Source organism: Vidua macroura, chromosome 3, assembly GCF_024509145.1.
Source record: "Vidua macroura isolate BioBank_ID:100142 chromosome 3, ASM2450914v1, whole genome shotgun sequence".
Taxonomy (NCBI): domain Eukaryota; kingdom Metazoa; phylum Chordata; class Aves; order Passeriformes; family Viduidae; genus Vidua; species Vidua macroura.
In genome coordinates, this window is record NC_071573.1 from 102,485,724 (window position 1) to 102,774,081 (window position 288,358).

Here is a 288,358-nt window from a genome sequence, read left to right on the forward strand (position 1 = left end):
ACCTCCCTCTACCTTAATGAAAACACTACTACGACTTCCAGGGCAAGAGGTAAGGTTGCACTTCTTCCCTCAGGGACTCTATGAGGGAAGTTGAAGAGGTGCCAGAGTGAACAGAGCAGAAGAAAGCTAATTTTGCACATTCTGGGACTTTGCAATGCCAATAATATGCTCTTCTAAATATACATTTCAAAAATGCACCTGGGTCTACTTTACACCAAAATAAAAGCCAGGCAGCAGCAACACCTGAATGAAGCTAGAATGTGACATACAGAGCCCTGAGAAAAAAGCATCCAGAGCTGAGACACTGCAGAAAGTTGACTCTTGGCCTGGGAAGGAGGAGGAAGAGCAGCTTGTTGGGGCTCTGCAGCATCTCTCTGTAACTATGGGGCTTGCTTGCACTGTTTGGTGCTCACAGTTTTCGGAATTCATATTTTTTCCATGCAAAATGCAGTCTGTGGCAGTTGCAGGAGTATACATATTTGTCATCATGTCTGCTGAACACAATAAAGTGAGTCAATCTCCTTCATATTCATCTTCAGGTAGCTTCAGGTCAAACAACACACACACATTTTTGTGTAGGAATACAAAAATATAGTCTGAGACCACCAAAAATAAGGAGCTTTCATTATCAAACCCTTTTGGCAGCCATAAGCCATCAGTTTTGCCCTACACTGACATTATATAAAAAAACAAAACCCAAACCAAACTTAAAAACAATCCCACCACCCCTAAAAAACCCAAACCAGCCACATACTTGGGAAGGTGCATGAACTGGCGGTCATAGATTGTTGCCAGCCCCAAGATCACAGCCACCCTTCTCCTCAGTCAGAGAAATAGTGATGTATAAACAGGTGGCAGAACAGATTCAACCATCTGGGGACATTCAACAACATTATTCTGGAATGTGCTTTTACAGTAGTTGCAGACTTCTTGTTTAGTAATCATCTTTCCCATTTTGTTTTGTATCCTTCCTTTTAAAATTAAAGTCAGAAATAAACATATCAAATTTACTTCTGAAACAGGTAAATCTATGGAATAGCTTCCAGGGCCCAATATTTATTAATATATCCCTACACTATCAGTGAGTTTATTCTTTGATATTTTGCAAAGAAAAAAGACATTAAAAAGCATTGCAATGGACACATGAGACAAGAGGACAGCCACTATTCTGCAATCACAGGGAGACCTTCAGAATTATATCTTTAATGATATATGTGTAAGCTATAATAAAGAGCTATTTTAATGCCAGATTAACAAGTACAATGCAGTTTTCAGTTTGCACAAGCTGTCACAGAACAATGCCATTATTTGCAATGTAAATTTTTTACTCACGGAATTTTCAGCATGAAATATTTAAGATTTCAGTTAATATTTTGAGAAAACACCTCTTATGTTTTCTCATTTTTTCTGTAAATATTCCTGTATTTTAGTAATTTATTACAATTTTAGAAGTTTAAGACTTCTACTTTTTCTTCTGCAGCTGATTCAGCTCTGAGGATCAACCTTTGCTACAGTTACCAGGTAATGTGGAACACATTTCATTCTAGAACAGTACAAGGCTTCCCCAGGAGGTTCTGGTAGCAAATGCCCCAAAAATAAAAACACACAACAGCATTAAGACTTTGTGCTTAACAGATCAAAATTCCATTTAGGCAACCAGGTAAGGGGAGACCACAATTATAACCCTTTTGAATTTTTTATATCCCTGGACTATTGGTATCAGTATGGTATGCTAAGCTTCCTAATATCTGTAGAACAGGCAAGTTTGTAAGAAGATAGAATTTTAGAATGTTATTTTATTTTTTTAAAAATTGAGAGAAAAATCAAATATTTAGTAAGATTCTAAATATTATGTCAACCTAAGAATAAAAAACCTCACTGCTGCCTGTAGAGTCCTTAAAACCAGTGTTTTCAGAAATTTGCAGGTTACTTATTAACAGAAATTATTGAATACTCATTTGCAAATAAACTGAAATGAACTGCAAATGGGAATTAACTTGCTACAATATTAAATCAGTATTTTTTCAAGTCTGTCCTAATCAAAAGTTTAAAGATGAAATGTAAATTCCTACAATAAAAATACTTAGATATTATAGTATTTCTCATCCACAGTTCCAAAAGTATTTGAAAAGATGCTTTTTAACAGCTTCAATTTATCAAGCAACTTACTAGAAGCAAGACCTTGAATTTCATTCACTTGATTCTAAATAATGACTACACATATATGCTATCATATATATATATATATATATATATATATATATAGTGTTTATTATTGATCCACAAAATTGAATATAGTCATTTTACCAGGAGCCCATATTATTGTTACAAATTATACAAAACAAAACCGCATTAGACAAGCCAAGGGGAGGCAAACACCAACTGCTTTTCCCTCCAAACTCTCATCTGCTCTGGTACTGCATTTTAAACACCAGCTCCTCCATCATTTTTTAAATACTGCCAAATAAAATTTCTTTAACATGAAAAGACTTTCCTTGAATCCAAATAAACTCATAATAATCACATTAACTGGTTTTACTGAAGTGCTTTTCATCAGAAAGGGACATTTTACTTTATTTTCAGGAGGCTGATACAGATTTGGTTAAGCACATATGAAATGGATAATACAATTTCCTTCTGGCCACAGAATAAACTTCCAAAAGCAGAATCCTCATGTTTTTCTTTCTTATTGTTCTTTAATGCTTCTAAGGTTTTTAAAAAGCATAAAACTAATTTTGAAGGTATCAAGAAGATGTTCCTCAGCTCAGAAATGAACAAATTGTTCACACAAGTAACAAAGATCATCACAAAATTAGTTAGAGGTTAAAACACAGACCAAGATCCATTATCTGTTCTGCTAGGTGTGTCTTGTCTGTGCCAGTGCTCAGTCACCCTCTCTGAGAAGAGTGTTTCGTGATGTTCAGGTGGGCCATCCTGTGTTTCACTTTGTATCTCTTGGCTCTTGTTCTGCCAGTGGGCACTACTGAAAAGAATCTGGCTCCATCTTCTTTGGACTGTTTCTTCAGGTATGCATACACCCTTCAGTGCACCCTCTCCACTATGTCCTTATGTCCCTGGTACTGGAGAGCCTGTAACTGGACACAGTGTTTTGGGTGTTGCCACATCAGTGCTCCGTCCCGGTGAAGGTCACCTCCCTCATCCCACCAGCAGCACTCCTGAGTGCAGCCAGGAGGACTGCTTGGTGCCTTTGGTGTTGGCTCATGTTCAGTCTGGGATCCATGAAGCCTCCAAAGTCCTTTGCTGCAAAGTTGCTTTCCAGATGGTCACCTTTCCTGCCAGTTCTCATTTCTAGGATTTTCTACTTAAAGAGAAAAGTGGGGGTTATCTGTACATGGTGTCTTTTGAATTTTGCAAACAGGCATTTAAATTCTTAGGAAAGGCAAAGGAGAGAAAATGACAACACAACTCTACAGCAATCTGTAAATCCAAACTAATTCAAGAGGCAAAGATAGTTAATGACACAAAATTGACCACTTCAGATAAAATCCACCTCTTATTCCTGGTGCAGATATAACAATGGGGATTACCCCAACTCAGTTTTACCCTAAAGAGGGTGTCCCTTTGATATTTACCCAAGTGTAAATCATTGTAATGTGATGCCTGGCACAAGGGCTGGACCAGGGGATGCGTGGGAGGCTCTGCTGCTGAGGCAGACAGGTCTGATGCTGTGCTGCCAGCCAGCTCACACTGCAGCCAGCTTGGGTTCGGCCTGCTGGGCCTCCTCTCACAGAAACCCAGCAGCACGTTTAATTCCTTTAGAAGGCATGACATTACCTACAAGATTCACACACTGAATGCCACAAAAAAAAAGTTTTCTAAAAAGATTCCTTCTGTTTTCTTTGAAACAGTCTTCATGTGTCTTGCCTATGTACCCTTTTCTCTAAGGCTCCTGCCTTGCTGGGCAGGCATGCATACACAAACTAGATGAGTTTTAAAAGTTTTACCCAACGTGTTTGCAATTATTACAGCTCTCTCCTGTTTACACACAGCCATAGACACCAATATTATAAACCAGATGTGCAAAGCAAAGAGGCCATACCTTCTCACTCCCAGATGCTGGGATAGTGCTGCTAGTCCTCTGCCTCTGCTCCTGCCTCGGGGGCAGGGGAAAGGCAGCATTCCTCCTCTGTCAGGTGTCACAGCAGGTGAGTCATTCCATCTTGCCTTGCAACTAACATCTTTCTTCTTCTTTTGTCGACTTAACCTCTGGAGCAAAGATTGCTTTTGTGACTTACAAGACACACATTACACACTATCTGGACTTCAAGTGTAGGAAATGGAAGGAGCCATCAGGACTTTCTATATTCCTCCCTTTTTAATTTCTTGGGGTTGGCTTACGATGCTTACAACCACTTTCCTGTTATGGGTAGGATTTTTTTTTCCAGGACATCCCTATTGGGTGACTGCAGAATCACAGCCATAAAGAACAGAATAGGATTCAGCTTTAAGGGACAGTAAAACCTTTTCTAAATAACTCTCCTATATGGGGGGCTCCATGGCCAGCCAAAATGGCTTAATTTGATGCTAGAGGACTGCTGCAGTATCAGAGTAAATAAAGGGTTATTTCTACTAAATATTTATCAGTGCATTTCTTGAAGTTATAGTGGTAATAATCTTTTTCAATATCTTAGCTCATGTCTCAAAGTAAACCTTATATTCTTGAACTCTCTCAGTTACAAAACTGCAATAACACATCACAGTTTTAGGGAGCAGTGAAATCTCTAAATGGAAACAATTATGTAAATAAATCACACAAGTACAGGTAATATAATCTGAAAGCACAATGAGGCTTTTTTCAGTTGATAAAATCATAGGAAGTAGACAAAATAATTCAAAAAGTAGCTTTGAAAACTGTCCATATAAATGAGACATAGGAGAGATACTGAAGAATGAACACCTTCTAACTGACTACTTGTGAGTAACAGTATCTGGAAAGGTAGAATGGTATCTATGTGCCTTAATCTATATCTGTGTGCAGAAGGGCACTGAGTCTAAAATGAGGATAAATTAGTTAAGCTCTAAAGGAAAGAATTTTGGAGATCAGCTCACCTGACAAGATGTTACTCCTTGCATTTACTGTAGAAATTTTTATATGAGTTTTACTAAGGGTTGGTCATCTGAGAGAAAATACCCACAAAAATAGTAAAAGGTTAAAGAAATCACTTTTTAAAAAAATATTTGTTCAAGTGGTTAATTATATCTACTGTTAAAAAAAAAAATCTCTGACTAAGCCAAAGCCTTTGATGTATTGATAATTCCACACTTACCTGTAAAAATAAAATATTTCAGTCCTCCATTTGCTCTACTTAGGAGAGTCTTATCCCCAAATATCAAAACACCTCATAGTCTTCTTTTTTAGAACTTTCATCTGCCTAAGCTTCTTACTGCAAGACAGCTATGAATCAGTTCTAAGTTCTCAGTAATTTTATTGTATTTGTGAAGACTTAAATTACTAATCCACTGACTCAGCAATGTTAGATGAAAATTACCTTCCTATCCTACTCTCTACTATCCTTATCCAGCACCCAAGGATATAGCTTACCTTTACCACCACAGCAGAAAAAACTAGGAACACTTCATCTAGTGAAAAACAGGACATTTTATGTGAAAAAACATGTTATTAAAAACTTGAAAAATTAAAGAGTTCTAAATATATTTTATATTTATTATAACCATAGCAAATATATATTCTAACTAGGTAGAAGAAAACACTGCTTCCTTGCTTGACTTCATGGCATGAAACACCTTAGCCCTGGAAACAAGAACTTACAGCCAAATGCTTCTTTGTTCAACTTATTCATGGAAGACTGAGTTTGTCTAACACCCACTTTGTCTCTTTTCAAGCTGCCATTTTAAGACACTTGTGGCTGTCCCAGATAGTTGCTGGCTGACAGAACTAGTGCCCTCAAGGGAAGATGAACAATTTCAATTTTACAACCATTTTTGGCAGAAGCACCAGACCAGGGTACTGCCATTTTTCAGAAACAAGACCTTTAGTTTTAAATCATTCACATAACCGCTGGCTGAGCTCCAGGATTTTCTTTTTTTCACCTACTTTGATTTGTGAGAAAGAATGGATCACCAAGAGGATCCTCTGGATATTTCTTTTGTAAGATCCCTAAAGTCATGTAATTAGTTCTAGCATAAGATTCTTTTTCTTACTACAGATGGCAACATGAGCTTACAAAGGTCCCTTGCCTCATTTAATTTGCACTGCACTTAAGACAAATGTTGAATACAAGAGTAAATCAGGTTCTTGCTGCATACTTTACCATTGGGTTCACTTTACAGGGAACAGACTTTCACTTCTTGCTCTTTCAAGAGAAACATTACTTAGATATGTCTAGGCCTGGTCCTATTTACAAAAATATCAGGGATAGTTTTGAGGCAGACTGAACAGTAGTTTAGAATGGTGTCAGATGTCTGGGGGATTTTATTATTATGCATGTATTGAGCATTCAAAACATAAACAGTGCAAAATTTGCTATCTCATTCATGGTAAAGTCATGCTGACCTTTTTCTAAACAGCAGTGTGCTTAGTGGCTATTAAATCCTTTTAAGTCTTGAGTCACAGATAAAGTCACTGTGTCTTATCATTTTAATGAGCCCTTTCCTGCCCTGATTGTACTAAGGGGTTGTCCCACTCTGCTCCTTCTGACTTTGTTTATCAGCCAAGCACACTTGCTGCTGTCACTAGTAAATACTAATAAGAAGTAAGTGGTACATGATTAGTGCGCATCTCTGACTGAAACTTTTTTCCTCCTGCAAAAGATTCCTTGGGACTGACATCCCTTCTCTGTCATTGTGGTACAGACACCAGCAGACAACGTATTTGTGCATAAACCAGTGGAATGGACCTTCGGGCTCTGCTGAGACTTCCTGCCACAGTCACACAAAGGTCATTAATAAGAAGTCCCTGCAAGCCTGTCTTATGTGGTAGTACTGAAAGGGAGTTTGAGCCAGCACAGGCTCATTTACATGTAGCTTACACTTCATTTTAAAAGAGGTCCAATTCTCTTAAACCTTTCTGAACTGGTAATTCTAATCTGTTGACAACAAAAGTAATTGCTATATGTAGATTAAGCCCAACTGTTTGTGAAGTTCAACTCCATTTCCAGCTCTGTTTTCCACAATGTAAGCATTCCAGCAGATCTGCATTACATTGCACAGATGGTATCTCAAAAAAACCACCACAACAAAAACTATTCATTGTTAATATGTTTCTGGTGCCAAGACACACAGAAGGTTTATATACCACTATGGAAAGGTAAGACTGAAGAAAAGCTGTTTCTCAGGTAATAAAATCATCTTTTATTTCATCTTATCTTTCAGAAGGGTAGCTGTTACCCTGGATCTCACTAGGTGTCCCACGGACAATATAAAGGAACTTTCTTTCCAGAAGCATCATCACTTCTAACTATTTTGTTAAACCAAACATGTTTCTCATGACCATTCTTGACTTCCCTAACCACCTGTCCAAATTCATGTAAATCACAGCTCCAGCAATCTAAAGAGAGACATAGCTGCTAGCTCTGTATTCAGAGAGCTGAGCCAGGTTATTCCCTGTATGGGGCATAGCCCTGTGCTTGGGGACAGGCAGGCTCTAGTCTCAGATATTAAAAGCTCTGGTTTTAAACATAATCCTATCAAGACGGCACATACTTTTATAAACCTAATCCTCATCCAAGTCTGGAATCGAGTGTCACCTGCTCAATACAGCACTCTTACCTATTGGGATAGGAGACTTGTCCCAGTAAGTCTGAAAAGCTTTCATGAATGCAAACAAACTTTTGTTTCAACCAAGACTGGGGAAAGGTTTAAAAGAGTGCTAAGTGATGGAAGCCTCTTGTTTCTGCCAGCACAGCATCCATGAGCATGGATGTTCACTACACAGCAATCCTTTTCATTCATATTGGCTGCCCCACTTGAAGTTTTTGAAGGTGCTTTAGAATCAAAGAAGCACAAAGCCAAACTACCCATTGTGCTCCATTGTGCTGAGGTGTCAGGCAGAAGGAAGACAAAAGATGGAATGTCATTTCAAGGTGACAGACAGCTGTCACTTCCTCCTCACCCCCAGCTGTGCAGGCATTGCTGACAGCCTTTCAGCATGCAACCCAGCATCTCCTTTCTATTTCACCAAACCAATGAAACCAGTTAACTGGTAATTGCTTTTGTTCCTCTCACAGAATGCATATGGCAACTATTCCATAGTGCTCAGCAAATCCTTGGGGATTTCTTTTTTAGTTTCAGTGTGATTTGCTGTTTCTGTCTTGGTCTGTCTGTGACAAGATCCATCAGTACATTGGCCACACGATGTCTCCTTACTGTGTGAAGAGTGCATCGGATACATAGCATCATTCTCCCCTTGGCAAGTAAGTGTGATCCTCTGTACACACAGCAGGGGTCACTTACAGCATCATAATAAAAAAAATACAAAAACCAGAAAACTTTTGTAGCCCAGGCAAATTCAAAGTGCAGGCACAAGACATAGTTGCATAATATCACAGATATTATCATCACAAATATCACAGAAGATGCCAGTGGCCATTCTTAGCTGCTCTCTATCAACAGCTGTTCTCATCTCATGTCAGAATCCTAATCTTTCTTGTAATTTTTTTTTTATACTTTACACATTTAAGAAAAAAAAAAAGTCTGTAGAAGTATGTTCACATAAAGCAGCAGTGTGACTATTTCAGAGCCTACATTGTCAGCTTAAAACTATTTCTCTCATTCCCATCAGATGGTCAGAATTCTGCAAGTGACATAGATAGATCCTTTTGCATTCAACAAGAAAAATTCAGCAGTAAGAAGCCAAATGCTGAACGGTGACATTTTGACACAAAAATTTTATTTGCTACCTGGAAGAGGTAGTTCAGTCACAAACACCACGCTGAAATTGCAGGGGGCAGCTGGGTCAAGGTAGTGTTTGTGGATGGTTAATCCACACTCATTTTCTCTGTCTGCTGTGACTATTTCCAACCTCGCAGACAAGGAAAATAAAAATGTAAAAAAAATTAAATAGTGTTCCCACCCTCCCTACCTCCATAATCAAATCTAATGTTTATGGATCTTGTGGCTGTGAAAAGGGATATTCTCTACAGGTACCATTTATTTTCCTTGCAAGTATTTAACTTTTGAATCCTGTATTTATCCTAGTGTGCAGACTTGCACAGATAGATAAAACACTGTACTCCACATAAGAATATATACATAAATCACCACTTTCCATAATTAGCAAGTTCATTTTGGCCTGAAAAATGTTCCGAATCATTAGCTAAATTTTTTTCAATACATTCCAGCTATACTATTCTGAGTGTACTGGGGCTGAAATAGAGCAATGCATTAAAAACTGCAGAACTTCTCCTTTATAAAACAAGAATTAGAATTAATTTTAGAATAATTAATTAATTACTTGTCCAGGTTTTGTGTCCACTCTACTGGACAATCCTTAAAAAAAAGAAGATGTTGAAGCAGAGGAAGTTTTAGTGAATGAAAGCAGATATTTTTTAGCCCAAATCACACACTGCAGCTTTCTGAAAACAAAATTAATTTCAGTGATTAAATAATGACTCAAAAAGCAGATAGCTCCATTTATTTAGAACAGCACACAGCTCTGATTTTTCACTCAAACTGAAGTACACAGAATAGCAATGCAGACCTGGGAAACACAAGATACAGTCTTAAAATTCAGTTTTTTCCTGCTCTAGCCTGTGATCCCTCTTCCTGGGGGCCTGGACAGCCATTGTGGGCTGCAGAGCTCTGGGCCTTGTGCTCATGTCCTCAGCCCCCATTGCAGCAGCCTTTCAGTAAATAGAGGGGGCTGATAAGAAAGATGGAGACAGACTTTATTTTAATAGAGTCTGTAGTGACAGGACAAGGGTTAATGGTTTTAAACTGAAGGAGGGTAGGTATAGATCAGATAAAAGGAATATGTTTTTTACAAGGAGGGGAGTGAGACATTGGCACAGACTGTCCAGAGAGATGGTGGATGCCTCATCCCTGGAAGTGTTCAAGGTCAGGTTGGACAGGGCTCTGAGTGACCTGACCTAGTTGAAGATGTCCTTGCTTACTGCAGAAGGCTTGGTTTAGGTGACCTTCTAAAGTTCCTTCCAACCCAAACTGTTCAATGATCCTGTCAAGCTGACCCATATGTTCAGGACAAACATTAAACCTACCGAGACACTCAGCTGTGCAGAGGAACCTCCCCACCAGGGGCACTGCAGGCTTAAGGAGGGCAGTGCAGGTCTCTCAGCACTCCACAGAAACTGTGACTGGTGCTTATTGATCACTAATTCTATAGTAAATGTGTACATATGTACATATACAAAACACAAAATAAAGACTTCCAATCAATTAAATATCTGCTGCATACCCAAGAACCATATAACTCCTGTATTGTCCATATTCTGTAGACAGTTTTCAGGTTTTTTTACTTCCCCTCCACTAAAAGGTTCATAGGGTATCTTCATTAACACTTGTTCAGAACACAGACATACACAAGAATTCACTTGCAGAGGCATGACTACAGAACAATCTGTGGGGTGGGAAATACACCCCCAAACTCATAAGACCCCTCAGTTATTCTGTGCTTGAAGTGCTGAATCTTTTTACAGATCACCAGGCCACATGAGAGAAGAATCCAGCTCCACCTGCATATCCCAGGCTGCAGTTAGAAGAGCGCAATGCCTTTTTTCCTATTTGCTTCATGAAAACTAAAAAAGAGGAAGGGAACAATCCTTCATTCAAAATCATATTTTATTCCAACATGAAGAGAAAAGCAAACTGGATAATACCATCAATTTTACTAATTCTTCCCTTCACATTAGGAATGCAAGTAATTGATCCTTCAGATTCCCTCCAGTTTTTCTTTTTTAAAATACATAGAATATAATTTATTCATGTGAAATACAAAATAAATTGGTCTATTTAACAATTTTGAAGAAAAAATTCAAAAATCTACAAATTCATAAATATACCTAAAATCAGGACACTGAATTTCTGTTCTATTTCAAATAATTATGTGGAACCAAGCATAAGAGAAATTCTAAAGGACAAAAAAAGCCCTAACAAAATGCAATAACATTGTCTATATTATTGATGATATCACACTTGAATAATTCTTACAATTTAATGTTGCTATAAAAGCAGCCAAAATAATTCTTTCAGTGAAGTAGCTTAGAAATAAAGATTACATTCTTCTTTAAACTATGTTGAAAGCTTGTTTGAAAGAGTTATCAAAATAACACCTTTCAATGATGTTTTTATTTCAATAAATTTGTATTTCATGAACCAGATACAAATGTGGCTCATCTAGTTGGTTTTATCCAGCATCTGTCTGGATTTCAAAAAAACATCTACTAGGCCATCTTAAAATTCCTATTTTCACAGACAGTTCCTCTCTGTTGCTTTCTCTTATAACTTGATTCTACAAATTCTGACACCAGGGGTTTAATGTGTGAGGAATTTTTTCCTTTTTGTTTGACTGTCAAAAGTAGTCGTCTTTTAGCTAAACTATATCTTCCATGTTACTGGTACTTCAAGTTGTCTATCTTTGTCTTTGTTTAACCCATTATTTTATATATAATTTTTTTAGGTTCAGTTACAAAAAAAACAGAATAGGTTCTTTATATTTTTTCATAGTATTTATTTTACTTTTTATTTTGTGGGAATAATAAAACAAATATGAAGACAGTCTCCTTATGATAGCACCACGTCTATTGGCAATAATACAACAGGCGTTAATTCACTACACTTTTATTAGCTGAAGCTAAGACCTAAGTAAAATAAGATTGATTTTCTCCTTGAATCCTCACCGATCATTTCTCTTCATTAGACATTCAAGTTCCACCGTGATGAGGGGCATAAAACTAAGACAGATTTGCAGATGGAAAGATCATTATATTCTTTCAATATAATCTCTGCTCAAGACCCCATCACAAAGTAATAAGGACTTTTCTTTCAGGGACGTGATGGAGGTATTTTTGTGACAGCACTTAGGAGGTTTGACAGCCCAGCTTTTGCTTGTCTACAGTAAGCTTTTTAAACATTTCATTTAAAGGAATGCAGTTATTTTTCAGGTTTCCTGAAAGACGTAGGAAAAATGAGAGCAATCTGAACAGGCTTAGATCATAAGAAATAATTGGATTGAGTATAAGCAATCAATTTAAGCATAAGGTAGGTATGCAAAGATTACAAGGAAGCACAACTAATGAGATTAGATTGTGAAATAGTCAGAGCTGACTTGTGTTCTCAGCCCAGGTAAAGTGACTGGACTTACAACCAGATGAGCAGTTTGAAAGTAATTAAATGCTCGTGCTCTCAGCTGCAAGGTTGCCTCTCCAAACCCAGAGCATTTTTACCAGCATCCAGCAAACTGCTAATAAGAATGAAGAATGAAACAGCTGGGGGCTGCAGAATCATGTTGCCATGGAAACCACTGCAGGTGCGTGGTCCAAGGAATAGTAAACCTCAGATTTTTAGAGTTTATTAAAAAAAATAAGGAAGAAATGAAAAGAAGACATAAATAAATAAATAACACAAACCAAGGACATTGCAAAACACTTTTGAGAGAAGGACAGACTAGTATTGTTAAATGGGACCTGTCAGAGAGAACAGTGCAGGGGACAAAGGGACTGAGCTGAAAGATATCTCAGTGCATAAGTATGCCAGAAAAAGGAAGAAGAAATCAGAACTAAACAAAAGAAAATACAGACACCAGAGGGCACTGAAACAGAAATAAAATCTATTACAGGTCACTGTGTTTAGAAAAAACAAGAGAAGAAGAGAATAGTTCAGAAATTGATGTGGGAATCAGGACCTCTTGGATTGCCTAACATAGTTCTAGTTCTCTTATGCCAAAAAATCATTTGTACATCAAGTCTCCCACTTGTATAACTCATGCAGCAACCTTTCCCAAAATAACAGCTCATTCATCTATGTACAGCACATTGCAAATCTGATGGATCTGATTTTCAAAGTTATTTAGAGTCCCAGTACTGTAGCTGGTGGGAATTGCTCAGCTCCTGAATAGGCTGAGCACTTAATTCACATTCACGTCATGATGTTCCTCATGCTCACCTTGCCTGTCTGAGGACTACTGGCACCCTAAAGTCCCTCTACAGTGATGTGCAGCTCTAGGATTTACTGAACCAACAAAGATTTTAATTTTTTCCTCTCTCAAGTGACTTTATAGGACACGTTATCAATACTATTTTTATTAAGATTACATTTATCTATGCAGCTTCCTATTTGTAGAGTTTATGAGCAAAAGGAGGACTGCTGTCTGGAGATGCCATGGAGTGATTTCATTGCAGGCTCACAATACTCATGATGCAAAAGAGAAGTTACTACAGAGAACACTAAAGAACTCCCTGATGGCACACCCTGCGTTTACCACTTAGTGGACAAGCAGATGGAAGGTGAAATCATAGTGCAAAAATGACAAATTAAGTCATAAGGCCTGTGTTCCTTCAAATACAGAATAGAATAGAGAATGTCAAAACTCAAACAGGAAAATACTTTGGCCAGACTTGAACAAAAAGAGCAGGAAAAAAAACCAAACAAACAAAACAAAACAAAAACAAAACAAAACAAACAAACAAACAAACAAAAAAAAAAACCAAAACAAAAAACTTCCAACAACAAAAACAACAACAAAAAAACCTCAAACCCACAACTGTAAAACCCTAGAATTGAGACAAATAATGAAAACGAAAACAAATAAAACTCAAACAAAACCAATCCACAGCTATATTAGGCAGCATACTTGGTTTTCATACATGCATTCACTTACTCATCAGGTTAAAAAATGCAATGTCCTTTCCCCCAAAGCCTTAATGAAGTGGTTTATCTCAAAAGAGACATCACATAAAAATAAAATTAGAAAAAAAAGTTTTTTTCAGATAACACATGAAATTCAAAAGATGCAAAATTTGGAGCTATGACAGAAATGGTTTAAATATATCATCCTAACAGCTGAAAATATAACCAGCCATTCCTGAAACACAAACTAAGACTAGATTGTCTGCAGGGATGAAGCATGAAGCTAGAGAAGCTGCTAGAAATAAGATGGCCCTTTGAGTCATGTTCAAATTAAGGAGAAAAGTACTCAAAGAAAAATTAAGGTAAGCAAAAAAATATAAGGAAAATGTTGGTAAGGGCATAAAAACAAATAGAAACTACTCCTTCATAGAAGTAGAAAGCCTGACAAGAGTGCCTCTAGGGTTACTAGATGATCAAGGTGCAAAAAAAGTGTTCAGAACAGATATAGCCTCAGCAGAAAATCTAAACAAGGTTTTTATGACTGTGCTTATCAGGAAAGAATGACAGTATCATAGAACATCCTGAGTTTGGAGGGACCAACAAAGATCATTGAAGTTCACCTCCTGGCTCTGCACGAGTCACACCGTGTTTCTGAGAGCATTGTCCAAGAGCTTCTTGAGCTCTGTCAGGCTGGTGCTGTGACTGCTTCCCTGAGGAGCCTGTTCCAGTGCCCAACCACTCTGGGTGAAAACCTTTTCCTGATGTCCAACCTAAACCTCCCTTGACACAGCTTCATGCCAAGAAATCAACAGTCATGGGTTTTAAAGAGAAATAGACCAGTAAAGTCAGTGTTTGTATTGCCCAGACTGCATAACTGAAACTGCTAAAAATAATGCAGTTAAAAGATATACAGATAAATATCAAGTATCTGAATAAATGTCAGGAACATGCCAAACAATTTCCAAATCCTTAATGGTTTCCTGCAAGAGCTCAAGGAAGGTAAGATACATTCCAGAGGGAAAAAAGTACTTACCTTTACAGAAAAATAAATAAAAGTACATCAGTCACTAGGAAACTGAAGATCAAAATTGAAGATCTAAAAGAGGAAAAAAAATTGAAACTATTTTTTTATATCTAGGATACTATATTAACATGAGAATAAATATAAAAATGGATTTTCTAAAGCACATGACACCACAATAATGAAATTTACTTCTCTAACAGGGTGAGGTGAATTGACTTTGGCTTGACCAGGAGCCCAATAAAGCTGCTCCAGCCAGGAGTCTTCTCCAGCGCAGACTTCCCATGAGGTCACAGCCTCTTCTAGACATCTACCTGTACTCATGTGGGTCCACCATGAGCTGCAGGTGGATCTCTGCTTCCCCATGGACCTCCCTGGGCTGCAGGGGCACAGCTGCCTTACCATGGGCTGCACCAGGGGCTGAAGGGGAATCTCTGCTCTGGCACCTGGAACATCTCCTGCTCCTCCTTCTGCACTGACCTCGGGGTCTGTGGGCTTGCTCTGCTCATATATTGTCCCTCCTCTCTTCCCTGGCCACAATTTCTTCTGCACAATAACTTCTTTTCCCTCAACTCTGTTATCCCAGAGGTGTTACCACTGCTGCTGATGGGCTCAGCCTTGGCAGGGGTGGGTGAATCTTGGAGCTGGGTGACATTGGCTCTGCTGGACATGAGGCTGCTTCTCACAGAAGCCACTCCTGTGGCCCCTCCCAGCCACCAACAACTTGCCACACAAACCCAGTACACACGGCTATCAGGCTAGAGGGAAGAAGTTTAACTTACGCATCTTGTCTTTAGTAAAACTTCTGGAATTTGATATTTACCTATGAAAATTAGGGATGTATGGTTTTGGCAAAATTAATATTAACTGCCTGCACAACCAAGTGACAATAATAAGAGAACAACATGTTCATAGCATAGTTACTAATAGTTACATTTAGCCTGGAATGGTGGGAGATGAAACAGGAGATCTGTCATATATTTTGAGCTATATTCTGAATTTTCTGTAGTGATACAGTTGAAAGCAAAACCAATTTTGGATGCCAAAAACACCTTAAAGATTCTCAAGCACATGGTTACAGCCCCTTATCAAAGAAATGCTATGAAATTTAACAAAAAAATCGGTACACCTGAGAAAGAAGAATTAAAGTAGTAAATATAAAAATGAGACTGTTTACACAGCAGAACCACTGCAGAAATGTAGCTGAGGCTACAATAAACCACAAATAAAATGAGTTGAGAGCATGAGTTCAGAGCAAAAGTGATTCTCTAATGAAGGTAGAGAAGCATTTCATGAAGGTAATGAAAAGTAGCTGTTCCATTCTGCAGAGTATTGACAAGACCATAACTATGGTACAGCAATTCAAATAAAATTTGGCAACTCCAGGAAACACCAAAGAAAGTGTTCTAAAAGTAACATGAAGAAAAATTGAAGAATAATCAAAGAATTATATTTGTTGAAACTAAAGATAATGTTTTAATAAGCCTTTCAAAATATAAATTTCATAATCATGAAGGGGGCAACAATGAGATATTCCCCAATATGCAAACAGTTAATTTGAGAAAGGGATGTTTTTCCTTTACAATTTTAGGAAAATTAAATGGAACAAAGCTTTTCAACATGATGTCAGTTAAGTAATAGGAGTAATTAAACATGGAAAGTACCTAGCACAGATTCTAATTTGGCCTCTATTATTGTCACACCAGTGCTCAAAACAGAGTGGCAGGGTAAATACTCACCAGTGCAGAGCCCAGCTCCTGTCTGTTTACCCTGGTTTGACTTTCTTAGTGATGAAGATGTTTAACCTGGTTTCTCTTTGGTTAATGACTGGGATGAAAAAGGATCTGCAGGGAATTTATTTGTACTATGTATTTGCAATTGCTTGCTTACAAGAGGCTGGGAGTGCTATTTTTAAAATGACAAACTTTAAGGGCAAATTAGCTATTTGCTAAATGCATCAGACTTTGAATTCTGATGTCAACACCGAAAATAGCACAGCAGCAGAGCGGTAGTAGATTTAGCGTGCCACTTCCTTCTGACTTACCAAGGGCATTGTTTTTTCAAGGTTTTTCATTCTAAATAGCAGATTGCATTACCTGAACTACACATTTTGCACTGTTATGTCAAATAAAATACCAGAATATCCATGAAAACATTAATTTGAAGTCAGAGAAAATAATATCTCAAAGACGAGGATAAGGAAAAGACTCAATTAGAAAAGATAGATGCATCTTACAGTTCAGGATAGAGATCATAGTCAAGGATAAAGTGCTACTTGACAAAACTTAGGCTGAGCTAGAATTTTTTAAAGGTATTAAATTTGGAAAAAAAAAAAAAAAAAAACAACAAAAAACCCCAAACAAACAAACAAAACCCCAAGACTTGGTACTATGAATTGGACTAGGGTTTCTAAAGACATGATGAATATGGGGTGCAAAGGTAGGACAGCTTAAAAGGGAATGGAAATGCACACACGTGAAACAGTGCAAAATCCCAGGGAACTCCCTGCCCACAGAACAAGGGACTTCACAATCTGTAGTGCAGAAATGTGACAGGATGACAATGTGGACTTGTATGTTCAATAATAAGAAGTATCTCCTACATAAATTTATTTCCTGTAAGGGATAAGCTTTTGTATTGGGTACATATAAGACAAGAATTGGTAAGGGAAAAAAAAAAAAAAGGCTATCTTGACTTAATAATATTTTAAAGGACTTTATAATATTTTACGAGGGGGCACAAGATGACACAGGACATTTCTGTTTGCATTTTGGGAAACCAACCAGGTTAGAAGCTGCCTAATCAAAATATTGTGGGGCAAAACTTGGAAGGACAAGAAGCCACATTAGAAGCCCTAAAGAAAAAACTAAACCTAAGGCATGGGCTGATCTTCTGTCCAATAAATCCAAGACTGGTTCAGCTGAAAAATTTCAGAGGAGAAATCTTTTTTCAGTCAACCTATTCCTGCCTAGGACCATTCAGGCCTGCAGCTTCAGACTCACAGGAACCACCAGGTCTAGGAGGGAAAGTCACATCACACCAGTGTTTTGTTAAACTCAGCCCAGCCACAGGAGCAGCTGACACTACATCCACCCTTTTACGAGCAAGAGCTTTCGCGCATCTTTTTGCCAGCAGGCTACAAACGGAAGGTTGGACAAGCTCTGTTCCTTCCAACAGGTTAATAAAAAGCACCATATGGAGTTAGTTCCAGGCCAGACAAATCATTGCTAAATCAAAGTAGAGACCTAACACATCAGTGTAACATCACCTGGTTATTGGCAGATAGATTATTTCACAGTACCCTCCCGGGCTCAGCCATAAACTACTCACAAGCATGCTTTAGGATACAAGCCATGAATTCATAGCCCTGGGGTCGGAAGATCCTCTCATTTTATTCTAAACATCTGTAAAAGAGATTTTTGCTGTTAGACACAGGGATATCTATGGAATTTACATAACACAGATTCTAATGCATTCTCAGCAGGAAAAATTAAAAGAGCTTTAGCTAAGTATTCCAGGAGTGAAACAATGGCAAGTATTGGGCTTTAAAATCCTCTTAGCCAAATAAGCATTAATTAAAAATCATAGAAGCTCATAAAAACAAGTTGTGGTAAGCAATCTGGAGAATAAAACTTGTATAAAAGTAGCTACTTGAATATTTGAAAACTCTAAAAGGAAAAATCTAAGCTTGTCTGCAAGAAACTCTAACAGGAAAGTAAAGCTACATTCATTCATTTGATTTTTCATCACAAATGTTTCGAGTAGGTCTAAAAAGAGTAAATTTTTTCCATTTGTTCAATAGAAAGATGAGCCAAAGGACCTGTTCTTTCTTCTGATTAATCTCTGGAAGAAGCATCCATGATCTGATTGAGCCTACTGGCTGCTCTAAAAGAGAGGAACAGGCTGGTCAAGCAGCAAAGTTTCTGGACACCTCTGGAAAACCACCTTCTTCTCACTCATAAACTCTACAAATAGGAAGCTGAATACATAAGTATTTAGTATTACAATTTATAAAGTGGCATTGGTAATGAATGTAATTTTAGTAGTCTTAATAAAAATTTCAGTGGTAAGGTATCCTGGAGAGTCATTGGAAAGAGAGAAGACAATTCAAATTTCAGTTGGTTCAGTCAGTCTTGAAGTTACATATCCTCTTTGCTGATCTCTACATTTAAATTACTCCTCAGAGGGTGTTTCAAAAAGTGATTACCAAAAAAATGTTAATAAAATTACTGTTACAGTTTTGATACACAGAGTACTGTTGCAGTTTTGATACACAGACATTGCCCTACTTCAGGTTCGCAAAATTTTTGGTAATGCCAGAAGCTGTGACTGTTCATTACTGGGGCCACAGCAATCATAACAACTGCTAAAATTCTCCAGGCCAATAAGGAAAAATCTTGGCATACTGAAGAGAACAAGCAAACACATCTCCACCTTCATCTTCCTCACAGTTCACTTTTAATAGTTCACGTGCAAAGAGTAGGGAAGGGCAATTTCATCCTATAAGGTCAATGTCTCAAAGTTAAAAATGTATACAGCAATGCAAAGTGATCCGCACGTCGGAGCTGGAAAAGCTGCCAGCTCCAAGCACTGAAAGCTAACACTCATGACATCAAACACCCCCAAAAAGCTTTTTTTCCACAGCACTGCTAAATGCTAGTCCTTAATAGAGGAGAGAGCTCTCAGGTCTAGGGTTAAGCCAAACTCATCAGTAAAGCAGGGCTTTGAGATGTTGGCTGTCAACCACCACTTCCCATGCGTGGCTGTGCGACACTTCTCAGTAATCTTCAGTGGCAGCTCTGTAAACACCAGAGGTTGTGTTGTTCAAGCTTATCCTAGGGATGCCAGGAATTATTCCACTCTTTTCCCCACAGTTACAATATTCCTCTGGTTAAGTCTTTGTAGATTTGAAATTTGATCTGATGTAGCATAGAACTGTTCTGGGAAACAAAGTCCAGCTTGCTGATTTCTGTTCACCTGCAAATGCAATTCTTAATTTTTGAGCTGTGGTCAAAACCAGAAGCTGAAACTAGCAGCTGCAATAAGTAATATGGTAATGAAAATAGATCTTCCCACTTAATTTTAGTTGTTGGTACCAATTGGTTTTCTCTCAGGACGCATTACATCCATGGGACAACAGATAGAGCAGAAAGAACATTTACTCAGTGCTGTCAGTGGAAATTCTCAACAGCATAGAACAGCATTAAATCCTTGCTGAAAACCTCAAATGCCACAAAATGCTGTGAAAAAAAATAAAATATGCGGAACATTGCTGGTGCCTTCAGTCACAGCAATAGCAGGGAATTTAACACAGAGGGACAATTCTGGTCCCTGTTGTACTCCACTGTTGCTAGTCCACAAGACCTTGAGGCTTTTCCAATAGTTGTTAAATACACTGAGATCAGTGAGAACCAGAGTGAGCAAACACCTTCAAAGGTGCTTCCTGCATTTCAGGCCTGAGCAGCTGCAGCTGCTCACACTTTGCTTTGTGTTTAAGGCATTGCTTTTTGATAAAGCTACAACTAAGACACTGAAATAAACACGACCTGCACTCTCTTCCCTTACGTCTCTGATTTTTCAGCTTACGTGATGGAAAACCCACCTTTTAAAGTCAATAATTATTCACCATATTTTAAGCAGAATACAGAAAAGTTATCAAAATACCAACTATTTTTAGATGTCTCATGTAGGCAACTGGAAAGTATTTTAGTGGTATTTCATGGAATTAGTTATAAATGTGTTCAAGTGTTGCTGTAGTTAGTAAAATGCTAAGTGCAAAAGTTATTTGCTTTAAAAGAGTTATTTTGCTTTTTTTAACAATTTAAAAATTGTTATTTTTTCAATGCTGACAGTTTTATACATAAATATGGTTATGGAATGCTAAGAAAAAGAGTCCTCTGGCTTCAGAAGACTGATGGCTGGTACTAAGACTGGTAGCAAACTAACCTTATGAGTCAAAACTGAGTCTCTTCCTCTGTTTTTGCTCCTAAAATATTGTTTGATGTATAGTAAAATCTGAAGAAATATCCTGGTTTTCACATCCTCCTGAAAACCACTGAGAAAAGTTCCAAAATAACTTCCTGTTCTTTGCTAAACAGAGATGTTCTTAAAGCTGTCACTGATATTCCTTCATTTCCTCTGAAATAGATAGAGAGCCAGATTGCCCAGATCCAGGGCATAAACGTTTAACCAGAGGCAGCATATCCTTCCTAGTCGGTATATTTTTCCCAGATAATTGGCACATAAGACCAAACTTCAGTCTAAACTAAGAATCCTTGGATAAAAGTGGTGAAAGAAACAAATCCAATTTGGTGAACAAAACCAAAAAGGTATCTTCAACCTGGTAAGGTTCATGTTGGCAAAGCCAAGCAGATGGTGAGCAGAATCTGTGCAAAGATCATTTTGTCACAATGGCTTTACTGTTTGTTTTCTCTAAGCACATCATTTCTAACACATAATGTACATATTCTGTTGCATGTAGGTACAGGGCTTTCACAGTCTGGGGTGTCCTGGGAATACTACCATAATTAACACTGCCCTCTAAGAGCAAAATAACCTGAAGGAATCAACAAGTAATTAAAAAACCTAGAGCTCTAATTACACATGGCAGCTTGTAGTCCTCTTCATTCATTTACCTTTGCTCATTGCTCATTTCTATGAACAAGATACAATACTGTCTTTCCTCTCCAGACCAAGACCCTCAGACTCCTGAATGTTGTAGATGTTTTAGAAAATCCCATAATTAAACTGAGCTGCTTGGTGTGGTCATTCCATGCGTTTCTTCATCATTATGCTCAATAAAAGAGTAACCACAGCACTTAAACATTTACCTGGGTGTTTTTGTTCCTAAGGAGAATTATCAAAGCATTGAAGAGATATTGATTATACTAGGATATAATGGTAACAATAACACAAATCATATAACTTTAAATATCTTGAATCTTGAACCATCTCAGACTGGACTTGCTTCATATGGAAGCAATATCTCACAATCACTTCTATTTTTTCATCCACTTATGTCCAGAAATTTTGAACAGTCTAAGTGCCATAGACTGAAAAATATCATATCTTAGGAACATTTTTGTTACAGAACAGCTGTGTAATTTTATAGCTCCCAAGTCCAAAATCACCAAGGATTGTTTTCACTCTACTTTTCTCTGCAATGTCTTTACAGAAATAACAGAAGCACAGAATCATTTGGGTTGGAAAAGACCTCCAAAATCATCAAGTCCAACCTTTGACTGATCATAACCAGTGCAACTAGACCATAGCCCTAAGTGCCACATTCAGTCATTTCTTGAACACTCCCAGGGATGGTAACTCCACCACCTCCCTGGGCAGCCCATTCCAAAGCTTAACTACCCTTTCACCCTTTCAGTGAAGAGATTTTTCCTGATGTCAAACCTGAATCTCCATTGCTGCAGCTTGAGTCCATGCCCTCTTGCCTGTTGATTGGGAGAAAAGACCAACCCCCACCTGGCTACAACCTCCAGGCAGTTGTAGGGAGTTCAAGCAGTTTTCTCCCCTGAGCCTCCTTTTCTCCAGGTTAAACACCCCCAGATCCCTCAGCCACTGTTCATAGGACTCACTCTGTAGACCTGTCACAACTTCATTGTCCTTCTGTGGACACGCTCCAGCACCTCAACATCTTTCTGGAGGGGTCCAGAACTGGACACAGGACTTGTGGTGTGAGCTCACCAGTGCAATACTTAAATCATCACTTTGACAAAATAGTCATTAAGTGTCTAATTGAATGGAAAATGTCACAAAAGAAACATCCCAGGACTGGACCTTAAATTGCACTTCCATTTCCTTTTCAAGATAATATTAGATACTGCATGTATTCACATACATATTACTGAAATTTACATTCAGATACACACATACTCTTGAAATTTGCATTTCTGTCCTTGTTCCTCTCTACCAAGAGCCAGTGCAGATGGTACTATCAGAATAATTAAAATCACCCCTCTGTTTCATTCACAGCTTGTGTTCTTCATTGTTCTTCCATTTAGACTAAACTCCTTCTGCTTATTTGTTTTCAAACATTACTTTTTTATTTTAAACAGTATCTGTTTTGCTCATTAGAATAATTATTTTACATGTACATTAGGCAGATAAGGATTGTCAAGGAAAAAGGCTGTTGTGAATGTTTTTGTGCCTGGATTATAAAGGCCATTTGACTATAAATCAGAGCTCTGTGTGGTGCTGGTTTTCCCGTTACTGCGCCCTGAAAGCGTGGGAAGCTTAGGAGGGTAGTTTAAAAGGACATTCAGAGACATTCAGTGTGCCAGCACAGCATGGCAGAAGATGCTGATGTCAGAGAGAGAGGAACACATGTTGAGCAGACAATTCCATTTCAGTGGTAATCACATTCTTTATGTTAAATTTTATTTATGATGAATTTTCTCTTTCTTCATTCCTCTGCACCATCAGGGATGAGGAGGGAGAGAAAATCAGGAGTGAAACTCAGCATGAGAAGACAGGAGAGATGGGTGGAAGATGTTTTTATATTTGGTTTCTATTTCCCACTACCCTGTTTTGGTCTGATTGGCAATAACATAATCTGATGTCCCCAAGGGGAGTCTGTTTTGCTTGTGATGGTCAATGCAGGGTGATCTCTCTCTGTCCTTATCTTGATCCAAGAGCCTTTTCATATTTTCTCTCCCTTGCACAGCTGAGGAGGGCAATGACAGAACAGCTTTGGTAGGCACCTGCTACGCAGCCAAGGTCAACTCAACATACACCAAAAATTTCCACTAAATGTCATGTATCTGGTACTGAGAAGTGGTACAGGAAGCTGGGATATAGAAATGATGTGGCTGTGCAACAGGGAAGCTGTCAGGTTCTCTTCCCTCTGCTCCCAGGCAGCTTCAGAAAGCAGTCTCTATTTTTAGGTAGAAATGCTGACCAGGTTGTCAGATCCAGCTATGATTGAGCTGGACATAATGTCAGACTTTATCTTCTGTTTGCACAGCTTAGTGTATCCCATGGAGGTTCAATCAACATGATAAAATACCCTGCTTTGTTCAACAGAAGAGTCATTAGCATGAGCACCAAGCCATCCCCTTTGTTAGCAAATCTCAAAGCAAGTGAAGAAAAATGACAGATGAAATTTATCACTATAAGAAGAAATCAAAGTAAGATTTTCATGTTTCTGAATGTCATGGTAGACAGAAAGGGTTTGAGAGGGATTTATATTTTATAAAGTTTTAGATGTCATAATTATCTACTGAAAGTTGCAGTTAAACCCCAACTTTCCTAAGCACTATGGAAAGATGAGGCTCTGTCCTTTTATTGCTAAAATCTTCCTCAGCTATAATGGGATGTTCATTCACTCTGCAAACTCAATACTCCATCTCCACCCAGTATAATAGAGCATTGCTGAGGACAAACATGAAAGCTAAGGGCACTGAGCTTTTGTGGAGAATAGAACCACAACAGCAGATGTTTTAGCCAAGTTAAAAAAAAGACCCTATTTCTGACCATCCAGAGGACCTTTATACTTCTGCTTTTATCAAGTGCCACGTCTTCAGCAAAATGAGCAGGTTGTTGTCAAGCACAGGCAATTGCCAAAGAGATTCAGGTTTACTATCTTTTGTGTCTACAAAAGGGGCATCAAAGATTATAAAGGCATCAAAGTGCTGTTGCATTAAGGGTATAGAAATTAATCAGAACATTCCAGCAGGTCCTCAGAGATCAGAGGGGTGGTAATGAAGACAAGTGTTTGAGAACTATGGCTTTATGAAAAACTGTTGAAAGTCTTCAGGAAACATATTGTCTGGGTGATCAACTCCCACTGAGTCACAAGGTTCGGAGTGGACACCCTTGCCAAACTCAGCCCCACGTGTCACCAATGGTTTCGGTCTGAAGTTTTTAACAGCACTTAAACTTAACAGCACTTAATCAATAGCTTAATTTAAACAGTTTAATGAAAGATTCTTGTAGAATTTACCATAGCACAATGGCAACTCACTTATAGACCTAATTTATTTATGAATCTAATGTACTTAAGAATTTAAGAAACATTCATAAGACTTTAATGTGTTCATTCTCACAGACACAGACTTAAAGGAGTATGTACAAGGCATATATATCATATATATCCCTGTGAAAACTCCCCATAATTACAGGGAAATACTCACATTGGATGCCTTTGGATCTTCTCAGCAGGTGAAGGGTGATCCCTGAGGAGTTGGGGGTATCAGCCCAGGCTCTGGCAGCTTCTGGCAGCAGTCCTCCAAGTAAACTTGAGAGTTCTCTGGCTCACAGTGGTGTCTCACTCACAGGGAGATGCTGCCACAGCCCACTGCAGTCCAGGAGAGCTCAATGGATCTCACTTGGGACCATTGTTCATAGGTCACAAGAGGGTGGGGTTTAGTCATAGTAATTTCCCATCCTGACCACAGGACAGTAACTTTCAGTAACTTTCTTTGAAAATTCAGCTAAAAAATGTTGTTCCATTTGGGTTGTTATTCAGGCAGGAAAAACAGGTTTCTAAGGCTGGATACAAGGCACAGCTCTGCTCCTGCCTTCCATGTCTCAAAAAATACACTAAAAATACAAGAAATTATTGTGGTTTTGCAAGTGTAGGAATTCTTACCCTTATGATGTAGATATCCATATTCATAGACTAGTTTGGGTTGGATGGGACCTTTGAAGATCATCAATGAGCAGGGACATTTTAAATTGGATATCAGAGCCCCCTCCAACCTGACCCTGAGTGTTTCCAGGGATGGGACAGCTACCGCCTCTCTGGGCAACCTGAGCCAGTGTTTCTTCATCCTCATTGTAAAAATCTTTTTTCCTATATCTAATCTAAATTGACCCTCTTCTATATTATCATCCTCTGTCCTATCACAATAGACCCTACTAAAAACTTTATCCACATATTTCTTACAAGCTCCTTTAAGTACTGGAAAGTGTTATGACACGTCCCTGGAGCCTTCTCCAGGCTGGACAACCCCAGCTCTCTCTGCCTGTCTTCATCGGAAGGTGCTCCAGCCTCCTGATCATTTTTGTAGCCTCCTCTGGACTCTCTCCAACAGGTCCATGTCTTTCCTGTGCTTGGGTTGGCCATACTCTGGCACCAGATGGCCACTCTCAAAGCATCTTCTCACCATGCAGAATGTCACAGACAGTAAATCACAACAACTATCCTTATACAAGGAAAATATCTGAATCATATGTAGCCACCCTACTCACTGAATTGCACTTTTGTTAACAAATTGCAACATTTGTTTATAAACAGAAGTGTCTACTCTGCATGTATTGCAATGTCACACTGGTTATACTTAGTATTTCCAGCAGAAAAAGGAATTTTGAGTTATGATCTTTCTTCCCTAATCTCTGGTTCTAATTATTCAAAAGAAAGGTGATATATTTTGCTGCTTTGCTCTGTCTCCCAAGCAGCTAAAAGCTCCTTAAAGATCCAAACGCTATCACTGTCTTTCAGACAAAAGAGGATTAATTGCCCTAGGAAGCACTGCTCTTGGAGACACAACTCAACTCTTTATTCACTTCCTTTTGGGAGCAGAAATATCTCTAGAACGTGGAATTGTTTGAGGTAAAAAAAAAAAGAAAATCCGCTTATGTATTATGAACAAATCCCAACTGCAAATCAAATAAACTGACAGAACTGAACTGTTCAGTGCTCACTATAACAATAATCTGGCTAAAAGTACTACCAAGGTGAGTTTCTTAACCTTTAAAAAGAACAAAAGAAAACAAAAACCAAACCCAACTCAATAGCACAAGCTAATGTATCCTGCCCAATCCCAGAGTATTAAATGTTATTCTACAATACAGAAGGTACTAAAAGGCTGACACTGGGATACAGGTCCTTGTTATGTGCCTCTTTTTTTCTTGAATTTTCTTTGAAACATACACTAATATAGGCTGATCATTTTGGATATATATATTATAGTAATACTTTTTCTTACAGGTGAAAGTTCTGAATACACAATAAATCAGGAATAATCCAGGCTGCAAGGAAAGTACTGATCATGGATTTGTAATGCCAGTAATCCAGAAAATGGACAGGAGATCAATAACACTCATTAGAAGTTTATCTACAGCTCCATTTTAGAGTGACACTAAATACAAACTTCTCATGATGCTGAACAAGAATGATCAGAAAATCTAGCACTGGATTTACCAACCCGAGAACAAAACCTGCAGACTAAAATGCTTCACTGTAAAGTACTGAAATATCTTCTACAGAATAACTCAAGGTTTTCTTGCTGGAGGTGTACATGTTGTTTGTCCACTGATTGCCACTTATATTACCTTTTAAAATTTTTTCTTTTCTTTCCTCTGCAACTCCAATATACTTGCTTTACTAGTCTAGGGCTCTTGGGACTGCTAACATAAGAGAACAGAATTAAGGCAATAAAGCTGAATTATAGAAATTGGAATTTGGAATGCATGCTAATACATGGATGATATAACCTTCCATAAATACTGAAGGACAGCTGGGACTAGGAAACACAAAAGATAAGTTAACATTCTGAAGAATTAAAGCATTGTTAAAAGTCTCATTACAAATCCTGTGCAATGGGGAAGGCTGACATCTGAGCAATTTTCACAGTCAGTAAAAGCTGGTATAACAAAGCAGATCCCAAGAGGATAAACAAAAAGCTTTTCAACATGGGAACAGCCTTGGAGTCATCCTTGAAGGTTTTCCAGACCCAACTGAATGTAGATTGGAGCAACCTACTCCAGCCATACAGGCATCTTGCCTTAAGCAGGAGGTTACATTACTTTACCCTAGAGATTGCTTCCAATATGTTTTATGTCCTCTGGATCTTGTAACATACAATGTTTCTGTACATTATTACATTATAATATTATAAGATATAAGATATTATAAGATTAGAACACAAGATTAGGCAAAATATTTACAGACTAATTTTAACAGTGTCTGTAAAAACAAAACATCAAACCCTTCAGGTAATGCAGTGTAATAGACAGTGCCCTTGTTAAGAAACCTCTGAAAACAATAAAAAATTGTTCTGTCTTAATAAGACAGAAAGGCATTTCGAATCAGTGTCTGCTAAAGTTATGAAGCTTATTCTGTGAGACATTTGAGAACAACTAAAAGACAATGCAGTCACTGCTCACAGCTAGCATGCCTTCATGACAGCAAAGTCCTGCTTATCCAACCCAATATCCTTTTATGACAAGGTAGCCCAGCTAGCTGATGAAAGGATGAACATTGTAATCTTTTTGGATTTTAGAGAAGTTTTTGATACTCTCTCTCCTGCAGGACAGATCTCTACAGGATCCTTCTGGACAAAATGTCCAGCAAACAGCTGAATAAACACATCATGGGATGGGTGAGCAACTGGCTCATGTGTCAGTCACAAAGGGTGACAGTGAATGGGGTGACATAAGACTGGTCACCTGTCACTAGTGGGGTTCCACAGGGCTCCATCCTCCGCCCTGTGCTCTTCAACATCTTCATAAATTACCTGGATGAAGGACTGGAAGGGATACTGAGCAAGTTCACAGATGATACAAATCTGGGAGGAGCTGCTGACTCTCTTGAAGGCAGAGACTGACAAATCAAGAGGGATGGGCAATCACCAACCATCTGAAGTTCAACAAGAAAAACAGATGGATTCTGCACCTGGCACAGGGCAAGCCTGGATGGACAGACAGACTGGGGAATGAGAGGCTGGACAGCAGTGCCACAGAAAGGGACCAGGTGGTGGTCCTGGTTGATAGCAAATTCAGTCTGAGTCAGCAGTGCCCTGGCAGCCAGGAGGGCCAAGTGTGTCCTGGGGGCATCAGGGACAGTAGAACAAGCTGGGCAAGGGAGGGGATTGCCCTGCTCTGCTCTGCACTGGGGCAGCCTCACCTCAAGTGCTGGGGGCAGTTTTGGGTGCCACAGTATAAGAAGGGCTTTAAACTACTGCAGAGTGTCCAAAGGAGACCACAAAAATGGTGAAGGGCCTTGAGAGGAAGCTGTGTGAGGCGTGGCTGAGGTAGTTTGGTCTGTTCAGCCTGGGGGAGACTGGGGGCAGACCTCACTGCAGCTACAGCTTCCTCATGAGAGGAAAAGGAGGGACAGGCACTGATCTCTGCTCTCTGGTGACAGTGACAGGACCTGAGGGAATGGCCTGAAGCTGTGTCGGGGGAGGTTCAGGTCAAATATTAGGAAAAGGTTTATCACCCAGAGGGTGCCTGGACACTGGAACAGGCTCCCCAGGGAAGTGGTCACAGCACCAACCTGACAGAGCTCAAGGAGCATTTTGACACTGCTCTCAGGCACATGGTCCTGTGCAGAGCCAGGAGTTGGACTCAAGGATGCTCGTGGGTCCCTTCCAACTCAGTGTATTGTGTGATTCTGCAAATATACACATTTATGCAATTTTTCATAACTCAGGAAAAATAAATAAATACTTTGAAAGTACATTCACAAAGGTATCAACAAATGTTCAGGATTTAAGATGGGGTTTCCAAAATGGTGGAGAAAAATATCTCAGGCTTTAGCTTGTCCTCATGAATAAACATCACTAAGGAGAGACAGGAATTTCAGAAAAGGAGCTGAAGAAAGAAAATATTTATCTGTCTAAAAGGCTGAAAGAAGATAGTGCATTAAATGCAAAATATTTTATTTATTGCAAACAAAAGCTGTGATAACAACATTGCACAATACTGAATTTTAAGTTTTTGAAATTCTCAAAAATCACTCTTGTGACATTTTTTGCTCCATATATATCTTTATATTTTTACATTAGTTTTACATTATGACAAGAGTAAATTACTTACAGAAATTAAGACAAATTGTATATAGCCTGCCACCTTACTAATGTTTCATTTATATGTAACTGAGTTTAACCATTTAACTTTGATCTGAAAGGATGATCAGATTCAATGCTTTGCTAATCATACAACAGAATGATACAGTCTGCACCAATAGTTTTTTAAACAGTTAGAAGTATATGGGAATTTTCTGTGTGCTGTGTGTTTTCTACAAAATGTAGGTAATAACTCGCTTTGTTACTTTACTAGAGCAACAATCTCTCCCTTTTGTGTAAGATTTCCAGAAAAAATGCAGACAAATGCATAAATCCACTGTTTTCAGATCCAGTGCTGAACAGCCTGGAGGGCAGTAGTAAAAGTCCTGAGTGCAGGATGGGTCCCTCGATGAGCCATCAGGAGAGACCCGGCCTCTGCACTGAACCCTGCTTCTTTAAGCTGCTGTGCAATTTCCTCCACATCCCAGCCTCCCTGCCCCTGGTTAGCCAGGAGGTGGTCAATAAGGCGTGGGCAGAAGGCAGTGGACATGCACTTCACCACCAGCTTGGCATTGAGGAGCAAGGAGAGTATTTCAGCATCACAAGTGGAATCATCAACCTACGAAGAAAGAGAAATTCAAAGTAATTAAAAATTAATTACCAGATACAGCCAGAACATGTCACAACAGTTCTGACTACACAGTGTGACCTTCAAAGTGAGAGGAGCGTTCCCCACGGATTAACTACAGGGATACAGGCTTTGCATATGTCAGAATATGTAAAGGTATGTCTTTAGCACTCTACCACATTAATATAAATATCTGACCTGCACAAGGTTAAGGAATAAGAATGCTTAACAGCCTGGGATTACACAACTAGCTTTATAGACTTTTCACAGGTTTTCAGTCCCAGTGCAGCACAGATCACCCTATTTAGCTCCATATCAAGAATGACACTCTGAGGAAGGTCAGAGCAGAGTATATTAAATTTTGGTCACTTTTTATTAATATATTACATTGCATTTCACATGTTAATATGACAGGCAACATTCATAGATTCAATCAGCACCCACAGCAAGGATGAGATTTTTCAGAAGAGTATAACATACTGAAAGATGTGAAACAGAGCTGCTACCTCTGAGCGATATCCTGGATGCCATAAAAAATGCGTTTACTTGATATATGAGAGCATAATACTCTCTTGAGAATCTTATCTGTAGCTTTACAAATAACACTAGAATACTTTAAATTCTATTTCAGTTAATTTTGATATGTCCTTCCTGGGTTCTTTGAAATACAGTGCTGTGTTAACTTACCACTTAATGAAGCACAATTGAACAACTGCATATAACCAAAAAAGGGACACCACCCAGAGGGACCTTGACAAGCTTGAGAGGTGGCCCTGAGCAATCTTCATGAAATTCAACAAATCCTAGTGCATAGATCTGCATCTGGTTTGGTGCAATTCCAAGCACAACTACAGGCTGAGCAGAGAATGGACTGAGTGCAGCCCTGAGGAGAAGCACTTGAGGATGCTGGTGGATAAGAATTTCAACATGACCCATCCATGTGCTCTCACATTCCAGAAAGCCAATCAATCATATCCTATGCTGCATCCTAAACAGTGTGGGCAGCAGGGCATGGGAGGGGATTCTGTCCCTTTGCTCTCCCAACCTGCATTCAGCTCTGAGATCCCCAACATAAAGACATGGACATTTTGAAAAGAGTGCAGAGACAGCCACCAGGATGATCAGGGGGCTGGAACACCTCTCCTATGAAGACAGGGAGATGCTAAGTCTGGAGACATGAAGGCCCTGGAGACACCTCATAGCACTTTCCAGTACCTAAAAGGGGCTGCAAGAGAGCTGGAGAGGGACTTTTTACAAGAGCATGGGGTGACTGGACAAGGAGATATGATGAAACTGTATAAGGTCAGGTTTGGATTAGGCATTAGCAATAAATTCTTTACTGTGAGGGTGGGAGGCACTAGCAGAGATTGTCCAGAGAAGCTGTCCCATTCCTGGGAGTGTTTCAAGGTCAGGTTGGATGGGGCTTTGAGCTACCTGGTCTAGTGGAAGGTGTGCCTGTCCATGGAAATGGGATTGGAACAAGGTGATCTCTAAGGTCCCTTCCAACCCAAATAATTCTGTGATTCTGTGATAAAAACAGGACCAGAGAGGGCTAGACAATAATCAGTTTTCAATTACTGCACTGTATCAAGTTACAAATAAATTAATCAAATTATGATACACTTACAAAACCATCTCTCAGTTTAAAAGGAAAAAGTAAATTGTCTGGGTACTTTCTGCTTAATTTTCTATAAAAATTACGAGCCAACATACATGATTGGTACCAGGGTACCAGCAAGTAATAAACACTCTATGATAAGTTTTTAGCACCCTTGAAGAGCAATTAAACTGCTACACAGGACATGACTACTGCATAAAGGGTAATTGGCAGTGACACTTTGCAGTTGTAATCAAGCCATTTTTAATCTAATTAGCACTGAAGGTCCAGTTTATAAAACAGTTCTAAGAACTGTAGGGATGGCCACCCTTTAGGCTATCCAATCTTAGTCTTCAATTTTTTAGTAACTGCCAAAAGTTAACTACAGAAATGTTTTCCTGTTGAAGACAGGCTGATCATTAAATAAAATGGGTCAACAAACAGCTGAACATGAGCCAGAGTGTACCCAGGTGGCCATGAAGGCCAGTGGCATCCTGGCCTGGTTCAGCAATAGAATGGCCAGCAGGACCAGAGCAGAGATTGTCCCCTGCATTCGGCACTGGTGAGGCTGCACCTCAAATCCTGTGTCCAGTTCTGTGCTTCACACTTGCAAGAAAGACACTGAAGTGCTGGAGCATGTCCAGAGAAGGGCAATGGGCTGGAGAAGGGTTTAGAGACTGAATCATATGAGGAGCTGCTGAGGGATCTGGGGGTGCTTATCTTGGAGAAAAGGAGGCTCAGGGGAAATCTGAATTTCCCCTGAATTCAGGGGAATTATGGTTCTCTACAACTGCCTGAAAGGAAGTTACAATCAGATGGGGGTCAGCCTGTTCTCCTAATTAACATGTGATAGGAGAGGAGGAAGCATCCTCAGGTCGTGCCAGGGGAGGTTTACATTGGATACTAGGAAAACATTTCTTTATGGAAAGAGTTGTCAAGCACTGGAACAGGCTGCCCAGGGAAGTGGTTGAGACTTGGTTTAGAGTGGACTTTGCAGTGCTAAGTTAACAGCTGGACTTGGTGAGACTTCACAGGTATTTTCTAACCTAAACAATTCTGATTCCAAAATTTCTAGTGTTTGGTATCTTTCAGCACACCATGAGCATAGTAAGCCATTATCCAAACAGCTGTCATCTCTTCTGAAATGAGACTGAAGGGATATTCTCTTCCACCTCAAAGCTCTGTGTCCTCTATTGTTAACTTGTATGTAGAATGAAACTTTACACAGGGTTTCACTGTTTGATTTTATGAACATAAAATGCAAATAGTAATTACAGTAGTGAGATTGACAGCAGATGCAAGGTTTAATTTAAAATTTTTTAGGCTACTATTCAGTTGAGAAAAACTGCTATAGATTAGCATGATTTTATATACCAGAAACCTACAAAATTGAGGGAGACAAATCTGAAAGAAGACTGTTCCTAGCATAAACCATTAAACATCTGAGCTATACTGCGGGGATAAAGATGCCCATGCAACCCACAAGCAGAGAAACCTGTCTGCACTCCCAAAGAAATGAGATCAGCGTGGTTTCACACATAACAAAACAGCTCACAAAAAGGCTCTTGGGTTGTGCCCCACAGCTCATCCTTAGGCCCAAAGAGATCAGTACGTTTAAAATTATTAACATTTCCCATTTTCTGACTTGCAAGTTGTCTGAAGACATGGTGAGGAAGAGGAAACTTTTGTAATTTAGTTGTCTCCAGGCAACTGGATGGAGACAATGACGGCAACCAGACCCTGTGAATGCATTTCATGCAGTTAAGGCCACTGTCTGTTGCACCATTTTTGGTCAGTCATGTAGTATCTGGCAGGTGTGGGAAGAACACAGAGACACTAAGGTTTAATGAGAATTGCATTTAAAAATAGGCAGCAAAGAAAGCTCAATTAACTATTTACCAGTTTTACAGCTCCAGATCATGTCAATTTTTGGGGTATCAATTGCACATATAGAGACATTTCTAGTCATTCATTTAAATAAAAATAACAACCTACAGAGATTGTCAATGAATTGATACATGTTTACAAACCTTAATTGAGACAGCTAATACACTGAAGAGCACTGTTTAAACAGAACTGTAAGATTTTTTAAAATTAAATCAATGTAGCTTAAGACTACATTTATTTAAAATTAATTTTAAATCAGAATCAACAAGAATTAAAGTAAAAAAAAAAACCTAAAACAATATAAAAGGCAAACACACAAACCATGTATTTTTAAAGAAATACACTGCAGAGAGTATAGTCAGTTTTTTATGCATGAAATTGCTCAGCAAAACTATGACTCTCCAATCTAAAAAAGAGATGGCTTTGAGGGCATATAGGGCAGATAGCAACATCACTAAAATTATAAGTGATTAATTAAAAACATTATATCATTAAGAAAGTAAAAAATATGAAGCATCAAATTAATCTAGTGGGATCAGATTACGAGAAAATAAAAAAATAGCCTTTTTTCACTGTTGAATTCTCTGTCAAATGACACTTCAAGATGTAAAAGCTCATCCAAGTCTAAAGAGAAATTGCACAAAACCAAGAAAGAAAACCACTGGCAATTACTTAGCAGGTACATACAGCTGAAAATAACCAAAAGTTTGGAAAGTAATATTTCAGAGAAAGAGCCTGTACATCTGCCCTATTCTTACTCCTCTCTAGGCTTGTAATTCTTCCATCTGTTCAAGCCAGGATGCTGTTCCAGATGGAATTTTGATCCTCAAAATGTTATATTTTTAAAAATATTAATGGAAATCAACCTCCAGACTAATTTTTGCTTGCCATACATACCAAAGCAGCCTACAGTAGATACAGACTCCTAAACACACTACATTTTCATTTTCAAAATCACTCCTTTGAGTCTGTAAGACAGTAAAACCCAGCAAATAAAAAACAACCACCTTACTATCTCAGCTTTAAAAAGATATTTTTTCTGGGCAGACAGCTCAGCCAAGATCTAACTAATGAATCACTTCTGATCTGCCTGCGGATGCAGAGCCCTTGCTATCCCAAGAGCCTGACTAGGCCATAAAACTAAGACTATTGCTAATCCCAGAATCACTGTTCCAGTGATATGGAATGCAACTGACTGCAGTTTAAGCAGGTCTCAGAGGTGCAGGTTATCTTCTGCACAAATTAACACCCAACCACTTTCCATATTGTGTGAATAAACTATGACCCACAATAATGAGAGAATCAGAGTGCATATGTAAGAGAAACATCATTACATGTATCTGGAACTCTATGCTAGGGCTGATAAATTTTTCATTAGAATAAAATCTGGAAGGTTTAAATGGGAGCAGCTTTCATTTTTCATATCCATCTCTCCTTCAGCAGAATTTGTCAGTGTAGATTTAGCATGATGCCCACACACAATGTCCATGGTTACGAGTAAAAGATCTAATGGGATAATTGCATTAAAGAGAACTTTTTTTTCCTTGGCTTTCCTATTTAAGTATTGGCTAATATCTGCTTTCAAGCACTGAAGTGTAGGCATTCAAGTGGTACCTTTGCTCTTGTGAGAGCACTTGGGAGTACTGCATGCAGATATGGAGCCTCCAGCACAAGACATGGACTTGTTGGAATGGGTCCAGAGCACCTCTCCTATGAAGACCAGCTGATAAGAGTTGGGGTTTTCAGCCTGGAGAAGAAAAGGCTCTGGGGACACCATACAACAGCCTTTTGATACAGCAGAGCTGGAGAGGGATGTTTTACAAGAGCATGGAGTGATAGGACAAGAGGAAATAGCCAATGAAAACCAATCCTCTTACTTTAAATGGTTTAGATTGGATATTAGGAAGAAATTCTTCACTGTGAGGGTAAAACAGGTTGTCCAGAAAAGTTGTGGATGCCCCAGCCCTGGAAGTGTTCAAGGCCAGGATAGGCTTTGAGCAGCCTGGTCCAGTGGAAGGTGTCCCTGCCCATGCAGGGTTTGGAACTAGATGATCCAATTTCCCATCAGCATTTGTTTATGCAGGCATCCAGAGGCTCTGGTATTACCAACAGGCAAAATTTCACCCATAACTTCTGCATCAGAAAATCCACAAGTTATGAAAGGTAAGGGCTGATGATGACCTAACAGCAGTAAAGAACTGAAACCACTGTTTCCCAGAGTATTCCCTTCTCCAGTACTATTTGAGATGAAAATGCTTTGCTTTTTATTCCTTCCTGGAGTAGAGATCTACAGAACAAATAAATAAGGGGAAAAGAAACCAGTGACATTAAAAAAACCTGGAAAAATCAACTGTAGAAAGATATTTTATCATAATCACCATTAGCTTATAATTTAACTATTTCTTTTAAAGATTAAGTGAATAGCCATAAATGGCATACACTGGAGAACACTAGAAATTCCATTATCCCACACAAAATTTGTGATTTTTCATATTACATTTTTCATATTACATTTTTCAGTAAAACATGTTATGATGAAGGTAGGTTCAGTACTTCATCACTGAAATTATAACATGCAAATGAAGCTAAAGTATTTTTTCAGACTACAACATTTTTCTTGTTCCACCTTCTATAAAGTATTGATTGAACAAGTATTTGCATTGCTTATATTAATCCCCACTTGTTAGCTGTTTTAACATTATAGGTACCAACAGGCAATAGAATATTTACTTGCTCTCTCAGATGTATAAAAATCAGTTTTCATCTCTGAAAGTGCACAGTGCACAGACAATACTGAAATCCCTCTCAAAAACAATCTGACTTTTAAGGGCTCTATTGGCAGTAATAAGGTTATTTAGGTAAACTGTTTTTTTTATATTACTCACACAGTACACAACATAAGGGAAGAACAGTTTTTTCTGTTACTCAGAAAAGACAAGTGGCAGTTCATTTAAAGATATACAATAAAAAGAGGGGTCTGCAATTTCAAAAAAGCTTACGCAAAAACTTGGTTGGTTTATTACAGGCAAAAGCTGTACAATTTCTAGTATCAGCACTTCAGCATCATCCTTAACTGTAAACATCCATAAAGCTGTCAGCAACATACAACAAATGGCTAACTAATACATCCTATCAGCAAGCAAGTGCTGTGTTTTTCTCGCAGCCATGTTTGGGAACTGTGTTACCACTGGATCGTGGAATCAATAGCCATGATTCCTCTCTGCCAGATGTTATTTGTCTGTTTCCTGTTTAATATAAACAGAAATGGCCTTCCTATGAAAAATTAATTTTGAATTTGACAAAAAGCATTAACTATCTGAATGCTGTTTTTTAAAAAGCAAAATGTATGAATAGAAAATGATACTGAATAAACAACATCAGCATAGCTAAGCAATATATGGTCTTTCAGTACAACAGCAAATAATGTGATCATAAGAGATGCATATAAAACAAGGAGTAAGAAGTACTTTTTATACAATATAGGAACAGCTTTTACATTTAGCACAGCATTCTTCTGTACTAGCTGCTTTTCTAACACTGTCACATTCCAGGTACTGGCTAAGCTCTATGCCTGATGTAATAAAGTCAACAGTTAAATCTTCATTGACTTATAGTAAAACATTAGACCAAAGCTAACAGCTTCAAAAATTCTAGTTTATTCAGCACTCTTATAGAACTATATGCTCAAATTAATACTGAATTTAGAGGGAAAAACTAGAAACAACTTATCAAGCTGCCTCCTGTGTAAGAAAGCCAAAAACCCCAAAATTATTTTGAGCATGCACAGGTATATATACAAAGTGCTTTGTTTTAGCAAGAAGCTAATAAGGTTCCTGGCCTAAAACTCCAATATAATCAGCCTAGAGTGTAGGAAACGGAAAGCTGGAGCACACTAGAAAGAAATGGCCAGCTTCAAGAGCAATACAATTAGCAACCATTCAGAAAGTGCTACTGCACAGCATTATGCTTTAAAAATAGTTAAATAAAATGTATTTGGACACTTATTCCTGCTGACAAGCTTCAGAATTAGTGACTTATACTGCAGCCTTCATCTGTTAACAAAGAAGTTAATTTTAAAAGGCTAACAAGAACACAGAGATGAGAAAGTGCATGCATATATCAGATTATCAGATTTGTGCTTGCTTTTCAATTAGATCATCTTGTTTAAAAGTTACCAAAAAGCCATGTTTTGTAGAAATAAAATCTAAAAATGCAGGTGATAAAAGAAAACAATGTACTATTGTTTTGGTGATTAATATTTATACAATTGTTTTGCAAAAAAACTCAGAAAATTTGTGGTTAGGAGACTGAATTTAATCTTTTTCAGTGTTCCTTCTTATTTGCTGAAAAGCAAATACACAGGGAAAAGACAGTTATGTAATATTATATAGCAACTGACAAATATGCATTAATATCTTTCAGTTCTTGTCCAAAGAAAAAGACAGTATTCAGATTTCTTCTCCAGAAACTTTGGCATCAAGTCTGTTTAGAGTGGCAGGAAAGTCCCTGAACATACCAACACATCAAAAACAGTGACATAACAGCTCTCCAAGTGTATATAAATAGATGCCACATTTGTCAGAAACAAGCTGAGTCATCTGACATACTATTATCACTTAAAACACCCCAAAGTGAGGGAATATGAACACAGAGGTAACAATCTACTTCACGTATCAGAATAGTTTCTGTTCCACCACACTGACATAAAACAGCATACCAAGTAATTCAAAGGAAGTGCTATGAGGTTTAATCACCTCAAGTATGTACAGAAGCTCTTACCAGCCCTGTGTTATTGCTCACTGTGGACACAATAGCTGTGGAAAACCTTAACAATGGTAAGTGTCACAGCAGTCTCTGCTTACTACACCAAGATAAAAGAGCTAACTTATTACCTCAGCCTCTGAAAGGTGGTTCATTCAACTGTTCATACCTTAGCAACAGCTGTTATCTGCTCCAGTGCCACAGCATGAAGGTCTTGGTCTTTGCTTTCTACCAGCAGTTTCAGGGACGGCAGCAGGAGGGACTGGTTAAGCAGCAGTAAACATAATTCTTTTATACACTGAAACAAAAAGTAGATTCTCTCAGTGTGATCTCTGAAGGTACTAACATCATCATTCACAATAAAATTTATGAAAATTTTACGTCAAATGCAAAATGAAAACCACACTTCCACAACAAATGAACTCCCTGTTGGAAACACATCCTTGGAAACTAGAAAGAACAAATTTTAAAAATGTGAAATACTGGGTAAAGTGCAACATTTGTTAGATTAAGAAAAGGCAGGCATTGAATCACCATTACAACCAGGAGTTATACTGAAAAATAACAACAGTCCCACAGCTCTCTGTGGGACTAATATATTTGTTCTTACTGAAATACTGCAAAACACAGGAATGTTGACAGACACCTGTGACTCAAAAGGAGAACAAAATAAAGAGGAAATAACAGCACATACCACAGTTGAATAATGTTTCTGTTGCAAAAAGTTCAAAATTTTATACAATATTTTATACACAATATAAGTATAGCAAATTAAATTTATATTATTTATCTAGTTTCCTATATTTGATAATACACCATAGCATCACACAACTTCAAGACAAAACTGGCCATAAAATACATTCTAAATTTAAAAAAAAAAAACCTCAACAAATCTATTGTGCACAAACTTTAGCTTGTCCCTTAGTTAAACAACCAAACAACATGTCCTATATGACAGCTGTTTTATTTTCCACAATATTGTAGTGATTTGTTCATCTATACATCAAAAAGTATTTCAACCTACAAATTATATTATAAACCAAATTATAACTTCCCTTTCCCTTTTAGTAATTTCCAAGAATTTAGGTTGCTTGTCACAACCACTTCCCAACGAGGCCCATCGCAGTTGTCCCATTTTCCAAGGCACGTTACACTAGGGACTCTGGATATTGTATGGTAGTTACATTGAAAATGGTATCCATCTCTTAAGAGATGCTCTCTGTTTCACTCTAACAATTTGAGAGCAATTGTCAAAGGAGCTCATCAGCTAAATATGAAGCTAAAAGAGTGCAAGTCATGTATTTTTTATGTCTTTTGAACTTTAATGATAACTGTAATAATTTAATGACCAAGATAATCCACACATTTAGTAGCATAGTTTCAGCAGCTGTGAGCCTAAAAGCCTAACTATTATTTGAATATGAGGAGACATTAAATACTACAAATGTAATGTACTGCACAGACACGTGGCTTTGCTTGGGACAGGGAGCTCTCTGGCTGTACTTGCTCAGTCTTTTCTAAATTTACACCTTAAAGAAAAACAGCCTGAGTCACTAAGGCAAGCCTTGTTCTCTTATTCAGACTTGTTCCTTTAAACTCATATTCAGTGCTGCTACTGATTGTCGTTGCTTAGAATCACACAATACACTGAGTTGGAAGGGACCCACAAGCATCATCAAAGTCCAGCTCCTGGCCCGGCACAGGACCATCCCCCACAGTCACACCGTGTGCCTGAGAGCACTGTCCAAGCGCTTCGTAAACTCTGTCCATCTTGGTGCTGTGACCACTTCCCTGGGGAGCCTGTTCCAGTGCCCAACACCCCTGGGGAAAGAACCTTTTCCTAATATCCAACCTAAATCCCTTGACAAAACTTCAGGCCATTCCCTCAGGTCCTGTCACTGTCACCAGAGAGCAGAGCTCAGTGCCTGCCCCTCCTGTTCCCCTCACAAGGAAGCTGTAGCTGCAGTGAGGTCTGCCCTCAGTCTCCTCCAGGCTGAGCAGACCAAGTGACCTCAGCCACTCCTCACACAGCTTCCTCTCCAGGCCCTTCACCACCCTCACGGCCCTCCCTTGGACTCTCTCTAACACTTTAATGTCTTGTCTTGTGGCACCCCAAACAGCCCCAGTGCAGAGCAGAGCAGGACAATGCCCTCCCTTGCCCGGCTGGTGATGCTGGGCCTGATGCCCCCAGGACAGGGATGGCCCTCCTGGCTGCCAGGGCACTGCTGGCTCATGTTCAACCTTTCCCCTCCATGTTCAACCAGGACTCTCAGGCCCCTTTCTGCAGAGCTGCTCTCCAACCTCTCATTTCTCAGTCTGTAAACCCAGGCTTGTCCCATCCCAGGTGCAGAATCTGGCACTTTCCCTTGTTAAACTCCACACAGTTGGTGATTGCCATCCCTGTGATTTGTCCTGGTCTCTCTACAGGGCCTCTCTATCCTTGAGGGAGTCAACATCTCATCCCAATTTAGTGGAATGGGCATGCTTGTTGTGAATGATATGATGTGGATCAAGGAATAAGAAGACTAAATAAATACATTAGCTTTATCTGCGTATTCATATGCTTATTAAACTTCTAGTCATTTCATATTACACTGGATTGAGCTGCATACTTGCCATTCCAGCAAACTTACTGAATGAAAAGTTGTGGATTCACTCTACACTTCTTTTCTTGAAAATGTGTATTCACAGCAATATTCAGAAAAATAAATTCTGATAATTATAAAATACATAATCTGAGCAAAACAGCAATTTTACCATGCTTAGTAACATTCCCCTCTCAAAACCAGCTGGACAAGTTGAATAACTTTCTGCCTGATGGGAGCATGTCTAGCAGACATACTCAGTCTTAACAACCATGCCCAAGTACAGAATAAACCATAAGTTCTTTTGAAGAAGAAATACACATTCCAACAATTGCATTTCTTTTTTCACAGGAAGGGACTGGACAACTTGCCAGCCACCAAAGACTATCCAAATAGTACAGGTATCAACTTGTATCACTGCCACTAATGACTACAGGGCTGCTCTGGACAGGAATTGAAAACCCAAGCCCAGGAAGGGTACTCATCACCCACAGCACTTCTCAGAGCAACGTGTGGGTTTCTGTTCTGCAGTGAGCACTTGAAAGCATTCAAGTGTCTGCTGCCTGCCATGAGAGACTCTGCTTAGAGGGGGGGGTTTGATGTTATCTGTGAGAGGGTCAAGGGAAGGCCCTGTTCAAAATCTGAATTACCATGATTTAGTTTAAACTTTTGTATGACAACTTTTGTCTTCTATCTAGTTATGCAGCTATCAGTGGTTCACTGTGACATCAGCAAGGCAAATAAACCATATGTCACCGGAGTCTGCTTTGGGTCCAGTATTATTCAGTATTTTCATGGATGGCTTGAAGGGCTGGATAATGAGTACAAACAGCATTATGTCTGGAGAGGCTAAAAACAGACTGAAAAGCAGCATTTAAATTCAGCATTATCTGAAGAAAATGAGCAACTGTGTATGAACAAAATCACACAATCTAAAATCATATATAAGGCCCAGGAAAAACTAGCTACAAAAATTAGAAAAAAAGGAGAGCAACTGTGTGCTGTATTATTCTAGGAGATAAGTATCTCATAGCCACTAGAACCCCAGGGTGACTATAGATAAGGGACTAGATGCATTCTCCCATGTTAACTGACATATGACCCATGGGCTGAGAGAAGAACATGAGGTATTCAGAGGAGTCATATTTTTAACAATTACCAGGGGAAGGAGGATTTATCTATTTCTAAAGAGATTAATCAGACAGTGCAGATGTTGGACAGTCCAAGCATGTGTCTTCCAGGCAAATAAAACAATGCTTTCTTCCACTAAAAGGAATGGAGGTATCAATCCATTGAATAATAAAAATTAAAACACTAAACAAACAAACAACCCCACAGAATACCCCCCAAAGCAAACACAGACATAAATACAAAGATTAAAGCTATGTAACTATCCAAAAGACATTAAAAATCTACTTGGCTGAAAAAACTAGATAGACCAGTAGGATATGGAATGAAAAGAAAGAGTTAAATCCTTCACAACTATATACGAAGATGGTTTTCCTAATTACTAGACCACTAGAATTGAAGTTACATGTGTTTTCCATTACAATCTTTGAACTTGGCAAGGTTGTAATGGGAGAGAACTTGAATGGCAAATGTTTTTCATGATAACTAACTGGTTTCAGTTTTTAGAATTCCATCATTCTAGGTTTGCCATCTTAATCAGTGTATTTACTGAAATGTCAAATCATCCAAACAGGTTAATTGTCAGTGACCACAGCTTCATCTTATTCAGCCACATAAATGCAAATCTGTCATTTGAGCACCTAAGTACTGTAGCCATACATACAAATAAATTATTTAAATTCATACATGCCATTCCCCCTCTTCCCAAGCAGTGACTTACAGAAATACAGCCTGTGTTTGTAGGTAACTGTACAGCTACACATTTTAGTGCAACTCCTTGTTACTGCACAGCATTCTAGCCATAAAAAGATATTTTACATCAGTAAGGTTGTTCAAACATTGAAGATCAGAATAACTTCTTACCTGTACCTGTACAGTCATACCTACATGGTGAGCTCTTTCAACATCCTGTACCATTAAAAAAAAAACCAAAGGAAAGCACCTCCAACCAAAGATGTCTACCAATACCAAAACTCTTTAAACAGTAACTTGCCATGGAAATCATGGAGAAGTTTACTCAACTAAGAGAAATGCAAACCATGACCCTTCTTGAGCAGAACTCTTGGTGAACTGACTGCTGTATGACAGTGACATTCACAGGGATTTGTCTCCCTCGGTCACCGAGGTGAGGCAGACCATTCTATTTTGACAAAGTTCAGCTACTCCTATGCACACTAAGACTTTGAGTTTACAAGCTATTATGTATCATTTCAGCACTTTACAAAGAAAAGCTACATAAAACTACACCAGTCCCAGGGACACAGAGACCTGCCTTCCACCAAAGAGTTTTGCTGGGATGAATAAATTAATAAATGTACGTATCATTTCAGCTTACTGCCCCCTTCTGGAATCATGTTTTACAAAGATTTCTGAACTTGACTCAGATCAGTGTGTTGGACTAGAAAAAAAAAAAAAAAACCAACAAACAAAAACCCACACACCCACCTGTCTGTGTTTTAAACAGAATGGGCTGTTTTTATTCTGCTTCTCTTCCTACCATCAGCTGTTTTCTATAACAGACAGTGACCGCATAAAGATAATTATAAGAGATTAATCAGCCTACTAAAAATATGCACGACTACTCTGAAATTGTGTGAAGTTTATTAAGAACTTCTCTAGTCTGTCTTCATTAATATACAGTGTTTACATACAAAACACTTCAATAATTTTATACTTAAGAGATGTTTGTATTGAAGTATGCATACATAGTTAGGGAAGACAAGTTAGACTATCATTGTTACTACTTAGTAATTACTTGTATATTAAGGTTTTTTTCAATCACCATGTTTTTCAGGGGTTCCTCACTAAACCTTTAAGCATTTATTAGTAAGAGAATTACTGATAATTTAAGTAACAGTTTTTGCAATACTGATTTAAATTATAATAGATTATTAAAGCCTTTCTACAAATACACTACAGAATAAATTATACTGGAACAGACTTAAAAAGATCAGCTAATCCAACCAGCCTCCAACTCAAAGCAAGTCCAACAATATCAAGCTGCCTCTGACATGATCCAGTCAAGTCCTAAACACCTACAAAGATAGATTCTCCCTGTCTCTTCTAGGTATCCACCCATTCTAGTGTTTCACTACTTTAAAGATGAAAAATGTTTTCCTTGGGTGCAATAAGAGTTTTTGATGATGTAACATGTCTCTGTTACCTCTCGTCCTTTAACTGAGCATGCCTGAAAAGAGACTGACTCTAATTCCTCTCCTTATTTCCTCATTTGACTACTTAAAGACATGATCTCCTGTAGTCCTCTCTTCTGAAGACAGACTGAACCAGTTCTCAGCCTCTCTGTTAGCTCTCCATTGGATTTGTTCCAGTACAGCAACATCTTACCTGTAGCTGGGACCTTGAAACAGGACTCATAAACATGATACCCAAAGTTAAAACTTACCTTGACAGGGAGCATGTGCTTTGTCTCATACAAAGAACGGCAGATTTTCAAAATTTCATTTCCTGTGCTCTCCTTTTCCTCAGGTGGGCACTTCTGCAGCATAGAAGTCCCCAGTTTTACCCAGGGATTACCATCTGTGCATGATCTGCCCAGTAAAAAAAGAGATGTATATAGAATATAAATGTACATATACCCTTTTCTGTAGGTTGTTTCTCGTGTGTGTCTTAAAAGCACAACTTCATGAAAGAAAGATTAAAGTTCTGAGACAAGTTACTGTCCATAATGCCATCACTCTTTCAATACAACAAAGAAGTTTAAATTACATGGAATTATGACATGCTTATTACAAACCCTGAGATTTATACACCAGATAAAGACGGATCAAATTGGAATAGCACAGGATCTTCTCCTGGCTTTACACAAGCTGATTTCCCAAGCAGAGTGGTATTGAGGGAGGGGTGACAAGAATCCAGCATTCCTAATTTTTTTTTGCTTTGATCAAATTCTGTTTCTCAAGTATCTGTCTCTTCCTTCTGAGATGAAAATATACTCCCAGATTCACATTTTAATTTTCAGGTCCAATGAGTATAAACAAAAATAAACTTTTCTCCACAGCCTATCCAAAAAGGGTAAGGAAGTGAAATTACATGCATCTGAACTCTGCTAGTAGATATGGATACAGTTATATTTGTTTTACATATTTAAAATGTTCTTTGAATTCCACACAGAACCTCATGCTATGTCACCATTACAGAATCAGACATAAATAGATGGCAGACAATAGATACAAGTAAATTTTATCATGCAAGATAGCAAAGGCAGTGTTTACTGTGAAGCTTTTTTTCTGTTGATGCAACATTTTTACATTTTTTCACCTATAGCCATTATTTGGTAGATCATGGAGATATTTTGGATACTTTTGTTAGGAATAGGTGTACTAGCTAGGAGTGGATGTAGTGACAGAAATGGGTAACAGACTGCTTTCCACTGATAGCACAAAGCACAACACTGGAACACACCTACACTGCCATTTTTCTCATGTAAATTAAGTTGATGCATTTCAATTCCCACCTACAGTGGGCTAAAAGCATGCACAGTTACAACTTATATAATGATTGTATTAAGCCACAGTAACACAAACTCTTATGTTCATCTGTGCAAAAACTTCAGAAAGCACAAGAGGCATTTTAAAAATCACCCCATAAATTTCTCTGGTCAGTAATCAGCATCCCAAAGACATGGTAAACTTTCCACTTTAGCTCAAAAAAAAATAAGAACAAAAAAACAACTCACAGAGGGACCAAAAGTGGCAGTTTGGTATTTTAATTTAGTGAAAATTAAGATACTCATTTAGTACATGTGACAAGAAGCAGTAAAGTGCTGTCAAAGCGTTGCTTTTCAAAGTTATTATTTTGCAGCAATTGTTAAAGCAACACATTAATATAATTGTAAATGGAGTCTGTTAAGAGAGTCTGTTGGATTGACATACCAAGTGTCTGACAGCTCTAGAAAGGACAACCACCAATATCTACTGTTTCATACATAAAAGCTCTCTCCGCTCATCGTCCACTTTCAAAAGTACACACTGTAAACAAGTAAAAGCAGCCCCACATGCAGCTGTCATTACAGCCCAAAACAAAAACCAGTCAGAGAAGCTAGGAGTGCGGAACTTTGAATGCAAATTAAATAGAAGTCATTGTCTTTCTTCCTTCTGACAACTTAATTGAGCCTTTCCATCAGTCACAGTCACCGAGCACAGAGCTGTCAGAAGTCTGGCTGGGAACAGCAGAGCTCCTCCTCTCTGCTCCTTTCAACGTGATGGGTTGAACCCCAAGATGCCAGATTATTCAACAAACAGAACATGCAGCACTGAATCTGTGAATTCCAACAGCAACTCCAACTCTGCCACTGGTTAAAGGGATAGCTCTTGCTCTGTGATCCATTTCTATAGCTGCTGCCCCCAGAGCACATTAAGAAAATCTCTAAGAATTTTCCGTTAGAAAAAGGAAACAAAAATCACACAACAAAACACAAAAATAAATGGAAAGATGCAAGGCCATGAAGACTTGCCATATGCAAATTTATTTAAGAAAAGTATCAGATTATACAATTTACATATATAAAGCTTTACTCATCACAATTCCTTATAAATATTTCAAATATCCTGTGCACTATTAACAACTATCTGCTATCTCTAATTATAACCAAAATTAAGTTACCAAAATCTGACACCTACAGGCAAAATTCAGTTTTCTTCTCTCCTTAATTTTACTTTAGTAACTGTGGTTATAAAAATTTATTTCTCATCGTTAAAAAAGCAATTACTTCAAAACCACACCTTAATTTTTTTCCCAAAGCCAAAAGAGGAAAAACTGGGATTAAGACTAAAAAAGTGAACTAAAATACTGAGTCTCTAACACTAGGATTATTTGAGTTCCAAAACACCTTATCAATATTTATAATAAATATAAAAAATGCCTTTTGAATGTAGGCAGCAAGTTCCAAAGGACTCAGAGCTTCAGGTACTGTCAATAATTTTTTTTAACACCTTTATGAATTGTTTGAAATGACATCTGACTATGAGCCATCTGTGTGGAGAAGCATGCATGCATAACAAGGGTATGAAAATAAAATTTTAAGAAGTGTACAGCTTTGAATGATGACTGAAACAACCAAGCTACCTCTCTGTTTTCACACAGTAAACACGGCATATTATGACAAGAAGAGAATCTTGCTTGTGACAATAAGTATTATTTTAACTGGAGTGTTTTAGAAAACAAGAACTCAAAAAAAACCATTAATATGGACTTACTAACATAGAGGTTACAAAAATTAAAAGCCTACCAAAAACCCCCTCAAACCTTAGTTCTTTTATTTCTCCTTCCTTTTAAACCTCTACAGAATGTATATTGTGTTTTCCAGCTTTATATTAAATTTTAAGTTTTAGATATTTACTGCTAGATTGAAAACCTAAGTTCTAAGTAGTCACATGACTCACACTTAAATTTCTCAGTTCCTGTAAGGATAGTTATACTGGCTGGAAACCATAAGCAATAATGACCCTCCTTCTGAAGGAGAGGAGGAAAAAAGAGTAAAGTGTAAATAAACATGTTAATACATATAGTTTTAATTTCTTGATGCTTTCCTCTTCGCTCAAAAAATTTGTTAACAGAATTTGCTTTAAAATAGAATTGTTGAAAATACCACAAACAAAACAGTTCCTGTTCTTTACTCCCAATCATCCTAAAGATAGGCTTTTCAGGAACACATACATACATAAAGCCCTAGGCTGTTAAGCATAGCTCAGTGCTGTTAACGTGGAATCATGGAATGGGGGAGAAGAGGGAAGAATTGTGACTGTGTAATTGTAGGAGCCATAACAACTACTTTACACTCCAAAAGAGTTATGATATAGGTGACCTAAGTATTTGCAGAAATTTTCACTTCCAAGATCGCTGAAGTCGAAGAGGTATCCCCCCTCTGAAATTTGATCCACAGTTAGTTGTGACTACACTTTTTTTTTTCTTTCTATTCTTCACTTTAGGAAGTCAGACTGAAGGAACATAACACCATGACGTAGATATAATTATGTAAATTTTTTTATGTCCTCTGTAACAGAACAGTAGACAAGAACTGCCCATATACAAGAAGGGCTCTCCTTTCACAAACTCTTTCATCTTTCTTTTCAACACAAAGAAAACAGATTTAGCTAATTGCAGCAGTATTTCACTTGACATTTTGTTCTTTAAGTTTTGTTTTTTTGTTAAAGGTATTGTGTAGATCAAAAAAACCTGACAGTTAGCACACACTGAGGCATCCAATTTTCAATTACAATCAAAACTGAAACTTAAGATGAAAGTTGAAACATGAATTGGTGACAGATCCCACAGCAGTCCTGAAAACAAATTTTGGCTTGTAAAATTGTCACTAAAGAATTTAGGTTAATGCTTATCCAGAAATTCAAACAAACTGCAAGCTTGAATGTGAAAAACTTTTACGGATTACCTTGTAACCCACCAGTTCGCTACACATACATAAGAGAGTTACTTTTCAGAAAAAGATAAGCCTTAACTTTTATGAAAAATCAATGCAGATAAACACTTTTGTGTGTGAATGTAGTCCCCAAGTTAAAATCGGTTGTAATCAATACCCCTAAGTAATCCAAAATAAACATCCCTTAATGACTCTAACCTAAATATTGTCAGACATGGCTAGCCAAAAATTTATTAATATTACTGCTCTCTGAAAGATATGTGATCCTTGCCTCTCCACACGATTTTATTTGAATCCTGTTATCTTAGAAGTGATTAGCACTTAAAAATTTAGCTGTTGTATTCTTTACTTTCAAATGTATTCAGAAAGTCACAGAAAAAACCCAAAGAACTGATACAATACAATAAAATGTAGTCTGGATGTTCCAAATTACTACTTCCAGTTAATATCCACTTTGATGGGTGCAATTCTGAAATCTGATAATTATTTTAATCTTAAATTGGTTTGGATGCTTTATTCAGAGACAGAAATAATAGGCAGTGGTCTAGACAAGAGAAGTGCCATTTTGTGGCACCATTACCCTCCCAAGCCTACTGCAGACTGTCTGCCACATCCATCTGAACATCATCACCTTTCAGACACCTTTCTGCAAAGTGTAACTTTGAATCCAAAAATAGTCAAAACTTTCTGTTCTTTTTTAATGGACTCTGTTTATACTGCTAAAAACAAGAGCAAAATATGTAGCTTGAAAATTAAGTAGATAGAACACTCTGCTGTGCAACAGTTCAGGCAATAAAATGTTTTTTCTGCCTTCCTCCATGACAGAGACTACACATGTGTATATACAGGTTTTACAAGAAACTGATTGATTCAGCTCTGCTTTAAATAAACCATTTATTCCTCCCAGTATGACCCCTTCCAAAGGATGCACTCCTACCAGCCAGGTTTGAATTATTTAACTGAAAACAACATGATATCAAGCAAGACTTTGAACTCTTTTCTTACATGGCTGTTTGAAGAAACACTCACCCATTGCTCCTGTCCATTGGCGGCCAAGCCTGAAGCAGCAAGACCAAGTGCTGAAACTCAGACAGACTCTGACTGGACTCCAGAAGTCCCAGGAAGAGATGGTATCTTTTTTCTTCATTTTCAATATCTGTTATTTCTACCTGAAGGAGACAAAAACCAGCCAAACAAACTAAATAAACCAGGTATTTCCCCCCCCCTCCCCCCAGAAATCAATGATTTAATAGCAATTGACAAACTATCTGTGAAGAACATCACTGTTCCAAAATAATGAATAATGCAGGAAACACAATGAACATAATTATAATTTTCCTGGAAACCCATTTTCTTATCTCTCATTTTTAACTACATGCAAATAAAATGGGAGAACACAGAAGATGTGGAATGACTTAGGTGGACATTCCTAGAACAATGTAATCTCACACAAGGACATTCTTTGATTAGTTCAGAGGATCAGATCTCTGTCTTCTTCAAACGAACAAAAATTCCTTAAATTTCTTTTTCACAATGTACAGACATATACACACACATTTTCAAAGAATAGCTATGTCCAATGCTTTCCTAATATGTACTACTCTCCCTCACCCATGAAAATTCAATAGTTTGATCTGAATTTACAGCACCTCATCTTTTCTCACCTAGAAAAGAACCTTGAAAGATGCTTCTCAATTAATCTCCCCAGCAAAGAACGTTTGCAAACAAGTAATACAGTATTTCTCTGCACAGGTGTTTGAACCTAAGAAACAAAACCCCACTGCCCTATCAGCTCCCAGACAATTCTGTCTTGGGACAAGTGCCTATCTCTGTTGAAAACCTGCAGCTTTTGCCTGGACTTGAATTCACTCCAGTTGATGACAAGTTCTTTTAAAAATAATTACTGCCTGCAGTTTCATGGTAAAAATGTGCACAGTGAAAGGTCCAACTGGCGAAGGAAGACTGCTGTAAATGAGAACCAACTTGCTACTAAATGAGAAGCAACTGCTGTTTAAAAGTTTGGATATCACACCAGGAGGGCTCTCACAAATGGAATAGCAATTCGCTGCCTACCTGACAGACACAAGTTTTTGGAGTTTAACAAATATTTGTTACAATAACAAAGTATTACTCTGTATTACTAACACATTCTAACACTGAACTTTTCTTCCAGAGTCCAGAAACTTTCAGAATATCAAACACTTCCGTTTCATCTTATAATTCTGCTGAAGATACACAGCATTAAATGTTAACTTTTCTGTTTCAGCCCAAGTAGTTCTAAGACATCAAACATGGACAAAGTTTTCCTTAGTTCTACAGCTACTCTGAAAGATTAAAGATCGCATCCCAATCTCTTCAAAGTGGCTCTGATACATCAAGGGCAAATTTTCAAAAGAGGCTGGGAAACAAACATTACTGATGCATTTACTGAGTTGCCTACATAATCTGTGACTTTAAAATATTTAGTGTTGAAAAACTGCTTGCTTCTGTCTCCAGAGTATATCTGAAAGCACCATACATTTCAGATAGTGAAAAATGTTCCCTAGATCTGTCCACTTGAAATATTTTTCTTTACTGCAAATGTCACACAGTAGACATCAGTTACCCACTTGTAATATATATACTTATAATACTAGATATTGAAATGACAAGGTTGAAAAGAGAATGGAGATAAACAAGAAAGAAAAAAAGGGATAGAAGACGTTAACCTCTAAGGTTCCAAAAAATGTACCATCTTAGCAAATTAAGTACTAGCTAGACAACAGAAGCTCTCACACTGCTTACCAATCCCTAAACCCCTTTCTCAGAAAACTAGTTCTTTATATACTGAAACCAAGTACATACCATTCTGGATGGTCCACTGAGTACATTTTACTATATCTTCACAAACAGCACATTACTTCAGAACACAGACTAAATGTTAAGATCTTTCTAACCATAACCATAAAAATGCCAATAAATGGCAAAGACAGTATCAACACATAAGAGAAGCTGTCAGAGAAGGTCCCCTACTAGTAGCAGAGGGCAGATCAGACATCCTACTCAACGTGAACTGAATTCCACAAATTCTGCCTAATGCATCTTTACAGACTTGGGTTTACATTTTTTTTTATGAGCTTAATTAATCTAGTACCATAATTTTGTGTTTTGGACAGCTGGATGCTTGCAACATGATTGTTCATGACAGAACACATGCTAATTCAATTGAAGTCAATCAGAAGAATCATCTTTCTATTCTCAAATGAGAGAACATTTCTGCAGCATTTCTCTCTACAATGGCTTTTTTTAAAGTCACCTATGTTTCTCAATAAGAGTAATAAAGTGAACTTTCTACAGTGTTAATGATTCATGGTTTTTAAGAAGACTAGTGAAAATTCACTCCTTAGATGACATTTTAGATGCATGTCACTTCCATGTAACATGAAACGAGAAATTTCAGTGATAGTTCCTTGCTAGAAGGAAGCAGTACCTTGAAACAGCACATAACAATGAGGTTTTAATTTATACTTACTATGTGTGTGTATGCATATACATATATATATCTCTCTAGATAGATCGATCGATCTACATAAAACACACAGAGAGAACTTAAGTTTTGCTCTATATTACTGTCTTGGCTTTCTGAGTCTGAGGGAGAGCACAGCGAGGAAGCAGACACCTCCCACAACAGAAACAGAGCATGCTCTGTGTAAAAAGGTAGGAATTTCACCTTCACAAAGTGAAAGCTAGATGAGATGAGTTGCTGTGGTCAGTCAAGCCTCTTGTTTTGTTGTAATTACTGATTTTTAAAAAAATCCACTTTTAACTGAACACTCTCTTTGTAGCAATTTTGAATGATCTATTCAGATGACTCTGAATATTGTAACACGGGGTAATGGGACAATATCGCTCTGTTTCCACTTCCTTTCTTTTTTTTTTTTTTTTAAACAAAACCCTGAAACATCTTTCTAAACCACTCTGAGGCTGATCATGCAAAGATAACTCATCATGAACTGCTTGGAGCCGTCTTAACACAAGTGCCGGTAAAGAACCTGTCAATAAACAGAATAATGAGGCCCACAGCCAGGCATGAACTTCAGATGACCCCAAAGAAATATGAAAAACAAGTGGAAAAAAAAATCAAACAAACCACAAAACAACAAAAACAAGGAAAAGGAAAGCAAGGGCTTTCAGTTTTAACAACAGATTTGCTCAATTCTGACTTGATTGACCTCAGTTTCAGGCAGTCTCTTTGGCAGTAGAACACAGCTGGCATCATGTTTCTCATTAAAAGGCTGAACAAATATTTACCACAATGGGAAAGTCAATTAGGGGAATTAATTGTAGAAATTATACTCATGATAGATTATAAAACAAAATACAAATTAAGTAAAGCCAAACCTTATGTTAAACTGTAAAAACACACAATTTCATTACTGAGGGACTACATATGTTCAGAATAGAGAATACACAACATCTGCAATATGCTAATGCATCTGCATATGTTAATGTTCCTTCAAAAAATCATACAGGAAATTTACAAAGCAATATACTGGCTACACAAACAGCATGAGCTTGTCATAGCCTACGGGAGATTCAGCGTTGAATTAAAAGCTCTGTGCACTTAAAATTTCTCCTCAAATAAATGCAACTTTTCTGCCTTATGATCAAATCTTTTAGACTTACCTTAAATCTTATAAAACTCTTTCCTCACAGATTAGATCCTATTGGATGCCCAAAATATTGAAGGCACTTAGTTTATCGTCTTTCAATGCACAAAGTTTTGACTCATTTTGTTCTACAGATTTGTTATTGCTTCATACTCATCACCTGTGGTATGGATGCAAGAGTCCAAATATGAAAAGTTGCCTCACAAGTTAAGTTAGGTAGCTTCTGGAAACCTACAATTTTACAAAAACTGTAAGATGATGCACTTGAAGAATGATAAAGTTAAATAAAACTGTGGAAATCATACATGACTGATAAAAAAAAAGCCTTTGGCATGGCAGAGGAGTTAGATAATGTACCAAACTACACCACTGCAGTATCAGTGGTTTCATTTGGTACATTATCTCACTCCTGAAATCAAAGTTAGTTTAAAATCAGTATTTACAGCAGTTTTGGAATGCTGTTGTATCTGAACTGCGTCCTTAAGTTATAGATATCCACTAGTGTAATGGTCTCCTGATCCAACAGGACAGACACAACTGATAGACTTGTAAATGCTTTATTACTAAAGCTATTTAATTTGACAATCTGGTGCTGACTGACTTGGTTGATGATGATTATTTTTCTTTCGTTTGAAAAAAATGGAAATGCCAATAAAAAGATCCAGTCAATTGAACTCTCTCCTTCCTCTGAGATAACAGAAAAATGCTATTTTTGTATGACAATGGTGAGCAGGAAAACTAATGCAGACTCCAACCTCCCTCTGCCCACTGGTATCTCTTCTGCAAATTCCATTTTTACTTTGTATTAGTTTGACAGAGCCACAGCTTTCATCAACATATTTTGCTGACTACAAAGGAAATAAATAATAAGGATGTTTATAAATGAAACCAGAAAAATATTTTCACTATAATTACTTGTTTATTGAGAAAAGCTATATCCATGCTTAAAAGCAACTCCCTGTCCTCACAGCAGAAAAATTTGCCATTACCAAGGAATGCAACCAAAAACTTACTGGTTTACATGATTATAAAATTAATTTTATTACATCTACCAGATGTTAAATGTAAGTATTTCAAAATGTGTTCATGTTCAACACTGCAGCATAAATTTGAATTAAAATGGCATTGAAAATAGAAACACTAAGCAGGCATTTGACTGGTCCCTTATTGCTACAATAGACAATGATTCTGCAATTTCTCAGAACTTCCTTGTAAAACGCTGATTTTATACATCTCCCCAACCCCCTGCCCAAGCTGTAGTGGTAGAAAATTTATCTGAGCTGCAGCTCAAAATAATAGGCAGATGTGACATCAAAGATTTTATTCAGATTTGAGATAGGAAACACTGATGCTAAAACTTCCTTCTACTCATAAGACAGGGCTTAACGTGGTTTATAAACAACAACTAAAAGAACTGGTAGCAATTTGACTGCAGTCCTGTAACTGCCATATTGATGCACTGTTCATGGCTCAAAAATTCAACAGCCTTGTCTCAAGGAGTTCACAATCTAATTAACTAAATCTGCAAAGAAAATACTGTCCTTTCTATACAACAGGCCAGTAGGGTTTGGTCACTGAAGAAAGTAGTCCTTCTACTCTGCATATCAGCCTGTAATCTGTCATTCCCTGCTCTGGTGGTATCTATGGAGCCACTGAAAGTCTGTACAAATATAAAACCTGAAACCTACCTCCAGTACAAGGCTGCAAAGTAAAATGCTTTTTACAAAGGACATATAAAATTACAAGTTAAATAGAAATTTTAAAGTCAATTATTCCCAATATGAACACAAACATCGAAAATCAGTCAAAAAAAACCCCCAAAACAAACACAATCTGCAACACTATACAACTGTTCCTGAAATTGCATAGCTACTGACTCTGCACATGTAAGATGAGGAGCTTTTAAAGGCTATTATTTATTTCATTCTCTTCAAACTGTTTCAAGATATTAGAAATCCTATCAGCTTTGATGTTAAACACATTATATACTTGTGAAACAATGCAAAACCACAAGCACGTATTAAACATCTTATTCAAGATTTTCACGTGCCAGAGCAACAGTAAACCCTTTTTAAAGGCAAAACCACACGTGCTATACTCTGCAACACACTACCAGCATCCCACTATTTCTAAACTAGGGTTTCTTTAAAAAAAATCCAAATTAAACAACTTGTAAATTGTGATTGAAGGGAAAATCCTCCAGGACACAACAGGGTCAGGCTGGGGAGAGTAGTAACAGGCTTGGATAAACAAACACACTGTATCATTCAGCCACTGGACCACCAGCATATGGGCAAGGGCACACAGGATGGAGAAAGTCAAGGGCAAAGGACTTTTAACTGTCAAATTTAAACAGGCTGTTTTAATCTTACTTTCTCCATCTACCCTAGTTCACATTTTGACAATTCTACTTTCAGCCCATTTTGGTAAATGGAAACTTATGTGGTAGGAAATCACAGGTGAGAAATGGCAACTTTTAAAAAACCAGTTCCATTGGCCCTACAAAATGTCCTGTATAGTAACAGGGTTATCTCTTGTTTAATGAAAACACAACAGCTAAGATATGATCCAGTTTACTGCAGATTAAATTCCCTTGCTTGAAAGCAGCATTTTTGAAGTTATGCTTATGGAGTTGTCCCAATCAATGCAAAGCAACGGTTTTATTAAGGAATAGTTACTTAAAAACAACAAAACCAACCAACAAAATATTTTAAAAATCCCCAGCCACATTCCAAGCACTGTGTCAGGGAGGTTTAGGCTGGATATTAGGAAAAGGTTCTCCACCAGGAGGGTGGCTGGGCACAGGAAGAGGCTCCCCAGAGAAGTGGTCACATCATGAGCCTGAGAGAGCTCAGAAGTGTTTGGACGGTGCTCTCGGGCACATGGTTTGACTCCTGGGGTGTCCTGCACAGGGCCAGGGGCTGGACTCATTGAACAGGGGCTGCTCTGACCTACACTGAAAGCCACTAACACTGTCTGACAGATCAGAAGGAAGTATTTGCTATCAAAACTACAATCTTAGAGCAATCAATTCAAAATTAAAACTGAAGTCAAGGGTTTCGCATGAACAAACTCAGTGTGCACAACCCGTGCCTTATATCCCAGAGGAGGAAGAACTCTGAAGTCAGGCATTCTTGCACTTTCCTGAGAGCTGGGATTCACGTATTAAAACTATTATTGAATTCTGAGCACGTATGCAAGCTTGCTGCATGCAGAAACTAAAGAGATGCACATAATAGCACAGGTAAAATCCTGCTCAATTAAAGCCAGTGCACAAGATAAGCAAGTTACGGGATTCAAGTTAAAAAAACAAATCAACAAGAAGCCTGCTAGTGATGAATCAAACTAAGGCTCAGCCACATGCTGAGTTATTACAGAAATACCCAAGAACTTTTTTCTTCTGAATTGATTTATATATTGTTTAATTCCTTATCTGCTTCACATGCAGCTCACTAAGAAATGCATACAGATTTAATAAACACAAATGTGTTGCCTAATGCATTAAAATTAATAATTTGTGCAGAAAATAAAATCCATTCATTTGTATTCTGCAGGAGACTATGTCCTAATCTGCAAGTACATTTCAGTACAGAGAAAACCTCTGAGGACAGTACATAGATATCGATAGGGAGAGTAAGAGCAAATAATGAAAAAAAAGGATGCATTTGAAAGACTCCTATAGCTAGCTAGCTGGAACTGAAAGAGACAGGACTAACATAGGTTATTTAAATTGTATATTGACTAGGTGTATGTTAATATGTAAAAATTTGGATGCAAACACCTGAGCAACATGAGGGACTCACAGACATGTTAAGTAATCTTTTTGTGTATGCATCAACTACTAATCACTGTTTTGTAATTCAGAATTTATGTATTATACAAATACTTTAACAGAGCAGACAACAGCATTAGAAGTTACAGCCTAGAAATGACAAGATTTTAATCTTTAAATATTTCTTTTAAGCTGTTAACTCAGCATCAGCCATTTCCTTCATACCATACACAAGTGGTTTTTAATTTACCCTTCTTATCACCACTACTATCAAGCAGCAGTGCATCCACAAGCTCACAGTATTCACCCCTATGTATATCTGCTGTCTTGATAACCAAAGTCTGTAATTCTTGCTAATAAAGCAAAATGCTTTTAAAAGCTGTTTACATGTAAGTGAAAGGTTTTTAAAATTAGTACTTCCAAACTATCTTCCTGCAGATAGGCAGGACTAGAAAAGTCAAAGATATATTTCTAAAAAGAAAGACTCCCACTAAACTAAGATACTGTCTTACAGGAACAAGAGGTTGTTGATGTCAATTCCAATTTTAAGTAATATTTCAGTATTAATCTTTCCAGATAAAAAAAGGAAATGTATATTTTTAATGAAAAATTCCTTCATTGTTTATCCATATGTATGACCTAGGCCAGGAGCAATTAAAATACCAGGTGGAAGGTTATCACAAAATTATTTAAGCTGTAAAAACTGAAATAAGTGAGAAGCTCTGCTGCATCCATAAAAATAATCTGAATAGAGCAGGCAGCATCCCGCACCTGTTGCACCAAATGGCGTTACAGAAGCACTGCAGTTGGTGATTTTCCTTTTGATTTGGTGTAGCTGTCTGTCCAGTCACAGACTTGACAGCTGGGTCCCTGGGTAACAATAGCAGCAATGTGGAAAAAGAACCCCTGACTCTCTCAATCAACATGAAATATCATAAATTCTTATAAAGAACTATTTTAAGAATACCTGAGTGAGGCCCCTCAGATGATACAGAGTTTGCAGATTCTAAATAAGAATTGTCAACTAGCACAATGGCTGATGGAATAAGGAAACTGTTCAGAAAAAAGGACAGCATCTACTGTCACAGTTATTAATAAAACAATACTAATTTAAGATACTAACACAATAATGCCTAAAGAAAACCAGTTTTACAATTTACTTATATTTTCAAGGGGCTTAGAACAACATTCCTGACTGGAAACAATGAAGAACATGATCTAAGAGGAACAAACCCAAAAAATGTAAACAAAAAAACCACCCCAGTTTATGACCAAATAGTAAACCTAGAAAGTAGAATTTCTCATGGGTTTATGGCTGCTTCCTTGTTTATATAAACTATGTTTCAGGGAGACTGCAAGCATTGAACAGACAAAAATGCAAGCACTGAACAGACAAAAAACAGACAAATGATTGTCAAGGCTAGTTTATGTCAAAGGAAATCTCCAATAGACTCAGAAAAAAGAAGTCTAGGGTAAGTAAATGACTATATTATGGCAAATAAAATGTAACAATGGTAACACTACTGCATTTTAAAATATGCTACATTCGTCTAATCAAGTCAAAACAGTAACCTGAGCCTCACTGAATGAAATCCAGAGATCTCTGGTTGATGTACAGATGAAGTCAAGAGAGCAATCAAGGTGTTGGGATGCATAACCATGGACTGGTAATTTCCACAAGGACAGCATATTCACTTCTCCAATTACCTTTCTCAGGAGGTGTACTACATATCACAGTGGGCTCTGAGCTAGAGGAGAGAATACTTACAGAGAGAAAAAGTTGTCTAGGAGGTTGTGTGACTGGAATTGGTTACTAAGAGTAAGCCACAGAATAAGGGAAAAAGTGTAGTGAATAGAGAATTTGATTTTCTGGATTTAATATCCTAATAAACCACAGAACTTAACAAATCACATAAAAAGGTTAAGTGATAGAAACACAGAATGGTTTGGGGGTTTGGGTCAGAAGGGACCTTAGAGATTATCCAGTTCCAACACCCCTGCCATTGGGCAGGGACACCTTCCAGTAGCCCAGGCTGCTCAAAGCCCCATCCAAAGTGGCCTTCAAACACTCCCAGGGATGGGGCATCCACAACTTCTATGGACAACCTGTTCCAGTGTCTCACCACCTTCACAGTAAAGATTTTTTTTCTACCGGTAGTTTAAACTTACTCTCATCCAGTTTGAAACCATTCCCCTTTGTCCTGTCACTTCAGGCTTTTGTAAAAAGTCCTTCTTCCATCTATTTTTGGTGGCTCCTTCCAGGTGCTGGAAGGCCACATTTAGGTCATCCCAGAAGATTCTCTTTTCCAGGCTGAACAATCCCAACTCTGTCAGCCTTTCCTCACCAGAGAGGTGCTCCCTCCCTCAAGTCATCTTGGTGGCCTCCTCTGCACTCACTCCAATAGATCAATAGCCTTCTGCTCCAGGGCTGGGTGCAGCACTGCAGGCAGGGTCTCATCAGAGGAGAGCAGAGCAGATGGGCAGAATCCTCTCCCTCACCTGCTGCCCATGCTGCTTTGGATGCAGCCCAGGACACGTTTGTCTTTCTGGGCTGCAAGGGCACATGGCTGGGTCATGTCCAGCCTCTCACCCACAGCACCCCTAAGTCCTTCTCAGTCAGGCTGCTCTGGATCTGTTCATCCCCCAGCCTGGAGTGACATCAGGGGTTTCCCCAGTCCAGGTGCAGCACCAGCAATTCGTCTTGAAGAAACTCATGAGATTCCCATGGGTCCATTTTTTGAGCTTGTCCAGGTCCCTCTGGATTGCATCCCTCCTTCACAAAGTTTCAGTGTGTTTTGTGCTCAGTGATGCATGGTGTGTACTAATGCTGAAAATTTAGCAGGGGATATCCAAGGCTGAATCACAGCTTATGCACCAATTTCTTTGAAACGTAATAACAGAAGTCTGATTGTATTGCTAATAAGCTCTTAATTTTTCTGAAACTGGGATCAAAACTGTTTCAACCATTCTGCACTTAGGCCTTCATTATAAAAGACCTATCAGAAAAAGTGAATGATCCCCCATCAATCCACTCCAGAGCATTCTTACCTTCCTCTGAAGTAACTGCTACTGGTCACAGAGCACTGCAGTGCCCAGGGATCAATTCAAAATTTGTGTGCAGTCATGCTATATTGCTTTTCTCTCCACTTTGTCTTATCTGCTATACTTGTGTAGTTAATGGAAAATATTCATTTGCATCTAAAAGTATTTAATTAATCATACATGCTACAATTTATCTTCCCCAGAAAAAAAAAAATTCACATGTTTTCATATGGATAAATTGCATCTTCAAGGAATGGAAATTAGTGTTTTAAAATATTAATTAAAACTTAAATTAAATTTCTTAAGCTTAATTTTTATGCATTACCAGAAGAGAAACAATGTCTCTAGAATTATAAACAACATCATAACAAATTTACTCAGACTTGATAGGAACATAAATCTTTCTTCTATTTAAGCATTTTTCACAAATAAAAGATGGCTGAGGATAAAACAGATACAGCTCTTTCACTTGTGTTTTGCCAGATCAAGCTAAATACAGGTCATTGCTACCTGATAAATGGCTTCAGCAAACTCACTTCTCATGTTTAAATCTCTGACATGAGAAAAGGAAATGGGAAAAAGCTGAAAATCACTGGACATTGGCATTCCCATTGAGACCATTCTCAAGGAACTAGTATCAAGAAACACCATTTTTCATTAACACATTTTTCATTGCACATTTTTCATTAACACAGAAAAGACTAACAAAGCAGTAATGGAGTCTTGACAGTTCCCCCAAGTTCTCAGAAAGTCAATGCAGACATTACTAAGGTTGCTGAGACACAAGTTTGCATATGCCATACATCAACTGCCATATAGGCAGGAAGGAGAATGTTTTGTGCACCTCCCACACACACAACACCAATTAATCTGTCAATTTTTCAAAGCTAAACTTTAGGAAAAAAAAAAAAGCGCCCAAAGTTACAATTTTAAATCCTTAATAGACATTCCTTCCAATTTTCAAAAACATTAGCCCTCAGCAGCTCTCTATACCCAAGATCATGAAAAAAACACAATATAACAATATGAGGGGGAAGGCTAAATGATATTACCTTCTGTAAATGACAAAGCTATTTGCATTTAAGTGGCATGCAAGTAGTAATTACATTTTGCATTTGCATAATAATGAAACAATCCTTTTAAGAAAAGGTGTGTCCTGCAGAAGCTTCACAATTAATAACTTTGTATATGAAAGTAAGCCTTGGTTTACTTCCAGAAGCTTTGCTAGTGCCACTGTAACTTCCTGGGACAAACCCTATTAATTTCTCTAACCTATGCCTTGTAACTGGTCACTGAGCTGAACAGCTAACTACATACACACACACACACAACTTGTTAGCTGACACTTCAGGCTTGTTAGATACTACTGAGTCATCAGACTATATTTTTATATTATTTGAAAAGAAATGGATTTCCCATCTTAGATGAATAAAGATAATTTTTGATACTAACATTCTAAATTATGTCTTTCTTCCCCCTCCAACATTTTTTAATATAGAAGAAGTCAGTATTTTTACTCATATTTTTCATGCACCAGTTAACTAGAAAATTACAGAACCTGAAGACCTCAGATAAAATTCATCAAGGGGATTAAAACAAGGCATGCCTCCTCCTCCTCCTCCATAACGTGGGATGCTACTGGAATGTGAATTAAAGACTCTCAAGCCTTTGAAAAATGAGAACCCCCGAATTTTTAATTTTGTTAACTAATCATTAGAGAACTGGAAATCACTGTGTTTCTGAGTGTTTGATAGGTAGCTGCTTCCATAAAGAACATTTTTAATTTTGTAAGAGCTGGCCTGTTTCCCAGCACTTTGATTTGTGGGACCACTACTTACAGCACCTAGAGCATAATTAAATATTAAGTCCCTCCTTGATGTATGCAAAGCCTGTCTAAGAGGATTAGTAGACACACTGAGGGTGGCTTTCACATGTTTTCTGGTAATTGAACGCTGCAATATCATTAAAATTATCTTTATTAAATAGAAATCCACATTCATACCTTATAATATCTGCTGTCCCTTTTTGTGCCAAGGATTGGTATAGGAAAAGAGGGATCCCCTAAAAGCATGCAAGAAATGCCACGCAAGTAATAATACAACAATCTGGAAGCAAGATAATGAATACATTTTTGACCTATTTGCAATCTAAAGTTCATTAAAAAAACCTGAAAACCAACAACCTTTAAACTCATTCCTGTCAAATCTAAAACCAGCATTCAATCCACAGCCCCTTCCCTCCCCACTGATTTTAAATGCGATTTTTTAAAAAATTATTTCGCTGGATGAGAAAGGATGACCAAATTAATAAAGGTGTAGTGATGCTAGAGAAAGTGATGTCTAAGACAAGGCAGGCAGACTGACATAGTTTGAAAGATGACATTCCTCCTGTCTACTTCTTCATCCAGGATTACTCAGCAACCTGATTAAACTTTTAAGTTGTCCTTCAATACTCCCTCCTGTAAAACAGGGTTGCTTTTACAGGTCTTTGTACCTGAAGTGTGAACTTGCATGAGAAAATTGTGTCTTAACCATAATGCTCTGCCAAAGCTCATATAGAAATCTCTTTTTGCTTTTCAGCAGCCATGTAAGCACTGACTTCTGCAGTGTCCTTGTTCCACTAACATACTTGGAGGACTGGGAAATGTATAGTTTTCAATCTGCTATTTTATGATGCTATTTTCCTTACTTGTTAATTCACAAAATATGCAAACTTAGTAAGACCTCAAACAAGGCCATCACTTGCTTTTCTAGTATCAGTTTGTAAACTAGGATTTGGCGTCAGGAAAAGAGTCCAAAATAAATACATCTAAGACCACTTATTTATTTTCTTGGACATTTGTGAAGAACTCTGAATTTCAGTGACAGGTATCTAATGGACAAACCAACATAACTCTTCTGTCTAAATAACACATTAGTTACATAGCACAAAATATTTGCAGAAAAGAAAGGGTTCTTATCAACCACACTGAACTTGAGCTGGCATGAAAATGGTAACAATTTTTAATATATTCCAAGAGGACTCTTATAATTGCACACTGTAGCAGAAACTGGGGTGCATAAACTTTTACGTATAAATTTTTATGTATGTACATTTAAGCACTGCTTTCACTGTTGTTAAATATGACAGCTATTTCTATACTTAGCTAAATAATATATACATACAGAGAAATCAGTATTACAGTGTTGTGTACATACTTTCATACAGTTATCTCTGAAAGGTTTGAATTTATCTAGTGCATTATTCAAACTTTATTACATGTCTTGTACTACTTGCCTACTCATCAGTGCTGAAGCACTGAAGTGATCAGCAACTCTGTGATGAGCAGATGAACTGTTGCTCTGTCAGTACAAACTTCTTCCATTGCAAAAAGAAAACCAGGCTTTCCTGCTTGAAACTAGGAGTATTCTAAAATTCCCTTCAGGAAACAGGAAGTAACTGATTTTATGGAGAGGCCTGAACAGGCTGGAAGACTGAGCCAGCAAAATTTGCACAACGTTTAACAGCTGTACTGCATCTGGAACAGCACAGGTGGGAACAGCATAGCTGTGGCTGTCTCAGCTCTGCTGAGGGAGCCCTGGGGGTTCTGGTGGACAGTGAGCTACACATGAGCCAGCAGCATATGAAATGCATTCAATTAAGTCCTAAAATTTGGTTTTGTAACCAAATGGATGGGTGTTTCTTTTTGCAAAGTTATACATCCTGACTTACAAGATTATGGGAGAAAATAAAAGTTTGATAAATATTTAAGGTAAAATCACAAGTGTAATGATTCTCATAAGGTTTCTGTCAAATATAGGTTCTTTTTCTGTCTTCTAAAAACATGGCTGAGAGCTATCCTATCATGGCCGCCTGTATCTTTTTTCTTAAGACATAGTCCAGTTGAATGCTTTATAATTGGAAATTATTTTGAATTGGAAAGCATGTCACAAGCAACGCAAATACTGACAAAGGGCTGAACTGAAGATGAAGAATCCAATCACAGACACCTGAATAGTAGTTGAGGAATTAAATGCTGGTATTACTGTAAATACAAGAGAAAAAGTAATTTCCAAAGAAACCAAGAGATAAGTACTTTCTTTTCATTTTCAGATTTTTAGTAGGATTGTTCCCTTGGATGAATTTAGCACAGCAAGTCAAAACTGAGATATTGCTTTTGTTTTATATGAATATAAAGTGGGTTTGTTCATAGATTTTTTTGGAACTATTAGAAATATTCTATTTTTGTTCTGTAAGGTCTTGGCATGGGGGGAGGCACTTAGAAAATGAACAAAAAGTAACTCTGCTTCTGAACAATTCTACATGCAGCAAGAGCTATTCACATGATTTCAAAACTGCTACACATTCATGCAATAACATTTAAAGGCTCCAGAAAAAAAGAGTCAGTGGCCAGTAATTATCATGCTAATTCTGAGTAAAATGTGACACCAAGTGGAAGATAAAGAGGGAAGGTAAAACTGACAGAAAAAAAATGGTCAGAAAAGAAAGAAGGTACAAAAACATCAAAGTAAATGTTTGACATGGAGGAAAATCACTAGCATTCCATCAAGTTCAGCATTATGTACTCCGGATCATAAACAAAAATCAGAGAAGTCTTTTACCTTTATGTAACTTTGTTTTTCAAAGAATCAGAATGTATCAGAAATTTGATCTAAAAAGGAAAGTAGGATTAGCATCCAGACAGGATGCATCACAACCATATACTAGATGGTGTGTACACTGCAGAGCAGTGTTTCATTACATAATCCTCACATAAAACAGTTCAATGCTGTAATTTGCAGCAATCAGTATTAATACCTTTGTTTCAGGCCAGCAAGCTCTGAGAACAGCTTGTGTCCTGAAGTACACAAGTAGCTTGCTATCCTCATCACTGAGATGGAAGGCTTGCTCCAGAATTTGCAATACCCTGATGCGAGGCTTCACTGCTAGGGAGTCATCACCACAGAAAGGTCTCAACCACTCCAGAAGGTCATCTGAAGAAACTATTTTCTCCCTGTAATTAAACAATACTGTGTTAAACAGTCTCAGTTAATAATCATAATGAAAATACTACATGCATTTTTAAAACTTAACAAGCACATTCAATATGTAAGAAATACCTAACACCAGGAAATGGAAGATCTAACCTCTGTGAGGCTGCAGGGAAACTGGCGCTTGTAAATCAGGAGCCCAAAGCTGTGTGGCTTAAGAACCTTTTCTGGACTTCAAATGACTATGTAATACCATAGGAATCCATCTGTACACTTACATATTCTCCCACAAACTACCCTGGTACCATACAGTGGTGCTGGGTTTCAGCATCTGGAAATCCAAGTCTTTCAAGGGATCTGGGCCTGACTGGTGCCTGTACTACCACACCATCTGACTTTATGGAAAGCCGGCTTGAATGCTTGCATTTTTAGTATGACACTTCTATCTTTGAATGCTTATTTGTACTGCCACCCTGCACTCTTTTTCTTCCTTTAAAAGTCCTTTCTTTCCATTCCACACACACAAATTATTTTCCCCATTTGCAGCTCTAGCCTTAGGTTTTTTTCTGTATCATCTCTACCCAGATTGATCATTCTAAGTTCTTAGCATGATAATGATTGCAATATGCCCAAAATCCTTAGAAAGAAAAAAAGAGAGATGTTAAAACCTCTAAACTTTGGGGTCGGACTTTGTTAATTATGAAAACTCTTAAGTATATAATTCGATTCAGAAAGTGAATTATATCAAATACATTCTGTGTGGAAGCATTCACAGTTCACAGATCACCATGAACTGACCAAGCAGTTCATAGCTGGAGACAGAATAATCTGTGCTGTCCCTCGGAGGCTATAAACTAGTATGAACAAAATCAGTAAATGCTGTTTTAACTTTCAGTAATTTTTAAAATCAAGCAAACTTGTTTCTTAAAAAAAAAGAAGCCAAGCAAGGGGGTCCTGGTGGAGTGTGATTTGTAACTTATGTTCCCTTATTTGTCTTAACAAGACAGACAGGAAAGTAATATGAGACAGAAAATACCAAGTTAACCTGTCCTGCAGCTATGAAATAATAAACATTGACATGTGAGGTTTTCGTATTACAAGGATTTCAGTTTTACTTAGGCTTTATATTGTCTGAATGATGCTGTTAGCTCAGAATTCCAGCTGAATTAGACATACCTTTGCTGAACAGGTGGTATTCAAACTGTAAATTAAAAGTTTGGGAATTAAACGGACTTGCTGGAGTATTTCAAGAGTTTGTACAGCTTGCACTTGAGGCTTACATATGTTTTCCTGAGGAAAGTACTTCTGGTTTGTGAATTGAGTTATTGAGTTTTAAGGTAACAAATAAGTATTTAAAGGAATATAAGCAATCTCTTGTAATCATAATTACTTTCACTCCAGCTTACTGTTTCAGCACTTAAATGTTGATGAAGTATACAACTAAAAGACTCCAGAAAGTGTATCTCAGAATAAAATAGTACTGAGCTGTCCTTTATACTTTAGAATACTGCAAATTATATTTACTGCAAAGTTTTACATCTGTTCAGTCTACTTCAGTATCCAACATTCAACTCATCTAATTTCATTCCAGAAGCCTCAAAAAAAAAATAGTGTAACTGTTTTTGTGTGGCTACCAGAAAGTATGGGATTTTTTTATCATTATTACACATGAATTGTTCATTTGTACATCTGGAGGAAAAAAGATGATTTTTTTTTGCTTCCTTTTCTTTACAGGAAGTGAAATGGAAAATGTCAGAAAATATACAGGCTATTATGTGATCTGAAGTAAGGACATTCCCAAAAGAGGAAAAAAAATGTGGTGAAGTATCATATAGCATTTGGGAAATTATTTCTGCACTATACATTACAAATATGGACAAACTCAAATATCTAAATTCAGATATCTGAAAGTGAATCATTATAATTTGCAGCGTACCAACTAAATTGAAACAAAAGTAGTGACGTGCTCCTGTAGATATACAGTCTGCAGTAGTCACAGCTGAAAAATCATTTTCTCCTTTCACTATAATACACAGTTATCTAAATTTTAGGTTCAGTGCTTTCTTCCAAATGATCAAGTAAAGGCTTCTGTCAGGGTTCAGATTTCGAATATGAAAAATGATAGCCCGTTCCAGAATAAAGTCTTAGAAAATTAAGTGCAAATCCATTATATATATCCATGAAGAAGAATCATCCATATTCAGTACTGTACTTTCAAAGCTTTCATAAGAAGTATCTTTCAAAGTCTTACCCAAAGAATCCATACAGGAAGCTCTTACCCTTTTTCAATGCTTGCACGCACTGCAGAAATTATACCTTCAAGGATTCCAAGTGGATCTTTCTCTGTTGTAGAGTCACCATTTCCACTATTAAGGGAAGACAAACTTACAATTAAAATGGTCCTTAATATTGTATCTCTTTTTTGCACTTTTAGATTTTGCACTTTTAGGACTTATATTAATTGTTCAATAATTTTAAGAATGTTCCATTTTTGCACCTAACTAGTACCTTTATTTTTATGTCAGAATAATGCAAAAAGCAACAAGAAAGAGTGGGAAAAAATACTAAAACTGTTAAATGAAACTTGAAAGGAAAAGCATAGTTAAAGTTTAGTGCTTCTAACACATTAATTAGGTCAGCAGAATACTCACTTGTAATCTCACCACCTTAAAGATCAATATGAACTAAACAGACAAAGTTATACAAAAATGTCACCATCTTTTCTGTCCAAATCCTCTTGCAGCATCTCTGTTGACTTAAATTAGCTCAACTGTAGCCTGAGTCAGTAGTATCCTACTGCTGATTTATCTGGGGTCAAGCCACCATGGAACAGCAGCCTCAGTGTACGTGTCGAATAGAAAAATGTCCATGATTCCCATTAGATGTTTTAGATGTTAGATGTTTAGATTCCCATTAGATGTTAAAATGCAGTTTTCTTTTGGAGGTTAAAAGATTGTAAAAAATGGGTGAAAAAAGAAACAATCAAACAAACAAATAACCCAAACCTATTCTGGCAGGAAAGCAAGCTTTGCTCCTAACTCAATGAAAACGACTTTCAGCTAAGATTTTCCATTAATCAGACTCAGTGCTGAGAGAGGGAGAGATTTTGCCCTGGTACTCCAACACAACACACAGTGTCCCCACAGGAACCACGGCGGCGACAGTGATGCCTGGATGAACTGGAAAAACAACAGCTTTGCCTGGCTTACTTTGTCAAAGCTGCATTAAAGAAAGAGAAAAAAAAGGCAAATAGTTACCAAGTTATCTAACTGGAGATGATTTGAAAAACCTAGAGAAAAAGTGTCTTTTCCCTATAGTTCATCACCATATCAAAGCTCTTTTGATACTAAAAATGTCAGCCTCTTCCTAGATCTGATCTTACCAATAACAAACACATGCCCAGACTACTTTGACTGTTCTATCTAAAGCCAAAATACTACACAGCTGATAGTAATGTGCAAAAATAATAATGATATTCCAAAATATTTTTGTCAAGAGTTAGAGAATATTTATAGTTTTGCCATTTATTACATCAGAAAGATAAATATATTTCCTGGACAGTGATTATATCATATGGCATAGAGACCTAAATCTTTATAACCTTTAATGTCTTCCTGCATTCAGAATTTTCATCTTTCCTATTTTTATCTTGGTAAGTGGCCAGCACTCCAGTGAACAACACTGGATTAAAAATCAATATGACTCTATTCAGAACAGATACAAGATGATTTGTTGCATGATGAAAATTTAGCATACTCATATTATTATACTGTACTTTTAAAGTTTGAAATAGGAGTAGAAGGCTGTTGACAGTGGTCTTTTTCTCAAAAGATACTATACATATGACTGATAAAAGTGCTGTTCTTAGTACCAGTATTACCATATGGTAGCTAAATAACTTTTTTATGAGTGAAGCTTAAATCTCAGTATTTTTCTAAACATCTTCAGAATATCTGGAAACAATCAGATCATATTATAATTTATAGTACAGAACATATAGAAATATTCAGGGTTTTAAACTTTCAAAGACACTATATGCCCCCAAAAGATAAAATCTATTGTTACCAAAACAGACAAAAAAATCATTCTCAGAAGGCAAAAAAAAAAAAAAAAAAAAAAAAAAAGAGTGTATTTTCACAGAAAGGAGATGTAACAGAACTGAACACTCTGTTTAGGAAAAAGAAAAAAAAATACACCCTTAGGGCAGAAGAGTGGAAATGGTAAAAAGCAGACCAGTATTCAAATAATCACTTTATGCAACTGGCTACATGCATTAGGAGATGGTTTCAATTTCCTTTAAAATGTATAAAGCTAAAAAAAATTATTATATATCCCTAGAGTGAAGATAGACAGAAGGCACTTCATTAATGCTCTTTTTATAAGCCACTTTGTTAGTGATTTATTTACAGGTCAGATTTAAATTTTCCCTTTTTTGTGCCCTTTTTTCAATTAAGTTTGTAATAAAAACACATCTACAAAGAGCATTAACATGGCATATCAAAAGGAATACTTGTAAAGCTTGCACACTAAGAAGAGAATGAATATTGAGACAGAAACAAACAGGATATTTGCAGCCCTTCAATACTTAAAGGGAGATTATAAGAAAAAATGGTGACAGACAAGAGAGTCAATTCAGACTACATATAAGGAACAAATTTTTTATGCTAAGGCTGGTGAGAAGACACTGGCACAGGCTGTTCAGAGAGGTGGTGGATGCCCCTTTGCTAGAAACATTCAAGGCCAGATTGGATGGGCTCTGAGTGACCCGATCGAGGTGAAGATGTCCCTGCTCATTGTAGAGGGTGTTGCACAAGATAACCTTTAAAGGTTCCTTCCAACCCAAACTGTTAGGTGATTGTACAGTGTACAGAAAGTGAGTTCTTACTGCTCTACTTGCACTTACTTATGTTTAGTGTACAAGAACAACTACCATATCAAAGGAAACCGACGGGCAAACCTTGTATTTTGGGTATCCTCAATTTAAATATCAGTTCTGGACAGTCCTAGCCCCTCCTCTTCAAAAAACCTTAATCTCTCTAATCAGAAATTAAAGTTGTTAGCTCCTGTCACAAGCAGCCTCTGAGCACCTCAAAAAAACCGTAGAACATTCCCCAAACAAAAACCCAAAGAAACAAACAAACCCAACGTGAACCAGAAGGGTAAAAAGAAATGTATCTGCAAAAGCAGATTTCTGAAAACAAAAAATCACTGTTTCTGACTATATATCTGTGAAGCTGATTTTCCAGCACAACAGATGTATGAACATTTACAGGAAGCTTCAAGTTTGTCAGACACAGACAGATGTCTTTTACTAAGCACAAGGAAAGGTAAAAAAAGGTTAATCTAAGCAGCAAGCTACAGTTATCTAGAATAAGGAAATATTTTAAAAATCCAGAAAGACTGAAAGCTAGCAATTTTTTAAGCTTAATACTGCCTTTACTGCTTAATGGTTAGAGGAACTAAAAAGAGATGACAGCTCTTGAGACAAATAATCCTGTCAAGTTTCCAGAGATTACTGCCTTGTTCTTTTCTTAATAATTAATGATTAAAAATAAACAGCTACTAACAGAAACAAATATAATTAATGAAGGATTAGTCTTCCACATAGATTATATGCTATTTTATGCATGTTTTAAATAACAGAACATGATTTAGTGTTCACCTCAAAACTCCTAGGTATGAGCTTGCTGTAATTACACTGATAAAAGCTTATTTTGATTTCAGTTCAGTGTCAGAAAAAGTGACGCATATTTAATCACATTCCTCAAACAGAATAAAGTACAAAGAACGCTTGGAAGAATAAATTAATCTAATTTTTTTAACCTAATTACTATATTCATTTAAAATATTCCAGCTTTATTTTCCTCTTCCTGATTGTGCTTTGTCATATTTAAATATGAGGAAAATAAGGAAATAACATACTAATGGTGTGATCATTCAAAGATGGGGATAAATTTCTTAATGGTAAACCATCATTTCCATCTAAAATACCACAAAATCATTATATACAAGTTACAAAATTACTCTGTATTATCCCTGCTCAAATGAGATGAGGTAATAAAAAGTCTGATTTTTTTTTTCCCTGTTAATGCAGCTACTCTTTCTAACAAAGTTGGATTTACCTTCTTCAGAAAACAGTGGGTATTAAACAAGGAACTCAGAATTTCACCAAAGCTTTCCTCTCACTGCCTGGTGAATGCTTTCAAAATTTCAAGAAACACTATATCCTTGTGAACATCTAAGAGAAGAACTCTAGGAGCAGCAGGTGAAGGAGACCATGAAGTCTTCAACAGACAAACCGTCTTTCCTGACTGACCAACCATGGACATGCCTGCAGTCATGGGTCATAGAACGCTTCCTATCCATCAGGCGAGTGATCTTAGGCAAGGAAATAAACTGAGTCTTAGGTAAGACTAATCAGGCAACCATAGTTGCTAAAATATTTTGTTTTGTTTTCCACAAGTTCATGGTTTCTATTGAAGAAGCAACTGTTATTTATAGTAGTTGTTTCTACAGGCAAACAAGAAAGTGCAGAATACTCCAGAATATAAAATATGAAAATATGCTCTGCTAGAGAGCTTTTACGCATACCAATGCGAGAGTTTCTATTTTGAATTTTGTGTGCCAGAACCAGAGAGTTTAGGGAGACAAAAGTAGTTAAAAGAACTGGAGGACAATACTGCTCTTAAAATTGCAATTTAATTATTTACAAATTTACAAATTTAAACATCCTAAATTAGGCAAGTAACTATATTTAACAAAAAATCTGTTTCTGAGAAGGTATCAAAGTTGTTAAGCCTGTCATACCATACACTGCTCTAAAATGAAGCCAAAAAGCAACTCCAGCTTTCATGAAGACATTACTTTCTAGAAGGCTCTTCTGCAAGAATGACTATATATGCTAATAATGAAAGATATTTTACTGTGTTTGAAGGGTGGTTGTAGTTAATGCAACTGAAAGAAAGCATGTGTATTTTCAGTCACAGAAGTGATGAACTGTTGCTTAATTTTCAGGCAAATCACTGACATATCATAATTTTTCACATCCATACAGGCCTCCTTCACTTGTGTTTGCAATACCTTAATTACATTCCTTGTCACCATAGCTACAGAAAATCCAAGTTCAGTGTCACAGCCTTACAACTGCTATTCTTAAAGTTAATGATCAAAGAAGGAATTTTCCAACGAAATCTCTTTCAAAACTACTGTATAAAATAACCACACTGTGTAACATATCAAAGCTCCAGTAAATAAACCTAAAAAAGGAATTCCCTTGAAATGTTGCATTAATCAAGTAGAAGTCTGCTTTTCCAGCTACACAGGCAAGACTACTTCTTTAATTGTAGAAATACAAGTATTGAACAAAATGTTGTAATTTGTGTTGTATCATGAAAGTGAACATCTGAGCATAGGATAGAGATGAATCCAATTTTATTCTCAACAACAACATGAATACCAGCAGGCTTAAGAGATGTCAAGTAACAACCTTTCTTTTAATTCCACCCTATATTTAGGGTGGAATCTATATTTAGATTGTATGTTGTACTTTATAATAACCCTTTCTGAATTTCATCATAGGGAGGATATCATCTCAAGTATTTTCTATTTTAGTTGATGTTAAGTTTTCACTTCATGCTCTTTATCATTGTAGTAGACAAACCTTCCATAATTCAGAATGATATAAAATTATCTTTCTCTTCTTTTCCCAAAAATGCAGCCGAGTGGGAGTGGAACATTTCTACTGACCACATAAGGTCACAACACACACCAAACCATCTTAATTGAAACTTCCAACTCATTTGCCCACCTTTGCCACTACAGTTTTCTCTATGAGACAGTCATTCCCCTCTTTCCAGTGAAGTGCTGCATAGGAGTTACTGGAGATGGTCACTGGCCCAGAACTTTAAATGAACTTGCAGCCATCCCAGCCTTGCAATGCATATAAAGAACAAGTAATTCAGTTCACAGAAAAGTGTTGATAAGAAGCAGAGTAGAAAGGAGAATTTTGATAGGTTTCTCATACTCTGCATGTTAATGAGACTCATTACAGTCAAAATAACTGGACTTTGTGAGCTTTGTATCCAGATACATCACACTGCTAGTTAGGAACAGCAGGACAGTTATTATCTAAACCTAAATTATTCTTCTTCAAATGGACAAACCCTGACAAGAAAGACTATTACTTATGTTGCTGTGCAAAAGCTCTATCATCATTGAGGATGCTGTGAACACTCTTAAACTGAGTGACAGGAGAAATCAATTTTCTGCCAAAGAGGACTGCAAACAATTTGACAGGCTGCCTTCTTTTCATCTGTGGCACTTCAATCTGCTGTAATATATACACACATGCTGAAGAAAAAGTAGAGCCATAGCAAACTTTCCATGCTAGACTTCTTTTCCAATTCCTGGTGTATGCATTCAGATCATCCTGCCCATATAATTTTCTGCATGCAGAACAACAGGATAAATTCTCAAAGTTTTAGCTCTCTAAACTGGACTTAGAAGTGCTGAACAGTGTTTATCAGACATCTAACAGCAGAATACTCTTTCATACTTGTTGCATGTATGCATGTGTACATCTCTTTGAAACAGAAATACTTCAGAAGAGAGTTTTGCATGAATAGTTAAATGAGAAGTATCTGTTCAATTTCAAATGGATGATACAAAATTATCCTCCCTTCTTCCCTGCGCTCCCTTAAAAAAATGAGGGGAATAAAATATTTCTAATGAACCAAAACAACCAGCACCAAAAAAAAAAAAAAAAAAAAAACCAAAAAAAAACAAAAAAAAAAACCAAAAAAAAACAAAAAACCAAAAAAAACCCAACAAAACCCAGCTCCTAGAAATGGCTCAGCAAGTTTTTCCAAAGATGGAAATTGTATGACTTCTGGTAGGACACACTGTTGTGGCAGAAGCTGTTACTAGGCCTCTGCTGCCCAAATGCCTGCATGAGTTACCATTTCCAATAAACATACCTTTTAACTCTGTTTAAGAAGGAAGAATTATGTGCTGTTGTAAATACTACAAAAATTCACAAGGGCACATACACATAATGGAACAATGCTGTAAAGCCAATGCTTTTAACTAAAAAGCACCAGTGAACAGGAAAAGCTCTATCTTACTTTGTTCAAATTGCTCAGGCTTCCCCAGCTCATAAAAATATAATATGAAATTACAGGTAAACAAAAACATAATCAAAAAACTTTCCTGTTACTGCAAAATCCAGACATTAAAAGCAAACAAGTATTCACTGCAAATAAAAAAAGCAAACCAACCAACCAAAAACCACTACAAACCAACACAACCATCCAAAAAAACACCTTCCCAAATCCAGAAGAAATATTTTTGTGCTTAATTAAGGAAGTGTACTTACCTTAATATACCTACAATTTTTTTGATAGCACATTGGACAATATCCTGAGGAGAAAGGCCTAGATCTCCAACAGCCACTTGTAACAACTGCTGCACCATGTCCAGGGGCTGACCATCTATACACATGGCTACTGCTTGCTCATGGATCTTTTCTTTCTCCGACCTTGACAGATCATATAAATAGCCATACTTCTGTAGTGTATCCTGTGAACAGATAGTTTTTGGAACACTTATCAGTGCACTGCTTATTTACAGGGCTGTATCAGTCTTCCTTTCTGCTAGGAATTAACATATACTGAGAAAAAGAAAAGATTGATGGAACCGAAATTTCAAAACCCAGGTCAACAAAAGCAAATGCAGAAAACATTAATAAAATATGACAGAAGATTGATGTCTATCACTGCTAGTCATGGCAACACTCAAAGCAGGCACTTGATCAGTAATCATTACCTGTTTGCTGCTTTTCAAGTAAGTGATAAAACTGTGAGTGAGTGTTTCCAGATGAGCAAGAGATTGTTGCAAATGATTCAGTGTTCCTTCATAAGCAGCAGATGGGTTTTCAGCATCTTTCATGTCATTATCTGAAGTTTTTTTTCTTGATTTCTCAGAAAGATGTTTGACTGCCTTAATAGCCTTCTTAGTCACTTCTATCCTGGCTTCAACTGGCAGCTGAAAAAGATTGCTCAATTATTTATTCATTCATTACCTGTACACTACTATTTGTATAACAGCAGTGCCAAGAGGTCAGGTGGCTCCACAATACAGCATAAAACTAAATTAAGTATTTAATGGGAAACAACTTTGTTTCTGACTTGTCATTTATTAAAATGATCAGTATCCCATTACTTTCTTCTGCTGTCCCTCTTTTTACTGATCTTTTTACTAACTCATGTTCATTTTAAACTATATGAACTTCTTTTCCTAATTATATTAATTATTTTTGTAGACTGCCACCTTATGATCTTTGATTTTTTAATTCTTCATTGAGAGATGTCTGAGAATTGCTTTACAAGACTGACTGATAACTCACTTAAGATTAGTTTTGTCAGGTTTAGACCGCTGCTTAAAATATAAGACCATAAGACCATAACCATAAGCAAAAACCCCAAAAGGATTGAGAATTTTTAAATCAATTTATTTCAAGCTCAAGTTATACAAAATAGTAAGTATACAGTACTTTTAAAGACCTGTACAACCAGCTGTATCTAGGCATTAAACTGAAACAAAGTCTGACTTTCCTGTTTCAGGAAAGACACAGCTTGGGCTGAAAGTCCAAAACAAAGTCTGAAGTATGACTTTAGACCTTCATGTATGATTTGCTCATTTGTAACTTCAAGTACAGTTTTAACAATGCTTGCAATATACTTTTTAATGGGTGGGAGTGTCCTCTGCCTGAACTCTAGCCAAAGCATGAGGTGCTTTTAACATCAGGTGTTTTAGTTACTGGAATACTGAACAAAGACATAAACAATTTTAACGTTCAAGTTGAAATACACAAGAAATAGGAAAAAAAAGCTTGAATCTGTATGACACAGTGAATAGGAAATAAAATGAATGATCATAAAAGAGGGGAAATAAACTGCTACAGCATTATTCATACAAAGTCCAAGAGATATTTATAGCATGAATTAAACTAGCTACTTCTAAAGCCATAAAAAGTTTGATAAGGATTATTTAGCGGAAAGTTTTACAGTTTACATACGTCCCCCTCCCTCCCCTAGAGAAAAAGTCACAAGTGAAAAGATCTATAGTTTACTCCTGGTTTTTTGTGCTGTTACTGTGAACCACACTAATGGCCTAGTGGATATTTTTAAGGATGAAAGCAAAATGAGTGGACATTATTGTTAGAGCTAAGAAAGTTGGCCACTTTTAACACAATACAAAGAGAATTTTACCATACAATTTCAAATGCAATTTTCAAGTTCAATTCCCACTCCAAGTAACTGAGTTTGTTACTGTGAACAAGGTCTCAATATCAGGCTTTACTCTAAGCAAAGAAAAATTCATAGCCTCCCCATCACATTAAAATCTAATAACCACAGCTGGATTTATATATCCATTTTATAAACATGATAAAGGAAGAAAACAGCTACATATTTCATTTTTTTCTCTTCCAGTGTACATTCTAATGTTCAAAATGCAATTAAGAGAGATGCAAAAGGCAAACAATTTAAGTATTCCATCTAACTTATATCCTAGAGAACAGTGTCAATAAACTGCCAGTTAAGAAGCCATGTTGCCATAAGCACATGCAGAATAAAGCATTCAGATTAAAAAAAAAAGAATGAAGAAAGAAAATACAGCTTTTTCGCAAGCCTGTTTTAATTTTGCATTCACATTTGCATAGTGCCAAAATGCAGCACTATGAACATATAATTTCTCTGGTTATTTTATTTCAAACCATGAATAGCTCTCCTCTGTACTTCTAGTCAGCTTCAGTAATGAGATTTGGTATCAGAACCGGTGATAAAAATGTCGCTTAGGGGTTAGTTCAAGCTTTGTTTGCATGTGAAGTTTTATATTTAAAAAGCTTTCAGAGTTTAAGAAGATTTTTAAATCTATAGGCTATAATGTGTAATAAAAAATCCTAAAATCTCTTTTCAAACCAAAGAACATCATATACTATTTCACCTCAACAGATTTTAGTCCTCAGGGTAAAAACTCATCTCATAAGCCTATTCTCCTCGGACTATATAAGTACTTCTTATTAAAGTATAGCATGAGTAACATTTACTTGTATGTGAAGATGTTGACCCTGCTACTCTTGTTGCCAGTGATTAACATGCAAGTGTGAGATTATGGCAATAGCTCCACTCCTTTTAATGATCCCAGCAAGAGTAAAACACGGAATGGTTGGAAGGGGCCACCAAAGGGCATCTGCTTAAACAGAGCCACCTAGATCCAGTGGCCAAGGACCACAATTGGGTGTCTCTTGAATATCTCAAATGTGGGAGGGCTCAACAACCCCTCTGTGCAACTTGTGCCAGTGTTAACTCACCCTCATAATGAAAAATGGGTTTTGATGTTCAGATGGAACAGCTGGGTGCAGTTCCTGTATCTGCTGCCAAATCACAGAATCATAGAATGGCCCGGGTTGGAAGGGACCTTAGAGATCACCTAGTTCCAACCCCCTTGACTTGGACAGGGACACCTTCCACTAGACCAGATGGCTCAAAGCCCTACCCAGCCTGGCCTTGAACACTTACTTCCAGGGATGGGGCATCCACAGCTTCTCTGGGCAACCATTTTTCCTAATGTCTAATCTAAACCTACTCTCCAGTTTGAAGCCATTCCCTCTTGCCATGTCTCCATCTTTCCCATGGGTTCCCTTCAGGTACGGAAGGCCACAATTAGGTCATCCCAAAGCCTTCTCTTTTCCAGGCTGAACAATCCAAATTCTCTCAGTCTTTCCCCCTAGGAGAGGTGCTCCATCTCTCTAATCTCACCCAACTCTTTGTTTGCTACCACTGAGCATGACATGAGATGGCACAGAACACACCTTTTGCCAGTCCAGGTCAGCTGTCCTGGCTGTGTCCATTAACCACTTCTTGCCTACCTGCAGCCTACTCAGGGCTGAGGTGTTGACATAAAAATTAAGCCTTGACACCATACAAGCAGTGCTCAGCAAGTCAAAATACTAGTGTGGTATCAACACTGTTTCAGTCACAAATCCAAAGCACAGCCCCATTGAGGCTGCTATGATGAAAGTTAACTTCATTCCTACCAGACCCTGTAAAATTAATCTGGAAAATGTTTAAATGTATGTAAGGAACCAGTTAAAGAAAAGATATTAGTGAAGTTTCCTATTATGCAATTTCGAAGCAGATTTAATTAAAGTAACAATATAAATGAAAGGCACAAGAAAGTACCTTGCACTGATACTAGAAAAAGTACTGTCAATATCCATGAACAAAACAAGGTCAGGAAAGGCAAACCAACTGAACTGGAGCACAGTGATAAAATGAAGCCAAGTAATTCAAAAAGTAACGTCTGAATGCAGTCACGCTATGTAAGAACATTTCTTGTACACCTTCAGGCAATGTCACGCCCTGTCTTTTTCCTTAGTGCTTTATACAGCATTAAGTCAATCAGCCAGACAAAAGATAGTGAACAATATTCCGGGCTTTTTTTCCCCCCCTAAACTTAGCTTTTTTATACAGTTATTTTAAACAGCATTTAGTGTCTTTAAAATCAAGAAAATGATGCAGGTTAATGTCTAGTTAGAACAGGTTCCCATTCCACACCTGTTTGGTATGTGGTCAAAATGTGAACACTGTATTCCCACTATAGGAAGCAAAAAGGAAAAGAAAATGGCCAAAAGAGTTTTACTGACTCAGAGAAAATAAGTCAACCTTTCAACTAAAATCACTAAGTTGCAAGAAAATTTCTTTTAAATCTGAATTTGGGAAAGGAGTTATGAAAGATGGAATGTTAAACAAAAAACATCATCAGCTGTAGTCTGAAAGAATGTGGCTTAATCTATAGAAGGCTGAAAGAGAGTTCCCATGTAAGAAAAATTTCAGCTTCTCTTTCTCTACAGAAGACCTGACTGATGGTACCACTGCTTTTTATTCTGCTTTTCCTATCTAAAGCTGTAGCCTTTTCTTCTTCTGATCAACATATTGTGCTAAGATCCATTTGTAGTGTGTGTTCAATAATGAAAACACAGTGATTAAGAAATATTGTTTTCCGTCGTGTTTTTGTTGTGCTAGGCATTTTTTCCAGAGTACTGTTAATCAAAAAACCATCAGGGCAATGACCTATGAGCTCTACAACAGATGGTTCTCTGAAGACATAACCAACTCTAGCACAATGAACAAAATGCTGGCAATGAAGTAATTTAAAAAAAAATCCCTAAACTATCTAAAATGCTTCACAAAGATCACAGAAACAGGAACAAATGGGAAATCATCATGATGAGAAGTTGATATGATCATTGCTATAATTAAGAAACTATGACATCAGTATTATTTAAGAGCAAACAGAGCTGCTGGGAAAAAAAGATGACAGATTCAAAATGCATGCAAAAATATAAGGAGTCATTCCAATGAATATTTGGAATATCTCCCATTTAGGAAGAAATCTGTTCCATACATGCAAATAGCCTATTCTTAACATTACAGAGACTGAAGTCAGAAAGACTTAAATAGTTATACAGAATTAAAAGCATATCTGAGTAGAAGTTCCACTAGCAGGAACCTTCTCAACTGCTTGCAGCAGTGAGCTTCTGTGGTCAAGGGATCAATACTTCTTCAGTCCTTCAATGTATTGAGGAAGGTGCTGACAAAGGTCCTTGCCTGTTTCATTAGCACAAAGACAAAAAAATACTGCATCAATCTTTACCTTCTTAAACTACATTAACCATGTTACTTTAGGTCTATGGTTTACTGAAGTCCCACTATGATGCATCTCTGCTCACACAGTTCCCACCACACAATGTGACCACTTCATGAACCCTCCTTAAAGCCTGGGAACTGAATCTCATCTTCCAGGTGGTAACTCATTTCTACTGATTGCAAGAAACATGGGAGAAAAGAATCTCTGGCCTCTTAGATCTAGAAGTACCTAAAACTGTGTCACATCCTGAACTACTGTCAGTATAACAATGTTAGTTGCCTTTTCATAAATACAAACTCCTCATCCATTTCTCCAGATTTAGACATTCTCTCAATCCTTTTGCCCAATCAAGCACTGCACATTCAGTCACTGCTGGCCCAATTAATGAGAAAGCTAAAACACACAGTTTGTGGAAAGGAACAGGTGAATAAACAAGCACCAGTCAAAGCTCATCACATTCCTGTCTTTGCCAGGAAGAACAAGGAGTTGCAGAAGCCAGCACTAAACCCTTGTGTTTTCATTCCCTTTTGCATAATTACACATTCTGCTCCCAGGTTTTCTGCCATATCCCAGTGACACACAAACAGAAGAAGCTGCCTATTGCTTTACTGATCCACCACTGCCTCTCCTTACTTCTACTGACATACTGGAACAGCAGGAGATATTCTGATGTCTGTTTCCTAAGTTCCCACATGGTGACAACAGCAATGCTACCTCTGAAGTTGAGCTCTTGTAGCCTACAGTGCTATGTAACCAATGTCCCATTACCACCTAGCACTTGAGACATTTCTTGATTGTTTCTGACCAAAAGGGTTTTTTTGATGGAGATATTGTTCCACAAGAATGGAGTGCATCTCATCACCTCCCTGGAATATTCTCTCTCTCTCTTCTTTCCCACCTTTCCCTTCTGACATTTTGAAGGAGTGAGAGAGAGCTGAGAGGGTATGCAACATTCGTTTTTTGCCAATTTACCTCTCAGCACTCCTAAAAAACCCATTTCACTATCTCATTGCAACTTCCTCTCAAATTTCCTTTATGAGAGAAAGCTCAGTTGTCTCAGTGACAGATTATTTCATGATAATGACCCTATTTTTTTGCATTTTGACTAAGTATCAGCACTTCCATGAAAAGTATGCATCTGTTGTGGGAACAGGAAACTGATATAGTAAAGTATTTGGCCACAAAACTAGATTGGGAAGAAAGTGCTGAATTAGAGTTTGAAAGAGTGACCACATGACCAGGGCAGCCACAAAACACAAAGTTTAAGCAACAGGTGCAAGCCAAAAGGCTGCTTTTATGTATGAAGCGTTTTCCAGATGAAAAGTAGAGGAAAGAGACCTCAGAGATAAGTTTCCAGGGTCTACAATGATAAAATTTCTCATTGTACAATTCTGCTTGAGAACTGAACAGGATCTTGAGGCAAAACTAGTTGCAAGCTGTCAATCCCAAATCCAGTGCAAGACACATCAGATGATTTGACCAACTGTTTCAAGCACTTCTTGAGGATCTTTCATGGCCAAAAAGCTAACAGGTCTCTACTAGAAAATTCTGCCTGACCACAAACTGCAATTATCTTTAGTGTTTCTTTCATGCTATTCCTTCCCTCTACTCTCAAGAGGGTAGAGAAAATGTATTAGAATCCTGATCAGAAGCAAAGGAAAATAATCAAGGTGTTTCAAAACAGACACACAGTGGAGGATATCCACTCTCTCTCTGCACCATTCATTGGGAATAAGGGCGAAATAACCTTGAAATACTCAAGAAACATTAACAGCAAGAGTTTCAAGCAGTCAGTTGCAATGACCATGTGTAAAGACAGTATTTCCTTCTCATTCAACAAGCCACACCCTTACTACCTCAGTTCAGGGTCAAGTTTGGCAATTAAGATCTCAGGATGAGTCTGAATCAATTGCTCATAAGCATGAAAAAGTATCTTTATGAGATAAAAGGGATCAAAACACCTAAGCCAAGACAGTATTTCTGCTAAAAAGGCTTCAGAGACAGCTGATGGAACTAGAGAAAACATGCTGGTCTACCCTGACAGTCAGATCACAGCATAAATTCTGTGCTTACAAAGTTTCTTATTATCCCAGCTAGCAATTTTTTTCACCAAATTCTGATATAGACAGAGGTTAGATGGTTTCTAATAAACCTATACTAATATTGTGGGAACAGAAAAACAGTATTCAAAGATGGAACAAATTGAAATTCACTCCATTAAACACGGTGTATAAATACCTCAGAAAACTGTCACAAACCAAAATAAAGACGATACACACAAAAAAACCCTGGACACTTTATCGCCTTTTCATTTCAGATAAAGTTAGTGAAGACATCTCTAGATCTTTTAATAAGGTAAAATTTCTCTTTTGTGCTTCACAGTAAAGATATGTAACAAAGCATGGGTAAAACTTTATGCTAGAAATATCCTTGCAAAGAGGTTTCACTGGGCAAAAAGAAACTCCACATCTGGTAATGTATATTAAACACATAGAAGTGTGTTCTTTCAAAACCAGGCTTTCAGCCAGATGGAGATTACAACAGTTTATAATTTACATTATTACAATGCTTAGAAACCACATGCATTGGGCCAGAATACTTTCTCTGTTGAACATCTTATTCTGAATGCAAAAGCCTAGAACTAAGCACAAGCCTGTGGCACAATGAATTTTAGGATAAGCACAAGTAAATAAATACAACCACACCAGTATCTGGCAGAGTGACAACACAACAGGGCACAGGCAATCCAGGAGGTTCCTGGAATGCACTGATGACAATGTCCTTCTCCAAGTCATACAGGAACCACACAGGAGAGGTGCTGTGCTGGAACTTGTTTTCAGCAACAAAGAAGGACTGGAGGGGAATGTGACATTGAAGATCAGCCTGGGCTGCAGTAGCCATGAAGATACTTAGTGCAACGAGGAGGGTGCACAGAAAGTTCACTGCTCTGGACTTCAGGGGTTTGCCTGGTAGAGTACCATGGGATAAAGCAAAGAGGAACACAAAAAGGTTGGCTGATATTGAAGGATAGCCTCCTTCAAGTGCAGGAACAATGTATCCCAAAGAAGAAGTAGTCAGGCAAAAACACTAGGAGGCCTCCAGGGATGCACAAGGGGCTCTTGGAAAAACTTAAAACACCAAAAGAAAGCCTACAGAGGGTGGAAACAAAGACAGGTACCCTGTGAGGCATACAGAGGAACTGTCCCAGCAGCCAGGGATGAGGTTAGGAAAGCTAAAGCATTGCTCAAACTAAATCTTGACAGGAACAACAAGGGCTACAAGAAAAGCTTCTGTAGGTATACTGGTGATAGAAGAAAGACTAGGGAAAATGGGGGTCCTCTCTGGAAGGAAGTAAGAAGCATGGTTATCTGAGACACGGAGAAAATAGTTACTCAGTAAGTTTTACATCAGTCTTAATGCATGGCTGGAACACCAGCAAGTGTTCCAGCCATGCTACCCAAGTTGCAGAAAGCAAATGAAGGGACTGGCAGAGTGAAGAATAACTCCCTGCAGAAAAAGCTCATGCTCAAGACCATCTAAGGAACCTGAAGGTGCCCAGGTCCTGGGTCCTCATGAGATCCTTCTGTGGGTTCTGAGGGAGTTGGTGCACGAATTTGCTAGGCCACTGTCCATCCATTTGAGAAGTTGTGGCAGTCTGGAGAGATTCCTACTGACTGTGGAAGGGGAAACATAGTCTCCATTTTTACTAAACGATAACCAACTGCAGGTTGGTTAGTTTCATCTTGGTGACTGGCATGATCATGGTGCAGATCCTCCTGGAAACTATGGTAAGGCACAGAAAATCAGGAGGTGGCTGGTGACAGCCAACATGGCTTCACTAAGGGCATTTCATGCCTGACAAATCTGGTGGTCTTCTATGACAGGGTTACAGAACTGGTGAATGAAGAAGAACTGCAACTGGTATCATTCACCTGGACTGGTGCAAAGCATTTGACACTGTTCAGCGTGACACACAAACTGGAGAGATGGATATGACACATGGACCACTTGGTGGATAAAGAATTGGCTGGGTTTGCTGCATACAAAGAGTTGCAGTAAGAGCTCAATGTCCAAACGGAGAGCACTGACAAGGGGCACTCCTCAAGGGTTGGTATTGGGACTGGCACTGTTTAACATCTATGTCAAAGACAGGGATAGTGGGACTGACTGAGCCCAGAGGCCACAAAGATGCTCAGAGGATGAAACAACTCTCCAGTGAAGACAGGCTGAGAAGTTGGGCTGTTCAGTAAAGAGAGGAGAAGGCTCTGGGAAGACATTAGAGCAGCCCTCAACACCTAAAGGAGGCTGAAGGAGAGCTTTCCAAAGGGCCTGTAGTGATAGACAAGGGGGATGGCTTTAGTGAATGAGGGCAGGTTTATATTAGATTAGACATATGGAAGAAATGCAGAAATCCTCCATGGCAGGGAGGTTGGAACTTGATGGTTTTTAAGGTCTCTTCCAACCCAAACCACTCAATGACTCTTTGAAACATACAATATCTTATTCTCAGTTGAATGAGCACACAGGGACTTTGCGGTTCCATTAAAACTCTCATATCCACAGATCTAACTCCCCTAACTGAATAAAAATCCCTTCTCTTCATACAGCTGTCATAAAAAGAAAAGGTAGACAGAGCAAGGTTTACAAATTTATTTTTAAATACTGCAAAATGAAAGCCGTAACATCTCCTGGGACTTTCTTCTTGATACTATATTGAACTCATATACTATATGCTTCACCTGAGGACTAAAATTCTTAAAAAATATCTGCTTACCTTTGTGACAGCTTTGGAAGAAAAAGTAACTTCATCAATGAAAGTAACAATATCATCTGGATCAAGTCTATCAAAGTATTTTGAACACGTATCATATGCATGTAGCCACTCATCCATGGTTTCTGGTATTTTTTTAATGAGATGGTGATCACCATTCCAAAAAAGTTTTTGTAACCACACAGCATAAACAGAACTTGGTGACAGCATGCTGCCATCTTTTTTAGGAATTTTGGGAGCCAGTTTGGAAATAGATAAGATATTTTGACTTGTAAGGATGGGCTCCAATGTCTCCAGAGGGTTTTCATTTTCATCTGTTAGTTTTTTGTAATTAAGACCTAGTGACAGAAGGAGAAAGAGGTAAAAGTTATTCATAATTAAATCTAGTCACACTCCGCAATTATATGTGAAATAATGAATACACTAGCATCTGCAGAACTAAAGAGACTCTAGCCCATCCCCTTTTACAAACATAAATACTGACAGACTTCGATTTTTATGATGTCCTGATGCATGCGAAATTTCTCAACCCATGGAACATATTTTAACATTATATATTGCTCCAACAAGAGGGAATGGGTTGAAACTGAAAGAGGGTAGATTAAGATTAGATACATGGAAGAAATCCTTCACTGTTAGGTTGGTGAGTCACTGGAACAGGCTGCCCAATCTCTGAAGTGTTCAAGGCCAGGTTGGATGGGGCACTGAGCAACCTGGTCTAGTGGAGGTGTCCCTGCCCATGGCAGGGGTGTTGGAACTGGTTCATATCTAAGGTCCCTTCCAACTCCAATATGTTCTGTGATTCTGTGACACAACCCAAAAAAAGAAGATTCTTAAAGAAACAAGAACATATATATATAGTATATAGAATCAAGCTAGAACTTAAATGTAAACCCCAGAAAACCTCATGCAAGTCAAGGCATAAGTCTTCATTAATTTAAAATATGTGCTCTGATCATGTAACAACTGGTACTTACCACTTAGGAAAAATTGCAAGGCACTAACTACAAGTAAACTAAATAAGGTCAGCTAGAGACAGGACACGTAGATCCATTTACATCAATATTTATATAATCAAGAGTCATGTTAATATTCTGCTTCCCAGAGGAAGAACATCCTTGCAATTAATTTTCCAACAGAAGTATTTCTAGAAATGATACTATTTTATTTTTCTTTGCATATAATTTCTAAAGTAACTGACTTCTACTGCCATCTTCTTATTCATGTACTGGGCCTGCAATCTCTGTAAACACTTAGCTGTTGCTCCTTCACTCCTATCTCTAAACTACGCTGAACACTGAGAATTTTGATTAGGTGTGTAGTACAAAGATATAATTTTTTACCACACAAACTGACTAATTTATGTCTGACATATGTTCCCAGGATTTTTTTTTTTAATAAATAGCTTTGAAGGCAAACAATAATTTCATGGCACAATTTTCTTTGGCAGGCATCACAGAACTCGATTGTTGAATAACATCAGTAAGAACTGAGGGCTATCCCTCCTCATTATTGACTTTTTTCTTCATACAATACATGAATTCATATGCACCATCTCTTCAAACTCTGCAGCACAGTTAAGTGTCCAATACACATTAGGTTCCAATATTGATCAATTAATTCATCCTCACAGGAGGTAATGCCATACAGTGTGCATTTTTCATTCTGAAACTGGATTTGGAGTTGTACAACTAAAATTCAAGATAGTATCCAACTAACAAGCAAATTGCAAGTTGTATTTCAAGTTTCAGAGTGCTTAGGAGCAGTGTATTTTACATTTTTAATTGTCTGAAAATGGAGGGCTACAAACAATGCTGTAATTCTGGGAAAGGAAAAGGTAACATCAAGGGTAAAACACAAAAAAAATTATCCTCTTTCAGACAAACAAACACGAAATGCATGAAGTCCCTAATATATTCTGTAATTCAGACTCTAGAAAGGTAAACTTTCTTAAGCCTGTTGAGAATATTCATGTTAAACTTGCAGTGTTAAAAATTATACTCTAGGAACTTGATATTTTTCATTTAAAATTTCACTATGAAATATCACCAATAATTTTAACTTGCGTCACTAATAGAAACCTGTTCTTAACTAGTTTTTTCTTGCTGTGATCAAATAAATTTCCAGTAAAACAAAGAGAAGGAACTTGTGACTATATTAATAGTATTCATCTCCTTTGCTCACAGAAAAAAAACCAATTACCTAGAAAACATAAACTAGCTAAGCATAATCATGCCAATACTTACATAACAAAGTAATAAATACAGTTTTGAAGAAAACAAACAGGTTCTCTCCTACCTGGTGCAACTGCTTTGAATTTTTTCAGGAGTCGGATGTGAGTTTCAGGTTTAAGAGCATGGTTCACCACTTCTGAGCAGGCACAATTTTCCAGGAGTGTAAAATAGTAAAGCAACCTCTGGTGATCTTGGCCTTCAATACTTGGGTAAACATATTTAGCCATGTGTTCATGAAAGGTTTCAGGACTGGTTTTCAAAGTCTCAAATAGACCTAGACTTTGTGCTCTTTCTTCTATTTCCAGTGTCGATAACCTGTGTTTAGAAATGACTTTTGCTTAAAGGCCTGGGTGAGCCATGAAACACTCTTACAGCTGCACACCTGGGAGACAGGACAATCCTTGCCTCTCTTTAGGGTCTTACTCACAAACATTTAGATAACTGTACACTCTATAAACAAAAGCTAAGCAATTCTTGTATTTCCCCATCTTGTTACCTGTTAGCTTAGACATGCAGATTAAGGGTTATGAATACTGAAGTGGAAATCAAAGCAGGATTTCACATCTGTGAGTATAGCTATATGTAAAAGGAAAAAATACATCCAGGATAAGTGTAAAGGAAGACTTTATTAAACAAACCACTTGTGGCTGAACAATGCTTAAAGATCCTACTGCCCAGTTAGAAGCTTCCCCAATCCGTTACATTCTGTTTTCTGCAGTTGATGACAACCTGAGCACACCTTGAGAGATATTATCACAGAAAATTGGTCTTGCCCAGCTATTTGGCACTATTATTCATGCTTAGGACAGTTTACCAAGACTTTGACAGTTTAACAAGTTGCTTCTCAAACTATCATCCACAAAAGCTTATGAAAGTATCAGTAAGCCTTGGGTTGACCTCAGTCAGTCTCACTGCTTCAGGGAATTCTTTCCTGAATCTTTTGAAAAGAATACATTAGCTCTTTCACAGCATGAATTCAGATACCTCCAGCTGACTACATAAAAGATAATCACTCCACAGCTGGGAGAAAAATGGGTGCATATCATCTTAAGTTTATCTTTCTCAGCTGAAAGTTTTACCTAAATCTGAGGAAAGAAGTAACCTACAGATGATTCCTACCTCGAGTCTCCCCAGAGTCCAATCATATAGCACATTTTATTTGGAAATCTGATGTCTCCTTATACCATTTGATTTTCCTCTGCTTTAAAACTGATTAAATTAGAATTTCATCATTTCCCTCCTCAAATACACATGTTGTAAGTTAGTGATTCTCTTTAATATCCAAGTAAAATGTCTCTGTTTCATTCTTAAAGATGATTTTGTTACAGCAAATGCCACAAACACAACCTGCTTGGTTTAAAAATTAACTGATTTCTTAGGGAGAATAAGGTATTTTTTAGTTATTTTTACATCTATGACCCACTCCAAGATGGTTAACATTGCAAGCATTCTTTTAATTCTACAGATTCTTCTTATTTGTTAATTTTTCTACAATATTAATGAATGTAAGTATGATATTACTAGAAGTAAAGTACCATTCACTCTTCATATTGGGGAAAGCAGACACTTGGACCTGATGTGTTTCAAGACTGTGATATGACTCTTTTTTTGTGTTCATACCGAAAGTTCAAACTAAACGTCAGTTGAGCATTAAATTATATGAACAGGATTGGCAGATGTATGCAGTGTTTTTAGGGCAGGGCTGATTGTAGATAGGAAGAGTTTATGATGTTGCTCATAAAGATTCTGGAACAAGAGGTTCTGTGACAGACAAACAAAATTTCATGTTGCTGAAATCATAAATTGCATTTTATAGAGCTTTGATAATCAAATGTGATCAGATTCCGCGAAAGAAATAACTAGATTTCCATTTAATTTTATGAAATGTCATTCTGAACAATTTTCAGACTCATATTCCACAAAAAAGTCATAATTCTTTGTCATCAAATAATCAAAGAAATAGTTAATACAAACTATGTTAATACAAACTATGAAGCTCTTTTGAGCTTCTCCCTATGTAAAGTGGCTTATAGAAATACTGCATATTTGGTTAAAGAGATTAAGTCGTAGAACAAACTTAATTTCAGTTCAGAATGAATGAATAATGAAACATGTATTAATAATGCCATAATCCCAAGACTCAAATATACTGTAATGGTCATTTGCTGTCAATCAATTTTAACATGAGATTATGATACAAAAATATGCTCAGCAGCATATTATGCTATTATACATCAACTTTTAAGACTTTTTCACTAGAGAAAATATGGTTACTCTGTACTTCTGTGATTTCAGAATTCTATGAATGCTAACTCAAGGAGGACAAGAACAAAGAAAAGAATACAAAACCGTTGCAAAACACCTTAGGTAATATTCGAGTCCCAGAGAAGACAGCTGGCTCTTTCACACTCAGCCCAATGTTGCCATGTTTATATCCTGACTGTCTGTTTTGTTTAAAGCAGTCAGTAATTCAGCAGCATCAGAATTTAGAAGGTATGACTTCTCTGTTTTCTGGAGGAAGTGAAGAAAATCTCAGAACATTATTTCATCTTCTCCAGACAATTCACCAGGCTTTGTTTTTTATCCCTCACATTTTATAAAATGTTTCAATGCTTTTTTTAATTAATAGTTAATGTCAAGAGAGGTACCAACACTGCTGCAAGCTAAAGGTGCTTTAAGAATTGAACACTTGAAACAAACCAAATTAATTTGATCATATCTGTCAGAACAGTAGGTAAGAGCTGCTGCATTACACAGGGAGTTCTACATCACTGTCATCTGCATGTGCTATTCAGGCAAGTAGCTTGGTCTTCCATCAAAAGGGTTTATACCTCTTTCAGTAGGCAAAAACTGCCTGACATGCTATAAGAGGTTAAAATACATAAACAAACAAATAAATAAATAAATAAATAAATTTTAAAATAAAGGTCCCAAAGCCACTGTGGAATAGAGTTTATAAGCACCCCTCCCCTTAAACCACACCAGTGCCAGGTTTGGTCTGCCATAATCTTTTAGGCTAGAACAGTTTCAGTAAAACATTGTTAAAAGAAAAAGCCTGCTTCTATCAAAAAATAAATTGATATGAACAGATGCAGAATGTGAATAGGGATATATTGTGCCCATAATGTTCCATATTATGGGCATCTATATTATTCTATATATATTTGCTCTAATAAAGAGCAAAATGCTAAAAGATAGAGAAACTATCAGATTTCACGATATATTACAAGGACTGTAAGAGTAACTACAGGATAAGTTGCTATTGCAAGAGAGAACTAAACATTAAAAGTTGTGGACAGTTGAACACTGAAACAAAGTCCTGGAATACTCTGGAGAACACTAAGACACACATGGACTTTTAACCTTGCCTGCAACAGCAGTTTTCACAGCTGGTTACAGAAGCATTACATGGAAAAGACAAAAATTCCCATACTATCCCAACACAAGACAAATGAACACAGAACCCAAATTCCACTCCCAATATAATTAAATTCTGTCAAACATTAGCATTTATTTTTGTGTAACAGAATTGTATGTGCATTTGCAGAGAAGACAACTTACCCACTGTCAGTGAATAAAAATTCCAGATGGGTCATGTAAACTTCCCAAAGTGGAACATTGTATCGCTGAGCCAAAGAAATAGCAATTTTATAGACATTTTCTTCAAGTGTCCTGGTAGAGGAGAGACATGAGAGAAAATAAGGAAAAGTTATGTTAAGCCCTATGAGACGTAATATGAAAATAAATATTTATGTTAAAAAACTCATTCTTTCTTAATTTTTTTTTTCATAAAACAACAACGTAGAAAAAATTTGAAATAAAAATTCATTAAGTGTGTCTCTCTGCATTTACTTATACTTGGTGCTCTGTTTGGGGAAAAAAATAGAAGAAAAAAAACTACAGAGGTTATTTCAAAGACAGGAACCTACTCCACAAACACTGGTTCTCAATGGCAACATCCACTGTTGCTAAAGCAAAAATCTCAGTTTTCATTCCATTTCAATTACAAAGTGATGAAGGATGTAACTTGTCACAGTTCGCATTTATTTGATTTAGTTGCAACATGTATGGTGTTTTAGCACAACTGGTATATAAATCCTCAAAGCTATTCCTAGCAGCTCACAGACAGAAACACACCTAGGATTTGTAGACTAAAAGGTGTGAAGATGTCCAGCTCACTCTGTCCTAAAATATTAAAAACTGCTTTTCTGTTAGTGTGTGATCCCTTTGCCTAAACAACAGATGGAGAATATGGTAAAATATGAAAGCCTAAAGTTAACTTCATGCTAATCTTTACTAAGCCAGTATACTATGGTTCAAATAGAGATGAACGGTTCTTGTTTCTGGCCTGGCATAGAAGCAATACTGTTAAGGCTGATGCTGGGATTTCTGGATTTTGATTTCTGTTTGGTTGGGTTGGGTCTTTTCAGGATAATTCCAAGAAAAACACTATCTCTGCGCAATTACTTCCTCACAGGCCTGTCATGAACAACTTTGATAAAATATACTTAATGTGAATCCTTGTGAATCCTCCTGCCTGAGTAGGGAGGTTGGGCAAGATGACCTACAGAGGTCCCTTCCAAACTCAGCCATTCTGTGATTCAGTGAAGGAGGAAGATGGTATGAATGCTTTAGCTGCAAAATAATCCAGTCAATCATACAAATCAGGAGTGGATCCTGGAACTAGTGAAATTCTTTCCTCGTGGAACTTTATAAGCTATACCAAAATCCTCCCTTCGTAAGAGTGGCATGCAGCAGCAGCCTAAGGCAGTGGTGGTTTAGGGAAATTACACCATATCCATGAAGAACAGTACAAGCAATTTATTCATTGGCAAGGTAACGACAAAAACAAGCAGCTGTTGCACAATGAAAAGCTGAAAAAAATGTCCATTATCTTGCAAAGAATCTTTTAACTTTCTTTTACAGACCCCTTTTCATGCCCAGCCCTGACTGTCTTGTCAGTGTGAGCCCAAGGACTGCCAAAGGAGTCCTCACTGAATGCTCCAGCACAGGCACACTTTGGATGTATTTTGGTGTTGTTTCACCAAGACTGGTGCAAACCCAATAAACAACAGCCTCCAAAGATATACACAAAATACAGAAGATAAAACAGACAACTACTGGTTAGCTAGTTTTAGCAAATTGTTCCTTCTAGTACAAAGCTGTTTTGTAAATAAGATGCAATCTTTTCCAGGTGCTGTTCCTTCAAAACAGCACTTCATAAAAGATTAAAAAACAGGAGGCACTTAATTAAAAAATAAGAACAAATATGCTACAAAATTACATTGAATTTGTGCATCTTTTTCATTAGAAAATGCAGATTAAGACTCCACTGAGAAGATTAAAGCAAGGAAACTGCAAGCAGAACAAGTAATTAACTGGATCTTTGCAACTGCCCAATATGGAAGTGCTACTCTCATTCGCTTACTAAGAAGCCTTACTTTTTCTAACCCTTTCATATTGTGTTTTTACCTCTACTTCCTGTAAGGAACTTTCTCTTCATCTTTATTTTACAAAAGACCATATCTATGAACTCTTGGGTGACAATATAAGTAACTCTGCTGCAATCAAAGTAAGTATCTGTAATAGAAAAGACTACTTGTATTGAAGTTGCTGTAGGTAGTCATCAGGATGTAACCTAGTGACACACTAGACATGTGCTTAATAACAATATATACAAAGCAGGCAATTCCAATGGAAATAGTAAAAGATGATTGAAAGCTATTTTTATGAATGCAGTGACCAAATCTGTGCAGGTACAAATTTCACAGATGTAAAGCATCATCTTAGTGTCCAAAACCTGACCTTATACAACTACTCTTAATTGGTATATCAATTCCATTTAGTAGCAAATTTGTATTGGAATTGTAGCTATGAGTAGCTACACATGTGGAAAACTGAAAATACTTAAATATGCTCTTCAAAAGCTTCATGCAGACATCAGCTGAAAATCTGAGATTATATTTCAAGCTTCTTATTGCAGAGAACTCTTCCTCTGACAGTCTGTCAACTACTCAGCTGTGACTGTCCCTAAAACGTAAGTCATATTTGTGACTTGTTTACAGCTTGAAGTACCTGCATGCAGATATTAATTAAAGGAATTTTTAAAATGAAAAGTACTATCCTATATCTTTCTATTTTTTTCTATTCTGGATTTCTGAAAGATGAGATAAAAGCATGCTAAATATCAGAATATATGTGGTGAAGTACTTCCAAATCACCACAGGAAAATAATACAGCTATATACACCAGTTCTAACTAAATTATTAAGAATAAAATACAACTTTTTTAACAACTTTTTTTTTTAACAATAGTTCATTCCAAACTTTGATGCCAGGGCATACTCTAATACATTGCTAGGGCAGGTTTACATGAGATGAAAGGAAGAGACCAAACCTTCACCTATGCTCTGCTTTCATTAATCCCTGATTAACTTTAATATTAGCAGTTAGTACATGAAGAGTTATAGATTCAATTATAAATCCATTATTTGAGCAACATTTCATTTAAGTAGAGCAGTTACATAAAAAAAGCTCAAATTGTAGCAACGTTACAGTGTAAATCTCCAAAGCAAGTGAATTATCTCTCTAAAGGTCAGCACTACTTTCCATTTACTCTCCTAATTTAAAGCATAAAGCTATTCTATTCTGAAACAGAGAAAACAAACCTAATACATATTACTTACTCTGCCAATCCTAGTATTGTTTCTCTCTTGTACTGTGCATCTGCTGTAAATCTCTGGACGTCCACTCCTTTGCCAAGTCCTTGCAGAGTCTGAGCCTGAGTGAAGTCCAGCAGTCGTTCATTGTAGTAATGCAGCTGATTTATCAAATTGGTGATTTCTTCAGGCCAGTCTGCCTGGGCATACTGAGTAACATGCTTTGTGACCATCTGAATCAACTCTTTTGGATCAGCCTGCAAAAATAATAGACAACAAACTAAAAAAAAAAAAATCCCTGTTAATTCTGAACAAAAAAAATATCAACATATAATTGATCCCTGTATTCAGAACTAGGAAATTTGTTTCCATTTCTGAGAAATTTTAAGTAAACAGAATTTAAAATTTTCTGTAAGGCCCATTTGCTCTGATATTATAATTTATCCCTTTGCAATGTTTTAGACTACACCAAATGATACAAATATGTTTTAAAAATCCAAACAAACTTATCTCACCAAATTAATAGTAATAAATGTTTCACTATGACTTAATTTCTTTGTTTTTAAATTCCTCATTTTTATTTACATTGAACTAGGCGACTGATTGGTCAAACACTGAAGTAAGAGAAAAGTAACTGAATTTCTGATACACTTCTATTATACAGATTTGAGAGAGGAATAGCTTTTAAGTGTTGAGAACTAATACTTTCGAAGAAGTATTGCAGGATCCACAAATTACTCGAGGCACTGCCTACACCCTCAATCTTCAAAGAATAAAATACTGATCATCTATGGACTACAGCAACCTCAATTTTCAAAATACCTGAATCGCAAATAAAACTTACTTTTCTGTGTTAGAAATTACACACCAAGTGCATCTCTTATAAACCATTAACTTCTGTAGTCAAAAATCCTCATAACATAGCTAAAATTTAGAACACAAAGCATGAAAAATGAATGCATGTACTGTGGAGTGTTCCAATTTATCTCAACATCTGAACAGTGGCTATGTCAAGGCACCTCCACTTGAACAGAGCTCTGTGTAACACCTAAACACTTGGCTTATTTAATATCTTGATTTCTCTCTTCCATGAAAAATGAGGGCACCAGCAGCTCAATGCCAAAAAAATGCACTGTGACTTCTGTGTGGCATCCACTGAGGAAGGAGTACCTCCAAAAGAGCCAATAAAAATACCTCGGGATGCCAGTGTAGATGAAATATTTCCTAAGAGAAACAGCTGATGTAACTGCTGCGATCTCAAAAATGTTGAGTGTACCCAAGCAATATACTTTGTTTTTTTTACTACTGAATTATTCTGCTACATTAGAAGATAAACTTGTCAACATTGACTAGAGTGCACAGCTGGGTAAAACATGCACCAGAAGTTTAAACCTTGAGGTGTGCTTTATTTTTTCCATGACTTAATGGTCATTCTAAATTGATTTTTTTCCAAGTATCTTAATTGACAGGCTGCTCACCGAGTCACATTAAATGCTACAGGGCATCCTTTTTCCTCTCAACTCTACACTTCCAAAGCCCTCCAAACATTGCAAACTCAATGGTTTTATGAACAACAGCAGCACTTCTTTCAAGGCTGCTTAGGAGATTGGTACTAGAATAATACAACTTCACAAAAAGAGACAGGCAAGCAGAGCAGTACCTCTACAACACAATTATATCAGCTGGAAACCCATCCACAGCTTATTATGTACCCTGGTACCTCATTCTGTGTGATACACTAGAAAACAGAGCATGGAGACAGGGTAAGTCAGAGCAAGACAGGGAAATATGTTTAATATAACTGCCTAAAACCTCCAGTCCACTGACAAGGGTAAGTTCCTCTGACAACCTATGGGAGTAAATTTGCTCTCTTTTGTTAGCTTTCCCCTCTCTCCATTAAGGCCCCATTTGTTATATTTCTGTAAAAGCACCTGTGTGTAATCTTCCATGCTGCCCATATATGGTCCCAAGGACCTTATTTAATGTCTTGCAGTCTATTGGTCTTGCTAATGTCAAATTTAGAATAAAAGAATCATACACTACGTGAATACCCATGTATATATAAACCCACATACATATGGCAAAATAAAGTGCAACCTCTTCAATTTGGAAGACAAAAATTATACATTTAGATTAAGAAAACACAAATGAAGTTTTTTTACTGCAAGTAGTTGCTAAAGATTGTCTTATTCTGTTCACCACCAGAAATCTTTCAATCAAGTGTTATTCTCTCATCTCTTAAAAAACCTACAGCCCAAACTATCACAGCATATGAATCCCAAATTAGAGAAATCCCACAGTCTTCTGTCTGGTATCAAGATGCACTGAACTTCTATTTCTTCATTTTAAGTATTCATTTTTTAACATCTTCACATTTTTAATAATACATATCTTTTTGAAGAAAAGCAAAACTATTTCTACACCCATTAGATACCTAATTCAATTAGACATGATGCTTGTTCTAATGAACAGTAAGAAAGAAAAATCACTACAGCTGCATCATCAGTTTTCAAAATATGTTTTAACAAATTTTAATTGAAAAAACCATTGCAACTAGCTAGTAACAGTACTTGGCCATGAAGAAAATCAGCAAAATCAGTCAAGTCTGAATCTTACTGTAGCATTCACAGAGTTTTTCAATTCTTGGACTTTCTTCAAATTGTAACAGACAGCAATTTGAGTAAATATAAATTAATTTTGACAAGTAAGACCAATAAGATGCCATATTCAACTTGTTTCCTTTATAACATCTCCTGTCAAAAACCACACCAACAACCCCAAAGAGCTACTATACAATTCTATTGGTTTATCAGAGTCCTTCAGCAAAGTTAGAAATTGTGCTTAGGTGTCCAACTCCCCAATTTGCCAGATAATCTCCTCCAGTACTTCTAGACAGATGTTTGAAAAAAGCCTTCTCTCCTGTGATCATGCAGGAAGGGAATTTTACAGGCATATATTGTAAACACAGGGTAAGTTTCCAGAGAAGGCAGAAGAGCTGACCCACACGTATTAATGCCCTTAACTCAGAAGCCTCCCTAGCACTGCCAGGGGAAATCCCTCAGGAACCCCCTGCCAATGCATTTCACTCATCTACTATATTTGTGCTGACAGAGGCCTTAGGATTTAGGACAAAAAAAATTGAGAGAAAAGAAAAAGCACACATCACTTCAGCACAAAGCTATTTTAATTTCATGCTCTTAAATGTGATTTACTCAGCACAGGTCAGGTTTCTATCCCTATTGCCCCACTAATAAGCCTCAGCAGGGATTCAGAGTCCACCTGAGTAAATGTTTTAAAGCAGTTCTTCTTTTTTGACCACCCTCTGGAAGTGACATCAATGAAGCCCCTCAATATATGTGCCACTGTGATAGTATAAAAGCAACACTGTTTTTATAATGAAATTGGAGATTTTGATCTTGGAATGTCATCATTCTTATGCCTGAATTAATCTTCAATTTTTGGGGCTTTTTTTCCTGGCAAGTTGGTATGCCTTTTTTCCTCCTCCAATCTATGTAAGACTTAATTCAGTCATACGCATCACAAACAAATAACAAAACAAAACAAAACAAAACAAAAAAAAACCAAAAAAAAAAAAAAAAAAAAGAGCTGTTATGCTGTTCCTCTCCCGCTCAGTAAGTAGCAATAATTTTTCAACTATAGTAACACTAATAAAATAATAATAATAAAAAAAGCTCTACTGTGAACACTTTATCTCTGATATGATAATAGATCACTGTAAGGCTATTTGGCTTGCTTACTTCTTTTAAGACCAAGAATCCATCTAATTGTTCTTAAATAATAATCTACAGACTGCAATACAGAAATTATAAAAAAAAAACTCATCAGGAAAACTGCTTAGATCAGAGGCCAATCTGTTCATAATCACCTCAAAGACAAAACTGACACTGTGGACCTCTCTGGATTGAGGTTGCAAAGCATTTCCCTCACCTCTTGAACTGTAATCTTTTGGCAATGGGCAAAAGCTGCCACTGCAGCCAGCCACAGAAATCCAAAGGGGAAGGCAGAAGACAGGCTGCCTTGTGCCCAGATCCCTGTAACATCACCTTTGTTTTACACCATTTTAAGCATTCCTAAGAAAGGTCTCATGCTCCACATACAACAAGCAAAATCCTTATGGTTAGCAAAACAAGGATATGATAGCACATGAGCAAGAGCAACCAGTTGTTCTAGTGTTGTTTTCATAGAACTGCAGAACGGTTTGGGTTAGAATGGACATTAGAGATCCTCTTTTTTCAAGACCCCTGCCATGGGCAAGGACAGCTGAAACTAAACCAGGTTGCTCAGAGACCCATCCAAACTGGCTTTGAAGACTTCCAGGAATGGGGCATCCAAACTTTTCTAGGCAACCTGTCCCAGTGCCTCACCACCTTCACATTGAAGAATTTATTCCTCATACCTAATCTAAACCTACCCTCTTTCAGTTAAACCCAATCCAAACCTTCCCTCTTTCAGTTTAAGCCCATTCTCCCTTGTCTAGTCACTACATGCCCTTGTAAAAAGTCCCTCTCCACATCTCTTGTAGCCCCTTCAGGTACTGGAAGGTGCTATGAGGTCTCTCCAGATTCTTCTCTTCTCCAGGCTGAACAACCTCAATCCTCTCAGACTTTTCTTTTAAGAGAGGCGTTCGAGCCCTCTGAGCATCTCTGTGGCCTCCGCTGGACCTGTTTCAACAGGTCCATGTCCATTTTGAGGTTCTGGCCTCAGGGCTGGAGACAGCACTGCAGGAAGGCTCCCACAAGAGTGAACAGGCAGAATCACCTCCTCACGCTGCTGCCCATACTGCTTTTGATGCAGCCCAGGACACAACTGGCTTTCTCAGCTGCGAGCGCACGTCACTGGCTGATGTCAAGCTTCTCCTCAGAGAAACACTTTTTTGCTCTGATTTCTATCAGCTATTCCAACAAGAATGAGGAATAATTTCTCCCAAGAGTAAATGTTTTCATAGGTTTTTTTCCTACCATGTGCTCTCTTACAGATTTTCTGATTGATAAGTCAGGTTGAGGTAGAAAAATCTCATCATTTCATCTGATAGCTCTTTTAGTGAAAGTAACACATGACATATAAAAGGTTAGAGTGTCAACTGAAAGAACACTTCTGAAAATAGAAAATTACTACATGGTTTTGAGTGAAGTGCCTACTAAATTCATAGCATATATTTCATTTCCCATTTGCAGTCAGCATTACTCCCAGTAAGTGCCATGTTTTTAGTAATAACCCTAACCTTCTGTCTATCTCCCTTTAGTCTAAAAAAAAAATCATTGCGCTTTCTTTTTGAATAAATGATGTAATTGGCTATTCTTTCAGAATATGTCTTGAATTTTGACCTATATGGTAGCAACTGTAGTCATATACAGACTTTGGGACAAGCATAAACTCTTACTGCAAAACTTTACTGCAGTATTATGCAATTTCAGTTTAAGTAAAATACTGTTTCTTTTTAATTTGTACAGTTACTTGACTTGATACATGCAAATATTTCTGTATCTTACTAATTCAAAGGCTGAAAACTAGATATATCATGAGCTACAAAAACACTTAACTTCATCCTCCCTGACAGCTATTAAAATGTCAGAAGTCAGATATTTTTCATCCTAATCCAAGAGCACTGCTAGCACTTCTGAGAAGTGTTTCTCAGTGACCACCTTACATTATTGGGATACACATTTTCATTAGTAATCTCCTCAGCTAAATACAGAGGCCAATCTAGCATTTAGCCTCAATCAAGGAGTCAAGCAACTAAAAAACAAAGGGATGGAGAAGCCTACTCTCTCACTCGATGGAAATTCAGCAGTTGAAAAGTAACCTATATTGCCAACTCAGATGAATGAAATTTTGCTAAAATGTTCTTAATTATTAGATAACTAGTAAATTTCAAGCAGGTTGCCTGCAAAATCCATGATGCTCACTGACTGGAGAAAACAGTTACAGAAGCCTGGAAAAGGAATGTAAAAGAGAAGATAAAACTACTTGACTAGGGTAAGACTGCTTCAAAAAGCTGTTGGTCACCTCTGTACTGTCTCCCAGAGAGGAACAAAACCCTCCACAAGAAGGAAAAGCATTAGCACTTATCCCAGCTATCTCCCTCACATGAAAAATCACTACTATGTCTCCAGAGAAACATGGGCAAGCTAAAACTCAACTCTCTGCTGAAATGAAAGGCTAGTTTGAAGATCCTCTTTTCTAAAGAAAATTTCTAAACAGCTGTCTAAAGAACAACACTTGGTCTGCTTTCAGAAGTAGGATTTGACAGAACAGTTCATATAACCCTTGAGAAACAGAAATAAGCAAGACTGTAAGCATCTAATTTCGTAAGTACACTTTATCTTGAAGAAATGAAACAGGGGAACGGGGGCAACACCTAACAACCATGTAACAATAGATATTTTCTGAGTCACCTAAATATTATTTAGTCCCAACTAAGAATGGCAATACTTTGTCATGTTGTGTTCTTAACAAAGAAAGCTGAGGATCTGTGAAACATTGGCTTATCTATATTAAACACATCACAACCAAAAGAATCTACTTGTCACTTGGCTACAGTGTCCCTAATTACTGGATTAGTTTTTTAGTGATCATACCAGAAGATGTTCAAAACTAACTATATTTGCTGGTAGTTCAGGAGAGCTTACTTCAGCTTTAAGCCTTTGGAAACACCACAGCTTAGTGAGCTCTCCATTTTTATTAGCTTTTTTTGTTAGGTATTGAATTTGATATTCCATTTTTGTTAGATATTCACTCATTTAGAAAATGTGTGATTATGTATTGAGACATCACTGAACAATAAGCAAATCAATGAGGAAAATTCACAAAATATGAAAAGCTAGAAAGGTGTCATGGTTTGACACTGGTGCAATGCCAGCGCCCCCATGAAAATACACCTTCCTAAATAATTGCTGTGAGATGTTATCAGGAACAGAGCAGAGCAGGCCCAAGCTTAATAACAAAGGGAAAAAAAAAATTTATTAGACTACTACTACTACTATAAAAGACACGCACACATACTAAATCCAAGATGAAGACCCTCCAAAACACCCCTCCTCCCCCCACCCAATTTCCAAAACAACCATTGTGGAACATCACCCAGGATTCCTGATCAAGTTGCCACCCTTTAGATAATCAGTACTCAGTCTATCAAGGGAGAGAGGAGTCTCTCTTGCACCATAGACGCCCCAGGAAAAACAGTTGCCACCTCCTGTGTTTCCCTGTCACACATGGCACCGCCCAGAGAAAATCTGCCAGTGTGACACTCTCTTTTCCATGTCACAGTGCTCTCACCATCATGCATGGACAGACTGCTCATAGGGCTCCTTTAAGGATGCTTTGCCAAAGACCCAGAGAAACAACAGTTCAGCTTCTCATCTTGGGACTACAGTCCCTCCCCATTTTCCCCCTGGGGCCGAGGGTCCAAGAACAGAGATCATCATCTTCCTGAAGACAGAGGGCATCACCACACCCTCCTCAGCTTTTTCTCTGTTCTCTCCATTCCTGTGCTGGTAGTTGCTGAAGCAGGTCTCTTTGGTTCACCACTGCATCCCCCTAAATTGCAGTCTCTATTGCAGGAGAATTTGGTTCAGTCTATGGCTAACAAGAAAAGTCCAGCCAAAAGCTACTCCATCATCTCCTCCCACCTAAAAATTTCTTCTTTTAACATCTCAGGTCCCGGACTGTCTCTCATCTACTTCAAATCAAGGAGGAGTAATATTTTACAAAGCCTTCATTTCCCAGGATAGGGTTAAAAGTTCAGACTCCCTGGACGGCTGAACTCTCTGCCCAGAACTAACTCCAACTCCCACACTGGGCATCTCCACCCCCTTCTCCTTCTCCTCTGCCGGCAAATTTCCAGGTGCCATCAGGGTCTCTGTCTCTTTCCCTCTGGGGGGGGGGAACAAAGGCATCTCTGTTTCTCTCCACCCTTCCATCCGCAGAAGCTGGCTCGGTTCCAGACCCAGTAAGATGGGGTTCCAGACCCTCAGCCCCCTTGGCCTACCTGGACAAGGCCGCGTGGCTTCCCCTCCCACACCCAGCCCATGGCTGGGCAGGGGAGAGTCTGCACTGCACTCTCCGAGGACCGGAACCAAAGAGACTGTTCCCCTGGGAGCTCTTGCTTTTAACACCCTGTGTTCTCAGAGGCATGTCCATACCTTCAGTGGTCAATCCAAATCTGACCACTGATTGGTTTGACTACCAACTTCCTGAAAAAATTCACTTCCATGTCAAAACACGACACAAGGAAATTTTAAGTGCTAAAAAAGCGCCTGGAACGTGTTTTATAAAGAATGGTAAAACTGATAGAAGATGTTTGAAAAGTGCTCAAAATCAGGAAGAAGAGAAGTGGTAGGATCCCATGGAGAAAAGGTGTGGAAGGAGCACTCATGGGTAAGTCCATAGCAGTAGGAATCATGAGATCTTTGTGTCAGCCCTCACTGCTGAAGGTGTGGGGAGAGGGCTCAGAGGAGCCACATGAGTTAAATGAATCTGGAAGGTGTCAGTTATGTGCCATGACCAGCTGGCATTCATCCCTTAGTTCTGAAGGAACACAAATGTGAAATTACGTTAAATGGCAGGCCAAGGTGCATCAACAAACATTTTTAAAAACAACATGCCAGAGTGCAAGTTCCATCTGAAAAAAATAGGATGCAAAAGGGATCTTCATAGGGATTGTAGCCCAGCAAGCACTCCTCTTTTGACCGAATTTTGCCTCTGAAAGAGATGTTGATAGAGGCTTTCCAAAGCAGCAAGCAACAGGAAAGGGAAGCAGATTAAGTGCACAGAGCACAAGTTCACTGCATAATGTACCCTGTCATATAGGTTAAATAAATATCAGGCTATTTAACTCTGTGGACTGAACTCCCAGGTTCTTCACCAATTCTAGGCCACAACAAGAGAAGCATCACTAAGGAGAATCTTTGAGCTTAGCAGTTCAACATATTGTCAGTTGCAACGCACAAAAGGACAGGATTCAAACTCACCTTCTTGAATGAAAAGTAACATATAAGGGAAGAAAATAAAAAAACTGAGAATTTTCTGCTAACAGCAAATTTCCTCATCTGCTATTAACTGCAAATTCCTGTTCCCCTCCATATCTTAGCAGTATTTGCTGTAGCTGTTGTTTGAAGTCCAAGAAAAAGCTTGCCCCCTCAGCTGAGGTCAGTAAAATAATCCTCTTCAAAACAACAGAAACACCTCAGCAACAGAGTATTAGCATGAGGACAGGAACAAAACATATTAATTAACCTCAGGATAATTAAGCATTTACACTCCCTTCTAGAGTAAACAATTTATTCCAGTCAATTATCAGATCACCAGGATAGGACAAATGAGGAGATAAGCTGCTAACAAGAATTACCCAGCAAATTTCTTGGTCAATTGTACAGCTTTTCTTTTTGTTCATCAAGACTAGGAGTTAGTGAGAGGTGAATAAGAGTGGCAATGGGGCAAGCCCTGGATGCTGTGCAAGCAAGGCTCAGCAACAGCTGAAACAGGCATGTTACCAACCTTTCTAGCCACAAATGCAAAAGCACAGCACCACAGGAGCTCCAATGGAAAGTCAGTCCCATCCTGCTACAGACCTAAACCAAAAATAAATATAGGTCCTCAAAGGGTAATTAGTCTTCTCATACAAGTATATTCGACACACAGTCCATTCCTGGAAATTTTGTTCTGTTCTTCTGACCTTTATCTGTGTTTTTCTTAGGTTGGAGAGCTCCTTCAACATATTGCTCAGGACAAGAAAGTAATATAGCTCAGATGCCTTAAACTGTGACTGCTGTGTTTATGTTGTTGTAACAACTAAAATCTGAAATAGTCTGGGACACAAAATTAAACTAATACTTTACAGACAAATCCCTTTGTTTGTCCTAGGAGCAAAAGAATAACTTTACCAGAAACTGAAATTACCAAGATGATTTCCTTTTGAGCATCAATAGTTCAAAAAGTCATAGTGAGAATTTCTGACAATTTATGATTCTGGTTTGTTGCACAGATATTAGCTGTCAATATACGGATTCTTGGACATCACAATTAAAACAAACAAAAAAAGAAACAAGCCTTCATGCAACAGACCCAAACACTGTTTCAAAATATCTTTCTTGACTAACTGGCAAGTCTTGAAAGTCTGTCCTAGCCAATGGAAGAGCAGCTCTCCTCACATTGCTCATTATCCTTGTAACATTATGCTCTGTCATTTCCATTCTACCAACAATTCTCCTGTTCTGCCAGAAGTACTCATGAACTCTTTTCAAACAATGAAAGAAATGAGAAACAATTTTAAGATGAGAAACACAGGTTGTGTAGACTTTTCCATGCTTCCATACAGTTTCCTTTAATTCAGACATTTTTCCAGCAGTATACTTGATTCACTGGAATAGAAAAATCACACCTACTGTGACACAGATGCTACTAGACAGAAATACATGCTCTGTGATCTTAAGGTTTCACCTTCTGAGTAGCTGAAGTGCCAGATTTACATCATTACTGACCATGTAAAGAGTGAGAATGGGGGAAAACAATTGGCTGTACACCCTCACCCACAGAAATGGACTCAGATACCTTCTTTCTAAGAATAATGTACAGCTTGAGGCAGGCAAAGGACCTAGGGATGCACTGCTGCTTTCACAAGCAGCCACAAGATAAAGGTGATGCAAGCCAACAGTGCCATGAGCTGGAAGACAATCTACTACGGAATGACATCTCCAGCTGAGTGTAACATTTTCATAGAAGTTTGAGATCAGTTTTCTTTTCCTCCCATGATACTCTAAGGAAACACAAAAAAAACCACCCAGAACTCATGGCTAGATCTATTCCCATGGACAGAAACTAGAATGGCATTGATGAACCAACTTGCAGGGGGACCCATTCTTTATTACCAGCATCTAATATGTTAAACAAATGTCTGTTTTACATAAAAATTAAGTATAAATTGAGCATTTAAGTCTGACGTTTAGCATTTTTGGTTTGGATTTTTGGAAAAAAACAAGTGTGTTTATTTTGCTCAAAAGTATCTGTTTCTATTTCTTGTTTTATACTTCTATGGCATTCCTTCACTCAATACTCTTGGAATTAGTAACAATGAATTATAAATTAATATTTGCCTATGTTGTTTTTTTACTGGCATCCAGGCCAGTTTTGGTGGGGCTTTTTCCTGGTTTTTTTGGCATGATCTTCACTCAATCTTCTTATACAACTGTTTTCAAAAGCTATTGTTTAAGAGTAGCTTAAACATAGAACATACAATTTCTAGCATACAACTTAGAATACAATATTTATCACAGTCACATACAGTATTTTACCAAGATGGAACAAAATATTAGCCAAAGATCACATCACAGTTAAGAGACAAACTGCATGGTGCCATTGATAAGACTTATTAAGTTGCAATGGGAATATAAATAGTTCAATCTAACATCTCTGTCCTCATTCTTATAACTCATACTTTCCAAAGGCTTCTTAGATCTTCCTGTAAAATAGGACTGTTTAAAAAAAGCTAAAGTAAGAAAAAAACTCCCACAAAAACCCATAAACCTTTTCATCAAAGTTGTCTTCCAGCAAGAAGATTTACAGGCTCAAAGAAAGCCTTTTAACAAACATGAATTAATTCATCACAACCAACATATTTTTCAAGCCCCACAGTTGTGGGCTACATTTTCCTTTAGCATCTAACCAGAAGAGAGTAAAATGAACATCTCAGCAGGAACATGAAAGGCTTCTTAATTGCAGAATTGGGTGAGTATCAAAACAGGCTTTCTGCTGTAAATCAGGAGTCATTCTTAACATGGAAAAAAACAATTCTCTCATGCCACAGTGGTGATTGCTTCCTTTTCAGAAAACTTGTGACCAGAAGTGTTCTTTTAGCTACAGTTGAGAGACAGGCTGAAACCCAAGCAGTCCAGAGAGCTTCACAGGAGGAAAGAACTCTGTAAATTCAGAGAGCCTCTCTTGGAGCAAACTAGAGTTTTTATGCAGGTACCTCAGTAAGAATGGCAATCAATGCCTTATTAAACTTTTGTATGTTACCTCTTCCATTTAGTATGGACTTCACCATGAAACTGCTTTAACCACTGGCAATGGAGAATGGGCAAAGTAGTGCCATTCCAAAACCAGAAACTTATCAAAGGAAATAAAAAAATTCCTCAATGAATGAGAATGAATTTTCAAAACACCATATGTAAACTGAAATACAATCCAACACACCCTACGGGAGGCTATGGAAACTTTCTGAAAAGCACTGTTTTTGTTGAAATGGACTTCACTTTTCCTGGGAAGTACTACATTGCCTTGTACACCTTGTATTGCTACCTTGTATTGCAAGGTAACAGCACAAGCTATACTCATTAATGCTCAGTGCTTATAAGCTACTTTGAAGACTGATAGTGCTGTTACCTAAAAGTGACACTTGATATTGTACTTCAAAAACTCTTCCACAAATTGTGAAGTACTTGTTTGTTTACAGCACTGTAGAAGAATAATTATGCATATCACAACAGGCTGCTCACAGTGTAAGTCAGATCAGCTCCTCGACAGGCTTAACTCATGCACTGGCTTTTTAGAATAGCTTTTATGCTGAACATTAATGAATGTAGCTTTAAAAAGAAAAGAGTACTAACCCTGTAGAGAGGGTGGCATTTGTCCTTGAAACATGGTGCCAAACGAGCATAGATCTGCAGGCTATAGTAATAACTTGCCAGCTGGAGAGATAACGCAGAATGTAATTGCTTTTCAAAGCATTTGTTGGCATCCACCACCTAGAAGAAAGAGAGAATTAATTTACATGAAAGAATTAGCAAGCACACAACATTAAGTGTACAAACTTTCTAAAAAGCTACTTGCTGTCATTTAGAAATAGCCCTATGTTTTTCTGGCACAGAAGTAAATCAATAACCTCCACACATAAAGATAATTCTACATTATGGTGGTTTTTTCCCCCCTTGCACAAATATCTATCCAAAACGTTCTTCCAACTACACTATTGCTGCTTCTGTACCACAAGGTTATTATCCAGATTTCTGAGTTAGACTTGTCAGTCTGGTGGACCAATTTCTATTTTAAGTAAGAAAACGTGTCTTTTCGCCAGTGCCACGTTCAATGGACCATCTAATGGCATTTGTTCACTTTCCTTTATAAGCACCAGCCCAATCTGAAAAAATGTGTATTAAAATGAATTTGAATATTTAAGATTTTAAAATCTTAAGGAAATGAAATTTGCTAATGGAATTCTGCTATGAATAGTCTTTCTTGGCAAAAACATACAAACGAAGTCCCTATCAGCGTACCTGTGGCAGTGCAAGTAGATAGGCAAGAGACAAGGCTGCATCCTTGGGTAAAGCATCACTTGCCAGTTGTAGCAGAACTGCAACACAGAGGGAGCAGACACAAAGTTTGGATTACTGACCCACTTGGCCTTGAGAGCTAGCAAATTAAATGTTTTCAGGGTGATTATATTTTATTAGACACTAGCTTGAAGCACTCCAGACATACTTAATTAAACACTTATCAGTGCAATCCAGAAAGAGATAATATATAATTAAACTGCAGCACAGCTTTACCTTAACTTCCAGGCAAAGTGTTCGATGCATTAACAAAGAAGAATGAGATTATGCAGCAACAGATGCTAAATAAAGCCACCTGTACTGACTTCCAAGAAGAAAATATTTTGCTCGTAAAATTGATGAAGTAATGTAATGTTGTAAGGGTTCAAAGATACCAAGAAGAGGAATGATACAAAATATCTTCAAGCCTGAGCTCAAACTCCCTTATCGCTAAACACAACAAATCTTATTAAAAACTTCTGCCCTAATTAAAAATAAAAACAAAACGCCGCAAGTATCATAAGAAACATCACAACAAGGTTCTGCCACACACTGAAAACAAGTATCAGTACTACAGCAATTGAAATAAATTCATCAAAGGATAAGTATTCTGATTATAAACACATACACTTCTGGTAAAACTGACACAAAAATCACTTGCTTTTCCTACATTATGGATACCAAACTTGGGGGGAGGGATTGTTTCCATTGTTATCGATTATATTATTACTAATGTTATTAATAACAATATTATTTCAATAGGAAGAAGCCATCTTCCAGCAACTTAGCACTTTGTTTATTTCAAGGAAGTCTCAAACACCTGTTTGTTAATTCCCACATTACAAAAACTCCTCTGCAGGGCAAGCTGGTAAAAAACCGATTACTTTACACACACTCCCACGTGAATTCTTTGTTACAAAGAATGACTTATAAAAGTCTTGAATGACCAATTACAATTTTAAGATTATCATTAATTTGCCATCAGCCTGAAGTGGATTTACATGCTGGCTCTCAGCCAGATACAAGCACTAAATCTCTATGTGACAAGTCACCACAGAGGCTGCAACATAAGCCTGTCCAACAGCACCTATCCTTTACACTTCAAATAACTTTTACGGTGCTTCAGACAGCTTCTTGCTGCTCACAGATTGTTTCTCCTACACTCTAAATAACCTGCATGCTGTCCAAGCAAAGACAGTAAGAACTCTAGAAATATTTGATAATAAAATCTTAATGAAAATTGCTGGGCTCCTCTTCTGATAACAAGCAGTTACTTTATGCATTCTTACACCCACCTCTAGTTAAACAGAAAAAAAAAAAGGAAGGAGGAAGGAAGAGTTTCAGCTCTGCTCTCTTTCCCCTTTCTTTGAAGAATTAATGTTAGTAATATCTCTTGAATACACAATAAATGATGGGCTCTCTTCCAAATTAACATCCCCAACATGAGAACTAACACACTAGCAAGAAACTGTTCTTCACCATTAGGATAGCAATAACTACAAAGAACACAGACCAATACAGTGCCAGAAAACAATATGATTTTCTTCACACTTATGCATGAAGTGTGACACAATGGCATCCCAACTGCCAGAAGGTATCTAAGAAGAAAGAACTGCCTCTACTGTCATACCTTCCAAGAAAAAAAAAAATCCCTCTGTACTGATCCAATAAATTTTCTGCATGCTAGTGTGTTCATGAAAGGTTTCCATGTACCCATACTTAGATGTGCACTTTACATACACACAAATAGGTGTATGCAAAAATAATTTCACACAGCTTTCTGTCTCCCAGTGAAGCCCCACAAGAATCCTCTGCAGTCTAACAGGGTTGAATTCAAATCACAGGCTCCAGACATTAGCAGGATGCCATTCAGTCCTGTCATGTATCCTCACAAAATTTACAGGAACTTAATGTCATTTCAGACCACTGCCAAATCTGGAATTTGCCAAAGAGATTAGACATTACAGGGTTGGTAAACCAGGGAGGCAGGCAGTGACAAGCAAAATGCCAATGCTGCTGTCCCCCTGTTGTCCCACAAGCACAACTTTCTCAGAGAAACACAAAAATATTTTGATTTTATAAATATTTTTGTTTCCTGTGCAAGTCTTTATGCCACAACCTGTTTGACAGGCTAAGTATTGAAAAAATGGTTTATTTGTGAAAATTGGAATTTATCTATACCTAGAAAGTTTTCAACTCACTTTCAGTGGATTTTCCCCTGAAAAAATGCAAAAACTGCTTTGAGTCTTCAATTGTTCATTTAGCCCATGATAAAATCTCAATAAACTTAGAAGCATATACTGTAGTTAAACAGCCATATCTACAACTAACCACAAAATTATGGGGAACATTAAGGTATTGTTTGCTCTAAAACCCCTGAGGATTAATAGGTATGACTGATTGTCTTGGGTTTACTCTGAGTTTAGTGCCTAATCTGGTTAGAAGGACATACAGCCATCTTTCAAATTGCATCTTCAACCTCCTGATCAATCCCTAAGGCCTATGGAGAAAGAAAACCCCAATCAAACAGAGATGCACAACACAGTCTCAGCCACACCAAGTCTGGGTGCACTAGCAGCCCACAGTTGAGGAAGGAGTGCTTTACAGGACCCAGGGAGATGAGAGTTACCATTTCCCTTGGAAATACTCAGTTTACCACCTACATCCAGATAGCAAGGACAAGAAAAGTCAAGGTCCAAGGCTTGTAACACTACCAAATCCATAAAAGCAGTAAAATATCTTGAGTTTTATTACAGAGGTTTTCAAGGCCAGTTGGATGGGGCTCTGAGTAACATGGTCTAGTGGAAGGCATCCCTGCCCATGGCAAGGGGTTGAAACGAGATGATTTTTAAGATTCCTTCCAACCATTCTACGATTCTATGATGTTGCACACTGTCTGTGGGAAAGGTGTTTAGCCAGTCTCTCACTCTGCACATGGCACTGTTACAGTAAACAATGTCTGATGGATACTCCAGCCTCTCCTAAGACAAAGTGCCGAGTACCATGAAGACTTCTTTGCTAAACTGCATCTCCCTCCAAGTTCTTCAGTTCTTTTGATGGAGTTGAAACCTGCTGCTGTTATCTGTCCTAGAAGACAGCTAGAAGCAAATAGCTGGGATTCAAACTTGTCAGCAAAATCAACTGAAATCTGTTATGCTTGCAGTTACTAGACCAGTGCAGTAGCTGACACCTCGTATCAGCATTCGAGTTTTGTATGGCAAAATGCTTCCAGAAATGTACAGGAAGCCTGAAAATGATAAAAATGCAGAATAACAAGTGGGATTCATATCTGTGTGATTCCTTAAACTTCAGCAGTGAGCTATCAATATATATATTTTCAATCTGCACAATCCTGAACGTGTTAACTCATCATAAAGACTTCCATGAGAACTGACAAAGCAAAGCAAAGCTTTAAAGGGGAAGAGGTGGGATACAATACCATTAACACAGGGCTAAACACACCACAAATAGTAAATTATTAACCCAATTATTTAGAGAAAGCTATGTTACATTAATGCTTAAGAATAGTTTACTGACTACCAAAAGGTGTAATACATGAAGGACTGATGAGTCCAGAATAAACACAGCCCATTTTTCCAGAGGAAAATACAGAACTCTCAGAGCACAGCTGGAGGGACCCTTAAGTGAAACTAACTATAGAATAAAAGCAGTGGAAGAGAAGTATTAAATGGCAGAAATTTTATTCTGCACACTTAAGAGGAAGGAGATAGATGCTCAAAAAGTGAAGCTAGAATCTAAAATTTCTTTTCTTCTTCAAGAACAAAGTCCCCAACATTGAAATTTCCATCTCAAAAGCAGCCACTGAATTGTAAACAATCAGTTACAATCACTCAAGTTTGAGCAGGAACTATTACCACAGATCTGCCAAGTAAATCATTTTCCCTAAGGAAGCATTAAATACCTTTTAATCCTTAATCCTTACCGCCCCTCCCCCTTAAGACACAGGAATCAAAGCTAAAGGCCTATGGGCATTCAGCATGCAACAAATGAGATTTTAAGTACTGATTTTAAAGGATTTTTTTTTGCATTAAGAGTATGTAAAGAACAAAACACACACACCCCCAATTTATACAAGCTGTTGCTAACCGTTTCTGATTCACAGTGCTGTTATGTAGAACTACACAGGTTATCTGTACAAACTGTACCACATATCTCAAACTACTGAATCATATACTTGTAAGACAAATATGCTGGTTTTCATGAAACAGTTTGAGTAATGTGTAGCTTATGAAGAAAGCCTGTCTTGAAACTTCTCATATAGCAAGTGATTTAATATACTCATTTTTCATGACAGAATTTACCATAAGCCAAGTATCTTCCTTCAAAAGACACTAACAGCATGTAATATTTAAACAGTTCATTTCTTACACCAGCAGGAGACATCCAAAAGGAAAGAAAAACAACCACAGCTGTTTTTTTGTTGTTCATCTTTTTTTTTATAAAGTGAAATTGTTTCAGTTAAAAAATTATTAAATATAACCTCTAACATGTAGATATTTCAGAAGAAGACAGAAAGTTCTGATAATTCCAGAAGCTGTAGTTAAGCATTAATTGGCAAATAAAATACTACAATGAACCTGCAGTATTGATACCTGGATAACAGTGGCACAGAATCTGAACAACTGAATATGCAGGCATACAGAGAAACTCACACTGGCTTGCAAATTCCCATTACCTATACATGGTAATATTCAGGAAACCTTCAACAACTCCTCCTATCGTTACCAACCCCCAAATAACACTTTCTGGTTATTTAAAAAGGACTTTCATTTTTCTAGTCTTTGCTGAGCAACTCCTCTTAAAGTCACCAATTCCATTGAAAACTCTGCAGCTACTTCTGACAAGACTTCTTACCAACAAGAGCCATTGAACCAGATCACAATTCATGCAAAACACGCAGACAATACTTCAGATAGTTCTGTGCAACTCTCCATAATTAAACCCACCCACAGACACTTCTGTATTTACTATATATGGAGTGCATGTATACAATATGTCCATACCTTCTGTAGTTGGAAGTAGGTCTTTTCCTTCGCTCTTTGTTTCTGCGAGTTTCCCTGTTCTCAGCAACACTTCTGCAAAGCTTTCCAAAGAATTGTTCTGGTATGTTCCATAGCTGACTTCAGGCTGGAAGTAAAAAGACAAATGACACATGCACTCTGCACCTGCATTTTTATTTGGATCACTTGCATCACATGCAGCTCCTTACCTCATTTCCTCTATTTGCTTTCCTTTGTTTAATTCTGTTTCTTTTTTTTTTCTACTATGGCACAGAATATAATAAAAAACTCTGTATTTTCAATTGATATAAGATCTCAACAAAAACTCTGGACTTCTATAACTGTAACTTACTTCTGCAACATATGGATCATCAATTAGAGACTCATAAAATGGATGACAGCCTTGTTTTTCCACAGTAGCATTTTCTCCAGACCCACTTTTTAATACATCTCCAAATTCTTGGCCCTGGGAAAAACAAGTATAGTTGATCCTAGTTGTAAAAAAAGCTCATAAAAATGCTGTAAACACTATGCAGAAGGGAAACAACTGTAAATGAAAAGATTGAATTCAGTGGGGAGCAACAAAGGAGTCATCTTACATACAGTTCTGAATGAAGTCCAGTATTCTTAAAAAAGGAAAGAGAATCATGTTCAAAAGTAGTATCACAGAAAATAGTGGCACAAACATTATAGAAAAGTCACTGAAACAGAGAAAGTAGAAACAAGAAACTGCAAAGGAATAGCTTTGAATACAAGATGACAGTATTTAAAGAGTGGGCTTTACTGTGCTTTGTTCCCCAAAGTTTTGAAGTTCTGCCAAATTTCAATTAGGCCTTTGCTAAGAAAACAGGAAAAAACAGACTAGAAAACAGCTTTAGACCCCTTCCTTCACTGGAATTTCCTTGCAAATACTCCCATGATATCTGTAGTTTGTTTACTGATTTGAGGGTTCAGCTATCAGGTCCTAACAGGAGTTGAGTTATTATACCAATGTATCACAAATGTCTAAACATCCGGGGACACATCAGCAATCCCTTACATGTAATGGTCGCAGATAAGTTAAGGATCTCTTCCACCACTGCCCATCACTGACAGCATGTAGCATGGCCTTGGTAGTCAGAGTTGTGTTGGACAACACCTTCATGGTTTTGGATGTCGTCCAGTACAACAAATCGGCAGACTGGCCAGAGGAGACGCTGGTTTCATCCTGTGACATATCCAACACACAATGCAGGGGGGTTAGGCTCCTGCTATAATTAGGTTAGTGACCTAAAGCCAAACAAATGCATTTGAGTTCAGACACACTGTATTAATAACACATTTGAATGACCATTAATTAATTCAGGCAGCAGCTGCCAAAAATAAGCAAAAGACAAAAAGTGATTTAGGAGTTTCACTGTGAAGTAAGCGGTGTGATCAGCAGAACATTTGGCCCCTTGCTCAGTTATGTGAGCATAACAGACAGCACTGGTTTTAATTCCAAAGTTTATAATGACAATGTTCTACATAAATGTTGAATGTTACCACTAAAATAATCACCTCTCTACAAACATGAGGACTGAGTATAATAAAGTTGATCTTCAGTAATTAAAGAAAACTGATACTAGAGAAAATCTTATATTTTTACAGAGGTAGCATTAAGTTGAATTCTCAATAGGGGAAATGGTAGAGATGTAAATATACATCTCTAGACCAACTGATTAAGTATCATCAAGTTTTGTAATTCTGCAGCTGGCACACAAAATACTGAAAAAACAGCCAGCCTGAAAGACTACAAGAATCCCAGCCTTTTCTCAATCAAAAACTGCTTCTGCAATACATGCATATATACCTTCACTTAGTATGAACTCACATATAACTCCATTCTTGAAAGTAGAGACATGTTCCACAAATGGGGCTCCCTATACCAGCTCTTCCTATGTAAAGCATTTAAATAACACCCAGAACATGCTGTCTGACCTGTGCTATTCCAGTTCTCTTAGGTTTGTGTTACTTGCATGCTTTACAATGCATGTATATTATTCATAAACATATAATTAGCATATTGAGGTAAACACACACAGTTTTCATAACAAAAACCGAATATTTTCCTCCATATAGCAAACTTTAACAGCCATACATTTATCTCTAACAATGATACTATTAATTTCACCATACACTGAATTATATTGAAACAGAAAAATTCTACCTGTAAAATTGCATGGGAAGTATTAGTTTACGACTTACTAATTCATGACAAAACCTCAAACATGAGAGCCAAAGGATGCCAAGTTATGCTGAAGAGAAATACATCCCACTGTAACCTCAGAAGAAAAACGTATCAGCTTCAAGAAGGTAGAATTTCATGTAGAAAACCTTATTTTTAGTACCTTTTACTATAATGTACAGTAAATTACTGCCTCAAGCTGACCACTGAAGTAGCAGGTTCATCTTAAGTCCTCCTACAGCACTTGTTTTAATCTTTTCTGAAATCATATTGTGCATTTCACAGATGCACCACTAATGAATCAACTGGCTAAAGTGGGAATTTCAGCTCTTGCTTCACCACATTGCCATGTACATGCCAAGTACAACCTGTCAGAATTTTTGCTGCTCTGAAGAATTAAAACCAACTGAAAATCCTATGTCTGGTGGCCTGGGGGGAGAATTTCTTGTTCACGTGCTTTTTAAATAAACCATTTTAAGTACTTAGTAAGACAATTTCTTGTAATTTATTTTAAATGCTACATACAGAATACTAATTCCTCTCTGCCACCATTTTCAAGTAGATGCTGCGACACATCTAGCTGATTTTTCATGGAGGAAAAATAAACCAACACTAAACCAAACTAAAACAGAACGAGAAAAAATCATCCCACCCAAGTTGTCAACTGCATTTGAGCAAAGCACTTTTCTTTAAATCAGCTTCCTTCAGCAGTATGAAAACTAATGAGCTAACCTGTATGCAGGTGTTAATGCTTATGGCACTACTGCTATCAGATAAACACTACTGACTTTTGTTTAAAAATAATTTCACTCTTACAAGTAATTACAGTTTTTTCAGCAAAAATAATAATTCTGTTTTCTGAGAAGCCATTTTACTCTGTACCTGGAGCAGCAACACTTACTGGTTACAACTTTTTGCTATCTCAAATCAGTCTCTCACAAAAGAAGTTATTGCTTAAATAATGATGGAGATCTCATCTCAAAAACCAACTTTAATTGTATTATTTAATTGTATATTTAGGGAGAAGTTATATTTTGGGGGTCCTGAGAGGTGTTTGAGAGAAATTATTTTCTTCTATTAATTCTTCCTGACATCCTTTATAGAGTAAGCACTTCCGATTAAAATCAAAATAATAATGGCAACAACTTAATAAATAGCAGCCAAATTAGCAGATTGAAAATCTGCTTGAATCTAAATGGTATAAAAAAAGACAACAAATAAATTCTGATTTATCATGTTACTCTAAAATAACAGCTAAAATATTTATATAAAAATATACAGCATATCTTTATGTTTATATACACCCTTGCTCCTACATACCCTTATATAATTCCAAACAGTCTAATGTGAGAGGACAAATAACAAAGCCAACTGTTTTTGAGACAAGCCACACAAGAGACAGTAATAAATCAGAACAACAGCAGCATGGGTTTTAGGATTGGTTTTAGTCCTTAATGACAATTAGTCAAGGTGCAAGGATTAAAACTTGCAAAGACCATACACTGCATACACTTTTTATGTTAAGAATCATTTTATGTCAAAACTATGAAGGAAATGAAATGAGACAGAACAGAGTCTGCTCAAAAACAGAGCATCACACATTAGGTCTTCCTTTTCCCTTTTTGGTACTTCCATTGCCAAACAGGAATTTAAAATAGTTTCTTTTAAATACATATTAATATAGAACCTACTTGTATTTTTTTTGTGCCTTGGAGGGTTTTATATCAGGGATTTTTAGGTTTTTTTTCAATGTCTGTTACAGCTATGAACCACTGGAAGTGAAAACTCCAGTCCTGCAATGATAAACCAGACTCTAAATGAGAGATTATGGAAAAGATTCAGCTCAAGGTGACAACACTAATATTCAAGAGTCACTGAATGTCCAGGGCCATCACTGGAAAAAAAGAAGTAACCCAGCCTTAAGCAGACACAGTGCATTTGATTCAGCTGCTGAAACACAGCCTTTGATGACTGCCTGAGATACACAGCAGTAATGAAGACAGCTGCTTAACACCTGCAGATCTGACAGAGACATTTTGGAGCAGCAGCTAAAGGACAAGAGCATAACTGATCATGACTATCTAATCATTTCTAACCAGCTGTGATAACAACGTGTGACCTACCAATTTAATGTAAACAAACATTTTAAGAGACCCTGTCTTTTCCCAGATACAGTGCCTGGTAAAACTGGAAAAGCAAAGACACTAATGCTCTGTTAATCAGAAATTTTCTTTTCTTTAAGAAGCCTTTAAGAAAATCATTCTTATAATTTGAACATATTAATTTCTCCTCTAGAAAATACATGTAATTTTCAGTCAAGAGTTCATTTTTAAAAAACTTTAAACTTAATTTCTCTTGGGTTATGTGCCATGTAACAGTAATTATGCTTCCACATTCAGATATGTAAAAAATAATGATTTCTAACAGATGTAAACATAATTTAAGTATTATGCAGATTTAATAAATTCAGAGCTCACAAGGCAACTGATTAATATTGTTTTGTGCTTATACACAACACAGCATCTCATATCTAAGCATTTTATTTGAATTTAATAATTATACCATTAGTATTCTGAAAGGCTTTTCATTAATCAAGAGCTTAATCTTCTCACCAAGATATTTTGGTTGAGAAGCACAAGACTAGTTTTTTTAGGCATTTGTAGCACACACAAGTAAAAAGGATGACAAAGTAAGAAGGATGAGGATTGTTGAAACTTAACATTTTGCTTAAAAACAATCTGGCACACTGGAATCATGATAGCTTCCACAGCATAACTTCTCAAATAGATTCCATGAGTTCAAACAACAGTGACAAGCTGACACAAAGCTTGTGCAAATGCATTAGCTCCTACAGAATAATGACGTGCAGCTTTATCACAGCATTCATTAATTTCTTTAGAGCAGGACCACCAAAAACTTGGAGAAAAGTTATGCTGAAGTCAATATGACAGGAGTATTAAATGAACCATTTCTAAGCAGTCTATGATATTTATAGCAAGCTCCTATCAAGATTTCTGCAAGTTTTAGGGGAAATAATTTGGCGGAAAAATTGAATGAAAATGAAATTATTTCAGAAATTACCAGGGAAGAGTTCACCAAGAGAAAGTTGATGAAAAAGTATGACCAGCTGGTGATGTTGGTTGACGTAAAGGGAAGAAATGGTAGTGGAGACTAAAAATTCAATGCTAGACAAAAGTAAGAGGGATATAAAATGTCACTAAAGGTTTGAAAAGCAGAAGTGTTGTTATTATCCTTTGAAAAGCAAAAGTGAGTTACAGACAGGTATTTTGAATGCAATAGAAAAAGGGACGCCCAAACACATGTATGCCAGACCTTAATCAAGTCAAGGATAAGAAACACTTAGAGCACCAATTTGAAAAGGCATCAGTAAATGAGAAAAAACATTTGTCAATTCCCTGAAATAAGGATTCTGTAAGTTAATCAGAATGTAAGTGAAAATGAAAGGAATACAAGAAAAGGGAAAAAGATCTTCTAACTTGCTTTTTTGTTCTTTAAAAAAACTAAAATTCTGCGCAAGACAATGAAGGTGAAGCACAGGGAATTAGATGAAGTGTGACTACAAGGATTGCAGTTATGGGATTCAGTGAAGTCAGAAAAACTGAGTTATTGAATATATTGCTTTTCTAACACTGCAGATGTTTGTAACAAAGGAGAAGTTATACAGTGAGTAAATTTTTGGCTATGTATCCTCCTGTGTCATTCCAAGAAATGAAAAAAAATATAAATCCCTATTAAGTCAACTGGGAGATAACAAAAGGAAAAAATTAGCAAATATCCAGAACTTCATTTCCTCGTGTAACAGTCTGAAATATGACATGCCAAGGAGCCTGAAACACGACATACAAAGGAGCCTTATTAAAGAAAATACACCTCAGTGCAGCAACACACGAATTTGCCAGGTCAATTGTCTACCTACTTGGAATTCTAAAGAGACAATCAACCACAGCTAAGTGGGGTGGGGAAATGAAAGCTATACTGGAGAAATTTTTGAATGTCAATTTTCCAGCATAATGAAAATTGCTTCCAATATGCAAACTGAAATGATAGCAAAGTTAATTAGTGAGTTTACTCAACTCTGATAAAGCTTTGAATAAATTTCTGAATCATTTATATGCATGTCTAATTGTTCTGCCACAATATATTACAACAGCACATGAAAGGTGATGCGTGACAAATTTTTATAGATATTAAAATATTGTAAACATATGCATCCACACCCATATCAAATTTATTAACATCTACTTAATCACCTCCCACTCAGAGAGATGTATCTATGGATTTCCAGAAAATAAAATGCATTTGTGCTAGTGAAACAGACCTGTTCTTCATATTGATGATTCTGACAGACACAAAATGTTTGGCCCTCTTCCTCTGAATACTGTTTGTAGTGCTGTTTTACCTTCCTGTCATTTATTTTATATATATGCAAATACATACATCTACATGTATGTCTATATAGGCATGTATATACATACATATACATGCACGTGTGTATTTATACACACATACACACATGTACATACATAAAAACCATACATAAAATATGGACATATACTCCAAGGAGGCTGGAACTCTCATAATTTCTCAAAAAGCCACCCTATGCAAAATGAACCTTTTCTTTCTTTCTTTCCTTCCCTCTTTCACCACACCCTTTTAATCTCCTCTTTCTTGTATTTCCTTAAGGCTTTTGATCCCCTAGATTTATTTATCACTCACGTATTTCATTAAACAAAACACAGAGAAAAGAATAAATTAAATATAGAATTTTCCACTTCAAAGAGTGTGAAAAAAATTCCTGTTTTCATAACTAGATAAATAATTACATCTTCTTTAACGAGAGAAAAGTACTTGCAATTGTACATATACAGACATAAAATAATAGACATAAAAGCAGAAAGAATAATAGACGACTTGTTTCCTGTTGTCCTGCCTGTGGAACACTCAATGTTCCTTCTTACACATAAAAATAATTTCACATGCAATGTATGAACATTATAAAGTAACAAGTGATAAACTTTACGATGCACAGAAATAAGGAGAAAAGTAAGTTTAATTAAAACCTTTTTTTTTGTTAAATATGTATTTCAGATTTAAAATTGTTTTGCAACTGGGACAGATTAAAAAAAAAAAACTAAACCAATATAGCTGTCTATTTTAATGTAAGGTTTTTTTCACTTTTCTTGTCTCTGGGTTTATGTTTTTTTCCAATGGTGCCAAGACTGTAGTAAAAAGCAACTAAAAATGAGAACAAAGTATAAATACACAAGCAAAACCTTGAAGTTAATCTAACAACAGAAAGTACTTTATGTCTAATGTTGCTCATTCTATCTAGTAAGCAGACAGAGGTTGCTAAAAACTCAAATTCCATTCTTCAGAGTAATGTACAACAAAGTTATTATTACATTAAAACTTACCTCTGTGTCCTTTGTGATCAACAAAGAAGGCCCAGAGATACAGGAATTCTCACGTCCTTCAGAAGGAAGAAACTGGTAATTCACAGCCTGATAAAGAATCTATAAACATGAAATAATTATTATCTTTTGCCAGTCAAATAAGCCAAAGAAAGAATTATTACTTATTTCAGAGGAAATCCAAAAAACTGACGTAAGGGCTTCCATGATAGAAAAGGGGGCAGGAGAAGACGCAAAGAGGAAAACACAGCATTCCTGACATCCTCTCACTGCTGGAGTCGCTAGACAAAATTACCTTCCCTTCTCTGTGAATTTTGTGCAGTGTTTTTCTCACAATCTAAGATTTTTTTTTTAACATTAAGTACTGTGCTGTACAGTGTAGAGTAAAGAAATGTCAAGAAAACATACGTTATCTGAACTGAGACTCTGAGGCATTGGGCAGCTCCACAAAGACAAGTGTTTCACAGGACAGCGGCTTTGTGAAGGCTATACACTTGCAACTGCCTTAATCAGGCTGCACATAGCTATGTGCTATGACTCTCTTCTCCCCCATTCTTACATTCTGTGTCCAAAGACCTCTAAGACGTTTCCATTACACAATTATAAATCTAAGAACACTGTGAACTCTTAGACAACTAAGACAATTATGAACTCAAACAAGTCATAGTATGTAGGCCAAGCCACAATTACAGCGAACAGAAATTTAAGATTTTGACAACCTAAATTATTGCCCTTCAATTTCAAATAAAACTTTTGCTATGTCACCTTGACATAAGTTGTATTTAAATGCCACAGTTACGTGTTCTCACATATATACTGCAATCAGCTCAACACCTAACATGTGATTCTATCAAGTCAGTCATTGCAGAGTTAATAAAGATTGCTCAGACACAAAGCTTCTTGCAGCTGTTAAAACCATTACATCATTGAAATCTGTGAGAAAATAATTTCATTGCATATTGGGTAAAGACCATAAAAATCATAGAATAAATTCTTAATAGACATTTATGTGGGCATTTAATGAAGTTGCATTACAAACTATAAATACCTGGAAAATACTTTAAAATTTCATCAACTGCATTTTTAAATAAAATCAGTTTAAATCAGGCAATCAATAAAGAAATTAAAAGTACTAAAGATAGAAAACACAAGTGCACTTCCACTTCAGAAACCAATTCATCACACAAAACTGCTTAGAAAGAGACCTCATTTGCTGAAATAGAACAGTGAAAGTAGAAGAGCAGAGCAAAAAAAATATGAACATACTGGAGGGTAGAACTTAAAGGAACAAACTTGAAAATGAGCCCAAGTCCCCTTTACTTTGGTAGGCACCAAACTTTGATGAAAGCAGCTCCAGAATCAGGTACCTGGGTTTGCAATGAGCTGCTCACTGCCAGCAGTGCCTCTATGGCGCAGGGGGGACAGTGTGTCAGAGCAAAGGCCATGAGCTCCTGGCGCATCCCCAGGTCCTGGTAGCCTTCTGACTGCCCCAGCTGACTGCACACTTCCCAGCTTTTAGAATAGCCTACAAAGGAACACAAAACAGACTTCCTATCACAGGTGAAAGGAAGATGCTTAATTCTTATTGGATGAGATAAAGAAGGGCATGTGGTATTCCAGTCAAGGCTTAACATGCCCTGAAAAAGGAACCATAAAGGCTCCATAAAACAGAGCTGTAGCTCAACTTTAGACTGACCAAATACTTAAAAGACTAATTTTTATCATATTGTAGATAAAAATAAAACAGGCATCTGTAAGCTTACATCCTATATTTTTACATATTACAATAAGAAAATCATCATTCATTTCAGTGCATGATACTGAACACCTTACTGAAGCGGCTGTATTTCCTTTACCTCCACTCATACTGTCACATACACAAATCATATAAACAGCACAAATATATAAATATCTTAAGAGTTTTGAGAGAAAGGTAGAGTTCTAAAAGACTTGCACTTTCCTGCTAGCTGCAGTCACAAGGTTTTACCTATCTGAGAGGGATACAGTGTGGAAAGAAGTAGAAATTGTGGCTCCCAGAGGCATACAGAAAAGCTCCCTGAGGTTACTATCCAGTAGTTCAATACAGACTTATTCCATGCAGTATTTGCTGTTTGTGTCTCTATTCAATGCCAGTGCACTTCCACTAACAAGATCTAAATGCTATTTTAATGAAATTGAATAATCTGAGGTACCACACTTCACAATAAGACCAAAGTCACAACACAGATTTCCACCTCCATCACCTCATGCATTCATTATTTATTCACTTCACCTGTGGCCATGAGCTCCTGGCAATGCATACTAGCTGCTTTGTAGTCCTGGAAACTAAGAGCCTGTTCCACTAAAAGGATTAAAACTTGACCTTTTCTTTCCATCTGATCATCTCCTGTAAGAAAAAAAATCAAACTTTTTATTAGTTAATTGGAATTAACTTAAGCTTGCCACTTTATTTCTTAAAAATTAACTATATACCACAACATGAAAAGCCCCTCTTGAAACTGAAACAAAAATAAAATTATCTGTGTTTTCCTGAAGGAAACAATAAAAGGAGTTAGTATTTTAAAAAAACATTGGCACCATAGCTTGCAAAAAACCCCAAACCAATTAGCATGTTATGTCAAGGTTAAAAAAAAGGTGGTTTTGAAAACTGTATTTATGTGTTGGCCAAAGGATCAAAACTGATATTTAAGCTAAGTGACATATAAATCAAAATCCTGACACTGAAAAAAAATAAAGTCTATGTACTGTAATAGAAGAAAAGAATTGAAATGTTTGTTTTCTTATAATATACAAAGGCCCATTTTAAACTGCCACTTCATGGCTCTAAATAATGCACATCTAAAGATGCAGAAAATGTAAGCATCTAAAAATCCGTAACCTCATAAATTGAGTGAGTAGAACTGAAACTAGTTTTTCCATACCATACATCCATCTCAGTCACCAGACCTTCTGGACAATGCCTCTTCCACTAGTTATGAATCAAAAGTTACACTTCAGACACTACTGAAGCCTTCTGACTTAAGTTTCATCAAGAATCTTTGCAGAAAAACATCCTGACCTTAATTTTAATAGATCAACATTCACAAATGAAAATCTAATGAGACAGCTCTTCTCCATCTCAGAGCCACTTACAGTCAATACAAATAACACTTATACCTGTCACCCTTCTCTAGTCATCTATAATTTTAAAGCTTTTTTCAATTTAGAGTGAACAATTTGCTGGCATTAGTTTGTCCAGTCTTGTGCTCAAAACACTATGTATGTCCATGTACTCTATGAGAAGGTGACAAAACACACACAGGAAAAATAAACCACTAATTTAGGAAAGAATTTTTAGAATAAAAACAAGCAGATTTTTTAAATGCAAGTTTCTTGCTCATGCTTCTCCTCTATTATTAAAAGCAATTTTATGCAGTCAGTGTTGTTACAATAATTTGAAAAGGGCACTGGTTTATGAAACTGTATTACTACAACTTGTGAAATGCAAATATTTCAGAAGGTTAAATCAGATCCCCTTTCGAAAGCCATTTAAAGAGTACATGCTCTTAAATTGCATAGCTGTTATTTTTAGCTCCACTTTGCAGATCCATCACCACGGACAAAGCAAATTTCTTTTTAAAGCTTTCTCAAAAGGAAAGCTGTAGCAGTTGCACTACAATGACATTCAGGCAAGTGAAGTTACCCTAATTACTGAACTCAATCAAGGCTCCCCTAATCCCTGCACATCATGACTAACTCAGCTGGGAGAACAGGTTAGCTTCCCATACTTTATCTTCCAGCCTCCTGCTCAATATACTGCTCAATGCTGCAAATTAATCACATTCAAGGCTCTCCTGTTGCAAAATTATGCCCTCTGGAACCTGGGAACCTCTCATTCAGGCAAAAGCAATTACAGATGACAAAGAGGTGCTTCTATCCTCACAAGCTAAATGTGAACTGTCATTTCTCTAAGTGAGGGACACGTACTTGCCACTCACCTCCTGATGCCCACTTCACCCTGACAGCTTGACTTCCTACAGAGAGTTCTGACTAAGTAGCAGACACAAAGGAAAGTCAAGAGAAACAATCAAACTATTACCCCTCAGATTTCAGGCAAAATAATCACTGCTATTTATGTCCACTTAAAAATCAGCGGGACTGAGGAAAGAAAGGAAGAACATTTGGACCAAGAAATGGTTTCTTTAACTGTGCTTGAGCAGCTGTATGGTATCAAATCCCCCATCCCCAATGTTTCAGCCAAGGACCTCTGGTCCTGAGGATATATCTCTGCATGTTTTACAAAAGCACAAGTGTAAAAATAAAAGGATAACTCACTGACACTTCCATTAGCTTGGCACTCACTGTTATGGCAGAGAACAACCACTGGCTCCAGTTTTACTCAGTGAATCCCTGAGTGAAGCCCTTTTCCACACACCTTTCATTAACCATGCAGGGGCTGATAATGCTCACTGCTGCAGTTTAGTTGTCGTCTTCTATTCAGACATAGAAAAACTCACTGCTTCAGCTTTGTAACACAACATTTGATGGCATTTTAATAGTAAATTCTCATGAAAGGAAAAGTTTTGAATTCTAAATTGTATCCCTCGCCATTTTGACAGCTATCCATGACTAAAACCAAGATAGTAATGACAGAATTTTTCAAATGGTGACCTGATTATATTAGTAATTCTGCTTCAAGCCTTAATGATAACACCTGACATATAGACCCAAATCAAATTCAGAAACTGGAAAGTAGAAGGGGATAACCTGAATGATTCTGAGGTTATAATAAAAATAACAAGAGAAAAAACCATGAAAGCTCAGAAATAATAGATTTTTTTTTTCTTGAGAAATAAAGGATATTCAAATACTTTTAAAAAGCTTGGATCCAATCTGGATTAAATAAGGAAAAAACTTATTGAAATAAGGGGTAAAAAACTTATTGGGTAAGATGCAAGCTATTTGTGAGTGGATAAAATAACATTATCCTGAATGAAATCATGCCATTAAAACTTAGAAGTCAGATTATATAAACATTGTACTTCAGAAATTCCGTGTTGCCTAGATTTAGGTGATTTAGGAAATTTAGGAGATCAGAAGCCATCTACATTGTCAATCCAAAATGCAAGGAAGTTAATGTTAAGAAAGATGGATTTCAAAAACAAGCTTTAACTAAGGAATCTGAGCAAAGTTTAAAGCTAATAGATTCACTTATAGATATTAAAATTAAATAAATTTACCACAGAAAGTTATGATAAAAGAGAATAATGGAAACATTTCTAGAGAGCCTGACAAAGGAAATAATGACCAACACTCAGTAGATCTTTTTGACATACAGTAAGAGTAGAGAAGATGCTCTTGATTTCTAATACAGCTTTTTTTCCTACTTTTCTTTTTTGCACACATCTACTCAAGCAATTGCATAAAGTGAATTCGTCACACCCATTCTTAACAAAGAACACAAATTAAGTGAGGATTGCAAGCTCCCTGAGCATGTGTAGATTTTCTGGCTGTCATGCTGAGCACATTATTCCTCACCCACTTTACCCATCTGTGAAATTAAGATAACAGTTGTGGGCTTACTAAACAGAGGTAGTGACATGAGGCTTAAGTAGAGTTCACTGTAATTAATCAAATACTTTAAAGCAATTAAGAAGCTAGCTGATATATCATTACATAAGCAAGATTTAACTTTGATAAGTATGAATATAAATTCTATTACTCACTTTCAGTGCTGCTCTCAAAGCAACTATATTCAGAGTACATAATTCACAAAGCTCCTTAATAATGACTCTGTGCAATGTACCCTTGCATCCACAATAAATGCATTCTTTTAGATTTTAAATTAAAATATGTATGTTCTTAGGATTTTATAGGCTATCTATTACATATAATAAAATACAGCATATGCTTTATGCTCTATATGGACACACACATAAAAAATTTACATAGACGTGGACAGATGCAGCAAGCAGGTCTTCCCAATCAGTAATTATACACGGTGAAGTGGCAGGGGAAGCAAAGTCAGGAAAATACTGAAACAAATTCCTCCACTAAGCAGACAAAACACAAGACAACACTCTACAAAGTGGATTTGGAACAGAAGGGACTATAGCTTCAAATATGTTCCAGAGGACAAAATCAGAACTTCTTAAACAGCAAAGGTACCTCATAGATCAAGGTAATTGTGTAAGCAGTGAAAACCAATTAAGGACAAAAATAAAATCTTTCTCCTGGCAGCATTTTATCTAATTCTTCATTAAGTCCATAAAGTTCAATCCTCTTTTTCAAAATCCAGACCCATCCCAAAATACCTCAATAAAACCATTTGCTTTCATCGGAAACTGTTTAGAAACCACGATACCCTTTCCCAGTAGTTTTACACCTGCAAACAAAGACTATCCATACTAGAACTGCAGGGAAGGTTTGCCTTTTCTAATATTAAGTTTAAAATAAAATATACTAATTCAAAAATCTTAGAATTTGTATGCAGGATCTGTCCTTTTGTCTGTGAAGTAATTTGTGGAATAATACTAGTGTTTGTTATCACACTTACAACAGGGCTACCAAGTCCTAATATAACTCTTCATTGTATTAAAAACAGTATGAATAATATTATTATTGTTACTCTGAAACTTAAATTACAAGTTGACAGATACATAAATACCATTTCTACATGTCTTGTTTCAATTTATGTTTTTAATCTCTACCATCGAATTATACAGCATTCCTCATTACAGACTATGATTAAGGCTATACCAGCATTACACTTAATCTGTTTTAAAAGGTATTGATAACCAAGCTATTCAAATTCTAAGACTTTTTAAATTTAGGGTAAGGTTACCTATTCTATCATTCATCAGAGGTACACAGAGGACCAAAGAGTAACGCTCTACAGCCTTTCTTAAATAATTTGGAAAAATACTGTATTTACATGCATGCTTTGAAACTATGACAATCGTGTTTCCTTTGTATGCTACTGGGTAATCTTCTGGATACTAGTAAATGGCTAGAGAGTCAGGCACAAAAAATTTGCAGTAACAGTGGTATGCTGTTTACAGCTTCCAAATCAGAAAAACAAGCAAGCAAGAACATTAAAAAAAATACTGAGTTTCTTAAAATGAAATAAATCTGTTTTCAACAGACCATCTCAACAATTAGGTTTAGATAAAATTCACAACTATGGCATTCTCATACCAAATCCGTATCTTACTCATAAATGAATGTTCTCTACAGATAACAGCTTTCCAATACAAGCAATGCAACCATTTATCCTTCAGTGACAGTGAAATGGTTTTTAATCACAAAAGCTTAAAACTACATATGTAAAGCAAAATTTGAAAAAAACTCATCACATCCCCCACGACACAAAGTCACTACTGAAAATGTTGTCTTGCTGTATTTTCCTTTCAGATAAATAAACGTTATTCTATTAGCAAAAGATTACTTCGAAAGTGACCAAGTTCCTTGTATATTTAGCATAAGAGAAAAATGTCTAAATAGTGAATTCCTTACCAAGACTCACTCTTGAAATGCAATTTTACTACTAAAATTCCCTACTTACCACAGGAACAACCATCAGCATCACTCCCAAAGGTTAACCACTAAAGTCAGAGAGCCCAACACTTGCCAGATGAGTATGTCACCAGTAAAGCAAGGAGTAGTTTTTAAATCATTCACCTGTTTAAAAATTAACAATCTCACACATTCATCTTCTGGTTTTCTCTAGCCTGCTAAGTGCATGGAAGAGAAGAATTGGGGGGCCATTTCATCATCTGGCTTTAAATATCTCTTAAATCTCTCTTTTCAGTGGTGACTCAGTAGGTGTCACTCTGATCATAACACTAGCACACAGACCCTACTGTATCAATGAACTCTATACAAATTCCCTAAAGTTCTCAACATACTATGCAGGGACTGCCATTTTTCAGTCTCTGAAGATGGGTGCCATGAGTTTGATCCCTTTTCAAAGATATATACCAGGGCACTGGAAATCCTACAGCTAAGGCACTAGGATAACACTACTGGACAAAGCTTTATAGAATCTCTCTGCATATTGGTTTTCCTTTTTTCACACAAATAAAATCACTTGGATTTAAAAAGAAGGTAAAGCAAAAATCAGCAGCATTAGCACGAAGAACCCAGAATATTAAGAAAAATTCACACATTTTAACTTGATGTGCGTGGGACAAAGCAGAAAGGAGAAGGAAAGAGTTGTACAGTAATCTTGTCATATGAACCAATAAGAGAGACTTTTTTTTTCCCCCAAAAGCCTTACAAGCAAAGAAAAAGAAGTCAAGAACAACTGTCACTCAAATTTTTATATGGATTATGTAGATTGGATCCAGCTACCCAACACAGTACCATCCTGTCCCCTCCTCCATCTTTCATGTAGCAGCACTGTGCCGACCAGAGTGAGGAGATTTCATGTCACTCCTTTCCTTAGGACCAAGGTATCGTGGGAGGTCAACAGCCTAATTTCCGTACCTCTGTTCTCAACCTCACAAACCGTCTCAAGTATCTCCCTCTCTATTTATAATACTATGCAAAAAATTGCCAGTACTAAGCCTCCTAAAAACGTAAGAAAAAAATCTTAAATGATTTAACAAATAGAGAGGGAGAAAAGAATTAGCCAGGCATGTTTTAGTGACAAAGCTGGAATGCATTGATTTTATATGCCAGGCTGCATAAAATAGAAATATTTTATATTTCTATATTCTATTTCTACATCATAAAAATACAGCAGTATTGTGTTTACACTGCATTGATTAAGTATTTTTCAAAAATTTAAAAAAAAAAATCAAAAGGTTACTTTAGGTAGGCTATAAAAAAAAACATTTAAAAATCCCCCTAATATCCTCAGGATTCAATATTTAAAGATGTTCAGCCCCTCAAATGAATACTCAACTTAATGCATTATTTTTAGTGCATAAAGGAGATACATGCAATATAGACTGAAGTCTAACAGCTGAAATTCATGCTTTGCAGATTATTTTCCCCCCTTTATCTTAAATGCAACTGTTATTAAATCAGGCTACATTATTTACAGAGGTAGTAACAGTCACAGTAATTTCAGTAAATTCACTACCAGTTAACTGTAAAACAAGATATTCTCAGCCACAGCTCCTCCAGTCTGAAATCAGCCTTTACTCCAATTCTAGATCAGACAAGGCATTTTTTTATTTCAGGTATTAGCAGAACGTAGCAGCTGACCATTTCAGCTGTTTTATAGATGAAATATTCTACTTATGTGAAATGCTTCATTCCTCCCCAATGGCTGCTCTTCCAGGTAACGTTTTAGTGGTATCTTTGAATGCATATTCTAATGATCAACTCAAATGTCCTAAAGCATAACATAAATGCTCATTGCACTGCAGTTCAGTGTTTTATTAACACAGCTTACCTGCAACCCTTAGCAGGTTTGCCAGTCCCAGGAGCTTAGCAGACTGTTTATAGTTTGTTGACATCTGAGCCAGACAGTCCTTGATGAGACTGAGTCGATCGGAGCACAAACGCACTGTTGAAAGGAGAACTGGTTTAGAGACTGCACAAATGAACTTGACTGCTGTGTTCCTGCTCAAACAACACAGGACAGAAGGAGTGCTGGGGAATATAAGAATGCAAACACAATGTGAAAACCAGCTCAGAGCTGCTTGCATGCAGATCCTCAATTATACCTATAAAGAGAAAGTTAAAATAACACCACAGGGTATGCAGCTCCCATCATTAGCAAGTCAGGCTGTGAAGGGAGCAAAAAGAGGAAAACTGACCTGAATGAAAACTCTTTTTTGTTTCATGTTTTCCCATTCACTCTTTTAAAATGTGTACAATTAACTGATATACCTTCATAGAATTTTTCTTTATTATAATTTTTGCAACATCCCGTAAGACTGCTAACATGGGCATTAACTTTTATTTAGAATGTTGCAACTAAGATTTCATTTATTTAGCATGGACAAGATACATCACACAGACTGAAAGAACTGACATTAGCAAATGCTTCAGCTCATTTTAATTTATTTTAAAATTTCCAGAGAAGTGGAAGGAGGGATAGTCTGCAAATCACCAGGTTCTTTCAACCATATCCTGAGCAGCTTATAATTAGTACTGCATTTCAAAAAAAAACTTACCAAGAATTAAACAATTATTTTAACTGCATAATTTAATATCATGAACTGATTTCAGTGCTCTATTTAGCTCGTTAGTGGGTGGCTAACTTCAGGCTGCTGCTCTAAAAGGTAATGCTTTCATACTATGCAAGTTCTCAGAACACAGAGGAACAGCATGCAGATATCCCACTTTACACTCAGTAAGAGTGTATGGCTGCATGGGGAGAAACTGCATTAGCATATCAGGCTTAAAACAGGATATCAGGCCTCTCAATAAGCAAAGACATATTAGTATAATGAGCACTATTAATTCTGGAAATTAGACTAAAATGAATACAAATAGAAGAGCAGGAAAGGTCATATTTTTAGTTTCATTTTTAATATTCTATCACAGGTATATATTAGCATACAACAATAATATGGTTTCAGTCACTGATTATTTAAGCAGGAATTTTTAATGCATAAAATAACTAAAAGTAATCTGATATAATACCATGGGTCAAACACTTAAAGACGGACTTGTCTTCACACTTTATTTTAATAAGGAGTCTTCAAACCAGATTTTATAACAATATAGCATAATGGTAGTTCATAAACTTAAACTGTTAAGTTTGCTAAAAATAGAAGTGGGGGAAGATCTACAGAAACCTAAACACAGAACTGCAAATAAAAGTATATTGCTAAAAGACTATTGCTGTGGGAACAGCTGATCCTTAGTGTACTTTAATGACATTCTATCAAAGTAACAGATAATTTAAAGGCTTTCAATAAAACTTGAACACATCATTTTGATCTTATTAGATTAATTTGATTTACATGGAAGATACTGAAGCAAGGATAAATCAGGATCATTAATGAAATTACATGCATGATTTCACATATTCTAATTAATCTAGATGAGTCGTATTACACATTCTGTTAATGCAGTACTATATCACTACTTTTTTAAAATTATACCTCCATGTCCACATCAAAAGAAGTTAAAGAAAATACATGCACTTTTTCACAGGCTGAACAAATGGACTGAAAAATAATTTTACTCTAGAAATCAAAAGGACAGCTGATTTCTGACTACAAGATTTAGAAATCTGACAGTCTCAGTCCAGAAATGTTAAGATTTCTGAATATAACATGTGGAGCATCAATTCACTTGAATAAATACCTGGAAAAAAAGAAAACACCAAAGTAAAGTAACAACAGCTGCTGAGAACATCTACTTCATTTTCCACAAAGAAGAAAGCACCAGAAGTGCTTTTCATAAACCCCAGTATTTCTCTGCATAATGCCAAAAGTAAAACATTATCATCAGCACATCTCATGGATTAGTGCTCGTCTCAGCCAGTTCCATGAGTAAGGTTCATGCAATGTACATAATCATAACTTCTTTCCAACCTTTGTTCAACAACCTTCTGTTCCTCTGGAGTCAGAGCTACGAAAGATTTAGTTTTAAGCATGTCATCAGAAGAAATACCTTGTAAAAGTTCACTGCCACTGTCACTGGGTTTTATATACTTCACAATGAAACAGCCCGGTGGAGACATGAAAATTGCCTCTGCATGAAGTACCTCTCTCCTACCTGTTATTTTAAAGCACACAGGCAAGTGCAGATTATTTGGCAAATAAAAGATGAACTAATTTTCTGTTCCAGTCACCAGGAGTTTCATATACTTAAAAGTCTTGCTAAAAGTCAAAAATCAAAGACACCATATACAAATATCGTTCTCACCTCACAAGCTAAAAAAACTCTATTGAAAATATAGTTTTTTCTATGTGTCTGTAAACTGCTTGGAGGCAGTATATAGACTCTTTAGTTTAATCATATCACACTTATGTAATAGTAACTATTTCTCATGCATATTTATGCCTGTGATTCAAGTCATCATATAAAGAATAAAATTATGCAGTACCTTGCAGTGGTAATCTTTTCACATCAAATTCTTCCAGGTAGCCCAGAGCACGAATGAGGTCCAACTCCTCCTGAACAGCACTTGGACTGTCTTCAATAAGTTGTAGACAGCACCTAAATAAGAACAGAAGACATTTTTCTGAAGTCTGATGAAAACATTTAAAATTAAACTTGTGGGAGAAGTTAACTGGTGAGTAAAACAAAACAAACAACTACCAGCAGTAATTTACTGTGCTTATGAAATGTCAGAATACTCACTGTTTTTGTAATGCACATGGGAGGTGTTTGACACAGTCTCTCTCTTATAGCTGTCTGAATATTTTAACAAATTTCTATTTTTGCATTGCCTTCAACTGGTTGTTATAAGCATATCAACTAAACCTTCCTGAATTTAGATCTGCAATGAATTTATAGATTATGTTGAAGGTGTAAGTACTTAAATACATAATTATTTTGGAAAATATTTCTCCTATCACTATCATGTTTTGATATTGCCACATAGTAGAAGATAAAAGCAAAACACTGCAAAAAGTTGACTGGAAGTGAAACATTAAGAGTCATTGTCACAAATTCAGTTTCCTCAACTAGGTATAGTAAATAAAACAAAGCTTATTAAAAAACAACAAAAAACCCACTAAATTCCTCTGAAAATTAATTAATGCATAAAATTATTAAGAGCACATTATTCAAAATATATATTTTTTTAATCATATGAATAGTATATTCTTGTAATAAGATTTTAGATAGTTTTTTTAAAATACAAGCTCCATTCTGGTACAGTGTAGCCATATGTAATTTTACTAATACACATTGAACAAAGAAAATCAACATGCAAAATCATAGAATCATAGAACGGCCACATGTTGGAAGGGACTTTAAACATCATCTAGTTCCAAATCCCCTGCCATGGGCAGGGACACCTCCCACTAGACCAGGTTGCTCAAGAACCCCATCCAATCCAGCCTTGAACACTTCCAGTGATGGGGCATCCACAACTTCTGGAGACAACCTGTTCCAGTGCCTCACCACCCTCAGTGTAAAGTTTTTTTTTTAAACATCTAAATTAAACCTAGTCTCCTCCAGCTTGAAACCATTACCCCTTGTCCCACTATATGCCCTTGTAAAAAGTCGTTCTCTGTCTTTCTTGCAGGCTTCCTTCAGGTACTGGAAGGACACCTTTAGGTCATCCCAGAGCCTTCTCTTTTCCAAGCTGAACATCCCCAAATCCCTCAGATTTCCTCACAGGAGAGGTGCTTCATCCGTCTGAACTCACTCCAACAGGTCCATGTCCTTCCTGTGCTGGGATCCAGGGCTGGGTGCAGCACCCAGGTGGGGTCTCACCAGAGCAGAGGGGCAGAATCCCCTCCCTCACCTGCTGCCCACGCTGCTTTGGATGCATCTCAGGACACATTTGTCATTCTATGCTGCAAGGGGCACATGGCTGGGTCATGTCCAGCCTCTCACCCACAGCACCCCACAGTCCTTCTCAGTAGGACTACTCTGGATCTGTTCATCCCCTAGCCTGAAGTGATAGAGGAGGTTGCCCAAACTCAGGTGCAGCACCAGCATTTGGTCTTGTTGAACTTCCATTAGCGTTACGAGCTTCACGTCTTGAGCTTGTCCAGATGGCACCTCATCTCGGTTTTAAATGGCTAAAATCACCATACACATTAGATCAGGAAAGTATTTGATTTGTCCAGTCTGTCATATTTTTTCTCCACTGGTTAATTAAAAATGAACACTTTCAATCAAAAGCAAAATTTTATGTTAGCTAAACATCCCATCTGAACCCATCAGATTTTTCTGGCATATTGACAAATATTTCAGGGTGAAGATTAAAATAGGAGTGGAATAAAGGAGCTACAGAGAAGCTGGAATTGTCTGCCCGGGGAAGTGGTGGACTCACCATCCCTGGATGTGTTTAAAAATAGACTGGATGTGGTACTCAGTGCCATGGTTTAGGAGATGCGTTAGGGCATGGGTTGGACTCAATGATCTTAAAGGTGTCTTCCACCCTAGTATTCTGTAAATACATTCTACCTAAAGCAATTCATACACAAAGGCTACTAGGAGACCTATACACAATAATCACTCACAGAAAGTCAAGTTAAGTTACCAACTGATTGGTGGTAAATCAGAGGAGGACAAAAACATGTTGCTAAACAGAATAAACACCGGGTCACACATTCATGGCAAGTACTTGAGCTATAAACCATGTATTTTGAAGTATCACCATAAAACCCTAAGAGTTTGTCTGGTCACAGAACCCTTATGCATTAAAAGGGTCTTCAAACTCTTTGCCTTAAAAGCAACACTACTCTGTATTTCCAGAGACTGCTTATGAAAAAGATTCTCAACAGAAGACTGAGGGGGGGGGGGGACACACAATACTAGCAAATAAACCTTAATGATATGACAACATTAAATCAGTTGTGTTTATGTATATGATAGTTGTGTATTTACCTGGCCAATTCCATACAGCTATCAGTCAAACTGGCTGAAGAATTGAAATATTCTCTACCAGCAGCCAAAACCAGTTCAATGCTTCTGGCATAGCTGACACGGTACTGCGGCTTCCCTTTTGAACTTGGTAGATCCACTGACCAAACACTGCAATGCATCATTTGCCCAGCCAGGTGGATATTGTCTATACTGCTTGAGCATAAGAGACTTTCGGTGAATATCTAAAAGACAGAATAGTAATTTAATAACCTGCAGGAGCAGCAGCTTCAAAAAAGCTTATCTGCATTGTATGGCATTAACCCCTTTGAATACAAGAATGTTTGAAGCCAAAAGAATATATTCAGTCCAAGCAGAAAATCTAACTTCTACCAAGGGAAGTATTTCTACAATGCACTTAAGTAAAGCTAAAATTAACTAGTACCTAGTTTCTATTTAGTGAAAGTTAAAAAAAAGCATATTAACTGTCTTTTTACAGTATGACTTAAGACACCAAAATATACCTACATTCTGAGGTGTTAGTACGATGTAAGAATCTGAAAGGCTAGTTCAGTATTAAGACCTTAAAACCAACAACGTAAGAGAAGAAATTTTGTATTCCTAAAGTAACTAAAAATATTTAGAACTGAGTACATAAGATGTTCTTTAAATTTCAATCAAGACTTTCTTCAAAGAATGCAAACTCATAAAATGCTGCACCTGCCACAAAACATCTGATTTATTTCGAGGTAGAAATTTTGCCAAATTTAAGACACTCGATCTCAATTCCTTAAAAAAGTATTTTGCTTTTTTCTTGAGTAAAGTTATATTGCGCTAATGAAAAGAAACATTAAAAATTTAATCATTACAGAAATATCACAGCTGCAACAATATGGCATTTATCAAAGGTTTTAAAGTTCATAACAAATTCAAGAGGATCAATGAATCATAGAAGACCCAAGGTTGTAAGGGATCTCAAAAGATCATCTGGTCCAACCTTTCATGGGAAAGAGAGCATAAATGAGATTGAGATTATTTATTTCATACTTTATTTCAAGATACTTCTTTTCTAGGAAGAACCTCCCCAAACCATCTCATGCTCTGGAAAGGAAAATAGTTCAGGGCTTCTTAAAGAACATCACACAAGCGATCTTCCATTTCACAACATGTCAACCCTCAAGGAACAGCAAGAGATACAAAGTATCACAGCTGACCCTTCCTCCTCAAAGATCACACACAGAACATTTACCTCTCTCAAAATTTATGAAGTCAAGAGCACAAAATTCACTATGCATGGAACAAGAAGAGAGTAAGCATCATGCTAAAAAATACACAGGATTGCAAATTATTACTGTCTCATCAATTTATCAATTTTGAAGTTATCAAAGTATAATTGCATATGACAGCACTACATTTCAAAGCCTTTTCAGCACTCCTACATAATTTTTTCCAAAACCCTTTGTTGTGTTTGTTTTCTAATCATGTGTTTCAGAGTTAAAAAAAATGTTAACAGAAAACTTACATTAAGATCTGAATAAAGCAAATACGTTATTTGCAGAGTGCTCTAGTACTACAATTTCTTAACATGCACTTGAAAAAAATTTCAAGTACGCTAAGTTGTATCCTACCACAAAACCATGATTATTAAACATGTTGCAGTTTTTCTAGCTGTACAACTAAAGAAAAAGTGTTTTTTCTTATATAGAAGTTGAATAGCATTGTCTTTTTCCTCCTTCGTTTTTTTAATAATTTGCTTTTAAAACTTCTCCTAAGAGCTAATCAGAGGGGTAGACAAAAGCAATCACTTCTATAAACTGCAATAAAACCTGCTTCTGTATAGATATAAACACTAATTGTAAGTGACATACTAATGCATCTGTAATAAAGTGCAGTACACTGAAGTGAAAATGAAAATAAACAATATATGTCACAGCAAATTCTACATCTGTCGAACAGCTGTCTTTTGCAAATACTAATGACAGGGGTTTGGATTTTATGCACATGCAAGGGTTTTTACCTTCATTCAAATTAGATTTCTCATCTCACATAATTTTACTTCAATTGCAAGCAGCAGAAAGTCCGTAATCCTATAATGATCTTGGATATCATCAAATATCATCAAAATATCATCAAACCAGAAATCTATGTTTAAGAAATGCTTGAGTGACAATAACATTTTATTTTCATGAGTCTGGAGTGTTTACTGCTAAACACATTTGTACAAAGAATTACAGGCTATGTAAGAAAATCTCACTAAGTTGACTCAATTTCTAAAAAGTTGAATTTTAATAAAAGATATACACGGTATTTACTAGAGGAGCTCTAGATAAAATTAATAAGTACCAGAAATTTTTTACTTGAATAAAATATTTTGAAAAAAAAGGCAGTAGATAAACATGTAACAACATAGAAAAATGTATTTACACCTGTGAACAACAATATGAAATAAGAATGTGTAGCTTACTTGGGACATAAGTCAGTAAGGAGACATAAAACTCACCTCATAGCAAGTATCTGAATGTAAGCACCTATACACTTTCTGCTGCATGTCCAACATATCCTGGAGCAATTCCTTCCACTGCGTCTCACCAACGGACGGTTGCCTACAAACATTTTTTAAAATTAAATACTCTCTTCCCCAACAATTTTGAAGAAAAGCAATAGATTTCCACCACCAAAAATATAAGTTTTCTCAAACTTTATTTCAATATTTAATTAGAGTTTTAACCAGAAGTGATTCAAAGACAGAAGGCTTTTAACATTAATTAATATTAAAACAGTGTCTGTGGGATAAAATGGTTTGAAAACAGTGCAGTAGCCAAAGTTCTTTTTTTGTTTTCTGTGGGATAAGACAGGGATTTAAGCAATCTTTCTCAAGATCCCCCAAGTAGGTTTTGATAATGTTCCACAATGTATCAGGAAGTTGGAAGTGCTATCTTCCTGCTGATCTGGGAACTGCAGGGCAAAACCAAGTCTGTAACAGCAACTGAGGATAATTAAACTGCTGTTCGTTGTAGGCAATCTCAAAGGACTAATCAATGGCATGCAACCACAGGAGAATAAAGCTGCAACTTGCTTTTGTTTCTTAAAACTGAGTGCTATTCAGATTCTTGACCCTCTGGATCTATGGATCTCTGTTTATCCACAAAGCTTCAACTTCTTATGCTCTACCAAAACTTTCACTAGTAAAAAGACTATGTATGTTTCTTGACATTATCTTGAGCCTTTCAGATTGAAAAAAGACCTTTTTAAATTGCATGAGCTAGTTCCAGCTAATAGCGATTTTTTCATGTGGCATTAGCTTTTACTTTAGCAAAACAAAAGGTCTCCAACAGGAGTGGGAAAAATCAACATTTTTCCTACAGAGGCATTGTCTTGATTTTCTAAAGAGAGGTTTCTAAAAGTCTTAAAAAGCTTTAAGACTACTAAAAATATAAATACCACTGTACCATCACAGATAAACTGTTGTGCATATTTGCTTTAAATAAGAAAGACAAATCACCCAAAGACAAATCACAGTTACAGCTGGTTTTCCCACAATTCAAAATTTTTATCTGCTTATACCAAGAGCCATTTAATAATTCATATGCAGTTGAAAGATGAGTTAAATGAAAGATGAGTTAAACTAGAAAAATTGAAAAATTATACTGGGAAAATATTCAACTGGTAGAATCAATACCTAAAAATCAATAAATTACCCTATTACAAGGATTCCAAGAAAACATGCCAAAAAAACCAAAGAATTATTTTACAAATCCTACACTCTCAATAAAATTAAATAGGTCTTAAAGGATCTTTTTTACAATATGTTAACTTTCACAGTTCATCATCCTGCCGTATTTTGCAGCCAGTATGCATTTTAAGCTTGTTTACTTGAACATCAACATACTAAAGCAGGTCTGAAGGCAGGCAGAGATTTTTGACTGGGGAGAATGCAGCCAAAACACTAATCACATTAATCATCAGTTCAATAAAAGTGTTTATGTACACTGTCTGCAGGGTGACCACCTCAGTTCCCAACTGCCACAAAGCAGGCAGGCAGGCTGTGTTACCTCACTGCCCTTCCCCTCTTCTCCCCCACTCCCCTTGGAATACTAACTTGCGACCTGTGTGCCTGGTCAGCCTGACCATCAGCTTCCGAGCCTCCTCCGCACTGTCCTTGGTGTTCTTCACAAAGGAAACCGGCTTCTGCAGGCCGTGCTTCTCCAGCAGCTCCGCCACACTGCAACACAGCCAGCCTGTCAGAGCCCTGCACAGCTGTGCAGCTACTGCTGCAGCAGCAGGACTCTGAAAGCTCTCTCAAAATATGCACTGCAAATGCAAACAGTCTCCAGAAAATTTCTTACATTATATATTAGCCAGAGTAACATTACCTACATTTTTTAAAATATATGTACATTAATAATACTGTAGGGTAAACACATACCACCAATACTTGATGACATACCTTCACAGTTTTAGTCTTTAATCACTCAAAGCATTATAGAGTATCAAGATCAAAACAAACTCCTCAGGTTAACCCTCCTTGCCTCCTCCTTGCCAAAAAAACCCATCAAAAATAAAACAAGTAAAAAAAAAATCCCCAACCAAACAAATAAAAAAATATCCCCAAGAAAGCCCCCCTCAAAAAAAAAAAAAAAGAAAACAGAAAAAACAAAACATAACCCATAAACTTCTATTCCAAGAAAAATATCTCTAGAGATTTATAATAGTCAAATAGATAAAACCATTCAAAATTTCTATGTTCTGAATATAAAAAACATACAGAAAATCTTGTTGACAGCATTAAAAAAAGAGAAATATTTTTGCTGGTTTCTTATAATAAAGAGTTCTTGGCTATGTCTAGTGATTTCTGTGAGATACAGTATTTATTTTAGAAAAATTAAATACCTAAGAATTTGTTCCAGTTCATCTACTTCATCATGAAGAGTGTTAGTTTTATCTGTTTCAGGCCTGCAATGATATCACACAATTAAATATATACATACATGCATACTCCTTATAATTTCCTCTTGTAATTCATATTACAGAGATATGAAGATAAGCAGTCTGACACACTCCTTGATTAAAATCAAATATATGTTTACTTGCAAATATTAAAACTGTTGGGCTTCTTGCTGTAAAGACAATTAAAATTTAGAGGGTCCCTCAGTCTCCCAGGAGCAAAGGTCTTCCTTCTTCCTTAGACTTTTCTCCTTCCTTCATGTAAAAGATACTGGAAGAATAGTTTGCACCTCACAGATCACAGGAAATCTCCTCTTCAAGCTTTCACTTTCTTGAGCATTACTTGTCCCTCAATAGGCTTTTCTATTTTCCCTCTCTCACGGGGACATATTGCTGCTTTTAAGTTAAGTGCAAGATGCCACTATCGTAACAAAACCAGTAAGACAGCCTTAACACTTGGTCTCAATTCATCAGACTGTACAAGTCTAAGAAACAGTACAGAAGCCTTGGTCTAGGCTGCTACTTTTACTCTTGTTTTGCTGCATTAACTGGTAGAATATGTACACAGCAGAAGCATATAGATAAATACATTACAGTCATGGCAGCTCAGAGGTGAATAAAATATTCCAGTAACTCTGTCCACCCTTTAGTAACTTAACAACATTTTTAAAGCATTAATTCACAACTACATTTAATATTTCTAAAATATTTACAAACAACTAACTGAAAATGTTTACCCATATCCTCTTTGTGGAAGGCATTCCAAAATATCATAACAGAGAGAGAGCTGGTCATCTCGCTCACAGCTATAAATACACTCCAACGCTGTAATCATAAGCTGGTCCTGATCAGGAATAATTTTTGGCTGACACTAACAAGAAAAGAAAGTAAACTGGTTTTTATTTCTTGCTTCTAATTCAACAGTTAATTTTCTTTTAAATATAAAAATATGTGTACTCCAAGTAAATAAATTGTCTTCAGGTGCAATTAGAATGTCTCTTGCTAATAACCTGGTAAAATCACAACCAGAAACTTATCTTGGCTAGTTTTCTGCAGTGCAGACACTTGAAAGAACAGGGGTATGCCATTATACGCTTTCTGAATTTGAGAAGTGGAAAAAGTGCAGGACAGGGGAAGGCAACTGCTGCAAACATTTGTCAGACTTACTTAATATGTACAACAGTACCAACACACATAAAAGAGCTGTGGTTGTGCTTTGCTGCTTGATTTCTGTCCATACACTCTGAACATTCAGTAGCATGCAAATATGTGCCTGTGTGCTCTGGAATAATTATTTAAGCCAAAGAAGCAGCATGAAACACTCACACAGAAGGCAATTTCAACCCTTACTCATTGAACTCTCACCTCAATTCTAATGGCCCCCACTTTATTCTTTACATTTGCTGTGGAAGGCAGGAGAGGGGGAAGTAACTTAAAATCTACTCCTAGTAAAATTCCTCAAGAAAAAAAGTGAGATCATTAAACTCTTTCATATCCACTTTTTATAAAGGAAATATGCCACGAATTTACTTTAAACAGGTAATGAAATTATTTAGAAGAAGAATCCATTCAATAATTTTTATTCTACTAGGCTAGAATAATTATTACATTCGTTTGACAGCCTCATCAAGGACAGTTTAGCTGCATTATAATTTATGGTAAAACACTTTTAAATTAATGTTTTCTAAAACATAACATATCCTGGGTCCAAGAAAACTGGAAAGATTAGAAGGATGATCTGACTTAGACAAACTAACTATTTCCGAATTCATCTCTTCAGGACAAGGATTTCCAAAGAAACCAGCAGAATCAACAGAGCTCTTTACTTACATCAGGTTTTGAATTCTGAAATATCTTCAGAGGTAGAGTCAAGTCTTCCTTTGCCAATGTTACTAAGTATTCTTTAAAAAGGGCGTTTGCTAGACCAGGGGACTGGTTTTCACAGCGGTGGAGAAAAGGGATCATCCACTGATAAACATTCTTCACATATTTTTCATCTGAGGACTGGAAAGCACACAGAGTTACAGAGAGGAAATATAAGAACAGGTCCAAAACTAGGAAAAGCAAAAAACAAAGGGAACCTTTTTTGATCAATGCAACTGAAACAGTTATCTTCACCTATCACAAAGAGATCACTACATCATGAAGCACTGAAACAATCTGCTACCCAATGGCTTGGGGAAACTGAGCAGAACAGAAAGAAAGCCCATTATGTGAGGAAAGCCTGTCTTCCTCCTGCAGTTTCAGAATGAGTGAAAGACCATGCAAGCATGACAGAGTAGCATTGCTTTCAGTAATTCAGCAATAATGCAAGATAGAAAAACAAGTGATGAGTGGCTACATAAATCCAAAACCAAAACAAACAAACAAAAAAAGACCAACCCAAACCCACCTCCCCCCAAAAAAAACACAGCCAAGCAATTATATTTAATTTCTGAGTATTTTCCTATTTTCCTCTGCTGCTTATGTGCTCTTCAACTGAATTTCAGATCCTTGTTCCATCTCTAGCTATTTTTCAACCCTTGCAAGAGGTCATTTGCTACACTGAAATTCCATGCTCAAGCACAGGACAAAGACAAAAACATACATCTGGTGCAGAGGCAAATATAAAAATTGCTTGACAATATTTAAAGACACCGAAAAACATCCAAGAAAAACACTGAATGTTGTTATATCTGCAGCATCATTAAGAGCTAAACTGAAGATCCTTTAAAAAAAGGCCAATGAAAAGGGAATTCACAGCTTTCAAAGTAAGATTTATTAACACTGAGTCCTCAGCCAGGGATAAAGCAGGTCTTTGAGAAAACTGAGCAAATTTAATTTTTGTTGAATTAAAGATGGAGGTTCACCAGAAAAATAAGTGTCTTTATATACATAGCATCCAGGGTAATCTGAGTTACTGGATTTCAAGCTATATTTACTGATATATTCAAAATACTTACATTCTTCATCAAAAGTCTCAGCTTCTCAATGTCTTTCATCTCTAGAAGTTCCTTCAAAGTCAAAGTCCGATCACCATCAGTCTCATAAACCACTGTCTCAAGAGTGATCAGATTGTCACAAAGCACCTGCAGACCAGGAATGTTCCTCTCCATGCCAAGACGAACAAGGGACAGAGCACAGTCAACCTGAAAAATAATTTTAAAAACACTGCTGTACAACTGTTTGCCAAACACCATCTTCAATCTGAGTCCTGTCTGAGCACCTATTTTATTCCCCTGTTGCTTAACAGGCAATTTGAAGTTCCTAGAAGTCTTTGTGGACTTCATAGTCCTAAATGGATTGCTCTTCTCAGCTTTATGAAGACCACATAAAATGCTTAATCTTAGGGGATGATACTGTTATATGCTTTTAACCAAGATGCATCATATAGATGCATGTATATTAGAATATTAGTCCTTCTGGAGATCACACACAGCTCATCTCAGTATATGGAATATGAAGGATTGCTTTAAACTAAGACAATCAGGTAACTAACATGCAATATGGCTTTTCTAGTTGACCATGATTTAATAATTTTAATTGTTGCATTTTACATCACAAAAACCAATAACAGTCTTTCGCCAGTGACTGAAACTACTGTTACATGAAAGGTTCTATTTTGATTTCAAAGAACACAATACTGCCTGTAAATATTCAGCAAGGCAGACATAAGTCTTGAAGAGACTGCAACTGATTTATATGTTATATTATTTAATTGATCATTGGAAGTTGCTTTTATTTTGATACCTACTGATTGGTTAAGATCAGAAGCAACTATGTTTAAAAAGAGCCCTGGTGGAGTCAAACTTGCAGAAACTCACTCATCAGAACTAACTATAGCAATACATCCAGTCACCCTCCTTTTCATGCAGCTAAATTGGCTTGAGAAGCAATAAAATACCAGAGCACATGAGTGATGAGCTCTGTTCTTATGTGCAATAGAGCTTCAAACACTTTTAATATATAAAGAAAATCAAGCAGAAATAAACTGCATGGTAGTCCCACAGACACACAATAAAGCTGCCAGGAAGAAGTCATGACAGGACCATTTACTGACATGGCAGTGACACGTGTGACAGGCACGTATCAATATACGTAACACAGCAGCATGTGACAGGTCATAAAACACGTTCCCAACATGCTGCACACAACTTTCCCTCCCTTAGTTACAAACATAAAATGCAATGGTAAACACTTCTCTTGGATTACAAAAGACCTACTGTCTGCTATGGTAAATCAAATGAAACAGAACCTAGTGGCTTCCTTATTCATTTCTATGGATTAATTATTTGGCTGAGTAAACTTTAGAGCAAGCCTAAGTACAATGCAGAAGAAAAAGCAAGTACTTCAAAAGCCATAATGAAGTTGAGACAGTGTACATTACTGAGGGAAAAGTATCCTATTAATATGCATTAAGACTGTTAAGGATTCTGTTGAAGAAGGCTGTTCCGCCACCATCATTTCCTCACAACTATTCTCACCTGCATTGCATATTCTTCAATTTCTTGTGCTCTGCTCAAATACCAATCAGTGACAAGGTCTACAGAAAGGTCAGTAGTCCTGTACTTCAGCAACTCAGGTTGTTTTTCATACAGAAACTGGCCTTCATCTTGCAAAGTGGGTTCAATAATCATCCTTTGAAAAAAATAAGTATATGTTTAAGTATATATTTGTTTACCTATATTTTTTTAACATCAGCCTTCTTCCTAAAACTTCTGAAAGAAAATTATACAATCAACCTACCACAGTGAGTGTTAGTTTTTGTCAGCAAAGGAACTACTGAGAGATTTTGAAGAGGAGATAGAGCAAGAAAGAAAGAATCCTTTCTACTGAACTAATAAGAGATTTCAAACATGTGACAGATCATGAAAGAAAGAACGCTCTCTACTGAAGATCCAGGTTTGCACAACCTCTGCTTTCCATTTGGCTCAGTCAGTCTCCCTTAGAAAGCTGAGAACACAAGTTAGTGTGTACAAAAATAGTGAGTCTTACTGGGTCCATTCCCACATTTTAAGAATTTGTAAATAAATTCTTTATACTTTTGCTTTTGTATCTACTTACCTGCATTCTTGTTTTTCACACCAGTCTTCTTCACGATGTTTCTGCTCATTCCAAGGAAGAATTTCCAATGTCCCCTTCTTGTAGCTAGTATGACAAAAAAGAGAAACTTTACATAATTTTATGTACTTTTAATCTGGTATGGCAACTGAATTAATGGAATACAAAGCATACAAAAATATTTCAGTGAATTCATAATAAGCATGTCAGTCAATTACAATATCAATTATTTAAGATTCATTCTTAGTGCAGCTTAACAAGTATGGTTTTGCCTGTATGTTATCCATACAAACCCACATTCTACCTATACCATTAAAGAGCAAATAAAAAAGACTAATAAATTTTCTTACTGACCATGTTTTTAACAAAGGAAAAAACTCATTATATATTTTCAGAGTTTTTACCATTTCACACTAAGTATTCTGACTTCATATGCTGTCACAAACGACTGAAAAGAGTAAAAACCTATGGTATTCACAACTTGAAAAAAAAAACAAATGTTCAAATTTTAGCACAAAACCTCATACTGAGACTACATATGCCCTGCTGTGCTGACTTTCTCAAGTTTAATGTGAGTTTCTGACTACAAACTTCTACAGTGAAACATCCTCTAAATACTGAGGTTGAAGAAAACAAAAACCTGTTTAAGATGCAGGTTAAGAACATTATGGATTTTTACTAGAATTATTAGTTATGGCTTGGTGTAGAAGGCTAGCTGCTTATGCAGCATAAAACACTAGAAAACCATGTCAAGCTATGCAGAACATAAACCAGTGGGGTTTATGAAGAACTTCACAGGTTCTGGCACTTGTAGAACTAAGAGACAAACCATGTACACCATGTACCAAGTAGAGACATTAGAGGCACAGCATACTGAAACAATAAGCTATTTTAAATTTAATTCACTTTCTCCTGACCCTGAAAATAAACAGCAACAGCTATACTATAAAGACAATCCTGATTTATAAACTAACAAATGACACAATCTTCACATCCCTTGAAGAGCAGCACTGTAACTCAGTAGCTTAAAAAAAACAGAACTCCAACCAACAAATCAATTTCACAATATAGTAAGAATTGAAACAAAAAGCTAAAAATAAGTAACTCCATCTCATTTAGCAATAGCCATTAAACTCACTGAACAAAGCAAGGCATGGCCATGAACTGCCCTGCCCCATACACATACATGTATCACCCAGAACCCTGGTCACTCTTTTCTTTCCCTCCTCTGTGCATCAGCAAGCAATACTTTGTGTTTTAAAACAATCATTCCAATCCTCCAAATTATACATACTGTAATAATCCAACAGTGAAATGGTAGAGACAGGTCTGCAGATTATAGAAGTCAAACAAATGAAGGGGTGAGGATGGAACACTGCTACTTCCTGTGTCAGAGCTCTAGCAACACCTGCTTTCAATCCTAGTTCACCTGAACAAGACACTCTATGGCTGTCTTTATAATTATGCACCATGTAGCAACATCATTAAAAAATTATTAATAAAGAAATCTCCAAACTAACATTTGTGGTATAAACAGGAATAAAGCCACTTTCTTATTTTTGAAAGATTCATCATCAGCCCATACATTTTGGGGATAATGGGTGCTGTAGTTGTTTAAATCTTAAACATAATTTATGAATAATTTAATGCTTAAAACTGACTTCATAAACTAAATTAATATAGTCATATTTCAAATGTCGTGCATGAGAATGTTATTATGGAAGTCCCAGTTTGTAATGAAAAAATTATCTTTATCAGCTGAAATGTCAGAGACCAGAAAAGCCAAACTGTGATTAATACTGTCTTCCAAAATATAAAATCAAGACAGTACAAGCAGGACTTGATATTTCAATGATAATGCTCTCTCGTTCTGTGTTCTATTTAACAGAAAAGAAAGCGGAACAAAATTTATCTACGACAATTTCATCTCTTAGCAAATTTTTCCCGTTCATTTCACAGTAGGCTTAAGAAGGCATTTTAAGGGGATGTTGTTTGGTTGGTTATTTTGTTTGGGGAAGCAGGGGGTGTGAATGCAGGGAAAGAGTGGGGGTAAAATTAAAGAAAAGTGGAAAGTTGTAGACACAGCTATAACAAGCTGTAACAGCATGGAAATTATAGAGGAAAATGCAGTTGCTCCTCCCTGCATGGAATGAGGTCAGTGTGCCGATTTCCCCCACACAATACGTGCCATGGGGGCCTAAATGAAGGGTGGAGCAGAGTGAAGACACCATGGCCAGGCTTTGCTGAAATCCTTGCAGAGGAGAGAATTCAGCAGTACTTTTAGCTGATAAATCACAGAGCAGCTAAAACCTAAAGGAGATTAAGGAAGATGTCTTGCTGTTGAATCAACCATGCAAAAACACTCTGGACTGGTGCATATTCCCATCCCAACGTTATACATACCAAATGAGTATCTCGAGCTAACTTTTGTTAGGGAGTAGAGCTTGCTACATTTAGTAATACATATTGCTTTGCATACATTTTTACAGTCAGATACTATCACCAGCAATCCTTGAACCTTAACCTGTCACAATTTTATTAATAAAGAGTGGAATTCCATAAACTGTAAGCCTGAGTCCTTCAAGGAGACTGGCAGCCACAGGCAGCAGGGAACTCACTTGAATAAAGGTGTGCAGATGCAGGAGGGGTCTCTGCTTGGTGCAGAACTGCCCTCTGACCTAGCACCCCTCCATGAAGAGTCCCCATAATGGGACACTGACAGACTGGTCTGGCACGAGGGTCTCAGACTAATCGAACATGAAGGGTTTGAGGAGACCCTGTTTTCAAGTGACAAGGGGCTTGTTTGGTTTTTCAGCTGGTTGGTTGGGTTTGGGGTTTTTTTGTTGATGTTGTTCTTTTGGGAGGAATTAGGTGGGGGCTTTTTAATACTAACACACCTTCTTAATGGGAAAAAAAAAAGGTGCTCTTATACAGCAAAGGACAGACAAGGGCTTCATTTCACCAGCTGTTTCAAATGTCTGCAAAACTGTAGCAGAACTACTATGACAGAATAACATTAAGAGAAGATTTTCAGGTAACAACTCCAATTTCACATTACAGATAGCTTTTTCCTCCAACATTAGCTCACATACTAATGTCTTAACTATTTATTCTGTCTCCAAAATTTGTAATACACTTTGTTAAAATTATTTGATGTAGTCAAGTCCTACAGGCTCATTTGAGATTATTTCTTTATTAATAAAGCAATAAATAACAATTGCTTTTTTATAAACTACAGGGGCAAGGAGATATTCAGCTGTTGGCAAGGACCAGCTGGCAATGGAAGCTCTAAAAGCAGCCTGAGGGCCTAAGCAGTTTCAGAGGCTGAAGAATCAGAAAGAAAAGAACATGCACTAGATCCTGCCGTTCCCTTGGTCCCATTCCTTCCCACAGGTCACTAAGAAGAGCCCAAAGAGTACGAAGGAACCTGGTTAAAACAAGGTCTGACCCTCTCTATCAGTTTCTCTCACTCACCTCTTGGCTGAGTCTCCATCCCTGGAAGGTATTTAAAGACAAGGAGGTGTGGCACTTAAGGACATGGTTCAGAGGCGAACTTGGCAGAGTAAGGTTTGAAGCTGGACTTGATCTTAAGGGTCTTTTCCAATATAAACTATTCCATTATTCTACTAAAGAGAATACAAACTGTGCCCCTACCACTCTCTTTCAAAATCTGGCTTTTGCAAGAGTATCTGATGCCTTTACCTGACAGTGGAGCAAGAGGGGACACACATAGTAAGTAAATAATTACAGCAAGACCCCTTAAGAAAATTGCAGCACATATCACTTATTGTATTTACTCTGAAAGTGAAGCCTTGTTCCCAGTAGTTACCTGCACATTCATGACTGTCTTAAGAGCTTTCCACCTGAATAAATCTTCCTATCTAATCTCAGAAGCCCAGAAGAAAATTTGGGGAAATTTTCTTTGGTTTGGCTGTACTTCCAGTGATTGCTTTGGTTGTTATTGAGAGAAAGAAGCCACGCAAAATAGTAAGGAAAGAGGTGCACACATTTAACAGATATTTAAACTTCAACATTCTCCTCATTAGAATAACAAATTATTAAAAGAGAAAATTACTACAAATAAACAGATACAGATGTTTAGAATGCAAATTTAAAACCACTCCTGCATGAATGAGATCTGAATGACAAGGAACCAAGACATCTCAAAATGCACACACACAATCCTAATGCTATGATCCCTCCATATGGGATTGGAAAGGAAAAAAGAAAAAAAAATTAAAGAAAAATCTACTGATCCAAGCTTATACTGCCAAATACCACATTGAACATATTCTTCATAATTTTGCTGTCATATCCAGCTTACTTCCCATAGATGTGGTCAAGTCACCCAGGGCATATAGTTCCAAATAAGAAGCCATTTCTTTACAGATTCAGTAGCACAAAAGGCTTACCATTAAATTTGGCAAAACGTGCATATTTTTAACCGGCTTATGTAACAATACAAATTACATGTTTCTAACCTCCAATTATTCATAACATAGTTGAGTTACTTCACTCACTCTGATAAACAATTATTAAAGACTAAAAAGTTTAATTTTTCTGCAAGCGTTACTCACCCCAAGTCAACAGTTCTTAGCAAATGCTTCTTTTTGCAGACATGCAATTACCCCATATCCCTAACTATTTTCAGAAAATAATTTGCATTTCCCTTTTCCCATCTAAAAATTTATACTTTCTTCCCTATCCCTATAACAAAAAAGCCACTTGTGTTTGCCCTTAAATTCCAACTGCTTCAAATATTAATTTTAAATAGACTTTGAACTAGAATCCTTTCCAAATATTACAAGTAATGAATTTCATAGAGACAACATTAAAAATAACTTCCCTAACATCCCAGGTTTACAGCAACAACTGAAGCTGAAGGTTTACTGCTTAAAAAAAGTAATGGTTAAGAAAGATCTCACTCAATTCAAGTTCCCAGGCTTTGCTCTCTGTGAAAGTTCCTTTTCTTCCCCCTTTCCCTGCAACTCCAAAATCCATCAAGGGACACAGCAATGTGCAACTCTGACTCTCTCTGTCTGTCTTCTCAAAAGAGTACAATAAAACTAAAGGTGAAAAGTACAGAGACAAGCAATATGAATGACTAGAGGCAAGAAGTGTATGAAGTCCGTTTTCTAAATGCCAGAGCAGATTGAAGAATCCTAGAAGAAAGAAACAATATGCCAAGACTGATACCATGTTGTTCATGTTATCATTTCACTTAAATGGGAAATGATATTTCACTGTACTTCCTTATATACTGTAAATACTGATGAGACTGGGCCTCATTTACAATAAACAGCAGATGCTGTTCTACACAATATGTAGCTGAAATGTTAACTACCTGCTGCATGACACAGAAGATAAACCACGATGTACTTGGGTTCAAAAACAGAATGACATCCTAGAATAAAGTCTTATGCAAGTTTACTATATCTAGAAAATATCTAGCTGAGGATATTTGAGACATATATTATAGATGTATGTTATTTCTCACTTGAGAAACTTCAAGTAAATGTTGCAGCGTGCTTGCCTGTACTTACTTTCCTCCCCTGAAAACTATTGTTGGCCATTTGCCTTCTGGCCAAATATCATGTTTCAGCACAAGATTTTGCAGGAGTGAAACCCACAGTTGTCCAGACGCCTCAATTCCAGAAGTGCTAAAAGCACACTTCAGAAGTCTTCCATAAACGCTTATTAACAGACCTCACTATGAAACACTAAAGAGGAAAAGATTTTTCATTTCATGGGAAAGAATCGTCATGCAGTGCAATCTTAACTGCAAAATGTCTACCCCTATCTTTTTTCCCTTCTCACAGCATAAAAGGTTTCAGTTAAATGTTTTAAGTCAGGTGTGTGGATAAGCCATGGAAAATACTTCTTAAAGTATTTTCTGCTCTGGCTCCATTTGCCTTTTTAAAAGTATTCAGGTTCACCACTGGAATAAGCTGGAGAGGAATTTTATATTTTTAAATTCTCACCAAGAGTCAAGCAGCATTCAGAAACCATCTTCTCTAAATGCTTAAAGAAAACACCACCAATAAAGATACAGCCGCAAGATTTTTAGATTTTTCATCCTAGTATAATTCAGCATTTATGTAAAGTCACTCTTAACAGGTAAGTTTCTTGGTGAGCTCAGAACACACATACAAAAAAACCCTAGCAGAACCCACAGCACTCAGAGCTGACTCCTAACTCCATTCACCTTCTCAACAATACTAATAAAATATGTAACTCTTCTGTCCCCTACATGACTGTATCCAACTGTACTTACTATCTCTACTCATTCTGAAGAGTTAATAAAAACTCTTGTATTTGAAATTGCATACAAGGACTGGAATAAACCAGTCTTGAGACAAAGAAAGGATGAGACCTAAGCCCTTTATAAAGGCAAATATTAGGATGCTGTATTTATCTCAACATTTATCACAAGGTTTGTTCTTAACTGATATTTATGCTTTAGCACTATTTTTTTCCCCTCAGGTTTCTAATTTCAGTAACTTCAGTGACTCATGGAAAAAACAGAGAGCAACAAAAACTCAGGAAAAGCAGTTGTTGTAATGGAAGCAAGTCAGTTGAGAAAGACTTCAGTTGTCAAAATACCATTGCAGTCTGAAAATTCAAAAACATGCATATAGATGAGACAAAGAGATACAGATGTGAACACGTATCTGAAAAGAGGCAGAATTCACATTTTTCTACAATGTTTTGTTTACAACACCCGTACAGCAAATCCAGCTGAATGGTGGCACATCAGAACCTCCACACATGCCCTGCACACCAGAGAGAGATCTAGCAGGGCTGAGGTGTGAATTCAGCATGCACAGACAGCCTGCTGTATACACACTATACATTGGATCCAGAGCTCATTCTCCTTGTGCTACACAACTCCGCAGGTTTGCTCTTGTACCTGAAACCCCACAGAGGTCAGAGACACGTGCAGGTTAAGCTGGCATTCCTATGCACTTGGAACTCCAGACATGGCTGGTGACAGGTCACCATAGTCACTAAGGCACTGGCTTTCTTTCCCAACTAACAGAACTATTGGCCGTGCCATACTATAACTGTACACAAATATTAGCATGGCTGTGTATTTTTTATTTTTCCTGAGCCACTGCTTCTCCCCCACCCTTTACCCTTCTCTCTTTTCAACAGTAAAATAAATATGATTGGAACCCAGTAAATTGACTGATTATGGAGGTATTCAACTCTGTTTCTTCAAAAAGAGCTGACTTTTCCTGTATTGCTCTTTTCACTCTATTGTTTACGTTGGCTTGGCAATTCTTCCCATTCTTTTCTTTGACAAAAGAAGTCCATGCTATTGTAGTTTCTGTATCATATCAACTGCATTTATTGAAACCTGAAGATTATTTTCTCTCCAAGGACAAGCTTTCAAAAGAGGAAGGTCTAACTCAGTTTTAAGGTCAGATTCCAATTCAATACCAACTGTGCGGGTTTGCTTTATTTCCCCTTTTAAGCATTTCATACAACAGGCCTGTCTCCAGGACTCTTCAAGCTGAAAATTCAGAGTATTTTTTCTTTAAATCTTTTCCCTTGTAAACTCATCCACATTGAATGCAAATTGCAATTTGCCCCAACACATTTATGAAACAGTATCTTTTTGGTGAAAGACATTGATGTTTTTAGAAGTAGGTTTGGGGCATTTTGGAAGTAGATTAATCTTTGCTGTCTTTTTTAATCATGTCTCCCTGTCTGAAAAATAGTTAGAAACACTCATTTATTCCTCATTTGGAAGCCTGTGTGTTACATACATAAAATAGCTAAAATATTCTTCTTTAATTTAATTTAGGAACTCATTTGTCCAAAGTCTGTATCTTCTCAGATAGCAATGGGGAAATCAACACCACTTTCTGTTGCTCTGCAATTCTTATGTCTCTAGAACAGTTTTGTTATGTTACAATTACTTCACAGCTGAAGAGGAAATTAAGAAATGCATCCCAGATATACAGTCTCAAACAGCTGTGATATGGACTGCACTGTTCATATTGCATGAAAATATTCTTTTCTTTTAATTAGTGAATTAGTAAATTAGTAAATTTACTAATGAAAACAGTGAACAGTGAATTAGTAAATGCAACTACAGAACTGATTACCTGTATTTTTAAGTTTCCAACTGTTCAATATACTATGGGATACAGAAGTGCTACAGAGCAGAGAGAGAAGTGCTTCATTTTCCAGAAATATCCATAGGATGTGACAAATTTATCAAGACTGACATGCAGCTGCTGCCTAAAACATCATGTATTCTGGGAAAACTGATCAGCATAAACAGGTGGAAAAGGTTTTGCCACAGCTTTTGGCCGCCACAGTTAACTAACCTTCAGAATCCCTGCAGCGCACACTGCAGTGTGTGCAAGACAGGTCTTTTGAAGCAGCTCTACCACCAGAGGAGAAAGTTATAACTGATTTCTTATAAACAAATCTAGCTATGTTTTAACAATGTGGTTAACTACTAATAAAATTTGGGGAGAGGGAAACTTTTTTCTCTCCTAAGCAACCTAGAATGAATAATCTAAACATCAAAAAAGTCAGCTAACACCACACAAGCACAGTTCATAAGCTCAGTGTGGGGTTTTTTTCTTAGTGTATACAATTAAAATTGAGAGGCAATAGCCCATTTTGATTTTGTGAAAGCTATTTTAAAGACAAAGCTGAACTCCAAGTAAGATCAAAGCTGTCTGCCACCAAATCATGAAAATACTACTTCAGAAGTGTAAGTTTATAAAGCATAACAATTGTTCCTGGGCGAAATTTTATTCTAAACCCTGTAAAAGAACAACGAGCAGATGAGACAAAGGCAGCACATTAGAAGACTGGACAAGGCAAGCCAAACTCCAGTTCAGGACTATGCAGGCGAATGACACACCTGGTAGATGAAGTCAGGACAAGTCCAGTATTAACTAGACAGAAATACAAAGGAAATCCTGTCGATGTTCTGTGGATAAACAGCACGGCCACAGTATGTGAAGGCTGCTGCTGGCCTGTCTCAAACCTTCTTCACACTGAACATACTCAGCTCTCTCAGCTAAATGACAGCTCAACTCCAGCACAGCAGGTTCTGTGAAACTTCCCTCCTTCCTCCCTGACAGTTAAGCGTTCTCCACAGCTCCCTCATGGCTTCAAGTTCTCATTCTCTTCTTCAAGAACTCCTCACAACCAACGTCTTTGGTACTTTCACCAGCTCACTGTCTGCAGCTGTAAATGAGTTATTCATATTGTTACCACAGATTCACACACAAGCAGCTTGCAGAAGAGTCTCTCTTCCTCCAAACCACTGCTTTATTTTTTACATGGACAAGAACCTTCCCTGCTCCTACCAGAAGTTAATCCAGACAAGAATATGAGTGTCATCATGATAAGTTAATCTTTCTCTCAAAAATTGTTTTTTCTACTTCATAGCAGAAGGCAAGATCTGCTCTTTTTATTCTACCAAATACATCCTTGAAATAATATTAACTACATTTCTTCCTCTGAATTGATTTTTTCTTCCTGTTAGTGCAAAGAAAAAAAGACACGTATATAAAACACAGGCTCTTATTATTTTCACTGTAGCATTATACAAATGAATTCAAGCAAATTCAAAAAGGGAACTGACCATGAGATTAATTCTTTTAATGTGAACACCTCTGAATTACACTAAAAACAAAGGCCATTTAGCTTCACAAGAAAAAAAATATGAAAAAGAGGGGCCTATATATTAGACAGTTCTGCAGACATTCTATTATCAAACCTATTTACATGCACATATAAGGAAGGGAAGAGATGAAGCTCTAAGAGCTTTACTGAAACTGCAGCGCCACAGGCAATAACTAAAAACCTAGTTCAGGAGAAGATATCATGATGGAAAGGCACTGCTTATGTACCCTTAGTAGTACTTACTCATTCATAGATGAAAGTCAACTGCATGGAAATTTTCAGGTTTTAAAACCTTCACTAAGATTTTAGGAGATAATTCCACACTTTCATCCCAGTTCATCAGGCAAATGGAGTTCATCCACAGCTCTCTAGTAAAAATTCACTTTATGCCACAACCGAACACCAGTATTTAAGAAAGTTAAGAAGCAAAAACACAGCAACATATAAAAAGTTGCTATCTTTGGGGGAAGATTTTTACAATAGTATAATGTGCAATATAGCAGACTTATGGCTGCTGAGGGAACCATACATTTGAAGTTCCAGACTTCTGTGAGTTGAAATTGTGAGCAGTAATGTTACAATACAGCAGTTAAGCCTAGTACAAAAGATAAGAAACTTTAAAAAATGGAAAAATACTCTGGTTATGTATTGATAATGGCAGTAAAACACTGTTTTCCTACATCACATTTAAAAACCTCAGGGCAACAGTCTTAACTATAGATTAAGACCACTAGCTATAGCTATTAAAACAGAGATTAAAAAGAGCTATCAGCTCCTTTGAATACCTAAACTTTTACCACCTTCATTCTAGTTGTCCTAACAGATGTAGTCTGTGCATCTGATGGATCTTTGAGAAGAAGCATGAATCCCAATAAGAGATGGCAGAGACACAGGAGCCATCACCATAAAAAGCTGAGAAATAATATGAAAAGAAGTAGGAAAACATTACAATCTGAATTCTGCAAAAACACCTTACTTAGTAATGTCCATCTATCACAATACCAATTTGAAGCCAATACCATTCACAGCCACCGCTGTGTTTTAGTATTTCAGATTCCTTCTCAACTAGGGAGCTGTTAGGCTTACTTAAATCACAGACTTTTGCAGGAGTCTCATGAATACATAAATTCCCTGCTTAGACACAGAACTCCTGAACTGTTCTGAGTAACCTCAAAAGATGCTAAGCTATAAAATATGTGCCAAAAATGAGAAACAAAAGGATATCTACCATTTGAGACTTTTTACAAGCAGATACAGGAAAAAAATATATGTATTTCCTAATAACCTGTCACAAAAGGGAAAAAAAATCTACTTTTTTCTCCATTTGTTATGCCACTTCTTCCTTGACTGACAAGACCTCAAATTTTTCTGACACTGCCCTTTAAATGCCATCCTAATGTAAATGACATGTCCAAGTAGAAGAAAAACACCTGCTTTATGCCAACAGAATGCACTAACCAAAGGAGCCCTTCTTTCAGTAGGTACTTAGAATTTACTACTGCCAGTTGAACTGGAGGATGCAGAGGAACAGTTATAACACAACCTTTACAAAAAACATTTCTTACAGGTTAGAAAATTCTTCATATATAGCATTGTACATGTATTCATGTTGGTGGGGGTGCACAGCAAGCAACTGTTTCAGTGCTCTTACCCTGGCTGTAGATGGAGGCACCCGTTTACCAAGTTCACCTGTTCCATGCACTACTAACAAGGCAGCACCTGCTATACAATCTCATGTTTTTCCTCTGCCAGATTCCCCTAGAGATGGAAGAACTAAGTGAGCATATAGCCATGTAGTGAATTCCCATAGGGATGAGTGTCACCTCAGAAGCTCCAGCTGGGAATCAACCCCCTTATTGTTCAAAGTGTGCAATGTACACAGACACAATATTCAATTCAAAATTCAAAACAGTAAATTCAAAACAGTACTTCATCCTACACACACAAAGCCATATACGAAGACACAGAAGACACCTCCACCAAAATCGTTTCTGATCAGCAGGGAGTCTGAGCTGCAGGAAACTGAGTAACAAAGGCATGAACAAGGTGCCCTTTAAGCAAGGCCACTGGATCAGGCTGCACTCTTAAAGAGGCAATGCCATCAGCTGATCTGTGTCAGTGGTCTCACCACAAGCACCAAATACTCTATTGAAATTTGCTGGTACAGATACTGTGATCAAAAATTTTCAGAAAAAAAAAGGGTCTAAAAGAAATCACTAGAGAACAGCTTTTCTTTGCAACTAAAAGGAGAAAAACTCACCTCCTGAAGGATACACCCTATTTCCAAACTGAAACAGTGTGAAATTTCAAAATGAAAACCAGATAGTCCTTTCCTGATTCAGAATCTATTTGCCCAAAGTCAAAGTTCATCAACACAGATTGATTCACTGCTTGTCCTGAGACCCCTGAAAATACAAGCTACAGAAGCTAAAGAGATTGTGTGGTAACGCTGCAACATTTTTTCTACCAATCTAAACATCGGGTTTGTATTTTTGCAATTTTTCTTCAGAAGCATATTAATTACAGTCACTACTTACAACTTTTTAATGCTCTGTGGGAACTAATAAATTGTATCATAATCTTGCTCAGTTAATTTACAGAAAATTATGTCTACATACTGTCTTCTAATGCAAAGAAAACTAGATAGCACACTTATTTAAATGACATTTCATAACAATGACAACATATCTACAGAATGTCCGTAATTTTACGCTACTAATAAACTCCCTAAAAAACAACCACCAGAGCTAAAAGGACTATAAAGTCACAAAAAAATTACTAAGAACTTCAATTCTCTTTGATTCACTTGAATCAAGAATAGTCAGAAGCCTCCTTAAAATAGTAAGAAAATTTTACTTTATACAACTTAAATCTATTTCATTAGTATATTAGTCTCATTAATAGATATTGTCATCAGTACATATTTAATTACATTACTAAAATATTGGTTTAAGGAGTATATTTAACAATATTATGTGAGCAATCAATTTCGTAACAGAGAAACTGTTTTAGAAAAAAGTTATATCAAATATACAGTACACTTTTTGGTTTTATAAGTATATAGGATTTGGGTTAATCTCATCCCCATTTTGTAGTTGTCCAAAGACAAAAACTTCAAAAGACACACAGTATTGTCTATTCTGCAATCTGGGGGATAAAAAGTGTGAATCTGCACATACCTGATCCTAGCACCGGAAAGTTCTGTCTGCTATGAGAATAAAGATTCAAAATATATACTTGCATTTTTCAATAGCAGACAAAACTAAGTTCTTACCCCATAACTTCACATCTTTACTACTAGATCACTAGTGAAATGTTTTATTTTAGCTGTCATCTTGTCTCTTGGCACATAAGTCAGTTTTGTAAACAAACCAAACAAAAAAGTAAAAAAAAATTAAAAAATAAAAAAACCAAGAATAAATAACTCTTCAGAAACACAAGGACCCTATTTATGACCAACAATGGATCATAACCACATTTAAGATGGCCATTGTTCCCTATGTCTCACATTCCGAACCTTAAAAAAACAGAAAAATTGGAATATGTTTTACCAATTTTATAAACACTTCAGTAATTTCTCTTCATGGTCCTAACTTTTACCTTAAAGAAAAGGATAAAACAACTGTTTTCATACCTTAAAAATGTCACTAAATGTCTTCCTAATACTACCAACAAATAAAAAGGGATGCATTAAAAAATAAAAAGGGATGAAATAAAGACTCTTCCTTCTCTTCAGGGACAACAAAACTGTAAGTATTTTGAGTTAGGAAAAGTTTCAGGGAAATAACTAGATGAATTGAAAAACCCTATTGTAAAAGGAGAATTGCCCAAACGGGACTGGCAAAACCTCGAAGTGAAAAGCTTAACTATAATAATGGAAGACTACAAAAAAAAAAAATTCTATTAGCTCCTCCAAAAACTCTCCCTCTTAAGTAAGGCTTCAAAGTCCTATTGTAAAATACCAGATAATGAAATCTATCCATCTCTTTATGAGCACTGAACAATATGCTTCAAAACTAATATAATAATTGAAGTGTCCAAAAGAAACACTCTAAAAGCAAAATATTCTTCTAATTAATATACAGAACTTAATTATGATGTTCAAGGAAGACTCTCTTAGAAAAACTTAGATTAAATTTACAGTAAAATAAACTTTTATGCTGAAATGAAACAGTAGGAAAGTCTGTATTTAAAGCTTCTCATAATTCTACCTTACCAAGTTGAGCAAGAATCAGTACCAAGAAGATTAATGATTCTGAAGTTACTGACTGCTTGAGTGTTAAATTACTTCACAAAACAAATCCAGAAAAATGTACTTGCTTCCAGGGACCTAAACACTTGTATCATTCATTTCCTAACACTGGCTGTTACCAAAAACCCATTAAAGACCTGTACTACACATGTGAAAATCTGGGCAGTTTCAGGTCAGAAAAGTCCATGTTCTCTCTTAGACATGTAACAGAGCAAAGAACCTCTAAAATCCTTATTTTCCTGTTAATGACCAAAAGGATTCCACAAATGGCACAAAGTAAAGCAGAAAATGATGACTGGTAAAGTCAAGACCCATACAGACAAAACTGCTCTCTTGATTCCAGATAATAACCAATAACAGACTGCCATACATGGAAACTAATTTATGTATTAATCTAAAAATATTCTCTCTTTGAGTTAGTATCTACTGATGCACCCTTACCAAGCTTCAGGTAACAGCAAAGCATACTCGTAGGGTGAAGTAGTCTCTGGGAAATTGGAGAGAATCGCCTGTCTGTGTGGAAGTAAAGCTGATCCATGGAAAGTGAACAAAATTTCCAGGGCTCTGACATTGCTTTCCTAAAGAACAGAACAGTAAGTTGCAGAGCTTAAGACTGATTTAGACTGAAAATGAGCAAGAAAGTTTAGGTCATGCAATGAACAGTTAATTTTTAAATTTTCTTTAGCAACAAAAAAAACAAGGTCAGGGTCACTGCATTTATTTATTTAAAATCAAACAAAGACACCACCTCTTAAATTTCCATTGAGATTCAACCAAGTTCAAAGGGAGGAGGAAAAAAAAGCACTTTTAGTGCAAAGAGCAATATCAAAACAACACTGGATTCTAGCAACATAAATATTAATACCCGAGCATAAGTTCTTGCTGAAAGTACAATATTCTGATTTCTGAACTTCTTAAAGAATTCTCCATCATAATGTTCAGCTGCATGAGGCCCTCCAAGGATTTCCTTAAAAAAAAAAAAAAAAAAAAAAAAAAAAAAGACTGCTTTTTATACAAGATTTACAAAAGCATCAAAAAGTCCATACATCTTTTTATCCTAGGAGGAGTAAGTATGAGATACACAGAGAAAAGTATGCTGGGTTTTTTGTTTCAGTATGAAAAAAACAGATGCATTTTTGGTTGATAAGCTAAGACAATTGTCTGCCTTATTTTAATTAATGTTTAGACATCATTAATTGCAGAGATGTGGTAAAAGCCATAAAGGGAGTGTGTGCATTGCCAACTGCAAAATTAAAACTTAAAAACTTAGTAAAATACAGTTTGACATTCCAAAAACTTTCACTTTTGTAAGCACATGGAAGAAAAAGATTTGTTAGAGAACCTGCACAGAACTTGTCAATTTGACTGACATGGATATCAGAGTAATCCTGCCTGAACTCTACATCTCATGTAGTTGCATAACTCAATTCCCTACAGACACAGGATGTTCAAAGCAGGCTTTTGCCCAACTGCAGCCATCCTTTTGAAACAGTGAAGCAGAAGAAACATAGTCACTTGAACAGAAAACATCTTACTTTTCTCCAGTGATAGACTGTAGCTTTTCAACAAGGCCATAAACATTAATATCACAATAAATAACAAAAAAGGGTAAGATGATGTGATGAAAAGTTGAAGGAGTACCTATGGTGTGAGAACTAAGAAGAACTCACCTCATAGGTCTCAAGGCGATCAAGGTAAGTTAACAGCTTCAGCCTGCTACGGCAGAGCTCCTTCTGTTCCAGGGTCAGCCTGTGTTCAGAACAGGAATTTTCACGTTTGCCATTAATATTTTATGTCATGTGCATATGAAGACAAAGGTTACACATTTTAATGACTTTGTGCACTGGGATATATAATGAAATTAAGTAAACCAAGAACTTTGACACAATATAATGCCAATTAAAAGTTAAACCACTTTTCTAGTAGGAATAATATATATAAGAGTAATTACGTTCTTGCAACTGTGTAGTTATTATAAACCAATAATTCTGAATAAAACATGGCCTAACATTTCACTTACTTTGAGAAGTTTACTGATAATAGCAGTTCTTGATGCTTCTTGGCCTCTCTTTCCTTTCTAGCATCCATTTCTTCATCTGGCGACAAAAGGTCTTCATAGGGAATTTCAATGTCCACTTCCCCTGGTAAGATAAACCTGGAAGACAAAAATCAACAATCTAAGCAATTAAGGGGAAAAAGAAAAAAGTGAAGTAATTTTTAAAGAGAAATATTAAAACAGCTTTTTGTCTATGTTTTGACTAAAAATCTGCACCTTCATAGAAAAATACTGAATTGTAAACAAGCAGGGATTCTTCCCAAGCCAACAAGAGACATCAACTCTTGTTTCCACTCCCTCCCTAAAACAAACCAAAACCAAACTTGATAAAACTTACTAAATTCCAATACCCAGCAGTTGGACTGGAAGCAGCTCTACAGCACACAATGGTAATAAGAAGACTGCACAAAGAAAGAACAGCCTCTTTCTATTTCTACTACCAGAAATTGAACACTGAGGAGAATTGTCTCTACTGTATCTTGCCTCTGCTTGATGAATACAATTAAGACATAACCAAACACATTTATAGGGTTAGCTACAACTTTCAGAAGCAGCAAGAGAAACAGATTCTCATAGTAAAATATTACATCATAAGTTCCCTCTGATGAAGAAATTACAGGGCATATATTTACAATGAATACTGTATTTTATATACATACAGAGATAAAATGTATAGACACTTCAAGGCCATCTACAGAATAGTCTGAGTCAAAGCACAACCTTTCTTTATGTCCTGCAAAAGCTTCTCAATATTTTCACTAGTGATTGTTAAGATAAAAAATTGACCAAATTACTATAAAATACTTTATACATCATTCTTTAAAAAGAAAACAACAAAAAAAATACTCTTCCCAAACCTGCCACCATCTTCTCCTTTTCCAATGGCCACAAGAGCCTCCAAGTCTGTGCCCTTCAAGCCATACTGAAGCAGCTTCTTAGCAGCATCTGCATTTTCTGGAACTCTTTCCAAGCACTCATGAAGAACCCATGCACGTTTCTTGATTTTGCTCTGTCCAAGAACAAGAGCACAGACACAATTCAAAAGTCGAATCCAAAGCAATGGAGCCAGAGATTATGTTAAAGTTCCCTCATATATTTCTTCCACTTAAGAAAATGTCAAGCTCCCCTGGTGACTGACACTGCAAACCAACAAAAGAGATGAGAACACAATAAACACAATTCCCTCAGAGGGGAATATATACGTGGCACAAAAGGGCACAGAAATACCAAATTACTTAGCAGAACTTCCATAACAACTAGAACAGAAGTTATTACTTGTACTTTCTAATTAATGTCACTCCTTTTTACACTAAATAAAATGTGATGGTTTGGGGGTAAAATACATGTTTTATAAACCAAGTGCATGAATTCTACAATAGCACTGGAGTAATTTTCAATACCATCCTCTTCACGTGCCAGTAAAATTCTGTGACAGAAAAGGCACCAGAATTATAAAACATATTTGCCTGATCTGCTGATCTTTGGTTGACATTACAGATCAAATACAGAATGGCTAAATATTGACATTCAGTCAGTATCTGACTTGAAAAAAAAGAAAATACACTTCTCTTGTAATACTTTAGCCTAGACTAACATACCTATCTATACTCCTACACATACACTAATATACCTATATTACTAATACTATACTAATACTGAACTATGTATTACTATGCTATAGTAATAGTATATTTCTATTACTAATACTTTACCACAACCATGGGGTTGTACAACCTAAACACCATTTTTCTGCTGAGTTAGAAGTCTTTCTTCCAAGCCAAAAAAAAAAAAAAAAAAACCATGTTGCATTCTCCTGAAAAACTCAGAGTTCACTGTAAATTTTGTTATTCAAACTTTGCAATACAGCTACTGATACCAACTTCACCTTCCCAATTTATTTCCATAACAACTGGAAGTTTAAACAGTTGATATTTCCAACCATTATTCTTCATTTGCCAGGCACTAATCTACTGCTGCATGTGGGGGAAGAGATTACACACAGGAAGTGTGTTGCTACCAACAGAAGTTAGAAGGTACTCCAAAAGACTTTCATTAACTGCCAAGGTTTCTAGATCAGGCCTTCAGTTAAACTGCTCTCTTACACATGACATGACATGGAATTTTCAGGACAATTCTTCAAACTGCCACCAATTTACACTGCATAACTTAGAACACAGTTGAGAATTCCACTTCGGTAAAGATAACACAGTCAGTTTGATAAGAAAGTAAAAAAAAAAAAAAAATCACAAAACAGAAACGCACCAAATAGTCTTGAATTGAAGCGACATTAACAGCTGACTTCCTCCACTGTCTTTGGTATACAAGATCAGAATCAAGGCCATACGTTTGAGCTAAAGACAAAGCTTCCCCATATTCTTCATTATCAATCTAAAAAGCAAACACATTAAAATGAAAGTCATCTGATTTTCCATACTGAACCATGAATTGCTAATTTTGTGTGTTGAAAGAGGTAGAGGGATAATTACTGTGGGTATGCATCATCAGGTAGGAAAGAGACTGGTTCAAGATACAGATAAGTAAGACTCAGATCTGATGGACACCTCTGGAAAATCAAAGATTTTTTGCTTCAGATAAAAGGAAGATGTTATTTAGGTAACATCATATTAGTTATACATCATATTTAGTCTGATGTCAGCATTCTCTGGGAACAGTAACAGTTACAGAGTGGGCTGGTTACCATCAGAACAACTGGAATGGCCTAGACACAGAAATCTGTCCAAGATCCCTAAAAACAGAGCAGTATCTGTTTGGTAAGAATGACTCAGAGACCTAATCTGCACATGTCTGAAAAAACATGCAAAACATTCACAGAAGACTGTAAGTTAACCCACTCCTGGGCCAACAAGTTAAATTGATTTCGTTCAATAGATTTGCCAAGTCTTTCACTACATGCAAACACATGAGTACATGTCCGAGTCTCGCCACATCAATGATACACAGTGTCTCCCAGTGGAAACATCACCTCATTTCAGTTATTATAATGCTAGTTTTAAAAAAGGATCCTGTTGATCAGGTGACACAGCACATTGTCAGTTAAGAGACTCTCAGAAATATGTGCCTAAACCCTTTTTTTCAACAGCAGGAATTAATAGAAGAATAAAAAGCTCTTTCTAAATAAAGCTGATTAAAAGAAATTTGACTTTTCCTTGCAGACTTACTTTTCTCTGATACAGTTCCTCTGGAGTTGTGGATCTTAAGCTGACAAGGCGGAAATTCTTTGTAATAGTACGTGGTCGTTTCCGTGGAGGAGCAAATCGTTCCATTTCTGTTACAAAGTACAGGCCTTGCTTTAGGTAGCTGAAGTATCTGTCCTTAGCAGAAGTTTCCTCGTCTGAGTCTGAGTCATCATCCCCCTCATCTTCATCACCAGGCCTGCTCTCCAAGCGCAGTCTTTTTGGAACAAGTTTCATCTCACACTGCACAGAAAATATGAACAAGAAACATCCATCTAGTATACCTAAACTAGTTTAGTAAGAATTTTTTGCATCTCCACTTCCAGGATTTCAAATTTCAGAATCAACATCCCTCCTCACTCTCTCCTTCAAACCCTTTGTTACTCAGTTTGCTTAACATGTTCCGGAAAAGCTGAATGCATCTGTCTCCTGGATTTGAGGTTTCATCCCTCACCTACAGAAGTGAAGGCATCTTAGTAACCTGCCTTTACCCTACACCTCCTGCACCATCCAAGACAGGGCAGAACTGTGGAGACATCTTCCCACGCTTTCTACAGCTTACTGCAGCATACAGGAGTGTTTTCAACTCTCGGCTATTCAAATCAAGGTTTTCTATTCAACGCATTCTCAGACTACATCCTTAGGCTGTAGTATGCCAGTCATGAGCTGTACATATTATTTCCAGAATAATAAAACTTTCCAAAAACACACACACAAGCTTTGGTGCGTACTGAAATTTTCTGATTCTAATGTTAAACTTTTGATTAAGATGTTTAAGACCTATTTCAATATAAGCTTTAGAAAACAGTAATTTTCTCTGTTTTAAAGAAAATTACCGGTTAACTTTATTATAGTCTACTCCCTTCTGGAATCCTACTAAAACTAAACAAAAAAATGTATATCTCTTACGTGGCTCTGCCTTCACTGTGTTTCTCGTGTCTAACTGAAAGCTGTTCCTTTATGAGCCATGTATTTCAAAGTGGAAGAGGAATGGCTGCAGTGTTCTTTAGATACACTAACATGCAAGGCAAGGTTACTGTCAACACAAATTCTTTTCTGTTGCAAGATTCCTCTCATTGAGACTCAAGGTTCTAGGAGTTTTGCTTCTACTCTCCACAAGTTATTTATTGTTTTATCAAGTTTTTCTTAGAACAGTTAAGCTGCAGCAAGTTCAGAATCCCCCTGCAATACCTATCTACAGATAAGGAAGAAGAATCACTTTTCCTATTAGTAGTAACATCTTCTATTTTAACTGCCCTACCTTAGGATGACACATAAAAAAAGCAAACTTATACTGCATTCCAAAGCGATACCTGCTTGTGGACATTCCTCACCTCCAGACTTAGAAATCCTCCATCATGAGCCGAGGTGACCTGAGGAGAACTCTCAAACCATTCACATGTCTTTCCCAGCAGGTTTCTTAATGTCTTGACTGATGACACAGTCAATGCACCAGAGCAACGAGCAAGGATGACAGAATTATCTGCCCACCAATTTACATCTATCAATGGGTAATAGGATTCTTTATCTAAAATAAGAATGCACCATATAAAGAAAGATAATGTTAAACCTTAGGTAAGAACAGAAGAGACTTCCATTATGAAGAAATACGGTCTCATCTAACAGTTATTTATTGTTATATTTGCATCCTTGGTTCACTAAGTCTGTATTTTATATCAGTTATCTTTTACTAGACAGTTTTTGTATTAAATAAAGCTACTGAGAACAAAAAAGTCACAATTACAAATATAATATATATAAATTATTTGGAAAAAATACACAGTAAACTCATTTACTTGCACAAAAAGTAACAGATTTTTGATCTATGATAAAGATCTACTTCATTACCTATCAGGCCATCCTCAACATGGCAAGAAACCTAATACTAATGAAAATCAGAAAAGGTTACACTGCTTTTGAGGACAAGTAAACGTATCAACATATTCCAAGAAGAGGCTGTTAGGAATATTAAACTAAAAAACCAAATAAACAAGAAAGTCTCTAGGACTGAGGATGGAAGCTGGGGCATTTCCGGTCACCATCTTGATTATGGTAACTGGGTGTTGGACTAAAATGGGCTCATTTTGCTCCCCACACGTCACTTCCTACTCCTCTGATGAAAATAACCTTTCCCCAAACAACACTAAGAAATAGGTCACATTATTCCTTTTTTAATAGTGCTTAACCAGCAGCCTACTTATGAAGGTGAGATGAATTAACCCAAAGACAGAACCGCCAAAGAAAATATTACAAAGAAGCAGGAATCTTTTAATAATACAGATGTGTATAAGCAGCAGCAAATGGATCATGGAATAGCTATTGATCTCTGCACTCTTGAACAGCCATGAAATAACCAAGTGCTAAATGGCTGCTCAGATTGGCCTGAGCTTTCAGAAAACAATAGAGTGTGATGAGGGAAATCCAGTCAGAGGAAATTGTTTTAGAATTGTTTCTAGAATTTTAAACCGGTATCTTTAAATTACAGTAGCTTTAAAGATTTATTAGACATTTACAGGAAGAAAAAATAAAATCCTGTGCTAACTGAAATATCAAAATTTTAATGGCTATAAAAGCATTCCTAAAAGAAAATCTGAAAAAAAAAAAAAAAAAAAACCCAAACCTATTTTGACACTTATTTAGCTCTGCCATGCTACAAATTAAAAAAAAATGCAATTTTGGCACCCTGACTGAGATTTAGTTCAGCCATTTCAGTCTTTATGTATTTGCATTACTATTTTTAACGGCACAGTGACATAAAATAATGATCTAACTTTACTGCATACCTTTGATTTTCTTTCTTTTTTCACTAGAGAGTCTCCAGTCTGGGTTAAGCTCATCATAGCCAGGCTAAAAAAAAAAAAAAAAATTATATGCAAGTAATTCTTTGTAAAACAGAATCCATTTATTTACTCTGTAGCTGACCCACTCATTTTTCAATTAAAATACTCTCTATAAATTCAAACTCTTCTCAAGCATAAACATGCAACCTCTGCAGTACCACTGTACTTTTCTACAGACAATAAAAAAAAAAAAAAACCAAAAACCATAAAACCACAAGTCACAGCCTGATCAGCTTTAAACAGTAACCATTCCCTAAAGATTTCTGAAATAAAGGTTCTCCAGCAATCAAAAGCCAAGTGTTTGCTTTTCATGTCTATACATAGAACTGCAGGCACATGAAGTAATCTCCAAACAAGTCTGTGTAGTGGTCCTGTGTGACAGTCTAGCACAGTTCTGTAACTATTTTCCCCAGCTATTTTCATAATTATAAAGCCCCTTTCAAGACTAGTGCAAGAAAAGCAGCAGCATTATTAATTGATGCACTTCAAGGTTTAGAATTATGTTGCAATGCTGTTATTTTAAACGTGATTTAGCACTGGCAGAAATCCTGCCCCCAAGTGCAACACAGTGGAAGTACAGGAAGCTGAAATAACTGAAGCACATTAGGATCAAGCAGAAGGTGTTTTTCAGACTTGATTTTTCAGTAGACAGAGGAGAGTCTACTAATTAAAAGTAAACATGAGGCCAAGTTAATTTCACACATATTATGAAAATACACATTATAATTGGACACCAGTTGCACCCATAAAAAAAATTTTGGGAACAGTCAAGCACTAAATATTCCTTTATATCACCCTCACTGAATTATGAAGGCCCAAATGCTCCTTCAGAATACATATTCATTATTGCTAAAAACAAACAAAAAATACAACTCACTTGCTCAAGGATGTAAGCATCCTTGAGCAAACTTTGTCTAAAGTGTATATTAAAAATAAATAGATATGCATATATTGACACACAACACTTATCCCAACACTAAAGCAGAATTTCTTTTGAGTTTTTTTGTTTGTTTTGGTTGCTGTTTAAAAATGCTTTTCTAAGTCAGCTTGAAATTACATTTCGATCCTATCTGTTTACCCTGTTTGGAACTGATATTGGTTTATGTCTTGCAGGTTTAGAACATAACACACAGTACTCCAAGTGAAAAGCCTTTCTTTATTTATTAGTCAAGAAATTATTGGGAGGAAAATCAGAACACTTCACATACTAGTGTGCATCATTTCAGATTTTTCACTTTTCAGAATGCATTTTGTCATTAAAATAAAGTTGTTTATTTTCTTTGAAAACTAATTAGCTTTAAATTCCTAGTGTTTAAATTGACACAAGTCACATAAAAGTTTGCCAGTGTCTGAGCAATTTCTAACGTAAGTTCCTCTACTTAGTTTTTCAGATAATTCCTGTAGAAAGCATTGGACTTAACAGCAAATTGATTAAGAAAATATTCTACAGCGTAATCTGGAAACAGGTATGGTAAATTTTGAGGGAGGAACAGATTATACTAAGACATTCAGAATTTGGTTTCAATCATTGAAACAAATTTAACCATGTTAGCCTCTACTTCTCTTTTATAACTGCTTTTCAGTCTAATGGCCTCGTAGTCTGATTCGAACAGTTTTACCTATTTGGCACCAAAACGCCTCATGAAAAATTCATAGCAACATAATTAGTTCTTTTTCTTAATTTTTCAAGTTTACAGTTTATGGGTAAAACATAGAAAGATTATAATAAATATAAGTATAGGACTCTTGAAAAACATGGAGCTGAATGGGAAGGTAGTATGTAGCCAACACACCATTACCCAAACTCCTCTCATCTCCTACAAAAACACAATTCCAGAGGAGTAAGACATATAATTCAAGTCTCTAAACATGTACATTCTTCTTCTTACCTGAGCAGTTTGGTCCCATTCTCCTTGTTGTCTGAGAGATGGAATAGACCAGATTGTCAGTTTTCCTGAGAAATGAATAGCTGCCAAAAGAGCTCCATCAGGAGAAAGATTCATCTTGAAAACTCCATCCTGCCGAACATGATATCCAAGAAAATAAACAAACAAACATAGTAAAGATATACACCATGGAACAGCCCAAAAAATTCCTCAAATATGTATTTGTTTTTCTATTTTAGGGAAACAAAAAATTGTACAATCTTGCACTCTGAAAAGTTAACATGCCTTAAATTAAAACCAAACAAAAACCCCCTTATTCTAAAAGGAAAAGTAAGAGATCAGTTGTGACGTGGAAGAATAAAAACAACCTGCATAAAGGAAGAGCACTATCTTAGCATGAACAAATCTTTAGGAATGTAAACTTCTGTATCACGTTGTTATATGGCAAATAAAACCTGGAAATGCAGCATTCCTAAGAGAATACCTTGACAGCAATGCAGAGCTGCTTGGAGGGAAAACTGCAGGTTGTTCTCTGTACAGCAAAAACATTCAACAGCCTCAGTTTTCTACTATCCTGGCTCTCTGGTCCATCCAAAGAAGACTATTACCAAACCACAGCTCACTACAGCTCTTCCTCCCAGGAAGGAAGCTTATAGGTGGGCATTACTACAAATCAAATTCTTAAATTAAAGGAAAACAAAAAAAGGGATACAGAAAATACAGACATTAAGGGAACTTGGAGACATAAGAGATCTGTTGTTCTTTCAGGATACTGAATCAGAATCCAAGAACCTCTTGAGCGACAACAGACCAAGTAGTAACATAGCGATCATCAGATTAAGTCCATACAGATAAAATAATTCAACATTTGTACATTAACTTCATTAAGGCTAAAAAAATTCTCCTGGATTAAGATTTCCTTCAGCTCTGGATACCTTAAGAGACAAAATATACTTCTAACAAAATACCTTCTTAAGGATTCATGAAATCCTACACATTTACAACTGGATCTGTACTCCATTTCCACAAGACACTCTAAATACACACTTAAATTTTAAAGTCAAGTTTAGTGACACTGGCAATGAATGACAATTTCTGAAAATACGTCTTACATTTATTCACCCCTCTCCCAACAAAATTCTGCATTTTCAGACAGACCATTCATTTCTTAAAGTGTCTCAATTTCCCTGAAAGACAGCAGGATATAGATTCCCAAAAAGTATATTGTTAATGAAATGCCATTCTGTTAGTTCAATTTAAAAAACCTTTTAATAAAGATTCACAGTTTAAAATTTCCAAGTTTGCAGTTAACCAATTTTTAGGCCAGCACTTCGCCTCTTAAAAAATACCCCAACATAAATGAAGCACAGAAAGGTTAGTTGACATCCATCAATTAAGAAGTTTTAATGGCACTTCTACAGAATGTTACTGGTAGGTATTATTTGAAGATAAAAATATTCTCTGCAAGACAGGGTGATTGTTTGGACTTGGGAGTTTTTTTATTATTTTTTTAAATTTTATTTCTTAGCCTTTTTAAGTTCTAGGTATGCCATAGAAGCAATGATAATCAAGGAATCTATTTGCTCTTGTACAGTGGTTTGCAGCTGGTGAGAGTAGTCCTTAAATCCATGCCTAAAATGTGTCTTTAATTGAAAAGAGCATTAAGGGTTTCTTTAAAAAAAAAAATAAGAATTATTTATATTAGAAAAAAATAATATTCTCTGACTATATTCTTAGGCAGCTGCAGTACTGCACTTTCAACTGTAATCTGCCCAGGAACTGTGCATGCCTTCTAATGGCATTTCTCTCTTTACAAGTCAATTTGCATGCACAACGGACAAAGAACAAAAGACTGTTAAAGACCTAGAAACATAGAGGTAAAATACACAACCTGTTCAGATAACTGATCAGTGGTATACATCACAGATCTTCAAAGGAGGTAAATGTTTACTCAGCAGTCAGTAATAATTCTCTGGCTGTGAGATTTAAACATTGGGTGTACAATAGCACACTCAAATTTATCACCTAAGCCCTGTTATCTATAGAAATTAATCAGTCCTTTGCCAAAGCAGGCAATGCTGCCCCTGTAAACAGCTCATCAGCTTAAGGGAACAGCAAAAGATGTTGAGAAACTCAGCAGGCTGGCACTTCACATTTTTAAGTGTCATTTAACAACACTAAGAATCAAATCCCAGTGTAGCCAGTTCTAATATACAAGTCCTCTAGCTGCTGTGTCTATCACATTTTAAGCATGATGTTAATTTCACACTAGGAATAAAAACTATACCTTATATATTTAAGCCATAATCTCTGAAATTGGATCAAAACATTCAAGGATAAGTAAGTTTCCATATTTCTTCATTAATTTAGTACTGGCAAGTGCCAGCCACCTAAAACTTCCCAAAAATCTATTAAGGTAATTTCCAACTCAGATCAGCCATTTTTCCTCTCAGGAGGACACAGAGTGAAGGTGGTAGACAGATTCTTTACTGTTGTTTCCTTGTAAAGCAAAAGAAGGGAAAACAAATTTTTTTACAAGAAGGGAAAGGGGGATAGAAAAAGGAATCAAACCAAGGCTACACATGATGAGCAGACAAAAGATAAGAAAAGGAAGTGCATTACTGCATAGGAAGTTCCTAAGGCATGTAGAAGAAAGCCACAAGCACCATGTACAACACCTCAGAAATACAGAAAGCACACACCTACTCCTCAGCACAACATTCAAGGTTTAACACTCATTCACAGCAGAGGAAAACACAAGGTCCATACCCAGAGTTTGTTAAGAACAAGTTGGTTCTGATCAGCAGTTTTATTAGGTTCGTATGTATGCTGGGAAAAGATGTCTGACCGATAATAAACTTCTGAAGCTACTGAGCAAAATGTTTCCATAGTATCTCAGACTATAAAAATAACGTCCTTGTGTCTGCCCTACTTAAGTCATAAATTATTTGTTTGTATCCACTTTTTTTCTTCCCCACACGGTGTGAAAATTGTGGGCTGAGGTTTTTTTGTTATTTTCCAGTGGGATAGGTATAGTGCAGAAGGCTGAGTTTTGTTCTTATTCTGTATCTCTTGGGCATATACTTGAGAAACATCATCACAGTCCACTTTCTTCTTGTAGAATACATAACACATCTAACATGGCCTGATTATCACATTCATTCAAATAATTAAGTGGCTCCTTATACCTTCTTTTTTGAATAAGGGTTTACATTTAATATTGAACTTTACATCTCTAGACGTGTTCCTGAACCCAATGATTCAAGCTTCAGCAAATGAACTAATGGGATTTTTAAGAAAGCCAAATAAGTGGCAAGATACTCAATTTAATGCAAAAGCTTTTTCCTTCATTTAATAGAATGTTAATTCCTAAGTTGCATAAATTAAAACCTACTTTCAGTCAGTCTCTCAGGTAGTCATTAATGGACAATTATGTTAGTAAAATACATTTCTAAGGTAAACCTAGATCTTAATACCTGTTCTGTTCCTCGCCTGCTGTAAAATCTTAAATTCATAATCCTTAATAATCCTCTTCTCTGTGCCTGTAAGAACAGAAACAAATTATACAATGAAAAACAATCTCATACACTCTTTCATGCACCAAAAATTAAGTTATATTTAAAATACTAAAACAACTCCACAAGATTCTTTAGAGGTTCTGCAGAAAGACCCTGACAAATTAGAGAAATGGGCAATCACCCACCATATGAAGTTTAACAAGGCCAAGTGCCGGACTCTGTATCTGGGGCAACACTGGCTGTGTGCACAGACTGGGGAATGAGAGGCTGGAGAGCAGCACTGCAGAAAGGGACCTGGGGGTCCTGGCCGACAGCGAATCGAATGAGTCAGCAGGGCTACAATATACAACAGAGGTTAAGCCATCAGAGTGCCCAAAGAAGGCCATGAGGAAGGTGAAGGGCCCTGAGGGGAAGCCGTGTGAGTGACTGAGGTCACTTGGCCTGTTCAGCCTGGAGAAGAGGAGACTGAGGAGACACCTCACTGCAGTTACAGCTTCCTTATGAGGGGAAGAGGAAGGACAGACACTGATCTCTGGTGTGTGGTGACAGTGACAGGACCAGAGGGAATAGCCTGAAGTATCAGGGGAGGTTTAGGTTGGATATCAGGAAAAATTTCTTCACCCAGAGGGTGGTTGGGTACTGGAACAGGCTCCCCAGGGAAGTGGTCACAGCACCAGCCTGACAGAGCTCAAGAAGGGTTTGGACAATGCTGTTGGGCACATGGTGTGACTCAGAGTGTCCTGTGCAAAGCTAGAAGCTGGACTCGATGATCTTTGTGGGTCTCTTCCAATTCAGCATATTCTATGATGTTACTATTTTTAAACTTCCTTAAGACTGCCTACTTTAAAATAATGCAAGCATAATAAAATCTAGCTTGTATAATTCTGTTGATTTCAGTAGCTATATAACATGTCACACAAAAGCACTCCTCATTTGCAATTAAATTAACAACTTGCTTGTAATGCTAAGCAGTATCTATATAAGAGTAAACACTGGAATTTATTCTGGAATACTCAAATTTATTTCAGTATAACCAAGCTATTACCAACATTTACTTCTACTAGAACCAAAAGAAATCAAGAGCCAGAATTGAACTGAAGTATTTATTTCAGGTGTCCTGCCTTTTGTTCTGAAGTAATAGAAGAACAAACTGTAACTTTTTTCCAACAAAGGCAAGTAACATATCCCAATGTACAACTAAGAGAAAAAAATATTGTAGCTTGGAAATTTACAGACTTCTTTCTTCTTGTTTTTGGTTTTAAAACCACAAGTGATAATTAAGGACTTAAAGTTCAAATCATACTACAGAAAAAGCAAAAACAGACAGATGCTGTAGGGGAAAAGATAATTGTTTAGACATATGTATCATAGCTTAGAAAATAGCAAAAAAAAATCACATTAAATTCATCTTTCATAAAGAGATACTTAATGAGCTTCCAGTGACAATATTCATCCAGTAAAATGAGGAGACAAACTTACTGTTCTAACATCATCTTCATAACTAGTGACCTGTTTGTAATGGGGAGAGCCTGACAGGATTCTCCAAGCAGATATTCCACAACCAGCAGCTTTAGATACTCCATCTTCATCTGTTTCACAGCCTCCTACAAGGAGAAGTCTGTAAAATATATGAAGATGCATTATGATTTCATATACTCCCACATATTTTTTAATTTTAAGTCTATAGCAGTTTGCTTAGAGTAACAAAAGGCTAAATATACGAAGACACTTAACAGCCCCAATAAACTTTGTCTGTGAATAAATACCCTGAAATCTAAACAAACTTCAACATCATTCAAGTAACATTTGTTATCTGTAGCATGTATACCTATTTATTCTCATCTCTAGCTTTCCAGGTAAGTCATAATGCCCAACATCTAGAATAAAATAAGTCTGGCCACAAGTCTGAGTCTCCCTCTTACCCTCAAAAATGATAAAAAATTACTGCTTAAGCATATAACAAGTTCCGATCATTCAGTTTAAGCATCAGATTCCCATTTATTCAGATGTGGTACAAAAGCTACTTCTCTTTCACTGAAGAACTGAACACATTAAGCTTTGTCAATTCTGTTTTCTAAAGCCACTGTACCAATTATATATTGCATGTATACAGTGCATGTAATATTTTTGTTGCACACCTTAGGTGGCATTTTAAAAACTTTTATGTAAATCTTATAATTATTGCTGATCACCACTAAACTCTATCACAGTATTTGCTCTTGAAGCCCTTTCACCTTATTAACAAGCACTTCTGTATTTAACTGATGACTACTTTGATGAAACTTTGAGAATAGGTGTCTAACTTTGCTTGGAAGCATCATTGTAATGAATCACTCATCAAAAGGTAAAGAAAGTATCTACAAAAAAAGGCACAACTGCAGGAAGGCCTTAAACATCTACATACTTCTAGGACCATCTGAGGACTCCCGACACCATCAGAGGATTCCTGGGAAGCCTTTGAGGAAGTTCACAATGCCTGTCATTGACAGGAAGAGCTAGCCAGCATGCTTTAGAAGCTTTTAGCAAAGTTTGCCAGCTGTTCCTAATCAAAGGATGCTTTGAGCTTTTGTTCCAGATGGACGCCTGATTAGCAGGGGTCAGGAACCCTTTCAACAAAACTTGGAAGAAGCCCTATGTAAATGCCAGGCCTAGAGTGCAGCATTCTGAAGAAAAAGATGGCCAGAACCTGTCTTTGTGTATGTTCTAAAAAATCACAGTGATGTGCTGCCAGGCTCAGTCTCCAGCACCCTCTGGAGCAGCTCCCTAGCACCTCAGAGGCCTTGACACAGACCATGCTCCTACAGGAGGACACAGATGTGCAGGTTTTGGACTTGTAGTGACATGGCTCCAAGTAACCTCCTCTAGCTGACCCTGAGGTGAAGGGGAATGGATTAGATGATCTCCAAGGGTTCCTCCAGTCTCAAAAACTGGCTGCTCTGGCAGTACCTCAACTATACTCCACTCCCCAGGCTTATACAAAGTTGGGCTGAAGATAACCAGTGTACCACCAGTCTCAAGAACAAGCTCAGTTGAGGTATCCAAGAAAAACTTGCTATGCCCTTCTTTACTTAGCAATTTTGGTACAAATATTTTAAATAAATCTGAAATCCTCTACCTCCTTCATCACAAGCCCTTCATTGCAAACTTTATACTTTAATATCAAACATTTTCTGCAGCAATTGCAGATAACCCAGAAATGTCACATTCAGTTCCAGATTAAGATAACCAAAACAAGCAGCTGTTGAACCTTGGATTTGAGTTTGCAAAGAGCACTTTGTAAACTGAAGCACTGAAGCAGACTGAAGCAGACATTTAAGTTTTGTCAACTAAAATACACCATAAATTCCATCCTAGATGAAAGCAGGATCACACAAGAACACCGACATTAGGTATCTAAATTAAGGTATATAATACTTTTCAAAAACAGTAAAAGTCATTATTGGATTTTTTTTCCCCAAGTTATACCTTCAAGTTTTCCTACAGATTCAGAAACATTCCCTACTGACATATTCTCTTTGCAATTATCATACATCTAGTTGAAAAAATTAAGTAAATTAAGTTCTTAACTGCTACTTTATTGCATTATAATAGGTCATGAGCAAATACGCAGTAATACAGTAAGGCAGTAAGTCAAGCCTTACAAGCAATGAAGAGAGATCAGTATAATTTCACCACCTGAGATTAAATGAAATGCAAGAAAGCACAAAATGAACAAGTTGAACTTGTCTTAGGTGATCAAATACATTATTGAAAATTAAAACTTCGAGGTGTATCAACAATTTTCTTTAATGCACAACTTTGAAGTACTTGTGTTCAAGCCTTTCTAGGGTTTTTGGGATAATAAGAAAATTTCAGCAAGAGACTCTACCTGCAAATTTAGAATTCTCCAATGTCAAGTTTACAAGCTTTCTACCACAGACTAAATTCAAAACAGAAAAGACTTGCATCCATCAGGAGCAAAACACTGGTTCTTTTGTTTTCCATCCAATTGTGCACTCTTTTAAGTGTCAAGCCACTTAACAGGCTGCACATAGCAGGAAATTCTACAACCATTAACCCTCCTCTGATGAAAGGAAACAATGGGCTGGTTCTGCTGTCTGGTCCTGTAGTGCTACCAAAGCTCCATAACTCACAACTATTACCTCAAAACTGTAAGTTTAGTATACTGAGTATTAATTATGTGAAATCACTAAATATTAATTGGATGAAAAGAAAAAGCCATATACAAAATTAATCTCTCAAAATAATTACCTAGAAGAACATTACATCTCATTAATAATAATTTGTTTTCCTAAAATAGCTATGACAAGCTCACTTAATACTGAAGAATGAGAAGTTTTTTCCACAGTGGGTTTCTTCTGGCATTTTATAGCCAAGCCTAATTTCCATTTAAAACAATACAATGATATAACATTGCACTAAATGATTCAATCCTAGCAGATTTAATACAAGAAAAATATATAAAACAAAGTTTAGTTCCCACAATTGAAGAGAAATAGAAAGAGTTGCTGAATTTATCTTGGTACATAACAAATTGATATTAAAAAAGTAGACCCATTTTTAGCATAGGGTAAATGTAATAGGCTAACCAGGACCTATTTCAGTTACATTGGGTTCAAGACCAAGCAGGCAGTCAGTCAACATTTCAAGTCCAGTTTCTGTAGTCAAAGATTACTAACAGAGAAAACACATCACAAGACAACTCCAAATACCAGAGCCTGGCAGTTCCACTGAGAACACTAGGGAAAATGGGCTTGTCAATAAGTCCAGCAATAAATTCCAGATAGGAAAACAAACAAAAAAACAACAACAAAAACCTCACCAAAAAAAAACAAAAAAAAACCAAAAAAACAAAAAAAAAAAAAAACAAACAAACAAAAAAAAAAATCTAAACCAAAAAAAAACCACAAAAAAACCCAAAACAAAACAAAACAAAAAAAAAAAAAACAACTAAATTTATACTTCAACCTTTACCTATCTTTCGCCACATTCAGAAACCTCTTTAGAAGCTATTCCTGACATTCTAAAAAGTGCATGTTGCTTACACAAGGTACTCAAACAGAAAAAGACGTAACTTTACTAATGGAATAATGAAAGTCAAGTGAGATGAACTAAGGTTCCTCTTTCATAGCAGAAAGAGACATGACTTGTTATTATTGATACCCTAATTAGCAATTTTAGAATAGATTTTTCTCCCCCTCCCTATCCAACACACTTCAATGCTTATTTTGCCACTTTTTGTTCATCATTTACATACCAATGTCAGGTAGCAAACAGAACGCTTACCTGTGACCAGGATGATAAATGACAGTTGTTATCCCATGATCGTAGTGGCTGCTAAAGCTGAAACTATGACTTTCTTGAAAGCTTTGATTTGTTCCAACACTAAGTATGCCAGGAAAAAAATATACATGCGTTAGTTCAGATTTATCTTCTTTAAAGAATAGAAAGAATTCCTTTGAAGTTTACTGTGCCATCCCAAAGCAAGTCAAAATTTATGCATACCTTACAAGGTAACTTCTCAGTTCTCCACGGTAGTTAACAACAAGGAGTTCAGCTGACCACTGGGCACTTGCTTTGTATTCTAGAAAGATCAATCCAGCAATAGCGTAACTCAGATCGCCTGGAAAACTTGCTGTCTTTACCCAGAAATGAGGCAGACATTGGGAGAGAAAGGGGATTTTAAAAAAAGTGTCTTTGTTATTGAAACAATTAGAAAGTAAAATTAACTATATTGTATTAAAAAATTAAAGTTTCAATTACAAACTAAATACATTTTCTTTTATCTTGATTTTAAAGAAATCATACTATTATAAAGTTTGCAAAAACATTATACTGAGGAAATACACTTGAGCCCCCTTCACAAACCAGTTCAATACAACCACTGAACATACAAAATAGAAAATATATTGTGTGGGGCCTGTCAACAGCAATTATCCAATATTAATACCAAGCAAAGTACTCTGGCAGAAACATTTCTTGATTTACAATTTGACTCTGCATATGAAGTGCAGATTTGTCATCTATTACTACAAACTGCGGTGATTCCATACTTTCACTGTCTGATGCACCTACAGATCTATCACAATTCAGGACACATGTGAAACATACCCTTTTATGCTGTTTTAAGGGCTATACATGACTCTTGTTGATAATATCACGGATGTATTATAATGGAACTTTTTATGGTCCATTTCTGCATGGTATTCATAGTGTAAGCATTTATAGCAAACTAAGCCATGATTTAAAAAAGGTCAAAGAGTGGAAATTATCCATGATCCTTAAAAAAAGTTCTACTATATTCGTTTTTAACCCAAGAGAGCACATACCGGTGAAATGACCAAAAGCTCACTGCCCATCAGGTCAAACACTCTGACTGTTCCACTGCTTTCAGCATAAGCAAGTAATGTACAATCATGACTCCATGCCACTCTCCTCCACTGAGGGTTAGGATCCTTTGGCACTATGAAAAATGAATAAAATTATTAATAAATGCAAAACATAAATATAATCCCTCCAGCAGAACAAAAAGTCAATTGCATGAAAAAAATGCAGGGGGCCCATCAGCATTACAGGCTTATCTCAGAGGAGGGTAAAAAAAGAAAAACCACATATGTCTTCCAGAGCCATTAATTCTAACTATCATTTCATTTCAGATTCAGGTTTCATATATTCATCATAGAAAGAAGTTGCAGAGAGACGGTAATGGAGCTAGTCAAGAAGCAAAACCATTAAGAGATTCTTTCCAATGATTTTAAGAAGTTCTATAACTACCATTAAAGTAAACCAACACCACCATTTATCAAACATATGAATAACAATGATGACGCTAAGTAATAATGAAGAGTTTGCCGTACCTTGACATTTTCCAACTATGGATACAAAGTCATCTTTTGCAGACCTGCAGAAAAAACTCATATGAAAACACAAAAAAACCCAGTAATCCATTTTCTGTAACAGAACACTAGAAAAATATTCCAAATGCACAATTCAAAGGCCTGCATGGCTCTAACTACTTGTTCAAAAAAGCAGATAGTAACTTTCACCCTTAGGCAGCTACAGTAACTAACAATAGTATTTTAGAGCCCCTGCAACTGCATAAAGATGAACATCCCTCATTTATTTGTAATGCTGTACAAAATAGGACAGAATCATTTCAGTGCTTCCTATAACTTCAGAAAAAAAACCTAGTCAGTATTCTCTAGGTCACAATTTTAGAAACAAGGCAAGAATATAGTTACATTAATACAGTTGAAACACAAGATTTATTTTATAGTCTTTAAGCTGACGTTTATGGTGCTCACACCACTTTTGATTGAACAATTTTCATACACTTGCTTCTTTTACATATAAATGGAAGGTCTGACCTTCTAGCAAATGGATTTTTGTGAAGCAAGTAAACACACTCAATCAAGATCTGTTCTACAGCTAAATGTGCTCTTGAACTGGCAAAGGAGAGCTTGCTGTTAAGAGAGCACAAGAAAAGGGAAAGCATCAGTCTTTACAGCAATCCACACCACTTGTAAAACAAGGTGAAGTATTACACATGCCAGCTACTCCACAGAGAAGAACACTACATACTAGCTCCTTGGCCATTTATTAGGGGAGAATTTCAAAAGGGGGCAGAAAGGCAAAGGTTAGAAAGACCATGATTTGTGTTGAGTGTTTTTGAGGATCTTGATTGTTTTTCTTTCACATCTTGAAAACAGAGAGAGAAATACAGATATATACTTATATCAACATATCTATTATAATTGGGGGGGGGGGGTCAAGGATGGTTTATGTTGGGGTTTTTTTTGGTTTGGTTTTTTTTTTTTTTTTTTTTAATGGGGGATGGCTGTGAACTAAAAAGAAACAGAAGGCTCCTGCTTTTATGATCATTCCATGGATAAATTTCACAATATATAGCATTGCAAAACAAAAAAAGGAATTGTAAAAGTATTGCTAGAAAATTTTCTCAGAAAATTTGGAACATTTGGAAGAGTAGAAACATTTTCTCAGAACTCCATAGCTGAAGTAACAGATAATGCTAAGTTACCTGATTTCTACACATTGGTCTTGAACAACTGCCAACAATTTACCATTGCTGAAAGAAAAAACAAATGTGAAAGTTCACTTTAAATCCACTCCTTACAGAATGTGCATCAGTGTCCTAGGTGCTTTTCTCTATAAATTGCCTCATTTAAAACTCTAAAGAAATTAAAACGGAAAATACCAATTTTTATTAAAAATAAAATATCCATGCTGATATTCCTTCCATTTCAGAGAAATCTGTCTGCCACTTCTTTCCAGCAGCACTAAGAAAACAGCACAATGTGTAAAATCCCACGGCATGGGAGGTCAGAGTCAGATGTTGCTTACAGATTAATTTTACAACAGCAACGTACACAACTATGTACTGCTTTATCTGGCTTAAACAACTATCATAATTCAGTAAGTGATGTCTCTTTGCGTACAGCATAAACTAAAACCTTCCCTACTACCTTCACGTAATCATGTCACTGAACTATTTTTCTGTGCTTACTGTTAAAAGCCAGTGATCTCACTGATGTTGCTAAAATTCCTGCAGAACAGTTGGTTCTAGCCTTGGAACTCTCACTTCTCTATGTATGCAATAGTAGACAAGTCTTGAAGGTATGCATTCACTTTCCACAAATATAAATTGCTCATTTTAGAATTATATATCCTGCGAAGTTTTAAGTCTTTAGTCAACCAAATTCAGGACTTGAATTTGAAAATGACTGCACTACAAGCCACTTTGCCCCAAAAGCTAGACAGACATTCATCAGGCCTCAGTGAGAGGTGCACTAACTGAAGGGAAGCAGGTAAAAAGCCCCTAGGTAGCACACTGAGGCCACCTGTGAGAGCCTCCAGTATTTCTCTTGACCAGAAAGAAATCTTTAGCACAATTAACAACTCAGCATGGCTGAGTGGGGATGGTGGGGGAGCAGAGGGAGCATTAATACATTCACTCCTGTCAGAAATAGCAAAGCATGGGAGCTTGTTACCTTGCAAGTACGAGGTGCCAGTTGATCTGCTTACTAACCAGACGAACCAGTCCAGTGGGCAGAGAAAACTTTGCAGGGCTGAAATACCAAAATCATCATGCTCAATCAGAACAAACAGCAAACCAATGCAGATACACACACCAGACAACTCAGCTTCAAGGCAACCATCAATTACCTGAGAGGATTTGCAACTGAACATGAATCAACACTGCACCCTGCCAACGACAAAGGCTAACAACAGCCTTGTTTTTACTAATAGAACAAAACTGCCTATTAACAGAACTGATCACGTATTTATCACTCTTTACACTCTGGTCACCAACCAGTTTTGGTACACCCATTAAAAGAACACCAGTAAACAGGAGGGGCACCAAGATGATCAGGGGACTGGAGTACTTGCCCTACAATAAATCAGATGCTGTGGGAATTGTACTTGTTTACCCTGAAGAAGGGGAGGCTTCAAGATGACAAAACAGCAGCATTCTGACTGATACCTAGGAGACTACCAGGAAGATGGGAGGAACAGAGGTGCATGGCTGGAACACAAGAAACTATGATCAACCCTTTGGAGGACTTGGAAGTGCTGGTGTAACAGTTGAACTCCATGACTGTAAAGGTCCTTTCCAACCTAAATGTTTCTGTAATTCCAAAACCAAGGAGCTTCCAAGCTGACATTAAGAAGAGATTTTTTTCACCATGAAGACAGTGAGGCACTTGAACAAGCTGACCAGAGACTCTCTGGGTTCTTCATCCTTCAACCTTTCTAACCCCTAGCTAGACAGAGCACCAAAGAACCCAGCTGGAATTCAGTGTTCTCCTGCTTTTAGTGGGACTTTAAACTAGAGGCCTCCCAAGCTCCCTCCAAAACTCTTTTATCAAATACATGAAAATAGCAACTAGAATAAACTATAAAAGCTTAAAACTAGCTTTTAAATATGACTACTGGAGGGAGGGAAGAGAAGTAAGATAATTCTGTCTACAACTGAATTCTTGCAACTAGATTCACATGACAGTATGTTGCCCATAAACATCACCCCCTCACAGGAAAAGGGGGGAGGGGAGTAGGGGAACAAAAATAAAGTAGAACACCAGCAATAGGGAAAACAGCATTCCCTGCCAAATTCAAGTACACTACTGTTTCACATGAAGTCACGTTAATGTCCCTTTCCATGTAACTAAAAACCAACAGATTATCCTTTAAAACGGGAAACTGTTACCTTCAAACCTGCTAAGCTGTATAACCACAGAGCTGAAATTTTCCAAAAACATTGTACTTACCCCAATAAATTTATGGGACCATTTAATGACTTTTTGAATCAAAACTAAAATTTATAAATGGCATGAGTGCTGCTCAAATAGTTACCAAGCTTTTTGTATGAGTTTGAATTGTCAAAGAAAAAAGTTCAAAATTATTACTCCAAGGGAAGCAAACCCTGTTAGGCCATCATATCTGTCACTGAGGCTTAAGAAAAAACCTCACAACAGCTTCCCTTGCAGTATCTCAGCTGGGAGTGGAAAGGACAAACACATGTTTGGAGAAACCTGTTCCAACTGCAATGTTACTCCAGTTTCTGATAAAAGCACAAAGTCAAACTAGTACATACCAATCTTCTTCTATTTAGACTTCAGCTGCAACTCAATTTATGAAAAGTGGCTATTCTAAGCATTGCTTGGACAATATTCGAAAAAAGTGTTCAGTTTTACTCCCATGAGGAATTATTTTCTATCAAATGAAAAACCTATAAAAATATTACCAAAAAGGAAAATTAAGCAGCACTCTTGTAAAACCTACCTGTACCAGATGTACCGAAGCAAAAACAATGCAGGACCTAAAATGGAAAAAGGTAAAAAATTACATCTCTAGTAGTCTTAAAACACCCTCTAGGATACTGCACAGGGAATCTCAAATTCTCATTAAAGAGAAAGGTATTGAGAGAAAAATCCTTTCTATTTGGCCAACAAATTCTTATGTTAGAAAAAATGCAAATGGCAAATAAAAAACAAACTAAACAAACAAACAAACCACTGCACATTTTTTTTAAATTCTAAGAGAAACTCCTACTGGATGAAAATACAGTTCGGTCACTGCCATTTAACACTTGGTTTATGCAATGTAGTATCATCAGAATTTAAAACTTCCTCATAGAACTAACAAGCAGACAGCCCAGTACAAGAGATCAGGAAAAAAAATAAGGCTCCAATAGTTTGCAAAACACAGAGCTTGTTAACTTCTAAGATGTATGGTTTATTAGTTTGTCCCAACAAACTAATGGAGACAAGAATGCTTGCAAAATTGACATAAAAATAACACAGCCATGTTCACAATCAGAAAACATCTTCCTGAAAATACATCCTGTACTCTATTTCCATTACTGCTTCCATCATTAGGCACTCTAAAGGGCTGAAATTGTAAAATTTACAAGTAATCCACAGAGTCTTAGAAGTCATGAATGTAAGAACAAGTAATATTTACCTGCAATTGCTCTAGTGATGATAAATGATGCACCATGTGTTCTGTTGCCTCTTGGCTGCAATTACAATAATAATCATCAGACAGCATGTCACACATTTTAACTTAAATACAACACGTACATATATTTACTGATTAAGTTTACGTTGGCTCCTAGCCTACAAGTTCTTTATGTATTTTCTATTATTCACTACTTCATATAATGTCTACTTTAACTGCATAAGCTACAACAGGCTGTAACACCAAATAATTTAAATGCCAGGATGCAATAAACAAAATGTGCTACAGATTGTCTATTGATTCAGCTTTGCCTCAATCTTTGGGTAGTAACAAAAGACATTGACTTCTGATTATGTTCTCCTGTAAGCCATTATAGATCATTCTTTTTTATGCCAAATAAATGCCACAATGATCTGTAATGCCTAACAAAGTACTCGGTGCGCAACATATTATGCCAATATCTAAGTGCTAAGCTACCTAAAGATTGCTCATGAAGGTTTCAGAAACATCAAGAAAAGCAAAAGATTTCTGAAAAAAAAAAAAAAAAAAAAAACACCTCTTTTTACATCAATTTGTACTATGTAATACAGCCACTCAGAAAACCAGCTCTACTCCACATCATCTCACACAGCCGTTCCACCTACCCTGCTCCACTTTAGGCAGAGGGAGCAACTGCAGTCACTATATAAATGAAAGCACTCTCCAAACATATAAAAAAAGAATACAGAACAACACAGGATATATATCCTTATCTATAAGAGGAGTTAAAATTATTTGTCAGTAAGAAGCAGAAAAAAGATACAAAACTGAGGAGAGAACAAGGATAACCAGTAAGGAAGGATCCACGAAAAATCCTCAAAATAAGCAATCATGTTTATACCTTTCTAATGAGAATATTAGAGCACCACAAACTCAGCATTAGAGTAGGCAATGACTGAACTTTCTTCTTCCATTCAATATAAAATATATAGAACAAATTTCTCGTTAACTGAAATATTCAGATCTCACCAAGTTACAAAGGAATAAACACTGAAAGACATACAAATTTATCAACATTTTGCAATATGTCTATGCTTAAAAAATAGTATTTGGGCTCCCAAATTTAAATCATTAAAGTAAAGATTAGTTTTCCAGGCAAAGTTTGCAATCCATAAATAGTCTTTCAAATAACCAGGCTGTCATCTCACAGCATGTAAGCAAACACAGCTGTACTAATAGATAACATTCCACATCCAGGCTGATCAGCCAGGAAATAACAACGCATTACAGTAAAATAAGTGAGAGCATAAATTATTTCGTACAGCTACCCTAGTACCTCAGGGAGAGCTGCAATTTCCTAGGGACCTTAAAAGCAGAGCTTGTTAAAACTTTTTGGATTATGAGGAAGTTCCCAGTAAAAAAACATTTCCTAGAACTGCTTACATCTCTTCAGAATTTTTTTAATATTTTAAGTGCCTGTTCCTGAGCCTAAACTACCAGCTGCTATTCCACACATCTTCAATACATGGCAAAACTGATTTACTGTTATATCCTGAAGACCTGAGTTTTACTTTTTATAATATATTCTTATCATTTCAGGAATAGCAATGGTTACCAGATGTGCTGTATTTCTTTTTCATTCATTCCTTCTTGGGAAAACAACTTCAACTTTTCCTTCCCTAGATTTTTCTTCCAGAAATAAAATCTAAGTAACTTTCTTGCTGACAAGTCACCCACTTAGTTTTGGATTTTTTGCACACCTTGCAAGCTTACTGGGGGGACAGCAGCTGGTGGGTGTTGGGGAAACCTCAAAACATTAACCTGTAACGAAAAAAAAGAAAAACCACAAGACCCAGTGATATATTTTGGAAAATAATTTGAAGAAGAGATTTCCATCTGCCTATATCTCCATAAATCACTTCACAAGTCCTCTCTCGCAACCTTGTCCACAGTCACTGCCTCATGCACTATTTTCACACACGGATCTACTACCCAGTAATTCCTTTTATTCTCATTATATATTTCAGTGTTCGCAAACAGTGCGTTATATACAATGGCATCACTATCCTGAACACAGACTGCATGATTTCCACACCACTCTCTTCTTTGGTGTAGTCAATTCCTTGTGTATTTCCTTCACAAATAACTGCTATAACCCCCCCTTCCCCTCCTTCCACCAAAAAATTCTTACTGGAAAGCTCAGTACAGGTGAATGACAATACCAACAAGAAATAAAATTAAAGCAAATTTGGCCATTCAACCTAAGAGATCCATGCCAGTTTCACCAATGTCATGAATTTAACATGATTTTACATCTTCATCACAAGACTCATCTTCCAATAATTAGAGCTGTAAGATCTAGTACTCTGCAATTAAAAATTTATCATCCCAAATGAGATAACAGAAAAAGTAAAGTCAATAAAGACCCCTAAAAGTTCAATGTCTGGCTTTGTAGCCTAAATTACTGCATAGGAAGACAACTAATTTCATTTCCCAGTGCAGCATTCAACTTCCTTTCCCTTTTTACCATTCTTTACCTCACTTATTCCAAAAGATTCAGTTCTACAAGAAAGTAGGGTGTGATTTTTTTCCAAAGAGTGTGGAAAAAGCAGGATTAAAAGAGACAGATGCTCCAAAGGGAGCATCTAAGTCACCTAAGGGCACTTAGTCACTTAGGACAATCACCTTAGTAGTATCACTCTTAAGGCACCTTAAGGCAAAAACTGACTCATACTGACAAAATAATCTGTTTGCCTGTGTTGTCAGTGTAAAATCAATTTCCCACTAAAATGGTAAAAAGACTATCAGAAATGTCCTTGAGTACTGACCATTTCCAAGAAGAATGTAAATCTTATGCTGTAAATTATACAGCATAATATTGTCAAACCTTCCAACTTCTGCTATTGAAAACAGGTATTACCTTAAAAATAAAAAGGCAAGAAATACCAAGTTTAAAATAACCAGCACCATCTGCTTAAGATGACAAGCAGAATTCAGTGATGCTTAGAAATTCTGACTACCAGGACAGATGAGGACCCGCAGACTGTGGTTACACAGTCACTTTAAACTGGCATCCCCACCTGCTGCCACTGAAGGGAGGTGTCACCTCACTGACATACTATTCACAGTCCCCTTTGTACCTACAGAGGGGAGGTACCTACCTAGAGGGTATGCACCCTACCTAGAGGGACCACTTAGCAAAAGGAGATGAAACAACACGGTTGTTTCTCAGACTAATCAGTTCTTTAATCAACTTACCATAGAACCTCAAGAACACTAATGGCAGCAGAAAAGGCATTTGTCAGAAATGCACCCCCTTAACACAGCTGCAGAAGAACCACAGTTTTGTGTCATCATACCTAAGTCCTCCTCATGGTTTGCAACAGGAAAATTGTTTCCATATGTTACTAAAAACAAATACCATTTACCATTTCTCAAAACACAGTTGAATTAAAATAGGTGCAATTATCGATTCATCTATACAAATAACCTGTTAAGCTAATAAATGGTAATACTGCAATCGTGTTTTCCAAACACCCATACCTGTTGCTGCAACTGAGGATTTACAGATGAAGAGCAACAACAACAAAAAAATCTTTCTGATAAATGAAAACCTGGTTTCTTTGAGCATGGCTCTAGTAATTTTTAACAGGTACAGTCTTCCACATGTGATGCTTTTACATCTTTTCTGTTCAGTTGTTCTCATTAAGCATAAAACTTTGTTTAAATGCTTCTATTACCAACTGTCAGTGGGAAATGCATTAAAAACTTCAGTGGACTTAAAAGCCACTACAAGAAAGAAAGAAAACCACTTTGCTTGCATCCTCTATATCCAAGTCAGTCAAGAGCAGACATAGAGGCAGCAAGCTCAGCACATGGCAGAGGAAAACAAGAAAAAGGTAAGATGAAAGAGCTTCTCAGCCTTTCTGGTGACTCAAGAAGAACAACAGCTAGAAATAACTAAAAACCTGCAGTACAAGAACAGTGTTTTCTGATTTAAGAAATCAGAAATGGATATTGGTGTGCGTTGTGGATGTAAAATGAAATATTTTTCTCTTTTACCCTTGCAAATACAGACACAACTGTACTGATACAGGAGTCCAGAGAGAAGATCTAATTTTCCTCATACAAGGTAAACTCAACGAAGGTCCTGCTTTCACCAGCACAGACTCCACAGCTGTTTGCACAGCAGTTTCTAGAGATGACACCTGGACTTCATTCACCAGAGCTTCGCTTGTGTCAGCTCAACAGTAAAACCTGACATACATTGCTCAATAAGCAAAAAACACTTCAAGGCATCCCAGGCGGCACAAGCCACGGTGGGAATTAAGTGACACGAAGGCACAAGGGGACAATGGCCGCACGGACACCCCGTGTGCCCGGCAGGAACAGCGCGGGCATCCCGCTGAGCCTCCCGGGAGGCACCAGCGCAACCCCGCAGCCCCCGGGGCGCCGCCGCGTCCCCGCCCGCGCCAACGTGGCCGGTCCCCTCCCCCGCCCGCGGCCGTGCCGCGGCCACACGCACCTGCACCTCCGTCTCCGGAGGCCACTCGGTGTTCACCAGCAGGTCGTACAGGATGTTCTCTTCCCCGTCCTCCGCCTGCTCGCCGGCGCCGGCCATGCCGCGCTCCCGGCGGGCCCCGCCGCTGTCCCCGCCGGTGGCGGCCATGCCGGGCTGTCCCGCCCTCCCCGCGCCGCCGCGGCGACGGCGCCCGGCGGGGGCCAAACGGCTCCGCCTTTAACTCGTGCGGCGCCGGCCCGGAGCGGGCGGTCGAGGCCGGGAACGCCCGGTGCAGGCGAGACTTCGGGGTGTGAATTGAGCCCTTACCGAATAGGGGCAAAAACGGGGAAAAAGGGAAAACGTGGATTTCTCGCAAGTGGTTCTTCCAACTTCAATGGTGCCACGGAGTACTTGTAAATATTTCAGTCCTACAAGTTAGAGTTCCTAGCGTTCAACTCTCTCAAGCAGATAGAATGAGCTTGTTTGTAAGTTCTGGGCCCCTCACATCAGGAAAGACATGAGGGGCTGGAGTGTGTCCAGAGAAGGACAGGGAGCTGGGGAAGGCTCTGGGTTACAAGTCTGATGAGGAGCGGCTGAGGGAGCTGGGGCTGTTCAGCCCGGAGAAAAGGAGGCTCAGAGAGACCTTAACACTCTGAACAAGCGCCTGAGAGGAGGCGAGAAGCCAGGGGGGTCAGTGTCTCTCAGGCGAGAAGCCATAGGATGAGAGCACAGTCTTTAGGTGCACCAGGGGAGATTCAGGTTGGACACCAGGAAGGATTTCTTCACAAAAAAAAGTTGTTAAACATAGAAATGGGCTGTCCAGAGTTGGTGGAGTCACGGTCCACGGAGCTGTTTAAGGGAAGACGGGACATGGCACTCAGTGCATGGTCTGGTTGAGCAGGTGGTGTTCTCACAGGTTGCACTCAATGATCTCAGACATCTTTCCCAACCTGGTTGTGTGAAATAATTACAAAAGAACTGATGCTTCAGCCTCTTTCCTGCAACTTTATAAAGCATTTGTAAAATAGAAATAAAACTACTTCACACCCTGACACTTCTGCTCCTGCAGTGTAATTTTCGCTTGTGTTTGTAAACTCTTGTAGGCAACTGTGTAGCCTAGAATTAGGTTAAACAAAAATTCAAATTCTGAAACTAGGGATTCAGGGCAATATGAAAGCTCTGTTGGATACTTGGCAGAGTTCAAGAAACAACTACTGAGAAAAAAAAATGTCTTTTTACTGTGTCTATATTTTTAAACTATATTTGACAATGTAGCTTGTAAAGCAATAGTAAACTGTATAACATCGTGTTTGTAAGTTTCAAAGAATTGTGGAAGATGTATAGTAAATTACACTCCATGTTCCACAGCAACAAGCAGCACTATATATTGATATCAAGGTCTGCCTACAAACAGATTTTCTTAGAGTCATGTTTGAATCTGTACATTATTCATATCTGTGCCTTTTAAAAGTCACTAGTTTTGTCATTTACCTGAAAGCAAGCAAACTCATGATTGACAGATATAGCAAATAATAGTGAAAGAAAAGAGGCACATCAAAGGAAGATACTCCCACAGGAATTATTAATACATGAGAAACCATTGCAATGCAAACAGCCTGGTATGAAGGGTATAAAATACCCTGCTGTATTTTTCTCTGCATGACACCAGTTTCTACAGTATAAGTTAACAGCTAGTAGGGCTCGGCAACTTTAAAAAAAAATCTTGAAACAAACCACTGGAACAAAACAAGTATTCAAATTGCAACACAGTACTCGAGAACTACATTGTCAGAGATGCTTGTTTTGGGTTTTTTTTTGGCCTTTGAACCAGATATGTCTCTATCCCATGCTGCCTTCAGAAAGATTGAAGCTGTGTTTCACAGTGGAAAGCAGTAGGCAATAGTTTATGCTGTGCCTTCCACTTCGCAGACAAATGAACCATTGGCTTCTGATGTAACTGTAGAAGCTTCATTTCTGCACTTGCAAACTCATTTTGTTTTTTTACAAAACCCCAAAGGTTCTTGTGTTTAATGTCACTAGAAGTTAGTCTAGAACAAGATGGTGCAGAATTTGGGGAAGCTTCTGCAAAAGCTGGAGAATAACGTGTGCCTGCTAGCGTACGTCTGACGCGTACCGCGCTGCGGTTCAGTCTCTGAGGGGCCTGGGGCCAGCACTACCCGGGGGGCGCGCACGGGCCGGGGCGGAACGCGCGGCGCGGCGGCTCCTGCGCCCACCCGGCCCCATAAAGCGGCGGCCGGGCCGCGCGCCTGCGCCCTGCGCTGTTCGCGGCGCTCCCGGGCGAAGATGGCGGCGTTCTCGGGTACGTGGCGCGGGGGCCGCGGCCTCTCGGCCCGGCGGGGACCTCTCGCCTCTGCCCGCCGGCTCCCTGCGGCGCCGGGGGAAGCTCCTCGGCCGCCCTCCCAGCCTGGCCCGCGGTAGTGTGTGGCTGCCCATATATGAGGCTGGAGGTTGCGAGGCCTGCGGGGGATGTAGGTGCCTTTTCCCGTGTCCTCGGGCTTCTGTAGGCTGTGAGAATCGGTTATCGGAACGGTTTTGCAGTTTTTATTGCATATGTGGATCTAGAAAAGGGGCAGCTTAAAAGTTAGGCTCGTTCCTCATGCTAACTGGCTTCAGTAACAGGAGGTTTATCATAACTGTATAGCACTGGCTTTTTATAAGAGAAGCTGTGCTCGGTGATACAGTTTAGCAAAATATATGTATGTATTGTATAAACTATATACGTGTATACAATAGTAAACTGTAATCCAAAAGCTTACTATTAAAGGAGGAAGCATCACTCTTTGTGTCCCCTTCCCCATGCAGATATTTGTACAAATGGACAGCCAGCCAAGATGAGAGTTCTGTAAAGTTTTACTGTATATGGGGTTTTTAATTTGTTCCCTTTAACTGAATTTTTTGCATCTTATCATGGGGGAAAAATGCTGAAGCTTCTTCCTGAGTTCTAGAGATCAGTTTGGATGCTATGCAGCAGGATTAATTTGGATGTAGTTGAGGAAAATGCCATGGTGTCAAATTCTTGTACTTTATATTGAATTAAACTATGTGAGTTGGAACTCACAGTTGAAACTGTGTGTGTATGGATTTGTTTCCAACTTGGAATTAGTAGGAATTGATTTTGATTGCTATTGATTTTGTTACTTGTGTGGATTGTCTACTTTTGTAGGATTTGAGGCCAGCACTTGAAAATATTAAAGCTTCCTGCAATCACATTACAAATAAAACACGTTTCTTACAGCATTTGTATTATAGCAAGTGGAAGAATAATTTTTATCTGTGCAGCAGCCCAGCTGACTGTGTGTGTGCATGTGCATGTGGCAGTGCAGAGGCCAGTGTGTGAAACCTCTGCTTGGAGAGGTGCATGTTTATAGTTGAAGGAATTGATTTAGAGTAACCTGTTGTACCCAAAGAGATGACCAACAGATAAATTGTTATTTTGATGGTGTGCTACCAGCATTTGGGTTGGTTATCATCCGCTTTCCTCCTTCCTCTTGCATAGCTGCAGATTTCTTTTGTCTTCCTTTTTAAATACGGAGGATTTGTTGTTTATCAACATACAAGCATGTTGCTCCATATTTAACTTGTGTCTGAGGTACAACCATAAGACCTTGATATGAGTTTGCCAGAAGGAGTATCCAAGAAAAAAAAAAACTTTTAAAAGTGCCTGTAATTAATAACTTTATCAAAATCAAAGCCTTATCTTCTTATTGTCAGGCAAGATTTGGTGAACTAGAGTCATTACAGGATATAGGTTTTTCCTACTGTTTACGCCTCAACAATAGAGAAAGTTAGGTATTAGTGATTAACAAAGTCTGTCCTGTTGTCTGCATAGGCAGTTTCCTTAAAGGTGCAAAGATAAGTACCTTGCCCTTGAAATGGTGCTCTGTTCCCAGTGTGTTTGCTTTGCTGCTATGTCTGTACCTGCCCCTGCCCTGTGTATGCTTGACTTACTCTGCTCTGAGTGGGGACAACTCTCAAAGTTACCTGTGAGTAAGAGAGAACATTTCCCTCAGTGGGTGCTGGACTGAAGGCTGCACATGCTGTTGCCAAAAAGAGTGGTGTTCCGTGGTTCTGTCTGTAGCTGAAAATGTTGATATTTGGCAATCTTTGGGCGATGTGAGGTTAATAACACTGCTTGATCCTTTTTTGCTTGTCTTACAGAAATGGGTGTTATGCCCGAGATAGCTCAAGCAGTGGAGGAGATGGACTGGCTGTAAGTAGGAGTGTGGCAAACTCTAATTTGCTTTTCAGCAATGTATGACATGCTTCTTAAAGCACCTCTGCTGTCGCATTAAAGCTCAGTGGATGTGTGTTTTCCTTTAACTGTCATTGCTTCTCTGTAGTGTGAAAGACTGAGGAATATAAACTGTGACTGCAGCGGTAACATTTAAACTTGGACAGGCAGAGTATGACTGCTTATGCTTCGCTTCTTTTGTTTCACAAAAGGCTCTGTGCCCCTGGTTTATTTATATGTATCATGGGGTTATTGGATGAAATACTGTCACATAACTGATGCTAGTTTAGTGCATGTTTTCCAGACTGTGGTCTATGATTGTGTTTTTCAAACTTAGTGCATGTGTGTCAGTCTTCTAAAAAACTTGTTATTCTTGTGTTTGGTTACTTGCTTGGCCAACATGTTTTTATTTCAGAATTTGTTTTAAATTGTCATTCAGAAAGTTGTCAGTATGGACAAACTTAATGTATGTAGTTCTTCTCGTATGAATATTAATTAGGTGTGATTGTCTGAAAATGCTGTTTGAGTTTGGTTATCTTTACTTTTTTTCCCAGTTTTGAACAGGAATCATGTAAATGAGGTCAGCATAAGTGGCTTTAAAAAGAAACTCATTTGAAGAAAGGAAGACAAGGAATATATAGTTAAAAAGGTTTTTTTATAGTTTAGCATGATGATGTGAGATGTAGCACTCTTACCAAGGTGCAGCTGAATCCACTGCAAGCCAGGAGGAAGAGCAGTTACCTGCTTTATCTTGCAGATGACCATGGTTTCTGTGAATTTCTATATGAGTAAAAATTTCTTTTTCTATTGTTGTAGAACATTACCTTGTGTTAATGTGTTCTCTCTTGTAGTCTCCCTACAGATATCCAAGCAGAATCCATCCCGTTGATCTTAGGAGGTGGTGATGTGCTTATGGTATGTAGGAAGGATAGCCCTATTCTTAGAAATCCTGTGTCTTTTAATTGTTGTTTGTGTGGCGAATTTTGTTCTTTCCAAACGGGTCCATAGTTAGACTAGCTCTCCTGTCCTACTTCAACTGAAAGTATATTCTCCAGGTAAAAGCCTATTTGAGTTCCTAGTGTGTTTCCAGGTGTTCTTGCATATGAAATGTGGGAGTATTAGGCTTTATTTTTTGACTTCTTGCCAGGCACTGCCCCATGAATGAGGGCTGTCTGATCTCATCTGCTCTCCTTTTGGCTGTAAATACCTGACACAGCTCTGTGTGGAACATGGCTGATACTGCAGCATTGGCTTGGGCAGTATCAATAACCTTGAAAGTATCAGATTAGTATGCCTTGTTCATAATGTCTTTTATGGATCTCTGTGTTCTTCACTCCATAAACCAAAATAATACTTCCTAAAAAATAAACTTAGTTTATCAAAACAGAATTCTAGAACAGTCTTTACAGTCTTGGTTAAATGCTTGTATTTTTCTTCCTATAGGCTGCTGAAACCGGGAGTGGAAAAACTGGGGTAAGTAATCGAATTTATATTAGCAGAAAGTAAAAGTCTTTAAGTGGTAAGAGGTGAGAAAGTAAAAGTCTTTAAGTGGTCTCATATATGCAGAGAGAATGTTTATATGTGTTTAAGCATTATTGGTAATAGTCTTTATCAACATATATGTAGGAATGTATTTCAGTGTTTCTGGCTGTGGATATTGCCCCCGAAAACAAGGCTGGAAATAAGTGTGTAACTTGTGGAAATAAAGTGACTTTTCATTTTAGGCTTTCAGCATTCCAGTTATCCAGATTGTTTATGAAACACTGAAAGACCAAATGGAAGGCAAGAAAGGAAAAGCCACTATTAAAACTGGAGGGGCAGGTAAGTTTTTATATGTCGCACCCCTTAAATTTAAAACTTTGTGTTGATTTTGTCACTTTTAAAAGTAAAGTTAACCTGCTGTTAGATAAGTATTTTTTCCATAGTTTGGGATAACCTAAGCAGAATATCATCATTCAGTGTTTTATTAAACAGAGAATAAAAATTTACTGGTGGAATCATGGGAAGAACCAGTCTGCATTTGACTGCAGACTCTTAGTAATGCTCTTGTTTTCAGCTTGAGGCTGGCTGATCCACACCTTGCTTCCAGTGTTCTTCTGAAATACATACTAGGTTAATGCCTTGCAAGCTGTGAAGTGGTAGTGGTGCCCACCTTAAAAGGAGGAGTTAAAAATATTTTTCTGTTGCAAGATTAAGTGAGACCAGCTATGACACCATGGAGTTGGTTTGGGCCTCTTAAGAGAGCTTGAGCAGAAAACTCTTCTAGGCTCAAACATATTTTTGTATGACTGGGATAACAGTAAAGGATCTTTCAGTTCTGCTGTACTAAGTAGAGCTGTTGTGTTCCTTTTGGCACCTGCCTAGGTTTGGAATTGAATAATTGATATGTTGTTTGTTCTAGTAAACGTTGAATTGAGCAGGAAATGCACAGGGCTGGTACTCAGCTAATGGGTTGTAACCATAATATCCTCACAGTATTTGAGAGTCTATTATGCATCCGTTTAATTAAGCTTGGAACTGTAAAGCAAATAACCATGTCCAGTCTGTGGTACTGGTAGGATTGGGTTTTATGTAAAAGAACAGTGTTTGCACAAACAACACCCTGAAGATGTTATAGAAGTTGTCATAACTACTGCTACATTGGTGACAGTAAAGTCAACTTAAAAAAAGATAAAATCCTTGAGAGAATGTAACATGAATATGCAAATACACTCTGTAAACCTAATTGAAATGGCACGTCTTTTTTTCTTTTTAATCATGTATAGATTTTATTACAGCATGTTGTTTGGCATATGAAAAATGAAGTCAGAAATTCTATGTGCATGTGTCTTAGTTCCTTAGTAATGACATTTTAACATACAGCCTGAAAAATACCTTAATGTAAGCTTGGAAGAGAAATGGCAAATCATGCGTTTCAAATTTGTTGTTCTTAATATAGTTTTGGATATTTTCTGTCTGAATTTGATTGTGATTGTGTGAAACTGCCTTTTGTAAAAGTCTTCATTGTTTGCAGTTGCATTTTTAAGTAACTTTATCTGTGTTCTGAATGGAATAATCTAAACTTCCATAGAATACCTTTGCATTAAGCATTTGTGCCCCTCCTTCAGATTGTAGGCCTTCATTTGAGCTTATATGAATTTCATTGGAACAAAGCTATTTCCCCAGAAACTTAAGCCAAACACTGTAGAAGCAGTCTGAACTTCTAATTTGAGTTTTTCAGGGTTGCTTTATTGATTAAATGCTTTTTTCTGTTATTGTCTTTCAAACTTAGTGCTTAATAAATGGCAAATGAACCCCTATGACAGAGGATCAGCTTTTGGTGAGTTGTCCTGCTGTTCACTTGAGAACTTTTGCTTGGTAAAAAAGAATAAACTAGAGGAAAGAATGCATAAAGTTTTCTTTTAAAAGCAGTTAGGCAATTTCTTTAACTAAAACTATCTTGTAATTTTCAGCAATTGGATCGGATGGTTTATGTTGTCAAAGCAGAGAGATAAAAGAATGGCATGGATGCAGAGCAACTAGAGGAGTAACTAAAGGTACATATAAAGTGATGTGTTTTAAATACTCTTCCAGAAAAGTTTCAGCTGAAATGCCTGCTTGTCAGCCATTGTTAATGTAGATTGTTGCATTTTGTATCCATCTGACCAAATTTAGTAGTTTAAGACTTAGAAATGACAAATACTTCTATTTTGTTCTCCTTTTCCCTGATAGTGATGCCTGAAAGTAGAACAAAACTTTCCCAAACAACCTTAAAGTGATAATAGAAAAGCAAACTGTTACTGGAAAGCTTTCAGGTGCACAATATGATGAAAACCACACCCCAAATTAGATTCCTACAATTTTATAAGATCAGGCAGTTAGAATATCCAGCCAGTATTGTCCAGTTAGAGGAGCAGTTGGTTAGGTAATCCTGCCCCCTCTGGGTTCTGCCCTACTGGAGTTCTCCCCCCTGGTCCTCTGACTCTACCTTTATTATGTCTATGATATGTGGTACAAAATAAAATGCCCTTGGTAAACTAACAAGCAAAACTAAAAAAAATTTTAAGAATGCATCAAAGAGTTTGTTAACTGTGGGAAAGAAAGCAGGAAAAGAATTTATACCTAGAAGATAGAAGGTAGAAGTTATACCTAGGCATTTAACAGTCTCCTAAGCTACAAACACATGAAGTATATATAGAAAGCTAAAAATCTTCAGGCATCAATAGGAGACTGAGTTGCAGGAGGCAGAATCATAACTGATATTCACCAGAATGCATTTTTTTGGGTAATGGCTATGCACACAGTACTTTGAGTTGTTTCCTCACAGACTTCACACAGATGTGCAAAAATTCCATGGTTCTGTGGTTGTAGCAATAGTTGAGAGGCCAACCATGACACTTGACTCGGAAGGAGAGTCATCCTGATACTCCAGTGGTTCTGGATGTGTGTTCAGAAAGACCCTAAACATGTGCAGATAATTCTGTAGTCTGTGTGCAGATAATTCTGTAGTCTGTGTGTGCATAACAGCCAGCTGAATGTTCTTCAAGTGGCACAAGCAGTTGTTGACACTGGGGCATGCTGGTGGTCTGGTACTGATTCTGCAGAACCTTGTGTCTTGAGTTTATCAGTTCCCATGCATTCAGTAGGACCACTTCTCTCTTGCTTGTCACTCCTTTGGAGCCTTTCACACACTACCTCTGTGTGTACTTTGTCTCTTTTTCCTGCTCTTCATTCCATACACAGGTATACACACAACCTTTTCGCACAAACACAGTGTAGGGGATTTTAAGACACTTTTAGTAGGACTGGGATGTTAGATTTGTATGGTCTTGGAAGTAGCAGGACTGAACCACCTTAATGAATTTGGGTATTGTATTAGATCCTTTCTTTTTCTTTTAAAGGGAAATACTACTATGAAGTTTCCTGTCATGACCAAGGCTTGTGCAGAGTTGGTTGGTCAACTATGCAGGCTTCACTAGATCTGGGTGAGTTTTCTTCCTGAAGAACCTGTAGCTAGTTTTTATATTGACATGGAATGGGTGGAGTTCTGTTCTAGTGTTGCAGAGAATGGACTCCTCGGGAAGGATCCCAGTATTGGAGAGTTGAAAATGTTTTGTATAAGTATTTTACTTCCTGTAAGGGGAAATTTTTAGTAGTGGCAGCGTTTTATTGTCTTCTGTGACTTTCTGCCTTTTAGGTCTTTTTTTTTTTTTTTTTTTTTTTTTTTTATGAAGATGACTGGAAACTAGTAAAATCAATAAATGTACTGATGTACTGCTGCAAAAGTACTAGCTTGGTGTACATCCAGGTCAGAAATCTGTAGTTAGCACTGTGTATTATTTGTTTATGTGATAGTGTTGGAAATTTTAGTTGCTAATACCAAAAGGAAAAAGCATAACCTGTCAACCAAAAGATAAAAGTCTATTGTCTTTTCTTCAGGCACTGATAAATTTGGCTTTGGATTTGGTGGCACTGGTAAGAAATCTCACAACAAGCAATTTGACAGCTATGGTGAGGTAAGCTTGCATTGCATTTGGTAGAAATATTATTAAAAGTTTTGCATGTTAGTTTTGTGCTGTTAAAATCAACTGTCTTTTGAAATAGTGCTCACTGTTAAGGGAGGCTCACTGGGCAAAAGGCCAATGGAATATTGAAGCATTTTTGCATAAAAACTTACTAAAAGATTCAACAAAAGTAGTTATAAGCTTGAGACATGATAGTGGTTATACTGTAATTATATCGACTCTTATTTAGAAATTAAAATTTTGCTGCGTGTTACAGGTTAAAAGTTAATTGACCTCTTGAGATTTCTCTTGACTTACTTCAGTTTTAGCTTGAATAAATCAACCCATCTGTATACACTGGGAACATGCAAGTGAGGGCATCATATTCTGTTTAATAGAAGTTAAAATAGAAGTAATTTCACAACTCTGTAATCTGTCAAAATGCATTATTGATTGCTACTAAGACATAGTTAGAGTGCACTACTTCTGGCTATTGAGTTGGGCTTGCCATTACCTTAATGTACACTTCTGAAATGTCTGCTGGGAATATCTGTAATGGTTTTTGTGTAGTGTAGCAGTGGAATTGAGGTATTTAAACATAGATAAATTAGTATTAAAGCAGAAAGTCGAGTCTTTTTGTGCTAATAATAACTCAGTGTCATAAAACCTGCAACTTTTATGACTACTGTAACTTGTTTAATAGTGACTCTTGAGCTGTTGATTAAAAGCACTTTATAATATATAAATGTTACTGAATACCTTTAAAATTAGCAGATCTCAAGACACTTAAATAAAGCACTTAAGTATACATAACATGCATATAGCATCATCTTCAAGAGTTAGTCTTTTGTTATAGTTAAAATACAGTTTTCTGATGCCATGTTTGGTGTTCTAAGCTTAGATTTATGTTGGCTAATAAATACATGACTAATGTGCTTTTCCATAATGCAGAATACTTCCAGGTAAATGACTTAAATGTATCACTGTCATTGTGTTTGGTTTTCAAAGTAAATTTAAAGTGGTAATAAATGTTTAAATATCTAAGATCAATTGGGCAGTTTACTGAAGACTTGTAATCAAATAGAAATATGAGTTCGATTTACAACGGTCTGATTGAAAGGAATTGAACTTGCTTGACTTCTCTCAAGAATGAGCATTTATTAGGGAGAGGTGAAAAAACTAAAAGCTGACAGAATATAAGCACTAAGTCGTCTTAATGCATTGAAAATGTCTTAGCTTCACAAACTTTTTTTTTTTTTTTTGGCAGGAATTCACTATGCATGATACAATTGGCTGTTATCTAGACACAGAAAAAGGACAAATAAAATTTTCCAAAAATGGTAGGTTTTATTCTTTCTCTGGAATTTTATTTGGATGCTTTCACCACTGGGGAGGGAGGGAGAGGAATGCACACACTTGCAGAGTCTGACTGAACCAACCCTACTTTCAGGGAAGGACCTTGGCCTTGCATTTGAAATCCCACCACATATAAGGAACCAAGCACTTTTTGCAGCTTGTGTACTGAAGGTAACAGGAATATTACAGATGTTCAAGATTATTATAATTTTTCTGGGTTTGTTACTGAGCTACTTAAGTATAAAATTTGCATAGCCACTTACAGTTACTGCAGTTGTGCATGTTGAAGTCAGTTTTCTTTGGTTTGTCAGTATTCACTACTGAAGAAATAACGTGTGTGTGTGTTAGCTTTGAGTACCATTTAAGCTAAATGTTCAAATTCAAATTTTAATCTTGAATTTATAGGTAGAATAGTATGTATAGATAATTTGTAATAACAGTGCTATGTTGTGTGTATTAAGCTTTGGTATACTGCCATTTGACTGATACAAGCAAATAGCTTGAAAGTCAGATAGCCTGTTTCATTTGTTCCGAACTCTACTGTAATGTAGTACTACGTCTTTCTAAGTTAGTCTTCTTGAGTCTATCTCTCAAGCAGTAAAGATTTTAGCACCTTTCAGTGGTTAGAGAAATGTACAACTTCAGAAAAAAATACTTGGTTTTCTTGTTGGCTTTTTTCTGTATGTTTGGTTGGGGTTTTTGTGAGTTCCAGCAACTTGGGGAAGAGGAATGTATAAGATGGGAGAAGAAAAGACCTTCCCTATTTCCTTGTCGATTTGTTTTTTTCATTATTGAGTTGTTTCTCATTTGATGTGGTCTCTTGAATCGGTGTGTATGACACAACTTTGTTGAAACCTAGAATGCTGAATTGAAATTCAATTTTGGTGAAGAAGATTTCAAGTATCCACCAAAAGATGGCTATGTTGGCCTTTGCAAGGCTCCTGAGGGTAGTGTTGTAAAATCACAACACTCAGGTAGGTTAGATTTTTACAAACTTCTTTTATTTTTATATTCAGGTTGTGTTACAGAGCATCTTTGGATCCCTTTAATTTCAATCAGAAGGATCTTAAATACAGCAGTAATGAAGAAATGCTTTTTTAAAAGTATACCAGATTTTCTTACTCTTAAACCACTAAGAGTCTTTAATATTTTGAATTTAGAAGTACATCAGATAAAAGAAGTCCAGCTAAGTTTTTGTCATAAAACAGTGTTATCATTCAAATATGTGTGGGTCTTTATGGTCCGCAACGGAATGGGTTATCCTGCATGGCCAGTACACCCACTTGTAAGTTCTGATCATTATTCTGAAGTTACTCATAATTGAGAGAGCAATCAGATCACCTTTCAATGGAGCATTTAAAATTATTAAGTTTTATTACTAATTGAAAATCCAGATCTGTTTCCAGTAAAAAATTACAGAATAGGTATGTAGTTTGTCTTAATGGTGATTTTTTTTCCACTTAGGAAATGCGCAAGTGGTTCAAGCACAGAACCTTCCAAATGCTCCAAAAGCATTGATTGTAGAACCATCAAGAGAGCTGGCAGAACAAACTTTGAACAATGTGAAGCAGTTCAAAAAATATGTTGATAATCCCAAATTAAGGTAATAGTAAATTTGTTAGTTGCATATATGGTATTTTCCATGGTTTTAACTTCATGGAGAGATGAGGGGGTGGGTTCCACTTTGTAGCTAAGTGAACCATAATCTGCAGTGCTGCTGATAATAATAATATCAGTAATAACCTGATACCAACCAAGCTTCTGACTATGCAACTACAGTTTAGACCACTTAGGAGGTTTTTGGTATGTTTTATCAGTGGACTGCCTTTTTGTTTTATAACAAATATGGTGGGTAGGGTTTTTTTTTTTTAACTATCAATGATAACTGGTATGATACTTCACATGCTTTTCTTGACTAAAAATATTATCTGCTTACCGCCCTTCTTTCCTAAACATTTTCCTATATCCCCATCTCCCTCTGCCCCCTCACTTTGTTTTTCATCTCCATCAGATAGTTATATACAGGGTCTGCTGTCTTTAATTAATGTGCTTACAAGACAAATTATCATGGAGTTGCAATTCTGGACAGTGAATTGTCTATAAGTTGCTTTTGGTTTTAGCAAGTTGTCTCTGCTTTGACTGTGCTTCTAAACCGTCACCATTTCCCAATTCTAAACTGCAATCTGTTTATAAGAGTGCATTTACTAGAATTGCTGTGAGTAAGCAATAGGAATGGGTAAGCTACAATGAAAGATTCATGTAGTTTGCCATTATTTGCATCTCTAACTTTCTAAACACAGGAAACTTTATTGCACTAAGTTACATTATTTTTGAGATTTTTAAGAAACATTTTTGTGTAAGATAAATTTGTTAAGGTACTAATTTGTTTAATACAACAGTGATAAAGTAATCACATTCAAATACAATTTGGTAACAAAGCTTTCACTTGAATTGAAATACCATACACTACATATGAAAGTATGAGTTTCAAAATTATTTTTTTCTATTATTTTGTTCTTAAAATTACTGTTCAGTGCTGTTAATTGTCAGTTGTCAATAAAAGAATCAGTTTTCAGACAGACATTTAGTTTACCTTCTGAATGTAACAAATGGGTAAATGTCGAATATATTGATGTAATTTTAGGGAACTGCTAATTATTGGTGGAGTTGCTGCAAGAGATCAACTCTCTGTACTGGAACAAGGTGTAAGTTGTATTTTTTTCATATGATTTATTAGTTTGGGTTCCAAGTAATTTATGATGTTGCTAGAGGATATTAATGGTGGTAACTCATGTAATAAGAATAATAAACATGTTAAAAAGAAAATGTAGTCAATAGCAAGCTCACGTTGCACCAGTCTAGCAGTTGTTCTTTTACTTCCGTGTCGATACAAGTACCTATACTACTTAATCAAGTTCTGTTGAAGCTTCAGTACTCCTGAAAATCTTAAAAGGTGTAATTGTTTGCCATTTGTCCTTAACCAACAAGACAGTTTTCCTATTAACTTCTGTCCCATCTTTTTGTGAATAAAAATAGTCTGCAGTTATCAAGATGAACCTACACTACAAACCGGTCCTTCATAGAAGGAGGTGGTCTGGTTTCAGCAGCATGGAATGTAAAATTGATTCAATCACACTGTACAGAGAACAGAGTCACAAGGCCGTGTTTTTTATTTAAGACTCACTTTTGGAAGTGAAAGCACATCACTACTGATAAATTTTCTAGTTGTTCTAGCTGCCAAAGTAAAAATTTTCTGTTCAGCCTACTTGAACTGGAAGGTTTTTTGACTTCCATATGAATGCTAAATTCTTAATTGTGAACCTTTCTGTCTGGCAAAATTTGAAGTTATTTCCATAGTTGATGGACTCTGTATCCTTGCACTGTGAGGAAAATTTATCCCTGTTTAAAAACAAATCTGTTTGTTCGCTTTTGATAACAAAATTACACAGCTTGGAGTTCAGGGAAGAAAAAAAGGGGCACAGCACTTCCCAAATAAGGGAAGGCTTCCTCCCCAAGGTAGAGTCTGCTAATGAAATTACTGTAGAACCAAAATGCAGGTTGCCCAGAGAGAAGATTGTAGGATCCCTTTCCAGAAGGGTACTGAAATTGTATTAGGCAGCTACCTAAAGTAACTTAAAAATTGTCCTTGATATGCATGTGTAGTTGGGGAGTGGAGACCAGATAATGTCAAGAGATCCCTCTGACTCAAATTACTCAAGGATTTTATGAAGTTATAATTAATAGAAGATAAAGGAGTATACTGATAATTGTCTCATAATGTTAAGCTTAGGTAAAACTTTTAATGCCTCTAGTTAGTTACAGGACCAATTCATACTCTCTATGTACTTCATAGGTGGATATTGTTGTTGGAACTCCTGGAAGGTTGGATGACCTGGTCTCAACAGGGAAGATTAATTTATCTCAAGTTAGATTCCTGGTTCTGGATGAAGCTGTATGTAGAGAACTAAGTGCTACTTAAATGCACTATGATATTTGCAATAAAGTGAAACATGATTGTTCTATGGTATTTGATAATTCAGTGGAACAGTAGATACCTAGAGACTGTTCCACCTTTATCCTCTCATCGTTTGCCACTATAGTAACCTACTTTTCCCCCCCCCCACCCTCATAGCCTCTCTGTTAAATCTCTTTGGAATTTTTCTGATAGAAAACTGTATTTCAAATTATATTTACAAAGTACTGAAGTCTATCCCTGCCACTGCAGGGAGCTTGAAAGACAAAGACAAAATATAAGTGTTAGTTAACCCAGCAGGTCTTGAAACCAATGCATGTTGTATTCGATACGCTATGAAATAAGGGCATCTCTCTGATCTGTTGTAGTACATCTGAATATTCATAAAGATCAAATGCCTTGGGGTGTTAGCTAGGAGTAGCTGCTGAGCTTCTCAGCAGCTATAATGTAAGTGCTCCACCCAAAAATATGTGGGTTTTTTTCTCCTTAGTAAGAATATCTCTGCCATGCATTGACCTGTCCAGCTAATTAATAGCAAGAACTTCTGAGATTAGGCGTGTATTGCTTATCTAACTCAAGTGTAAAGACTGAGAAATGAGAGAGAAGATTTGCAGCTTCATCTCTTCTATTTCATCCCCACTCAGGATGGCCTTCTCCTCCAAGGTTATTCAGATTTCATAAACAGGATCCACAGTCAAATTCCTCAAATAACCTCAGATGGAAAGAGACTTCAGGTATAAAATGTTTGTGGTTTGGGGTTTTTTTTTGTTGTGGGTGTTTTTTTGTTTGTTTTGTTTGCTTAAATATTTTTGGGGGTGTGTGGTATGCTGTGCTTTCAGTTGTTGACTATTATTTGGCATAGAGCATGCTTCTTTGGAGTTTTCAAAAGCTCTTGTCCAAAATGAACACGTGTTCAGTGAGTTCAGTAATTGCCTGTGAAAATATTTCTAGCATTCTAGATGTTGAAGCCTAGTGTTCAGCAGTTTTCAATTTAATTTGAATTATTTATATATAAATATAGCAAATGTGACTGAACACGTACTTCATGATTTCTAACGTATTAATAATCTTGGTTCATCAGCTTTCAATAATTTTGCATTCTTCCTACTAATTTTTTGGGTCTCTGCAACAGAATAGTTAAGCAACTTATTTTGTGTCTTGACTCTGCCAGCTGAGTGGTTCCTGTGATGAGGAAATCCAGATACTTGCTGTTTTGCTACATTATGCTATTCAACTACATAACATTCATCCAGTTCTACTCCTACCTTTTTGGACTGTGAGAATCTTATCTTCAGTAGTATCCATATGACTCTCCTATTCGCAGGTGATTGTGTGCTCTGCAACGCTGCATTCTTTTGATGTGAAAAAACTATCCGAAAAAATCATGCATTTTCCCACCTGGGTTGATTTGAAAGGAGAAGATTCTGTCCCTGAAACTGTACACCATGTAGTTGTGCCTGTAAATCCAAAAGCTGATAAACTCTGGGAAAGGCTCGGCAAGAATCATATCAGAGTAAGTGAAAATTGAGGTTATTTATTCATGTTTACTTATTTAACCTTCAGAAAGGGACCTAATATTGAAGGATCTTTGCTGGCTGTTGAAATAGCTTAATCTGAAATGGTTTGTTCCATGATAGTCATATCAGTGATGGCATAACACTGTTTCTCAACAGCTCAGTGTTACAAAAGCGACTGAGGAAGAGCTTGATAAGAGTAACAGTCTGATTTGCACTAAAGAACAATGGCATTGTGCTTTTCACAGCTAATGGTCTGTGGCCTAACTGTACTTAGTATCTCTTTTCTGACTTGTCAGGAGGGAATAAACCTGCCAAGGTGGATCATTTTCTAAGGTAGTTCTGTCTCCAACCCATGTGAGATGAGTAGTTTTTACAGGGATAGATTTCATATGAGACTGCATTTGAGATTCCAGATTCTACATTCACCTGACACCTATTCACGTGAAAAGGTGTTGGTTGTTCAGGCTCTCAGTATTCAAGTTCTGAATAACCTGGAACCATATTTTTTTCTTGGCAGCTCTAATGCAGTTACAAAGCTATAGGTTTTCTTAATCTCTTTGTCTTTGGAACCGCTGTCACATGTTAGTACCTTTTCATTAAGTCTTAGTGTGAGTTTATGTCTTTTGGATTTTAAGTTTATATCTGATTCAGCCTAGCATTGGAGAAAATATAAAGAATTACTATTTGTGTGATTTAACCATATTTTACAATATCTTTTAATTCAGGTTTGTTTGGGTGGTTTTAATTCTTCACTTTGTTCAAAGGTGTTTTCTTCCAGTGTCCACATAAATAGTTTTATTGCCCTTTCTTATGAAGAAGTTTTGTATGCTTAAATACAAGACTTTCCTTTAGCTAAAGGTAGGTAAACATGGCTGATGGGAGAACAAAATGCAAAGATTGCTTCTAAACTTCCTAATTACAAGTTAATAGAGTTAAGTATTTCTCTGTAAAGAGTGGGCTACTGACTTGGGGGGCTTCTTTGTTTTTCCTAGACTGATGAAGTACATGCAAAAGACAATACACGACCTGGCGCTAACACTCCAGGTAATGAGCAGCACTAAGAAATAGTGACATTTTTGTACATGTTTTGAATTAAAGGTAAATTGTAGTAGATAATGGCCTTGAGTAATGTTCCTCCAAAATCTTATTTCTACATTCTCATAGTCCTGAAGAGAAATGTGTTTCTGTAATTGGGAAGTGGGAAAGAGACTTGAATATTTATTTTGTAGCTTTGTAGACAAGTGTTTGTTGGTGTGTATAAGAAACCTGCAAGTTCTGAGTGCTTTTATTCTTCCTGTATTGTATCACCTTGGAGCACGGGAGCATGGAGGGGAGAGATAGAAACTGAAGACTTAGCTTACTTGCTCTAATAAAAAAAGTTTAACTGTCTACTTGAAGGTTAGAGAACTTCAAAAGTATGCAGTTCAAAGGTTCTTCATGTTTTTAAACTATTTGAGTGAAATAACTTCTTTATTTTCATTTAGAAATGTGGTCGGAAGCTATTAAAATTCTAAAAGGAGAATATACTGTTCGGGCAATCAAAGAACACAAGATGGATCAAGCCATTATCTTCTGCAGGACTAAAATAGATTGTGATAATATGGAGCAATACTTCATCCAACAGGGTGGAGGTAATATTTTCATGTCAACATTACTCAGTTCACTCTTCTCACTTCTGTGTTTTTTCAACACCAAATTTGTATGATAGAGGTCACCAGTCCTGGGTGACAAATAAAATTGTGCTTCAGTTTTTTTATGTACTGAGTGGGCATAAAATTCAGAGTTTTGTAGCAGGCAGCTGTAGGGGTGCCCTTTGTGAAAGAAAGCAATGGACAGTCTTGTGCCTGTTCCAGATAGTTCTGGAATGGATGGACCATCATGCACCAAAATTTGAACCACTAAGAAAATACATGGAGCCTCTGCTGAAACATAGTAGTAAAATTGATAGTTGATAAAGGCAAGAGACATAGGAAGAGATGTTCACACCTAAGAAGACATAGAAGGAGAAATGTGAAAGAAAACAAAGGAACAGTGGAGGGGATGTATGAGGAGAAAGGTGAAGATGAACATTTGTAGAAATGGGGAAATTTAGAGCAGGAAGGAAGGAAAAATGCCTGCACAGATATGTACTCTTGGGAGGAGGGAGAAAGAGTGTTTAACTACTTGTCTTGCATATTTTTTCCGCCCCAATGCCTGAAATTTTTTTCCAGTTCTGTATGGTTCTGTGTCATAGCTTGTATGTGATGTTATTAATTTATATAAATTCTTTCAGGCCCTGATAGGAAGGGACATCAATTCTCATGTGTCTGTCTGCATGGTGATAGAAAACCTCAAGAAAGAAAGCAAAACCTGGAAAGATTTAAGGTGATGCAGCAGATTATTGAAGGCTTTTTCCTCACCTCCCAATATCTGAATTAATATGTTAATTTGTGTTCTTAGTTCTCCATTTAAATTAAATTGCACTCAAATGTTCTATGTCCCACTTCGTGAAATTGTGAGGCACGTTTTTTGTAGGTGGAAGTCTGTACTGGTAATCAGTATGACCTTTGTGAGTTTGAATCCAGAAGATAGTAGGCTTACTTAGAAATAAAAACCTAACTGTAAACTCTATAGTAATTACATTGTTTTTTCAAGTCTTCAGTACTTGGTTACTTAAAAAAGTTAAAATATTACAGTTTAGTTTTGATTAAGCCATTTGTTGATCTTTTGCTTGCCTTACGATGCTGGGGAAAGAAACAAGGATGTAATTCACCAAGCTATTTGTGCTTTATTTGAAGTGTTCCTAAATGTACAGAGACACTTCAAGGTGAAGTAAGTGCAAAGGACTATGATTTGACATTGCTTGAATTTAGCACAACACTTCATTAAAGCTCTGTTTTTGCAGAGGGGAGATGTCCGTTTCTTGATCTGCACAGATGTTGCTGCTAGAGGAATTGATATTCATGGTGTTCCATATGGTAAGACATAATTTTTTAAACTTAACCTGTTGAATTGCACTGGAGCTTCAACATATTGGCAGTCCTGTCCAGTAGTTAAAATAAATATATGACCTATAGCATAATTTTAAGAGATGTAGATGTTAAAGGCTTAAACTAGGCAATATTTAGTTTGGTTGTTCACCATAAGTTCTCAAATACTTGATGTTCTGCATTTTTGAAAATTGTTAATTTGGTTTTCCATTCTTGCCAAAAAGTAATCAGGGAGAAAGCAGTTTGAGAGTGAGAGCTTTTATTGTGGTTACAGGTTACACCTGTAACTGTTTGCGGTTATACCTGTAACTGTTGTAATAGACTATAAAGTATGTACATAGATTAAGGAGAGGAATTGCAGCAATCAAAATAATATTTTAGGTGTCTGACCTTAGCTCATACATTAAAAAAAAAATCTCACGTTCTCAGTTATCAATGTGACGCTCCCTGATGAAAAACAGAACTATGTTCATCGAATTGGGAGAGTCGGCAGAGCTGAGAGGTATGTGTGTGTTCAGAGCAGCCACCCAGTGTTCTTGATATTTTTTATTGTTGTTGTTTCACAAGTTGGCAAGAGTTACTGAAATACATTTCTCCTTCCCTTGTCTTCTAACATTTCAGGATGGGTTTGGCAATCTCCCTTGTGGCAAAAGAAAAAGAAAAGGTAATTATACTCCAAAGCAAATATGAACAGACATTATTTACTGAGGTTCTGTCCCCAGCTCCTATCTGACCTTCTTATCCTGCATTGAAAAATGCTTTTTTTTTGTCCCTGCTTAATTAAGGAAAACTTAAATAGATTCCTGAATTCTTTTTCATGCTATAATTAGTCGAAATTAATGTTCTGAACTCTTATTTCATGAAGTTTAGAGGTGGTTTTGCATTAATTCTAGGTTTGGTATCATGTATGCAGTAGTCGTGGAAAAGGGTGTTATAACACTAGACTGAAGGAAGAAGGAGGTTGTACTATATGGTACAATGAGATGCAGGTAAGCATTTTGCTTAAATGTTCCCCAATTCCTCTAAAAGATTCAGGAATAAAGTTCTTGTTTCATCTGTGTAGTTGAAGTACAAATCTAGTCTTAGATTTGTATGTAAACAAAGGTGTTTATAACCTTTGATTCCATTTAAAGAAATTAGAAAACTTTTCAAGTTATATGTTCTGTAAGTTGTTTAATTATAAAAGTTTATTTTCATGTTCCCAGCCAATGTTGTTGGAGTCTTCCTAATCAAAGTCTGTTAAGATTTAGAGGGTGTTAGTTACACACTTTGTTTAGATGGTTTGTTGCAAAACTGTCACGTAAAACTATTGTTTCTCTAACCTGGAAACAGTTTGCCACTTAAGTAGATTTTCTTTGGGATTTGTATGCCAGCTATGAATGCATGTTAAAAAGCAATACTTCCCTTCTTTCTCTAATAAAGAAGGGCAAATACACCTCATCTGTGCTAAAATAAGATTGGACTGTGAGCTCTGTTATAAAGTAGCCTCATTCATACAAGTAGTGCAGTGTATGAAATAAAGACTTCTGGGTAGGGTAAAATGATACTGAAATTGGAGATGAACTTGTATAGTCTGAGCTAATAAAAATGTGTTAGTCTTCTGTATCTGTGACCAAATTGTTTTGTGTACCATTCCTGTTCAAACTTCTCAAATGTGACTGTTCAGAACACTAGTTTGACTATTCTTGGACCATAAGAGTACTTAAAGACTTGTTTTTTTTTTTCCTCGTAGTTGCTGGGGGAGATTGAAGAACACTTAAACTGCACTATTGCCCAAGTTGAACCAGACATAAAAGTACCAGTGGATGATTTTGATGGAAAAGTTACATATGGGCAGAAAAGAGCTCTGGGTGGTAAGAATGAGCTACTCTCAAGTTCCCTTGCTATGCAGTGCTCAGTTTCCTGGTTGTCTCTTGTGTAATTACAGAATAATGGACTATAAATAAAAAAAATAACAGATTATAAATAAATGGATTATAAAAAGCTGCAAGCTCTTTGCTATCTTCTGCATTTGTTACATACAGCCTATGGGTTGTAAGTCGCAATAGTATGTGTATACCTGTTTTGGTTTGTTTGTGCTTTTTTTAAAACAAAGTAATTAACTTTCTGAATGACTGTGGTTGGACATTGTTAGTTCTGCTGGAAAATGGCTTTGAACACATAATTTAGATTGTGTCTCTTTTGGCAGGTGGACTGTATAAAGGCCATGTGGATATTCTGGCACCTACAGTACAAGAGTTGGCTGCCCTTGAAAAGGAGGCTCAGACATCTTTCTTGCATCTTGGCTATCTTCCTAACCAGCTGTTCAGAACATTCTGATTGTGCCACACTGGAGAGAAGGATTGAGTTAATAAATGCTCTTCCCTGCAAATACAAAAATCCCACACTGTCTCTGAGTAGAGGTAGTTAGAAAGTGATTAAAATTAAATATACTTCTTGCATGAGGAACAGAGTGTTCAGCATTGTTAACTCTGAGTTAGCTGTTCTCCTAATAAAATAAAACAAGTCAAAGATGTAATGGTTTTGTTTGGTTTTTTTGCTTTAAAAGATTAATTTGCAGAATCATTCTTTGCATGGTTTGTTAATTTATTGAAGGCACAAGGGTTGTTAGGCAAATATGGGAGGAGAGTTTTATATTTCTATTTATTTATGTTTAAAATTATTTAATTATTTGTGTACTGTAATTTTTCAATGCTGAGCTGACTAAAGATAGATTGATATTAATTCAGACAGCTGTTTATATTTAAGATACTTACTAAGAAAAAACCCCAGATCTCAAGTATGTATTTGAAGCTCTTTGTTATCCTGAACCTCTACATCTAGGCTGATAACTGCATTTTGATTCTCTAGTTCTAGACTTCTCAGTTAATGGTTCTTAAAATTCTGAAATGGATTGTACAATATTGTAGCAATATTGTTACAAAGATTTGTACAATACTCTTGAATTCATAGGGGAATACTATGCGAGTATCAAAGCATTTCATAAAACTACAGGAAAAGCTTTTTCATGCAGCAGTGTGGGCTGAAGTACCTAATGCCTCTTGTGCTACTTTCAGACAGGTTGAGTTTGTTCAGTTGAAGTTACTGCAGTCTGGCTTGGAATTTCTTTTTAGCTTTTTTTTCTCTAGTGATTCTTCTAATGATAATTAGAAATTTCAGTGACTTTGCCTGCAAATTGTCATCCAAATATCTCAGGTCATTGGGAACGCCAGACAACCACAAATCCAAGTAAGCTTTTCCCTTCTTTGTGAAGTCGTCGTCACAGAGCATTCCATGCCCTTGAAAAAGCAGTGACAATCAATTTAAACTCAGGTTGAGCAAATAATTATTTATAGTGTTACCTGGAGAGGGCAGACTGAGAGACCCAGGGATTGTAATAAACATAGATTTCTCATTAATTTGAACAAAGTACTGCATTTACAGAAATTTGTGATATTACTTGACCCCAAGGAGATGGGAGGTTACATGGTATGCTTATCATTAGAACTTGGGAAGAAAACTTCTATTGTGTTGTATTTGTCTTGTCAGACAAAAGTAATGAAATCTGTCAATCCTAAATCAATCAAAATTAATTTATTGCAATGCTTAAAATCATTTAGATGCAGAAGGAATCAGATGATTCATGTTTGCCAGTTGAAGCTGAGATTAAAATCAGTTTCACCTAGTTCAGACATATATCTTGAGAAATATTTTTAAATCACAGGGAAGTAGTGGATAGATGGAATTAAAGTCTTAGGAATGTTGATCTTTTTGTTGAAATGTGATATTCCAGATTTGTTACATGTTCCCCACATGCTGATATCTTTCAAGATTTGCTGTTGGGGATCCAAATTTCAGTGAATAATTACAAATCATGACTAATTAGAGACGAAAAAATTATGCTAAAAATGAAAATTACTTTAGGCATATAACCTAGGTATGCCAATACTTATCTAAAATTTGTATTTTCTTGGTGCTGGAGCTGAAATTACTACGGTGGCCTGGTGTATACTTGCTTTCAGAAAAGTTTTGCTGATATGCCTTCAAATGTAGTAGCATGAGAGGTACGGGGAAGTTTCTGGTTGAGAGACTTCAAAGGTTGTGTGAGATGTCAGGAACTTAACTGTATCTTGTACTAAATGGCAGAAAATACCAACTGCTGTAATCAGTAATCTCTAGGAAAGCTATTTCGATCAGATGGCATATAAGCTAGCAATTGGTTTGAGGGATCTGGCCTGGGGTTTTGATATTACTTCCAGTTACTGCTGTCTTAAACCATTAAGATGGACTTACTGGAAAACTTGACCTTTTTTTCAGAAAGCAAGTATGGCTATTTAAAAAAAATCTTAAAAACCAAAATAAAATAAAAAGTTGAATGAAGTTACACCAAGTTAAGTTCAGACAATTTTCCCTGATATTATATTCCCTGCCTCTTGTTACTTTTATTTGGGAATGAACATGCCTTTACACGTGGTTACAGGAAGTGATAAGCCATATCTAGATAGACTGACATGATTCCAGTTAAAAGCTTTAACTGCCTTTCTTGAGCCAAGCACTGATGTGCTTTCACACCAGTCAAAGCTATGAAGATGTTTTTTGTACTAGATGTTAAAAATCAACAGATACCCAAGGAAAAAAAAAAAAATCAGCATCAGGTGATGTTGTACATCTCATGGAAATACTGCAAGTGATTGGGGGAAAAAAATACTCTCGTAGAAATCAAGTTACCTAATTTTTGTGTGCATCTCTAAACGTACGTGCCCAGGTAGGCTGTCGGGCACGCGTGTGCTCCGTGCCTGGGCCGTTTCCGAGTGCTCCACTCCACTCGGTCATGCCCGCCTCGTGGTGGTGCTCATGTCCCGCGTATGCCCCTTCCTACACCAGCCTGCTGCTTCCAACTGGGTCAATTACATTCTCCCTCTTTTTTTCCTCTTTAGAAACAAACAAACTCCTAAACTAAAAAGAACTTAAAGCTGTTAGAGCTGTTTGTGCGGAAGACAAACTCACAATGAATGGCCCTTGCTTCACTGCCTGACTTCTTGTCGCAGCTTGAATAAACATGCAGTGTGAGCCGTTTGGATTGTTAATCCACTAACTTCTATTTTAAAGGGCTTGTTCCTCGTCTGGGTACAAAGCTAATTCTTGCTACTGTACATGTTAAAACTGTGTTTATTTTATTTCTCAGTGCTGATTTCTAGGGCTTGTGAACTGAAAACAGAAACAAAAAATAGGCTTTCATCGGTGCCTATGGCAATATTTGTTGCAATTTACTGGCTTTAAAATTGTGTAAGCAAATCCTGTGTAGGCATTCCTGCTGTGCTTCAGCTTTTCTGGCCAAAAAGGAGGAGTGGGAAATTCAAGATTAGCCTGGGTAAAATGAAAAAATACGAATTCTAGTTTTAATTTTTTTTTTTTTTTTACTAGTTATATTTTAGTAACAGCTATGAAGTTGGCTTAGGGAGATATTTTTGTTTGGTTTCTTGAGTTTATCACTTGCTTACTGGAACCCCCTTGTTCAATAGCTTTGTATTTTTGTCTAATTTGCTTTAGCACAATGTCTTTGAGAGAGCTCACATTCTTATTGGATGATTAACTATTCATTTATAACTACTAGTAGTAATCTTGCTTTGTTTTCCTTTACACTCCTATAAAGGTTCCTTTTATGGAAGGGAAAAGGATACAGATGGTGTTTGCCACTCAGTGTCCAAACTGTTGAGCTGGGGCCCCCTTTTAGCAAGCTCCAAAGGCAGGAGGGGTTTGCTGGTCTCTTACACTTTAAGTATGGTTCTGTCTTGCTACTGTGAAAGCAGACAAAATTGCTGCTGGCAACACAGACTTGTACTTCAGTCTTCTCATGTTTATGGAATGACACATACAAATAAACGTGCCTGGTCTATTTGAAGAGGTAATTGGCCTGTGGTCACTACCATATGTGAATATCCATATAACGTATTAAGCTGGGCTCCTGCTTAAGCCAGTTAGCAAAATAGCTGCATCTCAAGTAGATTAGGTATATGTAAGAAGGAGGAAAAATGGGTAGAGATTCAAAGGATGAATTTTACCAAGAAGTGTGTAGCCTGCTGCCTTGCCCCTCTGTAGCTAGGGAAAAGTGTAACATCTAGGGACATTTTGATAAACCCTTTGTCGCTGCAATTACACCACCTCTTGCCTGTTGACAAAATGAAGTTGTACAAGAGGTGAGAGAGATCGAACCCTGTCTTGTGTAAGGAGCTCTCTGATAATACTTTTTCTACGCTTTGTTTAAAAGCAAAAAGTTGCTACATTTAAGAGTTGCTACTTATTGCAGTAACTAATGCATTTAGTAAAGGATGAGCAGGGTCTTCATTATTTCTTATTAAAATTTGTCCAAAACTCACTGTGCTTCTTGCAGTGATTTTTGTCTATATCTCTTGATTTCTTAAAAATGTGTCCAGATCCACAGATGGAAAAACTGAGGTAAAGACATGTAGCAATCTGCTGAATGTCAGCCAAGACTGGCAAGAATTGTCATAATATCTTTAAAGGCAGCAGTAATATGTTAAATGCTGTTTCAAGATACTCAGCATGTGAATGAATGAGTCTTTTTCATAATGATTGTTATTATGGGAGAACATAAAGGTACATTCATGAAGTGTATCCCATGACTGCTGAGAACTGCTGCTTACTGGAGTGCTTAGGGTGCGTAGCAGAAAATTTCTCTTGTCCTGAAGGGATTTTCTTGATTTAATATTTAGCAGAAAAATTAAAAATACAAACAATTAACTTAATACATGGAGAACAGATTGCTAGAATTCAGATTCTAGCTAACATTGAGATAACACTGTTGTGGGTGACAGGATAATCTTGCCTCTCCAGAAATTACAGGACTCCTTTCTGTAGGTGTTATGCTGGACCTGCCAGTGCTGGACAGAAAATTCAGGTACCCTGTATAAACAGCATGAAGAGCTTGTGTTTAGACAACTTTAACCATCCTCTGTGTAAAATAGAGCTGAATTTAAAAACTCTTAACACATATGGAAACATCATAGTACTTACATTTCCTAAACTGTGTTGCCTCTTCAGTTTGCTGTCTTTGGAGAGCACTAAAATATTGTGGATTGTCCAGTGGTAACTTCCTTCTGTTTGTTGATTGTTGCAATACACAAAATTCATAGAAGTTTTGGATGGTATCAATTAAAACCATCCTTCCAGAGATGCCTTGTTGGGAACTAGCATCCTTTTAACAAGAGCTGTAATTGTGTTAGAATTAGTTCTTGTATGAGTAACGAAGAATATCATGTAGGATAACAATGTAATAACAGAAATTACATCCAAATTGCTTTCAGTGGCATTTCTGAATCTCTGGTGTATATCAGTATGACAAGTAGCCACTCTGTTATTTAGGTTTTAAGCAATGTGTTCTGTTCTATTCTATTCTACTAAAAAACTTTCATGATTTTTTTTTTATTATTGCAGTTCCACTGAACAATAATAATATTTTTAATGAAGTGATTCAAAATAAGAAGTAGAGAATTGTTAGTATACAGGAAATGAAGTTATGCTTTCACCAGCCCTGTACCAAATGCAGTAATAGGTTTAAGGGGTTTTTACTGAGTCTTAACCTTTAAAAACAAAAAAAAAACCAACTTGCACTGCTCTTCCTTATAACAAGAATTTAAGCTGTGTTTGGCTGAAATAGTTAAAAATAAGTTTTACAAAAAGATAGTCTGTTCACCTCAAAGCACTGATCTTTTGTGGTATTTCTAATGGTCTAAAAAGTGAGAACAGAATTTAAATTCAGTTTTAAAATTGTAAAATAGTCTGAAGTCATGTGTAGTTTTCTGTCAGCAGCCCAAACTTTGGTTAGGAGTTTTGCCAACAGCCATTGTTGCCAGGTGATGCTTTTAACTATGGACTGCATTTAGCCCAAGTTCCTAAAACTATTTAGTGCTTAGTATATGGTAAATATATCTATTTTTTTCTGTATTTTCTTGCTAAGATTTGACTTTTCTATGGTATGTTCAAACAGCTTTTCCTGATGGGTTAAAAATAGCCTTTATATCAAAAGGAGGAAAAAGTTTGTTGTTAATCTTTCCATATTAAACTTGGGGTTTTCTCCTGAATAATGCTTATGGTATCAGAGGCTTCCTCCATGTGTTTTACTTATCTCATTTATCGTGTAGGTAACTTATGTAAATGCTGTGCTTCAGGATGCAGTCTCCTTAAAAAAGCAGGAAATTCCTGGGAAACTGTCCAACACTGCACAGGCTACTGAAACAATCAGAAATATGGGTTTGTATACAAAATATTTTCATCAAGCCTATATAATAACCCTAAAGTTGACTCTTTTTGTAAGGCATCCAATAAAGTGACCTTTCTACTTGTTAGACCCTGTGTGCATCCAGTTGCCTCTCCTGTTACCCTACCGATGAAAAATGAGTTAACTTTTATTCCTATATCAAAAGGATTTGTTTCCATGGTGGCTTTTAGTTTACAGCTCTTGAAAGCCAGCCATGGGCTGGGGAGAAAATGTATTACGGTTAGATAAGGAAGAAATGCAAACTCCATAAATTAAAGAAGGAATGCAAATCAAATCTTGATTGAGACCTAAATTGACCGGCTTGAAAATAATCTTCTACATAAGTGTTTCCATAAGTTACATGATTTGGGGTAATTAGGTTTGTGGTTCCCAAACATGCTCTGGTTTTAAGGTTATGATCTTCAGAGATCAGTGTCTTACAATCTTAAATCTATGTGAAAATCTTGACTATGCAAATCAACATGCAGCAAATACAAATTCTCTTTACTCTCTTGCATACTAGTATTGTGGAAGAAAATTAAAATAATGTGGTTTGATATGCCATAATGGAAAATCCTCTCACTGCAGCATCTGTGTTTCAACAAGATGTCAATCTCTGCAGCTCATTCACAAATCCCAACCTCAGCTACGTTCTGGTTCACATTAGGTTTGTACTGACCAAAATAGAATGTAACAAAAGTAAGCAGGAAGCAATTCCACCCCCAAATTAGGCTATCCCAGTGTTTTTAAGTGTTTAATAAAAAACTTTACAAATTGCTAACTCAGGTAGGACTTGTGGAATGCTATTGTTTCTCCTTTTGCATAGTGATGCTCTGTTGTTCAAAGCGTCACATCCAGCAACCACAATTTCTCAGGCAATACTTACCAAACTCAAGCCTCTAACTCGTGTATTTGAAGAAGAAATCCCTAACTCCACAAGACTATTTCCTGCATTAAATTAATTAACCTTTAGACAGAAATTAGGTCTTGCAGAGGTGTTTTTTTCCTAAGAGAGAAGCCACAGCACTCCTGACAAGTGTTTGATGTGGAGAAAGAAAGTTTTAAAGGAGTTAATTTCCAGAGGTGCTGCTGCTATGAGAAACAATTTTCAGTATTACATGTGTTCTTGGCTTATCTTAGTTATATTGTTATGGTTTTTTTTTTATTGTGTCAGCAGCAAGTACTTTGTTTTGTTTGCCATACTGCCGCGTCACCACACCATACAGACTTTATAAGATTTTATTCTGCAAAGTTTTTGTATTAAAAAGTATTATATATGTATCATTTTATAGGACCAATGTCAGGAATTTGCCTTAGTTTTAATAATTTAATCTGTTCCCTTAACAAAAAAAAACTGAAGGGGGAAGATAGCAATGGGCAAGGATAGCCCATCCAAGGCTTAATTTGATACAGTGATGTGAGAAGTTTTTACCTGGAGTTCTGCTTACACCCACCTGTGTGTCATGAGTAAGCACTGTCTTTTTTTATGAACTGACCCTTTTCAGAGTTCCCTTTGCATGATGCATCACATTCTTGGTTTGCCTGCCTGTGCCAGGTGCTGTGGTATTGCTTTCCCTTACCTGTGGTTTAGGGAATGTGCACAAGGGAAGACCAAAGACATCTGCCAAGGCAGGAGGGCATAACAGGACAACATTCCTCTCAGAACACTTGCTAGCATGAGACCTAAAAAGGGGCAAAATTAAGAGCAGCAATGGAATGGTACTGTAAATCATTCTGCATTTGACTGGGGAAAAAATGGTGAATCACATGGCACCGTCTGCTTTATTTTTCTAAAGCCCTTGTTTTGCCACTGTGGTAGATGAGAGCTTTCCTGAAGTGATGCCTTCTGATACCTGAAAAGAGTTTCCTCACTGCTCTCCCAGAAGGGAATGATATGAACTCTTGGGCTCAAAAACATTCTTTTGAAGGAGCAAACAGGAAGGTTGAGGTTGAGGAATAATGAGCATAATGAAGAAAAGAGCAAGTTTAAGATGATCCTGGATTTCTCTGAACATCTGCTCTATCCACCACAAAACCCATTTCCTATGCCGGTGGAAATTTTTTTTTCATAACTTCTGCTGTGTCAGGAGGAGAAAGGTACTTTTCTTTCTGTGCCAAAAAAATTGTCCTTTAGTTACACTGGTTTATTTGAGAAACCATGGTGTGGTTCAAGATGCTGTTTCCTGGAGCACAGCACTTCATGTGAGGAATGAGATCGTTATGGTTGGTTGAACTCATGTAGCTGAGCAAACACGTCAAGGCTGAATGTGTTGGAAGTGAGTATAAACAGATTCCATGCCCTGAGAGGTAATTCCTGAATGGTGGCAAAGATGTGTAATTATTGCTAAATTTACCAGCATAATTGAAGTCCTCTAGTCAATTATAGGTGATAACACTACTTGTGCACACTGACAAGAACTTATGGGAATAACTAAATTGCAGGTTAGTTGGCTGGCTCTGTGTGTGGTTTTGCTGTTTGAAAGACTCACTAAATTCCCTTCTGTGCTGAGGAGTGGTCTGTCACACAGCCAAGGACTAGGCTGGGGACTACATTTTGGTTTATACTTTCTCTTTTAGCAAAGATTGACACAATTTGTACTTTGTAAAGGTCTAGAAAAAGGTTGCAAGGTTGATTTACTTATTTATTTATTTTATGTTTTGCATACTTTCACAGATTCATAGAAAGATTTGGGTTGGAAGGGACCTTAAACATCATCTAGTTCTAATGCCCTGACTTGGGCAGGGACACCTTCCGCTAGACCAGGTTGCTCAGAGCTACATCCAGCCTGGCCTTGAAAACTGTCAGGGATGGGGCATCCACAATTTCTCTGGGCAACCTGGGCCAGTGCCTTGCCACCCTAACCACAAAGAATTTCCTTCTGATATGTAATCTAAACCTTCCCTCTTTCTGTGTAATGCCATTTTCCTTTGTCCTATCAGTACACGTTCCTGTAAAAAGTCCCTTTCCAGCTTTTCCTTTTCCTTTGTTCTCTGGTTCAGAAGTAGCAGTTGAGGGCAGAGTGAACAAGTGGTGTTTTATTGTGTATCCAGACTGACAGATCAGGAACAAGAGGTCAGCCTGGATGGGTCTGATGGGACCAGGACCAATCATGCTTCATGGCAAATCTCCTGGATGGGTGGGGTGAATATATGGAATGCTGATTTTTATTAACAAAGTGTGCATTGATACACCTTTAAACAAGAGTGGGAGGATGCAGCCTGTTTCATTGCCACTAAGACTCCCAGACAGATCACATGCTTGACTGCTCCTGTGGTTAGCTGGGGATGACCTTGCAGCCTGTCTGTGAGAGGGACCCTCACAGAGAATTCTAGCCCCTGCTCTTCTTTAGGCATCATTTTCTGCTGTTGTACTGGATGTGAGATTTAATTATACCCATATAGATTTGCAAATGTTTCCAAATGGAAAAAATTTTAAATTGCCTTTGGATAGTTTAGTTTGCTGTCATTTTGGTTGATCAAAATCAACTAAGAAATACTTAGCTAAGGATCTGTAAACAAATAAAACCCTACTCTTGCTGACATGCTGAAAGACAGCAGTGGAATACCCTGACTATTGGAATCCAGCTGACTTTCTACACAAGTACTGGAGAAATATTCAGAAATAACTATTCAAAAATCTGCTTCAAAAAGTGAGAAGCAGTCTGGATGGTCATGCTTTAAGAAGTCTTTGTGTGCCACTGTGCCTTATAGATAGGTGGCATCAGGATCATGGAGGTACCCCAAAAGGGCTGTGTGATAATGGTGCTATGTACTATTGCCTTTTCTACAAATACTGGGGATTTACTGAAAAGTGCTAATGATAATAGATTTTAAATGCTTTTGCCTTTAGCAGCACTTTTTTTCGTGGAGGTGTTGAAGCATACAAGTCTAGAAGATACTGATTTGCTAATGACAAAAATGGTCATCTTTTAGCTTACATTGCTTTCTATGTTGCTAAACAATTTTAAAAATAGCTTTCTGAAGCAAGAGAGAAAATACCAAATTCTCATGTACTAAATAAAATTGTAGCATTATTTAAAAAATAATCACTCCTGCAAGTATACTCTCAAATGAGCTCAATCTGGAAATTTAATTTGCAAAGGTGATTCTAGGATCACACATCTCTCATGTTTCTATGTTAAACTTCTATGAAGTTCTAACTGGATGAGAGATTTTATCCATCTATAAATTTGGTGTCTCCATGAAATGTGAGTTCATAGACCACAGAAAAATTCAATTCATACACATTAATCTTCTTGTGTGTCAAAAAAACTATTACTTTCACATGCTTTTATGCTTTTCACAATGTTGGATAATGATGCTGTATACATTAAACTTCAATATTTTAGAGATGCTATCAAAAAAACCCATTTAAATAAAGCTAAGGGTCTAACTAAAATGTAAAAGCAAAGAATTGTTAAGCTCAGGTAGGAAATTCTGGTCTATATGATATTCTTCAGGATTTTCAAGACCCCTGCTGAGTGCCTCTGAATTGTCTGCTCTGTCTAAATTTGCACTGATGTAGGAAGAAGTATATGTAAGTTCTGCTTGTGAAGTTTAATTTTTTTTTAAGAGAAAAGTGAAAATATAGATTTAAAATTTTCATTTTCAGATTTATGGGAAGTTACCTACTGGGTATGAGTATATTTATGTAATTATGGAAAATTATAGATCATTGTATAATGCACATTTATTTTATTATATGCTCCTTTTTTGAAAATCATGATGATCAGAGAGGACAATGTTCATATCTCTATGAAAAGACACATGAGTTTATTCTATTAAGTTTTTTTCTTCCAAGTGCATTTTTGAATTGATTACAAGGTAAAAATTGCACCCATGATGGAACATAAGGGATTGTGAACAAGACCTAGAACAACACTGAAGTCCATCTTGATTTTGAAGTTGAATTTCTGATGTCCTAAAAATTATTTTTTAGGTGCTAAGTCTCTCATTCTTCCCCTTTCTTTTTTCTTCCAGAGACTGTTTGGGGTTATAACCTAGAAGCAGTGATTATTCTCAGAGGTAATACTATATATGTGGCCATATTTGGGATTAAAGTGCTTGTTTATCATTGGGTTATGAAGTGGCTTGTACCACTCTGGGTTTTTTTTTTCTGGTTTTTGATACAAATATCTTGTGGGGATCCAAAAACCCCCTACATTCTCAATGACGTATTGCAGTGTGTTTGGGGACCTGTCAGTCACATAATTTTACTGATAAGAGCTATGCTACGTTTTTGTCACCATAGTTTCTTATTTAATAAATTAATAGATAAATAAGACAGTGCCAAATCAATACTGCAAAGAGATCTAAATATATGATTTCCCCGTGATTCTATTTTTAACAAAACTTGTAATTTCATCATAAAACCTACCAGTTTAGCTTGATGTAAACCTATGTTGATTGGCATTAATTACATTTTCCTCCTTTAATTTATTAATCAAGTCCTGCACCAGCCAGCTCTTTTGCTTAGGATCAATGTCAGTGTGACAGGCCTATAATTATCCAGGTTGTCTTATTTGCCCTTTTAAAATATCCTCAATTTCTCTATTGTTTCATATGTATTGAAAATAAGCATTAATGGTCCAAAGGATTCCTTCACAAGCTGTCCCTGAAACCTTTAAAGAAAGTTATTTGGACACTCCAAACTCTACGTTAGGAGCTACTTTTTAGTGCCTGAGTTACTATTAAAATGGAAAATATTTTGAGATCATCATCAACTGAATGTGCAGGGGAAACTTTATTCATTAATGCATTTTGGAAGTCCTTGGGAAATTCTTCCGTATTTTCACTACTGCTATTGAGACTTTTTTGTTTGCAGATCTTAATCTTTTAATAATGGTTTTCAAATTTCCCACCTTGCTTTCCCACAGGATCAAGCAAAACCCTGGTCCTGTGTTTGATATCTATTTGCCATGGCAATTACTGCAAAATCCAGGACTAGAGCTGCATTGTCAGAGGACACAAGTGAAAGAGGGTGAGATTTGAGGTAAACATTATATTTATGGTGTTACAGGCTCACCTGGAGGCCACACATCAGACTTCTCTCTCTGTATGGTTTCAGCATCAGATATTATGTCATGAAAGTATAAGATAAGGGACCCTTAGCAGAGCTGAAAAGGGGACATGAAGAGCCCAGTGACACAACAGCTTTAGTTAGTGTAATGGGGAGGACAAACATGTTTGACAGCATGTGCCGAAGCATGGGATAAGCCTTGTAGCATTGTTTTAAGATAAATGTAACCCATGAACCCTTAGACCCACTGATGTCTGTCAAACCTGATGCTCATTTGGTGAAAAGAAAAATAGCAGAAAAGCATATATATCAATTAAATTGTGCAGGATAAAAAAGCCTCTTTAAAGCTGAATAAAGAGCATTAAACATGATAGAGGGGATGCTTGATGGGCGCACAGCCCTGGTGCCATGAACAGCTCCATTGTCAATTGTACCCTTTCTCTGAATGTCACTTCTGGTGCTCCAGAGCTGCAGGTCTCCTTGCTGGTGGGGTCCTGCCATGCATAAACACCATCAAATTGCTGCTCAGTAGTGGTAAAATCAGGGAAGGCTTCCTGTGCTGCTGCTGCAGCTGATGGCCTGGAAAAGGAATGCTTTTGAAATGGGCTGTGCTGTTTGCAGTTCCCCTTGATTGTTTCCATCTCTGCATCAATCCCTGATTCAACACAGTGTGAGCTGGCTGTGGGTGAAGGTGGGTGTCCATTTGGCAAACAACAAAAGGAAAATCTTATACCATCTTTTATAGAAAATGGATGCTGTCTGTATCTTAATTTCTAAAGCAGAAGTCCATGATGAGTGTACCTAGCTGCAGACAGAAGATTATGTGCATCCTTTATCTCTTTGTGCTAGTACATTTCTCTCTTTGTTGGGTACATCTGCCCAGCTGGATTAACAGCTTCTTTTCAGTATTTCACCCCAGTCCCTTTTTGTTGAGACTGGAGGCACATTCAGTTAAAGGTAAACCTAAGAAGTCAATGCATCCTAATGCTCAACATCTGATGGTAATCCTTGTATAAAGCACTATGAAATGTCAGGATAAAACTGGTAATAAAAGGTTCATGTTTTACCAGAAATGCATGACCAGAAAATGCAGAAATCACTATCTGGCTTTGGTAACTTCATAATGAAAATAATCTCCAATATTTCATTACTATGTACTTTCCTGAGGGGATAGATGTAAAATCTGTTACAGGACAGATCAGAGGAGACATTCCTTATTCTGGCAATAAAATCTCTAAAGGCATCTGTTCATGTTAATCATCATGGAAAGCTTTGTTTCAGTACAGCAAACAAACAAATAGACAAACAAATACTGTATTCAGTGATTTTCATGAGCTCAAAGAATATTTACCAGGGAAAGACCCTATATGGGAATATATAGTCCTTTTACAAAACTGTTAAAGCCAGTTTTTAGGATTTTAATCCCCCACTGCTTACATGCTAGTCTATCTCCCACAAACATGTAAAAAACATATAAATTGAATAAAGAAATCATAGATCGCAACCTTCTAATGCAGGAATAAAATTATTTTCACCAAAAATGAAATGAACTTGCACCTTGTCATTCTGTGTCACACTAACAGATAAAGCTTCTTGTCCCAGGTAGTGTGCTGGTAGAGTCAACCACTGGTACATGAGCTTTGATTTAACTATAATACAGGACAACAGATAACATGTGAGAGAGATAAAAATCAGAAGAACAGTGGTGGAATGTTGCGGTGTTAAAGGTGAAGGGGGGTTCTAAATATTGCTGCTGGCATTGTGGAATTCATCACTATAGAAAACAGAGGAAATGTCAAAATTATATAAAGAGGATAGGATATATGGTGTTATATCTGGGTATGGATGTCTTTATATAGATAATAAACATATATCCCAGGATGTGACTGTTAGTGCTAACAAAAACATTGTGATGGATACAAAATTTTCTGTTTTCTATTGGATTAGGAGAATCTTTAGTTTGATCATGTAAGACTATAGCTGTGATCATACCCTCACCATCATGGGAAAGAGACTGCTCATTTTGGGAAACTGAGCATGGGACTGTTTCTTGAGAAGGCTTAAAAGGAAAGGTAATGAAAGGTAAAGGAAACACAGGAAACAATTCTACAGGAAAAGCATCAGACTACCAATAAAACTCTTTATACATTTAAGGTTGCTGCTTTTTATCGATGAAGTACTAAATCCAGTCTTTCCCTTCAGTCTCTCTCTCGTGTTATCACCACATTTGCAAATGCCACTGAGGCTTGAATTCTAACTTTAATATGAAAGAGAGTAAATTTCCAAAGCTTTGTACTCAAGAGTCTGTTATCATTTAAATATCAGGGCATGCTACAGAGCACATCTGTTTTTCTGAACATCTGTGGGGGGAGGGATTAGAGAGCATGGGATAGGCAGAATTTAGGATATATTGAACCACTGTTATTCATTAATAACAGATAATATTTAAGCATTCAAATATTATGACAGAATGTAACACTGTCCTTTATATTTTGTTATTGAAATAAATATTAATAATCATTGACAAATTTTTGTCTTGCTGCCATACAAACCCTGACAATTGCTCTGCCAGCTTTCTCCATATATTTCCAAAAATTGCTGATACTTACCTGTTTTCTTCCATGTTCTCGAGTTCAACAAGAAATTAGCAACTTTCATGTGCTTTCACTATTTTGTTAACTGTAAAAGTATGGTGAGCACTTTGCTGGTTTAAAACCAGTCATTTGGTTTATAAAGATATCATAAAATACTAAATTTCAGCCTTCAATAACAGAACATCCCTTTTCTGTAAGAGAGTGCAGAGACACAGTGCGCTGCTTGCATGGGAACTCCCTGCTGCAGCTCTGGATGATTTCCAAAACTGTGTGCTGCTAATATCTCAAAATTCCCCACCAATAACAAGAACAGTCATATTGTTCTATGATTCTGACTTTGTTCTTTAACTTTGTTTTATAATAGTATCAACTCTTTGACTTGATCAAATACCTCCCCCCACTCTGAACAGACAAACAGGTGACAGTAACCAGAGACCCATTAATCTGGAATATTTAAAAAGTGCAACTGCTTGGCCTGCATTTACTATCTCATTAAACTGGATTGTAATGTTCAAGTTTCCAGCTTATGGCTGGATATGTAATTAAATAATGAATTTAATTAAATTCATGCTCTTTGGTTACTGATATACTTTGTGCTGCCAGAATTCACATGCTGTGATCACCATTTTGAATTACTCAAATTGTAAACCTCAGTTCTGTTTTCTACACTGTCTAGAACATAAAATCAAGGAAATGGGGAGCATATTCTCTCTAAAAGCATGATTGGTGTTTCCTGGACTGGTAAATAATGATCCCCATTAACAATTTTTTCCTCTTATTCTTCCCACTTTAAAGCATCCAAATGCACAAACAGGAGTCATGCCAGGTTAAGCGATTGGTTGTTAATGAAACCTCTGTGTGAAGACCCTCCCTAATCTACTGAACCCTCCAGAGATCAAACAGAGTTAACAGAACAGAGCAGGTTATATGTGATGGATGTGTGTGTATAAATCACTTCCTCAAAGCCAAATTGTTCCAATTCACTCAGTGGCAACAAACTGCAAAGATTCTCACAGAAATGTAACACTCCCTCCCTCCTCCTCCTCCTCCTCCTCGATGAGGATTATTGGCTGAGTTGGAAAACCCCTGGGAATCCAGGTAATGTAGCAGCAATGCAGGAAGCAGCAAGCCAAGTAGGGAATAAAAGCAAGCATGTGAGAGAAATAATCATGATTTTTGTCTCCTGATAAGCATTTTGTTGGTCCTGAGGAAGTTTGGTTTTTGATATTGTGCAGGTAACTTGGCTTAGATGTTCTTAAAGAAGGTAACATTAAATGAGATGTATTGGCAGAAGAACAAGTGATGAATCTTTAAGGAATAATTTAGAAAATTATGGAATAAAATTCAGCTGTAAATCACAAGCTCCTAAAGGACATTTCTGACAACTGCTTCCCAATTCACATTTTTTTTCTGGTTTGCTTCAGTTATTCTGATAAAGCAAGTTTTTGGATTCTGATTAAATGAAGAACAATTATCTTTTTATTTATTAATGTCTTTCCTGTGCCTGCCTTCTCAGAGATCTTTTTAAGAATCTTAAAGCTCCTAGACAAGAAAAGTTCACTGATTGCAGATTGTGCTGACACTTTAACCACCTCATTTAGTTTAAGAGAGAAAATCTTTCATTATTATCCCACTGGTTTCAGCAGATCCTATTAATATATCCAAGAACTGAATTGCATCTGAGGGAAATTTTAAATGATTGCACAAATAAAATTCAGTTAAATGTGTTCCCATATTCTTTGTTTCCCATTTAAAATTATTCTTCATATGTTTACTACTTGTGTTTCTCCCTCTGTGTTTTACCCTGCTCTATTTCCAATGTGCATTTTCTTCCTTTTCATAATAACACACTCCACTTCTTTTTAGCTTTCTCCAGGCTCCAGAAAAAAACTTCTGAGAGAAAAAAAAAAAAATCTGCTTATCACTTCTGTTTATTGAACCACTGGTATTCATGAAGAGTAGTTCATTAGGAGTTTCTGCTGAATGCACACTATAGAGTAAAGGAAGGTTGAATAGGTCATGACTGTAACTATGTGAAGAGTTAGGTTTGGAAAGAAAAATAAAAGAGGAGTGAAAGGCTCAGACTTTTACTTGTTTTGTATTTTAAATTTATTTTCATTGATGACAATGAAGCTGAATATGCACATTTCTTGACCATGGTCATAGATCTAACTATGGTAGTTTACATCTTTGTCCAGATAAAAAATATTTATTTTTGGAGTAATCTCTTACTCCAAAATATGTTCCTTGAACATGAAAAGTCAGTAACAATGGAGAAAAAAATCTGAACAGGTAATCCCTTGGATAAAAGAAGCCCCTTCAAAGCATTAAACTACAGGTCATTCCTCTGAAATTCATTTCACTTAACTTTATATTACTGCAACTCGGTCACTGTTAATTCTCTTCTTACAGGTACTCTTGGGTGTGCCTATGACATCTTACTTTATAATTGCTGTCTTTGGATTAAAATGAATCACACCTCACTTCTTTGATTATGTAGAGCCTGTGATTAATTGAAATATTGACATCTACCTATGGGCATCTACATAAGTCTATGATATAGACAGCTGCATATGTCTGTATTGATATATAGACATATATATTTAGTCAGATAAATCCTGCCCAAAGTAATATATTCAGCAGCCCCATGTTTTTTCCTTAAACCCTTCTACATGTACATTTCTAAAGACATTCAAAGTGTAAGGTTTCCATTTCAGAGTGTCATGTACAAGAAGACAAGCTTTGAGGATTCAGTCAAATATCATTTGTAACAGCTGAGCTTGACAACAAAAAAGACCCAGCCCCAGTCTTAGATTTTTTTTTGGGTTTTTTTTAATAGTGAACATAATGACAAATTCTCTATTATAATGACAGTATGGATGAATACAATAAATTAACGCTGAAAGCCAACTGATATAAGTCACTTCCTTCCATACATTGTGGAAAACATAAGTGTGCCTTTGTACATGACAAAAATCAGTTTGGTTCAACTTATTGTGTGAGTAACTCCAAATCTTTAATCAAATCCCTGCTTAGTCTTCATGCCAACTTTTGCTTCTGACTTTGAAGATTTCATTCCAGAGGTTCAGGCAGGTCAGTGCAGAGAACTATGTACTTCTCACACTTGATCAGCTGGGTCATCTATATCTAGGGGACAGAGTGGTGGTGGTGGGAAGTCAAACAACAGTGCAAAATAATTGCTTTTTCTCTTTTTATATAGAAAAAAGGATTTTTGTTGAAATGGCTAAGTCTTCAAAAGGCCATTTTGCAAAACAGAAATACACTTAAAAGCATATAATCTTTAGCTGGAGGCCAGACTGAGTATGTTTCTGATTATACTGGTGACCCTCACCCTAAAATCCCTTTGTAGAAATGCCTTTATTCTAGACAACATACTGACTAGCAAATGATCTAACAGATTTCACAGCACATAAATTAAGACCTAATAAATTATTTCAAAATCAAACTCCCTAATTACTGAATCAGTGAAGCATTCCATTTACAATTGCAATTACATAAACAATTAACGACTGAGTAATCACAGAAAAAATATTTTATACTTACTGTGGAAGACAAGCTAAAATTTTAAACACTAGACAAAACTGGTGAGGACTGGTTAAAGCCTATTAATCATGGTTGGTCTAGATACCGGGATAGGAACATTTCATTCTGTTAGCTTATCTGAGTGTAAATGACATTAGCCTCTTTCACTGATTAATTTTTATATTTATTTAGAAATGTTCCACTCTTCGATTCTTTTGCAGAGTAGTAGTTTCTAACTTTAGCAGAAAAGTTTTTTGAAGTGTAAGCTATGCATTTATATATATATATATATATAATTTATAATCTGTATATATTTCTTGGAAATCATAGATATGGAAAGAACAAATGTACAATTAGGAAATGTACTTTGTTTATAAGTATGGCTATGGCTGTAAGAAGATGGCTTCTACACAGATTGTTGTAAATTAAATATATTTATATTCTCTCATCCCCCAATGTAAATCTAATAGTGGGAATGCATATCACCTATAAAATATAAAGCAGCTCACCCTATGTACACAATGCTGCTTCTAAAATACCCTCCCTTTTGCCTAGTATTTTCCCCAAGCCCAGAAAGAAAGGTCAAACAAAGATAAAAAAAAAAGAAAATGTAAGTTGCTGATATCCATTTATTTATTTGAGGTTTTGGGATATCTTCAATGAGAAAATTAAGACAGGCTTTCAACGAAAAGACAGTATTGTGTGTAGGTATAGGGTGCTTCTGTCCCAGTACTTTGTATTCTCTCAAGCAATGTTAGTGAACAATAATAGCACTACTGTCCCAGGACTCAATGTCTCCATGATTTCTGAGGATTACATTGACTCAAGTGCAGTGGGATGTCATCTGGACAAAATACATGAAGATCTTGAAATGTAGTAATGAGCTTGTAGCAAAGGTCTTCACTGCTTCTCGTGACCCTGAGCAGCAGAAGGTTGTTTATTAGAGACGGCACTTGAATGCTGAACATGTCAAAAAGCAGGGAAAGTGGAAACAAAAATGGGACTGCTGATGTTTTTTGGCTGCCACATGTAGGTGTCTTCCTCTGTCAGATGGTGCATTAGAGGACACGCTAGGACCTGGAGAGCCCTATTCAGAGTGTTCACGCTGTTTCAAGAGTGTTTCAGAGTGTTTCAAGGCTTCCGTGACTTCTGTTCAAACAGTGGGTTCAAACTCTGTGAGGGAACCACAGAAATTGTCATCTAATGGCTCTGAATAACTCCATAGGAGAAAGTTTTTCAAACAGCCAGTTCTTTCCAGAAACTGTCACTTAAGTCTGATAAATCACAATGAGATTATGAGTCAATTATGAGCTTGTTAACAGAGTTTGAGGGTCTGGTTACAGAACTAGGACAGGTGAGGAAGGTGACGAGAAAGGTTCCCCTTGCAATTGCTCCATGTAGGTCTAAAGGAGCTCTTGCCATTGCTCTTTCCCAGATACTTCAGATTTTCTGAGATCTTGAACTGTTAGAAGAGTAATAAAAGAATCCATTCAGATGACTGAAACACTGAAAATTAATCTCTGTTTTAAATTGTTGGTGGTCCAGTAGTGTAGTCTTCCATATCTCAAATACAGGCTTCTTGTTCATGCACAGTCTGCATGCTTTTGTAGGCACAGACTGCTCCATACAAAACCTGAAAGAACAAATAATCTTAGTACCACAAATAGCTTACTAAACTTTGCACATTCATCCTTGACATGGTCCCTAACTATGTTAAACCTTCTTGCTACCTACCAATCACATCTGAAATATTCCATAGGAATATAAGAAATCTCATGCTGTTCAGACTGATGACAAACTTGACCTCATACTCTGCTTCTGACAGTGGGAATAGGATAAATTGAACATCAGCCATGCCCACCTGTCTTCTTTTCATCAGTCACCCCATATTCTCTCCATCCCACTTTTCTTTTGTAACAGTAGGTGGTAGGTTTTTCTTACTTGTGAATTTATCACTGCTTGTTACACAGGCAGAAAAACTTCTATGGAGCATTTATCAGGAAAGTACTTAGAAACGTGAATTTTACAGCACAACATCTTTCTGATGCAAAAATCCTTCCCCTTAATTAACAGCAGTGCAATAGCAAACCCTAATCATATCTGATCTTTCTAGAGTCATCTCCTGTGATCCTTACTGAGCCAAAGCTTTATTCTGGAGTGGACAGAAGTTTAGCCTCAGTAATAATAGAGTAGTTCCAAGGTTTTCCACTTTGTAAAATAATTTGGCATTTTCCACATATTGCTGTAATATACATTCATTTTCCTTTTCACTCTTAGTCTACACAGGAAGCTGTTCATGTATTTTCTGAAATGCCAAGAAAACAATTACAGATCATCTATTAGCAATTGGATTACAGAGTTTCCTAAAGCTGGTTAGCTTTTCTTCGCCAAATACATTCAACTTCTTTAAATCCAACTTACTAGGAAAAAGCCCTGTCAAGCTGCTATACATGTTGTCTTTTCATTTTAATTGCTGGCATTTTATCAGGAATACACATAGGTCCCAATATGCACAAAGAATATCAAATTCCATGTCTTGGAGTAAATTATATTTGTAATATTGTTTTGTGTCATAAAACTCTGGTATATTATTTGTTATACAGTCTTAATCGTATTACATTCAGTTCTTGATCTCATTTTTTTGCAGACTGAAACAGCAAGAGAAAGATTCATGCTAAAATTCAAGGAGAATCATAGCTGTGAGGCAGGGATGATTCACTTATGTCCAAGTGAGAAGGTGGTCATTCTCCTGAGCTGCACCTGAAGAAAGGAAACAAAAGCCTCATCTTCAGCTGAATCAAAAAAGACTTTATTGAATAAACTAATATCAGGAGGGACAGCAGCTGTTCAGCACCCCTAAGAATGGATTTTTCCAAATTTTTAGTAAGGAAGCACCAAAAAAATGATTGCCAAATCTGGCAGTCTAGGTCTTTGGAAATAAATTTTGATGTGTGGATATGACCATCAATGAATAGCTGAAACAGGTAAAATTGCAACACAAACTTCTCTTTTTGGAGTCAGCAGTTTCTCTGGAAGCCTGATCATTGCTATTTTGATTGATGATAATTTGTAAAAATGTAATGAAGATGCAATGGCTTTAATTCTTCTTGTTAGGAAACTATGAGTAGTACATGTTATTACTTTCTCTTTCATACCAGTTAGAAGCTAAAACCTTGTTCCTGCTACATCCCCTATCCAGTTCCTCCTAGGAGCAGGATTTGGTTTTCAGCAAATTCTCAGACAGGCTATAAACTCAAAATTGATCTCAAGAGTCTCTTCTGCCTGAATTACAAAGCAGTCTGAAGCAATGTTTGAGTGGTAAAATGAAACAATGAACCTAGAAGTCAAACTCCTGACCTCAGTTCCTCTGTATTTTCCATGTTACAGAATCTGCTTGAATTTTGTCTCTCGGTTCCATTCCAATAACCTGTGCTGTGAACCAGATACTGTCTCTGAACCCCAAGCATTTGTAGGATGGGTGGGGGGAGCTATTTATAAATCTTTAATCAAGCACAGGAACAGACTAAGGTGTAAAATGTAGAGGTATATTTGTTTTGAAAAAGTAACAGCTAAGTCTGGTTTGCCACTGTTGCATAACAATGTAATTGAGCAGTAAATTCTGTCCATTAGAAACCAACGCCTCCACTGGAAAACTTGTGTGTCCTTAGACTGACTGTGCCTCTAACAGCCTGTGACTGACAGAGTGTGTCTCCTTGTTTTAAACTGGCACCACAGGCATGATTGTAATTTCGGCTTTAAAGATTCCATAATACATTTCTCACACATATGAAATGCTCAGTGAAAACAGCAAGTTTGTATTCGTAATAAATGCAGGAACCAAGGCTTTGTAGTTGTTGCTTTTTTTTTTTTTTTTAATATCCAAAATATGTTCTAATCAGTCAGCTTTATATCAGCTGTCTTTATGGTTTACATCCTTTTTCACTGGAAAAAAAAAAAAAAGAATGGATGATTACATTTTGTGCATAAATTTCACTGTCCCTAACAGAGTTAAACAAGGAGGAAAACTGAGTATAGATTTTCTTTGTCATCAGACTGCAGACTGATGTAACTACAGAAAACAAAAAAAAATCCCAAACACCTAAAATCTACCAGACATGTCGAACAATATAATTTATCTTGTGCTTGTGCTGTTTTGCTTAAATTCACAATAAATTAACATTTCTGCTTCATTAGCACCTGCTGTGTACCACTGTAAATGTGTATAGCAACCAAGGTGCCTTGAGAAAATGAGAGTGTACTGTTCAGAACATACTAACAACTAACAACTACATTTGAATTTATGAATATCATAATTCCATCTGAAAAATGTGGACTGTTTAAACAAATAATCCTTTTGAAAGTGTTTATTCTGGAAACCTGTATTTTCTTTCCCAGAAAATTACATGCAGCAAGGGCTGATGGTTCCAGTGATTCGTAAACCACAGCATTCAAAGAGATGAGAGCTTTGAGTTTTTCCTTCGAAACTGGAATAAAAAGAAACTGTGGTAGTCAACTAGAAAGTTCTTGTGAAAACAGTCTAAGAAAAAATAAACAAACACCTTCTGCAGTGCACAGTTTAAGGTTAACCTCAAACATGTTTGGAAGCATGTGATTTTTGCCTTCACCCACTCTTGTGTTGAGACACCAGGAATAGACAGGTTCATATCTACATTTGGACACCTGAGTAGCTCAGTACCTTATGCTGTGTATAAAATCCTAACAAGAAAGGTTTTCCTGCAGCCCCCTGTGCTGCTGGGAGCCCCCAGGGAGGAGTGGTGGCTTGGAATAGAGTGCAGCCAGGTGGGTGCAAAGAGAAGGAATTTCCTCACCCCACTTAAGTTCCTCAAAGTTCTGTCTGTGTGGGCTTTAGTCTTATTGCTGTTGCCCAGTTTGCCTCACAGAGGCCCTGTGAGGAACTTTTGCCTTTGAGAAAGAAAAGAGCTAGTGAGAGATCAGCCTAAGAATATCCCTTCAGGCATGCCATTGCCTATTGCTATCACTCCTGATGTCTGGGTGCTGGCTCCAGGAGCATAATTGTCCACCCAGACTCAGACACCATAGTGCAAAGTACATTGAATAGGAGGAGACAAATACGTTTGAACATCCAGCACATTAAACTGGACAGTGCCCTGTGAAATAGCTGTTCTGCTGGCAGTGGAATTACTGACAAGGCACCAAGAACTGTAAGAAAGAGGGATGCCTGTGAAGTTTGCTATTTCATCTTGAGCTTAGTTGCCTGACTTAGATATTTCTAAGCAGCTCTGACTTAGATATTTCTGAAGGCTAAATTCAAAAAAACCGAACTAAATCTTACAAGAAGAGGTCTCTTAGATGTTTCATAGATATTTTAAGCACAGCCAGAGGAAACAAAGCTGCATGCCTTTCACATGAGCTTAGTGACAGCAGAACTTGCTGAGGCTCTGAGATCACTCTTATATATGGAAAGGAAGATAGAGGTGGGCTAGCTTTGCAAGCAAAGGATAAGGTTACTTTACTGAGGGAAGAAAGTTTTGGGGTTCCAGTCATTCCCTCAGTATTTCTGGTTTTATCCAAGACTTGCTTATTGTGCAACATTAAAACACCTAATGTACACTGCAAGTCCTGTGTGACCAGGTGGTTATGGGAAGATTTTGCATATCACTCATCTAAACTGTTTTCAGGTTTCACAGCCTGAAAGAGACCTCTTGTAGTGCACATCTGGCTCCAGCTTACTGTGCATAAGAATAATAAAATCTTCACAGCACTTCTGGAAGGGGTATTTACCTCATAGAGGTAGTACCAGTGATTTTAGGTGGGGTTGTAACAACCAACAAACCACCTCCAAACTAAATGCACGAGTAGGTCAGTTTTTTGCTTGGCTGTTTGTTCCAGCAGGGCTTTCCTGGGCTGTGAGCACCAGACCTGTGTAACATCTGCTGCTTGCTTCAATGATTTGAGGTAAGCAGGACAGATCATCTCTTGAGAGAGAGGAGATTCATTTCTCGTAACACTCAGGCTTCCATAAGACTTCAGGAAAACCCAGTCTGTTCTTCTGTGCTTCAAGAAAGACTCATAACACCTTTAAAAGTTCATGATGTAGGTGGGTACTTCTGGGCTACCCACACAGGCTTTTTTTATAGTCCACCTAGACAAGCATTTCCAGCAAGCAATTCATCCCTTCCTAACCTTTGGGTCATTCACACCCCATTTTATCACCTGAGTCACTCAGGTGCAAATGTCTGTGTTTGGCCAGAGGGCTCCCATCCTTTTGTGCCTATTAAAGTGACAGCTTTAAATGAGCAAATGGCCTCTATCACCCAGTGCACATTTGTATGGAGAGGTGATAAAAAAAGAAGGGGTTGTGTGCCCTTTCCTCTCCATCAACACCCTAAGTTCCTACAAGTATGCTCAGGATCATCTGAAAATAGTAAAGGCTGTGCTGCTATCCCAGACAGATATCAGCAAGATCCACATCTTGCTGATATCTTATGTTAGCTAATACTGTCATATGAAAACCAAGCATAATACCTTTTTATTTTAAAAGCTTTTATGCCATCTGCATTTTTAGAAGTCCTGATGTTCACTGATCACCCTTCACAGATCTGCCTTATTCTGTATACAGTTTCAGAGTTGCTTTTGTGATTTTTTTCATCAAAAATCTGTGATGGCTAAAAATATGGCAAATTTTGCCAAAAAATGAGAAAATTGGAGAGAAAATCAAATAAAAAAACTTTCTGAGGTACCAAATGGCTCCAAAGTTTTATCTAAATATGTTATTCTGTTTTGCAGTATTGAAATAACTTTAAAATGCTGAGGAATATCTTATCCAATACCAGCTGGTGTATGTAATGTTCCTGGTGTACTCATATCCATAAAATATATACATGGTTCTGGAATGGCATAAGTTAAAACACTTGATTTCTCTATTTTCCTGGGGGTTTTTGAGTGCAGTGCAATATTGATGCTGTCATTTAATACAGACTGTCGCATCAGCAGCTGGATAAGAGTTCATCACAAATAACAGCACTGTTAAAGAATGACCCTTATAATTTACATAGTTTTTTTTTCTTCTTTGATATATTTTTATTGAAAAACCAAATAATTTTCCCTCAGCATTTGTTAAACAATAGAATTCTCTTAAAATAAAGTTACCACAAGGGAACTATTTATATGTTGCCACTCTTTAAAATCACATAACTAATGGTTATAACTGCAACTTCATACGGAGTTTTTTTTTTTTTCAAATCTAACAAGAAATATAACCACATAATTTAAAGCACTTTATTTAAATTGCAGCTTGTTACCTATCCTGTATAATAAAATGTTTTTAAATGATAATAATTCAGTCCTTATAAATCTGTTACTCTCCACTCTGTTAGCACTACAGCTCCATGCTAGATATCAGTGGCATTCCATGCAGACACAGGCATCTCCATAAATGAACCTGAAGCAGATGAGGGTCATCATTAATGTTTGACTGTGTATTTACAGAGGGAGATTTGATGGGGAGTATGAGCAAAAGTAATAGATCTCCCACCTTGCTTCCTTCTCCATAAACACTACTTGAGAACAAGTGGCTTGTGTTTGACTATACACTTAGATGGATTTCAGTCAAGTTAATGACCAAATATCACTGTCCAAAGGCACATGAAATTTTCAAACCTTTTTCCCCCCTTTTTCTTCCCTGAATAAAAGTTTGTTTGACCTGATGCAATACATATTTCATCACAAGCATGCCACTTACCAGCAGCTGAAAAGGACCTTTACCAGCACCTTTCACAGGCTGGAAAATGAGAGTGCAAATTCACACGAATTCTGCAGAAGAGAAGTGCCCCTGAGCAGCCACCCCGACTCAGAGACACCTGATTGTAAAGCCACCACCTCACTGTGTGCCCCCACCACCACTTTCAAAGGGAGGGGATTGGACAGGGAATCGGCCCACTGACTTCAGCTGGCTTTGGATTAATGCCACCTCTTTGCTACAAATCGAAGAAGCCACTATGAGAAGCTTTTAAAATGTGTTCTTGGATATCCCATTCCCACATCTCGAAGAAGGGCAATTATTTGGTAAAGTAACTGTAAAACACAGTTCTCCTTAGCTTTAGTACCCATTATGACCTATCTAATAACATATTTGTACCGAGGGTGATGCAAAAATTATCTGTGGAGCTGTTGCTAATGCTACTGGCAGCATGCCACTTCTAAAGACACTGGATTTGAATTTTTGCCTGCTCAATATTATTACATCTGGACCAGTGTTTTTTCTGGATAAAATCAAACATGCCATGCAGCACAGGACTGCACAACAAGGTGGTAAATACATTTGAATCCTACCTACATTTTGTTGTTCAGCATGAGTGCCAGCAGCCAGTTGGGTGATGAACTGTGTTTGTGCAGGCAGTGGTACAGGAACTCAGAAATAAATGATCTTGGTTTCATGTGGTGGCAGGGAGCACTGAGCTGGGGCCAAGTGGGCAGAACATGACTGTGTGTGTTCATGGGGTTGGAAGGGCCATCATGTTTCACAAATTCCCAACAACAATTTCTGACAAGTGAAAAATGTCTGATTTTAAAATGTCACACAACTCGCCTTTTTTAAACACTTTCTGTATTTATTTAACCTAGTAAATAGGTTTATTAGCAAGGTTCCATTCTTTGTAGTTTAGGTAATGGATTTACCATATGTTTATGCTTTAAGGACTTGTGTAAGACTGCTAACACCTATTCCTCCACCTCCTGTCTCAGGGGTTAAGACCTTGGTATGTTGCAAGTTTACTGCTGTGGTCCCTTCCCCTTATATAATTGCAGTCCTTCCCAGAGTGAAGGAAATTCCCTGAGCTCTTGCTCTAACTAGCCTCAATGTTTCCCTACAAAAAGGCACTTCTTTAAAAGAATAAAAGTAATAAAACTTTCACATTATTAACTTTTTCCCTTTTAAGAGGTTGAAAAATGCCATTGTACCACATTAAAGCCCTTTACATAAGACTCACCATTGGCTAATGAGCCTTGTTGTACAATCTACCACATGCAACTGCCTTCAAGTGCTGCTTTTAACTTAACCTTGATGTAGTGCCAGGAATGTGCAAAGGATATACTTTGATGGCAGGGGCAGTCCCCTCCCCGCCCCCTCCCCCACTCTTTTCCATATTGATACTCTACAAAATGTCTCTAGCATTTAAATTTACTGTTGTTTAACACAGCAGCTACTTTGTATCCTGTAAAGGAGGAATGAGTAATCATCTGCCCTATAGAAATAAGCAAGTAGATCAGTTGTTTATAGTAGAAATGATAAGAAATTGTTGATACTTTGTATTGGTGCAGTGACTTTCTTCCTGGAGATACAGAGCACTTCATAAGCATCCTCACAACTCCCCTGTGAAGAAAGTCTCATAATCTCTGCTTTATCATTAATAAAACCAGTTCAGTGAATTTCCAGAAGATGATACAGAATATCAGCACCAGTTACAGGATCTGAAGAATTTTTACTTGCAGTTTCCTCTTTGATTATGACTCATTTCCTCCCATTGCTGGAGTGAAATATTTTGGTAGCAGTACTACTGAAATCTGTTTAAATTCCATGTTAGGATCAGATATGTTCTCTGTAGAAACACATAGTTAATTTATATGATAATGTTTATAACACAGGTAATATTCTGAAGTAACATTACTTTTTCCTTGAATAAAATGATTATGATATTGAAAATTAATCTTAAACTTTCCATTAAGACTATTTATACAAATGCTAATTTTCTTGAGCTTAATATAATTAGACTGAATTGTTTGTCTTTTATTTCCTAGACTGCCTACTCAAAACATTAGAACTGTTATCTAGATGTTTTACGTTTCCATAATTTGATAATTTTGTGAAAAGGAAGAGTGGTAGATATTCTTGAAACCAGACATGGGAGGTCATTCACAAAGGTGAAATAGATGACATAGAGCATGGGAAAATGAATAGTCAAGGGACAAAAATAAGTTTTGCTGTATGCAAGCATGAACATTTTAGCAGGATTAAGGCCAGGCCGGAGGGGGCTTTAAGCAACCTGGCCAAGTGGAAGGTGTCCCTGCCTAGGGCAGAAGAGGGTGGATTTAGATGATCTTTAATTTCCATTCTAACCCAAAACAAGCTAAACTGTGAATTCATTATTCTCTAGAAGTAGCCCATGAATTTTCAATTTATCAGGACAGTGTAACTGATAGAATAACTGAAAGTGAGTATGAATTTAAGTAAATATTTAATTAAATCTTTCAAAAGCAAAGGTTATTTAGAATGAGGCTTCTTTCCATTCCATCCTCTTCAAAGTCAGGAAGGAAAGAATTTTCCACATGTCAGCTTCTGTCATAGTGGGAGAAAAAACTGGTGCTCAATTACACAATTTACCAGGTGGCATGACAGCAATAAAGTATTTGAAACAAAGTAAGTGAAAAATAAGAGATTACAAACAGGCATTTGCATCTCTTTTTCCCCCCCTTTCTATTACTGCATATTAACTACTCACTGTGATTGTCTTGCACTTTTGTCAATTCAGTTGTCTGTGTCCCTTTCTAGAACAGTTTTCTAGAACAGTCTTCTACCAGGGAAAATTTAATTTTCCTAATGTCATTTTAATTTTTTGTTTAAAATATTCCTAGTAGTTAGGAAGAATTTTGGCCATTTTACCATATGGAAGACTGACTATAATTGGTTGAGCTGTATTAAGATTTTTCAAATATATATTTGAGTGCTTTTTATTTTTTAATTTGAACATCTATCAAGTTTTGAAGGCACTTATGAAATATTTTCAAAATAATTTAAGGTATGTCTTTTTGATGAAAATCCTGTGGTTCTGGTTTTATTCCCCAGTCAGTCAGATGTTTTGCTTCATTTCAAAAATTAAAAAATATTAAAAAAGGACACACATTTTTAGAAATAGTAGTTGTTCAAAAATAGTGTGGTTTAGTTCATATTTTGAAAGGAAAAAAGAACCATCAGCTTTGAAACATCAAAAAGCCCTGCTATGGATATGTTGAGACTTAAAGTGGATATTCTCTGACTAGTGGATAATCACAGTAGTCATGAGGTGAAAATTAAGATGATGGTAGGGGCAGGAGAGAAGCACATATACATTGAAGAGAGAGCTGGAGGGATAAAGTAAAAACTTATAAGATTGAGACTGAGGTAGGGTAGGACTTAAAAAGTGTAAAATGAAGATTATCTGACCAATTTGTCCTCACACTCCATCAGACTTCTTATTATAAACACCTGAACAGTTTGGCTGATTACAGAAAAGAGTTGGAACAAAATAGAAACCTTGCAAGACAAAAATACAGAAATATATAAACACAGCACTGTAATTTCAAGAAAAAATACTTGCATGTGTATGGAATATGATTTTTGATGGGGGTTTGGATAGGAATCCATATGAGCTATGTCTGTGTTCCATAGTCTCCTTACAGAGGCAGAATTGTTTTATTTTCTCTGTTAGTACCCCTGAGTGGTATTAAAACCCTGTACCATTCTTCCTTGCACCATGCTTGTTAATTAACTCTTTAGATCCTGGCATGTGTTAGAGATTAGTCAAACATGATTTGCTTTGTTAATAACTTCAAAGAGAAAGGACCAGACATTTCCATTAATCACGTTATCTTTCCGAGACAGAGCTTCATGTCATTCAATCTATGATATACTTAAAATAAATATATTTTCTTACTGGTTGAGAAATTCTGGGGTTTCCCAGAACCCTGTGATATTTGTGGGTTTGAGTTAAAAATAATATTGTTGATCTTGCTTTGCAAGGCCCAACTTGCTTTTCAAGGAAAAAAAATCACAAACATCTGCTGATGCCACTTTATGATCTATCTTGGTGTTTGATGGGCTGCTAGCCCTGTCATGCGTCTCTTTGTGACTGCAATGCTGAACTACCGAGTACAGTGGTGCTATGCTCAATGGCAGCTGTGGCTGGGAGGGTGAAGAGAAAAACTGGAAATTAGCTGGAGCCCATGGTAGGCAGTATAAGCCTCATAATGGTTGATGTAGGAGGAGACTAAAAAGAATTGAAATGAGAAGGGACATCTGGAGATCAAGCTCTCTGCTCAAATCAGGGTCAGCTGGAGCAGTTTGCTGAGGGCCATGCCTGTTGGCTTCTGCATACCTCCAAGAATCAAGATTTCATAACCAATCTGCTCCAGTGCTTGAGCACCCTCATCATAAAAATGTTTTTACTAATATTTAGATATAAACAAAGCATGTCTGTTGTTGCTTGTCCTTCTACTGAGCACCACTGAGAAGAGTCTGTCTCCTTCTTACTCCCCTCATCAGGTATCCATATACCTCAGTGAGATTTCCCCAGAACCCTCTGTTCTCCAGGGTGAGCAGTCTCAGCTCTCCCAGACTTTACTCATAGGAGAGATGCTGTCACTCCTTAAACATCTCAGTGGCCTTTCACTGACTGTCTCCTCTGTGTCCATGATTCTCGTTTTGGGGAGTTCAGAACTGGACAGAGCTCTCTAGGTGTGTGGAACAGAGGAGAAGAATCATCCCCCTCAACCTGCTGCAACACTTCATGCAGTCCAAGATGTTCTAGTGCAAGGGCACATCTCCAGCTTATTGTTCACCAGGACTCACAGGTCCTTCTCTGCAAATCTGCTTTCCATCCAGCCACCCCCACTTTGGTGAACACAATTATTCTTCTCCAGGTGGAGGACTCACACTTCCTTTTCTCGACCTTCATCACATTCCTGTTTGCCCATTTCTCCAGCCTGCAGAGATGCACAGGGTGTGTCATGTGGTAAGCACATTTCTTTCTCTCTCAGGATTTTTCATAGAGGTGCACAGAGAGAAAGAAAGAGAAAACAATTTCTATTTCTGCTCTTTGTTTTTCTCATGTGGAATGTGCTTGGAGAATTATTTACCTGGGGTGATTGCTTGATTGGATTCTGGTGAGGATTGTTTGAGCCTGATGGCAAATCAAATCCGCCAGTATCTGGACTCTCGACAGAGGGTCACAAGTTGTGGGTCAGTTAGATATGGTAGTTAGAACAAGTAGGTTTGTAGTTTTAGTATCTCCTTTAAATAGTATATTAATGTATTATAGTATAGTTATAATAAAGAAATCATTCAGCCTTCTGAACTGATGTTGGACATCATCATTTCTTCCCATTGGGTTCGCCTGCATTTTACAATAGTGTCAGGCATTTGTCCCAGTTCTGTATCATCTGAATGCTCTGTCCCACCCTCCAGATCATTAATGAGGATATTAAACCATATTGACCACAGTATTTCCCCCTAGAGCACACCACTGGTGACTAACCCCCAGCTCAACATTGCACCACAGGTCACAACTTTAAACACTGGAAACATGCCATGCAAAAAGCAAATTTGAAACAAAGAATCCTTGTACAAGGAGCACAGACAAAAAAGGGAGACAGATGAGCTAAAAATGCCAATTCCTATTTGCAATGACAGCCTGATGCTGAAATATTTTGACAGCATATTGAAAGTGTGTTCATGATCTATAGGCAATCACAGAAATCTTTGGAGTTAATGGGTGTGCTTACCACAGTGAGTAGGAATAAATAATTGCAAAATTAAATATTCATTGGACTGTAAGGGAAGTTGTGATTGAGAAAAAATCAAGAGAGGAGAGGGGAAACATCCTTGATTGCCCTGGACATGCACTGGTGGAGTTGTGCATGACTGCCTGTGACAGGAGGATGTGACCAAAGCCCTGGGTCACAGCAGAAAAGGGCAGCACACCTGGAACTACAAGGAATTCAAGGAAGATTTTTTTTTCTCCTTGGCAAAAAAAAAAAAAAAAAAAAAAAAAAAAAAGATAGAGGGAGCATGACTGTCAATAAAGCAATTGTGGGTTTTTCACATGCAAATGGTACAATGCTAATTGCTCCTGTCATATTCAAGGATTTAGGAAAGATCTATAAGATCTATTTATAACCAAGAATTAAATATTATGATCTTTCCTTAGACAAATATGTGAACTGTATGCTTCCTGCAGTGGATTATTCACTCTCACTGTGTTGTACAGACAGAATTCTGTCCTTGCTAAATGAACTGTAAGCACACACACCCCTCTCACCAAGAAGTGCCTTTGTCTCACAATTTCATTGCGGTTACATTTCCAGAACAGGTTTAGCAGAAAGGAAATATAAGAAAATCAGTGCAGCAATGGATATCTGGTGTCTTCCAAAGCCAATTTTCACTCCTCTCTTTATATTACATTATAAAGAATTCTGGCAGAAGTGGAGGAAATGCTGTGTAAAAAAAAGAGTTCATTATATGGAATTTTATTCAGTGTCCTTGATAATTTTGCTAATTGCTTGCACTGTCGAGGGCCACCCCTGGTCAGAACAGAAGGACGGGGTTCTCTTTACAGTCCTGCATACATACTGTGCATAATCTCACTGGATTATGCCTCTTCCAGTTGACATTCTTTATGTTTTGTCACAAATAAGGATCATCCCCTGCTGACAGAAAATTACCAGGGTTTAGAGGGAAATGAAGTCTAGTCTGTGTGTTCCAAACTGGAACAGAGCACAAAGGTAGGCAGAATCTGTCTTTCATAGTGTGTTTTGCAACTAAGGAGAAAGTACTGAGAGCCCTCAAACATCCACCAGTCTTTAAAACTCTTGAGATGAGAATTCACATTAAAAACTGTATCAGTACTGTGTCTGCCATGTTAGGATTACTTCAATAATTCATCTCTTTACACTGTATCCTGTTTTAATATGAAAATAGTTCCATTTAATCCTGTGTTTACTTTTTGCTTTAGTTCTTTCCTTTTGTCACCATTCTGTGGATTAGCTTTCACACAGTTGTGTACACAAGCTCCCCAGATTTTCTAGTATACACAGGATAACTTGTTTACAGAGTTTTCCAAATCACTTTTACTCCATGTTAGCAGAGTTGTGATCACTTGGCTTATGCCAGCAGAATGGGAATTTAGTTATCAGACAAAAGGTAAATGTGTAGTGATTTTCTTTACTTTTGAGGACACCAAGGAGGATGAAAAAGACACACCTTTTCAGTTAGTCAGAGTGCTCAGATGTGAATTTTCAGGTAATGACAGTAATAGCTCACACAGAATATTTGTATCTATATTTTAAAGCTGTGTAAAGCAGCTTGAGCTGTTACATAATGCCAGCTACCCCCCTTAACCCACAGTTTGTCCCATCATAATCTAATGTCTTCAGGTTCTTGCAGTAACAGGGTAAAAAAGGCTTTGACTGAGGAGAGATCAATGCAGCAGGGATTACTGTCTTGTGCACTGAAGGTAAATTAGGCAGAGAAATTATACCCTTTTGGGTTTTGTTGTTGTCTAAGTGTCGGACTTTGTTGTCAGCCAAATTTCCTTGAATTGCAATCACTTTGCAATTCATTGGAAAGTGATGCTCAGTCTAGGGCACATACTTGCCTTTCCCTTATAGATATCCCTTGCACAGAGCACTTTGTTCCCTGTGGGATACAGGTATAATTTCTCTCTCAATACTTTAGCTTAAAATATCAGACAGCAGCAGAGCTTTGGAGAGTCATGATGATAAAACAGTTTCTGAGTTGCTGAACACTGTGACTCCAGGCAGCTCACTGAAGAGCTCAGTGTAAAGAATGCTTCAGAAATGTTGAAATTCTGTTCAAAAATGTATTTTTTATAGGAAAATGGTTTGCAGCATCTACTCCTGATGTACACAGGGGATACATAATGGGTCTTGTAGCTGAATCCTCTTCTTTGTAATCTACAAGACTCAACTCCATTTTTATATGAAAGTGCATTCCCATAAAGCAGATGGTGGGAGACAGAATTAGTGCATAGGAATTTTAAAAGAGTTTGTACTTCAGGGGGTCATACCTCTCTGTCAGCTCACTGAGGGGCTGGAAATCATCCTGTAGGTATAATATTAATAGTAAGCATTGTTCATACAGATTTTGATGTTCCACTTCATGCTTTCTAGCTATTGTGCTACTTAAAGCATTATGGGTGAACAGTAGTTTGAAATACTTTAAATAACAGCTATTTCACACCATTTTCAACTGACAAGCAAAGAAAAATGTCTTGCAAAAGTATCCTGGCAACAGGGCTTATATCATCAGTGTAATTCTTGTACATGTATTAGGATGCTGTGGAACATCTCTGTGTTCAGAAAGGAGAGCTGCAAATACATTTTTTATCCTGAAGTGACAGTTTTCCTGAACTATAATGGTAACTAACCACCCAGACTGGAGTATCTGTGTAGAAAAGACAATAAAAGTCAAATAAAAACAGGTTGCATAAGCATTTTGTAAGACTTTATCATTACTGGAATTAAAAAGCTCATCCTGTTTTCGAATAAGCCGTCCTTGATGTCACAGATCTTTAAAATGCTTATGAGTGATTTAGAAGTACTTATAGAAAACACTAAGCATTGAAAACCTGCAGTGAGAAAGGTGGCATTTTTCACAAAACCTTTCAATTGGGAAAGAACAGTAATTTAAGCCCAACCAACAGGGCTTATTTAGTCACAGGCAAAGTAAACAGTAGCCTACAGTGACAGACTGCCTGAGATGGCAGATGAGGACAGGCAGTGAGTGCATTGCTTGAGTAGCCAGTCTCTGCCTCCTACCTGCACAGCCTTCTGCTCTTTCGCTGCTGAGCAAGGGATAATGTTTGTGCAGCAACAAGAAAGAAGCAGTGGGAGTAGGAAGCTTAAATTGCTTGGGTTCTTTGCAGCTTTCTGGCCTGGCACTACTCCTTCGCCTCCAAAGTGCCTTGTCCTCATTTCTGTAGCAAAATGTCAGTGTTGTGTACACTGTCAGGACGCCTTGAAACCAAGGAAAGAAGTGCCCCAAGTAATCTCAAGTATTGAAGCAGTTCCAAGTAGCAGAGCACCAGAGAGTACCATGGGGTCTGCTAAGGACTCTAATGATTTTAAGTAAAGGAGTTTCAACTGCAATGGGTAGTCATATGGAGCATAAAAAGATATCAGATATATCCAAACATGTCTTAAATGTTTCTGTAGACTACGAAACCTCAAAGGCCCCAATATGTGATATAATTCAGAACAGAAGGTGAAAAGAAAAAGGAGAGGGAAAAAGGAGTATGTGATATGCAACTGCTGAAACAATGTGAAATACTTGAAATAAAACCTTTAGAGATGTTGAACAATTTGTGGGAGTGTGTGTGTGTGTGTGTGTGTGTGTATTCTGTGACAGCAGTGCAGTTACAAACATCCCTTACTCCAGCCATGACACATGACAGGTGTCGCCTGTTTTCACATACCCAACGTAAAACCAATAACATTTTATCATATATGGCAGGTAATTCAGCAGGAGTTTTTTTCTGTGTCCATGTATGATTCAAGCTGAGTTAGGGGAGGCTTAGGTTTGATATCAGGAAAAGGTTTTTCACCCAGAGGTTTTACCCAGACTATGCAGAAGGTCAGAAACTTTAGTTAAGCTTTAGGTTTTGACTGATTTTCTGTGTAGCTTAATCATCTCTAGGAATGTCTTCTCTTTCTCAGTTAAGATGGGATAGTTAAATATCTTATGAAGTATTTGAACATTTGAAGGTGTCAAGGATAGATATGCAGAGAGTAACAGAATTGGATACATTCATTGCATTTTTACTCAAAGTAAGAATAACAGGATTTACTGAGTAAAAAAAGTATTTTTTATAAGGCTAATCGGCAGCTGTTGGTACAACCAACAAAATGAAAACTCTGAGCTCTTGTCATTAATTAGTCCTGAGCATTTAATTTGTAATAAACTTGTAAAGTTTAAATGGGGTAAATATGTTTTAGATCTTCAAATCCCTCTAAGTCAGAAAGACCTTTTTCCTCCTCTGCTCTATAATAATATGCAAATTTGAGTAGCAGCAGCACAGTGGTGACAATATTCCAGTGGCAGATAAATGTTTCTGTGCTGAACAAGATTCTCAGGTGAAACAGAGCTTTTGTTGACTTGAGGCTTTTGGTGGTTCAAAACTGCATTTTGTCAAGATTCTTGTATGTGAGGGGTGCTTGAGCTAAAAACAGATAGCAAAGGGTAGACCACACTGGCTTTTTTCACTGACTTACCAGGCATTTTTATGCTGCATATGTGAATGAGAAGTGGAAGTAATATTATAGATTTGAGGATCTAATGTCTTTGAGATCTAATGATCTTTAAGAGCATTAATTTAATATAAAATATCTAGGTTTGGACATATTTTCTTGCTTTAATTTTTAAAAATAACAACTAAAATTGCCTTTTGTGTAAAAAATTAAGATGATTTAAAGCAGTTCCATCTAGTTCAATCTAATATTAAGAAGAAACTACAGATATTGGGGTAAAAATATAATAGGCAGTGGGATTTAGGTATACAAGTACATATTTATACTTCTGAAAATGTTTGCTTTTCTGTTTTCTTTACCATTAAAGAACCAATGTAGATAAGAGTGCTAATAACATAACAAAAGCAGTTATTAGCAAGCTGAACAATTCCATTGCCACCATCCATCTGCCTCTGGCATCACATTTTCATGACACAGTGAAAAGAGACAAAAAAACCCTGTCAAACAAGAGAAATATTCCATTAAAGACCTTAAACACTTTTTATGCGTGACAGATGAAAAAGGGAGACAAGTAAAGGGGGAGGCTAGGGAGAGAGTTCTGCTGAGAGTCTGCTCAAAAAGTGTATGTGAGAGAAGGATCAGAGGGTAAGACAGAGGAGAGCTGCGATCAGCAGGTTGGCTTGCTGCAGGACATGCTGTATTCTAAAGGGGACCACAGGAAATTTCCTGAGGGCAGAGGCAGCAAAATATTGAAAGGCAATTATAGCTGGTTTAAGTGGATAGAGCTCTGCCAGGCCTGCACAAATTACATCCTTAATTCTGAAGAGGAAGCAATGAGGGAAGAAATAGGAAAAACCTTGGCAAAAGTTTTGAAATCTTGCCAAGGATGGCAGTGACCCCAGAGAAAGGGACAGATGGCTAACTCAACTCCTGATGCTAAGAAATTAGTAGGAGCAACATGACCACAAAGTTGACTTCTGCTATGAGAAAGATTTTGGGATAATCAGCAAGGTTTTTCAACCATTTTCATCTTTTATGCTTAATTTCTTATGCTTCCAAGAAAACAGTTTGGACTATGTGGTCTCTCAACATCTTCTGAAGTCCTGCATTTTTAATTTCTCTGATTTAAACTAACTTGACAATGTCAGCTATTTTATTACAAGAAAATTAATTTTCAAATAAAGACAATTTTCTTTCATCCTGCTATAGATACAGACCTAAAACCCAATTCCATTACAGGAAAAGAAAACCAAATATACTATGAAATATAGGAGTTAAACAAATCTGAAAAACAAATATGCTATGAAATAGAGGACTTATCACATTGTATATAGCAAAGACAAAATAATAGTGTATTTGGAGTAATTTGTATGGACTCTGAAGCATGGTGGGAGGCTGGAGGCAGACAGAACCAGCAGTGTAATATTTCCTATATATTCTATGAGCTGTTGTTTCCTTTATGTTTCTGTTTTGAAACACATCTACCAAGGTACAGAAATTATTACTCTCTCAGACCCATCAGAAAATACATTCAATTTACATTCTGTTATTTAGCATTACTGAACTGAACAATATTCTGGATAGGGTAGGAGAACTTTGTAAAATCCTTTTCTTGTCAAAGGAATTGCTCTCAAGTATCAATTAATCCTTTCACTTAACAGAATGAAATGTTCCATTCATTGTGCTTGACAAATCATCCTGCAAAAACTGCTTCTGAAGATGGTGTTTGATCACTTTTCCTCATGTTCCTTCTCTAATGAAAGAAGAGATGGATGTTAAAAAGAAAGAGTAACAGGTAAAGATGTATGCAAATCAGCCTTTATTGACTGGACAAACATAAATGCCACACGAAATTAAGTTTCCCCAAATAGATTTACACTCCCTTAATCCCTTATGGACAATTAATTTTCAGTAATTCTTTTTACAAGTATAGTAGTAGTGACCTAAAAAATATGAGAAAGCAGGAAAACATGCTTAGCTTCGTCCTTCTGCATGGATATAGAGGGAAGTTTATTCCCACTGATAAATAGAATACAATGAAAATTCTTTGCAGAAGAGAAAGTGATAGCTCAAAACTGGGATTTTTTTCTACATATTTTCTTTTTTTCTGACCTCTATGATAGCAATGGTGTTTTATCAATTCTTAAGATGTTCATTTCCAGATTTTTTTTCCTTTGCTAAGGCAAAAAAAAAAACCAAAACAAACAAACAAAAAAAGCCCTGCTAAACTTGCCTTCTTTTCTAGAAAATGGCCTGTCTTCACCAAGAAAGTTGCAGAATGTTACTCAGGAAGGTGTTAGAAGAACTGTTTCTTTCCAGAAGGAAACTGCCTCATGAGGTGGAAATTATAAATTTAAAAATTATGAGACAGAGAAGAATGAAATATGGCTCTTGCATTACCTCTGGTCTGAATACTGCAATCACCTTTTCATTACAGAAAAACTGGGTAGCAACAGCTGTTCTGGTGATGTTTAAAGACAAGCTGTATATCTGTGATCAGTTATGTTAGATGGTGCTTGGTATTTTTCTGTAGGGAATCCTTATCTTTGGATTCAGACACACAAAGAGGTCTCTTGGAGCTGGCCTAAGGATCTCAAAGCAGGCTGCAATTTCAGAAACTGGAGATTCTAAGTAGCTTCTTACTCAATGTATAAGGTTTCTCACTGACTTTCTGAGCTCTATGACTCTTCTCAGTCATCATATAAAGAAAGAAGAAAATCTAGACCTGTGGCCTTAATTCAGCAAATGAGATGGTATAATGCCTAGTTTGTATCATTCTGAATTTCTTTTATTCAAATTGTTCTTTATGTGTAGAAACCAATGCATGAAATCTATGAACAAAAACTCTATGAGATTGTTGGATCATTAATGAGATAATCAGTACTCCAGGCTTTGTAGTACTTCAGGCTCTGTAATTCTGACAGCAGCCTGCTATGTCCATCAGTCTTACTTGTAACTGTTCTCTAAGCATAGAACTAGCAGGGACTTCTTTTCCTTTGCCTCCTCATGTTTCTATCTTTGTGAGATTTTTTGTTTGTTTCACTGCATATATTTATGCATAGAGTCTGACTGATAGGCAATAAAATTACTCAGTGGAAAAAAACAAAAAAAACAAAACAAAAAAAAACCCACTCCAGATCTCATTAAAAAAAAAGCTGTTGAAATCTAAGTGAAATCACTGGTGCAAAGTTGTTACATTAACAACAACTCTCCCTTGCAAATAAGCCAAGGTTGAATGCAAGTAATTCATTCTTCAGATTCTTTATCTTGTTCTTGCAGCCCTGAGATCACTTGCCTGTTCCCAGCTGGCCAGAAATCAAATCCAGTTTGTAAAAATAAACCATGACTTTGAATGGATCAATCACAACTGGTTCTCTTTATTACTTTAATTGAACCACCTTGTGATTGCTGAGGTGTTTCTTCTTAATTATCAGTTCTCATTTGTTCTGAATGATTATATTCTGCTTAATTCCTTCAAGAACAATTTAGAAATATACCATGGAAAACTCAATAGGTTCCATTGTGGAAAAATAATAATGAATGTAAGAAGTGAATGAAGGATAATGATCATCCCAGAGATATAGCAGTTAACGTATCAGGGAAAATTGTATTTCCAAAGTAAAGCATTATTTTCATCCTTTAATAAAAGTGTCTCTATCACATCATGGCTATCCCTAATGGTATTAATTCACTAAGGCTCTTCTTCAACTTTATCTGTCCTTCTGAGCTTAGACAGTCAAATGTACTTCTCTGTTCCTAACCTGACATCAAAGCTTTTTTATTCCTCTGAGTATATAGGTCAGCTGCTGTTCCAGAAATGAGCTGGTTACCTCTTTCCTGTAAGTTCCTCTCTAACATTGTTACACTGATAGTTTAATGAAATAGGAAAAATAGACTGGCTGGGCACTATAGTGCAATTCCAAGATATTATGAGTTTAGCTAAATTTACAGAGGGGAAAATTTGTCTTGGCTTTTACCACAGCTCAAAATAAATTCCTGACTAACCACTGCTGAAGCAGAGATAGAATTCTGTCTAGAAGGTACATTCCCCTCCCAAAGATGGAGGTAGTGACATATGCACCTCCTCCACCTCTGCTTTTCTGAGAATGCCTGCCTCCAGGTAGATTAGTTCATTGCTCTGAAAGGTGTTCACAATTAAGAGACAAACAAATATTTTCAGATGTTCTGTGAGGAGTATCTTTTCCATGGTCACTTGAGAGTCTGTCATCTGCATCAGTGTCCAGATTCCCAATGCTCTGTGTTGGTGCCCATTAGCTGCTTGGTTGCACTGATAACATCACTGATCCAGTGCTGGGAAGGCACCAGCAGCTGCAGTGCTCCAGCTGCTCAAGTGTCCTGCCACTGGTTTAAATGAGACATTGGGCTCACCAAACAGAATGTTAGAAGGGCTGGAATAGGAGGGAAAAGTACTGCTGTGCTGTTCAGTCATCCAATTTTCTGTCTATAGAAGTGATCCAAACAGCTTTAAGTACCTCAGATTTGACTGTTCCACTGCTTACACCAACACTGAACTTGCTGTGGCTCAGTACTCATAATTTCTTTGCTTATTTGGGATTTTTGGAGACATGAACTTTGCAACATATATTCTTTCACTCTGAGATGTAGTTCTTTATTTTTGATCTCCTTTCACAGGAGATCAAAATAACATAGATTAAACTAAAGCTGTGTTTTTATAATGCTTCAGAGTTCCTCATTGTGATCACTCCGACAACTCTGACTCTTGCCGGTGGCTGCCCTGCAAGGAGGTACTCCTCCTTCTGGGAGCATCCTGATGATGCTTATGGGTCCTTTCCTATTTGAGATATTCTATGATTACATAGTGCCACCTCTTTCCTTGCTCTGTCACAGTTAAATACACAAATAACTCGCTATGTATTTTCCAAGCTGAGGAAGCAGTTCTCTTTCTAAAGTTGCACATCAGGAAAACATTTCTTGACAGTCACAGTAATTAGTTGCCATTGAAAAGGCTTTGAAGGCATTTCATTCACTGTCACTGAAGGTCTCCAAGAGTAGATAATGTACAAAGAGTGATAGGCAAACATAGATACAATCCCTTTCCTGCAGAGGACAGAGGGAAATGATCCAAGCCCATCAGGTCTTTTCCATTTCTATTTGACATAATTAAGTCAGGAAAATAATTCCCCCCCTCCCCCCACAGCTAACTGGATTTCTGGGAGGCCTATGTTTCCCTTTCTCTCACTTAGATCATTAACTGTTTGTTTTCCCTTCCCTATGTACACATTTAAATTCCATTGATGTTAATGGAAAATACATGTGCAAAGAATAATAAACATATAAATATTTGGATTCTGCTAACACTCCTCCCTAGGGCAGCATAGTAAAAAAGTTATAGGTAAATACATTTGTGCAAAAGAACCAGAAGCACAGAAGAAGTAAATTTGATGTCTCTTTTTTCCCACTGCAGTGAGATAAAGAAGCAATGGAAAGCATCTTTTCATTCTCTTCAGTTAAATCTGTTCACATAAAAAATAATAGACATTCTAGTATTACTCCAACAACTGTGTTTGAGGAACATGGTTTATTTCTGCTTTGCAGGGCTAGATGTGACATTGGTGTACTTTTCAACTTCTTAAAAGAAGGAAAAGCTGTTCATTAGAGGCCTGGAAGAGGCAGCATACAGAGAAATGTTTATTCAAAAATCGTACTGAGATGACTAAATTAAGAGCATAGCCAACTTTTGCTTAATCTGTCATCAGTGATGAACAAGGTAACAGTGAGTTCAGTGACTTCAGAGGATCCCACGTGAGAAGAATCCTCTTGGAGTGGCAATGTCTTAAAAGCCATTGACAATGCGTGGTGTGTCTGTCTGTAGCATCACTGCTACTTTATCACAAATCTTTAATGGTATCACTAATATTCCAATTTTGGCCCTGTTTTTCTACTCTTATTACAGTAGGCCTTGAAAGTACCATCTATGTCAGCAAGGCTAAACCATATAAGCTATTGGCATCCCTGCCTGTGTCGGGGGGTTGGAATTAGATGATCTTTAAGGTCCCTTCCAACTCCAAAGCATTCTATGAGTCTATGGCAGGAAACCATGCATGAAATTGCTTAGTTAGGAAGGTCTTATTCTATATGTCTCTGCAACCCCCTCTCCACCACCGTATAAAGTTACTGAAGATGTGCCAAAGTGCCAAAGTAACAAAGTGGCACAGAAAGGGGAGACTGAGTAGAGACTGACAGTGCCTGAGAAGGTGCTGGGACTCCTTAAACCCTCTAAATGATTTTAGGGGCCACAAAGAGATGAAAAATAAGCACAGAAACATCCTTGCCAGGATGATTTAGGGATTACCATACCCAGACAGATCTGGTGATCTGCGTGAGTAAACAAGCTGCACAAATTTTCCCATACAAATCAATCACTGGAGAGAATGCAATATTCCAGGGACATCAGATCAACTTGACTTGTTCTGGCCAATATTCTGCGTCTTGGGAGAAGGTGAGTGTATCCTCACCACTCATCACTATCTCTGAAGCCAAATCAGGAGAACATCAGAACTCACAAGAACAGAAAGAGAAGATCATAAATAAATTGACAGCAAGACCTGTTCTCAGACTCCTGTGCATACAGCAAAAGACCAGAGAGACCAGATTTCATTCCAGGAGTCAGCCCAAAGGCAGATGCTTTCCTGCTCTGGGGGCTTCTCGGGAAAGGGTTTTTTATCTGTGTGTCAGGAAAGTGCAGGGGACTTGTTGGAGCAGGGAGGCATATGGCAGCGTTCTGCCGCACTATCTCCCAACAGGGCAGTGTCCATTAAGGAGCCTCTACCGCTTGGCTGCATCTGGCAGCTGCTCCTGGGTGCCCTTGGTCCCTCCGGTCCCCCGGCACAGCCCGAGCCCGGGGGAGCTGTGCCGAGCCTCCGGCAGCTCCGTCCCGCTGCCTGCGCCGGCCGCGCTCCGCAGGAGCAGAGGGAGCCCGCCCTCCTCCGCCGCCGTCTGCAGTGGGACAGGAATAATTTCGTTAGAAATCCTGTAGGACTGCATTTTTTTCCAGGGGAAGTTCAAGCTAGCGTGAATGTAAAAATTTGTAGCAACATGTAGCACGTTTGTTTTGAAGGCACCACTGAAGCCTCTGGGGTGCCTGGCTGAGTGAAGAACAAGCACTTTTCTTTAATTTCAGAAATCTCTGCCGTGGCAAAGTTCTAACTACCAATATGCCTTTCTCCCCTAGGGCTAGCTACTGGCAGCAAACCCATTTCACTCTCTTTTGTCATTTCCCTAAACCCACCCTCCTACAAACCAGACAGTGGGAAGAGGAAGGTCCTGACACTCCTTTTCCTGAAGGGGCAAAACCAGGAGGAAATAGCTGAGCAACTTTGTGGCCCTTAGGCAACTGTAATTCCCCAGAACACACCTGGTTATTATAGTGATGATTAGCAAGCTATGAATGTTCCTATTTCCCATTTTTACTTTGTATTAAATTTGTAGATATTTTCCTCCCTTAGGAAAGTCAGAGATGTGTGAAATTGTGAAGAAACACTGAAAATTGTAGAACGCTTTCATCAACAAGGACATTCAGACAACTACAGAAATAATAAACAGCTTTCTGGGCAACATTATTTAAATCACTTTGGCAGTGTCCCATCCCTTTTGAAGAGGGGTCACAGGCTTCCTTGAGTGTGCTGAAGTATTACCGCAACTATCATTCTCCTTATGAACTTGCATGCTTTCAAAACAATCTCAGAGGCATCCCACATAATCTAAGATGTATTCAACCTTAAGAAAATTATGAATAGTACTGACTGCAATTCCAGAGAAAGAAAAGAGTCAGAGGAAAAGAGCATAGTTGAATATTCATGGCCAGACTCCTAATGATGAATGGGGTAATTTTCAGGTTTTTTTCCAGTGGTTTCTTCAGTGAGAGTTTTACAGAGCTATCTACTTAAAAAAAAAAAAAAAAAAACAAAAAAAAAAAAAAAAAAAAACCAAAAAAACAAAAAACAAACAAAAAAAAAAAAAAAAAAACCAAAAAAAACCACAATAGTTTGTCAATGTTCTCCTAGAAGCTGTGCCTTGTTTTCTTGAAATAAAAATTCAGTCGATCTTTAAGAACCATTCCAACCCCTTAACATTTTATGATTCTGTGGTTTTACAGGGTTAGCACTAGAGGCAAACAGGAACTCTGTGCTACTTGACCTAGTATATCCATAGAGACTGAGGACATAGCTGGTTATTTATTTCTCCTTAAAAGTTCACTGGCAAAACAAGCAAATTAGAAACACTTTTTGTCAGTATTTTCTATCAAAAAGCCCCCACAACACCTGTTCCATGTCCATTCCTTGCTCTTTTTTGACAAAGTTGCTGCTTGGTTGTGGGAAAGGGAATTAAGAGGGTAAAAAAGATTGGCAAAACTAAGTAAAAGTCAGAAAAAATGGGTACTTCAAGCACAGAAAACACAATCTAGCCAATATGTTTATTTTCTTCCTCAAATCACTTCTATGACAAGTTTTGAGCCTTCTAGTTATAATAGTAAATAAAGACGAACTACTTATGCATGTGCATCCCTCTTCCAAGTTGTTCTTCTTTAGTTTAATTCTTCCTGGCTTTTAGCAACCATAATCTCCTTTAATTGTGAGCCTTCCTTAATGAAGACTATTCTTGAAGCTGTCATTTAAAATAAGTCATTAATTGTTTTCCACTCCCCATTAAATATCATAGGAAGCTATACCATTAATTCTATCACTGCTAAATCCCCACTTTGCCAGATGCTGAAGCAGAATGGGACTATGGATTACAAAACATATGGATTTATTTACACTAGGTAACTTCTTTATTAAATATCTTAACACAGTCATTACTGAGACTTCTTTCCCAAGCCCCTGCTGTCACACTCTGCTCTGCTCAGGAACACACACCACATCTGCTTTTCACATATGCTTTCCAGCCCCAGTCCACCCACATGGGCCCCTCTCACAGCAGTGTGTGCCCCTCCTCCCCAGCCTCAGATGCAAACACACAATGGGGCTGCAGCACTCACAGCACTGCAGGCGGTTCAGATGGGCCCTGGCTGGCTTGGAGGATGCCACCCCTGCTCTGGTATCCCTGCTCTGGTATCCCAGGGGCTCTCCGACTCATGCCAGCTGTGCAGGGTCCTCTCTGATAGCAGTGCTCCCCAGAGGCAATGCAGCTTCTCCAGCATAAAACTGCCAAGGCAGATTTTTCACTGGTGACCCAAGACCAGGGGTTTCTAACTCATTAAAAAGAAATTATAAAGCAAGCCCACACCTTCCGCTTTCCTTTTCTTTAAGCCACAAGAGCCTGAACTGTAGACTAATGCTAAACACAGTCCCTTGGTACTGTGCAGTAAGAAAAGAGACCCTGGGATGAACTTCCTGTCTCTCTTTTCTTGAAAACTGCTCAGACACCTTTCTGAGCAGTGTAAGAAAGGTGCCCTCTGGAACAGATAGATGGATTTTTCTGAAGCTTTCAGTGCATCCTTAGTTTGCATAGGTTTGATTTTCTGACTGCAGAGCAGGCTTGCCCTTCCCCTCCCCATGAAGTTTGTTCTTCTGCAAACAGATAATCAGTAAAAAGTGAAATCTATTCTTAAAATGTACATTCTTTGTTTCCTACCTGTCTCCTCTTTCCATAGTTACAGACTATCTTTTCCCTATGGGCAGCATGTTTTTGACTGACTTTCTGATTCTCCAACCCTTCAGTGATAAATTTTATTTTTTTTTATTTCTGGGTTATCGACTTTGAGCCAAAAATGTATGACCTCTTTTTTCTTTATTAGCAGAAAACACATATGTAACAAAGGACTTTTGAAACTGCCTCCATAGCAACCAAGGATTCTTTATAAAAGAGGATGTTCAAGATCTTCTCATTGCTTAACAATATATTTCAAACCACAGCCCCCCTTCTGATCAACTAGATTTACAGTGCAAATCTCACCACTATGCCCCCCCCCCTTGCCCATTTAAAGATAAAAAGTAATGCACTCTAAAATTAAGAAAGAAATTATTAGGGCTTTTTAATAAGAACCTTTCCCCCCATCCCCCTCTTTACCCTCTTCTCAGTGGCATCAGTATGAATTATTTCTCCCTAGTGCACCTCTTTTGAATCCCCTTAGTCCAGCCATTCTCAGGATCAGAGTACATTGGTTCTTGCCTTCTGTTCACAAAGTCTTCGCTTAATCTCAACCCAATCTAGAAGTCTTCTCTCACCTGGCTCCCCACCTGACCTGGGATTCAAGCCAGGTTCTACTCCTGCCTCCACTCATAGTTTAATTTCTTACTTTGGCCCTCATCTAACTTCTTATATCCACTGTTAATTTTCTCTGGCCCCCACTTCCTGACTCTTGCTCCCATTCTCTGCCTGCATTTGTCTGGCTTCATGAGCTTTTTTGCCTCCCTATTCACTAAAATCCAAATATCCAGATGGAAAATTGTACTAATGTAATTACTCTTAACCTGAGTTTTTCTCCCCGTATTGCTCTATCTAAGGGTCCTGCTTGATCTAACAGCCTCTTCATGCTGACACCTTTTTTCTCAAGCAGTGCAATTCTTCAGTTTAATCAGCTAAGTTCACTATTGATTGAACTGCCAGAACACTCTTGTTAACTTTTATCATTTGTAGCATTACCAGCATGGGTTCCAATATAGTTTTACTTACAAATGTCTGGTAGATGGCAGCTCCTTTCTTACTATCAAATAAGTATCAAATGTATTTTGCCATTTTATTAAAAAATCTTCAAAATACAGGCATTGCAGGCAAGTATTTAAACTTTGACAGAGTAGATATTTCTTGTCTCCAGTCCCCTTACTCCTGTGATGTGGATTATTGAGGCTTAGTTTTATAATGTTATTTTGAATGTGGAGAAGTCTTTTTTACATGTACTTCTATTACCACATCTTGGCAGATTTGAGCAGAGAGCACACAAATGAACAGTGATAGTGTTCTTCAAATGGGAACATTTAAGAGAGTCAAATGGGGCTTAAACAAAAATGTAGGTATTAAAGATGTGTGTCTATACAAACCCAACCAATGTGACAATATAAGTTGAAGTAATATTAATAAATTATTATGAAATAAATGTGGCTTTATGTACATCAAAACAGCTTTGCAGAACACCCAGGTAATATCAATAAATTATCAACAATAGCAGTGTCCAAAAATATTGACTGAGAATTAGAATCAGCATCTAACGCAGAGCAGATGTTTGCTCACAGGAGCATTGGCGTATCAACATCAATGGGCTTCGGTGTGGAGCAGTAACCATTTTTCATTAGCAACAAAGTTGTCACTGAGCTGTGCTTAGGGTGCTAACTGATACTTCCACATTGGGCCTTCTTCATAGGGGGTTAAAGTGAAATGCAGGATACAGCAGATTTCCAGAGGAAATTAATTAATTCAAACCGTTTACAGCATGCTGATGAGGTTAGGTTTACAATGCTGTTACTTAACTTAGATAAAAACACATCCATATTTGGCTGATCCAGGATTTAGTGAGGGAGGGAGGAAAAACAAAAATGTAAAACCTTCTAGTGCCAAGAGTTGTTTGGGATTTTTTCCCCCCTAGCAAATAAACACATTGTCCTGCATGCACAGATAGTTGAATTTAACTAAGTTTTAGAGTAGTTTTACAAGTTTTCTTGAGAACGCTTGTCTCAAAATGTCCCAAATATAATTTATGGAAATAACAGGTACTTATATAATTCCCAAAAGATTCAAATCTTCAAATTTTAAAGATCATTGTCTTTGAATTCTGCTTCCTACATTCAATTTCTTAAACAGATCTCAGTGAAGACAATCTCATGTCATTTGTAAAGTCATTTCAGCTAATGGAAAGAAGATGCAAAGAAAAGAAGACAACTGAACCATCACATCACCTTTTCCAGATTAAATTATCTAATGAGAGTGTGTGAAGGAGAGAAGTGTTAACAGTGTTCCCTGAATGCTACAAAGTGCTTGAACAGACTTCAATCCCTCTAGGAAAAAAAATTACATGTACAAGGAGGTACCCATTTTGATACATCTTTTGTGCATCTTCTGTTACTCTAGCATCACAGGCATCCCTGACATCACCTGAGCAGTGGCTACAAAGCCACACTAGCACAGTTAAAAACTGTTGCTTCTTCTCTTAATTTGTCTGTGGAGCTTTGGAATGGATTTACACACAGGAACAAAGCTGTTAACTTTTTTCCTCTTCACCCTTTTTCATCACACAGTTTCTGTTTTTTACCAACTGTGCATCTATACATTCATATAGTTGAGTTATCTTTCACTACTCTGACACCTATCTTGAAATGATTACTTTAGTTTTTAGAGACCATGTTCAAACCTGAGAAATGGATTTTTGGGTGAGAGAAAATTCATTAGTTACTTTTTCTGTCAAATAAAAGCTGTTAAGAAATGAAGTCTTGGATGCATTTTCAGCTCTTCATCTCCCAGCAAAACCAGAGACGTCAAAGAAATCACTTTGTTATTCCCAGAACTCTGCTGCTGGGGTACAGGAGCAAAGAAATGATCCACTTTGAAGACCAAGGCCGTCATTTTGGTGTGAAACCAAGGAGCTGGTGAGCGTGCATGAATCTGTAGCAGCTGAGTCATGAAAGAAAACCAGCTACTGTTTAAACCTGCAAAACTCCATTCATTATTTCTACAAGGAGATTTAGAGAACAGGAGGTGCTGTACACCAGTCTGGATGGCTTTAATTGCAATCAGATCTAATTAGAAGAAACATGGTCCCATAGGAAGCTAAGTGGAATGGAAAAGAGAAAGGAGTTTTTGAAGCTGACTGCAGCTGGTTGCTCTTTAGAGTTTGATGTTCTCTAAGGCAGAATCTACCTCCATAATACCAGGATGGTAGTACTGAGAGCATATGGTTTTTCATTCCAGTAGTAAAGAAGCAAGAGGCTGTGAGATATAGTGCAGAACAGTAAGGAAAATATGAAAGACAGAATTATTTAGCAGTTGAGTCCTAAGAGAGTGGAAGTGACGTATGTGAGTACTGGCCTTGACATCCCATGAGCTGTATACCCTGACAGTACTCTTAATACAAGATGGTGTGAAGAATTTGCTGAGGCTCATCTGTCCCAGTGGCTACTGCTTCATGCTGATGTTCATCCATGTAGGAACTTGTGATAGTGCCAGGAATAATACTGAAGAGATGAGACATCATACATCTCTGGGAAGGAGGGTGAAAGACCTGGACTTGGATGGTATTTATGTTAGATCTTCTGGGAGTAGGTAAAAGTCTGGGGAGGGCACAGATCCATCCTGAAGAAGAAGCCACTGGTTAACATGTGGTGCCATTGGGAGGGTTTTAGACTTCATACACTTATATCTAACTTGTTTTGAGCAAGGAAAATCTCTACTGTTACACGGCAGTACCACACTTATGAGTATTTTACTAGTGGTTCATAGTCAATCTGGAAGAATATATCCAATTTTATAATAAAGGGTCTGTCCTGGGTTAAAAACTGTGCCAAGTTTTTTGTGATAATAGAAATATCATCATTTCATCATATCAGCAAGAATATGTTCATTTTATTAAAGTTGCAAATGACACAAGATGGACAACCTTTGAGTACGTAGTAGAAGAGAATCCAAGCTGAAACTTATCTCAGAAAGTCAGAGAATTGTAGAATTTTTTAAGTTGAGAAGGTTTTAAGAATGCTACCTGTCCAGTCTCTGGCTCATTGCAGACTATATCATTAGGTCAAGCTGATCACAGTCTTTCAAAACCTCCACAGAGAAAACAGACACAGTTCTAAAACGACACACAGAGAATTCTTCTCTGTAAGTAAAAACTGAAAAATGTCTGGCTAAACAAAAAGATCTGAGAGTTACTGTGGCTCACAAGCTGGACAAGAGTCAAGAATGTTATGCCTTTCTGTGCCTTTCTGAAAAAAAAAAAAAAAGTAAATAGGAGTGTTATCTCTAATTCAGCTGAAATATTTGCTGTATTTGGCACTAGCAAGGTGTCAGCTGGAGCACTAATGTCTGATTTTGTGCACAGCTCAGGAGGGATGTGGACCAGCTGAATAATGTATTGTGATTACAACAAGGGTTTCTAATTAGCACAAGGGAGAGTAGATCAGATGACAGGAAAAACCTCCTAACAGAAAGGTTAGTGCATCATTGGAATGCATTGTCTGAGCAGTGAAGTTTCCATCACTGGAGATTATCAAAAAACAAGTTGGAAGAGAATGCGGAGATAGAAAGGGATGAGATGGTCTGCTAAGGTCTCTTTCAGGCCTCCTCCTCTCTGTAATTTCTAAATTTGTCATTCAGATTTGGTGAAGAATTAAACCCTGTGATAATGTGTTATAAAGATATATCACTTGGAAACAACAACTAGGTTATTTCTTTCTGATCTGGATCCAGTCATTGCTCATACGTGTCTGGTGCCTGATCTGCTTAAGTACTAATGATGACATCCATTAGCCGAAATATTTCAGCTCAGTTACTTCAGAAGATACAAAGTGCCCGTGTGAGCATCTCTGTAAGCAAATTTAAGTGGGGGTAATAAATTCTGCCAAAGATGCAGTAATGACCAGCTGGATGTGAGTAAATGGCAACCTTTTTTATGGGCATACCTGTTTGAGTAGTACACATCTGCACACACTCTTAATGATGGCTTGCAGATTTTATGTGCACTTTAGCACACTGGTACAAAGCAATTTGGTATCCTGTAATGGAAAAAGTACTCATCCTTTTGCAATAGTGGGCCCTTTTTTATTTACTAAAAATCAAACAGCTCTGAAGTATTCTTACATTCACTGTCTAAGAACTAGAATTAGAAATGTAAAAAATTGCAGCACACATCCTCAGATTTAGAAGACAAAAGAAAGCTTTTCTTTCTGGAATTTTGGGTTCTTTTTCTTGGTTATTTTCTTTTAAATCAGCTCTGAAGAAATGATGCTTCCCAGTGGCTGGCATGGCTCCTTGAGAGCTGGGAATTCAGGGTTCTCTTCTAGGGGCAGTAGTTGACTTAATCTGGGATTTGGGCCAAGTGACCTAATATATTTTTGCTTTTTCCACAGCTTTTAAATCTTCAGTACCCTTTATTCTTTCAGAGAAGGAATGATAGAAATTATCTGAGAAAGCAGATGTTGCTTGTGGTGTTTTTCTGCTCAAACACAGAAGTAAGTGCCACTGCTTACTAAAATCGTAATTTTAGTTAGTGCCATACTCCATCTCCAGCCATACTGCTAGCCCAGTCTTCTGGATCACAACTAAACCGATTTTATTATTTGTGTAGGACCTTGTCCTCAGTTAGATGAATATAAATGAAATTCATGTCTGTTACACCAATTTCAGCTTTTTCACTATTTAATTTCTGTGACCCCAAGCCAGGTCTGTATAGACTGAATTTGGAATACACTTAGGGAAAGAGAAGAAAACTGGAAAGAAAAAGAGAAAATCAGAGTAGGAGGTAGTGATATAAAGAAATATAAATCTGTGCTAATAAATATCACTAATTACTATTTTATTGTTATTATTCTATTATTTTAATTCATATTGAAATCATTAATAACACTTCATGGCTATTACTCTTAACATAGGTAACCAGACCTAATGTCTGACAGTAGCAATAAAGGATTTTTACTTATGTCTTTTTGAAAAGACCGTTAGAATAGTTTCTATAGTAATAAATAACTTATGTGAGTTTCCTGATTTTATTAATTTTTATAAAAATTAACTTCATTCCTCATTAAACACAAATAAGCAAAACAGTATTGACAAAAACTACCTTAAACAAAACACACAGAATCAATTACATGGCATACTGCAGAAGTTTAATACTTATAAATGTAGCTTGTCCAGCTTTGGAGGGCTCGAGTTCTACTTTTCTCAGGAACAAAGGTGGAACGTTATCATGCAGCGAGTAAAAAAACCTGTGTTTCAACAAATTGCAACATAGGAAAAGCCAAAGGGCAAGCAAAAAAACACAACCAAACCACTAACCTAAGCACCTCTGCTTTCTCTTTTGTCTTATTATGAATACATATATGAATAATAAGAAGCACTCCTGACACCCAAGCCACTGATAGCCCAACTATAAATGAAAACAACTAATTTTACTGGTACAATTAAAAACAATGCTAAAGTATAATAAGAGATTTTCAAAATAACAGTTACCAATGAGTGCATTCATTTAATACCATGAAAGTAAACATGTTACCAGTGTTCATACCTATAAAACTTTCATGAAAACTTCACATTTAAATGAACAAGCAGAATTTCTTTGACCAGTGCCTTCTGCATCTTTCGGCATAAGGCCGGGAAAACTTATTGGGTCATAAAGCCCTGCTCCCTGTTGTTATAGGCAACTGAAGCCTGTTTATAAATTCTGCAAGACTCATTATAAAATTGACTAAGATTTCTTACCCTCCTGCTTCTGGTTGAAAGCTGTTCCTGGTATTAGAAATCTCCTAACTTGTAGTTTAAAAGTATTCATTACTGCTTCACACCATTTTGCTCCTGTGCAAACAGTATCTATTAACTTAACAGCTCTTTTTTTTCTCTCTGGTGGTTTGCACCATGTTTGCTTGCAGATATTTATGATATTTAATATATATTATCTCCATTTTTATTTTACAGATCTGTCTAGAGGTTATTCTCCAAGTTTATTCTAGTTTAAATTCACAGTCTTTGAACATGGACTGTATCCAGTGTTTCAGAGGAGAATTTTCTAGCACCTTATATAATGACATCAACACGTCTCTATTTCTATCACTTTGCCTGAAGCATACTAGGATTATTTTTGCCTGCTTAGAGTCACATGACACTATTTGACAGAATAAGGATATTCAGGTCTTTCTTGCCTTCTGCTATTTCAAGATGATGAAAACTTATTTCATAGAAAATTCAATCTAGAATGTAACTTTTGATGATAAAATTACATCCCCTACTTGCTCTTCTCTGAGCCTTATGGGGTGACTAATAGAAATGATAGTGGTAATGGATAGACATTAACTCAGAATATCTGGAGCTGGAATGGACTCACAAGGATCATCAAAGTCCAACTCCTGGACTTTACTCCTGTTCTCAGTGATGGAAGTGCCTTAGATAACTGAGTAGGCCCATGTGACACAGATTTCCTCCTTGCTGTGTCATGAAGAACCACCTGCAGTACAGTGTGGTTTTCTTGGAGAGGCCCTGTTAATGTGCACGAATGATTTTTATATAAAATGAATAAAATCAGGCATAGAATAGGACCTTGAGAAATTTTGTTACAAATCTCATTTAATCCCAATTTTTTAACCAGTGCTTCTTTCTCTGTCTGTCCAGCTTTGTTCACATTCAATTCTTCTAACTGTTCTCCTATTGTAGTTTCAAGTAATATGTGTACATATCATTTCCCCCCTCATTTTAGAAATAACCTGTAAATTGAGTTCTTTTTGTTGCTTGAGTACAAGGGTAATTCTTTGAGATCTGTAGTGTGGGAGACATAGCAACTAGTTTTAGTTACCTAGGATATAGACATCTATGTGTCAGCTAGTCATCCTCACTCCCTTCATAGCTACTGAGGAAAAAAAATAGTACACTTAATGCACTTAATTTCAGTATAAACTAGACCAGATGAGTCTTGCCCTTATATCACTGTAATGACAAGCTCAAAGAGAATGATTACCTCAGGTGTAGATGTCTCCAGTTTATATTTTAAGCTAGTGGAGAAAATTCTTACTGTACACTTTTAGGATATCTCAGTTTTCTAAACAGGCTGGGTTTACTCAAATTGGTCTTCTGAAGAGTCCCACAATTTCCTCCAGAGCAATGCCTTAAAGATTGTTTTAGACTACTAGGAAACTGTTCTACTGGAGCCACTGGTTAATAAAAAATCTTGGATAAATTCAGTGTGATCATGGAGTAGAAAATTATTTCCACAATTGATTCTATCCTTCATTTAAGGGTAAAATCATCTCCCTTGCACACAACTCAGCTGACACATCTACTCAACTGACCTTTTAGTAATATATAGGTTTATATGTATATCAAATAAGAGGGTATTAGCTGGTGTCTCCTAATCAATGAAGATGAAAGAGATCAGACCTCATGTATAAATGAGTTCTTCAACTTTCCTGAAATTTACAGATTTACATTAACATAAAATGGGTGTAGCAGATCAGAATAGTTCTTTTGTCAATAGTAGCACATTATGTGATGACTATCAAATAATTCATCATCAGTTTGTACTATGTAGTTACAAGTAAATGAGAGGAAGTTTGGGAATTATGAAGAACATTAATTGAGGATATGTATAAAAAAACCTGTGGTATTTCAAAGATTTTAAAATGAATTAAATAAGAAATAATTCTAAATTGAATTTTGCAAATATATCAAATTTAGCAAAGACTTTCCTATATATTGATTTCACACATTTTAGAATTTATACTGGCTGATATTCTGGAGATATATTTTTGCATGTTCTTGTAAGATGATGAGATAATATAGAAAACAGACTGAAAGAGATATACTGAGGACTGCACATACACCTGTGAGTATGGAGCATGGGAATAAGACCTGTTCCATTATGCATTGTAGGAACTATTGTAGATTATCCATTTTTCAACCATTATTGAAATATCTGTATTCATGAGAGCTCCATCTGCTCTGGATTTCTGTGTTCCAGGAAAATGATCTTTTCCACTTCCCACAACATACTTCAGCTTTGTATACTAACCATACCCTAACTTTGTAAGCTAAGCATACCCTATCCTTTTGTGCTGAAGCAAGGAAAAAATAAAAATAAAATAAAAATAAAAATAAAAATAAAAATAAAAATAAAAATTAAAAAAAATAAAAATAAAAATAAAAATAAAAATAAAAATAAAAATAAAAATAAAAATAAAAATAAAAATAAAAATAAAAATAAAATCATCTTACCTTGAATTTTACAGAAGTAAAACAGGTAAAGTTCTTAAAGTATTCTTTGCCTGGAAAGTTTCTCAAGGCAAAAATATTTTACTCATTTGACATAGTGCATCTGTTATGCAATAAAGTATTAATATTCCTAATTCTGCCTCATTTTTTTGTTAAAAAGGAACTGCTATTTGGAAAAGTTAAGCTATTGTTGTGGTTTTTTACCCCAGTGTAGAAAAATGCCATGTGCATAGATTAAATTACTGTTATCCATTCCCAGACACAGAACAGAGAAATGGTATCTTTTATGGACTTTAGAAGTTTGCATCTGACCTAGCTTTTCTCTGAAGCAGGAAAAAGAAACTAAGAAACAGTTAAAAAAAAAAAATCAGTTTCTAGCCCTTGCTCACTAGGAAGTTTACAAGAGTTACAGGAAACAAATAAAACCTCTTCTTCAAACAGACTTTTAAATGCAAATTTTAAATTGTAAATTACCCTATAATTTGGAAATCAGTGTCATTCCAGCAGGTGGGAAGGATTTAGGCATCACTGGAATGCTGAAGATGAAACTTTCCAGACATGCTCCTGTCAGATAGATTAATATTTGACCTGAAACCTTCACAGTGCTCTTTTCGCTTCCTGCAAACCCTGTGGTATCAGTGATTATGCTGAGATAGCTTAACCTGAGATGTCAGGGGCTGATCTGTTGATGTGAAAAATCTCTGGAAAGAAAAACAACCCCTTTTTCAAAGCAGCTGATGTATCTTGCCTAGGAAATGGTTTTATGAAGGGAAAAATAAATAATTTATCTGGAAAATAGATCCTGATACCTATCTCAGAGTTAGCACAGAAAACTTAGACATTGTCAGAGAGGTAACAAATTCTGGGATGCTATAGTGTTCACTGCTTCACAGGAGTTTGCTCAGGAGTCTTACCAGAAATATGAAATGTGTTCAAACTTGATAGAAGTTTTATCTTATAAAGGGAAAAGAACAATAGCCAGTGTGTACCCAGTACATGTTCATAGAAGAAGCAGGAGTACAATTATACTCTATTTGCTATTTTTGTTCTGTATCTTATACATTTACCACATTCTCAAGGGGTATTTAATTTTTCATAAGGCCAACATTCAACACCATATCAGGATATCCCTTATATTTCATTTCACTTATTGGCATGTATGGATCCAAGATCTATAAATAGTGCCACATTAAGAGACTCATATGGTTGTACTTACCAAAGATACTTCTGGACAGCCTTCTTGGACTGAGGAAAGCACATCTTTACATCTTACAAAGAATTCTGTATAACCACAGTGAGCAAAAAATGAATGTAGGAACTAAATTAATGTAATAATCGTCCATGCTCTTCCTGCAGTATAATTGCTTTTCCTGCCATATATTTGAGATGGTGAAACCATCTTTTTCTCCAGGAAAATGTATTTGACATTGTCTTTCCAAAATGAAATCTAAATTCTACTTTAACAAACATGTTATATCGAAGTAAATTAAGTTTGCCAGCAAAGTGTCAATCCTGGAAAGAATTTTATTTTCTTTTGTTTTTCAGTTTTTTATTAAGGATATTCAGTTAAACAGAACAGAGAGCAGCAATGCAGAACAGGAAATGTCAATAACTAAAAGCTAGGGAAAGCAAAATATTTAAATCATACCTACAATCTTCTCAGTTATGTTTTAGTACAGGATGCATCAAATAAAATGAAGTGTTATTATCATTATATAAAGCACTGTTTGATATCCATGTAAAATTAAAGTTATTTTCAGCTCTGACCCTGGTTAGCAAAAGTACCTGTGATATCTCTTACCCCAGAATTAGATTCCTTGCTGGACAAAGGCTTTTAAATATGGAAGCTGCAATACAGTTCATCACTTATATGTGGCTGGGAGACCAAAACTGCTCAGAAGATTATCACAATAGGAGCTAGCTTTAAATTCACAGTGAACTCCTGGCATAAGGTAGCTGTTTGTCACTTTTCATAAATAGCAAGTTGATAAAAACTACATTAAAGGGAACAGATATGTATAAAAAATATCTGAGGCCTTATGAAAAAAATTCAATAGCCTCAGCAATAACTCTTCAAATTCTGTAGTAAAATTTTGCTAATTATTCACTTAAATATGTGTCTGGAACATATCCATGTTAAGGTTCATATTTCAAAAGAAAAACTAATTAAATTTTAAAGTATAATAAATGTAAAATAACATAGGCAAGGAAATATGAAACCCCTGCATTTAAAGTCATACATTGGCCAAAAATTATACTAGAAATTTCCATAATGGTTTATTTTTGCAAAGAAAATTATTTTCAGACTTTGTTTATTGATTTCCACAGACAAAAGGTGTCAAAAAACTTAGATAGAAAGATACCAGATTGGTGTCTGGGGAGGGGGAAGTATCAGAGCCTTCTGAATTGCTGCCCAAAAAAATTGCTAAAAGATGTCAAATTGGTCCCAAAACCAAAAACACAGGTTTTCAGCTGCTGCTCCACAAATTTTACATGTGCCATATTGGCCACAAAACAAAACACGGTTTCTCAGCTGTTGTTCCAATTCTTCATACTGAGCACATACAAATGAAGTATAAATAATATTTTTATTTTTCAGAATCAACAGAGCTGAATCTGTGCAAATGATGAAAAAAGCCCTTGGGTCTGAAAGTGCAAAGAAAGTGGGAATGTTGGTAGGAGGAGCCTTATGGATGCTTATGTTGCATTGTAGACTGTATATGGGAACGATTATTTAAAAACTTTGATCAGTGGATGCTTCTGCTGTACTTAGGTACTCAGTCAGTTGATGAAACCAGAGAGTTCAGAAAGATTCAGAAGAGGAGAGTGAAGGCACTCAAGCAGAAAAATGCTCCAGATTGAAATGAGCTGTAAACTGTGAGAATGAGGTAGACAAGGAGGATGTGCTCTGGTTCCTGCCAGTGTCACTCCAGATCTTTTCTCCTGGACATATTCAGAAGAGATGCAAATTTAGAAGAAAACAAAAATAAAACATGAAAAGAGACACTGGACTTCCGAGAACTGCCTGAGTCTCTGGGAAGAACCACTTTTCCCTGTGTAATCTCAGCCTGTGTTTTCATGGACTCTTGTGTACTCCTAATGGAATGTACTTTCCAAAAGACCAGGTCTGTCATTCCCTTCTCTATCTCAGAAATTTTCTTACCTACTTCCCAGCTCCAGGAATCATAACCCTATGTCCATCTTTGTATTGGCCAAGGTACTTTCTGAACTCTTACATAAACAGTTCTATTTCATAGTCTAGTAGAAGATAATCCATGTTTTGGTTGGGTTTTTTTTTGTTTGTTTGTTTGTTTGTTTTCTTTTTGTTTTTTATAGGTTGGCGACTTCTCTCAACTGAGAATTGGAACCAAATGGAAGCATGTGGCCAGGACCTGGTAGAAGATGAAAAATGAAGACAGAAACCTGGATTCCTTATTTCACAGAATAAGCTGTTGCATCAGTGTTGCAATTCTTGAAGCTGCAGCCTAAAAGGGTAATTTCAAATTAATCCTTACTTTTCCAGGAAGAGGAAACACTGACAGTAGGTCAAGCCGTACCCAAGCCATACTCTGGCTTGGAGTCTACTTCATGTACTTATCACCTAGAAGATGAGCTTGCCTTTCCAGTGATTAGAGATATCTTTGAGCTATTCATTTGTGCTTAGTTTAATTTTGTGCTTACTTTACTTTGGACTGATCTCCAAAAGCATCAAATACAAATTTTAATAATAAAGCATTTTATACAGAAAAAAAAAATCATTATGAATAGACTATGCTATATATGTTAACCTGTATGTTATTCAAGGGCATTAATATATAAAAGTGTTCTTGCAGGATGTTGCTATTGACAGCTGTTAGTAAAAAGCATAAAAAATTATATTTTGATTACTGGCATTCAAAGGAAATTAATTGAAATTGTCAAAAGATTTAACATATTTTCTTAGACAATAATAACACCTTTAATGCATGTACATTATAGATAGGGGAAGTCCAAACTATGACTATTTCCAAATGTATCATGTAATATTATCCTTCCTGACAAACAAAAAGATTCTGGCCTTCCAAAAATCTAGCCTAAATATTCTTGGTGGGGAAGCACAGTAAAAATTATGCTTTATATTACCTTGGTATTTCTTTGGCTGGACAAATGTGAATTTTAGCATTACATGGTGAACTTCCCTCAGCTTTTTAGTTGGGTTATTTGTTTTAAGGAAAAGAAGATGGAGACCTTCCAGGTAACTAGCAATCTTGGAAATACCTTTGCTGGGCAAGGAAAGACTGGAATGAAAGACATCTCATCAGATTAGGAGGAATTTTAATGTATTAGTCTGCTGTGTTTGAGACTCAATGTGTTCTTCCCAACCTTCATTTTAAATCCAGCATAAAGTAAAGGAATAACAGCTAAGGCCCTGGGGAATAGTAGGCTGTAGAGGAGAGATTAATTGGTGTCAAGTAGGGACTAGAAAAAGGATCAGCTGATGCTGGAAGAATTAGGCTGCATGAAACATTTTACAGTTGTCTTTCTCACTGAAAGCATAGTATTGTTGTTCAACAGTCTAGTGCCTTTCCTTCTGTCAGCCTCAATGAAGCTTTTAGCTGGGGAAGAAAGTGGATAATTAGCATTCCATTTGGATGCCTGCAGACCAGCAGTCTAGAATATTAAATAGCTTTGCAAAACAGGAATGGTCTGAACTGATTCATATTTCTTTACCTAAGGTCTTTGAAATGCAGATTTATATATGTGCTAAAAAAAAAAAAAGGCTTTGCTCATAACTTCACATCTGCTTTTGACGTTTGAAACTAATCCCCTTGATATTTGACAAATTCTAAACTGGAGGTGTGGAGGAAGGAGATGATGAGAGTGCTTCTGCACATGTTATAACAAGTATCCTATGTCACTCAGGATCTCTGAACACAGTGCTGAAGGTATGGAAATACAGGATATTAGTAATTGTAGTGGTTTAACCACAGTAGATAGAACATCCCCACACAGATGCTCAGTTATTCTTCCCTTGGTGGGATGGAGGAGAGAATCTGAAGGGTAAAAGTGAGAAAACTCATGGGTAGAGATAAAGACAGCTATAGGTAGAGCACAAACAGCACACTGGAGCAAAAAAAAACAAGGAGTTCATTCACCACTTTCCACAGGCAGGTGTTCACCATCCCCAGGAAAGCAGAGAACTTTCATGTTTAACAATGACTTGGGAAGACAAATGCTGTCCCTCTGAACTTGCCCCCCTTCCCCCTTCTTCCCCCAGCTCTACATGCTGAGCTTGACACCACATGTTATGGAATATCCATTGGATCTGTTAGGGTCATTGTCCCTTCCCAAATCCTTGGGCACCCCCAGCCTCCTCAGTGGTAGGGTAGGGTGAGGAGCAGAAAAGGCCTTGATGCTGCGTGAGCCCTGTTCAGCAATAATTAAAAACCCCTGTGTTATCAATATGTTTCATGACAAATCCAAAATAAAACCCCACACCAGCTACTAAGAAGAAACTTTGAGAAAAAAACCTGCACAGTATGCAGAGGACCAAACTTGTGTTTACAGTAGCACATCCCATTGTCTGATTCTGTTTTATCAATGGCCACAATGCTCCCTTTGGAGGATTCATCACTCTAGTTAAAGACTTTTTTCCTAGCTATTTTTCTTGTCTTATCCTGAGGTATAGGCAATTTTTTTATTAATTATTGTAGCATTCTGGTATGTCTTACATCAAAGCCATTGTTTCTACACCAAGCAGTGTATTCTACTGGCCATACAGGAATGTGCAGCCTTTCTTGGAAGAATAAAGGTCAGGAAATCAGGCAAATGGCTGTTCAGAGTGCATAGTTTGAGGTGTTTTTCAGAATAATGTTGTGGAAATTGTTGACAGAGGCTTCTTTATACCTGTTCTACAGAAATGCATTCCAAGTGAATGAAATACAATCCAAGTGGGGAATAGAATAAAAAAGATGTGGTAACTAGAATGATTTGCTTTTCTACCCAAGGTGTGTGCAAGTGTGGAAAGTGTGATAGCAATCTGGACAGCTGTTTGGGGGCAGGTGAACACTGATGAGCAGCACACCAGCTCTCACTGTGGCTCTCCTCTCTGCTCATCCAGACTGGAGGGATCAGTTGCAGCAGGACGAGATGAGTGGTCAAGTCTGCTGTGGCAGGGTGTCTTTATACAGATATTACTTGGATCTGCAAAGTATTCTCTCCTGTGAAGCACTGAAAATGGTGATCTTCATTCCCTTCCTTTCTATGGCCTTATGGCCTTATACAGCTGTAATTTTCTCTCCTGGTCATGATTTCCTGCATATCTTGAAGCCTGTGCAGATACCTCTCATCCACCACCCCTCACCAGCCTCCCTCGGGCTCCTTCCACCTTGCTCACAAGACCCTACTCTGGCCACCAGCCCCTGGCTCAGCAATTACACAGCAGGGCTGGTCTCCACCTTTTCAAGGCCCAGCTCTGCCTGGCCACATGTCCTGGGAAGCTGCTTTGAAGGAAAGGACCTGAGAGAGCACTTCACCCTATTCAATATTTGTGAAAGGGATTCTGGAGTACTGTGACAAGTATTTGCCATTAAAGTAGACAAAAACTTCAGCAGTCTTCAGTGTGGATGTTTATGTCTAAGCCAGTCCACCTATATTCCCTGTACAGGAAAAAAAACCCAAAAAAAGAAAGTAGTTTTAAAATTTGATTTGGTTGAACCGTTAGGGATATCTAATTGAAGAGGAACTAAACTGTTTTGTAGGAGGTGCCCCTGTTTCTTCACTCAAAAGGAGTCCAGACAATTGTAGGCAGCTGGGACACAAATGGGTATTTGATCAAGTGCCTCATGACAGAAAACAATTTCTTTGTGCATATGATACTGTCATGGCTGGGGTTTGAATGGTCTGAGCTGCAGCTCTGTAGCGCTTGTGAAATGGCTGGCAACTGCATTCTCCATCCCATCAGGAACCACTGTATTCCCAGTCCAACCCCGCTGCCTCTGCTCTCAGACTCACTGAGATTGCCAGATTTAAATATTCCTCTACAGTCTCTGGTCTTTAGAATTTATCACAAATATCCTGCACCTGTTTTTTAAGACAAACTTCAAAATTCTCCTACTTTCTTCAGCTCTTAGAGAAGGACATATGCTAATGCCAGAAGGAAAGGGTGGAGTGCTTTTATTGTTTGGAAATTGTCAGAATTTTTAGATGAGTAGAAAGGAATTGCATATTACAATAAAATTTTTTACAAAAATACTCTCACTGGTGTCTACCATAATTGACCTGCCTTTTCCAGTCTTCTTTTGTATATATATATATGAAAATAAATAAAGCTGAATAATTTATAAAGAGAGAAGCTAGAAGCTAAGTGGTCTGTCTTATTCCAGTTTTTCAAACAGACTTTATGCTGTCTAGATAAGTAGAGAATGTATATTCACCTTTCCTTTTTCCTGCTCTAGCATCTATGTTTGAATAGGAACATCCTGATTTTTTTTCTTAAGTGAAGTATGAAAACACTACACAGATCTTTTTGAAGGAGGCTAGAAACAGATTTTTTATCATTCAGAGCTCCCGAAAGGACGATTTGAGCATAGTCTTCCTGTTCAGAGAGGAAATAGCTGTGTCTGTGACTCAAATGGACTCTGATTTCCAATCATTTTCCAGTGGTAAACTATGATTCAGTTTCCATTTATAAAGTGAAATGAGTGCCTAAATAATCAACAGTAAAAAGCCAGAAGTAGGAAATGAACCATCCTTCAAAACAATTCCGCTCTGTTTAGTTTGGACTTCATTCCATTGTTAAAGGATTTCCTTATGTGCAAGGTGTTAGAGATTGGCAAATTGAAGCCATTCTAGGCACAAGTATTTCATTTTATACTGTGTGTAAATATGAGATAATTATCTGTATAACTTTAAAATCATCTGATAGAGATACCAGCTCTTCCACTGCTTTAGAGGAAAACTGGTTACAGGGACAGAGGAAAGCCATTACTACTAAGATTAATAGAGCATCTCTTAAATTGCTCTAGTGTTCAGCAAGTGCAAAAGGCTGGCTTATTCAGCTTTGTTTAGCTGAGGGCAAATTGGGAACTTACTGCTTACTCTATGATATAACCTCAGCAAATATTATTATCTACGATTGTCAGCTACAAACACAGATAAGACTTAGCAAAGTGCTATGAATGCTGGAAGCTCTGTCTCTGAAGGATACTCAGCATTTCAGGTGTTTCAGATAGAATAGAAAAACATCCATTGGGGTTAAAGTTAGACACCCAGTCACATTTGGGGTTGAGGGAGGTTGCAAGAAAAGGCACACTTAAACACATTGCCTAAAAGCTGGTTCATCATGTTCCCAAGGAGTCACCTTGCTACCTCTTCTCAGCAATCTTTATGTACAGAAGATAGTTGTTGACTGCTGAGCAAAATGGATCATAGAAAACTTGTCAATGTACCCAGTGGGTTCGCTTCCCTGTGACCCCACTCTCCCACTCAGTCTTATTTATGCTTCAACACAAATTAGAGGTGAGTGCAAAGCAAAAGTTATGATCTGGAAACCTCCAAATTTAGATTCTGAGCTGGAACACAAATTCAAATTTATGAGCTAGCTGAAGTGCCTTTTATGTCAAGAGTTTCCAAATTAATATTTAAGATTTAGAAAATAATGGATTTTCCTGCCAAAAAAAGTCATTTAAGGTTGATTTTATTTGCATAGGGTCTTTTTTGCTTTTGCTTTTGTTGGGTTTTAATTTTATACAGATTTTCTTAAATTAATATTGCATTTTTCCTCTCTTCTTTTTGTTTTCTGAGTAATAGGTGTTGCTTATTTAATCATTCCAGGCAATTCACTCTCTGAAGTGTCTAAATCATTCTTTTAAACAAAAGTTTCAATTCTTTTACTTTCTTTTGATTTTAACTGCTAAGGTTTTAAGGAAAATAACAAATATTCTGACAGTTTGGGAAGTCTAAATTGGAAATAAAGTTTTGAAATTCAGTCTCATTTTTCTGTATTTGTTACACAAACTTATTTGTAAAGCCAGTATTATTTTACATACAAACCTGGAGGGAAGACATGCTGAGTGTTTTATAAGGCAGGCCATAAATAAAATATGAATATGTAGAAAGAATCCTTTCCAGTCACACTGAAAATTAACTTCTAGGATATCCCATCTTTTTAAAGATTTATCCTATATTTTGTTTTACTGAAAGAATATTAGCTAATTATGATATATTCAGGAGCATTAGCAGAAAAAGTCTGTCTTTCTCAGACATGAATGAACTATGCTGTGTCAAATGAATTTTTGTCCAGGTGCACAGAACATTTGAGACAATTTCTGAACTTCTTCCCAATCTAGTTGGCTATGGATTCAGTGTTAATGATTCACACAATAAATAGTGATGTTCGGAGTGTTCATTAAGTTCCATTGTCTGTTGCTCCTCTAGACAGTTATTTACCTTCATTTACAATAAGCAATTTTCCATCAAGAAGAGCACTCTTAATTTGATTGGCTGTGTCAGGCTACTTTTCTGTGATATTTCTTTTTTGGCAACAGTTTTTCTAGCTTGTTCTTTAACTGTCATTTGCCTTCTCCTGTATTTTAAATCTATCATGCTTCATGACAGACAGACTTGTAATTTGGACTCTAATCATTTCTGATTCTCATGTTTTGACAGACACAGACTTGTCTTTCTGCACCTCCTTCCACACTTTCTCTCTTTATTCTGCATTTGCTTGTGGCATACAATACTCGCTGTTTAACCCTTTCCTTTTCCATCTTCCATTCTACACAACACATATAAGCAGATATGCTTTAAATTATGGATATGTTAGAGAGACTTCCATAAATTACTCTGTTGAACTAACAATTATGGTATTTGAAACTATATACAGATGTATTTATTTCATGCTCTAAATTTCCACCTGACTCAGTTTGGAAGGGCTCTAAGTAAAGATGACTGAGTTAACGAAAGCTCCTTTTCAATGTTTGGCTTTTTTTTTTTTTTCCCCTTAACCTTTATTATTTTAATATTAAATTCAGTTGCTGAGAAAGTCTCTTCTGCCATTGTAAATACTCTTAAGATTAAAACATCCTTACCTTGAGAACAGAAGGATTCAAGTTAGAATGCAGTTGTTTAGTTCCACCTGCAAATAGCAAGACCACACTTAGCTGCACTGGTGCTATAGGGCTGTCTGCTGGGGAAGTGAAGTTCCCTTCCCACGGAGAAACCACATCAGGACTGTTGTTATTTGCTTCCAGGAAAAATCTTATGCTGTAACATCAGTTGAGCTGCTTTCAAAAGGTGAGAAGATGCTTCTTCTTGACTTCAAAGGCACTGTGTTCTGCTCAAAGTCATGATTTTATGACATAACTGTGACTTTGCGGAAATCATCCCATTGGTAGCTTGTCCCTGGAATGATGCCTGCCTATTACATCTATCCAAGGCAGAGGTGAAGATTTCCTGAGCCTCTTGTCCTCATCCTTCTTATCAGGACAGTCCACAAAAAATGATTTCTAAAATGAGATACATAGAGTTGACTTGTGTCTTCAGTATTTTCTGCACCTTTTTGTGTTTCAATATATATTTTAAATATGTATGAACAGATACGCACAGACAAACAACTGCCCTGAGACAGGATACTGGGAACAACTGTTCCCAGTATGTTGTTAAACATCTTCATTATGGAGCTGGACAATGGGACAGAGCTTATCATTTGTAGATGATATAAAATGTGTAGGAATGCTTGATATATCCAAAAGGGCAGGCTGCCATCAGACACCATTGTCAGGCTTGAGAAACCTGCTGACAGGAAACTCAGAGAATTCAGCAAAGGGAAATGCAAATAACTCCATGCACCGTGTTAGACTAGGGTCTGTCTAGCTGGAAAGCAGGTTTGCAAAGAAGGACCTTGAGGTTCTGGTACACAAGATGAGTGTGAGCCAATTATGTGCTCTTGCAGCACTCTGGGCTGCCAATAGTACTGTGAACTGAATGAGGAGAGCAAGTCAAGGCAGATAATCTTTCCCCTCTGCTCCACACTGGTGAGACACACCTGGGCTCTTGCAATTTTGGGCCCCTGATGACAAGACACACATGGACTTATTGGAGACAGCATTGCAGAACCACAAAGATGACGAAGGGAGGGAGCTCTGTCATATGAGGAGACAGTGCTGGGACTGCTCAGCCTGGAAAGCACAATGTTCAGGGGGATCTTATCAATGTGTATAAAATGCCTAATGGGAAGATATAAAGACTGGAGGCAGACTTCAAGGCTGTTGAAATATACAAAATTCTATTTAAGCTCTTTTTCCTATAAGTGGTCAGATACTGCAACAGATTTCTCAGCAAGGCAGTGTAGTCTCCATCTGGGAGATTAAAGAACCAATCATGCACAGCCCTGGGTACCTTGCAGGAGATCAGCTGGCTTTGAGCATGGACACTGGACAAGGCAACCTCCAGAAGTCCCTTCTGACCTCAGTTATTCTGTGATTCTGACTTCCATCTCACTTTACCACATCTATATCAAAGACTGATTTTACAAACACAAGCTTTTGCAGCATCAGGGTTTGACATTGGAGTTACAGAAACCTTTCTTGGATTCTCATCTGTACAAGTGAACTGTGTGAAGATGTTCTCTTGTCCCTGAAAACTTGAAAGAAAATACACTGGAGAGATGTCTACAGCTGTCTAAACTGTAGAAACTGACTGAAATACTTTCCTTTTGTCTCAAGGATCATGATTTTGCACTGTAATTTTGAAGCTGAGTTTAGAAATCAGCACGGCAGAGTAGTTGGTGTGAAAGAAAGACAAGGTTGAGCACAAATAATATTGGAGTGAAAAAAGAACAAAATTATTGATCTGATACATTCTTTTCAGGAGAAAAGGGAACAGGAAGAAATAATTTCATTATCTCTTCATTAGGCACATTAATAAAAACTGAAAAATACAGTACATCAGAACTACAATGGCCTGTTTGGCATGGAATTTCAAGGAAAAAGAGATGACAGCAGAAGATACAGCAGGGAATGTGCAATTTGCCAAAACATTTTGAAGATGGAAAAAAAAAGGAGAAATACTGACATGTCACTGCTTTCATAGGAGACAAATTCTTATCCTTAATTGCCTTTGGGGTCTGTAGATGGTATTGTCCATTTCCAGGTTATCTTTCTATATTGTTCATTGTTAGCAGCAAGCCAAATGTTAGCAAGAAGAGTAGCATTTTTTCCTTTCTATTTCAGTAAATGCTTTTATGACTGCATAAACCAAATATTGCATACCTGTCTCTGATGACAATGCATGTTTGCATACCCAGAGCCATAATCTCCAGACATTTTGCAGATAAAATCTAAAGCAATATAAGAATATTTCATAGATTCTCAATATTATGGTGAAACTGTTCGACATGGGAGTAATGCCCAACACCCAGGTCTGGATGGACATTTTGTCTGCCTCCTGGCCCTGAAGAATTCAAAGCAATTCTGTTGAAGGTGACACATGGAGTGTTTTGCCGTGAACCACTAAACCCCAGGTGATAACATGGCATATACAAATGTCACTAGAGGATCTCCAACATTTTTATTTGTTTCTGTGAACAAGGTTTTCTTTGGGAAAAATAAGCTTTTTCTTTTTTCAATTTCCTTTTTTATTATCTGTTAGAAATTTAGGGATAGGCAGGGAGTTGGAAGCATGACTCAGGAGTACTGTGTTTACCTATTTTTAAGATACAGGTTATCTGTAAAAAGATCTGCAGGTTATCAGCAAGGCAGGTTATTTAGATGGGAGAGTATAATGAGAGGAAGCTTGCTGCAACATTCCTTTTCTTTCTCCAGATAGTTTCTTCTTTGCAGGAACTTCAGAAGATCTAGATGGGGATTATGGGCAGTGAGTTTCTTTTTTTCTTAGTAACTCATGGATCTGCAGAGCAGAAGTTAAAAAATTGCTCAACCTCTGAATTCTGTGTTTCTGCACCATCTCTGCCCTGATTTTGGCTATTTTGTCTGTAGGCATGGGGGTTTCTTGTTTCAAAGGCAGAATATGAGATGGAAGCAGGCTGCTTGGGTCAGCACAACTATAAGGGGCATATAAAATATGGTGACCATGTTTAACCAAGGACAATTCTGATGGAAATAGAGCAGGTAATTTCTCAGGCTTTCCTTTTGCTTGGTAAGATACAGGGTTTGTGTGAAAGTTTTGTATGTGTGTGTACATCATAAACACTACTTACAAGTGCTTTGAGGCTAATTGAGGCATAATGCCTTCAGAATAACTCCAAAAATTAAATTTCTGTCTGTGGAAAGTCAGGCAAATATTGGATTCCTTGATCTCAGTACAAACTGCAGGAATTCAAAGGACATAATCCTCACAATGCTGCCTCCAGCTATGATAGTATTTATAAAGCTTGGGGTAAATAGCATTGGCTGAAGGAAGATTTTGGAGGAGAGATTTTTTGAAGGAGATTTTAAGTCTCCCTAAGGCAACTGTGAAACTGCACAAATGCCTCAGCAGAAGAAGTACCAACTATATGTGTTTTTTCACCTCTGTGAAAAGCTAGATTAACAAGAAATTATTTTCTGCTTTCATCCAGCTCATGTTACATTCAATAATGCAAGTTCTTAGTTTTGTTCTTCCCTGTTTTGTGATTTGGTTTAAATTAAATGCAATTTTAGATAAAGACTTGGTGTTCTCTTTCTACCTGTAAGGAAATATAACAATAGATGCCATAAAATTACTATAATTAAATAATGAGCAATTGGAAAAGTATGGGACAGTAAAAAGAATAGTTCCTGGCATTTTCTTGACAAAAACCAGTATTTTATCTTGGCCTTTCAGAGCTTCACATTCTTTTTTAACTGCTCCTTTTTCTTTCTTATTTTTTCCATGTTCTTTTTTCTTCTTTTTCCTCAGTCCAACACTCTGAGACCAGCTGCCAAGCAGACATGATGTATAAAATCTATTCTGGGGAATGTGCTCTTGTAGTTACTCGCTTTACTGGTCATTCTTTTTTTAGTGTTTTGCATGCTGTATTTTAAACAACATCTGCCTTACTCAAGAACATAATTCGGAAACCATGTAACAACCTTTGTAGCAGTTGGCCACGTTCCCGGTTTGAGTTCCTCAAAAGCCTTGGCTATGGGCCGCAGATAAAAGGAAAGCAAAAGAAACAACATGGATTGAAAAGTGGTCAACCCTCAGCTGTGGCAGTGTAACAAAGGCACTTACTCCTCCAGATCTGTTCCTTGTCTGTATTCCCTCTAATACCTGGTGGTTTATGTGACTAACCAATTTTTTCATTCCATGATCCTTCTGTGGGCTTGATGGAGCAAGTGCTGATCCTAGAATTAGATTATATTTAAATTTTTAGGATTTATTTTCAAAGTGGTAATTGGTAGCACCATGGAAAGGTCTTTGAAACAGCTGGACTGATATCCACAGTTTAGCTGGCACACCTGACCTCCTCAACATCTTTTGGAAAAGAACCTGGTGTTGTCAGTCCACAGCAGCTGAACATGAAGTGTTCAGCTGAACAGCTGAGCCAGAAGTGCCCAGGTGGCCAAGAAGGCCAATGGTGTCCTGGTTTATATCAGCAATAGTGTGTCCTGCAGGACTGGGACAGTGATTTTTCTCCCTGTACTTGTCTAATTTGCTATTAATTAGCCTAAAATAGGTTAGGACTAATGTAAGTGGTTTAGAGGTCTAAGTATTATGTGTGAATTGTGCCTCAGCGTTGCTTAGTTCAACTAAGATAAACATGTGGATACATGCTGAACTTTAGACACACAATCTCAAAATGGGACACACATACTTGAAATTAAACATATGGTTAAGTCTTTAGCTAGACCAGCATCTGAGTACTTAGTTTGAAACTATGGTATTGGGAACCTCTTCTTTCCATCTGGTTTAAAGGTTTTATTGATGATTTAAAGGGAAATATGGAATAAATGAAACATAATCTTTCATCAAACATTTTCTGCAAAAATATCTTAAAAGAACCTAGAAAACAATGCAAATGTGTACTCTGAACAACTGATACAAAAGAATACCCTGTCTACACATTTCATTTGCTATGGAATAATGCTGTACTTACGCTGCATTTTTCCCCATTTCCCTTCAACCCTTCCTGTTGTATTAAGTAATATTCTTGGCACTAACAGCCCAGATAAAGGATGTTGTTTCTGATGTGTAATTGGAGTAGTGTAACTCATCATTTAGCACTTCATTTCCATTTCCATTCACACTTCATGTCGTATTATCAGCCACAACAGAACATGTCTGTAAACCAAATTTAGGTAATGCTGTGTAACAAAGGCTCTCTGTTTATTTCAATTGTAGATTTTTACCATATAGATTCTTCCTTTCAATGTATTTAACCAAATTCCAAAGAGACTTCCAGATACATGAAATGTTTGACAGTTTTAATGTGGTTACTTTATTTCATGTGTAATTTATTGGCTGATGTTCTCAGAGTACTTTACAGATGCTAATTGATTTGATTTCAGATACAGGTAAGTCAGAGAGAAATTCTCTCTAGTTCTGAAGTGACACAGAGAATGAGAAACTGCAAATAGTGTTGAGCTCAGTCCCAGGTGTTTAGGCATTGCTGATCCATCAATGCACAGCTTAAAGCCTCAAAATCCTTAAAAGACAGTCAGTCAGCATTGTAGGCATCTCTGAGTGACTCCTTAGAGTTATCCTTTTCTGTCAGTTAGCCTTTGTAGGGGTTTCCCTGAGAAAGTATGATGTTGGGCCCCCTAATGACTGAAAAGTCTTTCTTTTTTGGACTAAAAAGGGGAGTTGTTGTTTTTTTTTTTAAACAGAGAAAGACATACTGTTTTCTTTCAATGTTCACCCAGATTTTTGCAGCTGTAAATGTTCCCCCTACTTGTTGTTCAAGTTTTCAAAAAGGGCAAAAAAATGACCCTAGAAACGACAGGCCTGTCAATCTTAGTTTTCTCCCTGGTAAAATCACAGTAAAGATTATACTGGAAGGTACAGAAAAACACCTGAAAGACAATGCAGTCTTTGGTCACAGCCAGCATGCCTTTATGAGAGGAAAGTCCTGCTTATCAAACCTGACTTCCCTTTATGACAAGGTAACCCATCCAGATGATCAAAGGAAGCAATCTTTTTGGATTTCAGCAAATCTTTCAATAGTCTCCCACAGGATCTTTCTGGACAAAATGTCCAGCCCACAGCTGGATAAACACATCATGTGACAGGTGAGAAACTGGTTCATGGGTCAGGCACAAAGGGTTTCAGTGCATGGGGTGACATCAGACTGGTCACCTATCAATTGTGGGGTTCATATTTGGCCTTGTGCTCTTCAACATCTTCATAAATGACCTGGATGCAGGGCCAGAAGGGCCACTAAGCAAGTTTACAGATGATACAAAACTGGGAGGAGCTGTTGATTCTGTTGAAGCCAGGGATGCCCTGCAGAGAGACCTTGACAAATAAGAGGATTGGGCAATCACCAACCACATGAAGGTCAATAAAGGAAAATACTGGACACTGCACCTGGGATGGGCAACCCCGGATGTACAGATGGACTGGGGAATGAGGGGGCTGGAGAGCAGCACTACATAAAGCCACTTGTGGGTCCTTGCTGATACAAAGTTGAACACAAGCCAGCAGTGCCCTGGCAGCCAGGAGGGCCATCCCTGTCCTGGGGACATCAGGGACAGCATCGCCAGCCAGGCATGGGAGGGGATTGTCCTGCTCTGCTCTGCAGTGGGGTGGTCTCACCTCCAGTGCTGGGGCAGTTTTGGGTGCCACAATGTAAAAAGGACATTAAACTATCGCAGAGTGTCCAAAGGAGGGCAACAAAGATGGTGAAGGGCCCTGAGGGGAAGCCGTGTGAGGAGTGGCTGAGGTCACTTGGTCTGCTCAGCCTGGAGGAGACTGAGGGCAGACCTCACTGCGGGCACAGCTTCCTTGTGAGGGGAACAGGAGGAGCAGGCACTGATCTCTGCTCTCTGGTGACAGTGACAGGACCTGAGGGAATGGCCTGAAGCTGTGTCAGAGAAGGTTTAGGCTGGATATTGGAAAATGGTTCTTCACTCCTTCAGAAGGTGATTGGGCACTGGAACAGCTCCCTAGGGAAGTGGTCACAGCACCAGCCTGACAGAGCTCAAGAAGGGTTTGCTGCTCTAAGAACATGATGTGATTCTTGGGCACATCTGCACAGGGCCAGGAGCTGGACTTTGATGATCAGAGTGGGAGGCTTCTAACTCAGAATATTCTGTGATACTTTTAACAAGAGGGATTCCTGACACAGGGAATAAAAAAAATTGACCAGGACATTGCACTTCTCATTAGGGTTTTTTAACTGGTATTTTTTTTTTTGGTCATGGTTGGTTGGTTTGTTTTGGTCTGTTGGCTTCATTTCAATTTCAATTTTTAGGTTCTTTTTTAAAAAATATATATTCTTAAAATTTCTAGTCTTTTTTAACCATGTCTGTAATTATAAACATAAAAGCAGAAAAAAAATTACTTCTCAGATCATAAGTGTGATGACATTTAGATCCAGAAAAGAAAGACAAATAATTTCAATTTAACTGCAATAAATTTGTTTCTTCAATGTTTTAAAAATGATATTTTTTCTAGTTTGTGTTTAACTAGTTCACAGGCCCATTTTCTTTTTACCACATTCCCTTTTCAAAAAGGATTGATTTACTCCGTTTCCGGATATGAATTTTTAAAACATTAATATAGTTTATAAAACAATAAATTATGTTTGTAGATAGAAAATGAGTTGATATATTTTCATGAAAAATATTATTCCATTCATCCAACCTTGTTTAATTTTCTGTAGATGAAAGACTGCTAATGACTTCTTGTTGACAATAGCTATAAAGTGCCAAATGAAGTAACAGTGCACTTGCTCACATGAGACTGAGAACAAAGCTATTTAATATCTAGTAAAACTTCATCTTTTGGTATTGTGAACATCTTATTTAAATTTTTAAAACTGTTGTGATACAGTTTTTCTTTATATTATTTTTTAAATCATGCTTGATAAATAGTGTTAACATGTTTTAAAACTGACAGTTCATTAGAGTGTTTACATTTGTATTCTTAGGGAATAAAACTGAAACCCAAAATAATAGGAGAGTACAGTCTATAGGTTACTTGATTAGAAGAAAATATATGGAAATACTGTATTTTGTAGCCACAATAATCATTTCACGCTGTGCTGAGATAAAGGATTGTGTGGAATTCTTACCAGAAACACAATATATTTCAATTTCAGCTGTCTTTTGCAGAAACCATGAATTAATTTGAAAATTCTGAAAATCATCTTGCTGCAGAACATTTAGGAATTCAAGCAGTCAGCCTCATCTTCTTTGGTGGTGACTTACATTAGCTTGTTATGGACTAGTGATGAAACAAAAAAGCCTGTGCATTTTATTGTATTCCAGGGGTAATTTTTTTGAATACTTTCCAAATTTGACTGGAGAGTAGAGCATATATAGGGATAATTATGTGTAAGAATGATTTAGCATAAAAACTTTAGCTGACAGCTTTCCCTTTTATTCACATTTCTTCTAAATTCAGAGTCCTGTTGTCTACTTGAAGTTAGCTTAGCTATTTGTATGGCTTATATTTGTAGACCTAGAGATATATAAATTGCTAAATTATCTTAGGATATTTATATTAATATTTCTCACAGCGAAATAATTCATCATGATTTAAATAATGGGTAATTGAAATTGGAGAGAACATTTTTCTCTGGGGTAGTAAGGAATGTATAATATGTGCTCTAAAACAAGAGAAAGATGTAAACAAACAAAGGAAGATCAAAGAGGAAAAGTATAAACAACTGTGCGGATGAAAGTGTTATTTCAGTGCAAAGCTCTTACAAGTGGAATATAGCTGCTTGGCACAGAGTAACCAGAATGGTATTTGCTAGTGCCCCAGATGTAACTGAGGAGTAAATACTGAAGAGATTGCTAAATACCAGGAATACTCAAAGAGAATAACACTTCCAGTGGACATGGGAAAAGAAAAATCTTGGATCAATTTTGAAAAAGGTTAATCTAGTAGCAAAGATTAATTTTCTATAAAATAATGAGATAACCTTGCAATGCTGTATCTTAAGATATATTCTTACAGAGTAATTCAAGTACATGATATCACCTCTGCCTCTCATCACATGACAGAACTATCACTTTATTTAGCAAAATTTAATAAATGAAAAAAAATTTTAATCATATGTCTCACATTGTCAGTCATATGTTGTGGTGTAGAGATAATATCTGGGTCAAACATACTCAGTTGAATGTACCCTATCTTTGTGTGACCAGATATCTACCCTATGACCTGATATGAAAAACCTACATTTTGTAATGAAATAAAAATAGTTCCATGACAGGGAAAAAAATTCACCATGAATCAAGGAATGGGCTTGATTCATGAATTGTATGAATTGTTGGAAGCATGCTGTGCACCTCTCAGGTATGTGAAGAACAATCTGGCTTCAGTTAACTTAAATCCATACTTGAAAATAATTGTTGAAGTACTCTTATCCGACAAGTTAACATAATAGATCATGTTTATCCTCATTTGAGTGATTCTGTGGGGCAAAAAAAAGCAGTTTTCAATTTTGTTTCTTTTCTGAAAGGCACAGAACTGTTTGACCAGTTTTACTACAGAACATGTTTGATTAACTATATGCATATTCAGTTACAAATTTTACACAGTAGATGTAAACTACAGTGCAAACTAAATTTCAAGGCTGTAGGTTTCAATAATTATCTACTGTAATAGATGGAGAATAGATGAAATCTACCATATAAATGAAGGTAACCAGGTTCCAGGAAGGTTGATTTTTCCCTGTCAATTTACCTGTTAGTTATTCCATCAATATTGGGTGATTAATTAGATGGTGCATTTGTTTTTCTCTTACAGTGTGTTAGAGTGGTCACTAAAAACTTTCAAATGTTCTAAATGACTGAATTTATATGCCAGAATGTAATTCCAGCAATTGCAATACATCAAGTACTTTTCATAGTGAATACAGAGGAATATAAATAAATACTGTTAATTAAATGCCCACAATTCAAAGCCTGAACCATGTGTTATTAGAAAACAAAAATTCTTCTGGAGTTTTTCAGCATGAATCTCAGACTAATATTTTAGGCTAATTCTGAATTGAGATGTCAAAATTATAGAAATGTCATTATTGAACAGGAACTTAAAATTTTTGGCACATAAAAGCTGAAAATCAAGAAAACTTTTAAGATCTTCTGATCACTTCTATCTCTAGCACTTCCTTAGCAGCCAGTGGCTTGGACTCAGAATTAGCAGCTCTGAGTAGCTGGAAATCAGAACTCGTAACCTAGATTTGAAGTGTAAAAACTTTAAAAATATGGCATTACCAAGAAAATATTCGCTCTCACTGACAAAATTACTACACAATTCTGTTTATTAACAAGCTACTTAGATCACAATTTCTGCTTAACAGAATCTGTGACATTGCTAAAGATGATGTCCTTGTTATTGCCAGTTACAAGAATATATCTGGCATATACTAAGTAGCTTAACATGCCAAAATTAATGCACATTAACTGTAATTGTTGCATTGAATTTTAATGATTGTATTCAAGGCTGTGTTCCTCCCACAGTTATGGTTGCTGGCCAAGAGTTAAGAGCAGAGATTCCACTTCCTCCCATGTCAGAAGCTATAATAAAAGGAAATGGAACAACATTAATCTACTTTTCCTGACAGAAATTGTTAAGCATCTGGTAAACACAGCAACATAGTCTTGCTTCAGTTTCAAGATTATAATCTTGTTGGAGAAATTAATTGCTAGGAAGAGTGATTTTTACCTCTAGGCTGGTAACTCAAACACAGCCAAGGTTAACAGAGTCACAGCTGATCAAGAGGATTTCTCTGACCAAAGTCTTAGCAGATACTGATTTTGTAGAGAAAGCTGTCTGTGGAAAATTACTTACAGTTTCCACCCCCAGACCTTACCACCATTGGAAAAGGCAGTGGAATGACCAAGAACATGGAGAGCCCTTCTCTTAGTGGGGAATCTCTAATGTCTCTGATGGCTTTGTGTGATCCAATGATCCATGGGGAATTATACTTCTGTTACTTATGATAGATCTCCTTACATTCTGATCTAGTACATTTTGTCAATAAAACATTCAGAGGAGGATTTCAGATCTCAAGAGAATTTTAAATCCTTTAGTTAAATTTTTAGTGCAGTCTGTACATTTCTCTGAAGAGGAAAGGAACCGCACTTACAGAATTTTTTCACTTAGTGACATCAATGGAAAAGTCATTCCTACACTCTCTGCCTCAGCATTTTTGCAAGAGCATTTCAACATCTGTCTTCAAGCCCTTCCCTCATCTCTGCAGCAACAGTCTTGGCTCTGTAAAAGCTGCTGGTGACCTGTAGTGGCTCTACATGGTTCATTGTGATCAGATCTCACTGAGAATGCCTTTATTTTCTTCTCAGTTATGCACTGCAGTGTTCACTAACTTATTCCAAGACTGGAAAGGCTCCACTTGTACACATGTAGGGTAAGCAGAATGACACAATCTGCATGGTAGATAAACAATAATGGTAACACCATGGCACAGTTCAGATTCAGACTGAAGTTATTCAGCATGGACTCTGTGCTCCTTTTTCTCTTTATAATAAACATGAATCCCTTCAAGTGCCCAAAAGTCATCATCACATTGTTAATCCTTACTTGGTAAAAGACAGTCAAGCCATTTTTCCTCCACAAAAAGGTAGCATGTCCAAATTTTTAAAACCTATAATGCTTTCATAGTTTCTTTCTGGTAGTTGCATTCTAGTATTTGAATTTTTATGATTCCTTTTCATTAACTCTTATTTATAGCCAAACAAAACCAGAACATAGTATTTTTGTTTCATAAATAATGAAAAAAGATGTTTCCTAATATTAATTTTGCTTTGTGAACAATAAGTAACCCACACATTATTTCAAGGCTGAGATTAGAATATTGAGGATACAGAGTACTGCTGTCACTTTATTATTCACAGTTTGTATTTTTTTACCATAAACAGTATATCTCTGATCTCCCAGCTTTATAGCCCCATCCATAATCTCAGAATAATATTTTCCAGACACACAGAGCAACCATATACAACATGGTTATCATCAATTTTATTTTAGATTAAGGAAAACTGAACCAAAACAAACAAAATAAATCTGTAATTTATAAAATGCTACAAATAGTATCTATGATGGAAGTAAGTAAAGGTGCAAAACACAGAAGAGCAAGGCAACATTGACAAAGACAATTCTTCACACTCACTGTAATCCAAGATATTTTTTTCTATATTATTTATTCTTACTCATGTGAAGACTTTAACATTTATTCCATATATTGTGTGCCATTTCACACCATTTTGTAAAGTAGGATAGCATTATAGCTGATTTCAAACTTTGTATTTAATCCGCCCTTGGAAGTAAAACACAGCCCTTTAGAAACCATTTTAGGATAGTCATCCCTGTTGTAGAGATTACATGGAAGTAAAGAAAATTAACTTCAAAAAATGAATGCTATATATAGGATCCATTTTTATGCTTGCTTTTCTGTTGGCAATTGTGGTCATAACAGGCTTAAGAACTCCAGCAGGATATATTTTTTCCTTCCTAAGCCTTTGGAGCACTATCTATTTGTAGGTATCATATATTACCTCTGCGTGGGGCCTGCAGATGAAATCTATTCCAGGAGTAGTTCTTTTTGGGAGATTTCCAGAAAGCCATCTGTTCCCAATGGAGCATCTTGTCTGCCTTCCCTAGCAATTAGAAAGCAGCAGATGAAGATGCAAGGCATAAAAAGGGAGAAGGACATGAAAGAATAGAAAATTATGTCAGAAAATCTTGTTTGTATGAAGCAATGTGATAACAAACTGTTAAAAACAGAGAGGCTGTAAGTACCTGAAACAAAGGATTTTTCTTTTATTGTAAACCCTCTGTAATAAAACACAGGTCCTGTAACACACTCACTCCCCACCAGTCATCACTGCTTAGTTAAGTTCCTCACTGCCATCAGCTTCTGATGAATCAAAGTGAAAAAGATGGACATGCATATGGAGAAAACAGTGGCTGTCACACACTCGTGAAAGAAAGACATTTGGATTTACCTCCAGAAAAAATATTTTTTATTTTGTAATTTTAGTCCTTCTGATTCTCTGATTCTGATACAATTATGCTTTATCTGAAAAATGAAGAAACTGATTATGATACTAACATACATATGATTCCAATCAGTAGCCTGTGATAGATCACAGTGTATTAAAGTCTTAAACCACAATTTAAGACTTAAAAATACCTTTCTTTTGGTGAATATATAAAAACACAAAGGGAGAAACTGTCAATCTATATTTCTCTCTAAAAGATGCAGATGTGATCTAATCCTAATCACTTGTGTTCCTTCTACAGTTAGCAGAAAGAAAATAACATCTCCAGAAAGCTTCAACTTTGTTATGTTTGATGTTTTTCTTAGCAGGAATAAGTGCTTTCCAGAAGTACTTGCACTTGAGTGAGCCAATATAACTACCTGACTAACTAACACTATTTGCATTTAGGCAGTTCTCATTAAATAAGCTGAATATTCTGCCAATCAGTTTAAACCTAATTTTAACATTTAATTTTATTGATTCTTTTTTAAAATATTTTTGAAAATTAGATACAAAATGTAAAGAAAAGCCTCAACAACAAAAATATGACATTTTAACTTAATGGGTAATCTTATCTCAGGCCTTTGATAGAGAAGGAAATTATTCTGAGAAAAAATAATGTGATTTCTTCAGGAAGGACAGAAATAAAGTTAAAAGCAGTGGATTGGTGTTCTATCAGAATGAAGCAGTATATCTAAAGAACAACTCATAAACACTCAATTCAGATCAAAATTGTTTTGGTTGCTCTGTATTAGCTTCTCTAGACGTGGTATTAAGAACCTACTATAGATCCCAGGATCAAAACTGGATATGGATATAGAAATATCTTGAACTTGTTGCAGTGATGAATACTGCTGGAAATTGTGTCATTGTGAGAAAAATTCTCAGCTATAAAATGAGTTATAAATGAACAATTTCTCAACAATGCAACTAACTAAAAAAAATTGAGTAACTAATATTGGTAGAATTCAGTTATGTCTGGATGTATTAGCATATAGGTCTACATCTTACTGATTTCATGACTGTATAGGGAATAAATTTGTTTTTGAATCTCCTTTTCTAAATTAAGGATGTTGTAGAAGACGTAAAGAAAATAACTTGACTGAAGTGACATCAAGACCATTCCAATTAAATTATATTGAAGAATAAACTGAAAAATAGGTCAGGATTCCTATATGAAAGGACAAATAAGAGAAATGGGGCAGTCTCCATTTATAACTGAAAAGAAAAACCACATAGGAATAATAAAACTCATTTAGGAATAATAAAACTCATTTAGGAATAGTA

The 288,358-nt window shown here is 37.0% G+C and overlaps 2 protein-coding genes and 1 long non-coding RNA gene across 4 annotated transcripts in view; 1 reads left to right on the top strand and 2 right to left on the bottom strand.

Annotated features, from left to right (window-relative positions):
• Positions 1 to 29,404: 29,404 nt before the first annotated feature.
• On the bottom strand, positions 29,405 to 187,265 carry NBAS (NBAS subunit of NRZ tethering complex). Of its 2 annotated transcripts, XM_053973135.1 has the most exons (52): positions 187,122 to 187,265; positions 182,621 to 182,675; positions 181,940 to 181,976; positions 180,148 to 180,225; positions 179,178 to 179,225; positions 177,997 to 178,040; positions 177,469 to 177,602; positions 176,645 to 176,778; positions 176,426 to 176,524; positions 172,619 to 172,757; positions 171,098 to 171,163; positions 167,625 to 167,753; positions 165,679 to 165,742; positions 164,230 to 164,423; positions 162,881 to 163,138; positions 161,964 to 162,089; positions 160,559 to 160,710; positions 159,666 to 159,800; positions 159,316 to 159,394; positions 158,511 to 158,612; positions 158,087 to 158,223; positions 143,740 to 143,823; positions 143,160 to 143,313; positions 141,639 to 141,824; positions 140,527 to 140,700; positions 139,434 to 139,567; positions 138,643 to 138,705; positions 137,852 to 137,974; positions 136,253 to 136,355; positions 133,777 to 133,997; positions 131,315 to 131,427; positions 128,702 to 128,815; positions 121,592 to 121,705; positions 120,687 to 120,844; positions 119,323 to 119,421; positions 112,721 to 112,888; positions 112,034 to 112,147; positions 111,685 to 111,808; positions 106,625 to 106,701; positions 105,959 to 106,096; positions 93,363 to 93,592; positions 90,239 to 90,349; positions 86,742 to 86,992; positions 84,447 to 84,781; positions 74,786 to 75,004; positions 74,337 to 74,539; positions 67,243 to 67,329; positions 64,791 to 64,986; positions 49,560 to 49,699; positions 44,538 to 44,682; positions 38,590 to 38,718; positions 29,405 to 30,166 (listed from the first exon to the last, which is right to left on the bottom strand). In XM_053973135.1, the coding sequence occupies exons 1-52, from the start codon at positions 187,263 to 187,265 to the stop codon at positions 29,891 to 29,893; spliced, it is 7,137 nt and encodes a 2,378-aa protein (XP_053829110.1). In that variant the 3' UTR covers positions 29,405 to 29,890. The 2 variants fall into 2 exon arrangements, with proteins under 2 accessions (XP_053829110.1, XP_053829111.1); XM_053973136.1 differs by lacking the exons at positions 29,405 to 30,166; positions 38,590 to 38,718; positions 44,538 to 44,682; positions 49,560 to 49,699; positions 64,791 to 64,986 and having other exon boundaries at positions 74,351 to 74,539.
• A 2,071-nt stretch (positions 187,266 to 189,336) lies between these two features.
• On the top strand, positions 189,337 to 209,165 carry DDX1 (DEAD-box helicase 1). The gene is made up of 26 exons (XM_053973271.1): positions 189,337 to 189,417; positions 191,277 to 191,328; positions 192,201 to 192,264; positions 192,793 to 192,822; positions 193,074 to 193,170; positions 194,621 to 194,668; positions 194,802 to 194,885; positions 196,230 to 196,313; positions 196,768 to 196,844; positions 198,100 to 198,172; positions 198,283 to 198,359; positions 199,048 to 199,162; positions 199,653 to 199,791; positions 200,833 to 200,893; positions 202,042 to 202,140; positions 202,806 to 202,895; positions 203,486 to 203,674; positions 204,671 to 204,722; positions 205,163 to 205,309; positions 205,951 to 206,042; positions 206,563 to 206,635; positions 207,077 to 207,149; positions 207,269 to 207,311; positions 207,541 to 207,636; positions 208,380 to 208,500; positions 208,836 to 209,165. The coding sequence occupies exons 1-26, from the start codon at positions 189,402 to 189,404 to the stop codon at positions 208,964 to 208,966; spliced, it is 2,223 nt and encodes a 740-aa protein (XP_053829246.1). The 5' UTR covers positions 189,337 to 189,401; the 3' UTR covers positions 208,967 to 209,165.
• A 75,335-nt stretch (positions 209,166 to 284,500) lies between these two features.
• LOC128804458 (uncharacterized) overlaps positions 284,501 to 288,358 on the bottom strand; it is a 9,492-nt gene continuing 5,634 nt past the window's right edge. The window contains exons 2-3 of the long non-coding RNA XR_008436079.1: positions 286,586 to 286,687; positions 284,501 to 284,587 (exon numbers count right to left, since the gene is read on the bottom strand). This is a non-coding gene — a long non-coding RNA (uncharacterized LOC128804458). The remainder of the gene's footprint in view (positions 284,588 to 286,585; positions 286,688 to 288,358) is intronic.

Excerpts from the sequence above, each read along its gene's own strand:
- NBAS (XM_053973135.1), bottom strand. The coding sequence starts at position 187,265 with ATGGCCGCCACCGGCGGGGACAGCGGCGGGGCCCGCCGGGAGCGCGGC. Across the intron at positions 143,824-158,086 it reads TTGCTGTTACCTGAAGCTTG|CTACAAGAAGGGGACATTGG; the intron begins GTAAGGGTGCAT and ends TTGTCATACTAG. Across the intron at positions 133,998-136,252 it reads ATTCAGATACTTGCTATGAG|ATATTCACCGAAAGTCTCTT; the intron begins GTGAGTTTTATG and ends TCTGTCTTTTAG.
- DDX1 (XM_053973271.1), top strand. Across the intron at positions 206,043-206,562 it reads AAAACCTGGAAAGATTTAAG|AGGGGAGATGTCCGTTTCTT; the intron begins GTGATGCAGCAG and ends CTGTTTTTGCAG. Across the intron at positions 207,150-207,268 it reads AGAGTCGGCAGAGCTGAGAG|GATGGGTTTGGCAATCTCCC; the intron begins GTATGTGTGTGT and ends CTAACATTTCAG.